This window comes from Balaenoptera ricei, chromosome 12 (genome assembly GCF_028023285.1).
Source record: "Balaenoptera ricei isolate mBalRic1 chromosome 12, mBalRic1.hap2, whole genome shotgun sequence".
Lineage (NCBI taxonomy): Eukaryota > Metazoa > Chordata > Mammalia > Artiodactyla > Balaenopteridae > Balaenoptera > Balaenoptera ricei.
This window is the reverse complement of record NC_082650.1, coordinates 77,394,396-77,682,753: the sequence shown is the minus strand read 5'-3', so window position 1 is coordinate 77,682,753 and position 288,358 is coordinate 77,394,396. Positions and strand designations below refer to the sequence as shown.

General features: G+C 39.0%; 1 protein-coding gene and 1 pseudogene across 2 annotated transcripts; both read right to left on the bottom strand.

Annotated features, from left to right (window-relative positions):
* Nucleotides 1–86,056: 86,056 nt before the first annotated feature.
* On the bottom strand, nucleotides 86,057–104,181 carry LOC132376113 (amine oxidase [flavin-containing] A-like; annotated as a pseudogene).
* A 315-nt stretch (nucleotides 104,182–104,496) lies between these two features.
* On the bottom strand, nucleotides 104,497–206,563 carry IBTK (inhibitor of Bruton tyrosine kinase). Of its 2 annotated transcripts, none has more exons than XM_059941744.1 (29): nucleotides 206,367–206,563; nucleotides 196,423–197,113; nucleotides 191,572–191,668; nucleotides 190,317–190,441; nucleotides 186,648–186,758; nucleotides 185,127–185,297; nucleotides 182,998–183,115; nucleotides 182,728–182,908; nucleotides 180,620–180,743; nucleotides 178,540–178,717; nucleotides 175,591–175,768; nucleotides 173,773–174,372; nucleotides 172,733–172,819; nucleotides 171,813–171,895; nucleotides 171,697–171,734; nucleotides 171,164–171,260; nucleotides 161,566–161,667; nucleotides 159,529–159,646; nucleotides 156,465–156,525; nucleotides 149,864–149,985; nucleotides 148,133–148,245; nucleotides 144,275–144,423; nucleotides 142,696–142,859; nucleotides 141,500–141,592; nucleotides 140,809–140,952; nucleotides 118,064–118,213; nucleotides 107,122–107,193; nucleotides 106,580–106,712; nucleotides 104,497–105,795 (listed from the first exon to the last, which is right to left on the bottom strand). In XM_059941744.1, the coding sequence occupies exons 2-29, from the start codon at nucleotides 196,741–196,743 to the stop codon at nucleotides 105,664–105,666; spliced, it is 4,062 nt and encodes a 1,353-aa protein (XP_059797727.1). In that variant the 5' UTR covers nucleotides 196,744–197,113; nucleotides 206,367–206,563; the 3' UTR covers nucleotides 104,497–105,663. The 2 variants fall into 2 exon arrangements, with proteins under 2 accessions (XP_059797727.1, XP_059797728.1); XM_059941745.1 differs by having other exon boundaries at nucleotides 175,591–175,765.
* Nucleotides 206,564–288,358: the final 81,795 nt, after the last annotated feature.

The window sequence follows — 288,358 nt, the reverse complement described above, 5'->3', positions numbered from 1 at the left end:
ATGAAATGGTCCCCTCATGATTCTATTTCCTTCCTCTTTCATTTACCAAAAGGTGAAATGCTTCTTAATGCTGTATAGCAGAAAATATTCATTGGAAAACTTTGTTTCTTTTTTAAATGTTTTTGTGGTTGGAGTCAATTTTTCTTTGTTTTAATCTGGAAAAGCCTATCTGAAACTCCTCAGTGGGTTTAAAATGAATCCATTTATGGCTGCTTATCTTTTCTCCCAGGTAATTCAAACAATGCTACAACACCTGGTGCTTGGTGACTTCGTCCTGAAAGTTAGAGACATAAGAAAAGGCTACATGATAGAGGTGAGTCCTCAATGATGTTTTGTGACTTTTCTACAAAGTATAAAACTGGAAAAGGCAAGAATCAAACTTTCGGTCTGTTTAGGGCCTACCTTGAATATTCCCTTTACAACCAAACTTCTTGGATAGACATAGAACTAGAAAAATAAAAATTCAGAAACACACCACTTCCTAGATAATGGAGATGGACTAATCTGTGAAAAGCAGAATACATGAGAAAAAAACGAAATAAATAAGTGATGACTGTCACAAAGCAGAGATGCCTAAGCAGCAACCTGGTTAGTTTTTCAAGATGGTACATCTTCCTGGTCAGAGGACAGAAGGGAAGAAAGGAGGTGAAGTAAGTATATCAGATGGTGGCTTTACTCATGGGCTGTAGACTGACTCATGAGCCACTGAAGGCAGCTCTGCAAGGAGGATCCCCAATTTAACACGTTTGTCCTTATTCTGTAGCTTAAGACTCAGTGGTCATTAAAGGTCCTAGCACAATAAGAAGCCTTCCCTTTTTAAAAAAAATGTCACCTCAATAGATGCAGAAAAAGCTTTTGACAACATTCAACACCCATTTATGATAAAATCTCTCCAGAAAGTGAGCATAGAGGGTACCTACCTCAACATAATAAAGGCCATATATGACAAACCCACAGCAAACATCATTCTCCATGGTGAAAAACTGAAAGCATTTCCTCTAAATTCAGGGACAAGACAAGGATGTCCACTCTTGCCACTATTATTCAACATAGTCTTGGAAGTCCTAGCCACGGCAATCAGAGAAGGAAAAGAAATAAAAGGAATACAAATTGGAAAAGAAGTAAAACTGTCACTGTTTGCAGATGACATGATACTATACATAGAGAATCCTAAAGATGCTAACAGAAAACTACTAGAGCTAATCAATGAATCCGGTAAAGTAGCAGGATACAAAATTAATGTACAGAAATCTCTTGCATTCCTATACACTAAAAACGAAAGATCAGAAAGAGAAATTAAGGCAACAACCCCATTCACCATTGCAACAAAAAGAATAAAATACCTAGGAATAAACCTACCTAAGGAGGTAAAAGACCTGTACTCAGAAAACTATAAGACACTGATGAAAGAAATCAAAGATGACACAAACAGATGGAGAGATATGCCATGTTCTTGGATTGGAAGAATCAGTATTGTGAAAATGACTGTACTACCCAAGCAACCTACAGATTCAATGCAATCCCTATCAAATTACCAATGGCATTTTTCACAGAACCAGAACAAAAATCTTAAAATTTGTATGGAGACACAAAAGACCCCGAATAGCCAAAACAATCTTGAGGGAAAAAAACAGAGCCAGAGGAATCAGACTCCCTGACTTCAGACTATACTACAGAGCTACAGTAATCAAGACAACATGGTACTGGCACAAAAACAGAAATATAGATCAATGGAACAGGATAGAAAGCCCAGAAATAAACCCACACACGTATGATCAACTAATCTATGACAAAGGAGGCAAGGATATACAATGGAGAAAAGACAGTCTCTTAAATAAGTGGTGCTGGGAAAACTGGACAGCTACATGTAAAAGAATGAAATTAGAACACTCCCTAACACCATACACAAAAATAAACTCAAAATGGATTAAAGACCTAAATGTAGGACTGGTCTCCATAAAACTCTTAGAGAAAAACATAGGAAGAACACTCTTTGACATAAATCACAGCAAGATCTTTTTTGACCCACCTCCTAGAGTAACAGAAATAAAAACAAAAATAGACAAATGGGACGTAATGAAACTTCAAAGCTTTTGCACAGCAAAGGAAACTATAAACAAGATGAAAAGACAACCCTCAGAATGGGAGAAAATATTTGCAAACAAATCAACGGACAAAAGATTGATCTCCAAAATATACAAACATCTCATGCAGCTCAATATCAAAAAAACAAACAACCCAATCCAAAAATGGGTGGATAGACCTAAATAGACATTTCTCCAAAGAAGACATACAGATGGCCAACAGGCACATGAAAAGATGCTCAACGTCACTAATTATTAGAGAAATGCAAATCAAAACTACAATGAGGTATCACCTCACTCCTGTTAGAATGGGCATCATCAGAAAATCTACAAACAATAAATGCTGGAGAGGGTGTGGAGAAAAGGAAACCCTCTTGCACTGTTGGTGGAAATGTTAATTGATACAGACACTATGGAGAACAGTATGGAGGTTCCTTAAAAAACTAAAAATAGAATTACCATATGACCCAGCAATCCCACTACTGGGCATATACCCAGAGAAAACCATAATTCAAAAGGACACATACACCCCAATGTTCATTGCACACTATTTACAATAAACAGGTCATAGAAGCATCCTAAATGTCCTTCAACAGAGGAATGGATAAAGAAGATGTGGTACACATATACAATGGAATATTACTCAGCCATATAAAGGAATGAAATTGGGTCCTTTGTAGAGATGTGGATGGACCTAGAGACCATCATACAGAGTGAAGTAAGTCAGAAGGAGAATAACACATATCGTATATTAATGCATATATGTGGAATCTAGAAAAATGGTACAGATGAACCAGTTTGCAAGGCAGAAATAGAAACACAGATGTAGAGAACAAGCGTATGGACACCAAGGGGGGAAAGGGGGAGGTGCGATAAATTGGGAGATTGCGATTGACATATATACACTAATATGTATAAAGTAGATAACTAATGAGAACCTGCTGTATAGCACAGGGAACTCTACTTCACTTTGCTGTACAGTAGAAACTAGCACAGCATTGTAAAACAACTGTACCCCTATTTAAGAAAATAGTACTTTAGGAAAGAAAAGTGGCTATTTTATTATTATCATTAGGAATTATTATTGAAATATATCTTAATGCCTTTTAATAATCATCATACTTTATTTGTATCTTTGACCTTTTAGTGATAGAAGCAGTTCAACTTTATCAGTTGAAAAATATTAACAAACAAATAAGACTATCATGAGAGAGGTATGCTTTACATAGAGGTGGCTGGTAGAATAGATGATTCCTTCAGTATTGTTACTTAAAATTTCCATAAGCTTTTCTCTGAACTTAAAATACCTCTTCTTCCTTCTGTTGAATAATAATATTCATAAATGAAAAGGGCTTTAATTTGAAATATGGCAAGAAATTTTATTATGTTAACATATCACCACTGAGGCTACTAATTAAGTCATTGTTGAGGCTGATCACTAAATGGGCAGGCAGGATGCTTCAATAGTATTGGCTCTATACCACGCTCTCCATGGCAATCAAATTCATAGGAACGTGGGACTTCAAGGTTCTTTCATACACTGACCAAAAAAGCACAGCGTTTCAGGTGTCTCTCACCGCTGCAGACAAGCATACAGCCTGATGAAGTTTAAAAACAAAGGTTATGACCCTCTTCTTGTCATGGCTCTAAAACCAAGACACCATTGTCTTTATATTTTTATTTTTTATTTTTTTTAATTTTTAATTTTTATTGGAGTATAGTTGATTAGCAATGTTGTGTTAGTTGCAGGTGTACACTGTTGTCTTTAATAAGGAACATTGTAGCAGAACTATGGGACTGGTCTCTGTACAACTTCTGAATTTTCTGGATGCCTCCACCAACTTCTCACCCCTGTTGTTGAACGTGACGTACCCACTCTCCCAATCCAGCCATTTTATCTGGCAAAGTCTCTCCTGACTCAGAAATATGACAAAAGCCATAGTTCATCAAAACGCTATAATTGCTTTTAAAGGGCAGAGTGATACAGTGATTCAAAAATGTTTATGAAGGTTCTAGAATAGTTGCTAAAGCAAAGGTCATCAGTTCTCTTTGATTAGAGGTGAAGCATTCTTCCATGTTTGGATGATATTTAGAATTTGGAGACTGAGGACTTTAATTCACAACCAAATGCTACTGCTGCCATAATGAATTAACACAAGCTTAGCAGCTTAAGACAACAGAAACTTACTGTCTTATAGTTCTGTAGGCCAGAAGTCCAACACAGGTCTCACTGGACTAAAATTAAGGTGTTGTCAAGCTGTGTGCCTGTCTGAAGCCTCTAGGGGAGAATCAGTTTCCCATTCATTTGGGTTGCTGGCATAATTTTTTCCTTTAACCTAGCTATAGGTTAAAGTATGAGGTCCTTGTTTCTTTGCTGGCTGTCAGCTGGGAGCCATTTCCAGCTTCCAGAGGCCCCCATTCTACATCTTCAAAGGCAGCAATAGCAGATTGAGTCCTTCTAAAGTGGCATCTCTCTGATCCGCTCTTTTCCTGTCCTCTTCCACTTTTAAAGACTCATGTGATTATATTGAGACCACCTGGATAATCCAGGATAATTTCTCCATCTCAAGGTCTGTACCCTTAATCACATCTGCAAAGTGACTTTATGCCGTGGAAGTAAACTTATTCATAAATTCCAGGGGTTAGGACGTAGGTATCTTTGGGAAGGCCATTATTTTGTCTGTCATGCCAACCTTATATATCCCTGGCTGAACAATAATTTCCTCTACTGAAGAGAATAAGCTTCCCAAAAGGGATTTCAAATGAATAAAATTTGCTGATTGACAAATTAATTTCACAAAACTTAAACTGGAAAATGTTCTTTGCTTCATTCATCTGTTCTATTCTTATCTGCTACCAATAGTGTCTACATGGAGACATGAAAGGAAATCAGTCAATGCTGTAGGCGATTAATATGCTGAAGCCCTAACCCCCAATGTAGTGGTGTTTGTAGATGGAGCCTTGGGGAGCTCATTAGACTTCAACGAAGTCATGAAGGCTCATGATGGGATGACTGCCCTTAGAAGAAGAGACACCAGAGAGCTTTTCCTCTCCTTCTGTCTGCCAGATGAGCACGCAGTGAGAAGGTGGCTGTTTGCAAGCCAAGGAGAGGACTTTCATCAGAGCCAGACCAAGCCATCACCCTGATCTCTGGCTTCCAGACTCCAGAACTGTAAGGAATTTCTGCTAAGCTACCCAATCTCTGGTTTGTGTGTTTGTTTTAATGGCACTTTGAGCTGTCTAAAACAGAGAAGTTTTAGGTATAAGCAAAAGAGATTCATCCCCCTATTTTCAATCTAAGGAAATGTATAGTTTTAGTGGAGGGGGCATAATCTCTTGAAAAAGCAGTAAACCTTAGATTCTATTAGATATGGTCTTATTTAATCACCGATTTTATCAACCAAGAGCAAAAAAATCTTACCCAAATCTATCGGGGTATTCTAAAACACGATGATCATTGGAATGGTTTGAGACCTTCAAAATATTATTTATAATAACAATTGCCACTTCTGTATGATTTTAGATCAGATCTCTATCAACTAACAGTAATAATATCAAGGAGTAATTTTTTAACTGTGAAACATAGGCAAACTATACAAAACCTCAACCAATTATTAAGGCTTAATAATGGATTTCCTTCTCCCCACTGGACCCAAAACAATTTTCATAAGCTTAAATGCAAAAAATATCGAGGATTGCTAATGAACTGATTTATCTATATGTTTCAAATTTTAAAATATTAAAATATTTCTTATATATATTCATTTTTTAAGATCATAGAAACTCCTCAATAACAATAGTGAAGGGATAAAAAGAGAATGAACACAAAGATAAAGCTATCTATTTTGGTGGACAGCCATACCCACCAAGATATGATATTGAGGATCCAAGAAAGTCCTTTCCATAGATAGTCTTCAAATATGGTTACTTCTGTCCCTGTACAAACATGCCACTCCCCCAACTGGGAGGTGGAGTTTATTTTTCCTCCACTTGAATCTAGACTGCCCTTACAACTACCCTGACTAAAAGAATACAGTAGAAGTAATATTCTGATACTTTGGAGCCCAGACTTTAAGAAAACGGACAGCTTCTACTTCCTTCCTCTTAGATTGCTGCTTATTGGAACTCAGCCGCCAACCAGCAAGGAAACCCAAACAATTACATAGAGAGGCCACATGGAGGAGAACCAGGGCCCCTTGCTAACAGCTCCAACTAAACTCCCATCTGGAAGCCAGAAACCACTTCCAGCCATATGTCTGAGGCCATTTGGACCTTCATGCCATCCTAGTACCCCAGTTAATACCACATGAAGCAGAAGAATTGCACATTCAACCAAAATGGGAGAAAAATGGAGAATCCGAGCAGGGTAAGAAGTAAGTTGAGCGCTACAGTTTCAAATGGAGTAACCAGGAGAGACCTCATGAGACGGTAACGTGAGGAAGTGACCCATGATCCCATCTGGAGGAAGAATATCCCAGGAGAAGGACTCGCCAGTGAAAGTGCCCCAATCCATGAGTGCCTGGCATGTATGAGAAAAATCAGGGAATCCAGTACAATTGCAACAAGGTGATTAAGGGGAAGAGTGGTAGAAAAAGAAATCCAAGAGGTAACAGTGGTCCATAATACATTGGACTCTCTAGTGGTTTGAATCATGGTCCCCCAAAATATAGGCCCACATTCTAACCCCTGGACCCTATAAATGTGACCTTATTTGGAAAAAGAGTCTTGCCAATGCAAATAAATTAATGATCTCAAGATGAGAACATCCTGGATTATCTGGGTGGGCTTAAATACAATACTAACAAGTGTTCTTATAAGAGAAAGGAGAGAAGGTTATGTGAAGACAGAGGCAGAGATTGGAATGATGCAGCCACAAGCCAAGGAACACCCGGAGCCACCACAAGCTAGAAGAGACAAGGAAGGATTCTCCCTTAGAGCCTTCAGAGAGAGTGTGCTGAAACCTTGAGTTCATTCTTCTGGCCTCCAGAACTGTGAAAGAATTAATAGCTGTTGTTTTAGACCACCAAGTTTGTTATAGCAGCCCTAGGAACCTAATACAGTCTTTCTAGGACATTGTAAGGATTTTGTACTTTAATTGGGGGAGAAATGGGAGCAAGGTTAGAGCAGAGAAGCAACATGATCTAGGTTACGTTTTGAAAAGTTGATGAACTGCTAGGTTGAAAATAATTTATAAGGGCTCAAGAATAGAAGTCAGGAAACCAGTTGGCAGGCTAATACAGCAAGAGAAAATGACAGCACAGGACAATATCACAACAGTGCTGGGGACAAGGAGTAGTTACATTCTGGATGTATTTTCAAGGTAGAGAGAACAGAATGTCTTCAAAGATTGGACCTAGAGTATGAGAAAAAATGAAGTGCCAAGGATGACACCAAGGTTCTGGATGTAAGCAAATGGAAAAACGGAGTTGTCATTGACTGAAATGGGAAAGGTTGAAGGTAGAACAGATTTGGGGTGGGGAGGGGAAGAAAGGAAAATCCATTTGAGCATAGATTTTGAGGTTTCTATTAAATATCCAATTAGAGATGTCAGGCATGCCGTTATATGTAAAAATCGACAGCTCAGGAGAAAGTATGGGCTGGAGACATGAGTTGGGGTGCGTCAGCATACAGGTAATAGTCAACACCACGGAACTGGGTGAGATCCACAAGAGAGTAAGTATGGACAGAGAAGGAGACTCAGAACAGAACTTGGAGCACTCCAGTATTAAGAGAACAGGGGAGCAGAAAAACAAGCAAAGGAAACCAGGGAGGAGGAATTGATAAGATAGGAAGACATTTTTTCAAAATTGTATTGAAGTATAAGGGATTTACAATGTTGTGTTAGTTTCAGGTGTACAGCAAAGTGATTCAGTTATACACATTCATATATCCACTCTTTCAGATTCTTTTCTCATATAGATTATCACAGAGTATTGAGTAGAGTTCCCTGTGCTATACAGTAGGTCCTTGTTGGTTATCTATCTTATACATATAGTAGTGTGTGTATGTTAATCCCAAGCTTCTGATTTATCCCACACACATTTCCCCTTTAGTAACCATAAGTTTGTTTTCTATGTCTGTGAATCTATTTCTGATTTGTAAATAAGTTCATTTGTATCATTTTTTAAATTAGATTCCGCACATGAGTGATATCATATGATACTTGTCTTTCTCTGTCTGACTTACTTCACTTAGTATGATCATTAAAAAGTGGTATCCTGGAAGGTAAAGGAAGTATGTCAAGGGGGAAAGAGTGACCAAACTGTGTCAAGTGCATGATTGGGACAAGTAAAATGAGAACTGAGAATGGTTCAGTGGATCTAGCCACACGGAGCTCAGTGGTAACTTAAGAAGAGCAGTCCTGGTGAAACATTAGGTGCATAAACCGGGCTGAAGTGAGCTTATGAGGGAATAAGGAAAGAAGATTTGGAGACCACATGAAAAGTCTTTAGGAGAGTTTTGAATCAACGGGGAACAAAGAAATGAGATGGTAGCTGGCAAGGGAAGGAGGCTTAAAGGAAGGTCTTCTGAAATTGAAGGGATATGCCATCAGCGTCACGTGTGTATGCTGATGGTAGCCACTGAGAAGAGGAAAAAAAAAGGACAGTGGAGAAGAATGGGAGGGAGAACAGGTGATTCTCCTCTGGTTCATAACACACTTTCCCTCCAAGTTAAAGGTTGTACGTGCAGACACCTCTTCCTCGCACCAGCGACTGTGTTCTCTGACCGTCCTTCCTATCCCATGTTATCCTCTTTAGTTACTTTCATTCTTTTATTCTGACTTATCACTCATCTCTCTTAAAATTAAAATATAATGCTTAAACCTAAATATGAAATAAAATCCTCACCAATGCCAAGAATAGTGGAAGGACTATCACGTGATCCTTATACGTCATTTCCTTTCCTGTGTCGTGTCAGCGTTGGGTTCAGTGTTTGTTAGGAAGTAGTCGCCCACCTTCTAACTGAGTCAGTGCCAAGGAAAACACACTGTCTCGCTGAGCCATCTTGCACCTGGAGAGATCTCCAGGGTGAGATACGCAAAGATAAACAACAGCCCCGGGCAGCTAGGCCACCTTATATTTTTATTAACACAGTAACTCTTTTACTCAAGCAATATTCCAAATCGGATACTCACCTCCCACATTGCTTTCCCCCTGGCTTGGGAGCTAAACACCAGGCTCTTTCTCAATTAACGTTCTGAGCTTTGAGTCAGGTTCCTTATGCGCTGTTACCCAGCTGCTACGCAACCATCCAGATGTTGCGTGAAGCCTGTCCTAAACATAGCCCTTTACCATGTTCAGAATCCTCCAGGAAAATAGGAATAACATAAGATTTTATTGACAAGAATCAATATCCACCACCACATACGAGTTCTTTCAGAAAACCAATTAGGAAGAAGTCAAATAAGCAAAATTTTATTTTGACTGCTAAATTTCAAAGCACTGACCTGACCAGGGTCAAAAGATCATCAGGTAATAAAATCTGATCCAGGCTCATTAAGCAGCACCCTTATGCAGTAATATGTCACTATCGAGTAAAGGTAATTCAGAGGTAAAAGGGTAAGTATGAAATAAGGTATGTTGAGAAAAAAAAAAAAACATGCTTGTGTTTTGCATTTAAGTGGTTTAGTATTTAAATGGAAACCAAAAAGGCAGAAATGTTCTGAAGTAAAAACAGACCTGGAATTTCCATTTCCCATCCACACCATAAATGAGATCATTCCACAGTGCTGATTCCCTACACACCACTTTGAAGTAAGGGCGTTCAGACAGAATCTGTGGCCCAGGGCCCAAGTCACTGAAAACCTATCCTACACCGGCTTCTGAAGGATGTATCACACACATCACACGTGTGCACACACACACACACACACACACACACACACAGAGTGGATTTACAGTTCTACCAGAAGTCACATAACTCCTGGCGAAGTCTGTAAAATTTATGAGTAAACTAAAGTAGCCTCAAGCAAAAGTGGCAAAAACATTACCCCTTTCATATTTCTTTGGACATAAACTCCATTGGGAAAGGTAACAACATATGATATTTTGACAACATCAAAAATAATGTTTAAGAATTTAGAAATCCTTTGCACCTGGTTCCATACTGCCTTAAGGATGGACGTCTGCATCCAGTTCTTTAAACCCGAGTTCAGAGGGCCACTCAAGCTGCCCTTGTGGCTTCTGTCCAGTGGTGGAGTTCACATTTGTGCAGCTCTGTCTGAGCAAGTCACCCATCTGCTGCAGCTGTTCTCACTGACGTGCCACTTACAAGGGATGTCTTATCAATGCACCATATCAAGTACATTATGTAGCACATTTCTCCTTTCAGGACAGAATGACAAATTGCAGGGGAATTAGCAGAGGGGGAGGTGGGCTAGGGTATGGACGCAGATGGTGCTGTCTGTCGTGCAAATGAAAACATCGAAGGGAACTCACAAGTCAAGGGAGAAACAGAGTAGAACTCATGATTCAGCACAGTGACTAAGGAGCACGGTTTGCATGGAGGATTGGTCCCTGTTGGGGGTGAATGTGCCCTGTAGAGAAAGCCAGCTCCTGTCGGCACCAAGGTCATGTGTGTCTGTTAAAGAAGCTTGGGTTTCTGGGCTCTCTGGTGATGACCAGCTTTCATTCCACGGCCCTTCACATAACTGGCAATCCATGTATCCTGTGGCTCCATCACCCATACTCAAAGACATCCAAAGTTCGGAAGAGGAGAAATATTGCCATGCTACATACACCAAACAGAGCACATTTTTGTTCCCTTCAAAATACTACAGAAATAAGATATTCAGGAAAAACTAAGGGTATGGGTCTGAGGGAGATCAAAGAAGTAGAAAGAGGAGGAATCCCCCATGTGTCTTAAATTGAGGGAAAAGGGGAGTGGAGCAGGGGGAGAGAGAGAAAGAAAATCATTCTTAAGAGAAAAAGAAAACAACGAATTAAATGAAAGGAATGCTAGGTAACTTTGGAAATGATTTCTTCAAATTCTTAGGTTTCCTTCGAGCATTTCCTGTCAGCTGTCTGGCTATCTACCAGGGAAAACAAAACCCTCCTCGTACTGTTCCTGTGGGAATGAGAATTGTAAGGATGAAAAATAACAATGGTCCACAGGCCAGAGAAGGAAATGGTAAAATTCCTAAATGACTTGAGTTGACAGATCCAGAAGAACGGAATATTTTGTGTTTTTCCACTTTTCTGTGTGGTTAAGCGCAAGATAAATCAATCTGCCATAAAGTCCTGGTGATGAATTGATATGAAGTAGCAACCCATTCTGGCAAGATGACACGTCTATTAAGTATTTTCCTTAAACACTAACACTGTGCATTCGGCTCTGTGTGGGAGTTTAGGATTGGGGTTCTCCAGCCAACCAGACTACATTTAAATCCACTCCCCTCTATCCAGGTGATCCTGGCCAGTGATTCAAACACCCTGTGTCTCAGTTTCCTCATCTTAGAAACCAGAAATAACAGCATCATTTCTCTTATAAAGCCACCTGGATAAGTTAATTAAGACACTTCAAGTATCTGGAATAGTACCTGGCACATAGTAGGTACACAATATACATGTGCTATTAATATGAATATCATAACATCAGCAATAGATATGTTACTTCCAGATGTAATCAGAATATTTTGTTCTTTTAAGTAAATTTTCATAAGTTCTGGGGGAAATCAGTCATCCAGATACCTGTGACAGAACATAGAAAACTTCATGAAAATAATCAGATGTTCTTTCTTTTTATTTCTCAGTATGCACATATAATTTTAAATATATACTGGGTAATTACATATGTATATATTATAAACATAAAATATGCGGTATATTTTTATGTATTTGATTATACATGTAGTTTTGATTTTACATTGTCAGCCGGTAAACCTTAGTGCAGTTGACTAAAAAAAAAGAAACGTAACCCAGTTGAGCAATAAACTAGTTGTAGAGCTGAAGTTAAGTATAATTCTAGCTTCTTGCTATTTCATTAAAAAATAAGAACAGGGCTTCCCTGGTGGCGCAGTGGTTGAGAATCTGCCTGCCAATGCAGGGGACATGGGTTCGAGCCCTGGTCTGGGAAGATCCCACATGCCGCGGAGCGACTGGGCCCGTGAGCCACAACTACTGAGCCTGAGCGTCTGGAGCCTCTGCTCCGCAACAAGAGAGGCCGCGATAGTGACAGGCCCGCGCACCGCGATGAAGAGTGGCCCCCACTCGCCACAACTGGAGAAAGCCCTCACACAGAAACGAAGACCCAACACAGCCAGAAATAAACATAATAAATAAATAATAAAAATTAAAAAAAAAAAAAAAAAATAAGAACAGAGGCCAGTAGGGTCTATTACCTTGCCTGGCAAACATTAGACAATCTTATGGGTGAACGAATTAATATTAGTTTTCCCAGTCTTTTCGGGCTACCCTTCTACTGATATTATTTCCTTCCATTCTATCATTTCAATTTTCTTTTCAAATCTTGGCTCACATGTGAAAGTCCTTTGAATTGAACATGACAAATATTATATGAGAAGAAAACTTACATATTCACATGCCACCCACCCTGCTCATCGTAATCCTGTCCCATGCCTCTTTTTCCTCAAAAACCATCTCAGTTCTCTCAAGGTAAATCGGATTTACCTTGAAGAAGCTGAAAGCAAAAGTATTTTCCTACCTACCATAACCATACTCAGTATACCTTCCCCACCCTGGAACAGAGGATGAAATAAATGTGAAAAGATACCATGTCATAGTCACTCTATCTGTTTTCTTAGGATTTAGGCACCAACAGGTCCAAGACCATGTCTTCTGAAAATTGTGGATGTCCAATAAACATGATTTGAAAGAGACTTGCTGGGAGAACTAAGGTTCTCTCTGTGACTATCCTTATTCCAGGTTACCATTGACTGGATGATGCTTATTCCTCATTATATTTCCACTTGCTTCTGTTTCTGTCTGTTCTTCCAGACCACTGTCAAGGCCAGAAAGCTCCTCAGCCTACCCTTTACTCAACTAAGGGTGTCTCTTCCCTTCTTCATCTTCCCTGCTATTAAACAGAGCTTTTTACGGTACCCAGACTGTGTCAGCCCTCTTAGATGAATTACTTTTTCCGAAAAAAAAAAAAAAGGAAATAAGATGATTCATGATCCTGACCCTTGGGGCTGGAAAGTAATGTCTCATTGAGTGAAAAGGCAGTATAAAACTTCAGAGAAGCTGCAGTTTATATTTCAGCTCATACCTGCTAACTTTCCAGCAGTTGGTGGAAATTATTGTGAAGAGACAAGAAAGAATTTGGCCATGTGGTATGGAAATAGCAATAAAAAATTATTCTGTATATAAAAAGTTGAGGAAAGCAATTATTACTAGTCCGGCTACTAGTAAGGTTCAGTCATTGGTTCATTTAGTCATTCAGGATATAATAATCTCTTTGGGAAAAGTTGATTCCAAAACATTACTCCTAATAACTCTCTTGTCATCTTATTTATGTGAAATAGACTTACTAATCCTAGCACCAAATGACAAAAATGTGAAAGTAAAATAGATTGAATCAGAGTGTAGGAATGAGATCAAATTATTTTACCAATTTGAATGTCAGAATTCTTAAAGGGTCATTAAATAGGGAATAAGAGGAACTGAAAAGATTAAGTGCAGTCATTCTTCACATTTTTTAAAGTATGTCATACACTATTTCAATTGGAAAAAAAAAATAGTTGTAGCTATTATTTTAAATGTAGCTGGACTTTCTCCATTTTGTATCTTTAGAATCCTACTCCTTTGTCCATTTACAAACAAATATTTATTAAATATCCACTTTGTGCAATGCAATAATAGGAATAAAACACAATTCCTGACCACAGTGGGCTCACATTTTTAGAAGGCGAACAAGTGAGCAAAAATGGCAATAAAATATGGAGAGTATAAGAATAGAGATTTCACAGGGTCAGAGGTGGCTCGAGGAAGGAGTGGGCAGTTCCCTCAGGGGAGTTAGTAGGTGAAAATAGATAGAATATATCAGATAGACTGGGTGATAAAGAACTTTCTAGAAAGAAAATGAACCAACATGAAGTGTCTTGTGTACTGCAAGCCAAGTGTTGCGGCTGGAGCAGGTGGGAAGAAGGTAGACGCTGGGGCTGCAGAGTTTGTCAGGCCGTAGTCATAGAGGGTTTGAATGCAGTGTCGAGAAGCAGAGAGAGCTCCACGTCCATGCGACCTCTGCAGCCACAATGGGCCACACACTCAGAGGGCCTCTGGGCCTGGTTCAATGCTCTGCTGTCACCAGCTTGAAATTTTAAATTTTTGAACAAGAGACCTTGCATTTCATTTACTACTGGGCCCTACAAACTATGGCCCTACTCATGCTAAAGAGTTTAAACAATATGTATTTCTAGAAAAAAAAAATAAAGGCAGAATCAAGTCCTCCTTAGATTATTTGTGGTTGTCTGACTTTAACAAGTGTCAATCAGTGTGCATGAATGCCAACAACTCTCAGAAGAAGGTAGAGAAATGTCTAAACAGCTGCTCCTGACCAAACTGCTAACAAAGGAAACCAGTTCGGTGACTGTGATTCTTGACTTTTTCTGCTGATTCTTGCTCACACTCGGGTTTGAAAATATCCTCCAGTTCATTCCTCTACAAACTTCTAAATATTCTCTGAGATCATCTTTATAAAAACCAACCCTTTAAACAGCACAGGTAAAATCATTTGGCACTCCCTTTGCCAGAACATACGGTGTTTTATTCTCAGCCTCAAACTTGACCTACTTTCCACTTAGAATCTTAAACAACAATGTAAAATGTTATAGATGAGCTTTTGTTTACATTCTAGTTGTACAATGGTTTACATTATTGCTTATCTATGGAACAACAAAGTTATGATGTTGCCGAAATTATTCATAATTCATTTACCTATCTCTAAAATGAAAGTCCTTGGCCCAACAAAAAATGTTTAATTCAGCTCCAGAAGGCATTTTAAAATGAATTCATTTCCAATCTTCCTTTTATTTGAAGCATCACATTTATTCAACTCACCATCTGTTTCAATAAGAATATATAATTCCTCCATATGTATTATTTGTGGCAGTTTTTCCACCACAACCCTAGATGAACACAGACAATATGTTTTAGTTTTTCATTTTGTTTTGTTTTATTGAAATACAAAATTTATGAAGTGCACAAATCTTAAGCATACATATCAATAAATATATATCCATGTATATGCATATAAATACAAACACAAACACACACATAAATGTAACTACCATCCAGATCAAGATATAGAATATTTCCAATACTCCAAAAAGACGTTTTATACCCCTTCTTAGTAAGTAATACCCAGAGTTAATAATTAATCTGACTTCTACCACCACAGATTAATCTTGCCTATTCTCGAAATTTTTTTTAACATCTTTATTAGAGTATAATTGCTTTACAGTGGTGTGTTAGTTTCTGCTTTATAACAAAGTGAATCAGGTGTACATATACATATGTCCCCATATCTCCTCCCTCTTGCGTCTCTCTCCCACCCTCCCTATCCCACTCCTCTAGGTGGTCACAAAGCACCAAGCTGATCTCCCTGTGCTATGCGGCTGCTTCCCACTAGCTATCTATTTTACATTTGGTAGTGTATATATGTCCATGCCACTCTCTCACTTTGTTCCAGCTTACCCTTCCCCCTCCCCGTATTCTCAAACTTCGTATAAATGGAATGTGGAGTGTATTTCACTCATCATTATGTCTATGCAATTTATCCCTATTGTTGTGTGTAACAGTAGCTTATTCTTTTTTATTAGTACATTAATATACCACAATTAATTTAACCATTCCACTGTTAATAAACATTTTTTTCTGAAATCTTAACATCTTTATTGGAGTATAATTGCTTTACAATGGTGTGTTAGTTTCTGCTGTATCACAAAGTGAATCAGCTATACATATACATACATCCCCATATCCCCTCCCTCTTGATTCTCCCTCCCACTCTCCATATCTCATCCCTCTAGGTGGTCACAAAGCACCGAGCTGATCTCCCTGTGCTATGGGGCTACTTCCTACTAGCTATCTATTTTACATTTGGTGGTGTATATATGTCCAAGCCACTCTCTCAGTTCGTCCCAGCTTACCCTTGCCTCTCCCCATGCCCTCAAGTCCATTCTCTATGTCTGCATCTTTATTCCTGTCCTGCCCCTAGGTTCATCAGAACCTTTTTTTTTTTTTTAGATTCCATATATATGTGTTAGCATACAGTATTTGTTTTTCTCTTTCTGACTTACTTCACTCTGTATGACAGACTCTAGGTCCATCCACCTCACTACAAATAACTCAATTTCGTTCCTTTTTATGGCTGAGTAATATTCCATTGTATATATGTGCCACATCTTCTTTATCCATTCATCTGTCAATGGACACTTAAGTTGCTTCCATGTCCTAGCTATTGTAAAAAGAGCTGCAATGAACATTGTGGTACATGACTCTTTTTGAATTATGGTTTTCTCAGGGTATATGCCCAGTAGTGGGATTGCTGGGTCGCTTGGTAATTCTATTTTTAGTTTTTTGAGGAACCTCCATACTGTTCTCCACAGTGGTTATACCAATTTACATTCCCACCAACAGTGCAAGAGGGTTCCCTTTTCTCCACACCCTCTTCAGCATGTATTGTTTGTACATTTTTTGATGATGGCCATTCTGAGTGGTGTTGAGGTGATACCTCATTGTGGTTTTGATTTGCATTTCTCTAATGATTAGTGATGTTGAGCGTCCTTTCATGTGTTCGTTGGCGATCTGTATATCTTCTTTGGAGAAATGTCTATTTAGGTCTTCTGCCCATTTTTGGATTGGGTTGTTTGTTTTTTTGATATTGAGCTGCATGAGGTGCTTGTGTATTTTGGAGATTAATCCTTTGTCAGTTGCTTTGTTTGCAAATATTTTCTCCCATTCTGAGGGTTGTCTTTTGGTCTTGTTTAGGGTTTCCTTTGCTGTGCAAAAGCTTTTAAGTTTCATTAGGTCCCATTTGTTTATTTTTATCTTAATTTCCATTTCTCTAGGAGGTGAGTCAAAAAGGATCTTGCTGTGATTTATGTCATAGAGTGTTCTGCCTATGTTTTCCTCTAAGAGTTTGATAGTGTCTGGCCTTACACTTAGGTCTTTAATCCATTTTGAGTTTATTTTTGTGTATGGTGTTAGGGAGTGTTCTAACTTCATTCTTTTACATGTAGCTGTCCAGTTTTCCCAGCACCACTTATTGAAGAGGCTGTCTTTTCTCCATTGTATACTCTTGCTTCCTTTATCAAAAATAAGGTGACCATATGTGTGTGGGTTTATCTCTGGGCTTTCTATCCTGTTCCATTGATCTATATTTCTGTTTTTGTGCCAGTACCATATTATCTTGATTACTGTAGCTTTGTAGTATAGTCTGAAGTCCAGAAGCATGATTCCTCCAGCTCCATTTTTCTTTCTTGACATTGCTTTGGCTATTTGGGGTCTTTGGTGTTTCCATACAAATTGTGAAATTTTTTGTTCTAGTTCTGTGAAAAATGCCATTGGCAGTTTGATAGGGATTGCATTGAACCTGTAGATTGCTTTGGGTAGTATAGTCATTTTCACAATGTTGATTCTTCTAATCCAAGAACATGGTATATCTCTCCATCTGTTTGTATCATCTTTAATTTCTTTCATCAGCGTCTAATGGTTTTCTGCATACAGGTCTTTTGTCTCCTTAGGTAGGTTTATTCCTAGGTATTTTATTCTTTTTGTTGCAATGGTAAATGGGAGTGTTTCCTTAATTTCACTTTCAGATTTTTCATCATTAGTGTATAGGAATGCAAGATTTATTGTTGAGCCTCACTTTCATTAGTTTTGAAAAAATTTTGCCCATTATCTCTTCAAATCTCCTCCCTGTCCTAGGATTCCAATTACACGCTTATTAATTTTTTGTTGGGTCCCACATGTTTCTTATACTCTGTCCTGTGCATTCCATTATTTTTCCTCTCTATACTTCAGTTGGATATTTTCTTTTTCTTTTTCTTTTTTTTTTTTTTTTTGGCCATGAGGTATTTGGGATCTTAGTTCCCCGACCAGAAATAGAACCTGTGTCCCCTGCAGTAGAAGCACAGAGTCTTAATGACTGGACCCCAGGGAAGTCCCCAGTTGGATATTTTCTATGGGCTTATCTTCAATTTCATTTATTCTTTCATCTTTTGTGTCCAATCTGCTGTTGATCCCATCCAGTGAGTTATTAATTCTGAAATTAATACTGTATAGATCACATTTTCCTGCTTCTTTATAGCCTAGTTATTTTTATCGTATGTGATACAGTGTATGTAAAAGTACTGCAGGGGCTACAGATGATATTATTTTCCCCCAAGGAGGGTTGACTCTTTGCTCTGTTAGATAAGGAGTTTTAAAATATAAGTTTTATTATTATTTAGGTATGACAAGTAAAACAGATCAGATGATCGACATAAAAAAGAGAGTTTGTTATACACAGAGATACCAATAGAAGCAGGGCATACCACACCATGGGGGGGCCACACAAGGGAGTTCCAGGTTGGTCAGGAGGCAGAGGGAAGGGGAAACTGTGGGCAAGAGCCCTTATTGTGGTTTCTGTGAGAAAGAACTGGTGAGGCAGAGTAAACTGGCTTAAGATTGGCTAATTTGAGTAATTTTAGCAAACTCTGGAGCATAGGGGCTGTTCCTAGTTGTTGGTACCTGGTCCTGGGGTGATTTGGACAGGTGGCTAGTTGCCCAGAGTACGAGAGTACATTAAAGATGGTAGTTGGGGGGATGGGCTCTGTATTGGTTAGTTTGTATTTGAAAGGTGTGCTCATGGGTGAATTTTCACTATCTTATGAACTGACTAACTCTGGAAGGGGCAGTCCCTCCAGGATCAGCAAGACCCCAAGATGTCAAAGCATCAGAACACAGAAAATAAAAGACATGGTTAATACAGTCAGGGACTGATAGCTTCAGTTGAATCAGAGATTGTGCTAGCTTGAGGGTAGGTTGACCTTTTAGTAAGACTGAGTTCAGATCTGATTTGTCCCTATTCCTACTGCTCTTCCAGGCTTCCCTTTGGAGGTTTGAGATGAGCTCAGTGGCCTCCCGTCCCACACAGGTTCATAATCTGGCCAAAGTCTTAAGGGAGAGAACTTTCACATTTGTGTTACAGACTATGTCCCTCTAGCAGGATTTTGTCTCCTCAGTACTGTAGGACAATGGAAGACTTCATTCTACTTTTATAGCCAGCACCACAGACTCCTGCATCACAACCAGAATTTAGCAAATGGTCTATAGCAGGGGTCCCCAACCACTGGGCCGCGGACCGCTAGTGGTCTGTGGCCTGTTAGTAACTGGGCCACACAGCAGGAGGTGAGTGGCAGACAAGCAAGCGAAGCTTCATCTGCCGCTCCCCATCGCTCCCGCATCGCTCACATTACCGCCTGAACCCTCCCCCCCATTGCTCACATTACCGCCTGAACCCTCCCCCCCATTGCTCACATTACCGCCTGAACCCTCCCCCTCCCTTACCACCCGCCAGTGGAAAAATTGTCTTCCATGAAACCAGTCCCTAGTGCTAAAAAGGTTAGACTCTGTAGGGAAAACTAAGTTTGTGTTCTGGCCTCCCCTCCTTTCCCATTTGTTACACCAGTCCAGTGCTGGCTTCTATTTTCCCCAGTAAAGTTCCTCTCCTTAGGAAATCTTGGTCCTCAGTCCACCCTGCAAGTTGTTGATGCTCCCAGGAACAAAAGTGCTAGCAGACATCAAATCATCTCAGAAGAGCTTTTCCCTCTCTGGGATTTTATTTATCTAATCCTCATTATTTTCACAGCTTTTCAGTGCCATTAAAAGTATTATTTTTGCAACTTATTTTATTTTTATTAATTTCAGTGAGAGGGTAGCCTGCCATAACCTACTGTATCCCACCCAGAAGCAGAGATAGGTGTAGACTGTGTGTTTTTAAGATTTCTATTTCAAAGAAAGAATAAAAAATAAAACAAAAAAGGTAGATGAAAGTAAAGATGCAAGGCATTATAAGGTACATGAATCACTCTTCAGAGTTACTGAGGAAAAACATACATGTTAACTAAATTTTTGTTTTAATCAAATATATGTATGGCCTTTCCAAATAAGCATTCCTAGCTGTCTTTCTTTGTTAGCTGAGAGAGCTGCTCATGATCAACACCCTGATTTACATCCTTATTCAATTCCCATCAATGAGACAAGAGAGAAAAACCATGAAGGACTACTGGCTTACTCCTAAGAGAGAGACACAGAAACATATTGTCCATCTTTTCTTGGATATCATGTGTGGAATGTGACAGCCATCTTGCTATCAGCTGGAGGAAGAGGTCTTCATAAGGCATAGCAGGGTGGAGATATAAAAAGAGCCCAAGTCGTGATGAAACCCTTGAGGCACTCAGCCAAACCTGGTGTCTAACTTACCTCCAGACTTCCTGTTATGTGAGGTATTAAGTGCACTCATTAAACCACTATGAGCCAGGACATGGAAGCAACCTAAATGTCCATCAGCGGAGAAATGGGTAAAGAAGTTGTGGTACCTATATACAATGGAATATTACTCCGCCATAGAAAGGAATGAAATTGGGTCATTTGTAGAGACATGGATGGACCTAGAGACTGTCATACAGAGTAAAGTAAATCAGAAAGAGAAAAACAAATATCATATATGAACGCATATATGTGGAATCTGAAAAAATTGGTATAGACAATCTTAGTTACAAAGCAGAAATAGAGACACAGACGTAGAGAACAAATGCATGGCAACCAAGGGGAAGGGGGGAGGTGGGATGAACTGGGAGATTGGGATTGGCATATATACACTATTGATACTATGTATAAAATAGATAACTAAAGAGAACCGACTGTATAGCACAGGGAACCCTACTCAGTGCTCTGTGGTGACCTAAATGAGAAGGAAATCCAAAAAAGAGGGGATATATGTATACGTAGAGCTGATTCACTTTGCTGTACAGTAGAAACTAACATAATATTGTAAAGCAACTGTACTCCAATAAATCAAAAAAAAAAAAAAAAAAAACACCACTATGAACCCCTACACTAACTACAGTGACTTCTAGTTGGTGGGTTCTCAGTAAATTTTTTTTTTAATTTTTAAATTAATTTTTATTGGAGTATAGTTGATTTACAATGTTGTATTAGTTTCTGCTGTACAGCAAAGTGAATCAGTTAAACATATACATATATTTACTCTTTTTTATATTCTATTCCCGTATAGGTCATTACAGGGAGTTCCCTGTGCTGTACAGTAGGTAGTAAATATTTCTTACAGGAATAAAAAAAATAAGTAGAAGGATGTTATCTAAGGTGAGATGATAATTAGTACTACATATGTCCATTGAATAAATTATTTTTAAGGCAACACTAAAAGGAATAATTACTCAGGGTTACTGTCAAATTCATATTCACAACCTGTATTGTAATTGATGCCACTTAAGTGACTAAAGCATTGAAGTTCTGTTACTTTAACAAGTAACTCTTTGATATAAAGAGGCTTGGACTTGAAATCAAAAGACTTGGGTCCAAGAGTCAGTTCTGTATGGCTTTAGATAAATAAAATGAATGAGAAGAATAACATTAAGCAATAACATTTATCGCATTTATCAAATGCTTAACATGTAACAGATAATATGCTCAGCTCTGTGCATACATTATGCCATTTAATTCTAATAAGAACACTATAAAGTAGTTATTATATCATGCCCATTTTTTAAAGTAAAGAAATTAGCCATTAAGAAGCTGGATTTTAGGTAATGGAGGCATAAAGAATTTGAGCAATTGCTCCTGAAGATAACATTTATTTAAACTGAGAACAGTTATTAAAAATAACTATTTCAGGGTTTTAGAAAATTACTAAAGGCAGGCAGAAACTTAAAAATAATTTACTCTTGAGGAGCGTTACTATATTGGGTAATAACTGAATCTGTGGCATTCTTACCCGGAGGGTGTTTCCCAATGACACACCCCTAACCCTGGACACAGAAAACTACACCTTGGCTAGGTGTGGCAGATGACAGAGGTAAGAGCACCAGAGCAGCTATACATTTAAGGGGTAAATTTTTAAAGCATGAGAATTGTAGAAAGGCTGATATCTAAAATCTGAGTATAAAATTTGCTCAAAGCCATTTCTGGCTCCTAAATTATACAGGTGCAGAAGAGACATCCATGGAGACCATTCTAAAATAACAGCCACAGTAAGTCAAAGAAAAAGTGAACAAAGACAGCAGCTGCTGCACACCTCATTGGAGACAGCATTCACAGTTTGAATCCAGGCAAGTTAACTGCCTACTATAGAAAAAAAATTCAACAATCCTCAGAAGAATATAACAAATTTTACTGTGAGATATTATTTTTAATGTCTACTTTTCAAACAAAAATTACTGGGTATGCAAAGAAATAAGAAAGCATGATCTATTCTCAGGGGGAAAGGTAGTCAATAGTGCCCAGATGTTGGATTTAGCAAACAAGGACTTCAAAGCAGCTATTCTAAATGTATTCAAAGAATTAAAGGAAAATATGGCATTAATGAGGGAATAGATAGAGAATCTCAATACAGAAGTGGAAACAATATAAAGAGAGCCAAAAAGAAATTCCATAGCTGTAAAGTGCAATAACTGAAATGAAATATTTAGCAGATATGTTCAATAACAGGTTGGAAATGATAAAAGAATCAATAAACCTAAGGAAAGATCAATAAATAGTATGCACTCTAGAAAATAGAAATAAAATTGAAGAAAAAAGAACAAAGCCTCAAAGACTTATGGGATAAGATCAAATATCAAATATATATGTAATTGGAATTCCAGAAAGAAAGGGAAAAAGAAAGGAGGCAGAAAAATATTTGATGAAATCATGGCCAAAATTTTCCCAATTTTCATGAAAAACTTAACTTACAGATCCAGAAAGCTCAACAAACCCTAGAGTAAAAATATAATATATATTATTATATTGGCATATAATAGCCAAACTGGTGAAAGCCAAAGAAAAAGAAAACATCTCAAAAGCAGCAGGAGAAAGAAAAATGACCCATTACACTGAAGAAAGAGCAATATGATTATTGGCCGAGTTCTGAACAAAAATAAAGGATGACCACTACAATAAAGCAAGAAAAATAAATAAAAGGCATACAGCTTGGAAAGAAAGAAAAAAAATCTCTAATAAGTAGAATATATATGTGAGTGTGTATATATACATTTCCTTTTAAGAAACTTACAACGAATAAGTGAGTTTAGCAAGGTTGCTGGATACTAAATCAACACGCAAAACCAATATATATTGTATTTCTTCTTAATTTATAATTTATTCTTTTAATCATTTCGTCATGATACGATTTACAATGAAAGTGTCACGGAACTAATAACTCAGATAAATAACTCCTTTATTTTCCACCCTAGAACTCCAAAACAGCCATTGTAGAACTTAAAACATTCATCCAAAAATTTCTACGGGGATATATATATTAGACTATGGGACCACATAATTTTTTCAAATCCAAAATGTAATAATAGTTTTGACAAGTTAATTATAGAACGTTTTTGCCTTTCTACTATGATAGCCTCATGACTTGAAGATCTAGGGAGAGAAAGGAGGGGAGGAGGGAATGAGAGAGGGAGAAGGAAGGAAGGAAGGGAGGGAGGGAGGGAGGATGGAAAGAAGGAAGGAAGGGAGGATGGAAGGAAGGGAGGATGGAAGGAAGGGAGGGAGGGAGGATGGAAGGGAGGATGGAAGGAAGGGAGGGAGGATGGAAGAAAGGAAGGGAGGTAGGAAGGAAGGAAGGGAGGATGGAAGGAAGGGAGGGAGGGAGGATGGAAGGGAGGATGGAAGGAAGGGAGGGAGGATGAAAGAAAGGAAGGGAGGTAGGAAGGAAGGAAGGAAGGGAGGAAGGGAGGAAGGAAGGAAGGGAAAATCTGTTAGTTCAATGGGTCAAGTGTATCAAAAGAATGTTTCTTAATTATCCATAAGAATAAAAACCAAGGCCCATGGGCTTAGGGGCTTATTATTAAGACAATAGTTTAGTTTTTGATTAAGGAATAATTAGACTGGGCTAAGGTTTAAGATATATGCTGAAGCTCCTTTATTACTGTCTTAATAGTTTAATTTGAATAACACTATCTCCCACAATAGATTGTTTAATTAATCAAAATGAAAATAAATACTTGACCCTGCCTTTCCTTCCCTCCAAATTCAAAATGTGGTCATAGGATAGAAAGACCAAGCAAACAAGAAGTACATTATCAGACATTTTATTTGCTCTTGCTGTTAAGAAATTGTTTTGAAAATATTTTGCACACAAAAAATCACCTACATTTCTATACCAGAAACGATAATTATTTTATGAGGCATTGTATGTTTGCCTCTAAAATAAAAGCATATAACTTTATTGGCAGCAATCATTCATTCCTCTTAAATCTATGGTGTAGTTTAATAATACTGTTACCAAAACCACATCACCCTCAAATAGTAAACAAACAACAACATAAAACAGCCTCTTCATGGATTGCCATTCCTGTAAATACTGTAAGTACCCTCCTCTCAAAATTAAGTCTCTTTTTAAAATATAATGTAATTTGAGCTTGGGGAAAACTGTCACTTTGAAAGAGACACTGGGACGAGAGCTTTGGTGAATTTCCTAACGAAGTAGCCCAGTGACCCAGCACAGAACCTGCAGCAAGAGAGCCTCGTGGGCCTGTGTCCGGAGCAAGAACCCCGGGGCTGGATTTGCACGCAGCGCCCTTTGCTGCTTTCTTTCGTTCTCAACGTTTAGACCCTTCAAAACCACATCCAGAAAGCTTTGGTTGAAAAATCTCTGGCTCTCTAGGCTCTGAAGCCCACCATCTGCAGAAGTAGTGCCAGGTTCCCTGCCTTGCGTAGGGCCTGCAGCCCGGCAGGGGAAGCAGAACGCCGCGCTGACCCGCGCTGCACGCTTAGAAGGTCCCCCCGGGGGGAAGGAGCCGAGGGTTAATTGCCTTCCATCGGTTACACGTGCTGATGGCCTGTCCCGCTGCCTCGGGCCCAGCTTCCTAAGAGTCAGCTGTTTGCCAGGTGATTAGCTGCCGCTCCGCCCTCCGCGTGGTATCCGTGCCCGGATGTAGTGGGATGAGATGCTTCACACCTGTGCCGGCCCGGCGGCGCCATTCCCCCCCCCCTCCCCCCCCAGCGCAGGGAGCAAATAGCCCGCGGCGAATGCGAGGCTCGGCCAGGTTTTATTAATCGAACCAGAACTCTCGCGAGCATTTGCTGGCGCCAGCAGCCCGCGGAAGGCCGGCCCAGGACAGCCCTCGGTGAATCACGGGGTGAGCGCCTGGAACGAGTACCCGCACCCCCAGCCGTGACAGCTGCCTTCAGCGCCTGTCCTCGCCCACGCAGCGCCCCTGGCCCGGGGAGGTAGGTGTCTTTCAGTTCCTCCGGTCTCGGCCGCCAGACGTGGGGGAGTCTGGGGCTGATGATTTGCCCTCCCGAGAGAGAGGGCCTGCCAGAGAGAAGCCTGGCTCCTTTTGCCGTGAGGGGGTAGCTCAGACCTGGGGGTCCGGCCTCAGGTTTATGGGGACCCCGCCCAGCCGGAGGCAGCGCGCTCATTTGTATTCCTTGCGGTCTTGGGGAAGGAGGCTGGCGTTTTTGGAAACACCTGCTGGGCATGTGTCCCTGAGTTAAGTGCTGTCGCTTACCGAGCTCTGCTTGTCTGCTTTACCCCCTTCCCAGCGCCGAAGTCCTCCTTTCGGAATCTGTTTTCAGTTAGAGGTCTTTGGCGAAGTTCGGTCCATCGATGTAGGTACCAGCACGTCCCTCTTGGTGAGAGAGCAGCTTTTGCTCCCGCGGCCTCAGATGACCTGCCCTTGGGCGGAAAGTTGTGCTCCTCGGACAAAAGAGACTGGAAACCTAAGGTTGTTTGGGTGTTTGTGAGCCTTAGTTATGAAGCTAAGCACTTGTCGGAGACCGTCTGTCCTGTAACACGGTAGCGGCAACCTTCCGTAGACCTGCCTTGGGAAGGTCACGTGGGAGATGAGGGCTGTCTCACTATCTTTTATCATTTCATTTAATTAAAATGGAATAGAATATAATGGAATAATTGGCTCGAACGGGTTCTTATCAGCTGGAGCTCACAGGATCAAGGAAAGAGCCTTGAATGATTTCGTATTCCTTGGGCCCTGTTCTGAAGCTCCCCACGGCTCCCGAACAGCTGGCCAAAGTTGCCCGGCCGGCTCAGTTCACAGCTCTCCGCTGTTCCCGCCGGGGCCAGGTGTTCACGCTCACTGTGTTGGAAAATAGTCCCTTCTCCTAGGAGGAGAGCTCCTTCCCTGCTCTCAAGGACCGTAGCCCTCAGCCTGCCTGGGGTTTTCTTAGAAGGAAGCGTGTTTGGGGCCTCTGTCCGGGCAGCGTGTTAGAGAAAAGGGGCCGTTTGTCCCATCGGTGTCCTGGTGAGCTGGTAGTGCAGCCACGAGGTCCCCAGGTAAGCCCGCCCTGTGCTGGGAGAGGCTCGTCTGCCCACCCTGGGCGTCCCCAGCCTGGGCGTCCCCACCCTGGGCGTCCCCAGCCTGGGCAGAGCTTCGCGCCGGGAATGCAGTGTGTCCTGGGATGTCTGTTCACCGTGACCCCGCTGTGCTCCGCAGGGCAGGTGAGGCAGCCAATGGAAGAGCAGCGTCGGGGGGTTGACGCTGGATCCTTGCAGCGGGGCCGTGGTTTGCTGGCCTGACCCTCCGGCCTTCTTGTTCTACGTCCTGCACACCCAGTTAGGGTCGATGGATCGAGCCAGGAGCCCTGCAGGGCCCTCGCCGTGCCCATCTGTTGTCGGCCATTGTCTTCCTGGGCAGCTCAAGGGAGCCCTCCACCTTCTGGGTTGAGAGTTGTTCGTGTCTGAAGGAAGCCTGCCCTGCTCCAGGCTACCATTTTTACTCTCACTTTGGGGGGCAGATTAATGCGAACTCGGGACTGGAAAATCAGTGGCGTGCAGTAAACGTGGTCGCTAGAGCAATAAGCCCAGGGAGTCCCCGTGACCCAGCGTTGATGGGGCCCAAGGTGCTGGCTTGACAGTGAGGATAGGAGATGGAGGCTCCGTTTCATCTGTCTTCTCTTCTGCCTTACTGATAAACAGACCAAATTTTAAGTAAAGTATCAGCACTGGGGTCCGCAGTGCCATTCCTAGAGGCTCCCAGGCTCCGGGATTTAGCAGGACAGCAGGAAAGGCGGAGCGGCGTGAAGCGGGGCCAGGCGAGGCAGCCGCGGCTGTGCGAGCCGTGGCCGGAGATGCCACGGGAGAAGCCCTGGGCCTGTCAGGGACCTGGGGGCGGACCGTCCTGGGCCTCTGCCTCCCACTCTGCACATCGATGGTCACCACCTGCCCCCCCCGCCCGTGGACTGTGGCGGGCATTGGGGGGCAGCCATCCTGGGTGCCTAGGCCTGGCCGGAGGGAACAAGAGCGTGAGAAAACGTGGCCGGTGGGTGTGGCCGGGGCCAGCACGCAGGGCCTTGTGTGTTTCGGGAGAGAACTGAGCTGTGAAGGGGACCGTTGAAGAGTTGAAAAGGCTTGGCCTGTGTTTAGATCCCCATATTCTCCTCTTGGCTTAAAGTCCCCTGTGTGTGAAAGAGATGAGGAGATGGTGGGTATTGATTTTCCAGGCTAAGATTAGCCCTGCTTGCCCAAGGCCTGCCTGTGGGCCTGTATCTCAGGTGCAGTCAACTCCTGGGGTCAGACAGGCAGCCCCCGGGATGGTTGCCACATGTCTGTATGTCGTGCCTCACCTCCAGGGACCAGAAGTGCAGCCTGTATTTTATGCCCAAGTCAGTGACTCAGTTGTACCTACTAGCATCTTTCAGAAAAGCCCCTCGTGCCTTCGCGGGCTGCTGACGCTAGTTGTGTTGGAACATTTTCTCTGTGTGTGCAGTACTGTAAACGCGAAGGGGTCACCTATAAAGAGTGATTTTGATTTGAGGATGATAGTGATTTGCTACACGTGAAATGGGAACTCAGAAAAATCCAAGGACTCTGTAACGAATTGTAGAGACTTAATGATTTGTGTTGTATAATGAGACAAACCACTTTAATTTTGTACCATATATGCCTTTCCATCACGCGACCAGTAGCTTCTGAATAAAACCAGATGATTTTTTGCCTAAAAAAGAGAGAGAGCTCTGAGAGTTACAACCGAATTCATGTGAACCATCTTTGTGTAGAGTCGATATGAAAGCTATCAACAGCAATGAGAGCTGAGCATCTAGATCTAGAGGCTGTGAAGGAAAAACACCGGTCTAGAGGCTGTGAAGGAAAAAGGAGTATAAGGCAAGGTTTTTGGTCTCAGGACCTCATAATCTGGATGCGGCATAATGAAGATACGTATGAAAATCTGACTACAGATGAAGGTCTACATACTATGCTATCCTTAGTATCTTATATCTTCATCTCTAATGTATGCATATATCTGGCCTAAAACATTCCAGTTTATTAAAAATATTCACCAGTTTCTACATCAGTGAAATACCCCTGCTATCCACCCTCCTCCTTTTCCTGCAATGTTCCTTTCTGGCTCAGGGAATTTTAACTGTCTCACTTCTTGAATAGATCTTTCTCGACTGTCTTTTTCCCTCCAACCACTCTCCCCTTTAACAGCCACCCCTCTCCACACACACACACACACACACACACACACACACACATATATGTTATGTTGGAAGATAAAATATACTTGGAAATAGTAACAGATCCTCTTCAGGGAAGATCATAGTATGTTCTTTAAAATATACTCTTGTGCCCCAAGTTTGTGCGGCGCCCTTTAATAACTGTTCATTTTTAAATGCAGAATCATCAGCCAACTTTCCAAAAGATTATTAGATGTTTTCATGCTTTCCTTTTTAGATAAAACATAAATGCCATTGTGAATTGATAAAAGTAGGAGTTGTACACGGAAATTAGCAGAACTCTAGAAGCTTGCAAGCTTAGACACAAAGCACATAGAGCATGTGTTTTCTCAACAGGCAATTTTCAACATCTATAGTTTAGTTTAAACAGTTCAGCATATGCAGTGTGACATAGAGAATTACTTAAGCTAAACTGTAACCCAAATGCTAATCTAGATCGGATGACACACAGGTGTTCCAATCCAGAAGCCCATAATCCAAAGTTCTCTGTATCCTGATGAACAACCAGTGCTTTTTAAATTTGCATACGCACATCAGAAGTGGCTTTCTATAAGTGAAAACAGTAGTCTGTTGACTAGCAGAATGAAAGTTAGAAATTGACTTCCTTGACGAAACTTTAAAATCGTGAATTGGCCAAAATTATTTTAAAAACATTCTCTAACCTTAAATGAATCAGGTCAAAGAACCCAAGGAGGCCTGTGCCCTTTATCCTTAGGAATGAAACTTAAATACTGCTTTGTCCAGCTGTGAACTCTGGAGAATTGTTTCCTGGTAGGCTACAAAGGTCACAGGGACCATTGACCAAGTTTTGAATAAATAGTTGATCTGTAAGAGTGGCAGAATCTTGCCTCTGGAATCTGGGCAAGGATCTTGCCTCGGGAATCTGGGCATGAATCTTGAATGACCCTCCTTGAGCTGTACTACTGTCAAAGCACCTTTAAAAGGACTGAGAACTGGGACTTTTATGAGCCCACAGATCGGGCTGTATGAAGTGTTCCACTGACACGTGGGTCTTTCTCCTCGGTTTCAGCAATTAATTCACAGAGCATGAGAGTATAGTTCGGTATAACATAACATAGTGTAGTAAATAACACTATGAATAATAGCTTGTATTCTGAAAGCACTCATCATATGCCGGGCACTGTTCTATGCCAGGGGTCAGCAAACACTTTGTTTTAAAAGGTCAGCTAGTAAATATTTTAGGCTTTATGGGCCAACAGGCAAAATTGAGGATATTATGTAGGTACTTATATAACATTTTCCAATGCAATCATTTTAAAGAACGTAGAAAACATTCTTAGCTCATGGAAAAAATAAAACAAAACAAAAACAGGCAGCTGGCTGGATTTGGCCCATGGTCCATAGCTCACTGATCCCTTTTCTAAGCACTTTACATATATTAGCTCATTCAGTCTTTTCAGTCACCTCTGAAGTTGGTACTATTGTATCCCCATTTTCGGGATAAAGAGATTGAAGCAAAGAGCGGTTATTTTCTGGGGTCAGACAGTTACATTCTATCAATATTAGTACAGTATAAGTAATAGAGTCTAGTATAATGAAAATTATTTTTCTCCGTGTGCATATTCTTCTTTAAAAGACCCATATACTACTTTTCTGCCGACAGAAAAAGACATTGATTGGAATGTCCCTCTTGTTAAATAATCTCTGTTTCTGACATCAAAATGCCCAGTCACTGGGAAGCGTGCAAGCGCCTCCGTTACAGGATGAAGGTAGGGGATGAAGGTGTTGAGCCTTTTCTCTATCTGTGACCAATCTTTTATACGCTCTCTCAGCCTCCTTTCCCTCCCTTGTTTTCTCAGCTGTACAAAGAGCCAAGGTCAGACATTTGGTGAAGTCAAGCCACAGAAAGCAGAGAGTGAAGAGGACCATATTCCCTGTAGCTGGCAGGCAGGAATACTTGTTCTCTCTGGAAAGTAATGACGCTTTTATCAAGGGCCTCCCAACACAAATAATAACTGAACATTTATGTTTCCAGATGGCACATCACAGTCATTCACCTTTGTGTAACCAGGTGGTTAGTGCAGAGCAGCAATTGAAGCTAAATCGTCTGTCAGTTTGTCTTTCGACCTTGCTGATAGCATCAGCCCAATATTTAGGATAACCAAATACATGCACTTATGCATGGAAGAGAAGTTGAAGCTTTACTGTCCCTAAAAGGAAATATCAGAGACAGAAAACACAAAGATTGCTTTGGGTCCTGAGCCTCTGGCACCAATGAAAGGCCCTTACTGGCTAACATCCTAAAAATGGTGGATGCTTTTTCTGGCTGATGAGGCAATGATTCTCTGATATGTGTGTTATTTTTCCTGGCTCTCTAATCAGTAGCCAAATCAAGTGGAAATACCTTTGTTATGTGTAGCCTCAAATCAGATGGATCTTAGCTCAGTAATCATCACTCTGGAAACACTTCAGAATGTTAAGGACTTAGAACTTTCCAGTTCTCTAAATATCCCTTATTTGGCAAGGTGGGGCAGTGAGGGTTCTGGCCAAATTATCGACAGTATTCTGGATACAATAGGGAGTTAACCACTTATTCCAGATGAGGATTTCAAATTGTAAACCATTTCAGTTAATCAATGACTAGTGTGACTTGAATGCCTCCTCTGAGCAAAAAGTACTAGATGTCTGTAGTGTAGCCCAAAACTCAATGGCATGCTTCCCGTCCAAGAACATAATTAATACTAAAATTATACTAAAATCATGGATACCTTCTGGGTTCAGCTGATACACAGGATTAGCAAAACAAATTGTTATATGGTAAAAGTGTGTGAGCGTTAGAGTCATAGAATCCTAAGAATCTACTATTTTTTAGGTCACAAACAGCTGAATCTTGTTCAACCTACTATAAATTAATAGATTTCTGACTTAACATATGGAGTGTTTACTATATTATTATTAAAATTAATTTGTTATGGAAAGCTTTCTTTACTTGGATACTACTTTTTTCTGATTCTTTTTTCTTTTTTGATTGAGGTATAGTTGATTTACAGTATTATATGTTTCAAATGTACAGCATAGTGATTCACAGTTTTTAAAGGTTCTATTCCATTTATAGTTATTGTAAAATATTGGCGATATTCCCTGTGTTGTACAGTATATCCTTGAAGCTTATTTTAAACCTAATAATTTGCACTTCTTAATTCCTTACCCCGATCTTGCCCCTCCTTCCCTCTCCCCACTGGTAACCACTAGTTTGTTCTCTGTATCTGTGAGTCTGCTTCTTTTTGTTATATTCACTAGTTTGTTGTATTTTTGTAATATTCCACATGTAAGTGATAGCATACAGTATTTGTCTTTCTCTGTCTGACTTGTTTCACTTAGCATAATGCCCTCCAAGTCCATCCATGTTGCTGCTAGTGGCAAAATTTCATTTTTTTTTATGGCTGAATGGTATTCCATTCCATTGTGTGTGTGTGTATATGTATATATATGTATATATGTGTATGTATATTTGTGTATACATATGTATGTGTGTGTGTGTATATATATATATATATTCATCTGTTGATGGACACTTAGGTTGCTTCCATATCTTGGCTATTTTAACTTGGATACTTTGATTATATATATCCCTCTAGTGCCTAAAACACTTAAGACCTGGAACCCCTAACGGCTTTTCCAAAAAAAGATATGTTCGCTTTCTGGTTCCATTTTGTGATTTCCCTGATGCCCGGTGGCAGTTTACACTGGGTTTACACACCCTCTCCTTGCTGCTGAGTGACAGGGCACGAATTACAGCTGGTGAGGGGGCCCGGAGCTTCCTGGCTGAGCCCCCCTGGGAGCTACAGAGAACCCACAGTCATGTGGCTTCTGGAGAGCGAGGCTGGCAGACACACAGCAGACCGGAACTTACTGGTGGGAAGTCCCACTCTCCATTGTCCTGCCTGTGACATCTGTACAGAGAGTGGCAAAACAGGCACCTAATAACCCACAATTCCACATGCAATTAAATTAGAGTGAATAAATTCTCATCCTAAATACTATATTGTTCAAATTATAAAGCAACACTTCTTCCATTCTGGTCGATAATAAGAACTGAAGTGAGATTTTTAAAGTACACAAAAGTGATTTTAATACCCTTTCATAACAAACAGTTACTAGTTACCTCCTCTGTCACAGGCTCTGCGAGGCTCTCATATGTCATCTTTTCCTTTCCACAACTCGGTGTAAATAACAAGGCAAGGGTTAGAACCCAGGTTTTCTGAACCAAACACAGGGGACCCAGGTGCCATACTGGCTTTGTGACCTTCTTTGGACATCTTTGTCAGGGCTGTTTAGTAGACATTAGGTCATATGTTTTGTAAGAGGAACCAATTTGGTAACGTGGAGAATGAGAACAGCTTGCTTTTGGTTTCTTTGAGAGAGACTGTGTGAAATTAAAAGCTCCTACACCGGGATAATGGCACTTTTCACTCGGGCAGTGAGTGTAAGCAACCGCAACGGGGACTGCCCAGAGCCACTATTTTCTTAAGGAGGAGAAACAAGCCAAAGTTCACGATAGCGCCCTCCTAAGGGAAACAGACTCAGCCACCTGGCTTCACTTCCCTGGGGAGAACCTGCGTCAGATTGAACACAAATATTTACCTACTCAGACTTAAAGAGGAACCAGAGCCTCCTTCCTGCAGGGGCTACCATCCTGCTCCAGAGGGCCGAACAGTCACAACTCGGAAGCAGTGACCACAACAGCAGCGCCTGTTCATTGGAACAGCAATTAGATGTTCTGATTTAGTACAAAGTTATAGTTTATATAAGTATGTCATAGAAAATATGTGGAAAATATGATAGATCTAGAAACCGGACAGCAAACGTTGCGTTGATTTTTTTCACTCTGCTATTATAGTATTGGGGATTCTCTTGGGATTCGGCTCTTCTGGGGAAACTCTGCAGAGACATGTTTGCATTTCCCCGCATTCAGTTTGAGGAGCAGAAAAATAAGCTCCGCTTCTACTGTGTAACTAGTTTCACGAGGGTGTTGCGGGTGTGGGAGAGGCCTGGTCAAGAAGCCTGAAAACGTCAAAAAGCGGATGAGCTGCCAGTAACCAGAGCTGGGAGAGTCCTGGTCCTACCACAGCCTCCGGAGGCCCTAGCCCCCTGCCCGGCTCTCCTGTCCTGCCTGTTAGGATGGGGGCGCTCACAGCGCTACACGCCCGGCGGGAGGGACCTCCTTCAAGTCCCTGCAGGGCCAGCTCCATAATTGGCAGGGCCCAGTAAAAGATGCAGAGGCAGGGCTTCTTGTTCACCAAGCAAGAAAATATCTTTTCCCCTTTTTTTTTTTTTCTGAGGTCTCTTTCTCAACCAGTCGTGGTGCTTTTTATTTTTATTGTACTTATTTATTTTTATTTGCTATTTAAGGTAGCACTCCCTTGGTCAAAGGGATACTCCCTGAGCGAGGGCAAACCTTCACCGTGATGGGGCTCCCAGTCCCACACCCAACTCAGCACCTGGGGTTGCCTGTAACTGTCCTTGAACCTGCACCCAGCCCCACCGGAGGCCAGAGGAAGACAGCGGTTGCTGGACCAAGGCAGGGGCTGTAGGCAGCCAAGAGCCTGTCCCAGGGAAGCAGCAACATGGCAGGAAGAGGGACCATGTATAAAGCAGGCTCCAAGCCCCCGTCGCACACTCTGTGGTCCCATTCGACTTCACTTACAAAACACAAATGCAAAGATAAAATTATGAAGGATCTCAAGACCACTTGGCCACAGAACATTAAACCCCAAGCCCGGAGCCCTTCTGAGCAGGGAGAGGGTACAGTGGCACTGGTGATTCCCAGGAGGTGGGTCCCCAGGGCCTGACTAACTCTTCAAGGTGCCTCAGAGCACCAACTTGCTCAGGGTCAGCTGTTGAGTTTAGAAACAAATTGGTCATGTGACAGTGGTCTCTCCAAATAGCGAGCAACCCCCCACCATCCAAGAAAAGACTCCCAAAGCAGAAATGCCAGCCAAAGAGCCACTGCACTGCCAAGAGGCAGCTCTCCTAATTTTGAACTTAGCAGGAGATAAAATGAGTTCAGGGATCTAAAATCTTTGCCTCAGGCTCAAGAATGTCTAAGTAATTATTCGGATGATCTGGTAAGTAGAAAAACTCTCAGAGTTAGTTTGCTGACAAGCTAAAGGGAAGGTAGTTAATGAGAGCCCTGATCAGATAATCAGCACAGAAGCCACCAAATCATGAAAATCCAATCAAATAAACAAAACATTATCTTATTAACTGGGCCCAAAAACCAGATGGTCAGAGAAGGAGCTCTGGGAGCCTGGAAAATAAGATCTTAGAGAAAAATAAGAAAGAAAGAAAAAAAGAAAAGCACCATGACAGTCCTGAGCTAGGAGTGGAACAAAATCCAGATAAGCTTGTTCTTAAAAGAACAACTGTGGGAAGCAACCTAAATGTCCATCGACAGATGAATGGATAAAGAAGATGTGGCCCATATATACAATGGAATATTAGCCATAAGAAGGAACGAAATTGAGTTATTTGTAATGAGGTGGATGGACCTAGAGTCTATTATACAAAGTGAAGTAAGTCAGAAAAAGAAAAACAAATACTGTATGCTAACACACGTATATGGAATCTAAAAAAAACGGTACTGATGAACCTAGTGGCAGGGCAGGAATAAAGACGCAGATGTAGAGAACGGACTTGAGGACACGGGGGGGGGAAGGGAAGCTGAGACAAAGTGATAGAGTAGCAATGACATATATACTCTACCAAACGTAAAATGGATGGCTAGTGGGAACCTGCTTCATAGCACAGGGAGATCAGCTCGATGCTTTGTGACAACCTAGAGGGGTGGGATAGGGAGGATGGGAGGGAGGCTCAAGAGGGAGGGGATATGGGGATATATGTATACTTATAGCTGATTCACTTTGTTGTGCAACAGAAACTAACACAACATTGTAAAGCAATTATACTCCAATAAAGATATTAAAAATAAAAGAACAACAGTGGGTCTTATGTTTTCCAAAACAGAGTACACATGTCACCCTCACTGGGTTACATCTCAAATATAACTCAGAACTGTTTTGACACTGAAACTACATAACTGGAGCATCAGCTTAAATGTTTTGCATGGGCTATCATGCTTAATTGTCAAAACCACCCCTCATTTTTAATATTTTTATTTATTTTTTTAATTGAAGTATAGTTGATTTACGATGTTGTGTTAGTTTCTGGTGTACAGCAAAGTGATTCAGTTATACATATATATATATATGTGTGTACATTCTTTTTTTAATATTCTTTTCCATTATGGTTTATCACAGGATGTTGAACATAGTTCTCTGTGCTATACAGTAGTACCTTGTTTATCCATTCTATATATAATAGTTTGCACCTGCTAATCCCAAACTCCCAATCAGTCCCTCCCCCAAACCCCCTCCCCCTTGGCAACCACAAGTCTGTTCTCTATGTCTGTGAGTCCATTTCTGTTTCGTAGATAAATTCATTTGTGTCATATTTTAGATTCCATATGTGATTTATGATATTTGTCTTTGTCTAGTTTACTTCACTTAGTATGACCATCTCTAGGCCCATGTTGCTGCAAATGGCATTATTTCATTCTTTTTTATGGCTGAATAGTATTCCATATTGTGTGTGTGTATGTATGTGTGTATGTATATATATATATATACACACACACACTTTCTTTATCCACTCATCTGTTGATGGACATTTAGGTTGCTTCCATGTCTTGGCCATTGTGACCCATGCTGCTGTGAACATAGGGGTGCATGCATCTTTTTGAATTATAGTTTTGTCCAAATAAATGCCCGGGAATGGGATTGCTGGATCATATGGCAGCTCTATCTTTAGCTTTTTGAGGAACCTCCATACTGTTTTCTATAGTGGCTACACCAGTTTACATTGCCACCAACAGTGTAGGAGAAGCCCACCCTTCATCACCCTCATTTTGCAGGTGGGAAACCCAGGCTTAGAGAGGGGCCCTTGCCCGGAGTCCCCCGGGTGGTGTGTGGTGACACAGCCGAGGTGTGACAGCGGGAGCTGCCTCCACTCCTGCCCTCAGCCCCGACGCTTCCTCGGACTCACAGTACTGGCTGCCTCTGATTCCCTCCAGCGGCACAGAAAGCATTTGTTAAAGCCGTCAGTCCTGATTTTTTTATTTGGAAACTGTAATCACTAGAGCAAAAGAACTTAGGCATGGCAGCTGTATGAAAAGCAGCCAAAGGATACGAAAGAAATCTCACAGCTCCTCCTGTTTTCTCTCTTCCTGCTGGTATTAATCATTCCTCCCAGCCTTTCTACGCCCGTGTGTCCTGTTTGTAAAATAAAAATAATAATGAGGTCTTCATCATAGTATTGCTGTAAGGACTAATACTGGTGATATATGTAGGTGCTTAGCCCTTCCCTCGGTACGATGTGCTGTTGTCAGTATACTGTTCGTGTTAGTGTCGATATTAGTGTTAGTGTGGATGTTGATGTGGGAAGGCTTGTTGAATGTGCACGGGGCAGACGCTGCTGATCTCTACTTACTAACACTAAAATGGGAAAAAGCAGAGCAGTGTGTTAAGATGGGTCAGAAAGAATTACACATTTAGGGCTTAATGATAATTAAATCTTGTGTTGGGTTGCAAACATCAAGAAACACACCTGATGTGCTTGGTTTCCCATTCTGTGCTCTCCAAGCTCTCCGAAAATTCTCTCTGAGGCCCCTCATATCCCACATGCGGCCAACTCGGTCAACCAGGAAGGAACTAAGGGAAGAACTAAACCCCAAGGACCTGGCATCCAAATGTTGCTGATTTATCTGCTCTGAAATTTATTTCTAAAATACTTCTCACTACTCCTGATCACCTCACTGATTTATTTTCTATTTTGCAGTTTACTGGCTAGAAATGGTTTAGGAATTAGGTCTTGTTAGGTCTTGTTGATTTTACTTGTCATCTCATGTAGAGTAAAAATTCTGTCTTTTCCTAGCACAGTGATACACAACAGAAGATGTATAACAAAGCCTTCATTAATTTACTTATTAGGCTAGATAACACTTTCCAATATTCTCTTAGGGAATTCATTCTCTAGTCCCCATGAATTGACTTCTGTGAGTTTAGAGTTTGGATCCCAAAGAGGGAGCCTCGTGAGAATCCCACCGCGCCCTAAGCTACGCCTGCGGCCCAACCACTTTGGGCAACTCACGCCAAAGGCCTAGCAGGGGTAATCCACTCTGGCCATCAGTCACGGGAAGGAAGAACTGCCATTACCCGGAGAGGGCAGAGAGGATTACGTTCGGCACGCAGGTGGCCCACTTGGGCTGCTCTTAGTGCTCTCTCACTGCAGCGTGGTACTCGTCAACGTTCATCCATCATAGATGCGGCAGTCACAGCCTGGGAAAGGGGACTGAACCCCTCAGGGATGAGAGTCCGGATCTCCCCCAAAGGAATCCCCAGAGACCAGCAGAGCCCCTAGCCGAGGGCAAAGGGGATTTTGAATGGTTAGCAAAGGAGGGGGAGAATGAGTATCATGTGTGGCCTTGAGGCTTACTGCAGTGGTGGGAATGTCGTTTGTCTGTCCTCCTGTAAGTTCCCTTTAGAGGCCCACCAGAATCCTCGCGGAGCTGGCCCCAGAATCCATACAAAGTAGACCCACCCAGCACCAGGAAAGGGCTGTCATGTCTGCAGTGGCACGGCCAGATCCTCCCTTCAAGATTGAAACATGTGTGCCCCAGCTGGGGGAAGGTTGTTGACAGTCAGCCCCCTTTGGGAATTGCCTCAGCTGGAGAGGGCCCCCTGCCCAAGGTCCTGTGCCCCTCTGGGCAGACCACGCATAGTCTGAAGGGTCCTTCCAGCTTCAGAGCTCCCCGCGGTGTACGGAGAGTTCCTACTGCGACTGCCCCCCAGCCCAGCTTCTCCTTCTGCCCGATTTTTCTTCTTCTTTAACCCCCAGCTTAATAAACTTTCTGTCACTAAGTTCCAACTCAGAATTGGCTTCCCAGGGAACCCAACTCAGGGCACTCACGATTACTTAGATTAACAGTGAACTCTTTATCCAGACCACCATATTCCTTTATCTTCAGGCCAACCTTATCTGGTGGGTCAGATGGACATCAAGGAAGGTGGTGGGCTTGATCCGTTCTGCCTTACACATAAGGGCTATCCACTGCTACAAAGGACCTAGTAGCAAGAGGCTGAGAGTGTCCTTCTACAGGCCAAAATGAGGAAGCGGAACAAGCTTCCACCATTAGGAGCTGGGAGAATAGGAGCTCTCACTGGATACCTTCAAAAAGCTCATGCATGTAGCCCTTATGGGGCCAACATTTTCATGCCTTCCACAGACAGAGAAGGCATCACCCACTAGCCAGGATGGACCAAAGATGATACACATACATACAGCAGAGGACTGTAGGCAAAGTTACCAACCAGCTCAATCCAGAGGGGGAAAAAGCACTGATTTCTAATGTTTGCCCATTTCCATGGTGTAAGGATTTCCACCAGGGCTGATTTTAAGCTACCGACATGACATCACTGGTTGTGAAGTTGTAAAGGACACACAGTGGCACGTGGCTCGATGGTATCTCCACCTACAGTGAAAAGACACGTAAATAACCTTAAAGGGATAGATAATAGTAAAATAACATAGGAAGTGACGAGTTTTGAGTACTTATTACCTCTTTTTCAATATAATTTATTTCATTATCATTTTATGTAATTTAACTTTTAATAGTGGCATATTTAACAATTGGCCCATAAAATTCTTTAACGTTTAACAGTCAGCTCGAACAACATGGTTCAGGCCAACTCCAGCACATCATCTGGTGCAGGAGCCGTTCCTTCATCCCTCTTACCAGTCCCTAACACAAAAAGCTAGAAGCAGAAGAGGAAGGTAGAGAAGAGAAAGAAAAAATCATGTCCCCTCTCCCCGGCCAGATAGAGGTGGGCGTGGGGAATGTTCCAGTTCTGCACTGCTGCGTAATAAACCACCCCAGGATGCAGTAACTTTTCTCTCTTGCTTCTGAGAGTCAGTGGGGCTCAGCTGGGTGGCTCTGCTCCACGAGCAGGTCGCTAGAGCTGCAGTCACCTGGTGCCTTGAGTAGGCTTTCATGCGCAGGGTGGCCCAGTTCCATGTCCCGCCCCTTGGTGGAGAAACCTAGAAGGCGGGGCTTAGCTAGGACTCTGGGGTGACTGGACTCAGGACTCTTCCTTCTCCACGTGGTTTCTCCACGCGACACGTTGACATGCCAGATTTCCTACATGACGGCTCAGGGCTTCCCAAAGTGGAAAGTAAGAAGTTGCCAGGCCCTCTTTTGACTTAGGCTCAGAACTGGCACAGCAGCCTTTCCGCTGGTTAATAGGAGTGAAAGGCCCAGCTCAGATCCAATATGGGAGGGACGACGAAAGCCATGGTTCATTAAGGGCCATCTTTGGACACCAGCTACTATGGGATGGGGATACCCGGGAGGTGAGGAGAAGATAAGGTTTAAATCAGATTTGAAACTAGAGGTTCACATTTGAGGTTGGACCAGATTGAGGTTTTTTTAAAATTTATTTTATTGAAGTATTGTTGATTTACAGTGGGTTAATTTCTGCTGTACAACAAAGTGATTCAGTTATGCATATATATACATTCTTTTTCATATTCTTTTCCATTATGGTTTATCACAGGATATTGAATGTAGTTCCCTGTGCTATACAGTAGGACCTTGTTATTTATCAAGGATTACCTGCTAATCCCAAACTCCCTATCCATCCCTACCCCACCCCAGATTGAGTTTTTAAATAACTGAAAAGTGACAGAAAATTATGGACTGTAAACAAAATGCTATGGGTGGGAAAGGAATATTTGACGTAACAGTTTAAGGGGGCACTTGAAATAATGTAAAATAACTTTGTATATATATATCTCTACTCAGTTTAATTATTCAATAAACCAACTACATAAGATGGTACAAATACTAGTGATGATTATTAAGAAAATGAATGTTTTCAACTACGAATCAAAATTGAGGTAAATATTTAGAGGTGTTGTCTTCATCTGAGTCTGTGCTCACTCTCGCTTCTTAGAAGGAACATCTTAATTTCTATCTGAGTAGTGCAACCTGACAACTGTTTTACATTTATTTCATTTTTGTCAGACATTTTAGTTTAAAACTCAGCATGTGATCCCCTCCAGTTTTCCATAAATCTCTGCAATTTTTCCAAATGTGGAAATAATGGAAAAATAAAGTGTTCTCTGGTACACACCCATATCCTGCTCAATTTTGAACAGATTAAGAAACAATTGTTACGAATTCACAGTATCTGTTAAATACTTTGCTAGAGCGGAACCATACATTGGAGTACATTTGTAAAGTATCACTGGGAATAATATACTGATAAAACTTTTTATCTGCAGTGGTAATGTATTTGTTTAGTTCTTTCCAGTTTAAAAAACACCTTAGGGTAATGTTATTGCATTCCAGCCTTAAGCCACATTGAGAAGTAGACGTTATTGCCTCTTCACTTCAGAAAAGGAAGTCAGGACCTAGAGAATCTAAGCAATTTGCTCTAGGTCTCAATACTAAACCCAGGTCTTCAGGCTTAAAATTAAATTGGCTAATTTTTCTAATTTAATAATGTACTAGCAACTTTCTTCCTAAAAGCTAAATCTTCCTTTCTGTAGACAGATCTAGTTTGAAAGAAAATTATTATAGGACTTCCCTGGTGGTGCAGTGGTTAAGAATCCACCTGCCAAGGCAGGGGACACGGGTTCGAGCCCTGGTCCGGGAAGATCCCACATGCCACGGAGCAACTAAGCCTGCGAGCCACAACTACTAAAGCCCACGCGCCTAGAGCCTGAGCCTGTGCTCCGCAACAAGAGAAGCCACTGCAATGAGAAGCCCGCACACTGCAACGAAGAGTAGCCCCCCAAAAAAAAAAAAAAAAAAGAGTAGCCCCCGCTCGCTGCAACTAGAGAAAGCCCGCGGGCAGCAAGGAAGACCAACGCAGCCAAAAATAAAATATAAATACATAAGTTAATTTTTCAAAAAAGAAAATTGTTATAGAATATTGGAAGAACATTGGGTCCCCACTCCTATAGAAAGGTTATCCTGACGTGGACAGTATTTACCATCTTTTAACCCTAATATTATTGTCAATCCCGGGATTTTCTCTTGCCTCTGTAGGACAGTGTTACTTTTTTCCCATAGCCAAGTTAATTAAGACAGAGGGTCTCTTATCGAGGAAGGCAGAACATACATACAAAACAGGCAGAACTCTGACAAACAGGGTACTTCTGGCAGGACCCACAGGTGATGGTCTTTGAGTAGCCAGGGTGAATAACAGTGTATAATTCAAGTGTAGCTTCTTGAGCTGAGGCATGGCTGTAGGCGTGCATTTCTACGTGAAACAGTCATTTCAGAAAAGTTTTCTGTGAAGTACAGCCTGTTGTAAGAATTGGCTTTTTGGCCAGATTTTTAATTAGCGTCGAAGTTTCTTAATGGGAGATTGCATAATAATTAAAACCATGAGCTTTGAAGTGAAACTTCAGCTGAAACTGATTTTTTAATTTATTGTATATGTGGCCAGTCAAAAGTCACATAACTCTCTAAATTCAGATGTCTTCCTCTTCAAACAAAATAAAAATGGGTCATTGGTTGGGTTAAGACAAGTGTGTATGTTAAAATGGATAGTACAATACAGTTTATATGTAAATGTAAGTGATAGGTTCTGTTCAAACTTGTAATTCTATATCCAAAAATTTCTTTCACTTTTTCCATCACTTAACTTTTCTAGCCTGTCTTCAAGCAACTTACTTACCATTGCCTGTGCACACAGATGTTACAAGGTCTAAAGACAACCTTTTGCAAAAGCACAGGAAGTGGTTACCTGCGTGATATGAAAAACCACCCCAGATTTACGTACTACTCTTGTTGGCTTTTGTTGGGAAAAGGAGCTTTGGTCTTAACATTTGCAACAAGATTTAAAATGGAAATGCTATCTCTTCTCACCTAGTCTCAGAAGGTAAAACAAATGATTAACAGTAAGGTGTAAATTATTGATATAAAATTTTGTGAGGACAGATTTCATGAGATATTGGGTACCAAAGAGATCCTTGGGTACCAAGGATCTATAAAACCTGAAATAATGGACTCATTATACAGGGAGAGAATAATGACTTTTACTATATTTACATCTGTGTTTTAACGTGAAGTGAATCCATCAAAATTTTTCCAATAAAACTTTAGTTTGGGACCGATACACTCGCTGCTGGGAGTATGATGTGGGGAAGTTCCTCCACTTACTTATGAAGCACTGGGTGCCAGGGACTGTTATTGTTGCAGGGAAAGCAGCAATAAAGAATACACAGCTCCGACCTCTGAGGTTTTCCTTTGATGGAGAGGATGAATTATCCAGCAAATAATCCCTATAAGTAAAGGGGAACACTGGAATAGATGTTATTTTGTGTGCTTTGAGGCATTAACTTTAAACTGTGATTTATTTTGCATCTTTTCAAATTAGGCAGGGCAAATAATAATTCACTATTTTTTTCTTATGCACTTTGATCCCATTTTAGTAAGTGTTTGAAACACTTGAAGTGTTTAGTTGTGTTTTTGAAATGAGACTTTATCTCAATTCACGCACTAAATTTGCTGGTCTGCACTAAATTTTCCTGCAGGTCTGCTTCATTTACCTTTCATTTTCCACCAAGGGTTTACATCACTGCAAGAGGAGTAACTTCCCTTACAGAGGAGCCATAAGTATTGCGTTGGCCAAAAAGTTCATTCAGGCTTTTCCATAACATCTTAGGGAAAAACCAGAGCGAACTTTTTGGCCAACCCAATATAAACAGCTTCAAATCAACCCTCTTTTTTTTTTTATCTCCTTATCCACCCAGATGCAGTAATTTCTCCTACAAAAACTTAGATTGATCAGAAACTACTGTAGGAATGTTAAATTTTCGATACTAAAGAATAACTAGCAACAGAGGCACTATAGTACACGTTTCCTAGATAAAATTGACGTTGACATCTGTTCCAGTAAAGGGGTGCTCTAGACTTTAAAAAGATAAAAGAATGAAAGAAATCAATAATAATAATAGTAATAACAACAACACAACACATAACTAGGTGTTGTTGAAGTATGTTGTGAACCAAGATCTCTGGGGACCACTTTATTCATGCAGTGTTGGTGAGTCATTCATCTTTCTATGATTTGTAATTGTTGCACTGGTTCAATATTTACTGACTGCTTATTATACACAAAGCACCATCCCTGAAGGCAAGATAACACAGCTGCTCAGAGTTGGTTCTCTCTCTACTTTTGTAAACATATCCCACAAACTCCGGGAGGGTAGGAGGTGAGGCCAGTCAATCCAGTATTAGTGTGAGAGTAACCTTGATCTTGACCACTTACCGGATGAGATGAACTCTGAAGTGAGTTATGCAGGAGAGGAAAATGTTGCCAACACATGAGAAAAGGTCCTTATATCAGCAGAAGGGATTTAGGGTAGAAGTCGTAGGGTTAATCAAAGAGATTTCGTGTCAATGGGGAGAAAAGGGTGGTCAGCTTTAAAAGGGAGTCCAGACTCCCCCTTCCTTGCTCTGACATTACTCTACCCAGTGGGTTACAAAGTCAGGCATTAACAGAGCTCCTCTGCAGAGGGAGTCCTCACCATGACCAGGGACGCGTACGAGGCCCTACACTGTGCCCGCTGAGGGTCTGTTTTCATTGACCCTTCCACTCTTGAGACTGACAATCACTTTTTTTTTCTTTTTCAGTTTTTGAAATTTATTTTATTTTATTTTAAATTTATTTATTTATTTACTTTTGGCTGTGTTGGGTCTTCGTTTCTGTGTGAGGGCTTTCTCTAGTTGCAGCAAGCGGGGGCCACTCTTCATCGCGGTGCGCGGGCCTCTCACTATCGCGGCCTCTCGTGTTGCGGAGCACAGGCTCCAGATGCGCAGGCTCAGCAGTTGTGGCTCACGGGCCCAGTTGCTCCGCGGCATGTGGGATCTTCCCAGACCAGGGCTCGAACCCGTGTCCCCTGCATTAGCAGGCAGACTCCCAACCACTGCGCCACCAGGGAAGCCCCTAATTTTATTTTTTTATTGAAGTATAGTTGATTTACAATGTTGTGTTAGTTTCAGGTGTACAGCAAAGTGATTCAGTTATGTATACATATATATATATACACACACACACATACATATATATTCTTTTTTCAGATTGTTTTCCCTTATAGTTTATTACAAAATACTGAATATAGTTCCCTGTGCTATGCAGTAAGTCCTTGTTGGTTATTTTATATACAGTTGTGTGTATCTGTTAATCCCAAACTCCTAATATATCCCTCCCCACCCCCCTTTGGCAACCATAAGTTTATTTTTTTAATTTTTTAATTTTTAATTTTTTTAACATCTTTTTTTTAAACATCTTTATTGGAGTATAATTGCTTTACAATGGTCTGTTAGTTTCTGCTGTATAACAAAGTGAATCAGTTATACATATACATATATCCCCATATCTCCTCCCTCTTGTGTCTCCCTCCCACCCTGCCTATCCCACCCCTCTAAGTGGTCACAAAGCACTGAGCTGATCTCCCTGTGCATAAGTTTATTTTCTATGCCTGTGGGTCTATTTCTGTTTTGTATATAAGTTCATTTGTATCTTTTTTTTTTTTTTTTAAGATTCCACCTATAAGCCGCTTTTTTCTCTCTCGGGAGGTCCTCCTGCTGAGCAGACTTGGGTGCTCTTGCTGTAGAGAGGATCTAGCTTACATTCAGCTCTAGCTCTAGAGAAACGTCCTTTCCTTCTCTCTTAGATGCTTTCTTCCTTAGGTCTTTCTCTCTGTGCTACCCCATGTCATGAAGCCAGGGAGCTACAGGGCAGAGCTAGGAAAGAGGCACGGGAAGTGTGCTGGGCTGACTCTTCAGGAAGGCCCTGGGCCAGTCTGGAGCCTCCTCGGGAGAGAAGGACTGCTTCCCCAGCTGCTGGGAGGGCTGACAGAAGATCATCTTGAGGCATCATCCCTCTTTGAGGATAGCCTTCGTTAAGAAAGCTGCCCTGGTCAAAGTTACACCTCCTTCCAGGGTCAGCCCACATTTATTGCAATGCATCCCAACTCAAGAAAACTCTGAAAGGTAATGCCAGCTCCAGAGCTCCCCAGGGGGTCAGCAGAGGACGGCATTACAGTTCAATTTCTCCCTCTGCCCAGTCCTACTTCCTTCACATCCTTTTGGCAGCCCAACAGCAATCCTTAATGAATGTCCTGCACATTGTTTTTAAAGTAAAAACCATGCTTAGCTTGTAAGCTGTACAAAAACAGGGAACAGGCTAGATATGGCCCACGGCTATAGTTCGCCAACCCTTGTTCTATAGCCAATTTCATAAATTAAGTCAGCTTGGGTATGAGCTTATATCATGTGATGCCCATTTCCAAAGTTAAACTATTTAAGCTAAAAATGCTTACATCTAAGTCATGGATGGACAAATCAATAATGCCACCAACTCAAAAATATTAAGCAAAACCATTCCCAAGAACAAAAAACACTCCTACTCTTCATGCTGTATTTTTTCATGAAATAAAAGGAAGACTTTGTTTTGTTGGTTTAAGGGCCAAACATTCTTGAAGTGATGTAAAAGTCACTTGACAAAAACATTATCGACAATTACATCGACATTATCGACAGTTATCAACAAGTCTGCACCCAAGTCTGCTCAGCAGGAGGACCTCCCGAGAGAGAAAAAAGCGGCTTACAGGTGGAATCTAAAAAAAAAAAAAAAAAAGATACAAATGAACTTATATACAAAACAGAAATAGACCCACAGGCATAGAAAATAAAGTTATGCACAGGGAGATCAGCTCAGTGCTTTGTGACCACCTAGAGGGGTGGGATAAGGAGGGTGGGAGGGAGATGCAAGAGGGAGGAGATGTGGGGATATATGTATATGTATAACTGATTCACTTTGTTATAAAGCAGAAACTAACACACCATTGTAAAGCAATTATACTCCAATAAAGATGTTAAAAAAAAAAAGATGTTAAAAAAATTAAAATTTTTTTTTAACATTATCGACAATTAGATCGACATTATCGACAATTAGATCAACATTATCGACAATGAGATCGACAATTAGAAAGTTTGGAGCTAAGACAAAGAGTGGTTTTCTACAGTTTTCCCACTTTGAGCTTCATGGAATCTAGCAGTTGTCTTCAGAAAGAAGGCACGATATCACACTGACTCGGAACTTACATTGGAACAAAGCTCCATGGCAACGATTCACTGAACTCATGCATCAGGAGACCTAGAGTCTGCTCAGTGGCAGTCGTGACCTCAGGCCAGCCTGCCAGCCGCCACCCTCTTCTTCAGCCACTGAAGATGAAAGCGGACACTGCACCCCTGAGGGCCTCCACGTTCCACCTCTGAGCTGCAGAAGAACCAGCCGCAGCGATTGTCCCCTTAAGGGCTAGACACTCAAGAAGTTTCGTGGAATGAATTATTGTGAGTGAATGAACACAGGAGGAGCTCAGAAAAGATCCTCCGGCAAACTGTCGTCCACTTTGCTTTTGTTGTTCACGTCCTGCTCAGGCTTCCGTGTAAACTGTGGACAGAACAGATTTTCCTAAGGGCTTATTTGATGTTAGTACCTAGTCAAAGTTGACCTTGTATGAAAATATACTCCTTTCAGTTTTCAAATTCTGATTAACTTCATATTAAAAGCTGATCTTCTTCATAGAATACAGGAGTCAGACTACTGCATTCTAAATGAGAATTAAAATTTCCCAGAGGAGAGCGTCTCGAATAGGCGTGTGGTGTGATTCATGCTTTCCTTTTTTTGCCTTCTCTCTCTCTCTCCTCTCTCTCTCTCTCTCTCTCTCTCTCTCTCTCTCTCTCTCTCTCTCTCTCTCTCTCTCTCTCTCTCTCTCTCGTAGGTGTAATCTTTTTAGAGGCATTCACTGTTAATCCCATAATGATATCTGAAGGGAAATCAGCAAGGATAGACGAGGTCTGATTTTTCCAACCATAAACACTATCAGTTAGAGCTAGAAATAACTTTGGGAAACCATTGCCTCAAAGACTATGGTTAAACTAAAAATAACACGACACAATTTGAAGGGGGCGGATGACTGTGGTTCAGACAAGTTTTTCCTTATTGCAGGTTCTCAGGCAGAGGTCACTATGAAGTCAAGCATTGCGGTTTCTGACAAGCCTCCTCCAGCTTTGCAGAGACCCTGAGCGTGAGCCTCTTCCCTCCTTTAACTTCCCGTCCTTCTGAAACATCCTCAGATTTTTCTGGGGTGCCTGATCTGACACCTTCGTTATTCAGGGCTGAAAGATGGAGCGTCAGGGTAGAAGGGAGAACCAGGAAGGAGGAGGAATAATGGTGCCTAAACCATTGATACTTTCTCGCCAGGGCTTACGGCCTCCCGCAGCTGGCACAGAGCTAAGAGGGGGTGGAATTCGTCTACTTCCAGATTAAGCTGTCAGTGGGAAAATACTGGAGTCCCTGAGCCACGTCACCCCAGGCTGGGCTGGCTGGCACCTAAGCACTACAACTAAGCAGTATTTTGTCCTGATCGATGATTTAGCTGTTTCCTTATGACTTAACACAAACTCCTTAAAGAGAAGCATGAATCTGTAAAGTAACACAAAAGCTCCGTAATGGTCCTTGATACCACCCAAACTCACTTCACTTGGAGAATATCAGACATGAATTGGGTCACCATCCTTTATGGGAAATGGGACAGGATTTGAAATGGTGATATGGCCTGGTCATTCGGTGTATAAAGTGAAGATATAGAAGTAATGGTGAAACACAGGAGGAAATCGAGTTACAGAGTAACCCACATGGCTGAGGAACAGAAGGCAGAGGCTTCTGCGTTCTGTGCTGTCTTGTTTCCGTGTCCTCAAGGGAGCCCATTACTCGCGCCGTGGCGAGACACTGATGTGTGGTTCTTAGCTCCTCTTCTCACTAATAGAAACTTGATTTGGTTTTGGGGAAACAGTCTGTCCACGCTAAACACACGCAACTATATTTTCAGGCTTCCCTGTAGCTCAGGGTGTCCGTGTGATGTACTTCCGTGCAGTGGAATGTAAGGGGTGGTTGATAGTGGGTTCCTGGGAAACCCTGTTTAAATTCAGCAGCCTGGGCCTCTCTCCCTGCACCTTCCCCCTTCTTTCTTGAAGGCACCATGTTTGGAGGTAGGGGAGGCAAGTTAGCGTCTTGAGGAAGAGAGGCCCAGCTAAGGGCAGCAAGGCAGAAAGCCAGAGCCCCTGGACCAGCCCCGGGCTGCTTCCTCTGACCTATGTGTTTCAGCCACTGTCGTTGTGATAATTTGAGCCAAACAGAATCCCTCACTGACACACTTATCTCACTTATCAGGCGAGGGCCCCAAGGACCCCTTAACTGACCAAAGCCACACAGCCAAGCCATAGTTCAGATCCGCATCTGCTTCGCAGGAGACCACTCTCCCTCCACTTCTTTGTCTTTGCCTCTGCTTCCTCAATGGAGTCCTGGAACTTAGGGTGTTCTCCTATGGCTGAAGTTCCTAAGTCTGTTCCCCTTTAGGGACAGGCTTATTCAGGTGTACAGCAAAGTGATTCAGTGAATATATATACACACACACACACACACACACACACACACACACACACAGTGAATATATATATATATACACTGTTACGTAGTAGGTCCTTGTTTATCTATTTTATATATAGTATTCTGTATCAATCCCAGACTCCTAATTTATCCCTCCCGCCCTTTCCCCTTTGTTAACCATAAGTTTGTTTTCTATGTCTGTGAGTCTATTTCTGTTTTGTAAATAAGTTCATTTGTATCATTTTTTAGATTCCACTTATAAGTGATATCATATGATATTTGTCTTTCTCTGTCTGACTTACTTAGTATGATCTCTAGGTCCATCCACGTTGCTGCAAATGACATTATTTCATTCTTTTTTATGGCTGAGTAATATTCCATTGTGTATATATATACATATATGTATTCACATACAACACATCTTCTTTATCCATTCATCTGTCAATGGACACTTAGGTTTCTTCCATGTTTGGCTATTGCAAATAATGCTGCAGTGAACATTGGGCTGCATGTGTCTTTTCAAATTAGAGTTTTCTCTGGATATATGCCCAGGAGTGGGATTGCCAGATCATATGGTAGCTCTATTTTTAGTTTTTTAAGGAACCTCCATATGGTTCTCCACAGTGGCTATATCAATTTACATTCCCACCAACAGTGTAGGAGGGTTCCCTTTACTGCACACCCTCTCCAGCATTTATTATTTGTAGACTTTTTGATGATGGCCATTCTGACTGGTGTGAGGTGATATCTCATTGTAGTTTTGATTTACATTTCTCTAATTATTAGTGATGCTGAACATCTTTTCATGTGCCTCTTGGCCATCTGTATGTCTTCCTTGGAAAAATATCTATTTAGGTCTTCTGCCTATTTTTTGATTGGGTTGTTTGCTTTTCTGATATTGAGCTGTTTGTATATTTTGAAATTTAAGCCCTTGTCAGTCACATAGTTTGCAAATATTTTTTCCCATTCTGTAGGTTGTCCTTTCATGTTGTTTTTGGTTTCCTTTGCTGTTCAAAAGCTTATGAGTTTGATTAGGTCCAATCTGTTTATATTTGCTTTTATTTCTATTGCCTTGGAAGACTGAGCTAAGAAAACATTGGTACGATTTATGTCAAAGAATATTTTGCCTGTGTTCTCTTCTAGGAGTTTTATGGAATCATGTCTTATATTTAAGTCTTTAAGCCATTTTGAGTTTATTCTTGTGTATGGTGTGAGGGAATGTTCTAACTTCATTGATTTACATGTGATTTACTGGGGTTTTTTAAAGATTTTTTTTCTTTTAAAATAAGGTAACATTTTATTTACTTTGGAAGATTTTTTTTGTCAAGGAGAAAATCTATTTTCAGTATGATATCAAAAGGTCGGTGCCATTCAGGAGCAAATAAATATGAAAATAGGCAATATCAGCAGCTACTAGCCCTAGTGGAGTCACATTGCCCTATTTTCTTTCTTAGTTGCAAAAGAATATGATTTTGCCACAGGTCTCTTTGCACTACACCAATAGTCTGTATTTGTAGATTTTGTTGTATTTGTGTTGAGAATACTTACATATTATGTTCCTGAACAGTCTTGAAGATGAGTTAAGTACCCTTTTTATTTTATCCAATCATAAAAAGTGGGCATGGTTAATTAATTTATTTTCTGGTTTTATTTCATTTGAACTCTGTACAGCTGATTTTTACCTTTCTCTGATACAACATATTGTAGAAACATGTCTTTGACGTGAGATTTTTAGAAAGGTGTAACATCTTCCTTTAGGATAACAAAGTACTTCTCAGGTGAGCGTACGTCACCTCAACACCATTAGGTCGTTGGAAGTAGAGACAGTTTAAATTCAGCCATTAATACATTTTTTAAAGAGATATTAAGGATAGGTCCCCTTATCAGCCATGCTACTGTGCTAAAAATCTTACAGCATGTATCAAATGCCATTACGCTCTTGCAGACACATGCAGCATCTGACCACAGTGGCCTCGTGAGCACTGAATGTAGCTGCCTGGGGTTTGGTACAACTTCTTTGAAAAGTTGTCTTTACCTCTGGCTCAGTGTTTCTCATTAATCATCTGCTGCCTCTAATAATGGTATCTGTTAACAGGCAGACAATCCATCGTCATCCCAGAGTATGCCTTAGCACTCTTACACCTGAGTGCTTTCTTCACATGGTTTGCTAATTAAAAGAAAGAGTCAAAATATTCAGTGACAAATCAAGGAGGCATGTCTTTATTTATGATGCTTCTTTCCAAGTAATATATGGAGATCCCAACTAACTACCTCCAGACTTTTCCTCTTAAACAATTTGAACGTATTCAGGCCAGCGCTTCTGAAGTAAGATGCTGAAGTGTTCTTAATAAGATTAGCTTCTTCATTGCTACGCATTTTAAGACTCTTAATTGTTATGGAGGTTTAGTGTGCCTGTCCTGCAGTATCACAAAGTTTGTTGTATAAATGTAGCTATATTTATTTTTTAAATTATTTGTGCACTAAATATTTCTAAAATTATCTTTGTGGTGACATACAGTGAAAACCAGAGAAGCGATAAAACCATAAAGACGAAAAAGAAAATTCGCAAGTACTTGACTCTGCTTAGTCGCAGGCCCATGGCACTGGCCAGGAGGGCAATCTCTGGGGGAAAAGAACAGCTATTTGCTGCTTTTTGAAGAACAGTCAACTACACAGGGATTATGTTTGTCACAGATGGTGGTCTTTAGTTCTGAGGTCTCCTGGTGGTTTAGTTATGGATTTCCTGAATTACCAAGACTGATCATTTTTGATGTGGGGACTTTTAAGTCTTTGTAGATGTTACAGATTGTCCCAAGGAAGATAATAAGGAATTGAATTATGGTCATGGAACAAAAACAAAGGTGAGAAACAGGATAGAGGTATTAGTGGATTTGGCGTTGGAAAGGATCTTAGTGGAGAGGAATGATGACGAATTCCCAGGCTCCTGACACTTATACCAATTGAGATAAATTATTAATAATAACTCAACGGAATAAAGGCAGTATGGATGCATGTATTTGTATATTATCTACAAGCAGAAATTTATAAATAACCAAAATGTTCAGTGATAGGGAAACGAGGAAGTAAACTATGGTGAGAATGAAAAGTATCATTTAATGATCTGACTACATGCCGAGACTTAAGAAAACGAAAATTCTGTCGTGGAACCTGAGATCCACTCCCTCCCTGAGTTCCCGGGACTGTCTTCACCTCCCTGTTATTGTTGAAACCCAGGTTGTGGGATGGACCTGGCATCCTTTGCGGGAATCTGGGAAGGACGCCCAGGTGAGGTTGATTCGCCGAAGGCTAGAGAGCACAGGTGAAGAGTGGTTGAAAGGCGGGCCCAGCAGAGCATCCAAGCCAACGCATCCCTCCAGGAGGGCCGGGCATGGAGAGGGAGGTAGGGCCTGCGAAAGTCAGAACAACTGAGCTCGGAAGGGGGAGGAGGCAGACGCTAAAGAGATTCCCTAAGGCGCTTTTGTAGAAGGTCTGTGGCCTCACTCGTGGGCAAGGAGGGCGACGTTAAGGACTCAGAACCGGCGTGAACCATTCGTTTCTCAGTGTAGGAGATGGGATAGGGAATTGACGAAGCACTCACAGGCTGTTTCCATACTTCTCCTGTACAACCCATTTCCAGTGGGTACAACCCTACCAGCAGAGCTGTGGTGGGAGAGGCATTGTGCTGAAGACAGCACAGCTTTATCTCAACCCTGTGCCAACCCGAGATTCTGCCTCCCATGGCACTGAAAGAGAGAGATTAGCAAGGACCCAGATAAACTGGAGTTTCTGGTCCTTTATGTAACCCTACTCTTTTTATACTGTATTCCACACAATAAGCATGTACAAAGAATACATTTAGCAACAAAATAAGGACTTCTAGGATGACACCCTGCGTGCCAGGAGCGCTGTGGTATAATCTTCGTGTGGGTATTGTACCTTTGGGTTTTAAAGCTCTTAAGAAATCCACATTTGCCTGCTGCAGGAAGCAGGATGTGGTGAGCAGTGCTGGCCTCCACTGCAATGGGAGAGGCCCCGGAGAGTGCAGGAAAGAGTCCTGGATTCAAGGGCAGGAAACCCTGCCAATTGACCAGCTGTGTGACCTCAGGAAAGGCATTCAACCTGAGCCTCGGTTTCCTCCTCTATCAGATTAGACAGATGGTGCCTTTCTCATCTTTCAGAATTGTGGTGACCACCATGAGATATTTAAAATGAAAATCTTTAATTTTCTATAAAAGATAGGTATCTATGAATATCTGTAAAGCACTACATAAGGGAATATTAAAATAACGTACTGAAACCTTTTCCTGCCTATTACGGAGAGTCTTCGACACCCCAGATAGCTCCTTTAAATGTAACATTTAAATACTGAGGATTTTCAGACCTATCAGTGTAGCTAATCTCTCTTCTGAGTTCGAGACCTTATCTGAATGTCATACAGGCCTCAAACTCAGGATAGCAAAACCTACCTCAAAGTCTGTCCCGCCTCCTGTTTTCTCTTTCTTAACAAATGACATCACCATCCGTCCAACGACACACACCAGAAACTGTCACGCACCGCCCCACCCCATCATTTACTCCTAAACTCTGTTGACAGACGTGTCTGTATCTGCCCGCATCACCACTGCCTTAATTCTTTCCTCTAATTGATCCTCTTGCCTCTGTTTATGCCTCCTCTAGCCGCTTACCTATGCTGTTGCCAATAACATCTTTCTAAAGGTGAAGTCCAGTTATAACACTCTCCTAAAATTCTTCAGTGTCTCGCCGTGGTTCTCAGCATAAACCCAAGCCCTTTAGCAGAGCTCACCAGGCTCCTCATGATCGGCCCCACCTCCTCACCAGAGTCCTGTTTATGTGTCTCTCCCTCGGCTCCAGAACCCAGACGCACTGCCCTGCAGCTCCTGGAGTGTGCACCCATCTCCCCAGCTCCGTGTATCGTCAGTGCCGTTCCGAGAATAATTTTCCTATTGAGCTGACTCTTAGGGATCTTCAAGGCTCGATTTAAATACCACCTCTTCCAACCTACCTGAAATGATCTCCATCTCACGCCACACACAGACCCTTCTTCCATCTCTGTGGCCATAGTCTCTCATATGCTTCTCATATTGCTATGATTTCCTCTCTGTTTTTGCTACCACATGAGCTCCTTGAGGGCTACTGAGATTTCCATTGTTTTCTCTCCAACAACTTGTTTGGGACCCGGCATTCTCCTGACCCTGACCGGTGTGAAGAGTTGAGGAGACCCACCCGGAAGGAATCTTCTTTGGAATCCCTGTCCACACAGGAAGAGCATCTCTTTAATCAGGCATGCCCTTGAGGTTGTCCAGCAGATGGAAAACAAGAGCTCAGTAGTTGAGTCATAGGCTCTCTCCTATACCAATGACACTTTGAAGGAAAGTTCACAAGCTTCCGGTTAGTTTTCAGATATGACACAGCACAGAAGGCAGAGGAGGGCTCCTTTTATTAAGCTACAGGCCAGAAGAGAATCAATGGAAGAGTGTCCCCAAGGCCCTGGGCAAAGCAAACACTTCAAGTAGGAATGGAAAGTCCAAGGGAGTCAAAGTCCAAGGGCCACAGAGAGACCACACCTCTGTGGGCTGAGACCCTCAACCGCTCTACTTATCACAAGGAAATAACTTCCCCCCAGCAATGGGATCTCATGCAACACCCTTGCCCTTGATGCATCCTTGAGGGAGGAGAGAGGTGCCTTTAGCACTTCCCTAGAAATCTACTCCTTGACCGGTATTTCTTCCTCAAAAACAATTACACATTTCATTAAAGTAGTGATTAAATTACTGTTGCTATCTTGATGTGCCCAGGCACCACCCAGACAGGCCAGGAGACGTGCTCCCTCCACGTTAGCTCTTGCTGTCTCAGGGGCCATCTTTACCCTGCAAGTTGTTCTCTGCCCGCCCGCGCACAAACGCCACACGCATGCGCACATACTCACACCCAGGCATGCACTCTTACTTGCCCACTTACACTTATACACACTCATGCCCACACATGCACACACACACATTCACACTTACACACACACACACACACACACACAATCCACCCCTCATATGAGTGTCCTGGTATCAGCAACAGCTTAAAAATCCTTTGCAAAGTCGATGCCCATTCTCCCGTTTTATCTTAGCAAAATGGATAGATAACCTGCTTAGATCAACCAACGAAAAAAAGAAGGAAATGAGGGAAATTTGCTCAAATTTGGGGGCTGCAGTATATTTTTCATTTTCCATTCTGTCGATTATAATCAGACAGATAGAAGGACGGAGACACACACCAACACACACATGTCCTTCAGTGAGTGAGTGCCACCCTCGTCCTTCTCTTGCTGCCAAAGATGAGATACTATGTTATCTGTAACCTAGGTTTTCTTTGTCAATATTTTAGCAGATTCTTAACAGCCTGACTAGTGGTATTTCTGGCTTTACTCTGGGATTCATCCATCTTTATTTTTCTTAACAAGATGACTCCTGGAGAAGAAAGAGGAACCAAAGGGGGTTAACGATGCTGATATTATTTATTGAGAATACGTAACTTTTAAAACATTTTAATTTATAATAATTTGGTTGGGAAGGACCCAAATTAGTTCCAATTATATTAAGGGATTAGGAAAAGCATCAAGAATGTGAGAATTCTGGTGATTTATGTTTCTTTCTTTTTGCATTTATGCAAAGCACGAACGAAGGGTTGCCAGACTCAGCACATAAAAATAGAGGATTTCCAGTTAAATTTGAATTTCAGATAAACAATGAGTAATTTTTTAGTGTAAGTACGTCCCAAAGATTGCATGGGACATAATTTATACCAAAAATGATTCATTACTTATCTGAAATTCAAATTTAACTAGATATCTTCTATTTTATCTGGCAACCTTACATGTATTACTTGTGGTAATACACAGTTAAAAGAAAAAAAAAGGAACTATTAACATTTTTAAAATTTTTATTTTATTAAAGTATAGTTGACTTACAATGTTGTATTAATTTCTGCTTGTACAGCAGAGTGATTTAGTTATACATATACATACATTCTTTTTCATATTCTTTTCCATTATGGTTTATCCCAGGATATTGAATATAGTTCCCTGTGCTATACAGTAGGACCTTGTTGTTTATCCATTCTTTATATACTAGTTTGCATCTGCTGACCCCAAACTCCCAATCCATCCTTCCCCACCCCACTTCCCCTTGGCAACCAAAGTCTGTTCTCTGTATCTGTGAGTCTGTTTCTGTTTTGTAGATAAGTTCATTTGTGTCATATTTTAGATTCCACATATAAGTGATATCATATGGTATTTGTCTTTCTCTGTCTGACTTACGTCACTTAGCATGATAATCTCTGGGTCCATCCATGTTGCTGCAAATGGCATTATTTCATTCTTTTTTATGACTGAGTAGTATTCCATTGTGTGTATGTGTGTATATATATATATACACATACACATACATACATACATACCACATCTTCTTTATCCATTCATCTGTTGATGGACATTTAGGTTGCTTCCATGTCCTGGCTGTTGTAAGTAGTGCTATGAACCTAGGGGTGCATGTATCTTTTTGAATTATAGTTTTGTCTGGATATATGCCCAGGAGTGGGATTGCTGGATCATATGGTAACTCTAGTTTTAGTTTTTTGAGGAATCTCCGTAAAAATGGTATTAAGAAAAAGCCTCTGGGGCTTCCCTGGTGGTGCAGTGGTTGAGAGTCTGCCTGCCAGTGCAGGGGACACGGGTTCGAGCCCTGGTCTGGAAAGATCCCACATGCCACAGAGCAACTGGGCCCGTGAGCCACAACTACTGAGCCTCCGCATCTGGAGCCTGTGCTCCGCAACGGGAGGCCGCGACAGTGAGAGGTCCACGCACCGCGATGAAGAGTGGCCTCCGCTTGCCACAACTAGAGAAAGCCCTCGCACAGAAACGAAGACCCAACACAGCCATAAATAAATAGATTTAAAAATGGTCCACATCAAAAAAATCTTTTAAAAAAAAAAAAAAAGCGTCTGCATCAAGTTCGGCTAATATCTAGATATTGGTATCTAAAGAAAACTATTTACTCAGGAAACAGAATCTACATTCCTCTCCTGGACAGTGGGCGGGACTAGCTGTGTATGAGAACCCGTCGTCATCACCTGTGGACGAGCTGGAGAGCTAACATTTGATTTAAACCCAGGAATTCAAGGTGTGAGGGAACTTATCTCTCAATAAGAGTATTAGAGAGCTCTATACATACATCTCTGTATTTGTAACTACATTCATCGTGGAACATTCCTGCAGCTGAAGGTCCTAGAGCTGTGTGCAGAAGGAGAGCAGGAGGGTGGCATTCAACGTGAAAAAGAGAATAGCAAGGGTTTTTCTTAATCAGCAAGCTTACAAATTGGAAAGGGCATCAATTCAAATTTCCTAGTATATGATCCAATGGTTCTTGTGTGTGAACTTCCATGTATCCCACCTTTTCTTTAAATTCAATCACTGTCCTAGTACATAGGTGGACAGCAAAGAAACAAAACAAAATTCACGCCCACCGAGAATGCTCTTCTGACTTCAGTATCCCAGACCGTAGGCCCATTGAGGCTTTGCTAGCCTTTCAGAATCGTGAATATTTGAGTACAATTACTTTATTGTTAACAGTCAAGACCTCAAGTTATTTTTTTCCGTGCCTTAACAAATAGCATCAAGGAACTTGCATTAATATTCCATTGAAGTCACAATCAGACACCAAATTTGTTTTGATTATATTCATTTTTAAATTACCTTCGCTTCAAGGAATGATTTGTTGAAATTTCATTGTCTCTGTGGTTTTATAAATTACCCTAGGAAATGGTGCCTCACGAATTTGCTGCGATTCTTAATAAGTTTACATGATGAATGCCTATTAAAGGTTATTAAGAACTTAGCATGATAAATATTAAATGTCCATTGTGGTAATTATTAGCTGTTATTCAGAGTCATTTTTGCAATGAAGGATGCTGTGAAAGATCTCTGGAGGGAAATAAAAATGTCAAAGACAGGCCTGCCTTTTCATAGAAGCCTTGAGCTTCAACTTCTGACTTTCACTGAAGAGTTTACCAACCCCGGCCCCGCCAGTGGAAGGGTATGTATGGAGCAGAGCTTAGCAGAGTCAACAGGCAGCCTCTTTGGGTGTTTCGGGGGTTTTGTTTTGATTCGGTTTGTTTTTCCTGTGTTCAAGCTTCACTATTCCAAGACTTAAGTAGAGACCTTAAGGCAAAAATGAGAGGGAAGGATATTCTTTGCCTGTGAATTCTCTTAGACGATGAAAATCCATTTCAAGGATACAAGAGAAACAATACTGGCATTTTTGTTTTTACTTTTATTGAATTATAGTTGATTTACAATGTTGTGTTAACTTCTGCTGTATAGCAAAGTGATTCAGTTATACATATGTATATATACATTCTTTTTTTTTTTTATATTCTTTTCCATTATGGTTTATCACAGGATATGGAATATAGTTCCTTGTGCTATACAGTAGGACCTTCTTGTGTATCCACCTTGTATATAATAGTTTGCATCTGTTAATCCCAAACTTCCAATTCTTCCCTCCCCCATCCCCCTCCCCCTTGACAATCACAAGTCTGTTCTCTATGTCTGTGAGTCTGTTTCTGCTTTGTAAATAGGTTCATTTGTGTCATATTTTAGATTCCACATATAAGTGATATCATATGGTATTTGTCTTTCTCTTTCTGACTTTGCTTAGTATGATAATCTCTAGGCCCATCCATGTTGCTGCAAATGGCATTATTTCACTCTTTTTTATGGCTGAGTAATATTCCATTGTGTGTGTGTGTGTGCGTGTGTGTATAATATATATTATATATATCACATCTTCTTTATCCATTTCTATGTTGATGGACATTTAGGTTGTTTCCATGTCTTGGCTATTTTAAATAGTGCTGTGAACATAGGGGTGCATGTATCTTTTTGAATTATAGTTTTGTCCAGATATATGCCCAGGAGTGGGATTGCTGGATTGTATGGTAACTCTATTTTTAGTTTTTTGAGGAACTTCCATGCTATTCTCCATGTGGCTGCACCAGTTTCCATTCCCACCAGCAGTGTAGGAGGGTCCCCTTTTCTCCACACCCTCTCCAGCATTTGTTATTTGTAGACTTTTTGATGTTGGCCATTCTGACAGCAACGCTGGCACATTAATAAAATAATAGTACAGTCCTTCTTTTGTTCCCTTGAATTTCAAAAACCCTGTCCTTCTAAACTTCAGAGTGCTAAGCAGACAGCCAGTTTACTTCAAGAGGCTCAGACAAACACTGGAATTGCTCGGGCTACCTGCAAAGTCAGCAAGCGGAAGGAAACCATAGAGCCAGAAAGGAAAGGCGGGGATTTTTTTTGCTGCTCATTTAGTAACATTTCAAGGTGGTGATGTGGAGAAGAGTGTGGAGCACGTTGTCTGAAATGATGAACTGAGTCTAATCCTTCCTCAGAACTTACCCAACATCTTAAGCCAAGTTTGCCAGGGTTGAGTCCGTTTAAGGAAACTGGTGATCACATCTCTTTCATTCAGAAGAGAACATATAACTTAGATCCAACCAGGAAGTGTCAAGGACAAAGGCTTCAGTAAAGAGATATTTTCAAAATCATTGTTCCTAAGATCATATTAGATGCATGTTCTCGTAATAATATCTTGACAAGAACATGAAATGAAAGGGCAGATGTCAGAGGGGGAAGTAACTCCACTGGAACCTGGGTCTCGGTTCACAGCCGCTGCAGCTGGGCTGCCCCACAATTCCCTATCTCACTTCCCTCCCTCCCGAGTATTCAAAATAGGAATCCAGTCCAAGGTCAGAACGTTCTGAGTTTTTGTTCCGAATGAAGAGTCCAGCTTCCGTGTTGCTTTCTGGGAAGGTGTTTTCAGGGAAACTTTTTCTCTTCCCGGCATGACTCACTTCCAAGAGCCTGAGACTGGGCATTGGATGTTGGTTTATACTGAACACGAAACCAGAACTAGCTCAGCATCATGACACAGAAAAATCATAAGCTCCTTGGGAGAAATTTGAGAAACACGTTGTAAATTCAAAAGTTCATTTCTAAGACATTTTTGGGAACTCAAAATGCATTTTCCCGTAGGAAATGTTAGACCAGCCCACCACAGCCAACAGCACTCATCACATAGCGAAAAGAGTGCTGTACTAACAGCATTCTAGAACCTAATCAGCACTGCTTCTAAGAGAACACATCGCAAGTCTCAGATAGGTCTACCAGAACCACAACACTCTTGCTTTCCCCAGTTCAGTGGCAAGATCTTCCCCCATCTTCTAACTCCAATCTGGCTCCAATGAGCCGCAGGAGGTCTCCTCGCAGCATGCGGCAAAGCAGTCCCAGCAAAGGCTGGTGTGGGGATGCAAGGCCCATGGGACCTGCAAGGTGGGGCTTGGCTGAAGAGAAGCTTCCAGTGGAAGGGGAAATGGAGGATGTGAGAGCCTCCAGATTCGAGAATTACAGAGCCACGCCCCAGTGAGATCATCAACTGGGATTCTGTAGGAACAGTCCCCACTGAGTCTGGTGGGGCAGGAAGAGGGTTTAGGTGGGGGGGTTGTGTAAAGAACCAGATTGGGAAGGGACGTCGAGCCAGATAGGAGCAGAGGTTTTAAGGGAAGTAATTTTCTGGTAATGGTTTCATCGGGTGGTCCTTTGGAAGCCCAAGGAGAAGAGCAGCAATGGAGATTTTCTGTGGTCATCTTCATTGGTGGAGGCCCCTTTAAGTGCACCTTACTCATCTGCAGTGCAGACCCACAGCTCACCTGGGCCCCCCCCACCCCCCAGGGACTGCCTCAGATCCAGCTCACATGACTGTATCCTTGACCTTCTGTCCCATGGGACATCCGATCTCAACACAGTGTCAGCATTTATCCTTCAGTGCAAGCACTAGGGGACAGGTCAGAGATGCTTCTGCTTTTGGAGCTGACTAGGCCTTGGTCGATTTGTAAGAACACATTCTAGAACCAAACTCTTATATCTCTGTGGCCAGGACAGTGCAAAGGTTTCTCTCTTTTTCCTCTCAAATACTAATGACCCACTATGTGCTAGACTTACTTTGGTCTTGAAGAAACAAGAATAAATACTAATGGTGGTTGGATGGAATGTTCGGTGACAACCCACTTGAACACAGTGGGGTAAATTAGAAGCAGTTGGAATCTAAGCTATTGGACCAAAAGGAGGAAATGAGTAATTCTTCCCATGCACGTGTTAAAGAGACCTAAAACAGTGGGGAGCTAGAGTGGGGGCCTCTCAGGCAGCCATAGTGAGTGCAAACAAGCATAACCACCTTTGGGGAACCAAGGGAATGAGTCTAGGTTATCCTGCAGCCACCAAGATCAAAGTAGTCACAATTCCCCACTTCATTTGGACTCTTTGCCCACTAATCTAAACAGATTCACCCATATGCCCATTCATGCTGCCTCTGAGCCATGTGACTTTCCTTTCCACCTCCGGCCTACAGATATTTTCGGGATCCCCATGTGAAGGAAACCCATTCTCGAGAGTGGAGGACCAGAGCAGTGAGGGCCAGGATCCGTTGGGCTGAACCCTGACAGCTCTACTGCCTGACCTTTCTTTTCTGATGGACCCTGATTCTACCACTTAGGGAGTATGTGAATTGGGCAGCGTATCTTAACCTCTTGTGGCTCAACTGCCTCAGCTTTAAAATGGGGATTTATTGACCTTGCGGGTTTGTTATGAGGGCTAAACTATATAATGCACAGAAAATGCACGGCACACTGTCTGGCAGAAAACGGGCCCTGAAGAGCTGGGAACCGCTCGTTCTATTTGCCTCTTCTCTCTAGAGGCTGCCCTGGGGAAAGAAATAGGAAGGCTGCTTCCCCTGTGATTCTCAGAAGTTTCACCCTCCAGCCCACATTCCAGGGTCTGCAGTCAGCCCCTCTTTGGACCCCAGAGAGACATGTGCACTTATGAAATTACCAGTCAAGATTTGGTCCACCAGAACCTGATACCAGGAGATGTCACCAGATGGGTTCTCCCTTTGCCTGGGAGTCTAGGATTTCCACCATCTAAACATCCTTCATTGCCAAATGCTGCCACCCTCAGGGCAATGCTCTGTGTAGGTGCCCTTCCCACCAGCCAGAGCCTGGGGCACAGCTTTCCTTTCTGTTTGCCACAGGCTGATCTGGCGTTTCATCCTGCACCACTTGAGCAACGTAACAAGGGGAGGGCCGGGGCAGTCGTGCACGAGGCTGGGCTGTCTCTTGGTCAGATGCTGCCTCTGGTGTCCCTGCTGGAAGACTTGCCTCTGCCACATCTAGATGCACAGGGCCATGAGACGAAGCTTTGGGAAGGAACAGTATGTGAAGATATTAGTTCGTGGAGTATTTTCCCCTCCCTGTGTGTTCTCTTTCCTCACTTCTCTTTCCTCACTTCCAGCAGGCTCAGATCTTATTGTCTCGGGGTAACAGGTGGTAGCTCTGAGTGTGTTTGGAGGATGGAGAAGGGGAAATGCAGCTTGCAAGCCTCTCTGGATTTTGCTTTCTAGAAGTCTCTTTAAGAAAACACATCCAGATGTAGAAAACAAACGTATGGTTACCAGGGGATCAGGGTTGGGGGAGGGATAAATTGGGAGACTGGGACTGACATATACACACTACTGTATATAAAATAGGTGACTAATAAGAACCTGCTGTATAACACAGGGAACTCTACTCAATACTCTGTAATGGCCTATATGGGAAAAGAATCTAAAAAAGAGTGGATATATGTATAGGTATAACTGATTCACTTTGCTGTACACCTGAAACTAACGTAACACTGTAAATCATCTATACGCCAATAAAAATTTTAAAAAGGAAGTGAGATACCTATCAACAAACAAACAAACAGAAAACCACATCCGGGCTTTGAAAGAAGTGAGAGGAAGAGGTTGCAAAGAGAATGTCCTGAAGAAGTAAGGTTGCCCAGGCTGCCCTCGCGCTCTCTGATTTCCCCTCCAAACTGGAAACAGAGACCCCAGGCCGGGGGAGAGGAAGAGAGAAGACAGGGCCTGGGGTGCATGTGCTGGTTTTCTTTTGCTGCATCACACATCCTCACAAACCTGGCAGCTTAAAACACCGCTCGCAGTTCTACAGACCCAGCTGGTCCTAGAGTCTACAGTCCTGGCTCCGTAGGTCCAGTGTGATAGGGCTGGGTCTCTGCTCGGAGAATCACAAGGCTGAAATCAGGGTGTCAGCCAGGCTGGGAGAAATGCACTTCCAAGCTCACTCGGGCTGGAAGAACTCAGTTTCTTGGCGCTTACGGGGCTGAGATCCATGCTTCTTTGCTGGCTGCCAGTCAGGGCTGCCCTCCGTTCTGTCTTCAAGCCAGCAAGGGCGTGTTGAACCCTTCCCATGCTTTGAATCCTTGGCTTCCTCTCCTACAACCAGCAGGAAGAATGGTCTGCTCTTAAAGGACTTGTGTAATTAGGTGAGGCCCACGTGCCTGTCCTCTTTAAGGTCAACAGATTGGGCACTTCAGTTACATCTGCAAACTCCCTACACAGCAGTACCGAGATTATTGTTCGTTGTGTAACTCAGGAAAGGCGTGTGTGTCCCTGGGACCAGGAATCTGGGAGGCTGTCACAGAACTCTGCCTCCTGTAGTCCCGGGGCAGGGAACCAAACCCTGCTTCTTGGCAGCAGCGTTAAGGCCGTGGAGGGCAGGGCTGGGTGATGTACCCAGGAACGCAGGATCCTGGAGGCCCCCGCAAAGATGCTCCCACGCCCTAGGCTTGGCCTGAAACTAATAGGACAGTGTCAAATCCCCAGTCCCGAAGCCACCATGTGGAACTGGACAGTGGACATGTGAGAAGTGACCAGCAGTAATCATACTCTCAAAACCTGGTACATGTGCTTAGACACCCAGTCAGAAATGAAGTTCACTTATAGAAATTAATGACAGTGATATTTCTTGCACACCCACAAGATAGCAGTGGGAGACCTTAGCATCTCCAGCACTAACTCTAGTACCTGATATATTTTTTCATGAATGAACAAACAAAGGAATGAAGCCGGTGATGACTAGTTTGCAAAAGTTGACAAGAGCCACCAGCTTCATGAATCAACCTCTGTTTCAGGTAACAGAAAAAAAATGCATTAGGGCAGCTTTTTAAAAAAGTGTGTTTGGTGAAAAGTTATTAAGTATTATGTTAAAAAAATTCTTTAATCAAAATTACTGGGAAAATGCTAGATCACAGTGCTAAACCAGTTTCTTTCCTGCAAGATTTTTTGACATCTTTTAAAATGCCAATCTACATTATTATGTTTTAAGTGGGATAGCACATGTAGCATTTACAAAATTCATTTGATACAAAGAGCCCCCTGTGTCCTGACAACGTGTCGGTGAGGATGAGCTGGGTAATGCTGCAGTAACAAAATTTCAGTGGTTTATAACAACAATGCTCTATTTCTCTTTCACTTTACAAGACAGCTGCTAGGTGGCTGTAGCTCTATTCAACATCTTCTTAACTCTTGGATCAAGGCTGAAAGGGCAACTCCCACTTGAGCCATTGCTGGTCTCGTGGAGGAGATAAAAGGAAAATGGTAGAACCTTGTGATGGTCTGAAGGTTTTGCTGTAAGCAACACACATTTCATCGGCTGAAGCAAGTCACATGGCCAAGTCTGATATAAGAAGATGTGTACCACTCCTACGGGGAGCATTTAGCAATACTGTTTCTCAGTGGAACACAGTTTTAAAAACCCCACATTAGGGATGCAGAACTTGAAAGTCACTCTGGGCTTGGGCCACTGCATATTCCCTATGACAGAGAAAGGAATCAGAACCACAGCGCAGTGCAAAATCAAACCACAGACAAATCTTGGCTTTCATCCCAAATCTGTTTTGCTTGTAGTTTGTTTTTCTTTCAATTTGAGAAAAACAGTAAACAAAAGAAAATGGTATAATTGTCTGAACTTTCACTGCTCTAGCTTAATATGCCTAGATATTTTTAAAAGAAGAAAAACATTCAATCTTCCATTATCTCCTGCCTAAAAATTCTGATTGTTGGCCATATCCGAGAGAAAATTGAAACCTGCCCACTCCTCTTGAAAGGGAACACGGTTTGTTTTGTTTGCTTTAAGCTATGAATGGCACGGAGCTCCATGAGTGGGAAGTTAGCGTGGGCCACCTGAGGCCCTGCTCTCTTCATGGCTCTCTGCTCATCTTTCCTGACAGGACTGTGTGCAGGTCCCCTTGGCCCTGCCAATGTGTCACTGCAGATAGGTCCAGATGACTTGATGAAAAGCAGACAGTTGTGTCTAAATAACTACCTGACTCTGGGCTATATCTGAGCCGGTAACAAAGCTGGTGAAAGGCTTCAAAATCCCACTGAGAGAGCATGACATTCTCTTACCAAGATAAGGAAGAGGATTCAAGAGAAAAGGCACAAATCCAAGGTTAATGATTGGGACTTGGGCTTCCCTGGTGGCGCAGTGGTTAAGAATCCGCCTGCCAATGCAGGGGACACGGGTTCGAGCCCTAGTCCAGGAAGATCCCACATGCCATGGAGCAACTAAGCCCTTGCACCACAGCTACTGAGCCTGAGCTCTAGAGCCCGCGAGCCACAACTACTGAGCCCGTGTGCCACAACTACTGAAACCTGCGTGCCTAGAGCCCATGCTCCACAACAAGAGAAGCCACTGCAATGAGAAGCCTACGCACAGCAACGAAGAGTAGCCCCCGCTCGCCGCAACTAGAGAAAAGCCTGCCTGCAGCAACGAAGACCCAACTCAGCCAAAAATAAAATTAAAAAAAAAAAATGATGATTGGGGCTTTACTTTCTTTTTCTCCTTCTTGCTCTCACCTCTTCTACTTTTGAACTGGGCAGGGGACACAGAGAACTTGCCCCAATTAAGAAAAAATGAAAACCATAAGTATGGTCATTACTGATTGGGATCAGTAATTAGTCAGTTTAGCCAAACTTCGCTCTCCTGGCTGCAACCTGAAAGCACATCAAATTTTTACTGATAATCCCATTAACAATTTCATCCCAGTGAATCCGTATCTGACATTTCCAGAGTAGGGATAACTCCGTGAGCTCCACTGCTGTAGGAAATACCTTTAAACTCATCACCTGAGGTGCTGACCTATTCAGTACAATACGAGAACCACTTTCAAGGTCAGCTTTAAAATGTGATCACAGCTTTTGGACTCTCTCACCTGTCACCGCCCCTACCATTCACTCAAGTCCCTTCATTAAAGGAACTTTTTATACACACGCACCACACAGACATATACCATATGCAGTTACATATCTTAAGTTAAAACTTATTTTAAACCCAAATAGTTATACATTGGTAGCTAGAATGACCGTGATTGAAATCTTCTAACAAAGCATCTTTAAGGTGGTTTTAATTGACAACCTTTCAAAAAAGCCTAGAACTGTCCCACTGAGTGTGTTTTATAAATGTGTGGGTTTATCCTCTCCTGAGCCATGTGTTTTGAACAACATACTTAGTAAGGCTTGTATTTTCATCTCTGCCCCCAAGGTACTTTGGTTCATAGACTGGATTTGAGCTGGATTTGACTTTGAATGAAACTAGTCCTTGTTTTCAGCTCCGTGTCATCAGGATTTGAAGCCAATACCCCAGGTGGGTATGACGGGCTAGCTCTTTAGAATTGCACAGCTAGAGAGGTTACACACAAAAGAAGTTGTGTTTTAAGTCTCTTAAGTGGTTTTATGCAAAATAAGTTATTTCGTACTGCCTAAAATGAGGACAAATCCAGCAGTGTTTACAAAACAATAACCCACACTCTCCTCCTCCACATGGTCTTTATAATGGTCTAATTAACTTAAATTATCTTGTTAGCTAAGACCTATAATTACGATGTAATAAGAACCCCCTACTAACTTATAACTAGAAGTCATAGCTAATCATCTTGAAACATCAAGCAGTTTCTCAACTTGACACTTACTATAAAACTGTCCAGAGAAATGGAATATGATATTTTATTTTCTTCTAGGCTATGAAGAATATATGTTTTAGTTATAGCTTTGATTTATAAGTGTTATAAATTATTTTTCCAACTTTTCATAGTACCAGAGAACTAGAGGAAATCTAAAGAAAGAGGAGAAGGCCAGGACTCTTGTCAATGAAGACCACAGATGTGAGCTAACTTAACTGTAGCAAACAGGAACTCTCTGTTGGAGAGAAAATAACATGTCACGGGCTTATAAATATTTCAGGTGGAAAGTTTTAAATTTCCCTTTTACAAAAACCAGCTTTAAGAGAATCTGAATCCAGTTGCCTAAACCTTAAACTGATGGTAAAAGAAACACCCCCTCCATCACCCCCTCCTGTCCCATTTACATGCAGCAAAACTTTCAAAAAATGGAAAGCATCCCTTTTAGAATTTAATAGACAAGAAAGTCACTTGGAAGAGTTTTACAACTTCAGGAACGTAAGAGGTCATTTTCCAGAAGCCTAATAAAGAAAATTTCTGTCCTGCCGGGAAGCCATGACCACATTTGATCACACGCTTTCCCTGCATCTTGGCAGGTGATGTTCACTCACACTCAACTGAGAAAACAGAACAGACGCTTCTCCAACTTCTTAGCACAAATCCACAAGCCTTCTTTTACCCACTCACGTTCTTTGTTCTCTCCTTTGACAAAGGACAAGGTGTTTCTGCTCCTACTAAGCGTCTCTTATCCTCGGGTACCATCCCTCTCACCTTTGCTAGGAGCGCCTCTGCCCTTGCTCTTCTTTCCTGCATCCTTTATTTATTCTCCTCTGGATCGTTCCCTCAGCATAAGGAATGCTCGTCTGTTCCATTCTCAAAAAAACAAATGATGAAAACAAACTCTCCCAGCCCCACAGCCCTGGCTGTTCCTGACTCACTGCTCTTCCTGTCTTTGCAGCAAAAGTTCTTGAAATGTGTGTCCACCCACTGTCTTCACTCCCGAACCCCTTCTCCCCTCCCTTCTACTCTACCAGCTTCCCTCCTCCCCTCCTCTGACTACGCTTAACAGGGTCACTGACAAGGTGCGTGTTGCCATTTCCAAGGTCATGTACCTGCCCTCATGTTACCTGAACTCCCAAGAGCTCTCAAAGAGGGGTCTTCTCCCTCATTCTTCAAACACATTTTCCCCAGTGACTCCACACTTTCCTTAGTCGTCTTCTATGTTTCTGCCTGTTCCTTTTCTCTCTTTTATGCTCCTCTTCCTTGGCCCAGTCTCTAAGGTTGGAATGCCTCGGGATTCAGTCTTCCTTCTCGACATTTTCTCCCTGGGATGAAATACGATTTATGTACTAGTGGCTTAGGAGTCATCAGTTAGGACTCATATACTGCAAATAACCAAAAATCAAACTCTGTCTTAAATAATGAAGTGGGGAGGGGGGCCGGTTATTGGTTCCCATAACTGAAAAGTTCAGAAGTAAGATAGTCTTCAGGGCTTCAACAGTATCATCAGGAGACCAGTTTCTTTCCAAGTCTCTGTCCCACCTCCCATGTTATTAGCTTCACAAGCTGATGTCCCTCATGTTGACAAAATGGCTGCAGCAGTTCCAGATTTTACATCCACAAATCGTGCTGTCCAAAATGAGAGAGAAGGTTGATTTCTGGTCACTTTCTCCGGGCTCTCAGAAGGACAGGAAACATTCTTTCTTAGAAGATCCCAGAAATGAGCTTCCATGTGTCCCATTGGCCCAAATTTTTCACAGACGTACTTCTGATGCAATTCCTTTGGATAGGGTAACGCCATGTGCAGGGAGGCTTCGATCTAAGTTACCTGAATCAATAACGATGATGTGGGAGAGGAAGGATTATCTTGATTGAGATAAAACAATCGAGATCCATGTCAGATTCCAGGTGAGGAGTCAATTCCCTCCAAATAATATAGGTGCCACACAGTGGTGATGGGAAAGAAAGAATGGTGGGAAGGTACCCACATACAGTTTGCAAAATTATGCTTTGTCTCTGATCCCTTCTCTGTGCTCCAGACTTAAATATCCAACTATATATTTGACACCTCCTTGTGATATAATCAAACTAGCACTCTCGACTCTCTGCTACCCCCATCTCCCCTCAAGAAATCTACTTTCTTCTCCAATATTCCCTTGTCAGTAAATGGAACCACTATCACTTTGCAAAAGACCAAAATTTAGAGATTTTCTTTGTCTTCTTGCTCTTCCTTACCCCGTAATCTAATCCACCAACAAGTCCTATTGGTCCTATGTCCCAATTATATATTGAAGCTACTTATTTCTCTCTCTCCCTCCACTGTCGCCTTCTAGATTCAAGTCGTCCCTATCTCTTGCCTCAACTACTGCAGTCACCAACCAACTGTTGTCCTGATTTCTTTCTTGCCCTTCTATTATCCATTCTCTACACAACCTCCAGAAGTGGTCTTTCCAAAGTATCAGATCATTGCCTTTCTAAAGGCTCTTCAATGTCATTGCCATTTTTAAATCCCTTCAATGGCTTCTCAACCTATTTAGGTGAGAACCTCAACTCTTTATATGGAGGCCCTACCACATCTGGCACAGGCCTAGCTCTCCATCATGATCTCATACCACTTCCCCTGTTCTCTATGCTCCAGACACAGGCCTTTTTCACAGGCTACACATGGTCAGCCTGTATCTACTCTCACTGTTGAATTCTCAGACCCCAACAGCCCATTCTTTGACCACAACTTCTTATCCTCCTAGTGCCCGCCCTCCTGCTTCAGTCACTCCTTATGTCCTCCAGGCCCTGACTCTTCCCTGATCCACAGTGTATCCATCCCTCTACCTGCACTTCCTTCCTATCCAGCCAAGACAACATAGAAAAGATTATACAACCACGCAAATTAGTGCCATTGTCTGATATGATCTTCGGCCTTGACTCTGCCCAACACACTCTTCGACAGTCTTATTCACGTCCGAAGACAGATCCTCGTTCATCCCCTTCGTAATTGTCATCAATCCTCAGTGTCATCCGCTCTCTCATCATCTAGCTTCTTAAACCACACACGCAAAAAAAACCTCCCTCAGTCTACTCCCCTTTTACCCACAAAATAAGTTGTCTATCTATTTTTAATTGTTTCTACATTATCTCACAGAAAGAGGCTTTTTAGTTTGGATGATGTCTGCTGTAAGTACCAAAATATTAAAAGGAATGGGGTTTAAACAGCAAGGAAATATAAACCTTCACGTAACAAGAAGTCTGGAGTTTCAGGGCTGGTTCAGTAGTTTATGTCATCAAGGACCCAGCTCCCTTCCATCTTCCCACACTTCAGTCCTCATCAGGTTGGCCTTCCTCTTTAGGTATCACCTCCTCACTCAACATAGTCCAAAGGCAGAAAGGTTAGTAGTGAGATCTCTTCATGTATCTGTCGACTTAAAAAATATTCACAGTTGAGAGTGACGTTTTATTTGGCGGGAATTTTTAGGACTTCAAGCCCGGGAGGCAGCATCTCAAGTAACCCTGAGAGAACTGCTCCGAAGCGCGAGGGGGGAGCCAGGTTATACAGAAGTTTTGCCACAAAGGGCAGGTAGTCTGAACATCAGAAGATTATCATTAATTACAGAAAACCAGATATCCCAAGATAAATTTAGAGCTTTTCTATATATGGGAAGTTGCAAGAGTCTGGGCTCACTGAAATTGTTCCTTTGATAGGCACCTCAGCTATCTGGGGCCAGTGTCCTGTATTTTCACATCCTGAGTTTCCTCAGGGCTCACCATAGGGAGTGGCTGCAGTCTGATGGCGGCTAGATGGCAGGTGTTCTTTCCTTCCTGGGAATCCTCAGGGCTCACTGGCTCACATTAGAGGGCTGCAATCTCTGGTGACTGTGACATCCTTTGTTTACTGATATGGCAGCCAACATTCCATCTAGCATATCTCTTTCATCAAAAGGGAAAAATCCTCTCCAGGAGCAACCAGGTATACTGTACCCAGGGTCCATCACCAGGAATGGACCACATGCATTGTATGCTGGTCTGTGTTTAACCATTAGCTCTCCGTGAAAATGCAAATAACCCCCAATAACTTATCTTCAGTCAAAACCTTTTTTTTTTCCTTTTAATTCCAGATCTACATATCTAACTGTCTTTTATATATTTACATATTAAGACCTCCCAAGCATCTCCGAAGCTACTGCCGCTGCTTTGCTGGTGTCCATGGCTGACATCAGTTATCCAGACGAGATTGTTGAGAGTCATATTACACCCTTCCGTTTCCTCTACCCTTATTCCAAGGAAAGCCCAGTATTGTGAGTCTCCCTCCTAAATATCTCCCAGATCCTTACTCAGGTGCTGGATCCATATTCAGGAACTCATCGCCTCTTTCTGGACCATTGCAGTAACCTGACTGTTCTCTGTGTCTCTAGATTTTCTTGCACACTTTAATCTGTCCTATCCAACTTTTCTAGAGAGGTCTTCCTTTTTTTCTTTTTTAAATTTATTTACTTATTTATTTATTTTTGGCTGTGTTGGGTCTTCGTTGCTGTGCGCAGCTTTCTCTAGTTGGCGGCGAGCAGGGGCTACTCTTTGTTGCGGTGCGCGGCCTTCTCATCGCGGTGGCTTCTCTTGTTGCAGAGCACAGGCTCTAGGAGCGCGGGCTTCAGTAGTTGTGGCTCGCAGGCTCTACAGCTCAGGCTCAGTAGTTGTGGCACATGGGCTTAGTTGCTCCGTTGGCATGTGAGATCTTCCCAGACCAGAGCTCGAACCCGTGTTCTCTGCATTGTCAGGCGGATTCTTAACCACTGCACCACCAGGGACATGCCTAGAGAGGTCTTTCTATTGAACTTGTTGGCTCAAAATTCTTCAGTGGCTCTAAATTGCCCAAAGGGTAAATTTGAGCCTCCTCTGATTTACGCCTGTCTGTTCTCATCTTCTGTCTCCCCTTCCTTTCCTCCTCACTCTAATCTTACTCTCTCACCATAGTGAATTGTTTGTACAGAACACATCATACTCTCTCATGCTTCCATTCCTTTGCACACTCTGTTCTCTCTTTCAAATGTACTCTCCTCACTTATATACCCAGAGAATTCTCAGTACGTATCTTTGCCACTGTGAAGTCTTCCCTAAGTCAGAGAAAATATGGGCTTCTCCTATGTTCTGACTGCCCTTTGCATATATCGTTATGAAAGGAATTTCTCATTATAATTCTTGGTTTGTAAACTTTTTAAGGACAAGAACAGTTTCATCCCTGTAACCCCTCTGCCCAGGACACACTAAGTATTAAATAAAAGCTTGTTGAAAAATAAAATAAATATATTAATACTGAATCTCTAGAATAATAATTGGTGCTGTTCTAAAGAGAACAGAGGTTGGTTTAGCAAAACATTGCTGTAATGAGTCCCAGATCAAGAATGCCAGTCGTGTAAAGATCAAATAACTCTACTCATCTCCTTGCCAGCTAGCCATCAACTTTTTGCCAACAATTTGGGAATATTGGTAAAAATGTGTCTACTGTGCAAAAAATAAACTGCATGGGGACTTCCCTGATGGCGCAGTGGTTAAGAATCCGCCTCCCAATGCAGGGGACACGGGTTCAATCCCTGGTCTGGGAAGACCCCACATGCCGCGGAGCAACTAAGCCCGTGCGCCACAGCTATTGAGCCTGTGCTCTAGAGCCCACGAGCCACAACTACTGAGCCCACGTGACACAACTACTGAAGCCCGCGAGCCTAGAGCCTGTGCTCCTCAACAAGAGAAGCCACCGCAATGGGAAGCCTGTGCAACGCAGCGAAGAGTAGCCCCCGCTCGCCGCAACCAGAGAAAGCCAGCACGCAGCAACGAAGACCCAATGCAGCCAAAAATAAATAAATAAATTTAAAAAAAATAAAAATGAACTGCATGGGCTCTTGATAATAGGACATTATTATGTACAGTGGAAAGCACATAAAAACATATATTGAGATAAAATCAGGTATGCAAAACACTTCTAGAAGCTAATTCATCCATTTCCTTTCATCTAAGTTGATATTACGCCAATTAGATTAAGATATATCTCTTATTTTTAATCTTTTATAAACCCCTGCAACCTTCCAGTACAAAATTTTTCTATTCTACATTTTGAACCTCCATCCTGAAGGGACTGCTGATTCTCTACTATTGTGCCTTGATTTTTTTTATTGCTTGGAGAGCAGGTTTGGAAAAAAATGTGACTGCTTCTATTTGGTAATGTTTTGCTTGAGATGCAAGGATAAGATTGGCCCAGATGGTCATTGGATGTGGGTCTGGAGCTTAAATTTACCCGTTTCTGTTGCTATCCATAGTAAATGATGTCACTGAAAAAGTTCACGAATGATGGGGTTTGGGTGAGTTTGTGTTTCTATCATGTAGACTTTTCTCTCTTTCTTTGTATCCTAAAAATTTTAGATTACAATTTCTAACTAAAATCGGAATCGTTTTGTGTGTAAACATTAACAGTGACTCAACAAGATAATTGCCTACAAAGTGATGAATTAACTGTCTATATAATTTTCTCAAAAAGCACACATCAAAAATCACGTAGTTATTGGGACTTCCCTGGTGGTCCAGGGGCTAAGACTCCACACTCCCAATGCAGGGGGCCCGGATTTGATCCCTGTCAGGGAATTAGATCCCATGTGCCACAACTAAGAGTTTGCATGCCACAACTAAAGATCCTGTGTGCCACAACTAAAGATCCTGTGTGCCACAACTAAAGACCTGGCACAGTCAAATAAATAAATAAATAATTTAAAAAATCATATAGTTATTAAATTCAGCCTTAATTAAATAAGTCTTCAAATTATTTGGAATTTAGAAAGAATGGAAGTATGAATGTATTGATGGAATAAATAAAGAACAGGAGTTGAAGCCTGAGTGTTTCTTTAAAATATCTTCGGGAATCCTTCAAAAGGTCTCAGATTGCTCAATTACTTTATTTAAAGTAGTTTATAGTCAGATTATTTTAAAACTAAAATTGCTAATCTACTTAGTGAAAAGTTTATAGCCTCACTAGTTACCATTTTGGCTTACTTTAACCTGAGCTAGGGCCACCTAAGAAATAGTCTCCATTGCCATCAGAGTTGAAATTAAAATTAAATAGATGAAATGTATGTTAAGTTCTTATCAATAGAGTTTTTAAAATTATAGGCACTTTGAAAGAAACAAAATCTTAACAAAATTTTATTATAATCCAGTAGGGAATATGAAAAAAAAAAACATGACTCTGACCCTTTATCTTTTCTCTACCCTGAATTCCCCTGAGATGGAGATAGTTATTCAGTCTTTTTTTCTTTCTGACAGAACTGTCCCCAGATGGATATGCTCCCATGGCAAATAAAAATGCCATAGGAAGCAAAAGTATGGACACCAAGGGGTAAGGGGTGGGGGATGAATTGGGAGATTGGGATTGACATACATACACTACTATGTGTAAAATAGGTAACTAATGAGAACGTACTGTTATAGCACAGGGAACTCTACTCAGTGCTCTGTGGTGACCTAAATGGGAAGGAAACCCAAAAAAGAGGGGATATGTGTATACGTATAGCTGACTCACTTTGCTGTACAGCAGAAACTAACACAGCATTGTAAAGCAACTATCCTCTGATTTAAAAAAAATAAAAAAGAAAGAAATGCCATAGGATTCATGCACTATAGTCCCTTGTTGGGGGCTGAAAAGGGATTCATGGGAAGAATTCAGGCTGAGGGGAGGTGAGAATGGAGAGAAGGAGAGGAGGAGAGCCCCCTAGAGAAACTCATAAATAAGCAGACAGAAACCCACAAACCCCAGCACAACATGGAGGGAAAATATGGCACCCTGCCCAGGGCTACACAGCATCCTTCGTGTCTTCTTTCTGCACCGTCCAGGGGAGACACCACGTACGTAATACCGTTCACTGGTGGCTGTGCGAGGGTGTGGGATGGGAAAAGAGGAGGGTACTAGACATGGTTTTTTGCAGATTTAAGCTTTATTTAAATATTAGTGTATACAATTTAAATATGTCCAGTATAACACTCATTCAGCTTTTTTTGGCTTAATGTTTTTGAGATTTATCCATATCAACATGTGAAGCTCTAGTTCACTTATTTTAGTTTCTATATTGTTCTATAGAGAAGAATGGACATTTATGTTGTTTCCAATTTTTTTCTTACAAACTCTGTTGTAATCAGCCATTTTATATATATGTGTCTGTGTGTATTATATATGTGTAATCTCCTTATATACATGCTACAAAAATTCCTCATAGCTTAGAAGTGAAGTGGATCCATTATAGCCTAAGCGCAATTCTTCGACCTTACCAAGTCCTGATGTTGCAATTTGCGCTCCTCCCTGGAGGTACCGGAATGCGCCTTGCTCTGCCATCACTCAGGACTTTCTGACTATAACATTTTGCTTATCTTTTGAGTCTGAAGTGCATCTCATTGCTGATTTCATTTGCATTTATCAGAGTAGCATGAGCTTGAGCAGCTGCATATTTGCTTTATGTGTGTTTCAAAAATAGGCAGTTAAAGTGTACTCATTAAAAAATTGAAAAAAGAAAACTCAGGAAGAGAAAGGTCACCTATAGAAAAGGTTCTTGGGATAGAGGGTCTCTATTGTTATTGACAAGGGAAATGGAGACACAGGGCACGGCAGAAAGAAAGACAAATTATTCTAGTAGGGGAAGGTGGGAATCAGTTCCGAAGCGGCTCACAGGAGGAGCTGTGCATCAGGAGATGTGGACGCTTGTGCGAGGCTGGTGTTGGCGTTCCACAGGGGTTACTACATCTCCACGGACAGGCATTGGAATCTGAGGTAACTGAGGAATCCTCAGAGCAAATTTAACCTATGATCCATCACCCTATTGGACCAGCTGGGGTTAGAAACACATTTCCATCCTGCTTTCCAGACCCCATCTCCATAAGAAGTTAATTTGCATCACACAAGCCAGTCTTCTGGCTTTGACAGAGACATTTCATTTTTTAGAAATTAGCCCAAATATTTACAGCTTGACTAAGCTAATTTAAAACACACAGCAAAAGCATGTTATGCCTCACGTTCTCTGGGCTGCAGCTGCGGAGTGGCCGCGCATCTCGAAGCCAGCGATGACCTGTCAGGGCCACTTGACTAAGAGCCACACTCTGTAATCATCAGGACCGCTGCTCAGGTCACCTAGGACCTCTTGCTCACCAGGTGACCGTCCAGCGTGGATGCCACTGTTTCCTGTCACTTGTCCTTCAGAACCTAAACTTCCGAGGCATTTGGGCCTGGAGCAACAGTCTGAGCGCATCTCAGGTTGAGGCATGTCATGTCCTGACCCAACAAAATATTTTACAGTCCATGTCCTAATCCAGGAAAAGCTGAGTCTTACCCTTGTATAAACCTGAAAGTTTGCCCTGAAAAATGAAAGCAATGAAATCAAACAATTGGGAAAAGATTGCCTTTGTTCTGCCGAGAAGATTGCACATATGCCCCAGGGCTGTAGGCAACCCCGGCCAGCAGGAGTCACAGCCAACATCTGAGGGCAACCAAGGCTGCCCAGAGCACCTGAACCAGACACCAGCCATTTCTGCATCTTCTCCTTGGTGCTTCAGTGGAAGCAGGAATTATTATGAGCTTCTTTAATATTAAGAGAGACACCCGAATGTTCACAAATCTCCAGAGAATAGGAATATCCGTGTAGGTATACTGGACAAACTCTTATTTTTCTGATTAAACTAGTTAAATTCCAACTGGAAAAACTTTTGTCAGACATTAGAAAGGGCATGCAAGGAGAAATTTTAAAAAAAATTTTTTGAATGGATTCACTTTGCTGTACACCTGACACTAACACGACGTGGTTAATCAACTATACCCTCCCCCCAAATTTTTTTAATTAAAGTTTAAAAATTTAAAAACTACAAGATATTTTCTGCTCTGAAATGTCACAGGAAGAAAATAACACCGGAAGAAGGGAGCAGAAGGGGGGGGGGCCATTAGGAAAGGGGAGTGACCACCAAAAAGCCACGTGTGTTTTGAATAGTTCTTGAAGCACATGTTGACTTCGCAGCCTGCGTTTGACTCACACGTGCCTCCCGATGAAAAAGCAAAGAGAGCAAAATGGCAAAGCCCAGTACTGTCATCACCATCGAGGAATATGCAAATTAGGGTCTTGAAATAAGGCTGGGAGGGGCCTGGGCAGCTTCACCCGCATGAAGGCCATTTCTTCGCTCTGTTCTTATTGTTCGAGTCCACTCAGCTCCGGTGAAGCGAGCGTGGAGTTCCTACCACATGCAGGGTAGTGACTCATGACATTTAACAGACGAGGAAGGGCCTCTCCAGAAACGAGCCACTGGGCTGAGACTGGGCAGAAAATAGCCTGAAATGAGTCACACCATGTAAGAGGGTACAAAAGATGATTCACTGGGTCCCGAGGAAAATAAAGAGGACGGGATGCTTGTGTACCCAGGGAAACTGGGTCCCGGCGGGCAGAGTGTATTGGTCTGCGTCACACGGAGCCTGTCACTGGCCACTGAGCTGGTGGAGGAGGGGCTGGTGCTGGGAGCGTGCCGGCTTGGGACAGGGAGCAGCGCCTCCTGTGGTGGGTGGTGGCACCGCAGGGGCGGCTGCTCTTCGGTCCAAGATCTTTGAGGCCGGGGGATACATCTGCACTCAGTGCGCTGAAGAGGGTGGTGTGAAATGATTTCTCCAGAAGGTTGCACCGCTGGCATCAGAGAAAACATTTGGAATCGTTTTCGATGTGTGTTACCTGGAGGCAGCATTCTCTCCCCAGTGCTGGGTTTAAACCATTCCTGTCATTTCGGACTCTCTATTGAAACCCGTTTCTCATAGAATGTCTCTGTCTTGGAAATAGCATGCGACGCCCCCCCCCCCCCATAAAATGGAAGGGAATTTGAAGCGTATAAGTCATCCGTTCTTCTATCTCCCTCTCTCTCTACACACACACACACACACACACACACACACAGAGCCTTCTCTCTTTTAAGGAAAAAAAATTTTTCAGGGCAGAATAAGGAATGCGTGGAAGCAAGAGGGATGTGCTTCCCAGGACGGGGAGGGGCTGGTGGCTGGAGCCCGCCGGCGGCTCACAGGCAAGCGGCGCTGCCTGACTCATGCAAAAGCCCCAGGGACGTCACCGCTTTCCTCAGTCACCCTTTAGGAGAAGAGAGACAGCAAACGTGATACTGTAAATGTTCCCACGGAATCATAGCCTTGCTGGATCCAAGGGAACCACAGGCTTACCCTGCTGCTCACCATGCTGGAGTGTAAGTCGGCTGATGAGCCCTACATAGCTAAAGACCTCACAGAAACCGTTACACACACACACACACACACACACACACACACGAGATGCAAGATCCAACGGGAAAGTCTGATAGAGTGTCCTATTCTATGCTCGAATATTACAGTAAGTTTTGAAAGCTCCCAGTAGTTTCTGATGCAATTTAAAAGCAAAGTCACTATGTGAATATTAATACCCCTATCTCAGCTGTAGATCCCATGACTGTTTCAAGAGACTAAACACCAAGTTTAAGCAGAACTCGGGAAGAGTTGCGGTTCGAAGTCTCCTGGCTGTTGGTAAATAGGGGCCTTGCTCACATCCCTGACGACGGCAGCCCACGGTCACGAGAACACCACGCCTTTCACTTTGCCCGCGTGTCCTGGTCTCTCGTGGTGATGACGCTACTTCTCACCCTCGCCCTTCACTTCGCCTGGGGTGAGATAGCTGAGGAACGGGATGCTATCGCGAGGGGGCCGGGAGAGGCGCCTCGGGTTCCGCGCAATTTGTAGCAGTGCTCGTAGATGTCCGCAAGCGCAGGAAAGGCTTAGCGAGCTTGATCTTGTCTGAGTGCCCTCCTGCCCCCACCCCACCCCACCCCCACCCCAACCCACCCCACCCCCAGCTCCGTGTGGCTCAGAAAGAGCGTGTGACTAAGTGCAGGTTTCTAACTCCCCTCTCCCAAGGCGAGCGGCCCCGCAGGGTACGAGCAGCCCTTATCACACTGGCCCAGTGAGAACCGGGCAGAGTCTTTTTTTTTTTTTTTTTTTAACATCTTTATTGGAGTATAATTGCTTTACAATGGTGTGTTAGTTTCTGCTTTATAACAAAGTGAATCAGTTATACATATACATATATCCCCGTATCTCTTCCCTCTTGCGTCTCGCTCCCACCCTCCCTATCCCACCCCTCTAGGTGGTCACAAAGCACCGAGCTGATCTCCCTGTGCTATGCGGCTGCTTCCCACTCGCTATCTATTTTACATTTGGTAGTGTATATATGTCCATGCCACTCTCTCACCCTGTCACATCTCACCCCTCCCGCTCCCCGTATCCTCAAGTCCCTGCTCAAGGCAACAGCCTCTCTGAATACTTCCTTAGAGAGTCCAAACACTCCAAGCTGCTGGCTCCCTTGAGTTTCCAGGGTTTTCTATCGAGGCCTTTTGCCAAAACTGCCGTTACCACTGTGCACTGAGATCTCGGTGTTCAGTAAATGTGGTCGAAGCTTCCACTTGACATTTTAAGGGATGTGACATAAAGCCACTGGGGAAGCAAGTGGTTCTTTGTAGGAAGGTCTAGATCCCTACATCATACATCACTTCAGGTGTCGGTCTTCTTCTTAAGCCACGTCATCAGTGCTTCCGGCCTTAATTAAGGCAAGGAGACCACCTGCAGTCCTCACGCTGCAGCTAAGAGCTTCAGCCTTCCTGGGGTTCTGCCATGTTTTTCACCCATATTAAGTGTTGCTGAAACACCTAATCCCCTCACATGTGTCTTAGTGAGGGACCTGCCATCACTAAGAAAAGTTTTCTGAAAAGTCAAGCCATGATTGACAATCTAGTGTGTATGAGGCTACACTGGTGAATGCAAATTACTGTTTTGTATCACTTACCGTATCATCAGTACTTTGTGATGACTGGCCCGCACATTCACCACAAGATCAATTGCAAAGTCACCTGTGGAATGTCACCACCTCGATAGCGACAAAGATGACATTGCTATATTATCCAGCCAAAATGTCCAACACGGGCTCTAGCCTACAAATTGTACTGCTGACTATAAATATCTTCTGGGTGGAGTTAGGCCAAAGTAAAAGTTACTGTGTTGAAGGTTGTATGAATGAAGGCAGTCCAATCCCTGCTTGATCACTAAAATCTTTACTCAATGCTCAGAACAAAGTTTGATTCCCTGCTGATGTTCAGAACATACACAAAATCCATATTTTCTCTTCGATTAAAACATGCATTGATCAGCAGAGCCTCGCAATACGTAGTCACAGAAGTGTTTTTTTAAAGTATCACAAGATGATTCATAGGCAAGAGTCATGAAACCAAGACTCAGAGTCAGATATAAAATGAGGCACAATTCTTAGGCATATATTTTTCCTAATAAAAAATATCTGCAGAGCTCTCCTTTTGCCATAAGAAATAGTTTTGGTTCTTCAGATAGCTAGTTTACAATATTGGCTGTCTCCTGAGGGTTTCCAGTACCCCTGGTCAAGGCTGTGCTTTCTACAGAGGAATCAGGGTAACCTAACAGATGTGTGTGAGGGGGCACTCTGAGCTATGCCCTGGGACTTCCCTGGTGGTCCAGTGGTTAAGACTCTGAGCTTCCAATGCAGGGGGCAGGGGTTCGGTCCCTAGTCTGGGAACTAAGATCCCACATGCCATGCGGTGTGCAAGATTAGCTATGCCCTAGGGCCTGGGCCAAGAATAGCCTATTTTAGAATAGAAAATAAAAGTGAATTCCCGCTTTGAGAGCTCAAAGAGCTTTGCGATTTTGAAAAACTAACTTTGATGGCAACTCACTGAGATAGGGGACAAGTGTTAACCAGATTCTTGTTGGAATACTGCAGTTCTAGGCAGGGGAGGGCATAGTAGGCCAGCCAACAGATTGCAGCACAGTCAAACAACTGGACTTACACCTCTTTGCACTAATTTCTGGTCTATGTGCCACCAGCCTGGCTTCCTGCTGAAGCATCACTTCATGCTTTCATGCAACACACTTATCCAATATGTAAAACTAAATTCAGAATCATCTTCCTGTGAGTGTAAAAAAAACTTCTGCTAATTGAAATCCTGGCCTTCGTAGCCACTACTGTCATTGTTAAACTACAGCCAGGGTGATGTTTGGTACCACTTGGAGTTATGTTCTAATGGAAAAATCTATATGAAATACATGCCAAATTTAAAAGTCATAAGGGCAGCTGAACAAGTGCGTTTATCACTAAAATGATTATTCACAAATGTTCTGTTTAACTAAGAGCGTGTGTTTTAATAGTGTCCTGCACTAAACCCGAGATTTGGAAGCACTGCTTATTCAGCAGCCAATGAAAACAGGCCTCTCATCTGTGTGGAAACACTGACTATCGAATTGATTTTTTTAATGTCCTCTATGTAAAAACCAGACTATCACTAGAGATCACATTCGGTCCTAAGAAAGGATTTGGACTGTGTACCCAGTAGCTGACATTTCTAACATTCAAGTAGGGGACTGAGTCACAGCTGTGTGTGGGCAGGAGTGTGGAGTTGGGGCAACTGCAGGGCCATGGAGGTGGCGCTGTACAAGACGTTCTTCCCAGGGATGTGGTGGAAAGGCAGGGACGCTGAGTAAGGCAACCAGCATTCATTCCCATGACCGTTTGCAATTTTTTTTTAATAAATTTATTTATTTATTTTTGGTGGTGTTGGGTCTTCACTGCTGTGTGCGGGCTTTCTCTAGTTGCGGCAAGCGGGGGCTACTCTTAGTTGTGGCGCACGGGATTCTCATTGTGGTGGCTTCTCATCGCGGAGCACGGGCTCTAGGTGCGCGGGCTTCAGTAGTTGCGGCACGCGGGCTCAGTAGTTGTGGCTCACGAGCTCTAGAGTGCAGGCTCAGTAGTTGTGGCGCACGGGCTTAGTTGCTCCACGGCATGTGGGATCTTCCCAGACCAGGGCTCGAACCCGTGTCCCCTGCATTGGCAGGCGGATTCTCAACCACTGCACCATCAGGGAAGCCCCACATGACAATTTACAATTAATGAGAACACACGCTCAACCTGTTGGCCTAGCCCCATCTCCTGGGGGGCAGGGATGGAAGGAAAGAGCAGGTAACACTACGGTTTACTATCTTGGAAAGTGAACAAGAAACCTACTTGGTCAGGGAAATTTTTAAGTCCAGTTACGTAAATGTATTGACATAGCTTTTTTGGGGGATTGCATTGCTATTATTTTAAAAGCTCTTTCTCGTTCAAAGAAGCATTAACAGTGTCCGTGAAGCACATTGACACTCAAAACCCTCCCTCTGTCCAAAGAAACAGAATGACTTCAGGTCACCATATGTGGTTTGATTCTGCCTAAGTGTAACCTTAATCTTGGTAAAGCAGTATCTCAGTTCTATAAAAAGAAGTACGGTGCTTTGCAGTCATTTCCAAATTGGAAACATGTTTAAGAAATGCAGTGGTAAAGGAAAGGAGGTGAAACCTAGGATTCCTTGGAAGAGAAAGTGCCCTAATTCTCTTCGTGCTTTGACCCTCGCTTGATTTCTGTCTGCATTCTCTAGTGCCTCCCCGCGAGGGGTCCGTCCGAGATCCAGGGCTCTTTCGACAGTCTGTGCATTTTACCTGCCTCTGGGCCCCACGCTGCAGGACTTGGTGATGAGTCACACAGCACAGGACCCACTGGCTCAGATTCCCTCTGCCACCAAAGCTCCTGGGGTCTGCCGAATCTCAGGCTACCCATTCCCTTCTCCAATTTGGCCTCATTTTCAGGATGGGGTCTCTGTCTACATTTTCCTTTAATTTTTGTCAGTTAATTACCCATTCTAGTAGACTCTTCATCCTCAAAGACAGACACTACATCCTGAGCCTGAGTTAATGGAGTTGGCGCCTTGACGGTCCCACCAAACCACGTCTGGGGCCTGACCCGTCCTCTCAACCAGACACGGGCAGATCATCCAGGGTCACAGCTCTTGTTTGTTGGCTCCAAGAGCCCGGGTTCTCAGTCTCTGTGCTACTGTTTACTCACTTAGCTGTAGGACTATGTAACTTGTCTCCAAGATGGTGGCAATAATCCCTCTCATCCCACATGCACTTTTTTTTTAACTTACGTATTTTGAAATATAGATTCACAAGAAGTTGCAAAAAGAAGGAGTCCCGTGTAGCCTTCAACCTACTTCCCCAAATTATGATATCAGAAATATAGCTATAGTATGACATCACAATTATAGGACAATATATAGTGATGTAGTGCAATATCAAAACCAGGAAATCAACATTAGTATATTACCGTTAATTGGACTATAGACCTTACTCAGTTTCCATCATTTTTTAACCTGTATTGATGTGGGGGTGTGTGTGGGTATGTATAGATCTGTACCATTTCATACCATGTATAGATTCACATAATGATCACCACAATCAAGACACAGAACCGTTCCATCACCAGAAAAGAACCCCTTTGCGCTGCCTCTTTGTGTCTGTGCCCCTCTCTCCTAACCACCCCCTTCCCACCCCAAGTCTCTGTCCTCTGCCAACCACTAATCTGTTCTCCATCTCTATACTTTTATCCCTTTGAGAATTTTTTTTAATATTTATTTGTTTATTTTTGGCTGCATTTGGGTCTTAGTTTTTTATGAAGATTAAATGAGATAACATATATGAAAATACTCAGTTTAATAAGTAGTGACTCAATTATGGGATCGAATTATGAATCATAAACCAATGCAAAATTTACATTTTAATATAAAACAGTTCGGATTTTTCCTATTGCTTCACAGTTGTCTTTGGTGACATACTGCTCAGTTTTCTAGGCTTGTTGTACATTCTGCCAAAGAATTACAGTGGCTGCATTTGTGATCTCTGCTTCTCCAATTAATGCTGTTTTGATAAGTCAGCATTTTTACTGCTTATAATAAGCTATGTTCTTTACATGAACTGGCAATCTCTAATATTCCCATTAGGTAGGAATTATTCTTCTTAATGTATAGGTGAGAACCCAGGGCTCAGAGAGGTAAAATGACTTGCTAGTTTGTCTAATTCCAGAGCTTCTATATCTAACTTTGATGCCAGTGTGATTCAAATATTCACCATAGAACTCCAGTCCCTAGGGATATTGCAAAAAGAAAAGAAAAAGAGTTCATTGGTTAAATGAATTTAATATACATTTTAAAATAAAGCATGTTATAAAAGTTCCTTCTTGAGAGTTTTCAATGCATATTAGCAAATTAAAGGTTCTGAGAAGTCCTGTAGTCTTTAACCCAGCATTTCCCAAATTAAATTAGCCACTGGGCTTTTTAGAACTATATAGAACTGTCAACACCCCTCAGAATTAGCATTCCATAGAAAACATTTTAGGAAACTGCACTGAGCATACATTTCTGCCCTATTTTTAAATGTTTGATATTTCTGTAAACTGCCTAATCCTGTTGTGAAACCAAACTGCTTCAGCCTCACAAGAACTCTACAAATAGTTCATTTATATAGCGTTATAGCATCTTACTGATGAAAGTAATAATCCTATGGCAAACTTAGTGAAATTATATATATATAATATGTCTTTGGTTTCTACCCTAGAAGAATAGCAAGTTTACACCAACAACTCTGAGGGCAAATGATGTTAAAGAGAAAATAAACCTCCTTTCTAAGAAGCCTGCTTTTCACCTTGAATGGTGTACAGTTCCAAAAAGTTTAAGATAAGGTCATTTGGAGGGCCCTATTTAACTAATGCAAAATAAATGTTGTATAATATACAACAAAAGAGCAAATTTATTTTCTTTCTTTAAATTATTTATTTATTTATTTATTTGGCTGTGTTGGGTCTTAGTTGTGGCACGCAGTTGTGGCACGTTGTCGCGGCACATGGGCTGTAGAGCACACAGGCTCAGTAGTTGCAGCGCACAGGCTCTCTAGTTGTGGTGCTCGGACTCCAGAGCGTGCGGGCTCAGTAGTTGCAGCACACAGGCTCTCTAGTTGTGGCACATGGGCTCTAGAGCATGCAGGCTTAGTTGCCCCGCGGCATGTGGGTGGGATCTTAGTTCCCTGACCGGGGATCGAACCTACGTCCCCTGCATTGGAAGGCAGATTCTTAACCACTGGACCACCAGGGAAGTCCCAAATTTATTTTCTTTAAATCTCAGCCACTACCTTTAATTATAGTACTTATTTCCAATATCTCTTCTTATAGGTTCTTAGAACATACTACATTATATTACTTCCTGCCACTCATCACTCAAACATCAGTCCCTAGGCAGGAGGGGTACATGCTATTCCCTGTCCTTGAATTCTACTCTCTATTTAAACAAATGCTTGGTAATGAGTGTGATGTTGATGTTGATGGTTTTAGATACATAGTTATGGACTTACATCTAATATGAAATCATACTAAATGCCTCTTTGCCTCTAAAAGTTTTCCATTTCTAATGACGCAAAATGAGTCAAAAACACTGTTCTATTTTATGGTAACAGAATCAGAGTAATGAGCAAACCCAGGCTGGTCACTGCTATGTTATTCTTAGAAGGTAAAGGAAAATTCATCCTTTCACTCCAGCTTAATGTTATTTCCATTTCACTGGGATTGAAAATAAAAGGAATACTAGAATTATAAAACTTGAGTGTTTTTCTTTTTTTTTTTTTCTTATGAGCACGTCAGCTTTAACTTCTTGAAATTAAGAAATTGATCACAAGGTAATTTCCTACCAGTCATCACGAGCTGGTCTACAGACAGATCACAAGATGGAGCTTGATCTTACGGAAATTAAGGAGGTGATACACCGAGATTAAACTGAGGGGTTAAATCAGTGCACTTAAAGATGATCCGATGACACAGCCTTTCAATTTGTCAACATTTTGCTTTTGATGATGCTGGGAAAGAGTAAGCAGAAGGCATGAAGCCGAAACTTCAAGATCGGGTTGGCAGCCTGAATTTGTACACCACAAACCACAGGGCAGTTACCGATGTGGAAAATCCGATGATCTTCAGCAGCAGGCCTGTCACGGGAGGCAGGTTCCTCTCCCAGAAGGTGTGGGTGATTCCTACAGCTGGAACACCCTCTGATTCAGGTTCTTGGACCCATATGTCTTTCTTTGCCACCTTCCCCAAAGCATTCAAGACCTCTCTAGCTGCCCGTTCTCCGGCCTCTACTGCTCCTTGCACGTAACCGCTCCGCTATGTGGCAGTCTCCGTGCCAGCAAAGTAAATCCTGCCTACGGGCTGGCGGATCAGCGTTCCGTACTGAGTCATGATCCCAGGGGGAAGTAGGCAGCGTAGCAGCCCCCGGAGTACTGCTCCTCACACCAGTTCTTCTCTTCATAGCGCACCGGTTGTAAAGCTTCTTGGGATCCTAGCCCTTTGGCGTACAGCTCACAGATTTTCCTCTTCCTTAGTTCTTTATGGACCTCAGCAAGGCGGTCAGCTTCTCGAGCAAGGATGAAGCCCATGAGGGCGGGCAGCGATCCGTCTGGCTTGGGGTCATCCAGGGTTATTGAAATCGGAGCTTCCTCACCTTCGATGATCATACAGCCGCAGTAATACTTTTTCTTCCAAAAGGCTTCCTTGTAATACATCATGCACTTAATGATAGACCCCACTGGAAGACGCTGGATTCACTGATTTCTCTCTGAAGGAAGCTCTGGTCTGAAGTGTATCTTGGCAGTCAAAGTTGGAGGGATGGCGCTAATCACGTATCGGCACTCATAAAGTTGATGATCCAACACCTCTATCATGATGTTGTCACCCGACTGGTCCACATAGGTGACAGGACACCCCAGCTTCACTCGGTCCCCGAGGAGGTGCATTATCCGCTCGCTTACTTGACCAGATCCGTCTACAGACTTCCGTTCCTGGCCCCGTTTGTAATGGAGAATATCCAAGTGGTGCCTCCACACTGCTTCACATACCACAAGAACCACAGGGCAGACACCTCGTGGGGTTCAGAGGTCACACTGATATTCACAAAGAGAGATGCAAATTGCCTAGCAGTCCTGTCTCACCTCACAGTCACTGTGGTTCATGCCTCATGATACCACCGTTTCACACCATCCACTCTTCCTGTAACATCCATTTTTCTATTTTTACTAATAAGTGTGATACAATTCACAACTTAAAAATTCTAAACTAGTATGCCATCTGTTGCTATGAATATGAAAGATAGTGCCTCATTTGGAGACTTTTATTACATTAAAGCATGAAATGTGGACTCGTGAACTCCCAGTAACCTGTAAAAATCTCTAATTTCTAATTTTGGAACACCTTTACGGTTCATATGCTCCTTTTCTTTTTTTTTTTAATAGATCTTTATTGGAGTGTAATTGCTTCACAATACCGTGTTAATTTCTGTTGCACAACAAAGCAAATCAGCCATATGCACACACATGTCCCCATATCCCCTCCCTCTTGAGCCTCCCTCCCACCCTCCCTATCCCACCCCTCTAGGTCATCTCAAAGCACCGAGCCCATCTGCCTGTGCTATGCGGCTGCTTCCCACCAGCCAACTATTTTACATTCAGTAGTGTATATATGTCGATGCTACTCTCACTTAGCCCCAGCTTCCCCCTCCCACCCTGTGTCCTCAAGACCATTCTTAATGTCTACATCTTTATTCCTGCCCTGCAACTAGGTTCATCAGTACCATTTTTTTTTTTTTTTGGATTCCATATATATGCGTTAGCATGCGGTATTTGTTTTTCTCTTTCTGACTTACTTCACTCTGTATGACAGACTCTAGGTCCATCTACCTCACACAAATAACTCAATTTCGTTTCTTTTTATGGCTAAGTAATATTCCATTGTATATATGTGCCACATCTTCTTCATCCATTCATCTTTCGATAGACATCTACATTGGTTCCATGTCCTGTCTATTGTAAATAATGCTGCAATGAACATTGTGGTGCATGTCTCTTTTTTTTTTTAATTTTTTTTTTTTTTTAAAGAATTTCACTTTATTTATTTATTTATTTATTTTTTGGCTGTGTTGGGTCTTCGTTTCTGTGCAAGGGCTTTCTCTAGTTGCGGCAAGCAGGGGCTACTCTTCATCGCGGTGCGCAGGCCTCTCACTATCGCAGCCTCTCATTGTGGAGCACAGGCTCCAGACGCGGAAGCTCAGTAGTTGTGGCACACGGGCCTAGTTGCTCCACGGCATGTGGGATCTTCCCAGACCAGGGCTCGAACCCGTGTCCCCTGCATTGGCAGGCAGATTCTCAACCACTGCGCCACCAGGGAAGCCTGCATGTCTCTTTTTGAATTACGGTTTTCTCAGGGTATATGCCCAGCAGTGGGATTGCTGGGTCATATGGTAATTCTATTTTTAGTTTTTTAAGGAACCTCTGTACTGTTTTCCATAGTGGCTGTATCAATTTACATTCCCACCAACAGTGTAGGAGGGTTCCTTTTCCCCACACCCTTTCCAGCATTTATTGTTTCTAGCTTTTTTGATGATGGAGATTCTGACCTGCGTGAGGTGATACCTCATTGTAGTTTTGATTTGCATTTCTCTAATAATTAGTGATGTTGAGCATCTTTTCATGTGCCTCTTGGCCATGCCATCTGTATGTCTTCCTTGGTGAAATGTCTATGTAGGTCATCTGCCCATTTTTTAAATGGATTATTTGTTTTTTTGATACTGAGCTCCATGAGCTGTTTGTATATTTTGGAGATTAATCCTTTGTCTGTTGTTTCATTTGTAAATATTTCTCCCATTCTGAGGGTTGTCTTTTTGTCTCGTTTATGGTTTTCTTTGCTGTGCAAAAGCTTTTAAGTTTAATTAAGTCCCATTTGTTTATTTTTGTTTTTATTTCTGTTACTCAAGGAGGTGGGTCAAAAATGATCGTCCTGTGGTTTATGTCAAAAAGTGTTTTTCCTATGTTTTCCTCTAAAAGTTTTATAGTGTCTGGTCTTACATTTAAGTCTTTAATCCATTTTGAGTTTATTTTTGCATATGGTGTTAGGTAGTGTTCTAATTTCATTCTTTTACACGTAGCTGTCCAGTTTTCCCAGCACCACTTATTGAAGAGGCTGTCTTTTCTCCATTGTATGTTTTTGCCTCCTTTGTCGTAAATTAGGTGCCCATATGTGCGTGGGTTTATCTCTGGGCATTCTATCCTGTACCATTGATCTATATTTCTGTTTTTGTGCCAGTACCATACTGTCTTGATTACTGTAGCTTTGTGGTATAGATTGAAGTCGGAGAGCCTGATTCCTCCAACTCTGTTTTCCTTTCTCAAGATTGCTTTGGCTATTCGGGTTATTTTGTGTTTCCATACAAATTGTAAGATTTTTAAATTCTAATTCTGTGAAGAATGCCATTGGTAGTTTGATAGGGATTGCATTGAATCTGTACATTGCTTTGGGTAGTATAGTTATTTTCAAAATATTGATTCTTCCAATCCAAGAACATGATACATTTCTTCGTCTGTTTATGTCATCTTTGATTTCTTTCATCAGTGTTTTGTAGTTTTCTGAGTACAAGTCTTTCGCCTCCTTAGGCAGGTTTATTCCTAGGTATTTTATTCTTTTTGTTGCAATGGTAAATGGGAGTGTTTGATTTTTCATTGTTGGTGTATAGGATTGCCAGAAATTTCTGTGCATTAATTTTGTATCCTGCAACCTTACCAAATTCATTGATTAGTTCTAGTAGTTTTCTGGTAGCATCTTTAGGATTTTCTATATATAGTATCACATCATTGGCAAATAGTGACAGTTTTACTTCTTCTTTTCCAATTTGCATTCCTTTTAGTTCTTTTTCTTCTCTGATTGCTGTGGCTAGGACTTCCAAAACTATGTTGAATAAGAGTGGCAAGAGTAGACATCTTGTCTTGTTCCTGATCCTAGTGGAAACTCTTTCAGTTTTTCACCATTGAGTATGATGCTCACTGTGGGTTTGTCATATATGGCCTTTATTATGTTGAGGTAGTTTCCCTCTATGCCCATTTTCTGGAGAGTTTTTATCATAAATGGGTGTTGAATTTTGTCAAAAACTTTTTCTGCATCTATTGAGATGATCATATGGTTTTTATTGCTTAATTTGTTAATGTGGTGTATCACATGGATTGATTTGCATGTATTGAAGAATTCTTGCATCCCTGGGATAAATCCCACTTGATCATGGTGTATGATCCTTTTAATGTGCTGTTGGATTCTGTTTGCTAGTATTTTGTTCAGGATTTTTGCATCTATGTTCATCAGTGATATTGGTCTATAATTTTCTTTTTTTGTGATATCTTTTTCTGGTTTTGGTATCAGGGTGATGGTAGCTTTGTAGAATGAATTTGGGAGTGTTTCTCCCTCTGCAATTTTTTGGAAGAGTTTGAGAAGGATCAGTGTTAGCTCTTCTCTAAATGTTTGATAGAATTTGCCTGTGAAGCCATCTGGTCCTGGACTTTTGTTGGAAGATTTTTAATTACAGTTTCAATTTAATTACTTGTGATAGGTCTGTTATTTTCTAATTCTTTCTGGTTCAGTCTTGGAAAATTTTACCTTTCCAAGAGTTTGTCCATTTCTTTGTGGTTGTCCATTTTATTGGCATATAGTTGTTTGTAGTAGTCTCTTACAATCCTTTGTATTTCCGCAGTGTCAGTTGTGATTTCTCCTTTTTCATTTCTAATTTTATTGATTTGCATCCTCCCTTCTTTTCTTATGAGTCTGGCTAAGGGTTTATCAATTTTATCTTCTCAAAGAACCAGCTTTTAGTTTTATTGATCTTTGCTATTGTTTTATTCATTTCTATTTCATTTTTTTCTGCTGTGATCTTTATTATTTCTTTCCTTCTACTGACTTTGGGTTTTCTTTGTTCTTCTTTCTGTAGTTGCTTTAAGTGTAGGGTTAGATTGTTTATTTGAGATTTTTCTTGTTTCTTCAGATGAGATTGAATTGCTATAAATTTCCCTCTTAGAACTGCTTTTGCTGCGTCCCATAGGTTTTGGGTCGTTGTTTTTCATTGTCATTTGTTTCTGTGTATTTTTAAATTTCTTCTTTGATTTCTTCAGTGACCTCTTGGTTATTTAGTAGTGCACTGTTTAGCCTCCATGTGTTTGTGTTTTTTAGTTTTTTTCCTGTAATTGATTTCCAATCCCATAGCATTGTGGTCAGAAAAGATGCTTGATACGACTTCAATTTTCTTAAATTTTCCGAGGCTTGATTTGTGACCCAAGATGTGATCTATCATGTAGAACATTTCATGTGCACTTGAGAAGAAAGTGTATTCTGCCACTTTTGGGTGGAATGTTCTATAAATATCAATTAGATGTATCTGATCTATTGTGTCATTAAAAGCTTGTGTTTCCTTATTTATTTTCTGTTTGATCTGTTCATTGGTGTAAGTGGGGTGTTAAAGTCCCCTACTATTATTGTGTTACTGTCGATTTCTCCTTTCATGGTTGTTAGCATTTGCCTTATGTATTGGGGTGCTCCTATGTTGGGTGCATAAACATTTGTAATTGTTATAGCTTCTTCTTAGATTGATCCTTTGATCATTATGTAGTGTCCCTCATTATCTCTTGTAACAGTCTTTATTTTAAAGTCTATTTTATCTGATACGAGTATTGCTACTCCAGCTTTCTTCTGATTTCCATTTGCATGGAATATCTTTTTCCATCCCTTCCCTTTCAGTCTGTATGTGTCCCTAGGTCTGAAGTGGGTCTCTTATAGACAGCATATATATGGGTCTTGTTTTTGTATCCATTCAGCCAGTCTGTGTCTTTTGGCTGGGGCATTTAATCCATTTACATTCAAGGTTATTATCGATATGTATGTTCCTATTACCATTTTCTTAATTGTTTTGGGTTTGTTTTTGTGGGTCTTCTTCTTCTCTTGTGTTTCCCACTTAGAGAAGTTTCTTTAGCATTTGTTGTAACGCTGGTTTGGTGGTGCTGAATTCTCTTAGCTTTGTTTGTCTGAAAAGCTTTTGACTTCTCCATTGAATCTGAATGAGATCCTTGCTGGGTAGAGTAATCTTGGTTGTAGGTTTTTCTCTTTCATCACTTTAAGTATATCCTGCCACTCCCTTCTGGCCTGCAGAGTTTACACTGAAAAATCAGCTGATAACCTTATGGGGATTCCTTTGTATGTTATTTTTTGTTTATCCCTTGCTGCTTTTAATATTTTTTTCTTTGAATTTAAGTTTTATTAGCTTGATTAATATGTGTCTTGGTGTGTTTTTCCTAGGGTTTATCCTGTATGGGACTCTCTGTGCTTCCTGGACTTGGGTGACTATTTCCTTTCCTATATTAGGGAAGTTTTCCACTATAATCTCTTCAAGTATTTTCTCAGATCCTTTCTTTTTCTCTTCTTGTTCTGGGACCCCTATAATTCAAATGTTGGTGCGTTTAGTGTTGTTAGAGAGGTCTCTGAGATTGTCTTCAATTCTTTTCATTCTGTTTTCTTTATTCTGCTCCTTGGCATTTATTTCCACCATTTTGTCTTCCAGCTCACTTATTCGTTCTTCTGCCTCTGTTTTTGTTATTGATTCCTTCTAGCATATTTTTCATTTCAGTTATTGTGTTGTTCATCTCTGTTTGTTTGTTCTTTAGTTCTTCTAGATCTTTGTTAAACATTTATTTTCTCAATCCATGCTTCCATTCTATTTCCATGATTCTGGATCATCTTTACTATCATGACTCTGAATTTTTTTTCAGGTAGATTGCCTATTTCCTCTTCATTTATTTGGTCTTGTAGGTTTTAACCTTGCTCCTTCATCTGTGACATATTTTTTTGCCATCTCATTTTTTTTTTTTCATGAGTGGGATTGTGTTCCTGTTTTATTGGTTGTTTGGCCTGAGGCTTCCAACCCTGGAGTTTGTAGGCTATTGGGTAGAGCTGGGTGTTGGTGCTGATATGGGGACCTCCATGAGACCTCACTCTGATGAATATTTCTTGGGGTCTGAGGTTCTCTGTTAGTCCAGTGGTTCGAACTCGGCGCTCCCACTGCAGGAGCTTCCCCCCAACCCCAGGCTTGCAAATCAAGATCCCGCAAGCCATGTGGGGAGGCAAAAAAACAAAAACAAAAAATAAAGGAAAAAATAAAATTAGACCAGGAACCTAACAGACATGTTAGAAAGAATGTAAAAATAAAAATATAGATGAATCAACAACTGGAAGGTACATCAGTACCACAATATTAAAAAAGAGGAGGAGGGAAAGGAAAAAAAAAATGGGGGGGGGCCCTTGGCTGTCAGGGGCGGGGCCTAAGCAAGGGAGAGGTCTGGGTGGTGGGCGGGGCCAATGCTCAGGACCCACAGTGCTGGAAAAGGCCCTAGGGGCTGTGGGGGGGTGGGGCTTAGGCTCAAGGAACAGAAGGGGCCCAGGTGTGCCCCCCCACCCGGGTCTCAGAGGGCGGGGGACCTCACCTGGGAGCCCAGCAGGCTTCCTGGGCTCGAGTGGGTGGGGCAGTTGCCCTCCTCTCCTCTCCTGCTCCTCAGGTCTGGGGTCTGGGAGCGCCCCTCCCGCCTGCCTCTCCTGATCTCCCCGGCCTCCCTTCTATGCCCCCAAGAACCCACTTGGCCTGGAGGGGGCTTTGGATTGTAGGGGACCAGCCTGGGAGGTCAGAGGCTCCCGCGGCCCCAGGGGACAGGGCAGTCGCCCTCCGCTCCTCCAGGACGGCCCCTCCCGCCTGCCTCTCCCGATCTCCCCGGCCTCGGGGGTACTGATCTTCTCTGGCCTCCACTTCTCCTCTCCCTTTGGTCCCCCTACATCCTACCAGTTCACTTTGGGGGTCCTCCCGTCTCCTTGGGGGTCAGAGTCCCCCACCAGCGGCCAGGCAGGCGCCCTAGTTGTGGGGAGACGCTAGCTCCGCAGCTTCCCACACTGCCATCTTGACTCCTCCCACATGCTCTCTTAAAATAGCAATTCCAAAGAAGAATCTGAGGCTCAAATCAAACACAAAACTAAAACCAGCTTTAAAAGTGCTTAACTTTAATAGAAATCAATGTGAAGCCTTCATAAATTTTAACTGACTTTAACTTCCTGCTTTGGATTTATTTTCTTTACTGATAGTCCATATAGGGAGACCCAGCAATTACTATGATTATTAGAAGAGGGTTTATTCAAACCTGCTGTCTGCTGCTATAACGATATGGCACATATTGATAACCTATCAGAATCCACAATTTACCTCTCTCTTCATATCATTAATACATCATAATCAGATTCAGAAGTTTAGTATTACTTTAACAAATCTGAAGTGTACTCAGGAATGTGAACAAGATTTTATATATGTAAATAATCTACATGTTTGTTACATTTCCACCATAGATTTCACCTTAAAATACCTAATGCAGTTACAGTACATCAGAGTGAAGATAGATGCTTTATACTTGTACGTTTTCTGAAACTGGGGCTTATTTTATGAAGGAAACTTGGCTTAATAATTAGAACTTTCATGTTAACCAAGTTTGGGGCACTTATTTTATACAGTCTCAAATTTTAAGATTAAACACAATTTCAATCAATATTTATACTGAGCAAAAATTATGTCTGGTTCTCTTTTCTATAACACCATCAATCTACTCACTACATTTTTGAGCTTATAGTTAACTTTACAATCTTTAAATTATTATATAAGTAACATACACTTGCAGAGCTTAGAAGTCAAACCCTGCTAAAAAGACTTGTGCCAAAAGTGGCCCCTGGCCCCAGCTCAGAGGCATCACTTTCAGCTCTTCTCTTCTTTTTTTAATTCAGTTTACTTTTAAAAACACTTTATTGAGGTATGATTGATATGTAAAAAGCTGTACGTATTTAAAGTATACAACTTGATGAGTTTGGGAATAAGAACACGCCATGAAAGCCTCACCACCATGAAGGCTGTTGACAAGTCCATCACCTCCCAGTTTCCTCCCACCCCCTTTAACAGTAGTATTTTGCATGTGTGTGGTAACAACACATGATCTGCATGTTTGTTTTTTGTTTTTTTTTTTGGCTGTGTTGGGTCTTCATTTCTGTGCGAGGGCTTTCTCTAGTTGCGGCGAGCGGGTGCCACTCTTCATCGCGGTGCACGGGCCTCTCACTGTCGTGGCCTCTCTTGTTGCGGAGCACAGGCTCCAGACGTGCAGGCTCAGTAGTTGTGGCTCACGGGCCTAGTTGCTCCGCAGCATGTGAGATCTTCCCAGACCAGGGCTCGAACCCATGTCCCCTGCATTGGCAGGCAGATTCTCAACCACTGCGCCACCAGGGAAACCCCGTGATCTGCATGTTTTAAGTATACAATCATACTGTTAGTTACAGGCACTGTGCTGAATAGATCTCCAGTACTTATTTTTGCAAGGTAAGTTAGTTCTGGCCCCTTCCAGTCAACTGGGGAAGGAGCACACACCCACACACAATCACTGTAGGGAAAGTGAGGCCATGCTTTGTGGGCTGCAACATGGCAGTGATCAGTAGAACTGGTGATGAGCCAGTGAGATGCTGACCTGGGGTCAGCCTGATATTGAGATGGCTTGGGCCATGAGCAAGCAGCATGCTGAAGTTTATTACAAGCCAGTTTCATCAGTTGACCTACAATACCTGAAACTCACCAAAGTGGATGACCAAATCTGCTCTGAGTTCTGGAAATTTTGAGAAGCTCAGGATAGATGTATTGGACCCAGAAGAGCTCAAATTAGAACCAGCTGAAAAAGGAAAATAGTTAAAGAACAAGGGCTTTATGTAGTTATAATAAACTAATAAAAGCGGAGGCCATTCTACTAGAAGTTTCATGGGACCCACACTCATTCTGTCTTCCTACACTGTGATGCAGTCTTAGAGATATCTCCTGATTTCATCAAAAGTGAACTTTGTGTTTGCTTCTTGCTTTTCTTGTTATTTAGAGGTGATTTTTCAAGAGAAAGCTGAAGGTGTCTTTTGTCTATCCTAAAACTAGAAATCCTAGCGCACGCTAAATTGTGCTTCCAAAGTCTCTGTAAGTAAAAAAAAAAAAAAGTTAAATCACCTTTTTTTCATCATCTTATGTGCAGATGAAGGGATTGGAGATTCCCTTAATATTTGTAGCCGAATCTTAAAAGGTACAAAATATTTGCCATCCATTTCAAATGCCATCTGTTTTAAAAGGAGCATATTTATAGGATTTTATTTTTTAGGAGCTCCAAATACACACTAAATTAAGCTCCATAGCTAAACAAAAATTTTAAGCATTTGGAAAATTATGTGCATTATAAATTCATATTCACAACCATTTAACAATGTATCCAGTTCTTCATTTTCTATGCAAATTAATTCCAAACTTAATTATACTGGGTATGGAATCTAAAAAGGCTATATGCACATAATTAAATGTATAAAAGATAGGTGAAGGGAGACTATAAAACAGAATACCTGATTACTTGAGAAGTCACAGTCTGTCTTGAATATTTGAAATTGAGTTTGGCCCTATAATTTTTCCCACACAGTCTTAACTTGGGCCATTTAATTTTTATTTTCAAACAAAGAATGGTGCTAGAAATTTTTTTATTGAGGTATAACTGACATAAACATTTTATTAGTTTCAGGTGTACCACAGAATGATTCAGTATTCACATATACTGTGAAATGATCACCACAATAAACCTAGTTAACATCCGTCACCATACATAGTCACAAAAATTTTGTTTAACAGTGCTGTACCTAACACCCCATGACTTACTTACTTTATAACCAGAAGTTAGTACCTTTTGAATCCCTTCACCCATTTTGCTCACCCCTCACCTCCCACCTCTGGCAACCACCAATCTGCTCTGTGTCTCTATGAGCTTGTTTTTTTTGTTGTTTTCTGTTTTTTTCTAGATTACACATAGTAAGATCATACAGTACTTGTCTTTCCCGTCTGGCTTACTTCACTTAGTATAATGCCCTCAAGGTCCATCCATGTTGTTGCAAATAGCAAGATTTCCTTCTTTTTATGGAATAATATTCCACTGTGTATATGTGTGTGTGTATCACATCTTCTTTATCCATTCATCCATCAGTGGACACTTAGGTTGTTTCCATATCTTCACTATTGTAAATAATGCTGCAATGAACATGGGGCTGCATATATCTTTTTGAGTTAGTATTGTCATTTTCTTCAGATAAATACCCAGAAGTGGAGTTGCTGGATCATACAGTAGTTCTATTTTTAATTTTTTGAGGAACCGCCATACTGTTTTCCAAAGTGGCTGCACCAATTTCACTTATACACCAACAGTGCACAAGGGTTCCTGTCTCCACATTCTCATCAAAACGTGTTATTTCTTGCTTATTTGATAATAGCCATTCTAACAGGTGTGCGATATCTCATTATGGTCTTGATTTGCATTTCCCTGATGATTAGTGATGTTGAGCACTTTTTCATGGCCATCTCTATGTAGTCTTTGGAAAAATGTCTCTTCAGGTCCTCTGCCCATTTTTTAATCAATTTTTGTTGTTTTTTTGTTTGTTGCTACTGAGTTGTATGAGTTCTTTTTACGTTTTGGATTATTCCCTTATCAGAAAAATAAGTTGGAAATATTTTCTCCAATTTAGTAGGTTGCCTTTCCATTTTGTTGATGGTTTACTTTGCTGTGCAGAAGCTTTTTAGTTTGATGTAGTCCCACTTCTTTGTTTTTGCTTTTGTTGCCTTTGCTCTTGGTGACAAATCCAAAAAAAACATTGCCAAAACTGATGTCAAGGAGCTTACCCCCTTTCCCCCCCCCCCCAGTTTTATGGTTTCAGGTATTTCATTCAAATCTAATCCATTTTAACTTTTTATATGATGTAAGATAGTAGTCGTTTCATTCTTTTCCCTGTGGCTGTCCAGTTTCCCCAGCACTGTTTATTGAAGACACTGTCCCTTCCCCATTGTATAATCTTGGCTCCTTTGTCATAAAATTAATTGGCCATATATGTGTGGGTTTCTGTTCTGTTCCATTGATCTATGTGTCTATTTTTATGCCAATACCATTCTGTTTTGATTACTATAGGTTTAAAATCAGGAAGTGTGATGCCTCCAGCTTTGTTCTTTCTCAATATTTCTTTGGCTATTCGAGTTCTTTGTGGTTCCATACAAACTTTAGGTTGGTTCTATTTTTGTGAAAAATGCCATGGGAATTGTGATAGGAATTGCATTGAATCCATAGATTGCTTCGAGTAATGTGAACATTTTAACAATATTAATTCTTCCAATCCATGTGCACAGAATATCTTCCCATTTATTTGTGTCTTCTTTCATCAGTATTTTATAGTTTTAATAGGTCTTTCACCTCCTTGGTTATATTTATCCCAAAGTATTTTATTCCTTTTGATGCAATTATAAAAGGGATTTCCTTAATTCCTCTTTCTCATAGTTCTTTATTAATGTATAGATTCACAACAGATTTTTGTATGTTGATTTGTATACTGCAACTTTACTGAATTCATTTATTCTAACAGTTTTTTGGTGGAGTCTTTAGGGTTTTCTGTAAATAACGTGTTACCTGCAAATAGTGAAGTTTTACTTTTTTCCTTTCCAATTTGGATGCCTTTTATTTATTTATTTAGCCTAATTGCTCTAGGGCTTCCAATACTATGCTGAATAAAAGTGGTGAGAGTTGGCATCCTTGTTTTGTTCCTGATCTTGGAGGAAAAGCTTTTAGCTTTTCACCATTGAGTATGATGTTGGCTCTGAGCTTGTCATATGTGACCTTTATTCCCTCTAAACCCACTTTGTTAAGAGTCATCACAAATGAATGTTGGATTTTGTCAAATGCTTTTTCTCCATCTATTGAGATATGATTTTTATCCTTCATTTTGATTTGCAGATGTTGAATCACCCTTGCATCCCTGAAGTAAATTCCACTTCATCATGGTGTATTATCCTTTTAATGTATTGTTGAATTCAGTTTGATAATATTTTGGTGAGGATTTTTGTGTTTATGTTCATCAAGGATATTGGCCTGTAGTTTTTCTTTTTCTGTGGCATCTTTGCCTGGTTTTAGTATCAGAGTAACGTGGCATGCATCAGAATCACCTGGAGGCCTTGCTAAAACATTGATTGTGGGGATCCACTCTACACGTTTTGGATTCCATAGAACTGGAGTGGAGCCCGATAATTTGCATTTCTCTTAAGTTCCCAGTGATGTTGGTTGCTAATGTGGAGACCAAACTGAGAACCACTGATCAATGATTATCCTCAGTTTCTTCCCTGCAGTTTAGGAGAAACAGATAGTACATCTCTCCTTTCCCACAAGTTTTACTTTGTACTCTTGATTCCATCTTCATCCCCATTCTGCAATTATTTACTCTATTCCCAGCACCTCCAATCTCTTTCTCTATGTGTCGACTTCTCACCTTCTGCTTTCTTGATGCATAAACTTCCATTTTTAAAACACAAAACAAGTGACCCATCTACCTATCATTTTTGTGTCTCATGCATCTACCTGTTCACTGCCAAGTTTCTAAATGAAATATCCTTGAATCAAAACCTCTACATTCTCTTACTTTTCTCCATTACTCGGATCATCTCTAATCAATTAGAGTCCTAGCAGGAAACAGACAGCACTCTCAACTTGGGTAAATTACTGAAGAACTCTTTATAATGTGGGCAGGATATAGGGAAACTACAATGAATACTCCAGTAACCTGGGCTAGAAATAATGGGAGATCTTTTGCCATTCCTAGAACTGAATGGGTGAAGGGAAACAGAATCTGGAGAGAAAAGTGCTCTGTGGAGAGTGAGCTACCTGATAGGAGCCTGTGAGACGTGTGGCCCATAGCAACATCATGGAGGTAAAGGGCAGAAAAAAAAAAAAGCTTTATCTTTCCTCCTGTCAATAGGCCAGTATTCTGCTAGTGTTCCAAATTGGCTAATGTAACCAGAAGCCAGAGGTTGCCTAACCCTGGCTGGTAAATAAGCTGACTGGTAAAGTCCTAGAGTTCAACTCCACAAGACGTAGTAGAGGGAAGAAGAACAGAGAATGGATCTGAGGTGCAAATAGAATATATCCAGCACAGTCCACTCCTTCTGTTCTTCAGCATCTATTCTTGTCCTTTATTTATGCAACAAATTTATGTCCGCAACATAGGAAACAAAGTCCTGTAAGCTACCATTTCATAGGAGGTTGATGTCAATTCAGTCATACTCTTCTCATGAATACAATGGAACTTTCGTATGTTAGATGATAAGACATGTCTCAAATTTAAAGGACTGAAACAATAAAAAATAAGTATTCCAAATTTAACAAAATTAAATTAGAAATCTACAACAAAAGGATATTGGGGGAAATTCACAAATATTTTGAAATTAAACAATATACTTTTTAAATAATCCATGGTTCAAAGAAGAAATCAAGAGGAAATAAAGAATTTTGAACTGAATGAAAATGAAAACACAACATACAAAAATTTATGTAATGCAGCTAAAGCAGTGCTTACCAGCAAATTTACAGCTTTAAATGCCTATGTTTTGGAAAGAAGAAAGACCTTAAATCAATAATCTAAGCTTAAACAGCTAGAAAAAGAACAGCAAATTAAAGCTAAAGCAAGCAGGAAAAAAGGAAATAATAAAGATCAGGGTTGAAACAAGGGGGATGCAGGCAAAATAGGGAAAGATCAAAAGGATCCACAACGTTGGTTCTTTGAACAGAACAATAAACAATAAAATTGATATGATCAAAGAAAAAAAGAGAAATGGACTACCAAAATCAAGAATGAAAGTGGGGACCTCACCACCAACTCTACACAAATTAAAAGGATTAGAAGTAAATGCTATGAACAACTTTATGCCAACAAACTAGACAATTTAGATGAACTGGAGAAATTCCTAGACACACAAATTACTGAAACTGACTCAAGAAGACAGAAAATCTCAATAGACTTATATATAACATGTAAAGAGAAAGAAACTGAATTAATAATTTAAAACCTTTCCACAAAGAAAAGTCCATAACCAGATGGCTTCACTGGTTCATTCTATCAAATATTTAAATAATACCAATCATTTATAAACATCCAGAACACAGAAGAAAAGGGACTACTTCTTAAATCACTCCATGAGGCCATTATTAAACTAACTCTAAAGCTAGGAAAAGAGAGCAAAAGAAAAACCACAGACCAATATCATGAATTATAGAAACAGAAATCCTCCATGAAATACTAGCGAATCAAATCCAGCACCTCTTTCCAAGAGGCTGTTAATGGTCCATTGCTTGACTTACTGGTAAATCACTGAAGTAAAACCTTTTTGTCTTGTGTTACGGTTCAAGATTTTGAAGATTTAAATACACACAAGAAAGAAAAAAGTGCCTAGCCTATGCCTTCAAACTGTAAGTAATAGTAAAAGTAAAAGACAAACAGAAAAACAAAAATAATGGCAGAATATGACAAGTTCCCTAAAAGATATAAAGTGTTAAGAGGAAATGGGAACATAATTGGTCCATGTATGCTAATACTTTATTTTGGTTTACTTTTGAGGAGGTATGAGAAGGAAAAAACAAAAAGTTTATAAGGAAAATAAAATTGGGGTTGCCTTTATCATGGATGGGTAGAATTTCAATAGGTGAAGAGAAAGAAAAATGTAGGTAGAGATCTACACGAGCAAAGCTTGAAGCCTCTTTGGCAGAAACATCAGGTCAGGTTTGGCTCCACCACTATGTGTATAGATTTAAAAAAAAAAGAAAAGAAAAAGAAATCACTGGAAGCCCAAGCTGAGGAAACATGAACTTAAAAGTGTAGAGGAAGTAACTTGAGTTTTCAGAGCAGGAAGATATGCTTTGGGGGTATTAGTTTGAGAGTTAAAGAATTTAATGTCTTGGACCAGGAAACAGAGAATGGGGTGGCAGTTAAGGGACTCAACAATTAAGGGACTTAAGCAGTTAAGTGGACCACTTTCTCGACCTTTCAGGAGTTGGCACGGTCAAAACTATTTTCATAACATGTTACTTGCCTTTTTCAATCTCAGTCTTTCAAGTTTCCAGACACTATGACATTTGTTTTCACAACAGATTAAATGTGGAAGCAAATATGAGAATGTAGGAGTCCTCTATTAAACCAGACAGTAAAGGCCTGAACCTGAAATACAGAGTTACATATTTTCATATATATATGAAAATATAAAACAAGCTCACTCTTCTAATTTTGTTTTGTAAAACAGTTACATTTTCATTAAAAATTTTATTTATGTTAGTATGTGTTGGCTTATGATTTTTAAATGAACTAAATTTAAAAGTTCTAATTTGCAATACATTATATATGATAGATATGTAATGAATATAAACAAAAGCTCTTTCGGGTCCTCAATAATTTTAATCAGTATAAAGGGATCCTGATGCCAAAATGTTTGAGAACTTTCAGAAAAACTTCAGGACCTAAAACAGAGTAGTAGTAATGTGAATGAAATGAAGAAAATTAGATAAAAGATACTGCAGAGACAGAACTGACAGGAGTTGGACAATAAATGTGGGAAAGAGACAAAGAAACCAAACATTTAGCCTTAATGAGAATGACAGAATAAGAGATAAGGAAATAAAAAAAGATGAGTTTGGGAAAGGCAAGAATTCAGTTTTGACACAAACAGCCAAGCAGCCAAGTAGAGACATACAAGAAAATGAAATATATATAGGGTCTGAAATATAGTTTGATGGTCATGTGTGTAGGAAAGACCAGGTTGTTTTGGCATCTTACATGATTGAACATCACCTCAAGCAAAAAAGATATATATCAACATTACCATGAATATCTTGGATCACTTGTCCCCAATTCCCTGCTGGGAGGTTGCTGCAGTTTCTTCTGAAAATAGCTCTTAAATTGATAATTCTGGAAGCTTCTGGGTTATATGTATTTTTACTAAGTGCTTTTTAATATTTTCTTAGTCTTGGCTAAATTGCTACAGACAATTAGTAATTTCTAAGAGGCAGTCTGGTGTAGTTGTAGGTGGACCAGACTGAAAAGACAGAAGATTTCATTCTCATTAGTCACTTTCCCTGGAGTTCATGCTCTTCAATTTATATAATAAAGTGAATGTACAGGGTTAATCTACAAGGTTTCTTCAGATATACAATTTTATGAATCAGGACTTCCCTGGTGGTGCAGTGGTTAAGAATCTGCCTGCCAATGCAGTGGACATGGGTTCAATCCCTGGTCCGGGAAAATCCCACACACGGCAGAGCAACTAAGCACATGCACCGCAACTACTGAGCCTGCGCTCTAGAGCCCGCCAGCCACGACTACTGACCTCATGTGCCACAACTACTGAAGCCTATGCTCCATAACAAGAGAAGCCACCTCAATGAGAAGCTCGTGCACCACAATGAACAGTAGCCCCCGCTTGCCACAACTAGAGAAAGCCAGCGCACAGCAACGAAGACCTATGAATCAGCTATCAACCCCCTTATCATGAACTAAAAAATACAACCCAGCCTGCAAAAGAGTATAGAACCAACCAAGATATTAACTAGCAATACCTTTCTCAACTGACAATCTGTTGTCATTCCTCTATAAAGATTGTCTACAATCTATTTTAAAAGCCACCTCTTTAGACTTTACAAAAAGTCCTGAATCCTAGTATTTTGTCAACAAATACGACTTTACCTGACTGGTCTTGATTTTGCAAATTTTAAGCATATTCTGCTCTGACACCTCTACCCCCAATCCCAATTCCCCATCCAATCAACACCTTTCTAGGCTAAGGAGTTCTGTGATTGTTCTGGTCAATCTTAAAAACCTCTTCATCCCACTGATCCCTTAAATTGCCCATTTCTAGCGTCTTAAGACTTTCTTGAAATCATGGGATTAAAGGTGAGTTAATTACTGTAGGCAGAATAATGTTAAGGAAAAAACCCATCACTTTCCTGGGCTTTTTGGTCAGTGTATCGGGTTGCTATCTTCATGTAGTTTATAGCAGTGCTTACCTTTCATTTTACTAGCAAAAGAACTTTTTTCTCCCAAATGAAGTTTTATATAATACTCCACTATATAAAACAGGTTGTAAAGTGCAATTGCTCTGAATGAGGTTAGTGAAGACCTAAAACCCCACAGACTTGGTCAACCCTGGCTCCTCCTTCACATCCCACTCACCAAAGGCCCTTAGGGTGCTTCCCAGGCAGCACGGAGTACACCACGGAAATCATCACTTTATGGTATCTTTAAAGATGCCAAGAAGCGTGGAAGAATCAAAGGTTCAAATGAAATAAATCAATTACTTCAGAAAATCTCTTTACAGCAACATCCATAAAACATTATAAAATTCATTGCTTCTCAATTTACTCAAACATGCAGGTGCATTTTAGGAAAACTGCCCTTTTTTAAGTAGTTAAGGAATGGATACAGCATCAACTTCAACAAATACTGGCTACAATATATGATATTAGGAGGAATCATTTGTAATTCCGCCTATAATAGATGTCAATATAGTATAGGATATCAAACACACAGTAACAGTGAAATGGATCAAGATTATTTTTTATTGCACATTTGCTTACAAGTTTGCTGCTTTGGGTGGAGCTAAAGCTCAAGTGTTGAGTTAATTTTAGCCGTATTTTCGTCAACCTAATTATAGCAGTGATTTGCCTGTATGTTCCCCTTGGCTTCTTATTTCTCAGAAACATTAACCTTCCCAATTTGTCTAGGTGCTGGAGCACAGATTTAACATTTGTTTTTTTAAAAATTTAACCGCTCAAAAACAACCCAAACAGCATACTGTAAAGAAAACAATGTTTATGTCTATTCATATAACCCAGGCTCAGAGAATTTCTGATTATGTAACATTGTAAAGGTAACTGTAAACCAGCCTTCTTCCAAACTATTCAATTCTTATATGTGTAATTAAGCACTTATTTTAGAAAATTTTAACACTTTCAGAAATGGATTCTGTCACAATAAGGCTTTTATAAGGTCTCCTCTCCCCATCCAAAAACAATCCCCACAATGACTCCAAATCTTATAAGAAACTATTATCTTAGACTAAGCTGCTCAGAATAGTATTCTTATTTCCTTTCCACCATACTCCACAGTTCAATGTAAAATGGAGAATGTGTTGTTGAAACCGAAATAAAATGGCATTCAAGCAGCTCAAGCTTTAAAAATCAGGCCAGAATGTTCAAAGCCTGATGAAAGACACAAGAATGGAGGCATAACTACTACAGCAAACACAAAATTTTGGCTATCAGTGGATCAAAAGTAATGGCTGACACTCCTACTTTAAGCTCATCAATGTCACACTAAAAAAAAAGATATTTGGCAAAAATCTTCTAAATTATTTATCCCAAATTCTCAAATGGAAAGTTATTTTTAATGCATCACTCTTAAATTTTACACTTCAATCACTCATGTTTTCCTTTTAAGACTATTCAGAAGAAATAGTTCTATTTAAACTTAACCTAATAAGTTTTTCCTCTCACACATTTTTACACAAAAGGTTACTAAAATCACAATTCTGAGGGATTTCTTTTTAATCATACAAACAGTATATGCTTAAAGTTCAGTAAAGAAATTAAATCCTTTCTTATTCTATCTAGAATGATCTGTTACCAAATTTGTAAGAACTCTTTTCCCATAGCATGTATTTATAACAGTCCCAACTTATGAAAATTGTATCTCAACTCCGTGGTGAACTAGCATCCGTGCTTATTCCACAGAGGTACTGCCAGTGGTCCCTGCGGTGTCCTTTCAACAACGACAAACTCATCAGGGTTGCCAAATGCTTCATAGAAAACCAATAAATCTTGTATCGCACGCTCCTCAATCTGAAAGGAGAAAGGAAAAAAGAGAAGTTGCTTTGCTCCTTCAATTATAAACCGAGCAGGATTCTGTTAGCTTTCCAATTTCCTTTTGTGGAACTACCACTTTCTATGCATACAAGACAGTGGAATAGGTATCCTGCTATCCCCTTCAAAAGGGTTGAGGCCTGAGTTAGAATAATCAGATACCCACCTTCCCTTGATTTTAATCTAGAGCAAGGAAAAAGAAACTGAAGATAGCTGTTGGAATCCATTCATTCCAATTGCTCATCCTGTGAGATACTTTCTGTTGTTGTACAAGTCGTCTAGTTCTTTAAGCTCTTTAGGACAACTATGAGTCTTGTCTGTTTCCTAAGCCTGGCTCTCTGGTTTTCAGCTAAGTCTGTGGAATCTCAGTGTCTCTCAAATAAGTTCTCTTCTCCTTAAGTTAGCCTGACTTGGTGTCTGTGGCTTACAACCTAAGAACTCTTACTGATACATAAGCCAGGTGTAGAGCTAGATAATGCCAAGTTCTCTACTGGCCACTTTCAAAAACTAAAACAGTCCAAAGCATCACCAGTGCTAAAAATATTAGCTTTAGCCCAATTTATTAGTTGTAAATTAATTATCCTGAATACCTTCAATTAATACTTGCTGAATGCTTCAGTTTTGTTTTACATTGCACTCACATTTTAATGTGATAAATACATGCACCTCTGCAAAGCAAACAAAGAGAATTTTCTCAAGACCTAAGAATGAAATGTAGTATAGTTCTTACCCTAAATTAAACCCAAATAAGCATGTTATTTACCTGAATCAAAGCCAAGGGTTTTTCTCGACTTCTGATAAGAGCTGCTTCCTGCTGTAGCTCTTCTTCTACAATAGATGCAAAAGTGACTGGGGCTAGCACGGAAGGAGCAGGCAATGAAGAACATAGCCAGGGACTGAAAGAACAGGAATTATGAGTTTTCATTCATCTTGCCAAATTTTTGCACACAAAATCTCCTCTGAAATACTCTTTAACAGTGTTACATTTTTTCTGTGTGACCTATAATGTAAGGGGACCTGGAAGCTTTTGCATTCAACTTACAGAATGACAAAGTGACAAACAGAAACAAGGAGAACTAATATTTTATTTGGATTGGTGCTGTAGAGAAAACTTTGGAAACACCAAAAAGTGGAATGGAGCAAAGCTATATAACTAAACAGAAAGGTAACTCAAACTGTGGAGCAGAAAGTATTCAGATAATACATTCTACTCAATATCATACTATTCCCAATTTCTTAATATTCTCTCTCAGTCCTAAAAAGCAGTCTAGCTTTGAGGTCCCAAAGCTAATCAATTAAACTTACTTGGGACTATCTAGAAGTGGTACATCTGAAATATGGTTGCCTTCTGGTCCTGGGGAACCATGAGTAGAACATCTGCAAAACAACAAAAACTGAAGATTAAAGCTTCTAGTACCATTAGTAAAATAGCTTATTAATAGAAATACAGAGGAGGAATTGCAGGGCCCTGACTCAGAAGACAAATTAATATATGCAATCAGACTTACCTTTAAAATTGTAAGTAAACAACAACAACAAAATCTGTAGGTAGTTATAAAATCTTGTGTGTAAAATACCATGGGGAAAGATCTTGGAAGAAATGGTCTGTTTTTCAGAAACAGACACAGATGTAGAAAACAAACTTACGGTTACCAAGGGGGAAACGGGGTGGCAGAGGAATAAATTGGGAGACTGGGATTGACATATACACACTACTATATATATATAAAATAGATAATTAATAAGGACCTACTGTATAGCACAGGGAACTCTACTCAGTACTCTGTAATGGCCTATATGGGAAAAGAATCTAAGAAAGAGTGGATATATGTATATGTATAACTGATTCACTTTGCTGTACACCTGAAACTAACACAACACTGTAAATCAACTATACTCCCCCACAAAACAAATGGTCTGTTTTTTCTAATAATATTCATATAGCTAATTTACTGTAATCAAACATATGTTAGGAAATACAGACAACTTTGTGAAGAATGTTTTATATTGGGAACATTTATGAATAAGAGTGACAAATTAGCACTGAGTTTCAAAATACATAGAAACAAGATAATTAGCAGCCAAATTTTGTGACTGTAATATATAGTCTAAATTTTGTGAGCAAGAAAAAATACAGTAAATACTCTGATACTCCAGGGATTATAGATAGGACAGAAATTTTTTTTATTGTAGTATAGCTGATTTACAATGTTGTGTTAATTACTGCTGTACAGCAAAGTCATTCAGTTATACACGTGTGTATACACACACACACACATTCCTTTTTTTAAAATATTCTTTTCCATTATGGTTTATCATAGGACACTGAATATAGTTCCCTGTGCTATACTGTAGGATGCTTGTTGTTTATCCATTCCATATACAGGAGCTTACATCTGCTAACCCCAGCCTCCCACTCCATCCTTTCCCCAACCCCCTCCCCCTTGGCAACCACCAGTCTGTTCTCTATGTCAGTGATCCTGTTTCTTAGATAGGTTCATTTGTGTCATATTTTAGAGTCCACATATAAATGATATCATATGGTATTTGTCTTTCTTGTTCTGGCTTACTTCACTTGGTATGATAATCTCTAGGTCCATCTATGTTGTTGTAAATGGCATTATTTCATTCTTTTTTATGGCTGAGTAATAAATAGTCCATTGTTTATATATTCCACATCTTTATCCACTCATCTGTTGATGGACATTTAGGTTGCTTCCATGTCTTGGCCATTGTGAACAGTAGTACTGCTATGAACCTAGGGGTGCATGTATCTTTCTGAATTATAGTTTTGTCCAGATATATGCCCAGGAGTGGAACTGCTGGATCATATGTAATTCTATTTTTAGTTTTCTGAGGAACCTCCATATTGTTTTCCACAGTGGCTGCACCAGTTTACATTCCTACCCACAGTGTAGTAGGGTCCCTTTTTTTCCACATCCTCTCCAGCATTTATCTGTAGACCTTTTAATGATGGCCATTCTGACTGGTATGAGGTGGTACCTCATTGTAGTTTTGATTTGCATTTCTCTAATAATTAGCGATGTCGAGCATCTTTTCATGTACCTATTGGCGATCTGTATGTCTTTTTTGGAGAAATGTCTATTTAGGTCTTATGCCCATTTTTGGATAGGGTCTTTTTGTTGTTGAGTTGTATGAGCTGTTTGTATATTTTGGAAATTAAGCCCTGTCAGTCTCATAGTTCGCAAATATTTTTTCCCAGTCTGTAGGCTGTTTTTTTTTTTTTTTAAATGATTTCCTGTGCTATGCAAAAAGCTTGTAAGTTTGATTAGGTCCCATTTGTTTATTTTTTTGTTTTTATTTCTATTGCCTTGGGGGACTGACCTAAGAAAACACTGGTACGATTTATGTCAGAGAATGTTTTGCCTATGTTCTCTTCTAGGAGGTTTTATTGTCATGTCTTATATTTAAGTCTTTAAGCCATTTTGAGTTTATTTTTGTGTATGGTGAGAGGGTGTGTTCTAACTTCATGAGTTACATGTGGCTGATAGGACAGAAACTTAAGACACAATCTGCCTTCCAAGAACTCACAAACTAGATCAGGAAACAACATATAAAATGATATAATACAACAGAAAAGAATTTAAGAAAACAAACTTAAAGGTCTTCTGACTGACTATAAGGACTATAAAAATGATGGAGAAGACAATAAAAGGGCTATAGAATGAGGGGGGGTAAGAAGCATTCTGTAAGGAGAAAAATTAACAAAGGAACTATAGAGCGTGGCCTAAATGTGGAATTTTATGCTTAGAAAGATACCTAGAAATTACTTAGATTAATCCAATGCCCTCTTTCAGCAATAAGCAAATTTAACAACAGAAAGTCAAACAGCAAGTGAACAAACAGGGCCTAAAATACTGACTTCCTGATTCATTTATGCACATTTATTGGGTTTGTGTCAGTACTATGGTACTGAAAATCAGGCTGATTAAAACTCAGTCCCCTCCACTAAAAAAACTCTGGTAAAAGATGTTTTAAAAGGTATTTAAGAATGACAGGCTTCCCTGGTGGCGCAGTGGTTGAGAATCTGCCTGCTAATGCAGGGGACATGGGTTCGAGCCCTGGTCTGGGAGGATCCCGCATGCCGCGGAGCAACTGGGCCCGTGAGCCACAACTGCTGAGCCTGAGCGTCTGGAGCCTGTGCTCCATAACAAGAGAGGCCACGACAGTGAAGAGGCCCGTGCACCGTGATGAAGAGTGGCCCTCACTTGCTGCCACTAGAGAAAGCCCTCGCACAGAAATGAAGACCCAACACAGCCAAAAATAAATTTAAAAAAATAAGAAGATTACTATTTAAAAAAAAAAGAATGATAAAGCAATGTGAGAGTATATAATTAATATTTATACCAATGTGTACCAAGTACTATGGATTCACAGGAGAAATTAACAGTATGGAGGAGGGTATAAACTGTTGGCTTCACTAAGGAAATGACATTAAAGCTGAGAGGAGTGGCATTGAGATAGGGTTTTGGTCATACAAATACATGGAACAGTAAAAGATTTTGTTGGCTTAAGTAAAGGTAGGTTGTTCTCTTCAATAAACCGAATGATTGGATTAAGAGATTAGGAGGGAAATAAAGTTAAAATGAAATGGTAGGGTCAGAGTACAAATACACTAAGAACTAAAATGTTTAAACCTGATGTGTGAGTGGGCAAACAAATTTACTGAGAGTATTTTCATATACATTATCTCATTTAATCTTTGTAATACTCTGTGAAGAAAGCATGCATTATTTCCGTTATACTGATTAGGAAACTAATACTCAAAGAATATTCGATAATTTGCCTGATTCACAAATTGGGAAAATGGTAAGGACAGAACTCAAATCCAGGCCTTTTTCACTCAGAATACAGTGTATTTTACATACACTGTAGTGTAGAATACAGTCCATTAAAAATGTCTTCTCATTCTTTAAGGACTGGTTCAAATATCACCTTTTCTCTTTTTAGAGCACTTCAATTACTGTTCTAAAACTTCACACACATCTGTCTTAACTGCTAGACTAGTCTCTCAAGGTACAGGACTCTGTTTCTTTCATCTTTGTATCTCAGTGTCCAGCAAAACACCTGGAACATAGTTGTTTGTTAAAAAAAAAAAAGTAATTAGAGAATAAATAACTGAAGCAGAAAGCCAAAGGATTTAAAATATGGGACAGAATAAAAGCAGAGTTTTTCTTTAAAAAATTCCTTATTCTTTCGAATTACTAATAACTTCTTCCTTCCAGATGTGGGTACCGAAATACAAAATGAAATGAAAATGGGTACTTATTAGGTTCTTAGTTTTAATGAAGTTCTATGACTTGAATCCTGCCGGGTACCTGACCTATGACATCCAAAAAAATAAAAGTCTCCAGGATGAAGTAAAAGACTTCCAGCCAGAAGAAAAATGAAGCCAAGGAGATGAACTAGAAAGCTGTTGGGATAAACCTGTTAGGAGATGATGAGAATCTAAACTAAAATGACTATAAAATAAACGGGAAAATTCTACATTCTAATGGAATAGATAACTACCTTGGACAGGCTAAATGTAAGTCCCCTTGGTTAAGTTCCTTGAAAGGTCCTTAAGTCAGTCAGGGCTGGAGATTAAGGCCTTCTAGGACAATAAATTATAACACAGCATAACAAAACAGATAATGACTAAACTGGTGCTGAAAAATCATCCTGGTGTCTAGGGATCAGCTAAAGTGTTTTGACATGTTCAAAGAAATGCAAAAATCATATAGAACCAATTACTTTTTAATTGTTAAGTAAGAAGCAGCAACTATAAGCCCTATCTTTGAAAATGATGTCACTGGCAAACAACTGAATATAGGACTAAAGTATCTTGTATAGGCCTTGTTAAGTTAAAGCCAAACAATCAGAGCTTAAGTATAACAACTTTATCTATGTAACATTCTATAATTCATAAAGTACTTTCATATGATAGGCATTACTGTTCTCGTTTCAGAAAAGGTTCAGAGGGCTGCTGTTAGCATTAGACTTAAATCTGTTTCATAAGATGTTAGCATTCTTTCCATTAATGATTTTCCTATGGATAATCTCATTAATTATAAATTTACTTAAACAGCTATAAGTCTGTCAAAATTTCATCTTACAATGAAGCAAAATTGCTAAATAAAACAGAGCTATGACTAAACAAATATAAAAACAGTATAAGCTTTCCAACAATAAATAACAGCATTATTAAGCCTTAGGTATTTGCAACACAAATAGACATCCCAATAGATAATCCATGTAAAATTTAGCCTTCTGAAAATAAAACCAACATAAAAGGGCTGGCTAAAATCTTTCAAAGATTTTTGTTCAAACTGAAGAATATTAATCTTGCCAAATTTAGACTTCAAGAGAAAAACTAAATTACTTTTTGCTCACATAGTTGACTATTTTTAAAAAGAATTTTGTATTATCCCAGTTACAAAGATTTTATATAAAATTAGAGCTGATAGAATGATTTTGTCTCACACATAGTTTTCCTTACTAATTAGAAACACAAGATCACATTTTCTGCCTAGAGTTACATAAGGAGGTATTTAAGTGAAAGGAAAATGAAAGAAAACACATTAAAATGAAAAACAACACAGAAGTAACAATAAACAAATAGAAACTGCATTAATCCTTCTTTTCACATCAATAAGTAACAACACTGCCATTCTTCTAGTTCTCTAGCCTTGGGGGGAAAAAATATCACATTTCCTACAATTAAAACAAGAATTTATTATTTGTGGAATTTTCTAAGATGAGCCCTCCATCCCTGCCACCCTGATTCCCTAAAGAATCATAAGCATTCTTGTCTTCTTGCTTTAATTCCCACTATTTCCTCTGTTTATACTGCCCTTTCTCCTCTCTTCTTTTAAAAAATCCCATCCTATGTTCAAAAGCTAGTAGCAATGAAATGGATCAATATTTTTCTAACACTATTCATATGGCCATAAATATAACGATCAAATATTTGCGACTGAATAGGAAAAGTGTTTATGAACTTAATACTCAAGCCTTTCCTCCTCAATGAAGTTTTTCCAGACAAGTCTAGCCCACTGTCATTTTTCCTTCTCTGAACTACTCATACAGCACTTAGTCATATATTGCTTTGTGACTTCTTTAACACTGTTATATTATACTGCAATTTTATTCTTGTTCTGTCAGTTAAATTCCATGTGTGCATAAACTTACCAACTTGATTTCAAACATATTTAAGGATGCGCCTATTATACTTTTATATATACCCAAGAGAGGCCAGCAGAATACTGTACGTATATCAAGTGTCCCATAATTTGCTGAGTTAATATTTTACTTTATCTGTTATGTTTTATTATTTCCTTAAAAAAAAGTTCTCCTATGATAACATATTTTCTATGATGAAATTAAAAATGAAACCCAAGCTGTTTTCTTTCTCAGTGATCAGATGATAACAAACAGCTATTTAAAACATTAACTTCCACTTGCCAAACACCCAAGCTATGGATAGCATGATACTGTCACACACTCCTTTAACTAAAATTTGCAAAGCAGTCTAACACCTGATGTTATAGCACACCCTAGCGATCAACTATGAAACCACACATCCTTAAAATTTTTTAAGTTCCACGACAAATAAAAGTATTTATCCAAAGAAAATAAATTTTAAAAAATACATTCAATATTTAAAATGTAAAAATATTACAAAAACAATCTTAACATTCATACCTTAACATTTATACATCTAAGGCATACAATATAACTCATTACATTAGAAGTAAATGGTACTTGAAACAGAGCTACAATTTTGTTTCATTTATTCTTCTCCTCATTCACCAGATGCTCACTGAGCACCTACCACATGCTAGGAAACATTCTAATCAGTGATGAGCAAAGACCAATCTTCCTCCCTCTCATTGAACATACAGCTAAAAATAGAGACATTAAAATACTTGTATTCGAAAACATTAAACAAAGAATCACACCAATAGTAAGTGTACAGTAGTTCCCCCCCCTTATGCACAGGAATACATTCCAAGTCCTCTAGTGGATGCCTGAAACTGCAGATAGTACTGAACCCTATACATACCATGTTTCTTCCTATACATACATACCTATGATGAAGTTTCATTTATAAATTAGGCACAGTAAGAAAGTTACAACAATAATAAAATAGAACAATTATAACAACATATCGTAATAAAAGTTATGTGAATGTGGTCTTGCTCTTTCAAAGTATCTTGTACAAATATAATGCCTTTTCCATCTTAACTAGGAACTTACGCACTGTGGCCGTAACTTCTGCATTCTGAGGTATGATAGCAAAACTGGCATGAATTTCTTTTTCCTTCTTCATAATGTCATGGATAGAAGATTCACTTGTATCACAGATCTTAGCAACCTAAGGATACAGGTTTTTTTCTCTCCTTATTAGGTCGAGAACTTCCATTTTTTCACTTAGAGGAAGCACTTTACGGCTTCCCTTTGGCATATCTGAATTGTCAGCGTCACTACTCTTGTGCTTTGGGGCCATTATTAAGTAAAATAAAGGTTACCTGAACAAGCGCTGTCATACCCTGACAATCGATCTGATAACTCAGATGGCTATTAAGTGACTAACGGGCAGGATACGCTGGACAAAGGGATGATTCACGTCCCAGGTAAGATGGAGCAGGATGGCGAGAGATTTCATCGCACTACTCAAGACAGCGTACAATTTAAAACTTAAAAATTATTTCTGGAATTTTCCATTTAATATTTTCAGACTACAGTTGACAACGGGTAACCAGAACCATGGAAAGGAAACCGCAGACAAGGGGGGACTACCCTGTGGTAAGTGTGATGAGTGAGAAGCGCTATGAAGACATGTAACAGGAAACTGACCCAGTAAGAGAATAAGACAAGTCAGGCTTCTTCAAATATGACTGAACAGAGATTGGAGGAGCGTCAACTATTCAAAGGGTAAGTAAGTGGGAAGAAGTAACTGGTATTTGAGAAACCAAGAGAAGGCCAAGGTGGCTAAAATACAGAGATCATATTAAAAGATAAAGCTAAAGAGGCTGGCAGGAGCTAGACTATGTGGGCCTTGAAGGCCATATAAGAACTCTAGCTTTTATCCTACAAGGTTAAGATTTGCATTAAAAAAAGAAAAACCACCACACACACTAGCTCAATATATTGTAGAGAAGAAAGAAAGGCTATGGCAAGACCAGTTAGGAGGCTTACTCAGATGGCCCAGGTGAAAGATCACAGTAGTCTGAATGAGGGTAATGGCAGTGGAGATGAGGTTTAATACATAGATCTGAGAAATATTTAAGAAAACTGTGATGTCCTGCTGAAAGAATGGAAATTGCTGAAGAAGATGGACATGTCAAAGACTTGCAAATGACATTTACCGAGGAAGAGAAATCAAGAAGAATAGGCTGGTTTTATGTTTTGTCTGTGTTTTTGTTTGATTTTGGTTTTATGATAAGGCTATGAGGAAAACATTAAGTTTGGTTTTGGACATAAAGTTGAAGGTATTTCTGAACATCCAAATAGGATGGCGATACCAAGAAGGCAGACGGAGAATGAAGTGTGAAGCTCAGATGGCAGTGGTGGACAGGCAGTTTAACTTTGAGTCTTTAGGGTACAGCTGATAACTCAACATAGGAGCTCAGGAAATATCAGCATAGAAAGAATGTAAGTGAAATGAGAAGTCGGCCTGTAAGTGAACTTAAAGTACGACGAGTCGTTGGCAATATGGAGGTCACTGCTGAACTTATTAGCCTGAACTGTTTCAGTTTAGTAATGGGAGTGGAAGCCAGAATGGATTGAGAAGTGAGCGGGTGCTGACAGCTCTTTTGAGAAATCTGGCTGTGAAGGAAACAGGAAATTGGTAACAATAGGACAATTGCTAGAAAACGTGTGGGGGATGAGTGAGGGATTGATTACCCCACCCATTCCACATGTGAGAGACCTGCGCATATTCAAAACCAGACGGGAAAAAATCTACTTAAAAGGAAAACAAACACTGAACATCCGTAAGAAAAAGAGAGGGATAATTAATAGTTGAAGCCCTCAGAAGTGGGAAGGGGTTAAGATACAAGGTACAGGTATAAATCCTAGCCTTAGATGGGAAGGATAACTCTTCTACTGTAAAACAAGAAAGGAAGATAAGATGAATACAAATAGAGGCAGATTTGTGTGTCTTGAAGTAGGAAAAATAAAGTAGGAAAAATAAAGAAGTTATGTCTTTCTATTTAAAAGCATGGTCTACAGAACAACACTCATATAACTTACCATATAACTGACGTTTTTTCTTCTATCAGAAGACTATTCATTTTTTTAAAAATATAATAGATGTAGGGTCATTACAGAGAATGATAAACAACCAATTAAAAAATTTTTTTTCTAATTAAAAATTTGTCTGAATAGAAAAACCTCATGAGATGTGTATACATATGTAATGCTACATTTATGAAATATATATGTATAAGTGTGTGTATGTGTACAAGTAGCACTCAAATGTAGTTTGGACATGGAATGCCAAGGAGTTGATTTGTTTTCATCATTATTAAGAAAATCCTAATTGAAATAAATACTAGACAAGACAAAATGAGAAACAGATTGAATGTTGAGGCTGATAAACTTCCTCTTCATAATGCCTTGTACTCTTTTAATTAATCATTTCTGTAAAGTTGCTCTTCTCTTTTGGACTAAGTTCTACATGAGCAGGGGCTATGTTACAGTTCACCACTGTAACTAGTACCTAGTGTAATGTCTGATACAGAGCAGCTAATAAATATCTGTCAACATTAAGACAGCATCTTACATTGCACCCAATTTGTATTTATGAGCCTATCAAAAGAGCCTTAATATTCTCACTTCATCGTAAGTAAACATTATGTAAAATGGTTTATCTATCTGTTTTGTATGTTAGGGTTCCACTTAAGATTTTTATTTTAAAATAGCATGACACTGCTAAAAAGTATTTGAAAAGTTAGGGAGATAGACCAGATGACTTCTTCAGGTTAATCTCTCTCTCATTTTCTGTACTGTAAGTAAGTGGCTCAAGAAATTTGGTTGTAAATGTACATAGGAAAGCCAGTCACAAAATCAAAAAAACTATGTTTCAACAGTTCATCTAAACCAGCAGTTTCCAATGTTCTTGGAAGACTCTGACAGTTCCTCAGGAGCTGCTTACAGGACAGGTAGGTAAGGTGAGGTTAAACTAGTTTGATTCCCAGACCCCTCTCCTCACTTCAATCAATCAGAGAAGTTTATATTACTGTTTGATAAAATAATTGGACATGAGATTTGATTTTAAAAAAGGGTTTAGGGAGGGAAAAAAAGAGGTTTGACAGTGAAAAATTATCATTATGAAAAACAAAATTATTAATCTGGTCACAACTAACATTTTTAATCACATTTTTGTAATTAAACACTCCCTAAAACACTCTAGGGAGTATATTATTTGGGAGATGTCATATTAGCAGAAATAGGAAAAAAAAAAACTCCATTTAGTTAACCAACTTGAAACATAGGCCAATGTTGGAAGAAAAAACTATCTGATGCCCCAAGAATGTTTGGTTCCCTTTTGAATAATAATTAAGAGAATTTACAGATCATGGTGAAACTATGTTTAGATTTTCATGGTTCATGTAGGCATTTATAATATGAAACATCTTTGTTAAACTCCAATGTATTTTAAAATCAGTGTCAAAAATAGAGAAAAAGCTGGAAATACCCAAGTCGCTCAACAGATACAAATAAACAGGTGGGTTCATAGCCAAACAAAGAAATATACTACTCAGCAATAAAATGGAATGAACTCCTGATACACATAACAACTTGGATGAATCTCAAAATGTATGCTAAGTAAAAAATTTTTATAAAAGCACATGCTAAATGATTCTACTGATATAAAACTATAGAATATCAGAGCTAGTCTATAGTAACAGAAACAGATTAGTAGCTGCAAGGAGACAGGACGGAGAAGGAAGGACTACAGAGGGGCATGAAGAAACTTCTGAGAATGATGGATCTATGCACTGACTTGAATAGCTGGTGATGATGGTTGCACGAGGGTATACATATGCCAAACTGCAAATCGTATACTTTAAATATATACAATTTACTGCAAGCCAATTATACCGAAATATATCTTTAAAAAAATACGTTAATTTTGAATGTAAAAGAATGTATAAAAATCTACCTCATAAATTTTTAAAGATTATTTCAGGATATAGAACCACCATAGCACATTTTAAGGTAGGAAAATGATTATTACCTTACAACTTTTGCAGCCTGGGAACTTTCAATTCCTTTAAAACAAACTTTTTTGACATGATCTCCGGAGCTTTGGCCAGTAATAGATTTTTTTTCTTCTAGTAAGAAATCCCGGAATGACTTGGATGAAACTGAATGTAGAGAAGATGCCCTGTAAAAAAACAATAGAGATCATGTAAAAACACTCATTTTTGCTGGAAGTGACAAGGGGATAATGGAGAGAATATATACCAAAAATTTTACAATGATATAATTACAGTTTTCAATGTGATGTTGGATTCTTGCTGTCAATTGTAGACTAATCAAAACTGTGTGGAAAAAACAATCAATGGAGACCAACACTGGTGATAACCCAGATGGTGAAGTAAAAACAGCTATTATAACTATGCCTCAGGTAACAACAAAAAATATGGTCAGAATAAATTAATAAGAAAATCTGTATAGACCTATACCTCTTTTAAAAATTGAATTAATCCCACCAGTTTTTTATTGTAGAAATTAACAAAGTGATTCTATAATTTATATGGAAATACAAAAACCTAGATTAGCCAAAGTCATCGTAAAAAAGAGAGATACAAAACTGGAAGAAGATAAAACAAGTTACAGTAATCAAGACAGTGTGGTATTAAGGATTAACTGATCAATGGAACAGATTAGAGAACCCAGTAATAGACCCTCATGTAGATAGATAGTCATTTTACTTTCAATAACAGAACTGCCAAAGCAACCCAGTGGGAAGAATGTTTTCTACAATAAACAAATGGTTTATTATAGAAGGAAAAAACCCTTGACCTTTATTTCACACCATACCCCAAAATTATTTCAAGATGAATTATAGAACTAACATAAAAGCTAAATATCCTGGAAGAAAACAGAAGACTATCTTCATAACTAACTCTGTGGTAAGCAAAGGTTTCTTAGGACATAAACAGCAATAACCATCAAATCAAGAAATGATAAATTAGACTTAACCAAAATTAAAAACTTCTGTTCATCAGAAGATATCGTTAAGAAAACATATCGTTAAGAAAACAGAGAAAATATTTGTAAAACATACATATGGCAAAGGACTTATACCCAGACTCTAAAAAGAAATCCTAAGGACTTCCCTGGTGGTGCAGTGGTTAAGAATCCACCTGCCAACGCAGGGGACATGGGTTCAAGTCCTGGTCTGGGCAGATCCCACATGCCTCAGAGCAACTAAGCCCGTGCGCCACAACTACTGAGCCTGCACTCCAGAGCCTGCTCGCCACAACACTGAAGCCTGTGCGCACTAGAGCCCGCATGCCGCAACTACTGAGCCCACGCACCACAACTACTGAAGCCCGCGTGCTCTAGGGAAGGTGTGCTGCAACTACTGAGCCTGTGTGCTGCAACTACTGAAGCCCACGCACCTAGAGGCTGTGCTCCACAACAACAGAAGCCACTGCAATGAGAAGCCCACGCACTGCAACAAAGAGTAGCCCCTGCTCACCATAACTAGAGGAAGACCAAATGCAGCCAAAAAAAAAAAAAAAGGCAATTTCAAAAAGCATGCAGAAAGGCTCTGAATAGACACTTCACAGAGGAAGAGATGTTAATTGGTCAATAAGCACGTGAAAAAGTGTGCTCATTACTCATCAGGGAAACACAAATTAAAACCACAAGGAGAAACCACTACATGCCCACCCAAACAGGTAAAATTAATTGGCAATACCAAATGCTGGCAAGGATGTGAAACAGCCAACAGTCTCATAAATTTTGCTGGGAGGATAAAATGATACAAATGCTGTGGAAAAGATCTGGCAGTTTTTTTAAAAAAGTAAACATGCATTTTCTGTAAAATCCAGCAATTCTACTCCCTAGTGTTTACCCAAGAGAAGTTAAAATATATGTCTACAAAAAGCACTAAACAAGAATGGTCAGAGTAGCTTTATTCTTAAGAGCCAAAAACTGGAAAGAGTCCAGGTGTCCATTGACAGGAGTAAACACAAATTGTGGTATATTCATACCTTGGAATACTACTGAGTAATAAAAAGGAATAAACTATTGGTATACATAATCCAAATAAATCTGAGAAACATGCTGAGTGAAAGAAACCAGACACAAAAGTATATTATGTTTCATTCTAATTACATAAACTTCTAGAACAGGCAAAACTCAACTACAGTCAAAACTCAACTACAGTCAAAAAAGAAAAACCACAATGATGGTTGACACTGGGGTGAGGGGGGCAAAGATAAAAAGAGAACTTTTTGAAGAAAATTTTCTGGGATAATGGTAATGCTCAGCAATTTACTAAAAAGGTAATAAACAATGACCAATTGGGCTTTATTTAATGCAAGGTTGTTCTAACACTCAAAAAAAAAAAAAATCAATCAATATAATTCATCACATTAACAGGATAAAGGAGAAAAATCCTACAGAAAAGTTCTATGATCCAGTCAATGGATGCATCAAAAAAAGTAAATACTTGGGGATACAATTAACAAAACATGGATGGACATGATACATATACTTAAAACTATAAAAGACTCCTGAGAAATTTTAAAGAGAATCTAAAGGATACCATGTTCATTCTTAGGGGACTCAATGACCCAATACTGATAACCTGTCAATACTCTTCAATTCATCTACAGATTCAAAGCAACACCCAAGAAATCCCAGTAGGCTTTTTTTTTTTTGACAAGCCAAATGTAAGATTTATTTAAACATGGTCAAAACTAAAAATAGAAAAAATAATTTTGAATAAAAAGAACAAAATCAGAGAAATTATACTATCTGATTTCAACACTTATAAAAGCTATCATCAAAACCACATACATATAGGTCAAACGGAACTGAGTAGAGTCCAGAATTAGACCCACACACACATCATGGTCAACTGACTTCCAGCAAAAGTGCCAAGTAATAAAATGGAGCAAGAACAATCTTTTCAACAAATTGTGCTGGAACAACTAGATATCTGTATGAGAAAAAAATGAATACACAAAAACCTTGATCTCTACCTTACCCACATATAAAAAGAAAATCACAAACCCAATCACAAAAGCTAAATTTAGGAAACATCTAGATCAAAACAAAAAATTTTTGTAACAGAGTAGTCAAAGACATAAAAAGCCCTAACTTTTAATGAAAACAAAAAAAAATGGATGTAATGGGTTTTACCAAAATTAAAAACTTCTGCTCCTCCAAAGACAATGTTATTGCGAAATGAAAAACCAAAATACAGACTGGGAGATAATATCCACAAAACATATCCAAAAACGTCCTTATTTCCAGAATATAGATTCTCAGAATTCTAGATTAACAAAATAGCCCAATAAAAGGCAAAAGATCTGAAAAGACATTTCAGAGATATGAAAATAGCCAATAAGCCCCCAAGAAATACAAAATAAACCACACCTACTAGAAGACCTAAAATTAAAAAGATTAAATATACGAAGTGTTGGAAAGGATGTGGAATAATGGGAACTCTTACACACTACTAGTAGGAATGTCCAATGGCATGACCATTTTGGAAAACTGTTTGGTACTTTTCCTAGGAAGTCAAACATTCACTTAACATACGAACTAGCAATTCCAATCCTAAGCATTTACTCAAGAGAAATAATAACATAAGACTTGTACATAAATAACTTTTTTCATAAAAACAAACTCGGTATTTCTCAACCATAAGAAAGGAAGAGATTATTGATACCTGCAACAACATGGATGAAGCTCCAAACCTTTATGTTGAATGAAGGAAGCCAGACACAAGAGACAGCATACTGTACTTACATGCCATTTATAAGAAGTTCCAGAACAGCAAAAACTAAGCTATAGTGATTGATAGAAATTTCATCAGTGGTAGCCGGGGGCATGGGTAGAGGGTGGGGGTTGGTTGAGAAAAGGTAGTGGGATGGTGGAAATACTTTTCTTAATTGGAGTGGTGATTACACAGGTGATACATCTGTCAAAACTCCCACTATACACTTGAAATTAGTGCATTTTACTGTATGTAAGTTATACCTCGGTAAAGTTATTTCAAAAAAACGGAATACACAATGAAATCTACTGCACTCCTTCTGAATGACTAAAACAATTTTTTATGGAAAGGAAGTGGAAAAAGGTCAACTCACATACCACTAGTGAGAGTGTTTAATGGTATCTACTAAAAATGAACATATGCATATCCTACAACCCAGTAATTTTATTCCTAGTTATATACCCAACAGAATGCAAATATGTTCAACAAAGACGTGAACTAGAATATCTACAGCAGCACTAACCCTAACAACAGTAAAACAACAAAGCTACTAAAATGCCAGCAAGAACTGAATGAGTAAAATAAATTGTGGTATATTTACACAATGGAATATTAGTACTCATCAAAATATGAATGAATTTCATAAATGAGCAAAAGAAGCTAGAAACAATGATGATTCTGTGTGTGTCTGTGTGTGTATTAAAAAGGGAGAGATTACTCTATGGAAGTAGAAGTCAGGATGGTGGATTGGGGGAGGGGACTTCTGAGATGCTGGTAGTGTTACTTCTTGATTTGAGTGCTGGTTGCACAAGATGTGTTCTGTTTGTGAAAATACAACAACCTACACTTAAGATAACTGCACTCCTACCGGACACTATAAAACTCTCAGAGGAAAACATAGGAAGAACACTCTTTGACATAAATCACAGCAAGATCTTTTTTGATCCACCTCCTAGAGTAATGGAAATAAAAACAAAAATAAACAAATTGGACCTAATGAAACGTCAAAGCTTTTGCACAGCAAAGGAAACCATAAACAAGACGAAAAGACAACCCTCAAAATGGGAGAAAATATTTGCAAACGAATCAACGGACAAAGGATTAATCTCCAAAATATATAAACAGCTCCTTCAGCTCAATATTAAAGAAACAAACAACCCAATCCAAAAATGGGCAGAAGACCTAAATAGACATTTCTCCAAAGAAGACATACAGATGGCCAAGAAGCACATGAAAAGATGCTCAACATCACTAATTATTAGAGAAAAGCAAATCAAAACTAAATGAGGTATCACCTCACACCAGTTAGAATGGGCATCATCAGAAAATCTACAAACAATAAATGCTGGAGAGGGTGTGGAGAAAAGGGAACCCTCTTGCACTGTTGGTGGAAATATAAATCGATACAGACACTATGGAGAACAGTATGGAGGTTCCTTAAAAAACTAAAAATAGAATTACCATATGACCCAGCAATCCCACTACTGGGCATATACCCAGAGAAAACCATAATTCAAAAAGATACATGCACCCCAATGTTCACTGCAGCACTATTTACAATAGCCAGGTCATGGAAGCAACCTAAATGCCCATCAACAGACAAATGGATAAAGAAGTTGTGGTACATATATACAATGGAATATTACTCAGCCATAAAAAGGAACGAAATTGAGTCATTTGTTGAGACATGGCTGGATCTAGAGACTGTCATACAGAGTGAGGTAAGTCAGAAAGAGAAAAACAAATATCGTATATTAACGCATGTATGTGGAACCCGGAAAAATGGTACAGATGAACCAGTTTGCAGGGCAGAAGTTGAGACACAGATGTAGAGAACAAACGTATGGACAACAAGGGGGGAAAACCACGGTGGGGTGGGGATGGTGGTGTGCTGAATTGGGCGATTGGGATTGACATGTATACACTGATGTGTATAAAATTAATGACTGATTAAAAAAAAAAAAGCTGATAAAACTAACAATGTTAGATCACAGTGCAGCAAGCAGTGTGCAGCTCAGATGGTCATAGAAATTGAAAATATTTAAAAGAAAATTCAATTAATAGATTTATAATTGTTTTCTGAACAAACTTCCAGTGAATATATTAAATGTGCTTATTCAATAGGGAATCTGTTTCATGTAATACATAGTTTTCGTGTTGCTATATTAAATAGGTTTGTTTCCTGTACTAAAATAAGGAATAAATAATTTTCAAAATAAAAAAAATTAATTTAAAATTTAAATCTAATTTTACATGGAGAACATAGAGGAAATAAAAATTAAGTTGATCTAAATAATCAAAAATACACAAAACTAATCACACCCAGTATAGGTGTAGTACTTTGAGAATTAGTTGAGTGGAATGCACTTTAGAATATCTACCTAGTTGAGTGGAATGCACTTTAGAATATCTACCAAAAAACAGTATACAAATTAAAAATCACCTTTACAGATTAATTTAGCTTCCAAAGATTTCATGCTCAGATTGCTATGGTATTAGAATCTTTTTATTCAACAATCAATGTTTTACTGCAATCAAAAATGTAAAAAGGATTTGCAGGGTAGTAGTCAGGGTCAGGCACACAGGCTCTGCGGCTAACTGCTGTAGGTTCAAATCTTGGCTCTGTCACATACCAGCTTTTGACCTTGGGGAGATACTAACCTCTGAGCTTCAGTTTCCTCATCAGTAACATGGAGATACTGACACCATCTCCTTCCTTATAATGGTGGTTATGAGGATCAAATGTTAACTTATGGTAAAATACTTACTTAAACAGTACCTGATACATAGAAATGCTATGTTCAGTCTGTTACTATCCACAATTTTCACAGCATTTAACAAAACTAACTTATTTTAAGAGAAAAAGAAGACAATGAGAACACAGAAATTCTGACATGAAGAAATATTGTCAGTTCATAGGCATATCATCTTTCCTTCCTAAAGTCTAACTTAGAAAAACTGATTCAGAAATGTAACCTTTAGCTATTATTTTGTATACTAGAACTACACTGTAACCTTAGCATCATTTTCAGAAATCCTTAATAAGTCAAAATTATGAATAACAACATAAGCAATTTCCTAGTCTAATATTAATTTCTTCTATTTTATTTACTCAGAAAACAAAGTGAACACAAATGCTAACCAGTTAATTCCCCAAAAAGTTAAATTCATACTTTGAAGAAACCATAAAATCCACGCCCAGATTAAATTCATAAACTATTTGGGGTTCCCCATAAAAAATTAGCAAGGCCTTCTAAAATCCTGTATCTTGTCTGAATAACTCATCTGTACCTGATTCTGACCTAACCACCAAAACACTTTTACATGCATCATCTCATTTAACCCTTACAATAACAATCCTTAAAGGTAAGTATTTTCATCACTACCTAAGTTTAAAAGAAGAGTACAACCAAAGTTGAGGGATCTGAATGATCCTAAGATGACCACAGATAAGGCAGAACTGGGATCCAAACCCAGTTCTTAATGATCACAAAACTCATGCCTGGCCATCTAGTCTATCACTGGCTTCAATAAGAAATGAAAACAATACTCCTTGTAAAGAGCCAAAGATGACACAGATGGGAGGAACATAATGGTGATTCACACTGTTTTGTTAGCATATGAGCTAAGCATCTATTCATAACAAAATCGGCTAAAAACTTTTACCAAATTTTTATCTACTCAATAATTAAATCAATACAAACTACCTCACATATAATTTTTCTAAGGAAAAAAACTAAGCAATACCATGTTAAAGAAATCAATCATGTGAACATACTACAGATTAAGTTACAATTTATTTAGTATGTAATAATGCTAAACATTTATACATTTGATTATACAACACTGAAGGTGCTAGGCTAAATGTGTTTAACTCAGTGTACTCTTCACAATACCCCTGTGAAATAGGTACTGTGTTTAGCCCTATTTATGAACAAGGAGACAGAAAAAGATTAAATAACTGATCTGACAGAGAAAGATTAAATAACTTATCTGAATTCACACTGCTACCAGGTAACAGATTCACAATTTCAAGCTCAAGCAAGGCTCACTCCAGAACCCAGGAGATCACTATAAGATCTATATTAAGATCACTATACTCTACTACTACTACTCCACATTTAAAAATCATTTACCCTATGTAAAATCTTAAATCATAGAAGGGAAATGTTCTTTACAGATTTATCAGAAACATGACCTACTGAAGTATTCACGTGAAAGATATTTCTTCAAAAGGAACTTACCTGACTTTACCACAAAATTTTCTCCAAAGCACATACACATGCAGAACACTGAAAAACTGAATACAAAGAACCACTCTCCGTTTCCTTACCAACTCCTTTCTGCTCCCGAAAACACACATACCTGAAGGTTTCTACTGGCAAACAACGTAACTATGGTGGAAAGTACAGTGTCTCATTAGTCATTAGGGAACACTGCTGGCGAATACTCTGTCAAAAAAATCCGCTGAATGTCTTTTGTAAGTAATTCATGTCTCTAAATACAGAAACTTCACAATGATCTGTGTAAGAATCACACGGTGTCAGATTCATCTTAGTGGTAATTTGGGAACTCCTAGATGTGGTAAATAATATACACACTAAAAATTTTTATTTCTTTAATGGCTACTTATGATAACATCTCCTTAAGAATAAATACAGGTAACAATGCTTACAAGATATCTTAAACTCACATGTTCATTAACCATGCACAGTGGTTACCTATAAAATGTCTTACGCAGACTTCTTTAAATGAGTTCTGTTAGTCTTTCCACTGATCATGCCATACTTTGAAACAGTGTCTGATTTCCAACGATTTTACTTTCCTAACTCAAAGATTCTGGCTCTTTCCCATTTTAGCAGTCAGAGAAACTTAATGAAGAAGCATCTGTAGCCACATAAAAAATTAATCAAGATTTTGTTCCTCAACTAAAGCAGCCGTGAAATTTTTGCTTTAATGAATAACATTTCTAGCTCTAAAAATTTAAATAATTGAAATTAGTTTATAATTTATAGGTTAGCTCTAAATGGAATTTGGAGAATTTACATTCATACATCAAGCCAGGCCACAAAGATTGTGCATTCTTCCACTCAAGATGACTGGTGAGAAATGTTGTATTATTTCTCCAAGTAAAATAAAGGAAAATGAAAAGTGACCAACTCCCATGTACACTTGGCATTTTCACATTAGATTTAAAAGTCAACTGGTAAAAACTTCATTGTAATGCAAAAACCAGTTATCTTTCATATTTAACACCGACACAAGGTGAGTGAATGTGTGAACAAACTAAGTAAAACTCCTTACCACAACCAGAAGCAGACTTAGAGGGCTAATGTGTGATTTGCTAATGAACGGCACATTAACTTCATTATTAAGATAAACACAGTACAAAAACACCTTCTAGGGCTTCCCTGGTGGCCCAGTGGTTGAAAATCTGCCTGCCAGTGCAGGGGACACGGGTTCGAGCCCTGGTCTGGGAGGATCCCACATGCCGCAGAGCAACTGGGCCCGTGAGCCACAAATGCTGAGCCTGCGCGTCTGGAGCCTGTGCTCCGCAACAAGAGAGGCCGCGATAGTGAGAGGCCCGCGCACCACGATGAAGAGTGGCCCCGGCTTGCCGCAACTAGAGAAAAGCCCTCGCACAGAAACGAAGACCCAACACAGCCATAAATAAATAAATAAACAAATAAAATTTTTTTAAAAACCCTTCTAATAAATAAATAAAATCACATTAGATGATTCATCAGGATGAAGATGTCCCTTTGAGAAGTATTTAAAAACAGGTAAGTCGGGGGAGGAGAGAAGATGGCGGAAGAGTAAGACGCAGAGATCACCTTCCTTCCCACAGATACAGCAGAAATACATCTACACGTGGAACTGCTCCTACAGAACACCCACTGAACGCTGGCAGAAAACGTCAGACCTCCCAAAAGGCAAGAAACTCCCCCCGTACTTGGGTAGGGCAAAAGAAAAAAGAAATAACAGAGACAAAAGAATAGGGACGGCACCTGCACCAGTGGGAGGGAGCTGTGAAGGAGGAAAGATTTCCACGCACTAGGAAGCCCCTTCGCGGGCAGAGACTGCGGGTGGCAGAGGGGGGAAGCTTCGGAGCCACGGAGGAGAGCGCAGCCACAGAGGTGCGGAGGGCAAAGCGGAGAGATTCCCGCACTTCCCGCACGGAGGCTCGGCGCTGACCAGCACTCACCAGCCCGAGAGGCTTGTCTGCTCAGCCGCCGGGGCGGGCGGGGCTGGGAGCTGAGGCTCGGGCTTCGGTCGCAGGGAGAGGACTGGGGTTGGCGGCGTGAACACAGCCTGAAGGGGTTAGCGCACCACAGCTGGCCGGGAGGGAGACCGGGAAAAAGTCTGCAGCTGCCAAAGAGGCAAGAGACTTTTTCTTGCCTCTTTGTTTCGCGGCACGCGAGGAGAGGGGATTCAGAGCGCCGCCTAAACGAACTCCAGAGACTGGCGCGAGCCGCGGCTATCAGCGCGGACCCCAGAGACGGGCGTGAGACGCTGGGGCTGCTGCTGCCACCTCCAAAAAGCCTGTGTGCGAGCACAGGTCACTCTCCACACCGCCCCTCCCGGGAGCCCGTGCAGCCCGCCGCTGCCAGGGTCCCGTGATCCAGGGACAACATCCCCCGGGAGAACGCACTGCGCGCCTCAGGCTGCTGCAACGTCACGCCGGCCTCTGACGCCGCAGGCTCGCCCCGCCTCCTCTGTACCCCTCCCTCCCCGCGGCCTGGGTGAGCCAGAGTCCCCGAAGCAGCTGCTCCTTTAACCCCGTCCTGTCTGGGCGGGGAACAGACGCCCTCAGGCCACCTACACGCAGAGGCGGGTCCAAATCCAAAGCTGATCCCCAGGAGCTGTGCGAACAGAGAAGAGGAGGGGAAATCTGTCCCAGCAGCCTCAGAAGAAGCGGGTTAAAACTCCACAAACAACTTGATGTGCCTGCATCTGTTGAATACCTGAATAGACAACGAATCATCCCAAATTCAGGAGGTGGACTTTGGGAGCAGGATATATTAATTTTTCCCCTTTTCCTTTTTTTTTTGTGAGTGTATATGTATATGCTTCTGGGGGAGATTTTGTCTGTATAGCTTTGCTTTACAATAGCTTTATTTTACTTCACTATATTATAGCTTCTTTCTTTTTCTTTCTTTCCTTCCTTCCTTCCTTCCTTCCTTCCTTCCTCCTTCCTTCCTTCCTTCCTTCCTTTCTTTCTTTCTTTCTATTTTTTCTCCCTTTTACTCTGAGCCGTGTGGACGAAAGGCTCTTGGTGCTTCAGCCAGGCATCAGGGCCGTACCTCGGAGGTGGGAGAGCCAACTTCAGGACACTGGTCCACAAGAGACCTCCCAGCTCCACGTAATACCAAACGGCAAAAATCTCTCAGAGATCTCCATCTCAACATCAAGACCCAGCATCACTCAATGACCAGCAAACTACAGTGCTGAACACCCTATGCCAAACAACTAGCAAGACAGGAACACAGCCTCATCCATTAGCAGAGAGGCTGCCTAAAATCATAATAAGGCCACAGACACCCCAAAATACACCACCAGACGTGGACGTGCCCACCAGAAAGACAAGATCCAGCCTCATCCACCAGAACTCAGGCACTTGTCCCCTCCACCAGGAAGCCTACACAACCCACTGAACCAACCTTAGCCACTGGGGACAGATACCAAAAACAACGGGAACTACAAATCTGCAACCTGTGATAAGGAGACCCCAAACCCAGTAAGATAAGCAAAATGAGACGACAGAAAAACACACAGCAGATGAAGGAGCAGGGTCAAAACACACTAGACTTAACAAATGAAGAGGAAATAGGAAGTCTACCTGAAAAAGAATTCAGAATAATGATAGTAAGGATGATCCAAAATCTTGGAAATAGAATAGACAAAATGCAAGAAGCATTTAAGAAGGACGTAGAAGAACTAAAGAGGAATCAAGCAATGATGAAAAACACAATAAATGAAATTAAAAATACTCTAGATGGGATCAATAGCAGAATAACTGAGGCAGAAGAAAGGATAAGTGACCTGGAAGATAAAATGGTGGAAATAACTACTGCAGAGCAGGATAAAGAAAAAAGAATGAAAAGAACTGAGGACAGTCTCAGAGACCTCTGGGACAGCATTAAACGCACCAACATTCGAATTATAGGGGTCCCAGAAGAAGAAGAGAAAAAGGGACTGAGAAAATATTTGAAGAGATTATAGTTGAAAACTTCCCTAATATGGGAAAGGAAATAGTTAATCAAGTCCTGGAAGCACAGAGAGTCCCATACAGGATAAACCCAAGGAGAAACACGCCAAGACACATATTAATCAAACTGTCAAAAATTAAATATAAGGAAAACATATTAAAGGCAGCAAGGGAAAAAAAACAAATAACACACAAGGGAATCCCCATAAGGTTAACATCTGATCTTTCAGCAGAAACTCTGCAAGCCAGAAGGGAGTGGCAGGATATACTTAAAGTGATGAAGGAGAAGAACCTACAACCAAGATTACTCTACCCAGCAAGGATCTCATTCAAATGTGATGGAGAAATTAAAACCTTTACAGACAAGCAAAAGCTGAGAGAGTTCAGCACTACCAAACCAGCTTTACAACAAATGCTAAAGGAACTTCTCTAGGCAAGAAACACAAGAGAAGGAAAACACCTACAATAACAAACCCAAAACATTTAAGAAAATGGGAATAGGAACATACATATCGATAATTACCTTGAATGTAAATGGATTAAATGCTCCCACCAAAAGACACAGGCTGGCTGAATGGATACAAAAACAAGACCCATATATATGCTGTCTACAAGAGACCCACTTCAGACCTAGAGACACATACAGACTGAAAGTGAGGGGATGGAAAAAGATATTCCATGCAAATGGAAATCAAAAGAAAGCTGGAGTAGCAATTCTCATATCAGACAAAATAGACTTTAAAATAAAGACTATTACAAGAGACAAAGAAGGACAATATATAATGATCAAGGGATCGATCCAAGAGGAAGGTATAACAATTGTAAATATTTATGCACCCAACATAGGAGCACCTCAATACATAAGGCAAGTACTAACAGCCATAAAAGGAGAAATCGACAGCAACACAATCATAGTAGGGGACTTTAACACCCCACTTTCACCAATGGACAGATCATCCAAAATGAAAATAAATAAGGAAACACAAGCTTTAAATGATACATTAAACAAGATGGACTTAATTGATATTTATAGGACATTCCACCCAAAAACAACAGAATACACATTTTTCTCAAGTGCTCATGGAACATTCTCCAGGATAGATCATATCTTGGGTCACAAATCAAACCTTGGTAAATTTAAGAAAATTGAAATCGTATCAAGTATCTTTTCCGACCACAACGCTATGAGACTAGATATCAATTACAGGAAAAGATCTGTAAAAAATACAAACACATGGAGGCTACACAATACATTACTTAATAACGAAGTGATTACTGAAGAAATCAAAGGGGAAATCAAAAAATACCTAGAAATAAATGACAATGGAGATACGACGACCCAAAACCTATGGGACGCAGCAAAAGCAGTGCTAAGAGGGAAGTTTATAGCAATACAAGCCTACCTCAAGAAACAGGAAACATCTTGAATAAACAACCTAACCTTGCACCTAAAGCAATTAGAGAAAGAAGAACAAAAAAACCCCAAAGCCAGCAGAAGGAAAGAAATTATAAAGATCAGGTCAGAAATAAATGAAAAAGAAATGAAGGAAACAATAGCAAAAATCAATGAAACTAAAAGCTGGTTCTTTGAGAAGATAAACAAAATTGATAAACCATTAGCCAGACTCATCAAGAGAAAAAGGGAGAAGACTCAGATCAATAGAATTAGAAATGAAAAAGGAGAAATAACCACTGACACTGCAGAAATACAAAAGATCATGAGAGATTACTACAAGCAACTCTATGCCAATAAAATGGACAACCTGGAAGAAATGGACAGATTCTTAGAAATGCACAAACTGCCGAGACTGAACCAGGAAGAAATAGAAAATATGAACAGACCAATCACAAGCACTGAAATTGAAACTGTGATTAAAAACCTTCCAACAAACAAAAGCCCAGGACCAGATGGCTTCACAGGTGAATTCTATCAAACATTTAGAGAAGAGCTAACACCTATCCTTCTCAAACTCTTCCAAAATATTGCAGAGGGAGGAACACTCCCAAACTCATTCTACGAGGCCACCATCACCCTGATACCAAAACCAGACAAAGATGTCACAAAGAAAGAAAACTACAGGCCAATATCACTGATGAACATAGATGCAAAAATCCTCAACAAAATACTCGCAAACAGAATCCAACAGCACATTAAAAGGATCATACACCATGATCAAGTGGGGTTTATCCCAGGAATGCAAGGATTCTTCAATATACGCAAATCAATCAATGTGATACACCATATTAACAAATTGAAGGAGAAAAACCATATGATCATCTCAATAGATGCAGAGAAAGCTTTCGACAAAATTCAACACCCATTTATGATAAAAGCCCTGCAGAAAGTAGGCATAGAGGGAACTTTCCTCAACATAATAAAGGCTATATATGACAAACCCACTGCAAACATTGTCCTCAATGGTGAAAAACTGAAACCATTTCCACTAAGATCAGGAACAAGACAAGGTTGCCCACTCTCACCACTATTATTCAACATAGTTTTGGAAGTTTTAGCCACAGCAATCAGAGAAGACAAAGAAATAAAAGGAATCCAAATCAGAAAAGAAGAAGTAAAGCTGTCACTGTTTGCAGATGACATGATACTATACATAGAGAATCCTAAAGAGGCTACCAGAAAACTCCTAGAGCTAATCAATGAATTTGGTAATGTAGCAGGATACAAAATTAATGCACATAAATCTCTTGCATTTCTATACACTAATGACGAAAAATCTGAAAGTGAAATTAAGAAAACACTCCCGTTTACCATTGCAACAAAAAGAATAAGATATCTAGGAATAAACCTACCTAAGGAGACAAAAGACCTGTATGCAGAAAATTATAAGACACTGATGAAAGAAATTAAAGATGATACAAATAGATGGAGAGATATACCATGTTCCTGGATTGGAAGAATCAACATTGTGAAAATGACTCTACTACCCAAAGCAATCTACAGATTCAATGCAATCCCTATCAAACTACCACTGGCATTTTTCACAGAACTAGAACAAAAAATTTCACAATTTGTATGGAAACACAAAAGACCCCGAATAGCCAAAGCAATCTTGAGAACGAAAAATGGAGCTGGGGGAATCAGGCTCCCTGACTTCAGACTATACTACAAAGCTTCAGTAATCAAGACAGTTTGGTACTGGCACAAAAACAGAAATATAGATCAATGGAACAGGATAGAAAGCCCAGAGATAAACCCACACACATATGGTCACCTTATCTTTGATAAAGGAGGCAAGCATATACAGTGGAGAAAAGACAGCCTCTTCAATAAGTGGTGCTGGGAAAATTGGACAGGTACATGTAAAAGTATGAAATTAGAACACTCCCTGACACCATGCACAAAAATAAACTCCAAATGGATTAAAGACCTAAGTGTAAGGCCAGACACTATCAAACTCTTAGAGGAAAACATAGGCAGAACACTCTATGACATACATCACAGCAAGATTCTTTTTGACCCAGCTCCCAGAGAAATGGAAATAAGAACACAAATAAACAAATGGGACCTAATGAAACTTAAAAGCTTTTGCACAGCAAAGGAAACCATAAACAAGACCAAAAGACAACCCTTAGAATGGGAGAAAATAGTTGCAAATGAAGCAACTGACAAAGGATTAATCTCCAAGATTTACAAGCAGCTCATGCAGCTCAATAACAAAAAAACGAACAACCCAATCCAAAAATGGGCAGAAGACCTAAATAGACATTTCTCCAAAGAAGATATACAGATGGCCTACAGACACATGAAAGAATGCTCAACATCATTAATCATTAGAGAAATGCAAATCAAAACTACAATGAGATATCATCTCACACCGGTCAGAATGGCCATCATCAAAAAATCTAGAAACAATAAATGCTGGAGAGGGTGTGGAGGAAAGGGAACACTCTTGCACTGTTGGTGGGAATGTAAATTGATACAGCCACTATGGAGAACAGTATGGAGGTTCCTTAAAAAACTACAAATAGAACTACCATACGACCCAGCAATCCCACTACTGGGCATATACCCTGAGAAAACCATAGGTCAAAAAGTGTCATGTACCACAATGTTCATTGCAGCTCTATTTACAATAGCCAGGACCTGGAAGCAACCTAAATGTCCATCGACAGACGAATGGATAAAGAAGATGTGGCACATATATACAATGGAATATTACTCAGCCATAAAAAGAAATGAAATGGAGGTATTTGTAATGAGGTGGATGGAGTTAGAGTCTGTCATACAGAGTGAAGTAAGTCAGAAAGAGAAAAACAAATACAGTATGCTAACACATATATATGGAATCTAAGGAAAAAAAAAAAGGCCATGAAGAACCTAGTGGCAAGAAGGGAATAAAGACACAGACCTACTAGAGAATGGACTTGAGGATATGGGGAGGGGGTGGGGTGAGATGTGACAGGGTAAGAGAGTGTCATGGACATATATACACTACCAAATGTAAAATAGATAGCTAGTGGGAAGCAGCCGCATAGCACAGGGAGATCAGCTCGGTGCTTTGTGACCACCTAGAGGGGTCGGATGGGGAGGGTGGGAGGGAGGGAGATGCAAGAGGGAAGAGAAATGGGAACATATTGTATATGTATAACTGATTCACTTTGTTATAAAGCAGAAGCTAACACACTATTGTAAGGCAATTATACTTCAATAAAGATGTTCAAAAAAAAAAAAAAAACAGGTAAGTCACTACAGTAATGAATATATTCCATAATTACAATCTGTAAATCAGATTAAAATGCTAATTTCAGATTAATTTTCTACTTTTTTCAAAGCTGGGCAAAGTTAAAATTCTACCAACTTTCTATAAACCAATATTTACAAGAGATATTCTCAGGAAAACAAATCTATTACTATTTAACCATATACCACATGTATTTACAACCTATGTGTAACTGATTAAAAATAAAGTGATATACTAAACCTGTAGCCTTATAAGAATTCGAGAAAGAAAATTCAACAACCTAAAAATGACTATTTCCATTTCTACTAAATATACATCATAATTCAGGAATACCAAACATCAACCATTTTACATAAATATGTTCTTAAAAGTTCTAACAAGGGATTTCCCTGGTGGTGCAGTGGTTAAGACTCCACGCTCCCAATGCAGGGAGCCCGGGTTCGATCCCTGGTCAGGGAACTAGATCCCACATGCATGCCACAACTAAGGAGCCCGCGAGCTGCAACTAAGACCTGGCACAGACAAATAAAGAAATAAATAAATAAAAATAAATATTAAAAAAAAAAGGTTCTAACAAATGTTTTCTGATCCCTGTCATTAATTTATATGCATATATTATATACATATATGCTTATAATACATATGTATAATTATGTACATTTCTTGACATATATATCTTACATACATATATTCTACTAAGTTAACTCAGCCCACTATTTATTTATTTAATAACTCAAGCAGTACCTAAATTCAGAAGAATTTAGGAGAAATGAACTTTAAAAGATCCTTCAGATACCAAAAATTTGGTCTCATAAAGTCATAAAAAGGGTATAAATGATTGATTTTATGACAATTCAGATCTCTCTCACTTTCATAAAAATTCAGAATAAATTACCTATAATTGGTCAGTTAGATAAATTTCTTTGGTTCCGTAAAATACATAATATCCATTATTCATCTGTTTGTATTTAGATTTTCCAGTCGCATTTTCATCAACTAAATGTATAATAAACATCACTTATAATTCAGTCACCAAATTACTTTTCAAAGAAAAATACCCTGATTATATTTTTGGCCAAATTTTATGGCATTCTTCCTCCCACGTTCCTAGAATTCTCCTTAATATGCCATAATATATTTTTTTTGAAATTTAGATAGTCTCTTCAATGTAGGAGTCTGAGTTCATATTGCTAATAATGACTAGGGAAATTTTTTTCCTAAACCTGAAAATCAAAGTCTGAAGTTTCAGATAAATGATTACTCTAATCCTTTCCTCTAAAATCCCATGTTAAGTGAACAAGAATATAATCAGAAAGGCATAAACCCAGACAGGCAAAAGAATAAGGCATTAAGACAATGGCAGACTAAAAGTAATAATACACTACTGGAGGACAGAAGGGGGCCAGAATGAACCCTGATGTAGTGGAAATAAAGAAAACCTGTCATCAAGTGGAGTGGGGGTAGAGTGTGAAGCTCGGAGCCCTGAAAGGCTCCTACGTTGGAGACATCTTAAGCATCAAATCCTGACGTAGTCATGCAGATGAAAACAGGAATACTGGCTCAAGGTTCACTTGTGGAGTGGCGGAGAATGCCAGATGCCCTCCCTATCTCCATGTGGTCAGATGACTGTACTTCCTTCACCTTGGTAGGAGGAGGATTTGATTGAAAATCACCAGTATATAGAGGCAGGTAGGACTAAACTGCTGTGTTTAAAATCTATACACTAAATGATGAGATATGTGAGAATCCAGACCAAATTGTGAGAACCTCAGTCCCAGGCCTAACTGCCTCACCCTGATCAGCTTCCAGAAGGCTGGCAACCAAATACAAAAATTAAAAGCCCTCTCCTTAGAGAAACTGACAGACCAAGGAGAAAAAACATGGAGACAGTGGTGCGGGCGTCCTCTAAGGGTACCGCTGGGTCACCCTACAGTCGCACCCATCAGTCAACCTGTCCCACACAGGCACACAGATTCCAACCAGAACTTAATCCACCAAATAAAATAAAACATACATGAAAAAAGAGTGAATACACATCAATGTAAATCAATGACTATTTTTAACTTTTATAAATGGAATCATATAGTTTTTTTTTCTGATTGGCTTCTTTCGCTCAGTATTACATTGATGAGATTCATTCACACAGTTGTATTTAGTCATAATTCATTTTCATCATTGTGTAGTACTCTACTATACAAATAAACTATAATTTATCCATTTACTGCTATAGACATTTAGGTTGTTTACAGTTTTTGGCTTTTACAAATAAGGATGATACAAACATTCTGATACATGTTGCCTGGTGCACATGTACATATACTTCTGTTGGATATATATTAAAGAGTGAAAAAGTTTATAGAGTACAGGTATCTTTGACAGTTGAATGTTGAACAGGATACTGATAAAAGGGCACTATCGGCAAGTAAGAAAGAGCTCTTGGCAATTAAAGATTTTAATAGTTAAATTAAAACATTCAGTAGAAGGGTTGTAAGATAAAGTCTGGGAAATGTTCCAGAAAGTATTTAGAATAGGAAGATAATTATATGAACATTAGAAAAGCAAAAGTAAGAAAATTAGGGAAATCCAGGAAGAGCCATATCCAACTAATGTGATTTCTAGAGAAAACAGTACAGAAGAAAGTATCAAATAGAATACAAGATGTTCCTAGAACTTAAAGACATGCTTTTCCCAATTAAAAGAGCCCATCAAGTACCCAGCATAATCTATCAAAAAAGAACCCACATCAAGGCACATCACTCTGAAATTTTAGAACACTAGAGATAAAGAAAAAGGGAAGGGGGGGACTTCCCTGGTGGTCCAGTGGTTTAAGAGTCCTCCTTCCAATGCAGGGGACGCAGGTTGGATCCCTGGTTGGGTAACTAAGATTTCCACATGCCCCGGGGCAACTGAGCCCACGTGCTCTGGAGCCTGTGCCACAGCTAGAGAGCCCACGCGCCGCAAGGAGGAGCCTGCATGCCGCAACTAAGACACGATGCAGCCAAATTAATTAATTAAAAAAAAGAAAGAAAAAGGGAGGAGGGGGAGAGGGAGGAAACTGGTAAACATAGTAAGAGTTAGGAATTGGAATGGCATTAAACTTCACAACAGCAATAAGAAAAAGGAACTCTACAAATGATTTCCAACTCAGAATTCTGTTCCGATCTATCAGTCAAGAATGGTGAGAATAAAAACATTTTCAAAGATATAATAAGAGCTCCAAAAATGTATGTCCTATACATCTTTTATCAGAAAACCACTGGTTTTGATGTAGATTGTGCTACATCAAAACAAAGAGTAAACCAAGAAATAGAAAAACAGGATCTAGGAAACTGGGGATCAAACACCAGAGGGAAGCAAAAGAAATTCCCAAGATGACAGTTAAGAGAAGTCTCAAGATCACAGATACTAAGCAGGCCTGGAAAAGGCCTAGTTCAGACCAGAGAACTCAGAGTTCTAATGAAGATGCCTCCAATAAAAAACATAAGTCATAAATTATCTGGTATGTTTCATCATAATGGAGAGAGGTATGTTTTAGAGAGCTCTGGGGGGGAATTACTGATGAGTACATAGGCAGTATAGGAAAACTGACAGAATTAGTTATTCTAGGGAAAAAATAGAAGAGTGTAAAAGAAGGAAATAAAATCATCCTCCCAATATGACTCTGTTGTGAATCTTAATTAACCAGTCATAAAAGAGAAAGTTTGGGGCAGGGCAGGCAACTGCTATCTTTCATGATAAGAAGCCTTGAAGTATTACCATACTAGTAAATATTTTAAAATATTTGTTTTGATTTAAAAATTTATTTTATTGGGGTTGGAAAGAACTCCTATGTTTGAAATAGATGCTAAACCAAGAGTATTTGTCCAGTAGTTGGATTTCCTAACTTGAGTAATCATTGTTTTGATCCTTCTTTTGTTCATTTACTTTTTGTTTTGAAATAAGGAAACTGGTTGATGGCAGGGCTATAACTGTATTTACTAAGCCCAAAGCTTCCTCATGTGCTTAGTTAATTCTCTCAAACTGCGATATATTTAGTATCTTGAGAGCTAATCAAAGAACTTTTTTTTTTGTCTTTTCCATACTTTTGTTTAGGGAAAACATAACTCAATATTGTAACAGGGGACTTCCCTAGTGGTGCAGTGGTTAAGAATCTGCCTGCCAGTGCAGGGGACACAGGTTCAAGCCCTCGTCTGGGAGGATCCCACATGCCGCAGAGCAACTAAGCCCGTGCACCGCAACTACTGAGCCCACACACTGCAACAAAGAGTAGCCCCCGCTCACCACAACTAGAGAAAGCCCGGGCACAGCGATGAAGACCCAACATAGCCAAAAATTTTTAAAAAGTAAATAAATAAATTTATATTAAAAAATATATATTGTAACAGCTACTCCATAAACCCTACAGAGGCAGTGATTAAATCAGTTTTGTATATTGCCTTATCATCAGAAACTAGAACAGTGCCTTGCATGTAGAAGGTGCACAACAAATACCAATCAATTAAACATTCTACTTGGGCTTCCCTGGTGGCGCAGTGGTTAAGAATCTGCCTGCCAATGCAGGGGACATGGGTTCGAGCCCTGGTCTGGGAAGATCCCACATGCCGCAGAGCAACTAAGCCCAAGAGCCACAACTACTGAGCCTGCGCATCTGGAGCCTGTGCTCTGCAACAGGAGAGGCCGTGACAGTGAGAGGCCTGCGCACCGTGATGAAGAGTGGCCCCCGCTCGCCACAACTGGAGAAAGCCCTCGCACAGAAACGAAGACCCAACACAGCCATAAATCAATCAATCAATCAATTTATTAAAACAAAAAACAAACATTCTACTAAACCCATTCCCTCAAGTTTTACTCTCTTTTCTTTTTCACTTGGGTGTTCTCACCTCTTGTTTTCTTTTTCTGTGATCATGTTTTAGATTTACTAGTAGGTCTGATATTTAGTCCTATTGGTGGCAATCAAAATGAGTTGCCACTCTCTTCAAAACAATTTACATTCTAATTGGGAAAAATCCTCCCTCTTACAAACAGAAAAAAGTGGCATTAGAAGTAATGAAGGGATTCCCCCAAACCAAGAGTAGTCTCTAATACCCTCTTCAATGCTTGTGAGAACAACAGGGTTCTACTGATCTTTCCTGCCCTTCACACTATCCATGTATTTTTCTTCCAAAACTGGTTTCCAATTATTATGATATTAGTTACCAAAAAAAGGGAGGATGGGAGGGGAGAAGTACAACCTGTTTTTCATATGTCAAAATTGCTATCTGGGGCTTCCCTGGTGGCGCAGTGGTTGAGAATCTGCCTGCCAATGCAGGGGACACGGGTTCGAGCCCTGGTCTGGGAAGATCCCACACGCCACGGAGCAACTAGGCCCGTGAGCCACAACTACTCAGCCTGCGCGTCTGGAGCCCGTGCTCCGCAACAAGAGAGGCCGCGATAGTGAGAGGCCCGCGCACCGCGATGAAGAATGGCCCCCGCTTGCCACAACTGGAGAAAGCCCTCGCACAGAAACGAAGACCCAACACAGCTAAAAATAAATAAATAAATAAATAAATTTATAAGGAAAAAAAAAAAATTGCTATCTGACCTCTTTGGAGATTATTCCTATTAATGTTGCATTATGGGTAAACTGTAATTGAGAAAAGTTATATAACACAATGTTAAGTAAACAGCCCTGCTTAAAAGTGACAATGACAAGCTATGATTATAAAAATTTAAAGATATTCATGATGCATACAAGGAATATACAAAGAAATTAGGGTGCTAAAAGAAAACTCTTTGCTTTTATCAAACTTCTCTATGATATACATTATTTTTTATAAAAAATGAAAAAATAAGAATGTTCCCTTAAACTGCCTTAGCAATAAACATTAATTAAAATACCAAGAAGAAATTTTATCTACACATATGAAAAAAATCCAAAAATCATGATGCACTTCTCAAAACAAACAAAAAACTAAAGTATTTCCCAAGGTCCAATTTTTAACTTGAAAGCAAACAGGGGAATGAAATATTTGAAAAGATAGGAAGGAAAAAAAAAAAAAAAAACACCCGAAGCCAAGAACTACCTTAAAGGCTAATGTACAAAGCTTATTTTAATAAAAATTAGAGCATACCATGCATTCGCTGGTTTGGGGGTTTTTGAAGGAGCACTTAAAGCTGTTTCCATGCTATTCATTCCTGAATTATTATCTTTGGTAGTCATTGCAATCATTTTTCGTTGCTTCTGAGACAGTTTAACTCCATGAGAAATCATTTTTCTAGAAATTAAGTTAAATTAAACCAATCAGTTTCACCGCTTCTGAGAAAGTTTAATTCCGTAAGAAATAATTTTGCTAGAAATTAAACCAATTAACATTAATTTCTGCTCAACAAAGTTTACTGGTAATTATATTGCTCTGTGTTTATTTGATGGGATTTTACTATTACTAGATCAAAATGACCACAAGTTTCAACAGTGGCAAAATATATAATTAGTTTATACTATCAAGGATCAAGTAATAGCTACATGGGAGCCCTCCTAATACACTTGCATCACACTTGTATGAGAAATAGATCATTTTAGAGGCAAATTTCCAGCATGTAATACTGTATTCCACAAGAGCTAGACTATCAACCCAACTCAGTCTTCAGCATATATTTAAGAAATAATGTTATGGAGGCTAAATTACCTAGAAAAGAGCTTACAACTAACTTTAACATCAAATGCAGAAAAATAATAGGAAAGGTCCAGTAGGTCTTTCCAGTTCTTTAGGGCAGAACTATAACACAACATGGTCTTTCCTTTTTTATGATTTTGTAACCAACCCCAAATTTGTCTTTGGTGTAGCTCCACATTTTTGTCTACTTTCTTCTATTTGCATGATGGTTCTGAGATCCATGACAGGAGGGCTTACAGGACTAAAAGACATATAAAAGTTACTTTACAACCCATTCATTTATCCATGAAGTCCAACACCCAAACATTACTGAAACTGTAAATTATATATAACATCATTAATGAGAGGATAATTTAGGTCTATTTTGTCAGCTGTGGCCAACTTCAAAAAGGATATTTTGAATGAAAGCTACTTTTATATATACATACATAAGATACATCAAAAGTCATAATGTTAAGAGATACATGTTTAATAAAATATCTAACATTAGTGATTAGAAGATGCTTCCAGGTGTTCCCACAAATATGTTTACTTAGGAAGAAAGGTGAGACTACTTTCTGAACTATCTTTAGACCATGAAGCATCATAAACCGGGACATCATCACCTTTATTCCAACTGTGCAAAATACAGCATATTTCAAAATAATTACACAAATGGCCCAGATGACAATATAATTGGTAAGTCAATTAACAGTCTTAGCCTATTATAAACCATACTAGGTAATAAAGATGAAGCATAAGCTCAATTAGCTCTTTGAAAGAATACTGTATGTTATACTTATTCCTGCAGTTTTAAAAATTGACTTTTCTAAGTAAAAGAAAAATATGGATAGAATATAGGTTAAGTTAAAACTACAGCATAACATTAAATGAATTGCCTCTGAAAATTAATTGTGAGTAACAACACATTTTGTGAGATCTTAAATACACTTTAATGTGCAAAAAAAAAAAAAAAAAGATAAAGTAAGCTTACAAATGACAAAGTGGTCTTCCTGAGTGGGAGTTTTTACTAATACACACTATCCATTAAAAAAGAAAAAGAAACTGATATCAAGTCACTATATATATGTGTGTGTGTGTGTGTGTTTGTTATAGAGTATTTTACTAAGTATTCCCTGATGACACTGCAAAGGCAACTAAATTCTGTCTGGAAAAAAGAGCCTATTTTAGCTGGTTGGTAATTTGTATGCACTTTAGCTGGTAATTTGTATGCATTTAGGTAATTTTCTGTATATTAGAAATTTATATTAATTTTTTAAATGTGCTTCATTAAAAAGTTTCACTTGACTAAAAATAAATGATATTTCTCAGACTAACAAGTACAGAACAAAATAAAAATCCTACCTGAAAGAGCCAGAAACCCAACTGGAAGAGCTTGTAGTATCAATTCTATTACTGGGAATGGGCTGTGGAGCAGATATTTTAAGCACTGGTGATTTTTCCCATGGTTTTAAATCTTCCCTAAAATGTGTAGGAGGTGTACCATTAACATAGGATTTAATTTTCCCCTGGAGGTAAAAAAAAAAAAAAAAAAAAAAATTAAAAAGTGAGTAATAGCAGGTACCCCTAGCACAGTAGCTAACACATAGTTGGTACTCAGTAAGTACTGGTTAAACTGTATTAAAGAGTAAAACCTTACAACAATAATTATCTAGTATTTTCAATTCAGTTCTTCTACAGTTTAGTATCTTGATAAATTCTCAAACCATATCAGTGGCTATAACCCAATTATTAAAAGCTTTGGGAATAATTTTTAGGGACGTAAGTTTACATATCAAGTTCTTATTTACCTGAGCATTAAACAAAAATGTTAATAAATATAAGTTGTTCAAATAAGATATGAAGTAGTAACTTTAAAATTAACATCCATGACTTTAAAATGAAACAAAATGGAAGTCTGGTATAAATGTCATACAATTCACTCTGAATATAATTAAAGGACTCTGAATAAAATTAAAGCCAAATAATATTGACACTTCAAAAGGGACCCTAAAACTATTGCTATTACAATAGGTCAAGGAAGTTATTGAAATGGTATTTCCACTGCCAGGATAGATTCTTCTACTATCGCCAAAAATTCACAGTATGCCTTCAACTTCTTTTAAACCTCACCTGTCTTCCAGGCCAACCTAAGTGTAATATGAATTTCCCCCAAACTTCTACCTTACATAAAAAAATTTTTATGATAAAAATTTGTTTTATATCAATCCTTGAGGCCTATAAGACTCTTAATAAAGGGTAAATTTTCTATTGTCTCACAAATTTCTAGATGTTCTAATATATTTTGTGGATGTACAGAGGTTAGAAAAAAATTACTCTACAGCTGGTAAGTTTGACATTCTCCTTCCCTGTAGATTAACAACTATGGAATTAAATGTTAAGAGATGTCTGAAACATGGCCTCCCCCAGAGTTGACCAGCCTAGGAATTCAGCAACTTAGTGTCAATTATGCTAGACCAGGAGAAGAACTCCATTCCAGATTGCATTGCTCCAGTTCACACCGTGGCGGAAAGACACTACACAGATTTTGGTATTAGGCTTACTTTCAAAATCATTTTCCTCTGACAATTTTTAGCTGGTGTTAACTGACATTTCACAAAATATATTTCAAGTAATTTAGCTATGAATATATATTTCAATATGCCTATACAGTATTGCTATACTTTACATCAACATTACTTTTATTGCAGAAAGATTAGAAATACAACATCATAAAGGGCTCAAAACTGCAATTATAATCTTTAAAACTAGAAATATTAGGCAAATTTGAGAAAACTAACACTACATATATTATGTCGTTAACTGTATGTTCTTATAAACCAGCCAGAAGAGTGTTTTAAAGTTAGAGTAAAAATAATGAAAAACTAAACTGTCCATAGACTAAAATTTGAAGAAAAGAGTGCATTAATAAACAAAGACAAACCTCAGTCTTATCTGCATGAAATCCTGTTGTGAAATCAGGAGACTGTAAATCCCTAGGACTACCCACTCCTGCATAGCTTCCTTCAGAGTCTGATGTCAACAGTTCTGGAAGAGATTCCACAGAATTGGTCTTACCAGACTTTAGCAATCCTAAAAGATAAACATTTTTTCATATTTAAACACATATACAGTAAACATATATGTATTACATTTAATGAACCAAATAGAGCTAAAAGCATCCATTTATCCAGATTTAGTAACATTTAAATTATAGTCACTGTACTAAAGTCTTAATAATTCAAGCTAACTGAAGAAAGAAATCAGTTGAAGCGAAAAACTGAAATGGAGAATTTTAAAACAACAGTTTTATTCATTTTAATTACACACCAATTAAGCAATAAACCTGAGGAAGATGGTTATTTGGTATCTAATTTAAAAAGTGACTCAGAACATTTTTTTCCCCATAAAGATAAGACAGCAAGACAAAATTAATAAACTCTAGACCCCTCCCCTTTCCCTTTCTCATCTGTCTCTGCACCTATGCAAAGGGTAGGATTAGTCCCAGTCTGTGTGGAAGAAGCATTATAACCTTTCTGCCACTCATCTAAGCCAGCAGACTGGCCAGGTAGCAGAGGCTTTGCGGAAGTCAACTGTGGCCTGTTTGAGGGTTTTTCCTTCTGCAAAATATCTGTGAATTGAGAGCTATTTTCAATTAGCTTATCACCTAAAGCATAAGTTGTTATGAAATGTATATACCATTTGTTCTCTTAGGCAAGCTAAATACCTGTCTCCCTGCTACATCTGGTATCCTGGCTCATTAGCAAATCAGTCATTTCAAGTATAAACAGAGTAAAAAAAAAAAAACTTTTGCTTAGGTTCATGTGTTTATTTCCACACATTTAAAATGTAGTACAATCTAAATGAAGTAGCAAAATAAATACATTATAAAACATATCTCATAAATTCAGTAAGTGTTGTTCTCTTTAAAAGTAAGTCACCCTGGGCTTCCCTGGTGGCACAGTGGTTAAGCATCCGCCTGCCAATGCAGGGGACACGAGTTCAATCCCTGGTCCGGGAAGATCCCACCTGCCGCGGAGCAACTAAGCCCGTGTGCCACAACTACTGAAGCCCAGGCGCCTAGAGCCCGTGCTCCACAACATGAGAAACCACTGCAATGAGAGCCAGGGCACTTCAACAAAGAGTAGCCCCCGCTCACCACAACTAGAGAAAGCCTGCACGCAGCAACGAAGACCCAACACAGCCAAAAATAAATAAATTAAATAAATAAATTAAAAAAAAAAAAAAGTAAATCACCCTGACAAGGTATGTGCCTTTTTTGTTGTTATTGCTAAAATACAATTTGGAAATAACATTCAAACTTTTCTCCCCCACAATGTTTTAAATATTTTTAAGAGTAGCAAATTTTTATGTGAGAGTATATTTAATACTGGGATGCTCCCAAAAGTCAATTAGAAACAAATCTAATAAATAAAGACGACTAAACTGGCCAACAATTATTTTTGATAAAAAAACATTTTCACAGAATGACTTCTAACTTTAAGGATCAACACAAACAAACGTTAAGCCTTCATACAACTGTCCTTGATGAAATTAGCTTCATACTCAGATTTTCTCCCAAAATAGGTTACTTTGGCCCCCAGTTAAATTTAACCTTTCAATCATTTTTTGCTTTGGCCACAGAAGGAGTAGTATAGCAGGAAGAATACCAAACAGGAATCAAGAAAATAAATTCTACCTCTGGCTGCTATGACCTGAAATCACTTAAAAGTTTTCTGAGCTTGTTTCCTCAAATTTAAAGGAAGGGGTGTAAATTAATTCATTACTAAGGTCTCTTCCAGCTCTGAAATGCTAAGACTCTTAACACATATGCTATCAGTAACATCCTTTAAAACAAACCAAGTATCTGCTTTTTCCATAAATCTTTTAGGTATTTGGAAAATCACTAGCTCCACGACTGTCTGTCCATTTATTCATCCTGCCATCAATCCACCTATGCCTCCTTCTAAGGGCTACGGGTAATTCATATAACACAGAGGATGCAAAATCACAGAATTTAAACTTTAAAAAGGTCCTAAAATAGGAATCAGGATATGCAGCAAATGAGAAAGACCTATAGACCTATCTTCAGTACTTCATCAATCAATTTAGGTATATTAGCTTTCTTTTTTAATATCTCGTTCGTGTGTTATCTAAAACGACTATTCTTCACATTATTTATTTATCAAACATGTCAAATACCTCATTTTTACTTTTCAAAGTTGCCTGTATACGGCTGATTGACTGTGAAAACACTGCTGATAGAAATTGCACCAGTTTGTCTTACGGCTATAGACACACCAACTATTTCTGAAAGCCATGCTGTGCTGCCATTCTTTTTTGGTTACACTTCAAATTTTTATCTAAAGAAACTGTTAAAATTTAGGTCGTTCAATCTGGATCTAATCAGATGAATCCAGAATGTGGGATAGTCTACAATACCACTGGCCTCAACTTCTGAAAACAAAACAAAACAAAACAAAACAGAAGGGTGTGACGGTGCTGTTCTACTTAAGAGACTAAAAAGACATTAATAAGCAAAGGCAATGTCAACCCTGATACGACATTAAGATTTTTTTTTCTTAATGTTAAAACAGAAAAGGCTATAAAAACATGTTTGGTCAATTAGGGAAATCTGGGCATAGACTACAGCACTAGATAATATTAATTAATGTTAATTGTCTTTCAATGTGATAATGGTATTGTGATTGTACAGAATAAGGGTTTTATCTCCCTTATGCTTAGGAGATTCATATTAACCTTGGGGGGAAAATGTCATGTCTACAGCTTAGTTCCAAGTGGATCTGGTTAAAAAAAAAAGTGTGTCTGTAGAATGTTTGGAGGATGAGGGAACAGAGCATGCAAGACAAAGCCTGCAAGAAAAAGCAAATGTGGTTACGAGGTTAACAATAGATCTGGATAATGGGTATACAGGTGTTCATGGTATTTTTCTTTCACCTTTTTAGTAACTTAAAAGATTTTCAGAATTAAAAACTGGGAAAAAAAATTTCAGAAAAACTATATAACCTTACGTTCAAACAGGCTCACATAATGCCTACATATAAAATGTGTTGTATTTTACTACTGGATTATAACCTCCTTAACACGCATGAATGGAATCCCACGTGGCATCTCACTTGAAGCACTGATATCTATGAACTGAAAGCACGTGTTAATAGTATCTCTGTCATGTTTTGCCCACCTCTAACCCTCTATGCCACTAGACAGAGTGGTCTTTTCTAAAAACATAAACCTTATCCAGTCACACCCTGCCTTAAAAAATCCATCAATAGCTACCTGTAGCCTTCAGATTAAAGCCCAAATTCCTTAGTTTGGCATATAACACCCTCCAAAATCTGACCCTCTCCAACCTATCTCCTATCTGCACCTACCCGATATGGCTGAGCTATGCACAACAAACGTGCAGTCTTTCTACTGCCTCTAGGCTTGAAACATACTGCCCCATTCTCTTAGCATGTCAATCTGCCTCCTTTTCTTGGCTAAGTTCTCTTCACTCTTCAAGATCCAGCTCAGGGATCACTTGCCTCTAACAGATGTACCCTGATCTTCTCAGACTAGTTTGGGTGCCCCTTCTGTGCTCACAGAGCAAATGTCAATCAGAGTACTTATCACAATACATTATCATTTTCTGTGGCCTCCCTAAGACAAGGACTATTTTCTATTTCCGTAGCCCCAGCAGATGGCATATAATAGTATTTAATACATGTTAAATGAATTAGATAAGGAACAGAGACATGAAAGATTAGATCAGAAAATATACCCTAAACTATTTTCCACTAACCTGTAGATGGTGGACTCTGAATAATATCTGAAAGGTTATAACCTCCAGAACTATCTGACCGCTTACGTGGCTTCTTTTTTGCTTTTGTTTTTGTCTTCTTGAACACACTTTCCCTAGGAAAAAAGCAAACATAAAAGTCATTTTAAAAAAATGACAGATGAAACAGGAGAAGAACTATGCATTTTGAGCAACGGAATACAGCATTTTGGTCAAACAGAAAACACAGAAGAATATATATGTTCTAGTCCCATTTATTTAAGTGGCCCAGGGCAAGTTACTAAATTCCACGAAACTTCAGTGTGATACTATCACTTGTTCTAACCCTAGCATTTCTGTGAAAGTTAGAAACAAGATGGTACATAAGAAAATACTTTGAAAAGTAAAATACTGTACATGTTCACACACAAGCTATTATAATCTATGATCTGGAACTAGAAATATTTGGTGATAAGTTTTAAAGTATTTCAGGGGCTGCTTAATTCCTTGAATTATTATTAATCAGGAAAGAGAAAATATCTATGAGGACTACAACAGTCTTATTTCACCTAAAAATTATAGATCTCATTACATAGTTCATCCACAGTAACACAGGTCAGCTGTGAATACTATTATTTTGTGAAGGATAATGTATTTATGTCAATGTTAATCATTTTATTATAATTTTTAATGTAATAACATGTCATACATCCAAGTCAGATATTTATAAACCTCAAGTATTCCAGTGGCTACCACCAAACTCTAGAAAAGAGGTTAAAAAAAATTTCTGGAACCAAGAGCAGCTTTTCAGTGAGCTACAATTATACTCATATGTATATATACCCTCACACATATATATATAGTAAATGACTTGAATATCCGAAGATTTTATTTTAACAGGTCATTTACCAAGCAGAAGGAAAGTAATTCTATAACCAGCTGATAAATTAGCCTAAAATGCAGATTGGAAATTCTAAGCAGGACTTATTAAATGGTCAACAGGGAGATTGTGTAGAACCTGGGATATTTTATTGAAGGACTCCCAAATGCCAGTCACTGTGGGTCATATCTCTTGAACGAGTAGGGTTCTCTATAGAGAGGGATCTGGAAGAATGGCTGATGAACTCCCCTTGGTTCACCCTCTCCAGAAGGCAAATCGCTCATCTTCTGCCAAGATGGAGGAGGGGCAATCACTTGGTTCAGGAATACATCAATGCTCTTTGAAAAATTCTCCAAAAAAAAATGCTCTTTTCCAAATCCAGCCACTTACACTGGTCTTCATAAATCTAGTACCTGTAATTCTTAAGCCTTTCCAGAATTCTGTTTTAGTTTTTTCTGTTCTAAGTCATTACTGCTCGGCAACCACTTTCCAACTTCCAAAACTGTTAACATCTCCTGACTGCCATTTACTCCTTTCCTGTTCTCTCTGCTCTAGTGCAGTATGCCTTTTTTATTTCTTTACTATAATCTCAGCAGGGTTTGGAAAGGTAGTTAAGGTAACTGCACTTATTCAACCCAACATATTTAACCAGAAGGCTACATTCCTTTTGTGTTTATACTTAACTTTGTTATATCTGCAAGTATTAACTAAGCATTTACTTTGTATTATATCAAGGCTAAAAATGAACATAAATTCCTATTTTTTATGTTAGGTTTCTCAATTTTTCTTTCCATATTAATATAAAAGTATCAACAGTGTCCAAGACTGGGGATGGGGGAAGGAGAAAAGGAAGGAAAAAAAAAAACAGAGCTTACGAATAATTTTGTTCCATATTTATTTCTTCTTTCAAAAAGATATATCCATCTTCTACATCCAAATAGCTAATATCTGGTCCATCTTGATATGGTGTAATGACTCTTCTATCCATTGCTGGAATCTATAGAAAAAAAGACGTCACTTTTTAAATACAAAATTTGTAGAGGAAAGACATCAGCTACCTTTCTGTCTCCCCTTCAATCTACAACCAGTAAAACATGCAGAGCTCAACAAAGTTGCCTCTGCCCAACACACTAGGACACCAGAGAATTCCACACATTTGTACATCTAAAGGCGGGTAGGCTGGAACACAAGAGGAGAGAGGCAGAACAGATGAAAGAGTGGAGTCTGTGCCTGCAGTTCTGGGCCTCTAACCACGGCAGCTGAGCCCACAGTTTCAGGGAACCCAGCACCAGCATGTGAGGCGGTGCACTTACAACTCTGGCATCCTGAATGGAGGGGTGCTCACAACCACAGGTAGCTTGGTAGCAGTGGAAGTGGGCCCTGGAACCCAGCCGCCATCCCCCACCATCAACAGTGGCGGAAGCCCACGAACCTCATACAATATCAGACACAGTACAGGCACCTGTGCAACCCTGGCTCCCAACACCCCCATGATCCTCCTCCCCCCACGCAAAGACTGTTACTCAAGGAATCCCACAAGCTGGGGAAGAGCCCAACATTCCGATGATGACAGTAGCTCTGGCAGAAGAAAGGCAGTAAGGACCTGGGAGGCACAAGAAGCAATAATGAAGGCACAGAAGCACACCTCTTTCAGAGCCGGTGGAGGCTGGAAAATGCCAACTAGCAAATATAATCAGAGCCAGCTCAGGTAAGAGAAAACAAACCTGTGTTATAGTGCCACCTACTGGAAAGCAAAAGAAAGGACTCTAACTTCTAACCTGTCATTAACTTCAAATGCACCTGCAGAGGAACAATTTAATTCAAGTACCATATACAACCACAATAACACTCGACCACAAAAAGAAAATAACAGTTCTCCAGAAACCAAACTAAGTCACAGAATATTTCAATCTAACTGATAGAGAATTCAAAATAGCTGTCATGAAGGAACTCAATAAGCTATAAGAAGTCAGAAAGGCGGTTTAATGAGCTCAGGAATAAAATTAATGAACAGAAGAAATACTTTACCAAAGAGACTGAAACTCTAAAAAAGAATCAAACAAACGCTGGAGTTGAAGAACTCAATAAATGAGATGAAGAATGAATTAGAAAGAAATGGAAATACAGCAGATCATATGGAAGAGAGAATTAGCAAGCTCAAAGGTAGAAATCTTGAAATGATACAAGTAGAAGAAGAGAAACAGAATATTAAAAAAGTGAGGAAATTTCACAAGACCTATCCAACTCATTTAGGAAGGAAAATATTAGGGTAATGAGTAACCCAGAAGGACAAGAGAGGGAGAAGGCAAAAGAGAGTTTATTTAAAGAAATAATATCTGAGAATATCCCAAAGCTGGAAAAGGAACTGGATACACAAGTCCATGAAATTAAAAGAACACCTAAATGCAAAACGACCTTCTCCAAGACATGTAAAAAATATTAAAATTGTCAAAAGTCAATGACAAAGATTTTTAAAGGCAGCCAAGAAAAAGGATGGTAGCTGGGAATTCCCTGGTGGTCCAGTGGTTAGGACTCAGTGTTTTTACTGCCAGGGCCCAGGTTTGATTCCTGGTCGGGGAACTAAGATCCTGCAAGCCACGTGGCGTGGCCAAAAAGGGGGAGAAAAAAAAAAAAGGCTGGTGGCCTACAAAGGAACCTCCACTAGGCTAGCAGCAGATGTCTCAGCAGAAACCCAACAGGCCAGGAGGGAGTGAAATGACAATCTCAGAATACTAAAAGATAAAAACCATCAGCCAAGAATACTCTGTCCAGCAAAGACATCGTTCAAATATGAAGGAGAGATAAAGACTTTCTCAAACAGAAGCTGAGGGGAGTTCATCAACACAAGACCTGCCTAACAAGACATGTTGAAAGCAGCACTTCTAACAGAAACAAAAAAGACAAAGGGACACAAAACTTTGAGCAAGATGATAAAACAGAACCAGAAAATTGCAACTCTATGAGAGCATAAAGGTTAAACGGAGAAAAAAAGAAAGCAGAAAAATAACTATAAGCTATTTCTTTTTGGTAGCAAACTCACAACATCGAAAGGGATAATGTGAGAAAACAAAAACATAAAAGGGGATGAAAAAAACTCATACAGGTAAATGAAGATAACATACTATCAGCAGAAAAAAGACTATTTTATCTGTGAGACGTATTATACAAAGCTCAGGGCAACCACAAAACTTTATGTTACAGAGCAGAGACATGAAACATAAAAAAAGAAGAAACTAAGAAAAATACCACAGAAAACCTCCAAACCAAAATAACAGACAGAAACACAAGGAAAAAGAAACAATAGAGATATCAAGCAACCAAAAAACAAAACACAAAATTTCAGGACTACATCCTCATCTATCACTAATCCCCCTGAATGTACATGGACTGAATTCATCAATCAAAAGACACAGAGTGGCTGGATGCATTAAAACACAAGACTTAACCAAATGCTGCCTCCAGGAGACGCACCTCAGCTCTGATGACAAACACAGGCTAAATGTGAAGAGATGGAAGATGATACTCCAAGCAAATGGCTGCCAAAAGAAAGCAAGTGTAGCCATCCTTATACCAGACAAAATAGACTTCAAGCCAAAAAGGTAACAAGAGCAAAAAATGGTCAGCATATAAAGAGGACAACTCATCAAGAAAACATAAAAGTGACTAATGTATATGTACCTAACATAAGAGCACCAAAATATATACAACGATTACTAACATACCCAAAGCAAGGGAACTGACAACAACAAAATAATTGTAGGGAACATTTAACACCCCACTTACATCAACAGATAGATCATCCAGACAGAAAGTCAACAAGGAAACAGTGGCCTTAACCAGAACGTTAGATCAGATATAGTTAACAGATTTAAACAGAACAATGCAGCAAAACACACATTCTTCTCAAATGCTCATGGAACTTTCTCAAGGATAGGCCATAAATTGGGACACAAAAGAAGTCTCAATATAGATTTAAGAAGACTGAAATTCTATCAAATATCTTTTCCGATCACAATGGTATGAGAAACTAGAAATCAAGAACAAGAACACTGGAAAAATGACAGATAGTAAAGATGAACAATATGCTACAGAACAACAATTGGGTCACTGAAGAAATCAAAGGAGAAACAAAAAAATTACCTGAAGACAAATGGAAATGAAAATACAATATACCAAAATCTATGGGAAACAGCAAAAGCAGTATTAAGAGTTTGTAGCAATAAAGGCTTACCTCAAGAAACAAGAAGAACTTACACCTAAAGGTACTAGAAAAAGAAGAACAAAGCCCGAAGTCAGTAGAAAGAAGGAAATATAAAGATCAGAGAAGACAGAAGAAAAGATGAATGAAACTAAGAGTTAGTTTTTTGAAAAGACAAACAAAACTAAGAGTCAGTTCTTTGAAAAGATAAACAAAACTGACAAACCATTAGCTAGATTCACTAAGAAAAAAAAGAGAGAAGCGTGATAAATAAAATAAAAAATGAAAGAAAAAAAAATAGATACTATAGAAATATAAAGGATTATAAGAGAATACAAAAATTGGACAACCTAGAAGAAATGGACAAATTCTTAGAAACATACAACCTTCCAGGGCCGAATCATGAATAGAAAATCTGAATAGCCCAATTACTAGTACAGAGACAGTGTACTAGTACTTTCTGAAACAGTACTTTTTGAAACAGTAATCAAAAAGCTCCCAAAAAACATAGGTCCAGGACCAGATTGCTTCACAGGTGAATTCTACCAATATTTAAAGAAGATTTAATATCTATCCTAAAACTATTCCAAAAAACTGAAAAGGAGGGAATGCTTCCTAACTCATTTTACAAGACCAATATCACCGATACCAAAACCAGACAAAAACAACACAAAGAAAGAAAATCACAGGCCAATATCTCTGATGGCTGCAGTTGCAAAAATCCTCAACAACATATTAGCAAAACGAATTAAAAATTATATCAAAAGGATCATACAGCATGATCAAGTGGGATTTACACCAGGGATGTAAGGATGGTTCAGCATCCTCAAATCGATCAACATGATACAACACATTCACAAAATGAACAAAAATCATGTGATCATCTCAATAGATGCAGAAAAAACATTTGCCAACATTCAACACCCATTTATGATAAAAACTCTCGACAGAATGGTACAGAGGGATGATATGTGACAAACCCACAGCTAACATACTCAACAGTGAAGTAGTAAAAGCTATCCTTCTAAGATCAGGAATAAGACAAGGATGCTCAATCTCACCACTCTTATTCAACATAGTATTGGAAGTGCTAGCCAGAGCAATTAGGCAAGAAAAAATAAATAAAAGACATCCAAATTGGAAAAGAAGAAGTAAAACTGTCACTATCTGCAGAGGGCATGATTTTTATATACATAGAAAACCCTAAAGAGTCTACCAAAAATCTGACACAAATAAATGGAAAGATATGCCAGGCTCATGGATTAGAAGAATTAACATTATCAAAATGTCCATATTACCTAAAGCAATCTAATTCAATACAATCCCTATCAAAATCCCAAGAACATTTTTCACAGAAATAGAACAAAAAATTCTAAAATTTATATGGAACCACAAAAGACCCTGAATAGTCAAAGTAATGCTGAGAAAAAAGAACAAAGCTGGAGGTATCATATTTTCTGATTTCAAACTATATTACAAAGCCATTGTAGTCAAAACGGCATGGTATTGGCAGAAAACCAGATGCAAAGATCTCTAAACAGAATTGAAAGCCCAGAAATAAACACTTGCATACATGGACAATTAATTTACAACAAAGGAGCAAAGAATACACAATGGAGAAAGGACAGTCTCTTCAATAAACAATGCTGGGAAAACTGGACAGCCACATGCCAAAAAATTAAATTAGACCAGTATCTCACACCATACACAAAAATTAAGTCAAAGTAGATTAAAGGCTTGAGTGTAAGACCTGAAACCATAAAACTACTGAAAGAAAACACAGGTGGTATGCTCTCTGATATCAGTCATAGCAATATCTTTTAAAATATGCCTCCTCAGTCAAGGAAAACAAAAGCAAAAATCAGTGGGATTACACCAAACTAAAAAGCTTCTGCACAGCAAAGGAAACCATCAATAAACCAAAAAGACAACCTACCAAATGGGAGGAGGTATTTGTAAATCATATACCCTAAAATAACTCATACAACTCAACAACAACAACAAAATTACCTGATTAAAAAACGGACAGAGGAGTTGAATACATATTTTTTCAAAGAAGACATATAGATGGCCAACAGACAGATGAAAAGATGTTCAGCATCACTAATTATCAGGGAAATGCAAATCAAAACCACACTGAGATATCACTGTACACCTGTCAGAATGGCTAGGGTCAAAATGACAAGAAATACCATGTGTTGGCGAGGATGTGGAGAAAAGAGAACGCTCATACACTGTTGGTGAGACTGTAAATTGGTGCAGTCACTACAGAAGACAGTATGGAGATTCCTAAAAAAATTAAGAATAGACTACCATAAGATACCCAGCTATCCCATTTCTGGGTATTCATCCAAAGAATACAAAAACACTTATTTGAAAAGATATATGCTCCCCTATGTTCACTGCGGCATTATTTGCAATAGCCAATATATGGAAACAACCTAAGTGCCCATCAAGGGATGAATGGATAAAGAAAATGTAGTATATGTGTATATATATATAAATACACACACACACACACACACACACACACACACACACACACACACACACACACACAAAGGAATACTACTCAGCCATGATAAAAGATGAAATCTTGCCATTTGCAACAACATAGATGGACCATGAGGATATTATGCTAAGTGAAATAAGTCAGATGGAGAAAGACAAATACTGTATCATTTCACTCATAGATAGAACATAAAACACTAATAAACAAACAAAAACAAAATAAATGAACTAAACAAACAAACAAAAAAACCCCAAACATGTGGATACAGAGAATAGAGTAGTAGTTACCAGAGGGAGAAGAGGAGGTGGGGAGTGAAATAGATAAAGGGGATCAACTATATGCTGACAGATGGAAGTTAAATTCTTGGTGGGGAGCAAGCTGTAGGGTATACAGAAGTAGAAATATAATAATGTACACATGAAACTTACATAGTGTTATAAATCAATGTTACCTCAATAAAAATAAATAAAATCATTAAAATCCATATTTTTACACTGTCCTGATCTTTAGTAAATAAATAACGAAAGACCCCAAAGCATTCAATAACTTTCATTTATAAAGAAATTTAAATAGGTATTAATTTTATCATTAAATATCTTCAATTTTTATTATCGTGTTTACCTGTACAGCTTGTAAAGAAATCTTATGTCCTCATTTTTAAAAGATCCTAATGAATCAGAATTCATTAGGAAATTGTTCCATTGAGAAGTCTGACCAAATATACTGCTTTAGTTGATATTGTAATTGACAAAAACATAAACCTTACCATTTTTCGGTAAGACACAGAAAGATCCTTCAAAACACCGTCACTTAAAACATCAAGAGACCTAAATAATAAGATATAAAATTCTATCTTAACACTCAAGTTTAATACCTGTTAAGACTTTCAAATATGCAGAGACATTTTATATTGTTGAATAAGGAATATTTTTTTAAAGCATTAATATGCCAGCTGCAACAAATTCTTTTTGGAAGTATGTGTAGTTATATATTTCACATAAGCAGCAAACATATTAGACAAACATACTGAATAAAACTCAAGCAACTCTTATAAATAAGTGATAGAAAAATATTTTCTATCATAATAGCAAGTATTCAACTTTCATTTTCCACAAATATAATCTTTACTACAGAAGGAGTACTATATTGACAGAACAATGGCCTATCAGGTACCTGAATTCTATCTAGAATTATCACTGCTCCCAATTACCTACATGACCTTGAGCAACTCAGTTTCCCTCTCTAGTCCTTAATATCTTCATGTGTAAAATAATGTTTGGGGACTTCCCTGGTGGCGCAGTGGTTAAGAATCCGCCTGCCAATGCAGGGGACACAGGTTCGATCCCTGATCTGGGAAGATCCCACATGCCGCGGAGCAACTAAGCCCGTGCGCCACAACTACTGAGCCTGCGTGCTAGAGCCCATGAGCCACAACTACTGAAGCCTGCACGGTCTAGGGCCCACGTGCTGCAACTACTGAGCCCGTGAGCCACAACTACTGAAGCCCACATGCCTAGAGCCCGTGCTCTGCAACGAGAAGCCACCGCAATGAGAAGCCTGCGCACTGCAACGAGGAGTAGCCCCCGCTCGCCGCAACTAGAGAAAGCCTGCGCGCAGCAACAAAGACCCAACGCAGCCCAAAATAAAAATAAAAATAAATTTAAAAATTAAAAAAATAAAACGACATGTGGACTAGTTCAATTGTATTCAAAGGAGATTTTAAGGAATTCTCAGGTTCCAAAGAGGTACTTTGAGGCATCAGTAAAAATTTAAATCAAAGTTTACATTCTAAAGTGTACTTCAAACTATTTTTAAAACTAATACAAAGCAACCATATTCAAATCTGTACCACATTAGTTTTTTAACATTTTGAAGACAATTAACTTGTGATGCTACGTCAATTTTGATGCAGCTCTGATTTCTTAACATCTCTGTGCGTATTTATTTACACTTCTGGCAAACACATATTTGACTAGGAATGGTTACATTTACATAAATCTTTGCTTTTAATGCAAGTTATAATGTCTACTCATGTAAAATTATTCACCGCAGCACATGTGCCACCCTTAATAGTTCAACTCACAAACTTGTCACAACATAATAATGGAACAATAGTAATGTGACACATCATCCTCCAATATCATATTTTAGATAGATTTGGCTTGTTTCACACTGTGACAAATTAAACGAGCTTAATTTGGCAATGCAAGGGGAAAAAATTGCTATGATTAGAATGACTAATGTAATGTCAGCAAAAAAAATAAATGTATTCTGAAACCTCTGCCAGGTTCTGACAATGAAATACCAGAGGCATTTTGAAATGACATTGTCTAATATCCCATAATATTAATTTTCATTTGGAAAGCATTTTTCACAAAATAACAAAGCATTAAATAGCCAAAAGAATTTTCTCTAAACTGAACCCTAAATGGCAATTATTAAGAATCTGTTAGTGATTCACCCTTTAAAAATGGTAGAAAACTTTTATTTCAAACATGTTTTTGGAATTAGCTTCATTAAGCATCATCAAGCATCATCCTGACTTTGAAAGGTGAATTATCAAAAAACTGTTACCATTTATAATTAATTATATGGATCAAGGTTTTCTTGATTATTTGCCAAAAAAAAAAGTTTCACGGGTTTTCTCATCCTCATATGAGGATATAAACAGAATCTACTTTCGTAAGGTTTTCATGAAAATTAAGTGAATCCATATAACACTTTTAGAATGCCGCCTGGCACATACCATTAATTATCATTATTACTATGTAACTATTATTATAGTACTATTATTAATTATTACTATTAATAACTATTATTATGGCAGTAAGTGTTAGCTATTATTGCAATTAAAACAAAATACAGCATTACACTAGACACCGACTTTAAAAATGCAACTGACACCAAGAAATCTAATCTGAAATTCCCGTGCTGACCAAAAAGACTTACTTTTCTCATCACTGACTTTATACTGAGTAAATGTAATGAATTTGTGACCTTATGCTAAAAAATAAAGCTGTAAATTTATTTCATTAAAAAATTCCACTGCTAAAACAGTTGAAAACAATGGGATTAAATTTCCCAAGATTCCTCTAATTCTAAAATGTCAATGACTCCTAAATCATTAGCATTTATCAAATTCTTTCCATCCAGGTAAACATCAATATAACATGAAATATTAGCTTATAAAACAGGATACATATATTTAGCTGATTTTTTTCACGTAAAATGTGTCATTTTTCATAAGAAAAATTTCATTACCATGCAAGCTTCAACACACGTATCAGCTTGCCATAAACTAGACCAACTCAATTTTTTCATGCCATCTGGTGCACCCTAAGTTTGACCAAAGAATCAGTATGTAGTATAGGAAATATCTTAAAAGAGAATAAATACAAAGAGAAAACAGAAATCAACCAGTAACAAATTGTATGCATGCATGTATGTGAAGTAATTAAGTGCTGGCTTAATTAGTATTACAGATAGTTTCCAAAAGCCAAGGTAAAAACTACATAGTTACAAATTAGCCTAAACAAAGAGATATGAAAACATATACAAATATACTTGTGATAATATTGTCCCACAACCTTCCAACCAGCATGTAAGCACCACTGAGGGCAAGGATATCGTCTTTATTTGTTCCCGGTAGTATCTTAGCAATGGCTGGCATATATTAAGCATCCAAATACTGATGGAATGATTAAACTCCCTTACATTTTCACTTTTTCTACAAAGCTGGGATTTATCGTTATTCACTTTTAAATTACTAATATATTTGTTATTATATATAAATAAGTGCTTTTGCAACAGTCTGTATATATCTAACCTACCTTGCTTCAAGTAAAGCTGCCATATTCAGTCCTATAAACTGTAAACAAGATAGTTTCAACTGTTCAGCATTATACATTGCTGCGAATTCCAGTAGCATAGCAGCATTCTTAAGGGTAACTACAAAGGAAAAGATATGCGAAATGAGATGAAAGGCATGTTACTACAGCAAATGAAATATACTTATTTCTCAAGTTGTCAGGTTTGAACACTTAGAAGAAGGAAAACTGAAAGTAGTGTCTTGCCAAAAATAAGTTATACTAGGGCAAATATACAACTCATTTTCCATCCCAATATGCCAAAGTAATTTTAAATGACTTGTTCAGAGGAAGTATAAACACACGTAAAATTTTAAGCAAAAGAAAATACAGAAGGTGCATTACAGTGTCATCTAAAAGCAAACATATAAGAATTGACAATCTTCTACCTAACCTTTTCAGAATATTTTTAACTTTCACTGATAAACAACATTCCTTTTCATTTACATAGCACAGAATAGTCATTCTCTCTTCTATAAAACTAAAAAAGTATACTTAGGAGTAGGAGAAACTGATGAAATCGTTCTACAAAATATATTTATGTTGAGTCATCTATCAGACTTTACGTGGGTATATTTACATATATAAACACGTACAAATACTATATATTTAGAAAGTAAGTACATTTAAATCTTACACATTATTGTTCATGCCAATGCAGAATCTGGCATATTGTACAAAACATGCTAGATTTTGTTACAATCCTTGTTAACTTTATATATGAAGTGTGTTTTGCTAGAGACTGTCCCAGAATATTCTATTTACCTAGCATGTAACTTTGGCTTCCCAAACCCCTCCATTCTTTTTCTTACTTACTCTGAGTCCCAGCCAACAGAGGAACACAACTATTTTCTACACCTGGCTTCCTCCACTTCTTTGTTCTTTCTCCCTTATAACTCAGTCAAAAGTTATATGCAGACAATATGCAGACAATAATGATCGCTGCCTCACTCTTGACTAACCTGAAGTTTCAACTAATGATGAACCCAAATTCTCCCATTGCACAGAAATAAAAATGGATCATACAAAAACTTTAGAGTTGTTCAAGGAGAAGATACTCCACAGAGCTCAAGAGAAGTGAGTAAATAAGACTCTAGAGCTAAGACAAACTATTAGAAGTACAAATTAGAAAAATTTGACAGGAAATCCCTTCACACTTCCTGAAGAGGCAAAGAAAGAGAACAAAGATAAGATTAGAAAGCCAAGAAACTTTTATATCAGGGTGAAGAAATTTAACCTTTAGCCCAGAGTAAGCAATTAAAAATATATGAACAAGGGAAGACATTAATTCCTTCCTACAGAAAGATTAAAGAAGTTAGAAAAGAGAAACAGGACTTAAAAGACTACTATGACACGACATAGAAGGGATGGGTAACAGTGATCTCAACTAGCAGAGTGACAGTGAGAATAAAAAGGTAGGGGAAATGTGATCAACACAGTTAAGATTATAATCAATTTTGACAGCTGCAATTTGGGTGTAAAAACAAAATAACAAAAAATAACTCTGGGTTCCAAAGTTGAGTGTTAGGATGACAGCCATGCAATTAACAGAAATAATGAACAGAGAGAGAAAAATAAGAGTTTGAGAGAAAAGAGAAGTTTTTGATCAAATATATTAACAGGATGGTTACATAAAAATTCCAGCAAATAGCAGGGTAGCTAAGTGTAGAGTTACAGACCAGGGCAAGGGTAAAAAATTTCTGCTTTCAAACTCTCATCTTTCAGATTCCAAAATAAGTTTCATGCCATCTTTATTATTCAAGCTTTTATGGCATTTCCAAAAAATTAACGTATTTCAATTCTAAGATGTTCATGTTTTCACATATTAACATCTCTAAAATAGGATGTGCTTACAAATGACACGAAGTAGTTTAAATGTCTTGATATTTTTAATGATACAAACACATGCATTTTACCATAAACTTCATCAGAAAGTCAATAAAATACAGTAAATCCTGGATCAACCTGAAAACACACTAAGATTCTAATTCAAAAACTCACGTTTTTCACTTAATGCCACTTCACAAATCTCTTTCAATCGAGATATGAGAAGCTGATCAGCCACCACAAGAACACTACAAACAAAATCCACATTTTGAGATTCTAAAAAAAAAAGAAAAGAAAAAGAAGCGTCACTCTTTATTATTATTTTGTAAACATTATACGTAAGGGGAAAAAGTTCAAGTAATTAAGACACTACAAACGAGAGAATTATGATGATTATTTTCTAAATGTTGAAATGGCAAGTATGATAAACAGTAATAACATCAAAATATTTCTGTCTTTTCAGTAGAAAGCTGTAAAATAAAACACACCCAAAATGCCCTGGTTCAGACTAGGACCATAAAATGGGCAACTTGAGTAGATCTTTTTTAGTCTAAAGAACCACTAGAATGCCTGACTTGTTTAAAATCTCCCATTGCTGTTGAACAAACATTTCTCAAACTAATAGAGGGGAAAGTCAAATCTCATCATCGAAGGTAATATACAGGTGTATGTTAATTAGATACACATATGTTAAAACATATATATACATACGGGGGGTAGAGGGGGCAGGGAAGGACGAAGGGAGAGGTGAATAATGCTCTTAGGCTTCCTTACTTAAAACAAAATTGGTCATCTAAGAGTACTTTTTTTTTAAACTATAGAACTTCCTTAATTTAACATAAACTTGATCCAGTGTACTATTAATGACCTTAAGCAATGCTAAAATCACTGCCAGAATAGTAATATAAATAGGAAAGAAAAAAAAAAACAATACCACCACCATAGGAAGAAAAAAAAAAATACTTAAAAAGAAAAAAATGAGCGACTTTCCTGGTGGTCCAGCGGGTAAGACTCTGTGCTCCCAATGCAGGGGGCCCAGGTTCAATCCCCGGTCGGGGGACTAGATCCCACATGCATGCCGCAACTAAGAGTTCACACGCCACAACTAAGAGTCCACACACCGCAACTGAGAAGTCTGCATGCTGCAACTAAGAAGTCCACATGCCAACAACTAAAAGATCCCGCGTGCTGCAGCTAAGACCCGGCGCAGCCAAAAATAAATAAGTAAATAAAAAGCAAAAAGCCCTCAAAATGAAGATGAAATATATGCATTTAAAAAAGAAAAAATGAAAGTAAATAAACCATTTTTAAAAATGAGGGAGGGGCTTCCCTGGTGGCGCAGTGGATAAGAATCCGCCTGCCAATGCAGGGGACAGGGGTTCGAGCCCTGGTCCGGGAAGATCCTACATGCCGCGGAGCAACTAAGCCCGTGCGCCACAACTACTGAGCCTGTGCTCTAGAGCCCGCAAGCCACAACTACTGAGCCCACGTGCCAAAACTACTGAAGCCCGCGCGCCTAGAGCCTGTGCTCCACAACAAGAGAAGCCACCGCAACGAGAAGCCTGTGCACCGCAACAAAGAGTAGCCCCTGCTCACCGCAACTAGAGAAAGCCTGCGAGCAGCAACGAGTACCCAACGCAGCCAAAAATAAATGAATAAATTTTAAAAAATTAAAAAAAAAAAATATGAGGGAGAGGTGAAGTCATTGAAATGGCAGACTAAGAACTACTTCAAAAATTCTTCTCCACAAAAACAATGAGAATATTATAAAAAAATTATCAAAAATCAACTTTTTCAGAATTCTAGAAATTAGCCAAAGGCTTGCAATAATCTAGGGAGCACTGACTCAAAAAAATTGGCGGAATCTTAAGAATAGTAAGCTTTGGGAGACTAGCTGCTCCTACTTAGATCCTCCTCTCCTCTCCTCACCTCTCCTCCTCAGTAGTCGTGAAAACCATCAATCCTGCAATCACAGGCAGCTACATCCACTGGAGGAGACAGAACAGTTGTGGGGCAACATTATCTAGAAACTGTCATTATTTGACCTGTCTGGCAGTTTCCTGGAAACCCAGTCAGCAGGGGTTTATTTGACCTGACTCAAAGCTTGCCCAGTGTGAACAGCCTCAGAAGAGGGCATTTATTCAAAACAATTAGCAATTACTTAACACTGAAGCTGCCCAAGACAATAAATAAGGGATAGAGCAAACAAGAAGCAGGTTAAAAAAACTTAAAAAGAACATCTAGGAAAAGAGATATTGTCGTGACTGAATGTTTATGTCCCCTGAAAACTCACATGTTGAAGGTATAATTTCCAGTGTGGTTGTATCTGGAGACAGGGCTCTAAGGAACTGATTAAGGTTAAATGCAGTCATAAGGTAGGGCCCTGATCTGACAGGATTAGTGTCTTTCTAAGAAGAGACATCACAGATCCATCATCTCCCCCAACTAATCCCCTTCGTGTGTGTGTACTCTCTCACTCTCTCTTTCTCCACTCACACTCACACACAAGCACTGAGGAAAGGTCAAGTAAGGACATAACAAGAAGGCAGCCATGTACAAGCCAGGAAGAGAATCCTCACCAGAAACCAACCTTGCTGGACCTTGACCTGAGACGTCTAGCCTCCAGAACTGTGAATCATAAATTTCAGTCTCTGTTATTCTGTCTGAGCTGACTGTGTCCATAAGGGGTTTTGAAGTTTTAACATATTCCTATGAATCTAGAAGGTCATACATATGTGGAGGGCTGTGCACATGCCCAGAAAAAACTTAAGAAGGCCCAAAACTCTTACTTCTGGCTGACCTTGAGACTGCAAAAGCAGGAAGTGAATCTAAGGCACAGTTGTAAACTGCCCGGCTAAGAACTGAAGCCAGGCCGCCACACACACAAAGAGCCCCTAGGCACAGGCTGCGAGATTTACTGGTTTAGGCATTTAAGGAAAATTCTGTCTAATTAGTAGCTGACCACTAAGCTGACCAAGCAGAGACCTCAGTGGTCATATATGACAAAGAATACCAATTTTACAGAATTAGTTCCAATAAGTCACTAAACAAACAGCAAACACAACAATCCCTGGGGAAGGAGGAAAATCTGATTTCAAGAGATGCTACATGATATTATTTAGATACGTCCAGTTCTCAACAAAAAATTATAAAAGATGAAAAGAGAGATGTAAATATATGGTCTATATACAGAAAAAAAGCAGCCAAGAGAATCTGTCCCTGAGAATGCTAAGATGCTGAGCCATTACATATTACAGATTTAAAATCAATTATTTTGCATATGTTCAAAGAACTAAAAAAATCATGTCTAAAAATCTAAAAGAAAGTATAAGAATAATATCTCATGAAATTAAGACTATCAATGAAGACAGAAACTATACATCAATTGAGATCATCCAATCAGAGGAACAGAAAGAAAAACAAGAATGAATAAAAATACACTGAGTATAAGAGGCCTATGGAACACCATCCAGCCTAGATAGATACTTATGGTAGTCCCAGAAGGAAAAAAGAACAGACATAAAGAATATTTGAAGAAATAATGCAGAGGGGGAGAAAAGTAAGAGTGAAGAGGATTTGTATGGAATCAAAGTTAAGTTGTGAATAACAACCAAGATAGGGAGTAACCCCAATACCCATCAATAGACGAATGGATAAAGATGTGGGTGGGTGGGTGGGTGTGTGTGTGGGTGTGTGTGTGGGTGTATCTCACATACAGTGGAATATTACTCAGCCATAAAAAAAGAATGAAATTCTGCCATTTGCAACAATGGACCTAGAGGGTATTGTGCTTAATGAAATAAGTCAGAGAGAGATAAATACTCCATGTTATTAATTATATGTGGAATCCTGGAATCTAAAAAAAATAACACAAATGTATATAACAAAACAAAAACAGACACACAGATATAGAGAACAAAAGCAGTTGTTACCAGTGGGGAGAGGGAAGGGGGAGGGGCAAGATAGGTTTATGGGATTAAGAGTTAGAAACTACTATGTATAAAATAAATAAGCAACAAGGATATATATAGTGTACAGCACACAGAAATACAGACATTACTTTGTAACAACTTTAAATGGAGTATAATCAATAAAAATATTCAGCCACTATGCTGTACACCTGAAACTAATATTGTAATTCAACTAAACATCAATTTAAAAAAAAGAAAAAGAAAAAAAGTTGTGGTTATTTTAAAACAGACTGTTATAATTATAAAATATTATTACATGTAAGCCTCATGGTAACCACAAAGCAAAAACCTACAGTAGAAACACAAAAGGTAAAGCGAAAGGAACCAAAGCATACCACTACCAAAAAATCATTAAATTACAAAGGAAGACAGCACAAGAGGAAGAAGGGAACAAAGGAACTGCAAAACAGTCAGAAGACAACTGACAAAATTCCAGAAGTACATCCTTACTTACCAATAATTACTTTAAATGTAAATGGATTAAATTCTCCAATCAAAAGCAAAGTAGTTGAATAGATTAAAAAACAAGGTACAACTATATGCTGCCTACAAGAAAATTATTTTACCTTTAAGGACACACATAGGCTGAAAGTGAGAGGATGAAAACATATACTCAATGCAAATGGTAACAGGGGTTGGGCATACTTGTATCACACAAAATGGGCTTTAAGTCAAAAACAGTCACATGAGGGCTTCCCTGGTGGCGCAGTGGTTGAGAATCTGCCTGCCATTGCAGGGGACACGGGTTCGAGCCCTGGTCTGGGAAGATCCCACATGCCCCGGGGCAACTAGGCCCGTGAGCCACAACTACTGAGCCTGCGCATCTGGAGCCTGTGCTCCGCAACGAGAGGCCGCGATAGTGAGAGGCCCGCGCACCGCGATGAAGAGTGGCCCCCGCTTGCCGCAACTAGAGAAAGCCCTCGCACAGAAACGAAGACCCAACACAGCCATAAATTAAAAATAAAAAAATTAAAAAAAAAAAAATGTTTAAAAACAAACAGTCACATGAGACAAAGATGTCAGTATATAATGATAAAGGGGTCAATACATCAATAAGATATAACAATTGTAATAGACATACAGCATTGAAGCACCTAAATATATAAAGGAAACAGTAAAAGAGCTGAAGGCAGAAACAGACATCAATATAACAATAGAGGACTTCGATACGCCATATTCAATAGGAATAGATAATCCACACAGAAACCAATAAGGAAACAGCAGACCTGACTAACAATACCCGCCAAGAGGCCCTAACAGACATATAGAGAACATTCCATCCAACAACAGCAAAATACACATTCTTCTCAAGTGTACGCAAAACATTCTACAAAATAGACGATATGTGAGGCCACAAAACAAGTCTTAACAATTTAAGAAGACTGAAATCATACCAAGTATCTTCTCTACCAACCACAATGGTATAAAGTCAGAAAAACAGGAGGAAAACTGGAAAATTCACAGATATGTGGAAATTAAACAATACAGTCCTGAACAACCAATATGTCAAAGAAGAAATCAAAGAGAAAGCAAAATAATATCTTGAGACGAAGGAAAATGGGAAACACAACGTATCAAAACTTATAGGGGGGCTTCCCTGGTGGCGAAGTGGTTGAGAATCTGCCTGCCAATGCAGGGGACACGGGTTCGAGCCCTGGTCTGGGAAGATCCCACGTGCCGTGGAGCAGCTGGGCCCGTGAGCCACAATTACTGAGCCTGCACGTCTGGAGCCTGTGCTCCGCAACAAGAGAGGCCGCAATAGTGAGAGGCCCGTGCACCGCGATGAAGAGTGGCCCCTGCTTGCCACAACTAGAGAAAGCCCTCGCACAGAAAAAACGAACACCCAACACAGCCATAAATAAATAAATAAATAAAAATTAAAAAAAAACAAAAAACAAAAAACTTATAGGATTAAACAAAAGAAGTTCTAAGAAACACGTTTATACTGATAAATGCCTTAAAAAGAAAGATCACAAAAGAACAACCTTAAGGTTTTTACACAACAAAGAACTATAAAAAGGAAAAACAGAGCCCAAAGTTAGAAGAAAGGGAATAATATAGATAAAGCAGGAATCAATGAACCAGACACTAGTAAAACAATAGAAAGGACCAATTAAACTAAGAGTTGGTTATTTGAAAAGATAAACAAAATTAACACACCCCTGTAGACTAAGAAAAAAGAAGACTCAAATAATTGTAAATGAAAGAGGAAACATTACCAGTGATATCGCAGTGATATCGCAGAAATACAAACGATCATAAGAGACTATTGTGAACTATATGCTAATGAATTGGATAATCTAGAAGAAATGGATCAGTTCCTAGCAACATACCAAAACTGAATCATGAAGAAATAGTAAATCTGAACAGACCAATAACACAGTAAGGAGACTGAATCAATAATTAGAAGTCTCCAAAATAAGTAAAGCCCAAAACTAGAAAGCTTCACAGGTGAATGCTACCAAATATTTAAAGAAACATTAACCTCAATCCTTCTTAAACTCATCTCAAAAACTGAATAGGAGGGCTTCCCTGGTGGCGCAGTGGTTGAGAATCTGCCTGCCAATGCAGGGGACACGGGTTCGAGCCCTGGTCTGGGAAGATCCCACATGCCACGGAGCAACTGGGCCCGTGAGCCACAATTACTGAGCCTGCGCGTCTGGAGCCTGTGCTCTGCAACAAGAGAGGTCGCGATAGTGAGAGGCCCGCGCACCGCGATGAAGAATGGCCCCCGCTCTCCGCAACTGGAGAAAGCCCTCGCACAGAAACGAGGACCCAACACAGCCATAAATAAATAAATAAATAAATAAAAAAATTAAAAAAAAAAAAAAAAAAAAGTGTTTAAAAAAAAAAAAAAAAAACTGAATAGGAGGGAAAACTTCCAAACTCATTTTATGAGGCCAGCATTATCCTGATACCAAAGGCAGACAAGTTCACTACAAGAAAAGAAAAGTACAGAACAATATCCCTGATTAACATACATATAAATATCCTCAATAAAATACCAGTAAACCAAATTAAACAGCATATTAAAAGGATCATACACCATGATCGAGTGGGATTTACACCTGTGATGCAAGGATAGTTCAACATGTGCCAATCAATCAACACGATACACCACGTTAACAGAACATAGGCTAAAAATCATACGATCCTCTCAATAGCTGCAGCAAATGAATATGACAAAATTCAACATACATTCATAATAAAAACTCTCAAGAAATTAGGTATATAAGGAATGTACCTCAACAAAATAAAGGCCATATATGACAAGCCTAAAGCTAACATCATATTCAACAGTAAAAACCTGAAAGCTTTCACCTAAGATCAGGAACAAGACAAGGATGCACACCCTCGCCACTTTTATTCAACACAGTATTGGAAGTCCTAGCCACAGCAATGAGACAAGAAATAGAAGGAATCCAAATTGAAAAAGAAGTAAACTGTCATTGTTTGCAGATGACATGACAGTATACATAGAAAACCCTGAAGACGCCACCAAAATACTATTAAAAATAATGAAAGAATAAAGTTGCAGGGTACAAAATCAATACACAAAAACCTGTTGCATTTCTATATGCTAACAATGAGCTAACAGAAAGAGAAATTAAGGAAACAATCCCACGCACAATCGCATCACAAAGAATAAAAGACTTAGGAATAAACTGAACCAAGGAGGTGAAAGATCTGCACACCAAAAACTATGAAACACTGAGACAAGAAATTAAAGAAGGTACAAATAAATGGAAAGATAGCCCATGTTCATGGACTGGAAGAACTGATATTGTTAAAATGCCCATTGTACCCAAAGCAATCTACATATTCAATGAAATCCTATATAAATTCCAACGGCATCTTTCACAGAAGTAGAAAAAGTAATCCTAAAATTCATACGGAACCATAAAAGACCGTAAATAGCCAAAGCACTATTGAAAAAGTACAACAAAGCTGGAGGCATCACATTTCCTGATTTCCAAATCCTATTACAAAGCTTCAGTAATCAACACTATAACGTACTGCCATAAAAACAGACATGTAGACCAATGAGACAGAATACAGAGCCCAGAAATAAACCCTCATATATACAGCCAATTAATCTTTGACAAGGGTGTCAAGAATACAAAATGGGGAAAGGACAGTCTCTTCAATAAAGGGTATTAGAAAAACTTAATATCCACATGCAAAACAATGAAATTGGACCCACATCTTACACCATACACAAAAATCAACTCAAAGTGGATTAAAGACTTGAATTTAAAACCTGAAACTATAAAACTCCTAGAAGAAAAAAGGGGAAAAGCTCCCAGACATTGGTCTTAGCAATGATTTTTTAGATGTGACACCAAACCACATGTAACAAAAGCAAAAATAAACAAGTGGTATTACATGAAACCAAAAGCACAGCAAAGCAGTCAACAAAATAAAAAGGCAACTTTGGAATGGGAGAAAATATTTGCAAACCATAACTGATAAGAGATTAATATCCAGGATATATAAGGAACTCCTAAAAATACAATAGCAAAACAAACAAAAAAAATTACAGACTTAGAAAACAAACTTATGGTTACCAAAGGGGAAAGGTGTGCCGATGGATTAATTGGGAGTTTAGGATTAACATGTACACACTACTATATTTAAAATAGATAACAAACAAGGACCTACATATAGCACAGGGAACTCTGCTCAATATTCTGTAATAACCTAAATGGGAAAAGAATTTGAAAAAGAATAGATACATGTATATGTATAACTGATTCACTTTGCTGTACACCTGAAACAACCTGCAACACTGTAAATCAACTATAGTCCAATACAATATAAAAATTTTTTACAAAGAAACATAAAAAAAAATTTTTTTAACAGGCAAAAGACCTTAATAGACATTTGTCCAAATAAGACATACAAATGGACAACAGGTAAAAGAGAAGGTGCTCAACGTCATTATTTATCAGGGAAATGAAAATCAAAACCACAGTGAGATGTCACCTTATACCTGTTAGGAAGGCTATTATCAAAAAAAACCAAGATAACAGGTGTTGATGAAGATGGGGAGAAAAAGAAACCCTTGTGCACGGTTGGTGGGAGTGTAAATTGGTGCAGCCACTATGGAGAACAGTATGGAGGTTCCTCAAGAAATTAAAAATAGAACTACCATATGATACAGCAATCCCACTTCTGAGTATTTAGCCAAAGGAACTGAAATCAGGATCTTGAAGATATACCTGCATTTCCAAGTTCACTGCAGCATTATTCACAACAGTTAAAATATAGAAACAGCCTAAATGTCCATCGACAAATGGATAAAGAAAATGTGGTATCAACATACAACAGAACACAGAAGCATACCACTCTATGACTAAAGACACCTGGTAAATAAAACATGGGTGTGTTGCCTGACAAAGTATACAAATGAACTGTCTTTATAAATTTCGGTTCAATTATTAGTCTATTTATTTTACTTCAGGTATGTTCGCACAGGGGAAAAATAGGCAAGAAAGAACTTTTGTAGACTGTCAAAGCTATACTCCCTGCTGTCAAGTCCTCATTTAATCATATAAGTAGCTGGGTATGGAAATGTTAAATCTAATCTCAACCAATATTAATAAGTCTTATATATTCACATAGGTAATGAAAATTTTCTTTTCCATTCTTTACTATTAGTAATTATCCCTACTGCTTATTTTAAATTTAAGCCTCTGTTGATGGCTTATTTCAATTAGAGTAGAAATGAAGATTCACGTGATTTTTATCATTTTTAACTATATCTTAAATATCTGAAATGTCTTAACTCTTATTAATACCTTTTATCACCACAGCTTCATCAGTATAGAGGTAGTCCAAAATAACTTTCAGTATGTCAGAATGTATTGGCATTTCCAGAGCTGCACAACTGGAAGCCTAAATAAAATAGAGTAAAATAATTAAACTACAAAATACTACTACAATCTGACTGAGGTTATTGGTATGAAAAACTTTTAACAGGAATCACATCAAATGCAAAACAACATAACATTTATAAAACGCAAAGCTAAAATGAGATACATTTAATTTTAAAATGCCTTGTAACATGAAAAAGAATCAAGAAAAATTGAGAAAAAAAGAAACAAACTGGTATTCCAAATACAAGTCCAAATAATAATGAAGAATTTATTTAAGGAACTTTTTTGCAACAATTTTCATTTTGGAATGTTGCTATTTTCCAGCAGGCTTATGCATAAATATAGTTGAATACAAAGCAAAAACTGAGTTAAAATATTTTTTAATTTCTTTAGCATATAATTTCCCAAAAGTATAAAGTATAACTACCAGCCTATGTGTTCTATTTAAATCTTACCTCAATCCATGAGCTACTCAGCATACTATGAAAATATTCTGAAAGAAAAAAAATTGAGTAAGAATAGTGAAACAATACCAAAACAAAAAATCAGCAACTAACAAAAGTGTACCTACCAAGTCTAGCACAAAGAACGCATTTATGACAAGGAAATTCCTTTCCATCCACTGATTTCATGGTCACATCACATAAATAAGAACTGAAAAAAAAAAAAAAAAAGTTTAATTGAAGAGCAATTCCTTTACATATTTAGCAAATAAAAAATAAGAAAATCCATTATAGGATTTGTTTTAACGTTTGATTTTCTCCTAATTACAGGTGGCAAAGAATATACAACTTGAGGGTATACATATAAAGTACTTCATCTCCTTCCACTTTAGGGAAGATAATAAGGCCTTACAATAAAGATAATATTTATAAAGGGAACTGAATACAGATAAATATTCAAAAAAGTCTTGCTTTTTATTTTCCTTTTTCAATACAGGCCCGGTGTAATAAGTAACATCATAGTCAAAGGTCTTTAATTCACTTATTTGTACAACCTATTCTGTGCTAAGCACAGTCTAGATACCGCCACAGTTTTTTTTCTCCAAGACTTTTCACCTACCAAGTACACATACCTAAAAACAAAAACTTTTAATAATAAACATATTTAGAATAGTATATCTATTACAGAAAAAGATTATACTAAAGGAAATAATCTTCATAATGCTGACGAGGCATAATTATTTTGGGTTAACATCATTACTTACTTATAAAAAAATACAAAATTCAGGCCAAAAAAATTTTTTAATTCCTTTCTTCATTAGAAAGTAATCAGAAAAAAATGAACTGTATCAATGTCTTATTGAGCAGTTAATACTTCATCCATTTGCCTCAACAGCTCTCCAACATTTCCAGAAATAAAGAAGACTAATAAAGGTAAGAGGGTATCCACATACACACTTTGCTTCACATATGAGTAAAAAGAGCTCTATTTCCACACTTAGGTCCCAAAATCTAGGGATGAAAAGTTTATCTTCATTTCCTAACTTACCATTTTCTCTGACTTAGCTTTGGTTTATTACCAGTTTTCTTGGCAATGACATTAATTTCTTCATTCTCAAATCGGACTCCATCCAACCTATCAAGGGTAAAAATTAACAACTGGTGAATATACTCCCCTACCAAAACGAACAACAACAAAAATCCAACAAATTAGCCCACATCTGAACATAATTATATGATCTGTATCACCTGGAAGAGTATCTCAACTAATCCCCACTCTGTGATAAAGAAATATCATACTTAATATTCAAAATACATTAAACATCATTATGCATAAAGCCCTTCACTGTTTTCAATTAGAAAACATGATATACTCCCCTCCCTTGCTCCTGTCCCACAACTAAGGTTATACTGCCACAGGCAATATAAATACCTTAAAAACAGAGAATTCCAAAAAATCTGGTTTATAAGATGACAAATACTGTATTAGGCACTTTATACATGCTGTATGACCAAACTACACCAACAATATTAGGTCAATATTATCCCTCCCCTTTTATATACTGAGAAACTGAGGTTCAAGGAAATAAGAAATTTGCCCTAGCTAGTCATAGAGCTAACAGGCATGTATAGTTCTTTCTAACTCCAAAGACAGTACTCTTTCCAGAATACCACACTGTCTGCCACTCCAGATCCCTGTTATACAAACACCACTGAGAGTTCAAACCCACTAACAGCCTTCCTATCTTTAATGTTTTAATCCAGGGAATCCCAGAGATAGCTTTCACAGAAAATGGAGAAACAGGTCCATGAAAAGAAAGATACAAATCCAAAAACTAAAGGGGAGTTGGAGAGAAAAGGACATGGAGACGGAGACTGAGGGAAAGAGAAAATAAGAGAAGGAAGATGAGGAGGGAATGGGGGGAAGGGAGGGGAGGAGGAGGAGAAGCAGGTCCAAGAACAGAAGCAAGAACAGTAGCAGCAGTAAATCAAAGCAAAAAAACAAAAAAACAAAAAAAAAAACAACAAAGAATTTCTAAAAGGAGGACATAATGAGGTACATGAACAGATATCAAGGAGGAGTCATACCTACTACTCAAATTACTGAAACCAAATTTCTTTGCAACATTTTGCAACATTTTTACAGGATCATCTTCCCCAACACTTTTTACTTTTCTGGAAGATTTGTTTTTGCTTTTCTGCTTTTCACTAATTGTATGAGCTTGATTACTTTTGTAAACTTCAAATGCTGACTTCTGATTATCTTCATGGGAATTCATTTTATTCAAATGACAATTCGGAGTGCTCTGATATTCTTCTGGTTTTTTGTTTAAATTGATTCTTGGTTTGAAGCCATGAGTTAAAAAGTCACAAGTATCTGTGTATATAAATTGTAAAAGGTATTCAAACAAGTCAGGATGAACCTTCTCTACCACAAAGAGATGGCACCCTGCAGAATCTTCATCTTTCCGGTAAACATCTATAAAGTCTAAAGTAGTACCATCTGAAAGAAACAATTTCTGGAAAAAGTCAGAACGCACTGCCAAAATATATTTATGTGCAGGGAAGATTCTATTGCCAACTTGAAATGTCACATCATGGATGTTGTCCATTTCATCCGTTTCCCTCAACAGTTTGCCAAACTCTTCAAAAAAGGATGATGAGGACACAGCTGGAATTTCATAAAGGCTAGAAATGAAACAAAAATTATTTTTACTTTCCAGAAAATGAAAAAAAGAAAGCATCCCTAGCCAATTCTCCTTTTAAAGTATAATTTCTTTTTTATTTATTAAACTTAGAAAATTTTAAATTTAGCATTTCCAGTAACATAAGGATATTGCTCACAGTCTTTGATACTGTATCACCCTTTAAATATTTTCTATTCCTTTACGTATTTTTTCCCCTAAACTAAAATGACAAGAATTAAGTGTTCCTTTGAAAGCAGTGTTTTCTTTCTACGAGGAAACACTAGAATATAAATTTGAACGACTGTTTCACAGAAATTTTTTAAATGATTAAAAGTATCACTAAAAACATTCAAAAAGAGTAGAAGTACAGTTTTCAACTTTTTCCTCTTTTATATCCTTTTATTTCACAAGTGGAGAAAAACAAATACAGAAAAACGAGTAAATACTTCAGGTCCCAGATCCCAGAATAGGTTACAAACTTAAGGAAGTAAAGATAAATACACACACAGACATACATCAGTCCACAACTCTGGTTCTTTCAGTACTGTAAGCATGCAATCCTACCTTCCCAATCTACATTTTGCCCTTCTAGGTAGGGTGACCAACCCCCCTGGTCAGCCTGGGACTGAGGGGTTTCCCAGGAGAATAGACGTTCAGTGCTAAATATGGGACTGACCTGGGCAAAGCAGGAGGAATGATAACCCTGTCTCTAGGACTTTTTCCCTCTTCAATAAGACCCTTGATATTTATCTTAACCTGTCATCTCTGTACTAATGTGACAGAAGATTTGCACTGAGATTCACAATGCCCACCAGATGACTCTATACTACCTCTTCCTTTGTCATTTCTCATTGTATTCAAGGGTCAGAAATTTTTATAAACTACGTAACAAATATTTATAATCTATTTCTCAGAATCTGAGAACCTAGAGTACATCACAAAGTACTAAAGATATGAATCAATTTTGTGCGTATATGTACACATTATCTTCAATATTTTCAATAAATATCAGTTTACAAACTAAAAGGAACAGTCAACATTTCCAATATAACAAATTCCACCCCTGAGTTAACCTGGTAACATGACTGTATCCATATGTCTGAAGTCTCTACAAGACTTGACAACAGCTCTTCAATTAAATTTGTTCCAAGAGCTATTGAAAACAGAAAACCCAGTGACTGTTCCTTCTAAAAATGAAATTTAATATATACAAGAGTACCTTGTTTTAGGATCTGACTGCAAGATCGCAAAGTTGCATCCACTTGGATCTGTGCTGACACTAACAGCTCTATGGGCAAAAGTAAGTTTCTCAAGTCGAATTCTTTCATATGCACTATTTATATCAGAGACACAAGACACATCTGGTGAGGAATTATGAAGGTTCGATAAAATCTCTGCTAAAAAGAAAAAAATAAACTTCAATTAATCAAGGCTCTATTGAAACTGTTAAAATGATTTAGGAGTAAATAGAACAGAAAAACAATTAGGAGAATATGGAAATATCTTTTGTCTGTATTAAGTCCTTCTGAAGAACTACATCTTCTCTCTCTTCAACATAATTTACACCCTATATATTGGTTGCCTTATAAAGGAAATTTTGGTGGGTTAATTCTCAATTATTCATGATATTATCCTCCACACTGCAACCAAAGCTGTCTAAAAGGCAAATACAATATTATACGACCTTCTAAAATTCCTCAGTTTCCATTAAAAATTTTATTTGCTCCCTCCCTTCTTCTCCCCCTTCCTTCCATTTATTCAGCAAATATCTGAGTGACCACACTGTGCTACTGTGATAAAGTGCTTTACAGTGTATCCCTAGTAATACAGTAGTGAACCTATAAGATAGGCATGTCCCTACCATCTTGAAGTACACAATGTAGCAGAGAAGACAGACATTAAATGATTTTATCATCAGAAGTCAGATCAAGGCTATTTAAAAAAAAATGAAATGTGCATGCAAAGAAATGATTCTGACTGTAGTATGAAAAATGTTTAAAGTAAATAAACATAAAGACAAAGAGATCATTTAGGAAACTAAGAGTCCAGAAAAAGAATGAACACTATAGACTGAGGTTGTAGCAATGAAACTAGAGAAAGTGAAGATTTCAAAAATATTTGAAATGGAAGTGACAAAACTTGGTGACCAATGGGATGTAGAGGGTGAGTGAATATGGGGTGTGAAAGAAAACCATTTACTTAGAAACACTGAAAAGCAGATGCATGAGCATGAGATCAGAATTCAGTTTTAGACCACTAAATATGACTAAGACACAATTCTGAGGACTTCCAACACTTACAAGTCGAACGTGCATTCTGGTTACTCTCTCAAAAATTCACTCTATTTCAGCCTCACAGAGCTTTACTTATCTTCCCCTGACAATCAGTTATTCTAATTTCTATGCTCTCAAAAAACTTATCATGTGCACGTTAGTATTTGTCTCCATGAACTGCAAATATTTATATACATGTCTATTGCCCCTACAAACTCGTTAAGTGTCTGAGAATAGGGGCCTGTCATATATTTTTGTATCATTAAAACCTAGCCCTATATCCGGCACATAGTAAATATACCTTAAATGTTTACAGACTTGTGTAATCTATAAAGAAATGAAATATGACAACTCAATAAACTACCCAAAAATCATTCCTTTGTGGCTTTATAATTTTGAAGAATATGTTTATAACTTCCTGAGTAATTATAAATGTTCTTTATATATCTTTTAGCATATAATAACTGATTTATTTATTCAACAGATGACTTAATGAGGGACTACTATGTGTCAGGAAATATGCTGAATGCTAAGGAATACAGAGGAACCTTTGATTCCTCTATAAGGATATACAGACCTTATATCATGGTTCTTGCCATCTTATAATCTGATAGGAGACCAGCATTAGAAAAATTAATCACAAAGATAAATACATAAAAACAAGTAAAAATAAGTTGCATGATGAAAATACAAAGAGTATTAAAAGTAAAACAGGGTTACTAAGTTTAGATTAAGGAATCAGTGAAAACATCTCTGATGAAGTAAAAATTAAGCTGAGATGTGAAAAATCAGGAAAGGCCCTGGGACTAATCACAGCTGGACAAGACTGAATACCTGAAGGTCAGTGTGTGTGAAGAGTGGTAAGTGAGAGGGAGAGAACTCAAGAGGAGTTCAGAGATGCAGACAAGGGTCAGAGCAGGAGCCTTGTAGGCCATGTTCAGGAAGTGAGGAAACCATCAGAGTTTTTAAACACAGGAATATGAGGATCAGAGCTTAAAAGCTCACGCTGGTAAGAGAAGAGATAAAATGAAGCAAGAGTGGAAATAAGAAAACTTATTTTTTGCAGTCGATCATGTGATAATTTGGGCTAGGGTGGGAGCAATGAGATGTAAAGAGGTAAATGAATTCAAATTTTTCTGGAAGGAAAAAAAAAAAAAGCAACAGATTACTAATTACGGATGAAAGAAAAAAGCTGCTAACCTAAGTTAAAAACCAATGTTAAATAACCCACAAGTTTATAAATTTATAATCAGATAATTAAGAATGAACTATATAATGTAATGAATGACTTCTATTTTCAATGGTAGCATCTTAATTAAAGCTCTCCTTTATATTCATCAAGGAATGAATAAAACTTGTCTCCAATTATTCAGCAATCGTTTAATAAAACAACCTGTACTTTTTAAAATTCTCAGTGAACATAAAAACCTTATTCTTCCTGTAATTTTCCTCTAAGTCCTAAGATACTTTATAAAAGTTTAATTTTATATATTCAAACATGTAAAAAAACAAAAACAAAAAAACCCATAGCATAAGCCACTCAATTCTCAGTCTGGGGAGAGAAAAAAAAAGGAGCTTGGAAGATGGTTCAAATCCATCTGGGAAGTTTTTTTTTTTTTTTAAACTTTATATATCCCTGCCCCTAGAGCCAAGGCTAGAGACTAATGTGCCCGTTACTGATGGGAATGTGCCATGACCTCAGGGCATACTAAAAGGTTGAAAACTACGGACTTAAGTGGATTGAATTCCCTTTGTTTACCTGCATACACACAACCAAAATCAAAAGAAGAGACATAGGGGTAAAACCTAATAACACTTGTCAGTTAAACCTAATGATAAATACTTATAAAATTAAACGTTAGCTGAAGGTATGCCATTCACATATATGAACTAACCTTTCTTTTCAGAACTCTTTCTTTTTTCTTCAAACCATTTCCCTCTAAATCCCTCTCCATCTCTTGTGACAAAAAGAATTTCATTTCTACTTAAAGCAATATCAGAAATGAAGACTTGGCGTGGATAGGCCCATCGACACTGCTTCAGAGAACTGTTGACTGATCTCCAGCAAAATACCTAAGATAAAACCAAATTACAGTGGAAATAGAAAGCAATATAGCATCTGAACAACCAAAAAATGAAATCAAGAGATATTATCTCTAAAAATAAAAGCTCTGATTAGTATGTTTCAATGTTCATTCTTTCACAGTAAAAGATAAACACTATAAAAGTCAAGATGGTGTGTCTTTCAGAAAATACATCAAGCTAACATGAAGCGTTAAAAATGCTTTAAAGACACTCCTCTTAAGTAATTTTCACTGTTACTTGTTTGGGGCAAACAGATACAATGGAAAGAAAAACGAAAATCTTAATGCTAAAACTTGGAATGTCAGACTTGGTGTAGTATTTACAAGAATGTAAACCACCCTATGAAAATCCAAACTTTACTCTCAAGGGGGAAAAAAAGGAGATGTCTGCATAACTCAAGTAAAACAAAGTCTTAGAGACAGAAAAATCATAGTATTCAATGGCTTCCCCGTGGTTCTGCAAACCTTAGTGTTCCTGAGAAATGGCTCAGGGGCTGCTGCTCAGGGATGGAGAACGATGAGAGGCAGGGTGCTGGGCTTCCCAATCCAGCTTATCCAGAGCAGCAACCCTTTTATCTGCTTCACAGATTGGTATTCCAAGTATGATTTCATTTGAGCAATTAATACTGCTGATCTTTAAAAGCTCAATCCCCTCATAATTAAGAAACCTAAAGCACAGAATGGTATCTGCCAAGGTCACTCAAAAGTTATGTACACAAAAATAGACTGTATTGATTAACTGATTCCGTCAGAGCTTGGCTGTCATTTTTATAGGAAAGTAATTAATTTTACAGGAGGTAAATATCCACGTGTATAAACAAGCTAGATCCCTATTAATGTAAATGAAATAAATCCCAAAGTCAAATGTTTTTATATTCAACTTTTTAAATGCAACTCCATGCCTCTACTTCCTGCTTTTAGTACAAATTAGATCTCTAATTCTTATAGTTCCCTCAAATAAAATGATCAACCACAGTAGATTTATGCCTGTAATGTACCAGCAGGTGGAGCTTTATGATTAATTCTTCAATTTCTAAAATGTCAATTTTTAAAGCACTTTATAAAACCTCAAAAAACACTTGTTGTATGTTTTTATTGTATAAACAAAAAGCAGAAAGCAATCTGTTTTTCCAGTCACAGTGTAAAATTTTTTCAGTGTTTCTAATGTATAATACTTATTTTTTAATTGACCATTTTATCAGAGGAATAAAAATTAGAACTCTATTTACTTAAATGAAAAGAGGTAAGAGAGTCTTTTTTTTTTTTTTTTTTGGCTGCGCTGTGCGGCATGCAGAATCTTAGTTCCCCGACCAGGGACTGAACCCGGGCCCCCTGCAGTGGGAGTGTGGAGTCTTAACCCCTGGACCGCCAGGAAAGCCCCAGAGATTCTTTATATAGTGATCTAGGAATACATTACATTTTCTATATGATAGTTATGATCTCTGCATACATATAATGTGTACATTTGTCTAAAACCAAATTTGAGAGAAAATTTCCAATTATGTATTTTTAATATTGCCAGCTTAGCTTTTTACTTTTTTTAAGAATAGTTATGTATCTCATATCTACGCAATTCCATTTTTCAGTACTCAGTGTATGTATCAAATAAGCTATCAAAACCCCTTACTTCCATTTTAAGCGCAATAAATGAAACTTTAAACTACAGTTTAACAAGGCAGTACTATGCAACATCAGTTAAATGTTATCATACTTTCTTTGAAATACCAGCTCCCAACTATCAATAATCAGTACTGGACATCAAAAACAAGTAGGGGAACAAAAGTCAACAGGAATCATCACTATCATAGCAATACAGTTTTACATCATCAGGTCTCCTACAGCTATCAACTGAGAACAAGATTACTATGCTTTTGTATAAATATATACTCACCCTTCCAGCTCCGTCCATTGCAAGAATGCAAATTCTTTCACCCCCATTTTCTTTCAAATGTTCAGGATCAACTTTGTATTCCATATGCCCCCCAGATACAAGAACCTTTTTCACGTTTAGTTGTCTGGGTGAAAAAAAAAATTCTAGATTAACATGTTCTCTAAAATATACAATCAATTTTAAAGAAATTACTGTTCAAACACTAATTTAGGGTGATTACTGTGAACGGTGGAGTAAGATGGTTTGGTCTTTGGTATCCTCAGTCCCTCCTTTTATGAGTTTCCCCTACACAATGACCATTTCTTTCTATGGCAAGTCCTTCCCTCCCCACAAGTCTCTACCTACCCAGATACACACATTAACCATCTAAAACCTCACTTGCTCATGTACACACATTCTCTCTAGCTTAAATAACTGATAAGCCTAAACGCTCCTAAATATATCTGCATTGTAACAGAAAAAATTTAAACCTCAGATCAAAACAGAAATCCTTAATTTCAAATACGGACAACTTTAAATAGATACACCTACCATAAAAATCATTAGTATTGCTAATTTAATAACTCATGCACTAGCCAATTCATTATACATTTCATTACATCTACACATGTGATGTGCCTGTAGCATTGTGTGAAACCTGCCTGCTATTACTCCAATGATTATCCTCCCTTTCAGATATTTTACCCACGTTTTAAAATGTTTTTGTTTGTTTGTTTAATGTTTTTCTTCCCAAAATTACTATGTTGTAACCAGCTGTAACAAAAGAATTTTCTTAGTGAAAACTTGCATGTAACTTATATTTATGTAATTTAATGTTATCAGGGCAAATTTTGTAAATGTAAAGTAAAAACAAAACCTAACATTCCACAAATCATCTCATGCTCAGAAAGAAACCTACATAGTCAGTTCTAAGAAACATGTATGTTCACATTTTCATGTTTTTATAACTGAAATATGACCTACAATTGATAACCTTCCAGTTGTTACACACAGAAGATAAGTTGTATATATTGATGGTTGACATCTGCTCATGAGCTAACCTCATAGTTGGTATCTGTTCATGAAGTTACCATCTCATTGACATTAGCAAAAGCACATTCTGTTGCATTTCAATTCAAATCCCTGATTACTTTAAAAGTTGGATAGCTACTCTCTAGAATTCCTACACACTCCTGCTTCTACTAACTGAGCTATTGTATCTGCTCAAAGATCTATTTCTCTACTTGTATTTATTACTACAGTTATAATATAATGAAATATTATGTAAATCAATGAAATATTAGTCTGAAAAGAACACTTTCTGTAAAAGCTGAATACTTTAAAACGACACAATAAATATGACAAGCAAAAAATGGCTGTCAAATCAGATATGGATTAACCAACTATATAAAATACTGAAAATATATAAAAAATATAGGATTCTGCCCTTAACTTACTTCACACTTGTTTTTAAGCACTTGCTCCTTAAATCATTCAAAGTGAAGTAACAGGTAACACATTATAAGTATTATAAGTATGGTTTATGCACAAAAGACAGAGAACTCCAATTGGTAGACCCATCTTAGTTTTATAATTCCCTGCTTTAACTGACTTTTTGATTAGACAGCCAACTGCTTGTTTCCTGCATGTTACTAGAACAGATAACAACTGGCTATACAGATACAAAGATAACAAAATATACCACTTAGGTATAAATACATGGACTGAGTAGAGGGTCCACAGAATATGATTATTTTTTTTAAATAAATAAGTGTATAATATATAAAAGGCTACACATGAACCAATGATGATAGTGTCACAAACCAAGAATTATGATTCATCTAGTTCTGCGCACCTGAAGCATAAAAAAGGGAAACTTATAGGTCATATTTAACCATATGTTACCATAATTCAGAAATACTGTTTTACAACCTACAAAGAACTTTTATATATATTTACTGGATGTTTGCCAAAAGACTAAGATTATCAAAGGCAAAAACTCCTGACTTTCCCACCATTCAATTTTCTCCATCTGACATTTCAGAGAATGCATAAAGCTGATACTCAGATATTTGCTGGAAGAGCTGAATTATTATTAAAGTATGTTTCTTTCACAAAAATACACATACTTAGAAGCCATCTTCTTGCACTGATAGTCTGCAAGTAAGTAAATATCTCCCTTTGTGGTAACACAGACAGTTGCCCCATCACTAGCAGCAACCAAAGACACAGTGATGTCCTTATGATGAAGGGCAGAGACTTGACGAGGAGCAGTTACACACTTTTCTCCATTGGGATCTAGTAAATAACCTAAAAAATTACACAAATAAACAAATCACAAAATATCCGTTTTAAGAATACAATTTATTTTTCAGATATTGTCATCATGGATTTCTTACCCAGCTGTCCACCATTTAGTCCCATAGTATAAACAGCTTCTCTAGTCCATAGCACTGTGTGAAACCTGCCTGCTGCTACTCCAGTGACTGTCCTCCCTTTCAGATATTTTGCTTGCATCTATTCAAAAGGCAAATAAGACTTCAGTTTATTATGTACCTATGAACTAACAGAATTTTGCACAAGATCCAGCAGACCAGGGTAGCAAATATATGGCATACTTGCTGCCAGCACCCCCCTCAAGTGCTAATGGCATTCATCACTAATAGATCTCAGCACTAATACTGAGACCCCAGCTCTTCTCAGAATACAAGACATCTGATGCAGCCACCTTAAGTCAGCTGTTTAAACATGTAAAAAAAAAAAAACTGACACAGTATAAAAACCAAATCATTAAACCTTTGTTAACAAGCAATATGCAAGACAGGCGTTCTCATTCTTATTAAAAACTATGATACCTTTAAATTTGACATATCCAGAGTATCTCAACAGTGACACTACTGACAGTTTGAACCAGATCATTCTTCATCGTGGGGATTCTTTTGTGCATCGTAGGAGGTTTAGCAGCATTCCTGGACTCTGCCCACTAGATGTCGGTAGCACCACTCCCACCCCTACACCCAGCTGTGACAACTAAAAACGTTTCTAGACACTGCCAAATGGCTCCTGGAGCACAGAACTGTCCCCACTGAAGAGTACCGGCTATGTCCATATCAACCCAGAGCTCTAGACACTGCCAAACGGCTCCTGGGGTACAGAACTGTCCCCACTGAAGAGTACCGGCTATGTCCATATCAACCCAGAGCTCTAGACACTGCCAAACGGCTCCTGGGGTACAGAACTGTCCCCACTGAAGAGTACCGGCTATGTCCATATCAACCCAGAGCTCTAGACACTGCCAAACGGCTCCTGGGGCACAGAACTGTCCGCACTGAAGAGTACCGGCTATGTCCATATCAACCCAGAGCTCTAGACACTGCCAAACGGCTCCTGGGGTACAGAACTGTCCCCACTGAAGAGTACCGGCTATGTCCATATCAACCCAGAGCTCTAGACACTGCCAAACGGCTCCTGGGGCACAGAACTGTCCGCACTGAAGAGTACCGGCTATGTCCATATCAACCCAGAGCTCTAGACACTGCCAAACGGCTCCTGGGGCACAGAACTGTCCGCACTGAAGAGTACCGGCTATGTCCATATCAACCCCTAGCTCCACGGTAGCCACAATGAGAATAAAAATGGGAGTAAAATCTACCATTTCTAAAGAAGCCTGCAAAATGATTACATATCTACAAATTCCACAGTTGGCTGGGGAAAATGGGCCTAAGAAGTACCAAAGATTGCAAACTACCTCTAATTATTTTGGAGTAATTCCTGTTGATTCATTAGCCATCCAGGATGGAAAAGCATTGGATTTTAAAGCTTATTACTAAAAATGTGTATCTATTAATCATTTTAAATCCAGAGGATTAAACCAGTGAAGAAGTCTAACACCCAAAATACAAAATCTTATGAGTTGAAAACACATTTGCTATATGTGACGATTCTAGTAACATATTAATGTTAAAGCACCAGTCCTGTCCTGCGTACTAGGTCCCTAAAGTTGAGGAAAGGCCACCCTCTGGTGGTGGTTGTACAAATGGGAAGGGGAAAACAGAACAAAAACAGTTGCTTTTAGACCTATGTTCCCTCACATAAACTTGCCAGGTATGATTTCTGCGCAGAGACAGATCTACCATGAAGCCAATAACCTTAAGTTTCTGGATGCCTCATTTACATGGCCCATTTTTTACTTATAAAAATTTCTATTTTTTTCTTAAGGAGGGTCTCAAAATTATTTAAGTTTCAAACCCAAAATATCTGGATTCCCCGATGCTTATGAACACATACAAGTTGAATCTAAGGCAGTTTGCTGCCTAATTTCCCAAGTGCTTTCTTCCTCACTCCAAACAAATGTTAATCTGTACATTACTATGCTTAATTTCTCCTGTGAAAAATAAAATATATACCACTGAAAAAACACACTGTTGAATACAAGTAAAATAAGTTGCTCTGTCAATGCCTTCCATTTTTTTGTCCATATAGGTTTTATACCAATGGTCACCTTATTATTTAAAAAAGAGAAGTTTACCTGTCTGGGTACATTACAACTGGAAGGTGGAGGAATGATTCCTAATTGATGAAAAATATTTAGGCCAAACGTATAAACACATCCATCTTCAGTTAATACAACAGTATGATCCTTAGCAGCTGCCACTTGAGAACAATTATGACCACTCAGTCCTTCCACAAGCCTAGGGACCTACAAAATAAAATTAACTTTAGTATATTACATTAACCATTTATATACAGTACAAAATACAAATACAATCTTATGATACCACATCCCAAATGATACGACTGCTGTACGCCTGTATCTATCATAGGCAAACTGTACAATTCAGCAAGGGGAAGATAAGTTTAATGGACATTGCTTTATAAGTAAAATACAAAATCCCAGTAAGACATTTCAATAAAACAATTTGATTCAATAAATGATTTCTGAGCCCTTATCAATTATCATACACCAAGTGCAAACGTGTTTGGTTTGAATAAAGGGAGCTCTTCAGCCAAAGTATTCATTGGTGTAGTGAAGAAATAAATAAGAATACAGGAATCAATGCAGCCCTTCGATGCATAACCAAACATACGATATCATATTCCTTTAAAGTCATCTGTTCTGGGTTCAAATCTTAATTCTGTCATTTACCAGCTATTTGATCTCAAACGAATCTCTTATCTTCTCTCATTTTCTTCATCTGAACACAAAATAATAATAGCATTTTGGATGATAAAAAATCAGCATAAGGAGTAAATGAGTTAGTAAGTACAAAACACAACACTCTCTGGCTCAGAGTAAACAACTGATAAATGAGTGCTATTATTATTGTCATTGTGTATAAAATGAGGATAATAAGGCCTATAACCTCACAGGCCTGTTGTTAGACTTAAATCAAGGTAATGATATTGCATGGAAAGCATGAACAATGCCTAGAACATAATATACCCTCGAAAAATGGAAGAGACTACCATAGCTCTCTCTCTCATTTTTAAAGACCTCTTAACTGATGAAGATGCCAGCAGTCCCCTCAAAAAAAACTTACCTTAAAAATAACCTAGTGAGGAAATAACTTTCCTGAATGTAATGATTATTAGGTTTCTTCCAATTAGCACTAAGTTTCAGTAGCATAAGTCAATTTTGTGATTATACAATGAAAATATTGGCTCAATTTTCAGACCACAAATACCTTAATGAGAAGTTAAAAATGAATAAAAACTTGGACCCTGGACTACAGGAAAAGAGTTTTACAATTAGTCTGATTTTTTAAATTTCAACTATGGAAATATTTGAAAGCTTATTTATGTACTCTCCTGACTCAATGTTTGCTATACAATATAATTTTTCTTTGATGCTTTAGAATTTTGCACCATATCTAAATCCTTATTTTGAACACAATATACCAGGAAAGTAACTGATCTTCTAAACTCTATTATCAGTCGGTATATTATTTTCTCCTTATAGTTGGTCAAAAAAAATTTTTAGTTAACTGAAGTTTCCAGTTTATAAAATTTTACCGAAGTTACCTAAACTGTATAATGACATTTCAATTACCAAGCATGTCTGTTCATCTCCATGGCCTAATCGTCCTCCAGGACCATGACCACAGGTATAAACTTGCCCTTTCTGAGACAGAAACACTGAGTGAAATTTACAAAGCACCACCTACAGGAAAACAAGAGAATATTATTAAACTTCTGTGAATAAAACATCCTTTATTTTATAAAAAAGAAATAACAGAATATTACTAATTGTTTAAGCTAGATAATAGGTACATTAGGATTCATTATACAGTTCTCTCTACTTTGTACATGTTTAAAGTTTTCTGTAATAAAAATTTATAATATATGGTGGTCTATTTTAAAACTACGTCTAAAAACACTGACATTCGGGGAAGAAAAATTTAGAAGGAATTAATAAGCATGTGTTACCCACAAGAGACTAAACAAAGGAAAATGCAAATCTTAAGTATTCAACTACAAAAAGTAGTAGCCAGTTGTTTTCCAATTTCATAAAATCTCAAACAGCAAGAATTGAACGGAGTAAAATATGAAGCATAAAGATTACCAAATAGTGACTATTACTAAATAAAACAGTGAAAATGCCTTAAGAGTATTTTTTCCACCTTATAAACAGGGAGTGGGGGGTAAACAGTATGTGCTTTTTATACCTCTGATCTTGTCTAATATATCTTTAATATAATTACATGGCTTTAAATAATTTTACACTAATTTTCAAGCTTTTCTCTTTTCCCCACTTCCTTTCTTACTGCTTCCTTCCCAGAACCCTCTTTGCCCTGACAAACAGTTCCATTTTCATACATTCTTACCAGAAAACAAGGTTACTAAAAGGGCTGAACTGCATCAGAAGGCAATAATAGGAAACCAACAGCAGTTTTAAATATGCATGCACTTACATACCTAACCTGCAGGCCACACTTTGCTATTTTTCAATGCATCAGTATACTTATTTTACCTTAATACTATCTAAAAATCCTTTTTTATTTTTAAAAATAATCTGCATTTACATCTCTTATGCCACCCATAAATATTTCTAACTTAGGATATTAAAAAAAGGATTAAGAAATAAAAAATCCTAGAATTATTTTCCAGAAAGTCAGGGTCCTTTGGAAAAATAAGAAAATCATGGACTTCCCTGGTGGCGCAGTGGTTAAGAATCCGCCTGCCAATGCAGGGGACACGGGTTCAACCTCTGGTCCAGGAAGATCCCACATGCCACAGAGCAACTAAGCCCGTGCGCCACAACTACTGAAGCCTGCACGCCTAGAGCCTGTGCTCCGCAACGAGAGAAGCCACCGCAATGAGAAGCCCGAGCACCGCAGTGAAGAGTAGCCCCTGTTCACAGTAACTAGAGAAAGCCCGTGCACAGCAACGAAGACCCAAAGCAGCCAAAAAAAAAAAGTTACAAGCTGAATTGCAAGCTGTTTACACATATCCCTAAACCACCTGGCGAGTTCTGTAAATACATGTGCCTATGATAATGCAAAAATCACTATCTTATTTAGCTGTACCATAAATACCTGAAAAGTCTAAAAATAAAACCCAAAATTGTATTCAAATTTGTAATACAAATTTACAATCTGTAAGGGAAAAATTATTTCATAAAACCAGAAGTAATACATTTTGTTCAATTCTATATTCAATATTAGAATGCCATTCTATAATCTCTGACTTCTACAAAACAACCAATACCAGAGTGAAAGACCTCCAACTTCAAAACCTCTGAATTTTTTACGGAGGTAACTGATCATGGATTTTCATCTTAATTCTCAGGAATATATTATGCTAATAATAATCATCTCTGTCCCATGACAGTTAATTCATCTGGTACTATACTACAGAATCAGCCCTTTTTCAGTAATAGGGCTCTCAATATAACAGGTGCTCAGTAAATATTACCATTAACTTGCTTCCATTTTTCTTACTGAAATTTACACTGCTTTCCTTCCTCTCAAACCTATCCATAGTGCTTGTGTTTCAACCCTCCTTTTCGTAGTTTAAAAAAAAAAAAATCCCTTACATCCTTAATTTCTTCACAAAATACTCTCACATCCTTGCCTTAACTGAAATGTAGTTTTCTCTTTGGGTATACTGTTTCATCCTTAACCCTACCAAGTGGAATATGCTCAATTCTTCTACAGCACATATATCTTAGGATCAGAAGGTACAATCAGCCCGTTTCCTAATGCCACCATTATTCCTTCACTTTTGTGTAAAAATCTCTGCTCCTGAAAAATCTCACCTCATGAAATCTGACTATATCATGTACTAAGTCAGAAAAGGAAAACAGGTATCTTTCTAAGTGCCTCAACTCTGATCAATCATTAGTGGCTGTTGACGGGTGAATTCTGAGGACCTGTTCAAGTTCAGTTTAAAATAGAGAGGGGAGAGACGAGGGAGGAAGGGAGGGAGGGAGGGAAGAAGGGAGAACAAGAGTACACTGTGACTGATTAGTGACATCTGCCAAAGGCTCTGAACTAGGTGAGTAAGAGCAGCCAGCCCTGCTCTAACACCTTTCCTCACACTCACTAGAGACTCTGACCCCAAGCTTATGACTCTGGGCCATCCCAAGTCCTTTCAGTATCCTAAGTTCCCCCAAGGTCTATGTAGATGGCCAGTCAGAATCCTAGCTTTCAGGACACCACTCTACTCTCTACTTCTCTAGTCACTCTTCATTCCCATGTGGGCTCCTCTTCCTGGCCTCTCAAATTTTAATATTCTCTTGAGTTTAACTCTTGTATTTCATTTTTTTAAAACTGCTAATTGTGATACATTAACTAATGACTTTTGGTGTGAAAAACACTGTTCTACAGAACCCTAAATATGGTGGCCATATAATTTATAATCCAAATATTTGGGGGAATAAAAGGGGAATGACATTAACGATTACATCAGGGGAAAAAAAATCACGTAGAGATGAACTCAAAAGACACATTCTGAGGTGTAATTTTCAGGATTCAGAAATTGAGATTTATAGCTTTAAAAATTAAGTAGAGAATGTTTAGGAGTGGCAAAATTAGCACTTCAGACAGTTAAATTTAAAAACTTTGAAAGAATGTCTGGAGTACAACTGAAATGAAACCCAAGAGGAAGAAAGGCTGAGGCTAGAGATATAAATTACACACACACACACACACACACACACACACACACACACAGAGAGTTACAGAGAAAGATGAGTAGGTCAGCAGTAGCAAAATCCACTGAAGTGGAATCATCCAGAATAATGATATTAAGGCCAAAGACCAAACCTTTACAATTATCAATTAAAATTTTACAATTACTTGTATTTAAGAACTCAGGTTCACTTACCAAAAACTAATAACAAACTTCATTTGAGTATCAACAACAAATTCACTTGAGAAACAATTTGAAGAACTCTAATTAATTAAGTAGAAAGAAAAGCTAGAAAATCAACACAAGCTCTACCTTTTTAAAATTAATATCTGTATAATGCCTTCTAACTTCTAACATGCCTTACACAAACATCTCATAGTTTTATTTATGATATTTTACATAGTCTAAATATGATTAAGACTAACAAAATCTAAAAAGAATTAGTAAAGTTCTGTTGGTCAATTTCTTCATTCAAATATGTTACTGTACCTTCACCAAAGTTAACATAATCCAAATGAAAGATAAGCTATCAAATACAAAAGTTCTTTTTAATCTCTAAAAGTACTCAGATTGTATTTCAATATACCTGCTTGATATAAACCCCACTCCTAGAGAACAGATCCACCAACTCGGGATGATGTTTGCTATTCTGGCTTCCATGACCCAGGGTGAAATTTGTATTATCTCCCCAAGTGTAGACATCTGTAGGATCTAAAATGAAAATTAGTTTTTATACTCTTTTACATTTTAAACAAGTATCAGTGTAGTTTAATTACAGATATACTCCACTAATCAGTTTACCTCAAACATGATTCTTCACAAAAACTAATTTAATTACCATATTTAGAAAGATACTACCAACCCTCTCTTTTAAATTATGAATCTAATAATTTACTATATAACTCTAAGAATAGAAATCAGAAAATCCAATTCAGCACAGGCTTGTCCCAATGTAAGCAATCTAACACTTTACCCTTGTTTCTTTAGCAGTTAAAGTTTAACTGCCAAATGATTAAAATACCACCTGCCATATGCACCTAGTTTCCATGAAAATAATACATATAATTATTTAAATGTAAAATGTTATTAAAACAGTTAGTATATAAAGGTTCTAAATGAAGCAAACATGATATTAGTTCCTATTTCTACAGCAACATCATTTTCAATTAGTTTGCTCTTGATAGATGCAAAATCACACTAGAGATTGGGCCAATATCCATTAAACTGGGATAAAACTTAATCACAGCTAATTATGATATAAAGCTTCATTTTTATTTTGGAAGGCTTATAAAGTTCTTGAACGGAATTATAACTGTAACTTGCAACACAGTGTCCAAGATAGAAATAAAAATGAAGAACATGTCCTTACTTAGCTTGCTCACTAGTTAAAATGCAAATTAGCTAGTGCCCCCATTTAAATCTCTTCTCCTTTTCAGTCAATTTCCATTACCAAAGCTCACAGGGCAAAAAAATTGAAGAGATAAGTGCAATGAGAAGAAGGAACACGTGGGTAGAAGAATCACTTCCTTTCCCCCTCTACCTCAAATGCTGTTACTTTCTGAATGCACATCAATGGCTTTACAGTAGTTACAATTCTAGCTGCCTTCCCTTTTTAGGCTGTGTTTTTACTCTTATACACAGAAATGAACACTGAATCTGAAAAATGTAAAATAAACCAAAGTGCTCTGAAAGAAAACCAAAGTTATCAACCAACATATACCAGAATAAAAGTTCTTTGCAGATATCCGCACACATTTTCTCAGGTATTTCTATAACAATAAAATTTCATTAAAATTTTCTAAGCTGTACCTTAATGGAATATATTTGTGGAATTTTCTTACCGGTATTTCTGAATACTACATGAGCTGGTCTATCCTTCATTAGAAGATCCAAAGCTGACAAGCCTTCTTTATCTTGAATATACAGACTAACACCACGCTAAAAAAAAAGGAAAAAATATGTGTGTGTATATACAGATATATATGTATTTATTTTTAATCATTTACCTATAATCAGTAATTTATTTATCAAAAAGTCAGATGATAAAACCCATAAATACATTAAAAATAAACATTTAATAACAATTATCTCCTATGCTCATACACATTTATTTCTCACATAAAAGAAAACTAAGAGAAATCGAATATCCAATTCTTGGGGGAATAAAGAAGAACCAGAAAACGTGAACAAATAAAATAACATTTAAAATCAAAATGAAAAAAAAATCAAAATGAACTAGATATGAAAGCTTTCCACAGTAAGGCAGGTCAGTTACTGAGAAGGCCCTAACTTTTGGTCTGCGTCTACATGTGTATGTACACACACATGCTTTTTTTTTCGTATTTACAGAGCCAAACTCCACATCCAGCTAAGGGCTGTAAAGATTTCTACACAATGGCAAACAATACTTTTTACTTTTTATATATCTGTTTTTTAGGATTTACTGTATATAATGTGATCACCTATGCTCCACCTTTTTGCCTTGAATTCTATTACATCTATTACTGACATGAAGACAATTATATTCTTTTATTTCTACTTGTGTGATATATATTTTTATATTTTTCCACTTAAAATATTCTACTTAAATTTTCAGAGCACTGTCTCTTACCACTTATAGTTAGAGTGTATCAAAAAAAAAAAAAACCCTGAGAATGCACGTGTGTGTGTGTGTTTTAAGAATGAATTTAAAGTAATCCGTAGTTTTATATCTCCAGAATTCAAACATGAAACAGAACATTTTCTGTCCCATTTATTTAAGGCAGTTAGCACACCCTATCCCTAGCACCATATTTACTGTTTTTAAAATATACTGGAGGAGGGGAGAAATAGAGCAATGTTCAATTCATATTATTATTATTACATACAGTTTTTTAAACACAAAATGTACTCCTTTTCATAAATAACGTTTAATATTTGCTGATAGTTTAATAAGGCATTCAACAATAATTTTAACTTGTGTGAGTGATCACTGCCCATCCATCTACACACACAGTTTACCTGGGCAATTACAGGTTGAGACGAACCATGAAGTTTTTAAACTCTAACCACAACATGTTGGAATACTCTTTTGGGGTTACTTAAGAAAGAGAATCTCCTCTTACCTCGTAACAATGGATTTTAATAAATTAAAACCAAGATGGTTCCAGATGGTTATAACACTTGATTTCACACGGGTTGTCAATGAACAAAAGTACTCATTAGTGAGCTAACAAATAAAACAAAATTCAGAAGTGATCTATGATCTTAACAAATTTAAAAGTGTATGTTGCCTGCTACTTTCAAAGTTAGATACAATAAATCCATGTGGGAAGACCTGAGCTTGGCCTTCATAAGGGTAAGAAGGGTAGATTCCAGGGCAGAGTGTTCCAAGCTACGAATCTGACAAACAGGATCCCAGAAACTTAGATCCCTGGAGAGTTTACTTTACCAGTTTTATAAATTTGTCCTCAACTTTATACATATACCAACTGGACCCTAATAAGACTACATACAGTTGCATCATCCTAAGTAGCCCCAACTGCATAAAGGACTAGGAACACTTTTTTGCCTTTAGAGCTCCCTACATATGGTGGTCTCTGACACTTTCTAATATGCTCACCTTAAACTCTAAAGGTAGTAGGATCAGTGTGTAGTCTAGTCTACCCCATTTATTAAAAGATCAACTCTTTACATATCCCCAAAATAGTAGGTAAATTCATTAGCTTATTAAACAGTATCTAAGTATAACCAAAAAACAAACTAACAAACAAGCAAAGAAAAGGATTCTATCCTTTTTTTTTCCCATTACAATATCCCTAGCTCTTAGATCACTGCCTAATACACATTAGGCACTAAAAAAAAAAAATGTATTCCAAATACTTTACAAACAGTATATCACTTAATCCACACAATCTTATGATTCAGTGAGTTCTTCCATTTACAAATGGGAAAAACTAAATCAAGTTCTTCCAGGTTAGTAATATAAGTAAACCACCAATATTAAAGAAAAATGGTATAGAGGTAACAGACACAGCAGGACCCTACAAACATAAACATGCCTCCTGTCACGCAATCAAGAAGGTAATGAAAACCTGCATAAGATATGCTGTTGCTACTCTGGCTTTTGGTAGACAAGAAGTTTCTGCTGAGGTTTTTCCATCTTTGGCAATCAGGAACTGATAGCACGGGTGTTTATTTATTGTACAATTTTAGCACTTAATTTTAAAATTTCATACCTATAAAGCTTTTATCAAATGTAATTCATTTAAAATGCGTTTTTCTGTATAGTCTCTTCTTGCTAGTCCATAACACCTTAAATGCTAGCGCCATCAGCAGAAGTGGAACTGACATGAACACCCCTATCATTGCAGCCCTTCCAATTAAAGGAGTGTTAAAAGGGGAAAGAAGTCTGTGCTAAAAAAATGCAGATGGCTTACAGCAACATGCGAACACTAAATGGATGAAAGAGGTTTCTGTGGGAATAGTTTTATCAGTGGGAAGCATCCATGTTAAGTGTCTATCACAGATCAGAAGGACGCTGATGACGATAAGACAGTCAAGCCAAGAGCAAGGCGGCCCAAGGCACAATTTCCTGGCTTCTCTAGCCAAGGAGGCGAGGATGATTTCTAAAGGGAAATGAAACCCAAAGGGAGGGAAGGTCCAAAATTCAGACCAGAACCTATTTCAAACTGAAGCCCCAAATCCTAACACCGGAATGGCAACCCCTAGGACAGCAGAAAATCCAAGGACACTCTCAAGCTTGAAAGGATTGGCAGTCATCCAATTTTCCAGCAGAAACTGGTGGGAAAGGGTAGAAGTAGAGCTGATAGATGCTTTAACTCTTACTAACTTAGCTTTTCCTATAAAAGAGATTACAATAAGGAAATTAAACTGATACCCAAAGGTTTTAGATATAAGAGGAACTAACAGTACTATTAATAAACTTAAGAAAAGTTTTTCTTCACTGAAACTCCCTGGGGGAAAAAAAAATAAGGAAGGTACCACTATTATCCTCTTTTTATAGATGAAACTGAGGTTCAAGATTTAGTAAGTCATCCAAGAGGACTCAGTTAAGTAGTAAACCTAGATAGTTTAGCTCTAAAAAAGGATATTTTGCTATTAACACATACTGAAAATTATTTTGATCAGTAAATGTTACCACCTAAAGACCAGTATGTAAACAATTTTTCTGAAGTCAAAAACAGACACCAGGACTTCCCTGGTGGCACAGTGGTTAAGAATCTGCCTGCCAATGCAGGGGACATGGGTTCGAGCCCTGGTCCGGGAGGATCCCACATGCCGCGGAGCAACTAGGCCGGTGCGCCACAGCTACTGCGCCTGCGCTCTAGAGCCTGTGAGCCACAACCACTGAGCCCACGTGCCACAACTACTGAAGCCCACACACCTAGAGCCCGTGATCCACAACAAGGGAAGCCACCGCAATGAGAAGCCCGTGCACCGCAATGAAGAGTAGCGCCCACTCACTGCAACTAGAGAAAGCCTGCGGGCAAACAATCACCCAACGCAGCCAATCAATCAATCAATCAATCAATCAATAAAATTTAAAACAAAAAGAGACACCAAAGATAAAGACACTGAAGATAAGCTCCCTAATGCCTTAATGTGACCACAAGTGCCTTGAGGACAGGAACTGCTTTGTTCTTCTCTGGTCCTCCACAAACATGACTAAATGCCTATACAAAAGCTAATTGTTCAATTTAAAACTCATGACTTCTAACAGTTTTTAATTTGCATTCATTAGTGAAATGACATCCATGGGGTATATATCAAAACACTTCATATTATTTGGCTAAACAGTACAACAAACCTAGATTTAATCTACTTGATGGGAAATTTAAAATAAACTGATTCTAATTATTTTTTTTAGAGGTAGATTTTTTTTTAATAAATTTATTTTATTTTTGGCTGCGTTGCTGCACGCGGGCTTTCTCTAGTTGCAGCGAGCGGGGGCTACTCTTCGTTGCGGTGCGCTGGCTTCTCATTGTGGCGGCTTCTCTCGCTGCGGAGCACGGGCTCTAGGCCTGCAGGCTTCAGTAGTTGTGGCTCGCGGGCTCTAGAGCGCAGGCTCAGTAGTTGTGGCGCACGGGCCTAGTTGCTCCGCAGCATGTGGGATCTTCCCGGACCAGGGCTCGAACCCGTGTCCCCTGCATTGGCAGGCGGAATCTTAACCACTGTGCCACCAGGGAAGCCCTGATTCTAATTATTTTTTTTAAAGAACTATAAAAACTTAATCCTAGCCAAACAAGAAATAAACACACTACTCAAAACATAGTCCCTAAGTGATTTCAATAACCAGTGCCCTTTTAAAGTAGATAATAATACAGTTATACAAAAGGAAACTATATTTCTTAAAAATACTAAAAGATATATAGTACTGAGTAAATGACAAAATGGGATTTACTTCAAAATAACATGGGGTGGAGAAAGTCAGTGGAGACATACACAACACAAAATTGGCCAAAAGTTCATGATACATTGTAAACTTTGGTATATGTTTAAAATTTTACATAAGAGGTTTAAATTAAAAGGATATATGAGACTTGAATTCTAAAGATGAGTTATAATAGTAAAAGATATCAAACAATTGATAAGAACTCAAATCTCTTTTGGAAAGTAAGTGGAGTATATGAAAAAGATTAAGAAAAACACATGCCAGACCAAATAGTTTTAAATAAACAAATGACACTTACCTTCAACAGAGACCAAACACAATCAATATGTCCATAAAAAACGCTTCTATGTAAAGCTGTCCATCCTGATTCCTTGTCTTTCACCAATGGATCCACTCCTTTCTCAATAAGCCAATCTAACACTCCTTTCTTTCCACAGGAGGAAACAAGGTGGAGGGCATTTCTGCCAAAGGCATCCTTGATAGTTGCAGCATTGTAACAATGACTGGAGAGAAAGGCCTTAATCTGGTTTTCACTCCCCTTTGTCACCACAGAAAGGACATCCAAAGCATGCTTCAGGGATCGACACTTTGATGTGCAGTCAGGGATGGAAGAATTCATCCTAATTGTTTTTATACAGCTTACTTCTTCTGAACAGTCAGATAATTTTAAAAAATGAAAAAGCCAGGACACAAAGGTGCTATTCAGAAAGATTTATAGAGAATAAATGGCCTGTTTAGGATTATAATTTAAATCCTCATGGCAACAGTATAAAACTATATAGATTTGTACAATTTATTTTGGCACTTAAATCCAAAAATTATAAATAGCCCTATAAAGTTTATATCAAACACAAGTTCTTTATTTAAAAAAAGACTTCCCACAGTTTATAAATTATTCCTGGAGTCAAGCACCAAGGGGGAGGAGGAGGAGGGGAACTCCCCCTCCACACTGTCCGATCCTTTTAAATATCCATAATTGCAAGTGTGACCTATAAGAGAAGGAGAAAGATAAAGTAAAAAATACACACTCTATCTCTTGCTCAAGTATTTTACAATACAATTACTTCCATATTTAAGTGCCCCTAATTCCTAGTTCAAAAACAAACAAGCAAATAAATGAGCCTACCAGCTTCTCACTGATAGGATCTGACGTTAGTTGCTCCCCCTTCCCTGTGATATTTTCTCCCTATGGAATGTGTGGCAAAGTTAGGAGCCTCACTGACAAAAGCTCGACCTCCTCTCCCAGTTTTGATAAGGGAGGTTAGTTCTGCTCGGCCACAAGCCTGATTGAAAGGTGGCTCCATCCACCTCCACCCGAGAAAGTTGAGGAAGAAAGGGAAGTGGATCCACTTGGCAGCAACCCTCCAGCCTGTTCGCCCGGATTCTACAAATGTTACCATACAGGTAACTGGAAGGGTCAAGGGCTCTCACATCTGAGGTATGTCTAAGTTATTTGACTTCACTCAAACTTTATTTCGGAATCCAGGCATCACGAGTAGATAGATATGTATATGTGCAGTGATGAAGTTAATGCATTTAATCAGGAACCCCAAAATGGAGGCCACCCCAGTGGCCTCACCCACTTCACAAATCTAAACCTGTCAGTCTGCACCTACAGGACACACGTGTCAAGGAATCCTAACACCGATCAATCCTCCAACTCCGCTTTAGCGAGTTCACCTCACTCTAGAAAACAGGACCTGCACGCCTTATTAGGAAATCCCCAACCTCCTAGCCAAGCGCACCCTGCTTCAGAGCTGCCTCTTCTAACATGCTGCGAGTCTCTCTTGCCCAAAATCCCTTGGAAGATTGCTTCACTGCCAGTGAGCACTGACTCCCCACCCCCCCAATCCATGCGTTGTTTTCCCTTGAACAAAGGACACCCAAGTCGTTACTAAATTGTTTTAATTTTGTCATTTGACAGGAGAGAGAGAGAGAAAATGAGAGAGACAGAGAGAGAGAGGGAGGAGCGGAGGAAGGGAGGAAAGGAGAGAAGAGAGAGAGATTACTTTGTGCTATTCCTGTGTTTGAAGTGCTTTTCAAGCCCTGGAATTGTAGTCACCTGTCCATTTCAAAGGTAACTTTTAAAAGAAATGCACTTCAAAGCCACCTTGATATTGTTTTTCAGATAGCCACAGTTTTGCATTATCTGCTCTGTTATTGTTGCTAATACCAATAAATTTAACTAACCATGTTAAAAACAAACAAACTTTCCACTGATAGAAAAAATTTTCACATCCTGAGATACGGGGAAGTCATCATTCTGGCTTATACATGACTTGGCTTGAACTTTACGCTAACCAGAACAGCCTGTCTTACGGCCTGTCAAACACACACTGTACATCTGCTTCAGCCATTAAAGAAGAGTGTAGCTCATCATCCAGTAACACAAAAGGTTAAGTTGCAAGGCACTGCAGAGGCCCACTGACAGTACGTCCTGAGGGAAATTCAGGATGGGAAAAACAGGATGAAGCATTCTATGCTTTGGATCTACAGGATCCTAGGTAGGTAAAAAGACCAGATTCTTGCACCTTCCCATACACAGGAAAACACTAAAATCATTAACATGAGATATCTGTTCTTTGTGATTAGCAGTAATCTTTTACCAAGATGTATGCTTGACTACATGTATTTAAACACTACAAGTATTTAAAACATACATAAAAAATTTTAAAGACAAAAAAGGAGAAAATTTTTCCTTAATATATCATCTCTACAAATCATTAAGAGACCAACAGAATAAAAGTCAAACAATATGACCACATTTCTCAAAAAAAAGGGGGGGGGGTGGATTTAAATGGATTTTTAAAAAGAAAGAGGCTCACATCATTCAAAAGAAATGTAAATTAAAACTATAATGAGACACCATTTTTATCTATCAGAATGACAAAGATCAAAAAGGTTTAAAAAAAAAAAAAAAAGGTTGAGTACTATGTATTGACAAGGTAGTGAAGAAATAGAAACTCTACTCCACTGTTGGTGAGTATAAATCAGCACAGTCTTTATGGACAGCAATTTAGTAATATTTACTAAAATGTAAAATGCACATTCCTTCTGAGTCAGTTTTACTCCTAAGAATTTATCCTGTAAAACTATATCCATGTGTGAAATGGCATAAGTACAAGAACATTCATTGCATCACTGCATGGAAAAAACCTAAATAGTTAAAAGATAGTTATGGCATGTCCATTCAACAGAAGATTATTCATGTATCAAAAAGAATAAAGTAGCTATATATTTTCTAATATGAAATAATCTGCAAGATATATTGTAAAATGTCTCTTAAAACTAAATGTATCTGTAATGCCACGTATGAGAAAATGTACATGTAAGTATATGTTTATGCTTGAATGTGCATGAAAGATGTTTAGAAGAATACACAAGAAAATGGTTAATAGTGGTTGCTCTAGGGAAGACCACCAATGGTTGGAGACAGATATGGAAGGCAGACTTACTTTTTACTACCAGTAACCTCTTTTGAATGCTTTACCATGTGTATGCATACCTATTTTAAAATAAACATCTTAAAAATATAAATAAATGCTAATATATTGATTAGAGAGGTCACAGGAAAGTCTAGAAAACTCAACCATCATACATGAGCCTCTAGCTTTTTTCCAATATGCTAATGTGTCTGCTTTGCCCATTCAGATCTGGAGAAATGAAATATCATTGTCAACTACTTGAAAAGCTACTAGCCTTCAGTTTCTTCACTTCCTGTTAGAAAACTAACCACCAATATATTAGAAATTTTATATCTAGAGTGGACTACTTTAAGCATTTCTCCATCATCTTTTTATTTATCATCTCCTAATTATCTTCTTCTTTCAATATTTTTGTGCTCTGGATTTTAAATGAGTAGTCAACCCATCTATAATGCCTAGATTTTAAAGCTTTTATAGTAGAAATTCTACATAAATTCTCTTCTCCAAGGTATCAAATTAAGTTCTGCAAAATACTTTTTTTCATTTTAATTTATTTTAAAAATACAGTCGGCCCTCCATATCTGCATGTTCCACAACGGTGAACTGAACCAAGCTTGAATTGAAAATATTTAAAAATTCCAGAAAGTTCCAAAAAGAAAAGCTTGAATTTGCCTCATGCGGGCCAACTACTTACATAGCATTTTCAACTATAGTTGACCCTTGAACAACACAATGACCCTCTTACAGCTGGCTTTCCCTATAGTAGGTTCCTCGTATTCACGGTTCCACATCTGCAATTTCAACCAAAGGCAGATCCTGTAGTACTGCAGTACACATTTACTGATGAAAATCCGAGTATAAGTGGACCCATGCTCTTCAAACCCATGTTGTCCAAGGTTCAACCATATTTACATAGCACTGACACTGTATTTAGATATTCTAAGTAATCTAGAGATGATTTAAAGTATACTGGAGAATATATGTAGGTTATATACAAATACTATGCCATTTTATATAAGGGACTTGAGCATCTGTAGATTCTGGTATCCGTTGGGGTCCTAGAACCAATGATACCCCAGTGATACCAAGAGACTACTGTATTTATCTGAATGACAGAGGAAAACCGGTTATAAAACTATTTAGAGCGACACAAGTGAGTTTACATATAGGTACAGGAAAAATTTGTGTGCGCCAGACATAAACATTCCAAATCTGAATTTTCCACTTCCATTTCAAACCACACTAAGTCAGAAATCCTAAACCTAACTAATTCTTAACTATTCTGATTTCCGCATCTGGAAATGATAGCACAGAACCAGACAACTCCTAGTCCTTTCTAGCTCCAGTTCTGTTTCTGCTAGACTACATATAAACAGGCAAGCAAAGTGTTTGGTAGTTAGTTGACATGAAGAAAAAAGTACCAAAGCCTCAAGTAGTTTAAAATGTTTAAACTGGAAAACATGACAGATGGCAAAATAGTCACATGTAGTTAATTTCATCCCTTTGAGGCTCTAAAATTTTGCCATCTTTGTTTTCAGTGTCTTCCTAATACCTGAAAGGAACTACTTATGTGAATAACTCAAACCCTACATGAAATAATTAAGATACAAGAGAAAAGAATTCCCTAATTTGTTACTATACATAATTTAAACACTTAAAAGGGAAAAAAGAATATTAAATATAAACAAAAGGGATACTATACTATAATATATAATGAGAGAGGCACATACAGAGTACTATGAACATAAATTAGGAAGGGACTAAGTGACTAAGAGCTAAGAGCTAGCATTTCTTAGAATCCTACATATTTGGATTCAAATATAGCAATGCCAGCTGTTACCAATTATGTAACTCTACAAATTACATAATCTCTCCAAGCCTTCATTTCTTCTTCTGAAAATGGAGACAATGCCACCAACCTCAAAGGGTTACCGTAATGATAAATAAAGCTGCTTATCATGGTACCTGCTACCAAATGTACATTCAACAAATAGCAGCTTTTATTACTATCATTTCTTCGGTAACAAAAAGATAACAAATTTTTATTCCAAAGTTCATGTTTGGGCTTCAGCGTCTCTGCTACTAGTTTCCATGCATTCTTCTCCTATGAAACCATACATACTAAGGTTACCAATGACCTCCAAATTGCCAAATACTTTTGGTAACGTTACTTGACTTCCCTGCTTTCGAGTCATGACCACGACATTCTCGTAAGGAATCTAAAAAGGAGTACTGAAAGCATAGGGAACCAATGAAGCATCTGCGCATGGGATCTCTCTCCTACCACTTCTTCCAAGGGCATTTTCCCTTCCCCTGACCTTCAAATGTTAGGCTTCTCTCAGTGTTCCACTTCAGTCTTCTTTTCCTCTCTAATTCATACTCACCCTGCATAATTTCAATCTCTTCATGTTAACTTTAACCTGTGCTCATAATCCTCAAATACATCTCCTGCCTTCACATCTTTCCTAAATTCCTGGCCCAATGCCTAGTGTTAATCTTATTCATGCTTTCAACAAATGCTTATTGAAGGCAAAGAAAGCAAAGGAAATACTTATTAAGCATGTAATATTTTACATGATGTGATATTTTACATCGAAGAGGTTAAGTAAGCCACCCAAATCACACTATCAGTAAAAGAGGAGCTAGAATTCAAACACAGATCTATTTCACAGTAAAGTCCCAGCTATTTCTACAACACAATGCTGCCTCTTCAGTGCATCCGCAGGTCATAAGGTACTGCGAAAATGAAAATACACAGGACTTAAATATTCTAGATATTCTAGTACAGACTCATGGATAATACTTAAGTGAAAATATAGCTCATTTAACAACTGTATTGACTGAACAAGATTTATTATCTATTACGCAGTCTCTACCATCAGTTGGGGCACAGTCTAGTAGAGGAGAATGATTTTTATTAAATCAAGTCCTAAAAATATATCATGATTAAAACCGATGATAAAGATATAACAAGTGACTCATAGGAATGGGGAGTCAACAAGAGGGATAAAGGGAAGATTCCCCAAAGGAGAGGAAGATGAGTATGTGTCTGCCTGATAAATTCAGGGCCAGTGGGCATTTGAGGCAGAAGTAACAGTAAATAGAAAACACTAAAATCACCTTGGTCCATTCTGAAAATTCTAAGTAATTCAGAAGACAGAAATGCATAAGGCCTAATATATACACAGGGGTGAACTAGATTACAGACAGCCTTATGTGCCTTTCTTCAGGGATAAAGAAAGTGAGCAATTCAGAAACATATTTAGGACCTTGAGTTGACAAGATGTGGTCAACTCCTAGGTTTCTGGCTTGACTACAGATAGAGCAGCCAGGAAGAAGAGTAAAGGGTAAATGCTTTGTAAATCAAAAAAATAAAACAAACTGGAAACAAAAGGAACAAACAGAAATTAAAGAAGAAAATTTTTGCTTTATATGTTATGAATACGAAGTGTTGATGAGAAACTGAGCTGGAAGACTGTAGCTAGCTACACAGGCGACTGTTAACCTTGAAGACTGGTCCACCACAAAGGTGCCAGCCAGTAGAGGTTGAGCCCTCAACAATGGCTCACAATCCTATTTAACCTTGGTGAAGAGTTCAGTTATCTTCCTAAAACACAAACCTGATCATGCTATTCTCTCACATATCCAAGACCAAAATGAACCAATATCTGTATTTCATGTGTTAATAGCCTTGTGACCTCAGGAAGAGGATGCCAGCTAGACTTGGCAACCACGTAGCACACAAAGTTCAGACTGTGAATTCAGAACACTGAGCTAGTAACCACTAACTAAGTGACCCCGGGCACATAAGAGTTGCCTAAGCTTCAATTCTCTCACTTGTAAAAAGGGAATAAAAACTATTTATCTCCTGAGTTGTTCTGAAAAATAAATGAGACAATTCATGCACATGTAAGCACCCAAGAAATGTTACGAAGGAAAAAGGAACATCGTGATATAATATATTGGTCAAAAAATAGAATGACTATATTAAAGCCCTTTCTGCTTGGAATGTTTTTACCCAAACCTTTACAGGGCTGCCAACTTGTCCATGGCTTACAAACATTACATCTACCATCTTATGAACTTTCAAATGGACAAGCACAGTGCTTTACATAAATGAACTAATTTAATCCTCTTTCCAGCCTGTATTGCCCTGTATGTATTAAATAAGAATTGGGTTCCTATAATCTAAGAATTGGGTTTCTATTATCTAAAACCTTGGTCAAGTAGCTTAATCTTCCTAATCCTCAATTTCTTCTTCTGCAAAATGATAATAACAACATGCCTTGTAAGTGTGGACCTTGACTACACATAAAGATTCTAAGCTCCTTAAGGCAGGGAAGAGAATGCCATACTTACTCATATTTCTCACAAAATATAATATGTATTCAATAAGTAGGCTTATATTTTTAAAGAGTTCTCTAAAATCAAAATATCTTCCCTATAAACTTGTATCTATATTAACTGTCACAAAGCTACAAATTATAGTGACTCATAATTGGAGAATTTTTAAAATTTTAAATTCCTTCTGTAAGCCCTGAAAATAGTTCACATAATTTTAAAACATCAAGACTTACTACTTTAGGAAATTAATAATTTAACTTTATCAATATTGTATTTTATTTTATTGTTTTCTCAATTATTCTCTGGGTACAAAGGATAGAAACGTCAATATTTTACTAGTGCAAAACCCAGTTTCACAATTGAACAATTCCCCAAATTTTAGGGGGCAAGCACATCTCTGGAGGTGGCAAAGAATTACTGCCCTTGGGCCTTCCCTGGTGGCGCAGTGGTTACGAATCTGCCTGCCAATGCAGGGGACACAGCTTCGAGCCCTGGTCCTGGAAGATCCCACATGCCACGGAGCAACTAAGCCCGTGCGCCACAACTACTGAGCCTGCACTCTAGAGCCCGCGAGCCACAACTACTGAGCCCACGTGCCACAACTACTGAAGCCTGTGCGCCTAAAGCCCGTGCTCCACAATGAGAAGCCACTGCAATGAGAAGCCTGCGCACCGCAACGAAGAGTAGCCCCAGCTCACCACAACTAGAGAAAGCCCGCATGCAGCAACTAAGACCCAACACAGCCAAAAATAAAATCAAAAATAAAATAAAATTTATTAAAAAAAAAAAAAGGAATTACTGCCCTATTAACAATAATAAAGGGACTTCCCTGGCAGTCCAGTGGTTAAGACTCCGCACTTCCACGGCAGGGGATGTGAGTTCGATCCCTGGTGGGGGAACTAAGATACCGCATGCCACGTGGCATGGCCAAAAGATGATTAAAAAAAAAAAGAAGATAATAAACTAACTTTGACATCATTTATAATAATTAACCAAGTAACACTGAGCTCCTTATGCAGTATGGTCTATTGAACTTTATGGCTCCAAAGCATAATGTAGAATTTAGCATGCTGAAAGCCCTGGACACAAGTTTTTTTGTTTGTTTTTTGTTTTAACATCTTTATTGGAGTATAATTGCTTTACAACTTTGTGTTAGTTTCTGCTGTATAACAAAGTGAATCAGCTATACATATACATATATCCCCATATCTCCTCCCTCTTGCATCTCCCTCCCACCCTCCCCATCCCACCCCTCTAGGTGGTCACAAAGCACTGAGCTGATCTCCCTGTGCTATGCGGCTGCTTCCCATTAGCTATCTATTTTACATTTGGTAGTATATACATGTCCATGCCACTCTCTCACTTCGTCCCAGCTTACCCTTCCCCCTCCCCCTGTCCTCAAGTCCATTCTCTACATCTGCCTAGACACAAGTTTTTTACAAAATTTTTAAATAATGGAAGAACCATTTTTTAAATTCCTTGAAGTAAACCGCTTTGACTAAATATCCGTACTTTCAGCAAATATCTATACTATAATTCTTTTTAGAAAACATCTCTTTCTGCCCTTATCTGCCCTATATCAGTTTCTAAAACCTATTAAAAAAAATCAAGGAATTTAAAATAAAAAGGGCAGTGAAAAGATCAAGGAGCTATGGAAGGACGTGAATTTGCACATCATGGGCATAAAAACACTACCACTCATAGAAGTCACGTTCTTTTAGTACTTCTGATAAATCTCGACTTTCAAACGCCCTACTTACAGGCATGAGAAAAAAAAAAAAAAGGTGCTACATCAATCTCTGCTTCCTGAAAAATATCCCGTCCGGCTAACACACTTTAAGTTTTACTACCTACGTTGGAAATCCAGAGTCACGGATACCCTGGGTTACTTGTTTCCCTGATGAACTAAAACTTTTTAGAAATCGGCAACATGATACAAGAACAAAAGGCCTCTATCCTGTGTCCCCCATCCCCCCAAGAAAGAACGGGTCCCTTTTCACTTAACAGTCGATTCACACTGAACTTCATCGTTAGCCTCCCCAGACTGAACTAAAACTTCTGTGACGCCACGAAAGGGATAAGAGACGTGGGCGCCTCGAGGAATGGCTTCAAATTCAAGGCTCCAGGGGAAGTGACACGAGACAACTATCAGAAACTAGCAGCGCAACGTCGCTGGAGGGCTTGGCAGGCAGGACCGCAAGGTAGCGCGGCGCCCGCACAGACCATTCATTAGCTCCGGGCGGCGGCGAGGAGGCGGCCGCCGGGACCCGGGCCAAGCAGCCGGGCCCGCAACGCCTCTCGCGGAGCCCGGCAGCCTCGACGCCGCTGAGTCCCCTCCCCGCGGCCCACCCGGGCCACCGGCGCCCGCGGTCACCCTCCGGAAAGATAACACTGTCCAGTCGCCCCGCGACTCAAGGGACGCCGTTGCCTCTGCCCGTTCCGCACGGTCGGGCCACACCGAGCCCTCCCTCACCAGTCGCTAGATGAAAATCCTCCGGTGGTCTCCGCGGGGTGGGCACACGGTCGCGCAGGGACTCATCCTCAGTGAAGGCAGCAGAAGAAAACGAAGGGCGCCAGTGGAGGCCTGTCCCCAGGACCGGGTCAGCTCCGGAAGCGGCTGCAGCAACAGCCGCCGCGTCTACAGACTTCTAGAACTGGGGCAGGAAGGAAGGGCTGACACGGGCGGGACACAAGAATAAGGCGGGCGCTGATTGGCTGGGGCTCGTGTATGCCTGTGGAGGATTGGCTGGTGTCTGCCCAGAAGGTCTCGCGTGGCAGCGTCTAAACTGTGGTCTTTCCCTGGCACCCTAAAGGAACTTGACCCCTCCGGCCTTGGGGGCGGGGAAAGGCAGCGGCCGAGGACTCTGGGCCAACGGGGGGGGTATGAAAATGTCCCTCCCGGGGTCAGCAGTAGCCCAAGGAGAAACCTTCCTCTCCCCGCAACTCGAGACTTGGAATCCAGGATAAACCCTGGTGGAGAGACTGAGTTCTGGGGACCTGGACGGATGCCTTGGTCACCACGCAGCAGAAACCAAAGGCGTGGGCATCTTGCACCTAAGAGAGTTTCCTCCCGTCGCCCTACCGGTGGGGTCACAGGAAAGCCCAGGGCGTCGTCTCAAAGAGACTCAGCCTCGCCTCTCCCCGGCCGCTCCCACCCCCGGATTTTCCGGGGTCACTCCCTGGGTCAGAAGGCTTCACTGCCTTCTTAGATCACTGTGCGGGGCCAGCCGCCGACCCGGGCCAAGCCACTCACCAGGTCACGCCACTCAGTGCCTGATGCCAGGCTCGTACTACGCTTTTTACCCCTTAAGTCTGCCTCCAAGGGCCGTTTTAAAAATGGTCGAGTGAAAAAAATTAGGACACCAAGTAGCCAATAATCGATACTAGGATAGCAAAAAGGAAACATCCTGCCTGGGAATGCCTGAAACAGTAGGCGCCCAGTAAATGTTTGTTCAGGGAGGGTTACTGTAACTCAGAACAAACAACACTAGGAGTCAGGAGGTGTCTGTGCAGCTCTGCCACGTGGTCAGTTATGCAAGCCACTTAGTCTCCTTCACCTATAGAACGACGGAGTTGGACTAAGATGTCGTCTTAAGGGCGGCCCATTCAGCTTCACTCTTTCTGGAGCCTGCCCTGCGGAAGCCCAAAGCCACCCAGCTGGTTAGTGAAGAGGAAAGGAGAATAGCTCTGCCGCTGCTCCTCCCAGTACAGTGTTCTGTCTCTTTGCCCCTTATTCTAAGTGCCCTACTTCCTTCTTTGACGTGTAACAAAAACTAATTTGTAATGTAAAAATTGAGTGATTTTGAAAATAAGCTATGTACGCTGACTTTTATATTCGTGCACAAAGAAGCTAGCAATGGCAAGTAAAGTCAATAACGTAAATGAATGCACTGACCTAAGGTCAAATCTTTTATCAGTCTCCGGACAAGTTAATTCGCTTTTTTGAAGCCTCAGTTTCCTCATTTGTGAAATAGGAGCAATAATGCATTTTATGGTTGTGAAAATGTAATTATATAGAGATATATCGCACTTAGCAGAGTGCCTAGCACACAGTAACACTTCCTGAATGGTAGATGTTACTTTTTAGAAATAAGAAGTATTTCCTTAGCAGCAGAATTATTCCAATTCCATTCCAATTATTCCATTCATTTTAACAATAGCCAGTGTCAGGCACTTGTGGTAAGCCATAGGGATCCAATAGTGAACAAAACACTTATAGACCCAGAAAATTCCACACATAAGAATAATGTGCGGGACTTCCCTGGTGGCGCAGTGGTTAAGAATCCGCCTGCCAATGCAGGGGACACGGGTTCGAGCACTGGTCTGGGAAGATCCCAAATGCCACGGAGCAACTAAGCCCGGGCGCCACAACTACTGAAGCCCGCGCGCCTAGAGCCCGCGAGCCACAACTACTGAGCCCGCGTACCACAACTACTGAAGCCCGCGCACCTAGAGCCCATGCTCCACAACAAGAGAAGCCACCGCAATGAGAAGCCCCTGCACCACAATGAAAAGTAGCCCCTGCTTGCCGCAACTAGAGAAAGCCCGCGTGTAGCAACGAAGACCCAACGCAGCCAAAGATAAATAAATAAATCTATAAGAAAAAAATAATTTGCAACTTTTACAAGAACTGCAAATAATACTATGATAAATTTAATCTAACTTCCCAAACAAGTGACACTTGACCTAAGATGGGAAGAATGAGTAGGAGATAACCAGATGAAGTGGGAAAGAAAGAACATTGCAAGCCAAGGGATGTGGAATTGCTCCCCATTTTCCTGGAAAATTAGGTGCCTTCAAAGATACTGGTAATTTGCAGGACAGAATATTGAAATGATTAGGAAATAGTACAAATGAAGTGCAATTCAATTTCATTTGACGCATCGTAGATGTGTTTGGTGAAGGAAGAGATCAAAATTAGCCATTTAAAAAATAATTCTGTTTGTGTTTACACATAGAAGAAAGAAGAGATAGAAATATACCAATAACAATGATTATCTCTGTGTGGTGGGTTATGGGTGATTCTTAATTTCTATCATTTTGAATTTATCATTTTTATTTGCACTTTGGTTACTTGATTAATTTTAAAAAATCAAAGTTAAGAAAAAATAACTGACTGGAATTTCTAAAGTAGGCTTAAAGCAAGAAATAAATCTAAGGACGGTTTTAGAAGATTGCAGTGATTTAGAGGAGAAGAAGCAGAGGAATAGTCCCGGCATCGGGGATGGAGTTTGAGACGAGGCCAAGATAGAGCACTGCAGAAGTGTTTAAGCCACACCATTTCCAATACACTCCCCAAATGCCATTTTTTCCCAAATAAATTAATCGTGCTATCCTTCATCATCAAAATGTATTGTGCTACCACTGAAGTTGTTTAGAGATGAGGAATGCCGGTGCTGCCCCTGCTTCAGCTGGTGACAGAAGAAAGAATATCAGAACTTGTATGTTTGCAGTGGACCAAAGCCCAGACCTGTTCAGGTTCTACAAGAATGATTATCAAAACAGGAAGATCAGCAGTGCAGCTGGCCTACAGATGACTAGAACCTTATTGTTTGGCCTAATTATCTTTTACTTCAAACTGTCTTCCACAAGAGAACAGTTGGCTGGAAGCAGCTTTCTGACACACACCTCGGCGTTACCATTAGGGAAGGTAGCACTGAGCCCTCTGCCTCAAGCACAGAATTCCCAGGTGCCCCGATGTACCCTGATATTGGCTCAGATTAGGTGAGGAGTCAAGGGTATCATGATTGACAACCCTCATTAGAGTCCTGTGGTTGAAGCAGAGTGACAAGTAGTTTCCCAAAAGAAGACAGGGTACACAGCAGATGAAAAATAGACAACTATAGGGTGTTTCCATGCTATTAGCTCCAGGGGCTATGGTCCCAGCTGTGTTCTTCCTATGTAATGATTATCCTTCCAATTCTCACTTAGAGAAGGCCACCTCCTCACAAATCTGTGACGCCTTCCCTGATGCCCTTTCCTAACAGTTATCCCCGTCCTCTCTACTAGTTCTATAGCTTATTCATATTACTGTGTCACACTGTGTTGCTTTTAGATTTATTAGTTTTACATGTGGGTGCAGTAAAAGCAAGGGTTCTGAAGGCAAACTGCCTGAATATAAAAGTTTACTCCTATTCTTACTAGCTGTGAGACCTAAGGCATGTTAATATAACCCATCTAGGCCTCAGCCTCCTCACCTCTAACACGGGATTAACGGTACTTCCTTCATAAAGGCCTTATGAAGTTTAATGATTTGATATATGTAGAGCTCTTAGTACAGCTGTTAGCACCTAATAAAAGTTGACATCCCTGAACTCTTCTGAATGAATATATTTGCATGAGAGAGTTTTGAGGGGTGGGATTGGGAGACCCAAGGAATGACCCACAAGATGGCAGTGTTTGAATATAACTTTAGAACTATATGAGCTTGAAAGCAGAATCCACCAATAAATCTAAAAATTCTAGGCAAATACTGGAGAAATTCAAGACAAATTCAAAGTCTGCATGAGACAAGCAAAAATTGTGAGAAATCAAACCAATAAATTTGGCAAGCTTAGCACTCTTTTTATAATCAGAACAAACTCTATCTCCCCTTTACTATGAGAATTTGTAGTGCTCTTTTCCCAGCCCATCTTACTTAGAATTGATCGTGTTCCTTCTTTATCTAACTACATGATTAAACCAGGTCGTTGTCACCATTGCTTCCTTAAGAAGAAGAAGAAGGAGTTTGATTTAAAGATTTAAGAAGAAAAGCAAGTTTGATTTAAAATGGCAGACTGGACACATGCTACAGCCACATACTACATGCCACAAATCCCTAGACCTGGCGGAAAAGACATCTTTAAAACTGAATTTTAAAATTCATAAAGAGTGCATTGGAAAACAAAAGTTTAGCTACTGATGGTCCAGAACTTAGGAAGATTCCCTGAAAGATGGATAGGAGGCTGGATTGGACAGTAGAAAGTAGTAACCCATAAGATACCATAAGCATATCTTACGGATGGCTATTATAATAGCAGAAAAATAGACTTTGAGACAAAAAGTATTACCAGAGATAAAGAGGGATATTTAATAATGATCAGAGGATCAATTTCTCAGGAAGAAATAATGTGTATGTACCTAACCATGAATATGGATGTGCCTGATAACAGAACTTCAAAATATATGAAGCAAAAACTGACAGAACTAAAAGAAGAAACAGTTCCATAATTATAATCTCAGCAATAAAGAGAACAATTGAACAAAAAAATTAGGAAATCCATAGGTAATTTGAACAAGATTGTCAACCCCTGTGATGGTTGTGACCTCTGTGATGGTTAATTTCAGGTGTCAACTTGACTGGGCCATGAGGTGCTGAGATATTTGGTCAAGTATTATTGTAGCTATGTCTGTGAAGGTGTTTCTGGATGAGAATACCATTTGAAGTGGTAAGCTGAGTAAAGCCGGTTGACCTCCCTAATGTGGGTGGGCCTCGTCCAAACCTTTAAAGGCCTGAATAGAAGAAAAAGGGTGAACAAAGATGGAGCTCCTCCTTCCTGGCTGCCTGAGAGCTGAGATATCCGTTTTTCCCTTCCTTCAGACTTGAACTGAAACAGCAGCTCTTCCTGTATCTCTGGCCTTCAGACTGTGAGTGGGACTGCATCAACACCATTGGCTCGCCTTGGTCTCCAGCTCGCCTGCCAATTGCAGACATTGTGACTTGTCAGCCTCAATGATCACTTGACCCAATTCCATATATACAATCTGTGCTGTTGGTTCTGTTTCTCTAGAGAACACTGACTAATACAACTTCCTTGATGTTTAGCTGTTCTCACATTCAATGACTGCAGAATACATATTCTTTTCAAGTGAACATGGTCCATTCAGCAAAATAGACCATATACTAGATCTTTTTTTTTTTTAACTATTTTAAAGACTTTTTTTTTTTTAATCAGTCATCAATTTTATACACATCAGTGTATACATGTCAATCCCCATCGCCCAATTCAGCACACCACCATCCCCACCCCACCGTGGATTTCCCCCCTTGGTGTCCATACGTTTGTTCTCTACATCTGTGTCTCAACTTCTGCCCTGCAAACCGGTTCATCATTTTTCTAGGTTCCACATACATGCGTTAATATATGATATTTGTTTTTCTCTTTCTGACTTACTTCACTCTGTATGACAGTCTCTAGATCCATCCACGTCTCAACAAATGACTCAATTTCGTTTCTTTTTATGGCTGAGTAATATTCCATTGTATATATGTACCACATCTTCTTTATCCATTCATCTGTCGATGGGCATTTAGGTTGCTTCCATGACCTGGCTATTGTAAATAGTGCTGCAATGAACATTGGGGTGCATGTGTCTTTTTGAATTACGGTTTTCTCTGGGTATATGCCCAGTAGTGGGATTGCTGGGTCGTATGGTAATTCTATTTTTAGTTTTTTAAGGAACCTCCATATTGTTCTCCACAGTGGCTGTATCAATTTAGATTCCCACCAACAGTGCAAGAGGGTTCCCTTTTCTCCACACCCTCTCCAGCATTTGTTGTTTGTAGATTTTCTGATGATGCCCATTCTAACTGGTGTGAGGTGATACCTCATTGTACTTTTGATTTGCATTTCTCTAATAATTAGTGATGTTGAGCATCTTTTCATGTGCTTCTTGACCATCTGTATGTCTTCTTTGGAGAAATGTCTATTTAGGTCTTCTGCCCATTTTTGGATTGGGTTTTTTGTTTCTTTAATATTGAGCTGAATGAGCTGTTTCATATACTAGATCTTAAAATAAGCCTTAATAGAGTTAAAACACTTGGAATCTAAAGAAAGTTGAGTAGTATTTCATACTGAATAAAAATAAAAATACAACATAACATTTGTATGATGCAGCTAAAGTAGTGCACACATACAGAAATTTATAGCTTTCAATAGTTATGTTAGTAAAGAAGAGCGATCGAAAATCAATCACCTAAGGTTCTACATTAAGAAGCTAGAAAAAGAAAGCAAAGTGAATTCAAAGTGTGCAGAAGGAAGAAAATAACAATGATAAGAGCAGAATTCAATTAAATCGAACAGAGGAAAAAAATAGAGAAAATTAGCAAAACTGGAAGTTGTTCTTTGAAAAGATCAACAAAATTGATAAATTCCTTGTCAGTTGTTAAGAAAAGATAAAAATTGAGAACTGTCAAGAATTTCAAGGGTTTGAGATTGTACCCTACTTGGAAAGCTAACCAGGTTAGCCTGCCACAGTTTCATGGCTGCTGGCGGACTAAATGGGATTCCTGGGCCAGAGACAGGACTTTATTGCTCATGGTACAGCAAGCAGAATGAGCTTTATGTTTGCATCACTTCCTTTAGGCCCCCAAATCCCTCAAGAATAATATAGATGTTGCCCAAGTAGATGTTGCAAGTGTAGTGAGTTGGCATCCCAGTTAAGGAATTCCAATCTTAGGGAAACTTAATATTTTAAAATATACTGCAAGCAAACCTGCCTGTTTTTGCCCCTGAAGTAGAAATTATCTTTATTATACTGGACAGTAAATAAACCTGTCCTCTACTCTGGAGGAAGCCACTACCACTATTTACCAAGGTTATTTGCTATACCAACAATATCCTTGAGAATGTAGTGGAGGACAAAGGCTGTCAGTGCCCTCCTCACAAGATGTGCAGAAACATGAAGACATGTAAGCAGATAGGGTTGCGGGGGGGGGCGGGGGATTCCCTGGAGAAAGAGAACCAGGCATGGCTTTCTGGACACAGAGAAGCCACTCTGGGCCTAAGCCATTTTGTGATCTAAGCCTGCACAATGCTTATCCCTAACAGATCTCAGTAATTGAGATTTTAAGGGAACAAAAGAATGCAGGAACAAACAACTGTTATCAGGCAAGACAAGTGAAAATAACAAAGATAATAAATCAGCTGTAAAGACTCCCAGTTCTGTTACAGTGATAAAGGTTAGCCTGAGGCACATTCTTGAGCTCTTTTGCAGAAATCAAACTCCCCCCATTGCTCAACCACCAGGTCAACTGGAACTAAAGGAATGAAGAGGTTGATGCTGACATTTTCTGATCCTCATGACTTCAGTCAACTAAAGCTTGGACTCTGTTAACCTTTGCCCCAATTCTATGTTGAATTCTCCTCTGCTCAAGCCCCTTCATGAATATGAATACACTGCCCTAACCCCTTCATTGAATATGCATGTACCCTTAGCAATTTTGCTGTTTAGGGAGACAGTGCTTTGGGAAAGATCCCTGGTATTCTTACTTGCTGCAAGTAATAAATCCTTCTTTCTCCTGTTCTTTGGCTTGGTTGTGTCTTTTGACTCAATAGCCACCAAGAGGCAAACCTAGTTTTCAGGTAACAGAAACCCATGCGTAATAGTCTCTCAATAAGAATCCCAATTACCAGTTCAGGAATGAAAGAGTAGTCATCACTACAGATCCTACAGATGTTAGAAGGAAAAATAAGAGACATTACAAACAACATTACGCTAAAAAATCAGAAGAGTGGTTTGCCTTTGAGGAGTTGGGGTTAGGGTATGAGAAAACTTCCTGAGGTGGTAGAAACACTTTGTATTTTGACAGGGGTGTGGGTTACAAAGGTGTACGCATTGTCAGAACTCAACAAATATACACTTAAAATTTGTGCATTTCATTGTTTAAATTTTACTTCAAAAGAAAAAAACACAGTAAACAATATGAACTTTAGCAATGATTTTTATGCTGAAACATTTAGGTATAAATTGATACCTGCAATTTACTATGTAATGCATCAAGAAATATAATTTGTATAAAAAGATGAATAGATGGTAGATATGTGATAAAACAAGTATATTAAAAATGTTTACTGTATAATCTTGGTGGATATATAGTTGTTCACAGTGAAATTCTTCCAAATTTGTGGTATGTTTAAAATTTCCAAAATAAAAAGTTGGAGGAAAACAGACTTAAAAATTGTATAAATCAATTACAATGTATGGACTTTATTTGGATCATAATTTGGACACATAAGCTGTTAAATAAAGTGACGAGACACTAGGGGAAATCTGAATGCTGGCTGGTTACTTGTTAATTGTTTTTATGCCTGTGTAGGAGATGCTGTCAGTTCCCAGGTCCCACGGTCACTCACCCTAACTACTTCAGGGCATGCTACCCAGAATTCAGCTGTCAGCATCTGCATCTCTTTGCTGAGGGCTTTCTCCGCCTGCTGAAACCTTTGCCTGCCCTTGGCTGTCTGCAAATGCTGACGAGTTAATGCTTGCCAGAGCAGCTTTCTGCCAATGTCTAACTTACAACCTTCCCTTTGTCTCACTTCCCCCTTTTCCCTCTTGGGTCCCCCTCTCAAATAGACTATTTGCATTCAAGTCTTTGTTTTGTTATTAGTTTCTGGAGGCACCCGAAGTATGACATTGGGATAATGGCATTTTAGTTATTTTTTTTTTAATTCTTCATTTTTGGAGATATATATTGAAATATTCACAGATAAAATTATATTTTGGTGATTTGTTTCAAAATCAAGTGTTTGTAGGGAGAGCAGGTGGAGTTATGGATGAAAGAAATGGCAGAATCATGATACTGCTGAAGCTCACTGATGGACATGGGTGTTCATTATACATTTCTGTCTACTTTGTGTATGTTAGAAATTGTACTAAATGACCAGTAGGGGCTAAGGATGATAAAGGGAGGTCTGTTAAGAACCTTGGGCACAAACTCTGGCATGGGCTCTATCAAGCAGACCCACCTGAGAAAGACATTGGTTTAAAAGTTGATCAGAGAACCTGCACATGAATATTCAGAGCAAATTTATTTGTAATACTTCCAAACTAGAAACAACCAGAATGTCTTTCAGTGGGTGAACACTTAAACAAGCTATGGTATATCTGTACCTTGGAACACTACTTGACAATGAAAAGTAACTAACTTTTCATTGTTAACTAACACAATAGTTACATCTGAAGATCTGAATAGTTAGGATCTGAAGGGTAATATGCTGAGTGAAAAAAAGCCAATCTTAAAAGATCATATATGACTGCATTTACATAACATTCTTGAAATGATAAAAGCATAGAGACAGAGACAGATTAATGGTTGCAGGGGTTAAGGACAATATGCAGTAGGTAGGGTAGCACAAACGAGAATTTTACAGTGATGGACCAGTTTTGTATCTTGTTTTTGGTAGTGGTTACTTGAATCTATACATCTGCGTGGACCTGTACACTCAAACTCACTCACACACATACACATAAATGAATTCATGTAAAAGTGACAAAATCTGAATAAGGTCTATGGATGGTACCAACGACAATCTCCTTGTTTTGTTTGTGTTATAGTTATATAAAATGTAACTATTGGGGGAAACTGGGTGAAGTGTATAAGGGACCTCTCTGAACTACATTTGCAGCTTCCTGGGAATATATAATTATTGCAAAATAAAAAAGGTTTTCTAAAAAATAAAGAAATGGAAATAAAGTTTTAAAAAAAAGGCATCCAGATTTCAAAGGTAGTTAGGGTGAAGGCCCTAGCCCTTGCGTTCCATATCCAGTGTTGACAGTGCAAAAGAACAAGCTTCCATTCCTCTATCCAGAGGCAGAAGGGATACAGTCTTCACTGGAAAACCCAGTAGCCTAGTTAGTACAGGGCCTGTAGCGTGTAAACCTGATTATAAGGCCCTCTCAGGAACTGTAAGGTGCCCAACATCTTAATACATTCCTTTTCTGCTTAAACTAGACAATGCAGGCTCTGTTGTTTGCAGCTTCGAATGCTGGCTGGTTTTTATTCTGATGGTTTCAACTGCATATCTTAATTTTCTGAGGGATTTGAAGGGGTGATAAACAAAGCTGAAGCGTATCTCTACACACCGAAGCCACTGAGAAATTGATATCATGCTAGAAAGTAATAAGGATATGCAATATTCCTCAAGAATTTCTTTGTTTTGACCCTGATTAGAGCTGCTTGGTTACCTCTAGAAGCAGAGAGAACTGGAGCTTAGGCTGCCTTGCAACGATTGGTGGCCCTCCCTTTCTGAGGTTTTTTGTTATTCTGAAATCCCTAAGAAGCCAGAATTCTTGCCTGTACTTCTGTGTCCAGAAAATAGATTTTTCTTCTGTAGCTCACTCGTGATATGCAGCACCGCCCTCTCTAAACCCCCTGAATGGCTCATCCTGGTTTTCAGATGGAAGGAAGACTATGCCTGGGAAACCTTCCTGCTTTTATTTATTTATTTATTTATTTCATTGTAAGGGGACACGGGTCTGGGATGGGATAAGGGGTTAGTTAATGGAGGATTAGAGGCGAATCTGGTGGAGAAAAGGGGGCAGGGAAGCGATAGAGCCAACTTTAAATTTTATTTATTTATTTATTTATTTATGGCTGTGTTGGGTCTTCGTTTCTGTGCGAGGGCTTTCTCCAGTTGCGGCGAGCGGGGGCCACTCTTCATCGCGGTGCGCGGGCCTCTCACTATCGTGGCCTCTCTTGTTGCGGAGCACAGGCTCCAGACGCGCAGGCTCAGTAGTTGTGGATCACGGGCCCGGTTGCTCTGCGGCATGTGGGATCTTCCCAGACCAGGGCTCGAACCCGTGTCCCCTGCATTGGCAGGCAGATTCTCAACCACTGCGCCACCAGGGAAGCCCCTTCCTGCTTTTAAGTAGAGCTTAAGTGAGGGCTCTGAAAGGGGGACACTGGACAGAGCTGTACAATTGCCCTGTACAGTAAGCAGATCAGGAGTGGACAAGAGGATGGGCAAAGGGCCACAGAAGCAAGAGAACAGACGGAAACATGTAGTTCAGAAAAAAGGAATAAGACTTAGAGAAATTATCCTGGCCTAAGTCAAAGAAGGAAGAAGAGAGCCAGCATCTTTAAGGACCTCGTTATTTCCCCTATTACCTCTATGACTGCTTTGCATTCAATGTGTATGTGGTTCTGGATCCTTGCTGGTGTTGGTTGTTTGCACCTAATTTACAAATTAGGTACAGCTTTTAATGTGATGAAATTCATGTACAAAGTTTACAGGAGCAGAACCAATGAACAGCTGCATTTGAAAGGAAGTTTTCTTTGGTCCCAAAACAGAAAAGGGCATTTTTATTATACATTTGTTTCTTGATCCCAGTTTTAGGTTTGTGGGTAAAATGTAGCTGAATAAGCACTTTCTAAAAATTTACTTAATTGCCCAATAGACCTGCCCCCAAATGGAGGTGACAGAGAGGATCAACATAGGTACACGCTGTGACTTGTATAGCAGTTTCTTCTTCACAGCTTTGTCCCTTCTATATCTTCTAAAACTTCCACCATTAGATATTTAGATTTTTGACAAAAAAACAAAGACAAAACAAAACAAAAAACAGGGAAGTTGGGGGTAGCTTTGGGTCACCCAAGGTCCACCATTAATTATCAGTATCATTGCCTACTTTTCTTTGGTGCTTTCCAGTTTGGAAATTACTTTAACATCCTTTGTTTCCATCATGATTTTGCTTCTTAGCAACAATCTTGAGAAAGAAGTAGGGGCTTACATTATAATCAAAAGGTTTAAAATAAAAAAGGGGATGCCTAAAGGGGTTAAGTAACTTTTTCAAGGTCACAGAGCTAGTAAAACGATCCCTCATCACTCACATCAGAAGCAGAGTAAACCTGCTGCCCTCTCTCATGCTAACAGATTAAATGAGAGAAAAGAGCCCTGGGGAATTTCCTCTAATCACCCCACATTAGCTGAATAGCACAGATTGCCTTCTACTTCCTCTCAAATCCCATTGCACTTACCATCTGTAAAATTCACCTGAGCTCTTCCTCATATTTTGCCTTGTCTTTCTTTTACGAGTTGAATAAGTGAATGGGGGAATGGTGTACGTGTATGCTTTAACCCCCTCATTATATAGTACAAGTATGAGAAACAGGAACCTAGACTTCTGTATTCTCACAAAATTTAGCACAGTGCAATGCTTCTAAATAATTTTTATTTGAACTTAACTAAATTAGATAATAGCATGGAAAATACAGACTTTGGCCCCGAGAAGATAAAATAGAGAAAAGGAAAATTTTAATAAAGGTATACCAGGTACTTTTGTGCCTATGGAGTCTATTACCATCATTTAAATCATCCTTTTGCTAAGATATTTAATTCCCTGACCTTCTTAGTGCACACGCCCACCTCAATTCAGTCGTAACACTGGATCAACCTACACGTACCCATCAGCCTTCTTCACTCCTTACCTTGGCTAGCCTAGAAACAAGATGACAAGCAACAGAAAGATGAACACACGCTTGCTTAAATAATGAAAGGTATTTGGACTGAAAAGCCCGAAGGTAAAACTGCCTTCAAATGCGGCTTGATCTTACAGCTCAAATGACGTGAGCAAGACCAAGCTTCTCTTTGTCTTTTCACTCTGCTTTCCTCAGGGTTGGCTTTCTTCTCCGGCCAGGCATCGCTCCATTGCCTTCTAGTGTGTAGCAGGGCTACTGAGAATTCTGATGCCATTCTCGTTTCTGGTCCTTGGTATGTGACCTATTTTTCCCCATTGGAAGCCTTAGGGTTCTAAAATTTCAAAATAATCTTTCTTCCTCATATCCAGCAGGGAAAAACAAATATGTGTCCCCGTATTCACAGTAAAAGTCCTAGGTCGGGCTTCCCTGGTGGCGCAGTGGTTGAGAATCTACCTGCCAATGCAGGGGACACGGGTTCGAGCCCTGGTCTGGGAAGATCCCACATGCCGCGGAGCAACTAAGCCCGTGAACCACAATTACTGAGCCTGCGCGTCTGGAGCCTGTGCTCCGCAACAAGTGAGGCCGCGAATAGTGAGAGGCCCGCGCACCGCGATGAAGTGTGGCCCCACTTGCCGCAACTAGAGAAAGCCCTCGCACAGAAACAAAGACCCAACACAGCCATAAATAAATAAATAAATAAATAAATAAATAAATAAAAACTCCTCCTTAAAAAAAAAAAAAAAGTCCTAGGTCATGTGCCCACCACGGAACCAGTCACTCTGGGCAGGTAATTCAGATAAACTGATCATTTTAAGCTCTCTTCTGTGTTCCCATACTGGAGCTAGAAATGGAATCAATTTCCCTAGAATCCCATGGATCCCAAATAGAAATCAGTAGTTACTGGAAAGGGAGAAATAGATACTAAAGAAATAACTAACACGTTCTCCACTTTCCTTTATCTTGACTGATGGGTGTTACTAGAAGAAATCAAACAACTGTGTAATTCACAAATGAAAATTTGTGATCTCTATAATGTCTGCAGGATTCTCTACATTAATTGTTCTCCCTCCTTCATAGTTCGCTCTCTACTAAGTGCTTTTCCTTGGCTTAGTGATCAAGTATGTCTCTTCACAAAAACAAACAAAGCTTAACTCGAACCAATGCCACTTAACTATTACCTTGTTTATCTCCCCTCGCAGCCAAGCACTTGAAGTCTTTACACAGTGGAATCCATAATAAAGTGAGACAAAAGCAAGATCCCTGCTACCCAGAAGATATCAATCATCACACTTTCCCAGCTACCACGAGTGATTACTACTTCTTTACCAACCTTCCGTCTAGTCTGCCCTCCCTGCAGATAAGATTTATTGAGATATCCAATCATAGAATTGCCCTCACTTTTTGGTAGTCAGTGAACCCCTATTTCCTTATACTCTCTCCCAAATTACCCAACTAATCCAGCCAGTAAAGCTCAAATCCAACAAATAGGTTTTTTCTAAGGCCCCCTTACAGAAACACCCCTTGGTTCCTCATGGTGAGTGTTCATTCCTCTTGCAGTGAGTAATAAAGCCAACTTGTTTAAATAAACGTATGTACCTGGTGGTCTTTGGCTGGAGGGTGCTGGCAGCCCTTACTGTATCCATTGATGTAGTCACTGAAATCCATTAAGTACCCTTCATTTCTCTTCTGAATTACTCCAGCATCCTCAAAAAATGGTTTTCCCTGTTCTCAGTCGTATTTTCTCTCATCTATTCGGAAACTCAGATCTAATCATGTCACTTCCACGAAGGATGAAGTCTAAATATTTTAGCTTAGCCTGTGACACCCTCCTTACAATCACACCTCCTGTCTTATTAGTCACCACCTCTCCAACTCCAATTCCATGCACCAGCCGTGACGAATTTGCTCGCAGCTCTTCCAAAGCATTTTTCTGAACTCTGGCATGGCCTTTGGACCTCTTCTGATGCCTAGAGAATCTAGCTAATTCTCACTTAATTTTTACTTCTTAAAGACATGGCTCAAGGACTTCCCTGGTGGCGCAGTGGTTAAGAATCTGCCTGCCGATGCAGGGGACACGGGTTTGAGCCCTGGTCCGGGAAGATGCCACATGCCGTGGAGTAACTAAGCCCGTGCGCCACAACTACTGAAGCCCGCACGCCTAGAGCCCATGGTCTGTAACAAGTGAAGCCACCTCAATGAGAAGCCCGTGCACTGCAACTAAGAGCAGCCCCTGCTCACCGCAACTAGAGAAAGCCCGTGCGCAGCAACGAAGACCCAACACAGCCAAAAATAAATAAATAAATAATATAATAAATTTATTTTTAAAAAAAGACGTGGCTCAAGCATTTTGTCCTCTGAGAAGCCTTCTTGGATACCTCTGGGAGTCATTGGTTTGTGTTTACTTCTCTCATAGAATGTACTGTAATTACTCATCTGTTTTCTCTATGAGGCTGCCAACTTCCCAAGGCCCATACCTTGTCTTATTCCTCCTGATACCCTCCCACAGGGGATCATACCCAGGGTTCTTCCGCATGCTCTGCGGTGATCTAAATGGGAAGGAAATCCAAAAAAGAGGGGATATATGTATACATATAGCTGATTTACTTTGTTGTACAGCAGAAATTAATACAACATTGTAAGGCAACTATACTCCAATAAAAATTTAAAAAAAAAAGGAAGAAACACCCTAGGTTCTCAATAGGTATTTGTTTGTTGAAGGAATGACTAAATAAACATGAATGAATAAGTAAAGTAACGTAAAAATGAAAGAATAAATTAATGAATAAATAAAGAGGGAGAAAAATAGGGAGCACTGTATTTGGAGATGCAAGCATACCCCAAGGGGAGATATTGATTGGCAAATTCATGCTCTGACAACTTAACATCTTCCCCTGGTCATATCTGCTGTCTCTTTCCCCCTGGGGTTGTGAGGGCAAGGTGCAAACTGAATTGAAAGAACTAATTAAAGTGAATAGATTCATATGAAGATATCTGTTGGGGGAGATAAAACCAGGCTATCTTGGTGGGGGTGGGGGAACATTTATTTCGCCTCTGACATTTACCTCACCTTTTTCAAGACAAGACATCTTAATTCTGATTTAAACTTTATAGTCAACCATTTAACCTAAGACCCATTACTTGCAGCTTATTGTTGCTGCAAACTAAAATCCCCAGGGAGCGAGAGTTGTGGTTTTATTTACCAATGTAAGTACTGTGTGACTCACATCCTCCCCTGAGGGGAATCTCAGCTAGGTAAAACTTTTCCAAGGCTCAACTTTTTCTGGAATAACTTTGTCATTAAAGACATAGGCACTGAATCAAAAGCTAATTGAATCAAAACTGCGGATAGTTTAATCTGGGATTCTAGACCCATTTAGTGCACAAATAATTGGTACCAAGTGTCTTTTATGCAAGGATGCCAACTGTTTCTGGGTCCCAGTGCAATTATTTCTAGTTTTGAAGGCAGTGTTTTAAACTCCCTCAATTTATTCACATACTCAATGACAAAAAAGATTTCAATGTAATACCAATTCATAAAATATTAGCTGATGATCATGATCTAACCTGTACTTCAAAAAATAAAAGGCACCCTTAAAAATCTTTTCTTTTTTTTTTAAAATCTTAAAAAAAATTTTCTATTCACACTTTTTATGGGAATACTTTTCTAAACTTCTAATTTCACTGGAGAAAATCACAGCAAAGTCTTCTCATAAGAATGACCAGGAAGGACTTCTGTTCATTTAAATAATTGTAGACCCCGCACTTTATATGTTCAATTTCTTCATTTACTGGTGGTAAAATGACATACTGCCACAGAAGAGAGACAAGGGAATTGTGGGGCTATAAGCGAGAGATCACAATCAGTTGAGGGGATCAGGGTAAACTTCTAAATTGAGTGATTTGTAAAGGAATTTAGGGATGAATAGGATTTGGGGGAGCATCTGAAAGCAATCTCTTACTTCCATGATTGCCAACATAGTGGAGAATTGTGAAAGACTTTGAAATGTACCCAAGAGATCTGGCTGACTTCAGTGGAAAAACTAGGTGAATTGGCTCATAATATTGGGTTACTGGGCCTTGCATTGTCTGTGAGCTATTTTACAACTCTATGATTTGTACACAGGTGACAGCAATGCAGGTAACTCCTGTTCAGAGACAAGAGAATCTGTCTGCCGGCAGTCTAGTCCCTTTCCACTACATACACCCGGTGCACGCACCTCAAGTAGACTCCTGGTGCCCGAGTCCTAGTGCCCAGGTTGTCAGAAGCACTTCTACTGCCTCTCACTGAGGTCTCTTGTTGCAGAGCTTGATGTCCAAGCAGGCTCGGATGGCTTTTCCTGTGGAACACATAATATCTGTCCTTCCCATTTCCTGCCCACACACCAACCTCTCACTCCTGTCCCTAACACACAGGAATCACTTTGAACATACAAGTTAAATTGTCTCTTAAGAAGATATAACCACAGACGCTGGATTCCAGACCATGAAGATACAAATATCTCTTTATGTTCATCCCTATCCGTCACCTTCTTTTAGTACCTGAAGCATAAAATTCCCTCTGAGGATGAGAACTTTTACACAGGGGTCATTGGTACCTTCAAGTTCTCAGAGTATGAAGTTGTCTCCTAAGATGAAATGTTCTTTTGCTTCCTAGTTATGTCCATAAAACCCAGGAAATTTTAATAAGAAACCTAGATAATTTAGAAATGTCTTTTGGAATCACAGACATGCTTTAAAAAATAATTAACCATTACTACACTGTTTCCAGTTTTATGAAAATGGAACAACCTTATAGTTGCTGCCATTCCTGAGTCCATTGTAATAAAAATGGCCCTAGTTCCTGGTTAAAGTCATCAACCTGTCAGTCCACTCTCTTCAGTAGATGTCTTCTACTGCTGCAGGCAAGAATTTGTTTTAGGTGCAATTTTGTTCATTAATAAAATGATATACCAGAAACTGACCAGTGCCCCAGTACTGTGTTGCAAACAGCTTTCCATCAGGAGTGGGATCTGAAAAAGTTATTTCGTAGTGAGGGCACAAAGCCCACGACCCAGCATCTACGCCTCCTCTATTCACACATCATTGACAAGGGTGGAGCAGAAAGAGAGAGATTGTGAGAGGAGGGTCTTAACTATTGAGTCTCATGATTCTACTCTCAGGGGCAGCATAAAATAGTGTCTAATGGGTTACCAGAAAGTTCAAGCACTAAGAGAAACCAGAATGACATAGAAGGCAGGCTTTTCTTACTGTATGCCCAGGAAAACTCTGAGTTAATGCCCACCCAGAGAGAAGAGAAAGAGATGCCAACACAGGCTATGTATTACTTTAATTGAATCTCTGTATGTGATTTGATGAAGACTTTTGAAGCAGGGTTGGGGGGTTGGGGGGATGGCGAGGCATATTTAGGGTTGCAAGATAGCACATTCATCACACCCCTGCATCATGCCATGTTCCGGTTATGTAATTATGAAATAATTGAACTGCCCTCATAAAATTATATAAACATTAAATGATTACATTTTAGAAATGAACCGCTTGATCCTGCTCAGGTCCTAACCCATAATAAACTTGGCACCACTGGAGAGGGTTGGAAGTGAGACAAAAAGTGAGCACAGCTTGGCATCCTGCCACTAAAATTCCTGCTGTGGAAGGGTGGCCCTTTCAAAGAACACCAGAGACCAAACTGGTATTGAATTTAAAAATCTTTAACAACAACGACCCCAACAACTACTTCAACTCCACCTCATGTCAATTCTTTTATTTTTTTCATGAAGATTGTCGACATTATTTTTATTTTCATAATGAAGAATTTAAGCCAAAGTTATAACCATTTTCAAGCATTAAGAAAGTATAGAGAATAATACAACAATCATCAATATCATTCACCGGCCTGTTTCACCGCATGTCAATTCTAACTACCAATTACGACATTGCTGCTAATGCCATCAGCCAAACGGGAGCCTCTGAATTGGGGGAGTAGGGGGATTCGAAAACCATAGAGATCAAGAGACCACTATCCTGTTTCTGAAAAGGAAAATTCTAGAGTAGTTTAGCCGAAATTAAGAACAGAGGTTTTGAGCCCTTTTTAATTGAAACTGCTTTAGACAGGTGTACCTCATTCAGTTACTCATTGTAATTAACACAGTAAAAGGATAGTACTGGGCCCAAAAATCCGCTCTCCTGAAACGTTCATTTTCATCATATTCATTTTCACAGTTATGAATACCTTAAGAAGAAAAGATTAAGACCAAAGAAATCCTTTCGTAAGCACCAGGGAACCATGAGAGGAAGACCAAATTTATTTAAGGACAAATTTCCAGACGATGGGTTGTATTGGGAAATTTGGGATTTCACCCCCTGACTCAACAGATACGTATCTCAGCAGACACTCTATGAGGTCTGAGAGTCATCCATTCAAGTAACTCCTATTATTTGAAGCATGTTAGACTTGCCCAGCATGTTTTATATTTCAATTCACTTTCGTGTCTATCAGTTTATCCATAAGATCATGACAGAATGAAAGAATGCACAACTGGAAGAGGTCCTGAGAAATGCATTCGAGGTCTCTGAGGTAAGCATGGTAAGGACTCACCTCTGTCACCAGTCAGGAAGCAGGTAATGATTGACACATGCAGATTTGATCAGCTTCTCAGTGCTGGTACCGGAGAAGAACCCGGCTATGAAAGGCAGAAGTACTTTGGAAACAGCAGCTTATACGTACAGATCGAGATGGATTCCTGGTCCTGGAAATATCTCACAAAGCAAAGCCAGCCTCAATTTCAAGTGAGAGATCAGTCTTTGAAAGGGCACGCTGATCCTGGGAGATAACAAATAAATTAGACCATAGTTTCTTATTTGGCTGTCATTTTTCTAATTGTTGCTTTCTTTCTATATGTGTGTGGGGGGCAGTTGTTTATTGATTTTGAACTTTGCTAGCAGGGGGCCAACTTCTAAAACTCTGGTGTTGTCCACATAGAAGTATACCTCTTTAATAAATATAACTGATGAAACTTTGTACATATTCATATATTTAACATTTAAAACAGTAGATTTAAGTGAGAAGAGTTGGAAGAGGAGAGCGCCTTTGTATTTTAAGTGGCATAATTATTGCAGTTTTCTCAGATTATTAACATTTTTCTCTTCTGAGCAGAATCAGTGTTTTATTTTAGTGAGATAGTCAGAAAAGGAGTGGCAAGAAAGCCTAAAGTTAAAATAGCAATGCAGCATCAATTACTCTGGATTTTCAGAGTTATGTTTTTTGGCTCTCCACAAAGCAGATTAAAACTTAAAATTCTCAGTGACACCAAAAAGGGCCCCCAGGATTGGATATCCTCATAGAAGGTACGACAAAAAACAGAATTAAGCCTGGGGGTTCCAAACCAGACCCTAATAGTAGCAGCTGTTTTCCAGGTTCATTTAAACAATCCCTAGATTGAAACAGACTTTTTAAACATCTGTGCCACTAGATGGCACTATATAAGCACTTTTATTTTCACTTTTCCCATCTTCCCAAAGAAATAGGAAGGAGGCAAAATATTAGGTAAGGGAATCCATTCAGTCCTTGAAATTGCTATCGTTTATTAATTTAACTAAATCTTTAAATTATAAGCCTAAACACCTTGTAACCGATTTGCCAATACCTTAATTCTCTAACAGCAGGTACAGTTCCATTGATGAGAGACTGGCTCAAAGGCCGCTTTAGATTTGTTATTTGGCAGACAGGAAAGTGAATAAGAAGGCAAGAAAATTGATAATATGTGAGAGGGCAGACAGGAAAAAGAAATACATTTATAAGAAAATGTCTAATCTTGAATTTTCTTTGGTTTCCATTCAAACTCCCAGTGCCTCAGAAGATTGTCAGTGTAATGTTCTATCAGTAGTACCACAATTTATTCTTTTGTTACACCATGGGGATTGGAGACAAAAAGGCCCGTGCTAGCAGGAGGCACAGGAGGAGATTATATATGCAAATCATTCCGTAGCTCTTGTACCAGGAGAGGGTTTGTCTTGTAATATTTCTTTTAAGTCGCACAGAGAAATCTTTGGTTGGTTGCCAAAAAGCAAAATCGGGAGGTTAAAAAGAAGGGGAAGAAAGGAAGAGACGATTTGAAAGGCGTATGCAAAGCTGTGAATGAACAGTCAGAAGATGTGTGATAACTGCAGTGGCTGTGATTTTTTTTTTTTTTTTTTAAAGAGCTGAGAATGGAGGGGACGCAGGGGTGGGTAAGGAATGCAAAGCAGTCTGGCGAAGCGAGGTCAAGTGTATCCAGGCCTGGGGAATTGAGGACATCTGGTCATATCCAGACCAAATGTAACCTGCGTGACTGGCACTGGGTGAGCATAACCCAGGTCACCTGCTTTCCTAACCCAGGTCGCCTGCCTTCCTGACCCAGGTTGGCTGCTTCTTGATTCTCCTTCCCAGGAGCAGTCAGCCACGTTCCACAGAGCGGAGGTGCCAGATGCTACTTCTTTCCCCGAAAAAGTCAAGTGGGGACTTCCTTGGTGGCGCAGTGGTTAAGAATCCGCCTGCCAATGCAGGGGACACGTGTTCGAGCCCTGGTGTTGGAAGATCCCACGTGCCGCGGAGCAACTAAGCCCGTGCGCCACAACTACTGAGCCTGCACTCTAGAGCCCGCGAGCCACAACTACTGAGCCTGCGTGCCACAACTACTGAAGCCTGTGTGCCTAGAGCCCGTGCTCCGCAACAAGAGAAGCCACAGCAACGAGAAGCCCGCACACTGCAACGAAGAGTAGCCCCTGCTCGCTGCAAATAGAGAAAGCCCGCGTGCAGCAATGAAGACCAAACACAGACAAAAATAAATAAATAAATAAATAAATGTATTAAAAAAAAAAAAAAGTCAAGTGGACGCTGAGGGAGAATTTTAAAGACATCAAAGAGCCTGAGTGGACAACCGCATCCCTGTAGCTGTCAGTTCTACCTGTCCAGTAAGGTCAGGGAGGATGGAGATGAAGGAGCTGGAAGACGTGGGTGGGGATGGGAGTGAGGGTGGTGGAGGGCTGCTTTGATGGGCTTTCTTCCTCTAGCACAGAGTCAGTAAACTTGGTTTTCTTCCTTTGTATACTTTAGCTTACAAACATTGGCTCCTCTCTGAAAAGGTCACCCTGCTATTCAGGCAGAATTTGTGACTCTCAGCAGCTGGGAAAACCTTGGAACCAAAGAGAACCTATTAGGAGAGAAAAAAACCCCAACTCATCGCTAAGCCAAGATATGGGGACAAGATTAACCTCTAAAAAAATTTTTTTATGACAACAAGAACACAAAATTTCTCTTTGATTCATAACCTTAATAAATTCTGCTTATCGTTTGCAATAATTCTAAGGTATTCTAAAAACACTTTTATATTAGAAAAGAGTTTCATATTAGTTTAAATTATTTTAGGAAAGAGATGCCCTATTCCACCACTAAAAGTTATGGAAAAATCAATAAGAGGACATTCTTTACTCTCACTAATGAAGAAAGAACCTAATAAGGATTGCTGAATTTTGGAGACTGGGAAGTTGTGTTTATACCCACAATAAAACATTAGGCTACTACATCAGAAAAACCTTGGTTCATTTATCTTGACACAAGTACTCAAAATAATTTAGTTTCCTTGGTAAATGGTCTGTAGACTCTTCGAAGTGTTGCTAGCTAAAATATTATTAATGTGAATTCACTCAACACATCTCATAATTTTGCTGAGAAATGAGATGTGAACACTGCATTTTATGGGAGCAAAAACTGGAGGAGGGGAGCAGAGAGAGGAACAAGGATAAAGAAACAGTGGGTTTGAATTTAAGGAGTTCAGAGCACCAGCAACTGGGAAAAAGAAATCAGGAAACTTGGATTTTGCTATCAATTACTCAGATTCAGCTTAAAAAGTAACCTCTGTGGTTAATGAACATGCTGGGGACAGTTCCACATGAACTGTGGGCACATTGCTGGGATTTTCCTAAGCATTCAATGTCATCTAGTTCCCACGTGCTAAATTCATTCACTTCACAAATGTTCCCAATGTCTTCATCCATCTAGTATTTCATTAAGTTTATGCCAGACATCAATTCTAACGTGACTATGATCCCAGCCCTACCCCAGGCTGCATTAGGGGGGCCTATTCCGTGGCCCGGAGCTTGACCAGTTGTGTCCCAGTTCATGCAGGATGGAGTGGTTTCTTAGGATGTGGGACTTTCATTGCCAAAATGGGGACAGTAGTAAACTGGGATAGTTGGTCACCCTATTACTGCTCCCCTCGTCCCCCTGAGTAAACGTCCGTTAGAGCTCTTATAAACGGACTGTCATTTTGATTCTCTCACTTGTCTCTCTCACTAGACTAAGTTTCTTGTCTCTCTGTATCCCTAGCATCTAGCACAGTGCCTGGTACTTAATTGATACTCACCAATGTTTGTTGCGTGCATAAAAGAATGGAGAAATATATGGGGGGGGACGACAACAATTTTGTTTCTTTCCCCACGAAGGGGAGAAACTATCCTTTCTGTGTTTCAATCCTATTATAGAGGGTTTTCGGAGAAATAGGGCCATCAGAAGAAGGCAGGGTTTCATCTGTAGCCCAGAGATCTCTCTTCATAAGGAAGAGGCCCAAGAAGCCACCATGAGCTGCCCGCTCTCTCCTCTTTTGTGCAACTCAAGGGTTTTCTCTTTTAAAAAAACTTCTTTCACCCTCTGGCTTCCCATTCTGGGGCTTCTATAGCATTTGTTTGGCTTCTCTGCTGCTCTGAGGGAACTTTTTTTTTTTTTTTTTAATTGAGGTATAGTTAATTTACAAAATTGTGTAAGTTTCAAGTGTACAGCAAAGTGGTTCCATTATACATATATATGTATATATAGTTTTTCAGATTCTTTTCCACTATAGGTTATTACAAGATAGAGTATAGTTCCCTGTGCTATACAGTAGATCCTTGTTGTTTACCTATTTTTTATATAGTTGTGTGTATATGTAAATCCCAAACTCCTGATTTATTGCTGAGGGCATCTCGAACTGTCTTTCTCTTAGTCATTTATGGATCACCAGAAGCTAGCACTGTATCTGGTCCATAGTAGGTGATTAATAAAGGAACAAAAGTAAATGTCGAAAATACAGAGGAATTCATTCACAAGCGTTCCATCAGACAGACATAGAAATCAGAGGGGCCGAACTTAACAAGGAGATGCTCATAATAGGAACATAGACCTAGTAGGCTCTCTGTATTATTTTATTTAACCCTCACAAACAAACCTCATGAAGTTTGAATCATCCCATTTTATGAAGGAGGAAACGAAAGGTCAGAGAGATGAAGTAATTGCCCAAAGTCACAGAGTTCATGAGAGGCACAGTCCAAGCTGGGTTCACATTCCGTTTCATCTGACCTCCTTTTATCTAGCGATAGACGTTTTTGACGTGGACAGTAATAGTACCACATCTGAAGAAAGCAGGTGTTTGAAAAACTGGCTCCCAGTGTATATTAAAGATGGAGGAGGGGGCGGACAGGACATACTGAGAAGGGTATATACATTGTGACTAAAAGAGTTTGTGGAGGGCTTTCCTGGTGGCGCAGTGGTTGAGAATCTGCCTGCCAATGCAGGGGACATGGGTTCGAGCACTGGTCTGGGAAGATCCCACATGCCGTGGAGCAACTAGGCCCGTGAGCCACAACTACTGAGCCTGCGCATCTGGAGCCTGTGCTCCGCAACAAGAGAGGCCACGATAGTGAGAGGCCCGCGCACCGCGATGAAGAGTGGCCCCCGCTTGCCGCAACTAGAGAAAGCCCTCGCACAGAAACGAAGACCCAACACAGCAAAAATAAATAAATAAATAAATTTATAAAAAAAAAAAAAAAAGAGTTTGTGGAACCAACCACCCCCAAAACCTCCCTTTGGATGAGATATTAGACATGACTTACTCAAAGCTCTCACTTCCTCAAATACTCTAGATTTCAAGATTTGCAGGGAGGACAAGCAAGTGTCCAGACCTGTGCCTGATTTTGTTTTTATGTCTATTAGTGAGAGATGAGTGAATATGATTATATGATCTTAAGGGACTTGGGAGAAAAAAAAATCCAGTCTAGATTACACCTGGAACACAAAACCCTGGAGAAATTCCACTTATGAAAAGAAGGACCTTTAAAAGAAAAGAAAGTTTGGGACTTCCCTGGCAGTCCAGTGGTTAAGACTCTGAGCTTCCACTGCAGGTGGCGTGGGTTCAATCCCTGGTCACGGAACTATAATCCCACATGTTGCGCAGCATGGCCAGAAAAAAATTTAAAAAAAGAAAAAAAGGAAGGAAAATTTGTACAATGAGGTACCACTTCACACCGGTCAGAATGGGCATCATTAAAAAGTCTACAAATAACAAATGCTGGAAAGGGTGTAGAGAAAAGCAAACCCTCCTACACTGTTGGTGGGAATGTAAGTTGGTGCAGCCACTATGGAGAACAGTATGGAGGTTCCTCAGAAAGCTAAAAATAGAGTTGCCATATGATCCAGCAATCCTACTCCTGGGCATATATCCAGACAAAACTGTAATTCAAAAAGATACCTGTATCCCAATGTTCATAGCAGCACTATTCACAATAGCCAAGACACGGAAACAACCTAAATGTCTATCGACAGATGAATGGATAGAGAAGATGTGGTACATCTATACGATGGAATACTACTCAGCCACAAAAAAGAACGAAATAATGCCATTTGCAGCAACATGGATGCAACTAGAGATTATCATAATAAGTGAAGTCAGAAAAAGGAAGACAAATACCATATGATATCACTTACATGTGGAATCTAAAATATGGCACAAATGAACTTATCTACAAAACAGAAACAGACTCACAGACATAGAGAACAGACTTGTGGTTGCCAAGGGGGAGGGGAATAGGGGAGGGATGAATTGGGAGTATGGGGTTAGTAGATGCAAACTATTATATAGAGAATGGATAAACAACAAGGTCCTACTGTATAGCACAGGGAACTATATTTGATATCCTGGGACAAAACATAATGGAAAAGAATATAAAAAATAATGTATATATGTGTATAACTTAGTCACTTCGCTGTAAAGCAGAAATTAACACAACATTGTAAATCAACTATACTTCAATTAAAAAAATAAAGGAAAATAAAAGAAAGGAAAGTTTGGGACTTCCCTGGTGGTCCAGTGGTTAGGACACCATGCTCTCACTGCAGAGGGCCCAGGTTTAATCCCTGGTTGGGAACTAAGAGCCCGCGAGCCGCACGGTGTGGCCAAATAAAAAAAAAAAAAAAAGGAAAGTTTGAAAAACATTCTAGGACAGAAAGCCGTATGAATTTTTAATAAAAAGTATATATGTATGTATGTATGTGTATGGGGTTCAGGGTCAAATTTTAGTTGTATTATAATCATATATGCCAAGAAATAAAGCATCTTTACTTCCTATAACTGGTGTGGGAAGTAAATGAAGGAACAAGAGATATTTTTTTAATTTAATTTTTAAAAATTGTGTACAATTCTGTGGCAGAACAAGAGACTCTTTAACTTGCCCATTAAAATCACTTCTAGATTAAACAGTTGTGTTCAGGTACATATTTTGTCAATTCAAAGGTCAGCTCCCTACTGGGGATGTTCCTCCCTCTTTGTTTTTCTATTCAAGATAGCGTCTGTAGGGGAAAGTACTCTTGGCAATGTGGGCACTTGGCATTTATATGATTTTCTATTGGTCTTTACTATCTGGTGGGTAGTCTGAAGTAATCTCTGGACCAGTGTCCACTGAAGTGTAACTGGAAAGTCCATTGTGCCTCTTCAGCAGTGCCCACCCCAGGAGTTGTTCATCCAACTTCTGACTATCTTCCTCTAGAAGGGGAGAGACTTCTTTCTTTTTCTTTCTCTCTGGAAAAATCTTCCTCTACCGCATATCCTTCTTTTTTTCTCATAGCACTAAGCACAGTGGCTCAGCCTCAGTTGTGGGTGAGTTGCCCTCTACACACCTTGGAAGAAACTCTGATTTGTGTCTGCCAAGTACAGCTCTCACCATGGGATCCTTGTCATAATGTAGAAACAGGAATTACTGAGAACCAAATAGCACCGAAACAGTGTCCTTATTACACATATGAATAAACTTGAAAATTGACAACCTTGGATCAATGATTGTAGGACATCTTTACTAGATCCCATCTAACTCTAATCTTAAATGAAAAAACAGAGTAGGAAACCATTTTTTTTTCAGAAAACAAATGGAAAGAAAACAATTCATTTATTTAAATATTTAATGAGTCTCTTCTATGTGATTGCCATGCATTTTGCTGGTTATATGTCCAAAAATTAGACTGAGCAAATGTGAGGAGGGGGGAATCCAAAAGCAAGTTATGATTTCACACACACACGCACACACACACACACACACAGAGATTTGATTTGAAATAACATGTGATCCTCCTACTTTTGACTTCAACCAGAGAAACAATAGAAGCCTATAATTAAGTCTGTATGTTTTGATTCAATACCATAGAATACATGTTCTTTATTTCTATAAGAAAAACTTTTGAAAGGTGAAGAAAACATTGTATCTTGCTAGTCTCTAGAATAATTTTGGAAGTTTTACCCATTTCAAAAACAATATTCAATTATATTTAGAGTCTTTTAAAACTTCCACGAAAGTTTCCTCTGACAATGCAATCATTACGTTCCAAGGTTTTAAAATAGTATTAACCTTCTAATATATTTGATAATCACATACTGATATGTACTGTATTAAGTAAACATTACGAAAAAGCTTTTCTTAATATTTAATATCCACTTTTGACACTTTTGACTTCTGGGATGAAATAATGTGAACTAAAGATAGTTATCAATTTAATTAAAACTGAGTTTTCTAATATTGAGATTAGTTGACATTGATATCAAAGGCATAGCTGGTTAATTTACATTAACATTGGGACAAGAAAAATGTTTATAAACAACATTTATACCTCTGGCTTTTCAGAGATCTTTTAATATGGAAAGGGAAAGCGATCAAAAGATAATGGAAAGAACATTGGTTATAACAGCAAGAATTCATCTGAAAAGAACTGAAAGTACAGAGACCTGATTAACCCCAGCTGCACCAAACCACATGGGATGGAACAAATATTAACTCTCACCTTTACTTAGATTTATGCAATTTTCCTGGTTGCTCTGACTTATTCTGCTGCTAGCATGGTTAGTACACTCATTTTATTTAACATAAGTTTGTTCTAGCCATACTCACGCTGCACGTATCAGTGAGGTAAGGAATTGGCCAATGCAGCTTTCTAAAAACCAGGCAGATTTTTGTGGCAGCTGCCTGTCAATTTCAAACCAAGCTGAACTGAAGAGCTTTGGTTCTCTACCCCTCCCACCTGCGACCTCACCTCAGTCACATCACGGTGGACACAGAAGACAGGGAAAAGTCTCTGATCCTTTTCAAACCTATTTTAGGCGCATGGATCAATACATACTGAACACGAACTTTGAGAAACTACAGAGACCTTTACCTTCTTTTATATTTTTCCAATATTGATCTTTCTTTATTTCCTATATTCAGGGAAAGTGTGGGATGGGTAGAAGGCTGCAAGCAAACTGGTCTTATGGAATTAAGATAAAACAAACAATAAGCCCCTGAATGTTGGTGCATCAGTGAAAGTGCACAGTAGGCATGAATAGTGTTGGCATCTAGAATTGAGGGAATTGCTATGCTCTGAAGATCCTTAGGGAGCTATAATTGTGTTGGATATGTCCTAGTAAAATTATGAGGGAGGCAAATTTAGGAGACAGTAATAGCTAAGATTTATTGAGTACTTTCTACGTATCAGGCATTTTCTTACAAGCTTTATTTTATTTAATTTTCACAATCCCATCCTGAGGGAGATACTATTCATTATCCCCATTTTACAGATAAGGAAGTGAGGCACAGAAAGGTAAATTGTTGGACTTCCCTGGTGGCGCAGTGGTTGAGAATCCACCTGCCAATGCAGGGGACACGAGTTCGATCCCTGGTCCGGGAAGATCCCACATGCCGCGGAGCAACTCAGCCCATGCGCCACAACTACTGAGCCTGCACTCTAGAGCCCGCAAGCCACACTACTGAGCCCTCGTGCCACAACTACTGAAGCCTGCGTGCCTAGAGCCCGTGCTCCGCAACAAGAGAAGCCACCACAATGAGAAGCCTGAGCACCATAACGAAGAGTAGCCCCCGCTCACCGCAACTAGGGAAAGCCCGCGCACAGCAATGAAGACCCAACACAGCCAGAAATAAATAAATAAATAAATAAATGTTTTAAAAAGAAAGGTAAATTGTCTAACATCACACAGTTAGTAAATGGTGGAGGACTTATACTCAGGGCAGACTGATACAAGAGGCCATGCATCTATTTAATCGCTATGCAAAGAAGTTGCATAATCATGGTAGACCTCAGTTAACTAAAAAACAAACTGCAGTGCAGGAATAAACCCTGGTTTATTGGCATGTGGTCAGATGATCTTCAACAAAGATATCAAGAACACTCAATGAGAAACAGTCTCTTCAACAAATGGTGCTGGGAAAACTGGATATCCACATGCAAAAGAATGAAGCTGGACCTTTATCTTACACCATAAACAAAAATTAATTCAAAGTGGATTAACGACCTAAATGTAATGCCCCAAACTATAAAATTCCCAGAAGAAAATACAGGGGAAAGTCTTCATGAAAATGAATTTGGCAATAATTTCTTGGATGTGATACCCGAAGCATAAGCAACAAAAGCAAAAATAGACAAATGGAACTGCATCAAACTTTAAAACTTCTGTGCATCAAAGGACACAGTCAACAGAGTAAAAAGGCAATCTAGAGAATGGGAGAAAATATTTGCAAATAACATATCTAATAAGGAGTTAATATAAAGAACTCTTACAACTCAACAACAACAACAAATAACTCTAAAAAAATAGGCAAAGGACTTGAAGAGACATTTTCACAAAGATAATATACAAATGACCAACAAGCAAATAAAAGATGCTCAACATCACTAATCATTAGAGAAATGCAAATCAAAACCACAATGAGCTATCACCTCACGCACATTAGGATGGCTACTATTAAAAAAACAGAAATAATAAGTGTTGATGAGGATATGGAGAGATTGGAATTCTCGTCCACTGTTGGTGGGACTGTATTGTGTTGGCCAAAAAGTTCGTTCGGGTTTTTCTGTAAGATGTTACAGAAAACCCCGAATGAACTTTTTGGCCAACCCAATAGAACAGTGCAGCTTGGAAACAGTACAGTGGTTCCTCAGAACATTAAACACTGAACTATCATATGGTCCAGCAATCTAGGTATAAATCCCAGAGAATTCCAAGACAATTGAAAGCAGAGTCTCAAAAAGATATCTGGACACCCGTGTTCACATCAGCACTAGTCACAACAGCCAAGAGGTAGAAGCAACACAAATGTCCATCGATGGATGAATGGATAAACAAAATGTGGCATTTACATACGATGGAATATTATTTAGCCTTAAAAAGGAAAGAAATCTTGTCACATGCCACAGCAAGGATGAGTCTTGAGGACACTATGCTAAGTGAAATAAGCCAGTTACAAAATGACAAATACTGTATGATCCCACTTATATGAAGTATTTAGAGTAGTCGAAGTCATAGACACAAAAAGTAGAATGGTGGTTACCAGGCAAGATTGGGGTGGAGGTGGATTTGGGAGTTGTTTAACAGATACAGAGTTTCAGTTTTGCAAGATGAGAAGTTCTGGAAATCTGTTGCATGATGATGTGAATATAGTTAGCACTACTGAACTATACAGTTAAAAATGGTTAAGATGGTAAATTTTATGTTTTATATATATATATATATATATATATATATATATATATATATTTTTTTTTTTTTTAACCACAGTGAAAAAACCAAATAAACAAACCGGAGACACTGGCTAGCTGAAAGGCACATATTGACACTTTTCTTCTATGAGTTGTAAGATCTATTCCTGCTCTGATATTATTTTAAAATATCTCGAATTGTGCACGGCAGCCCCTTATCTCTTTGCAGGACCTTTCTCTACAGTCGTAGGTGTCCACAATCTCCAGAGCATTTTATGACCTACCAATCCTATCCCGTAGTACTATTCAGAGTCTCAATTCTTCTGAGTCCATAATCTAACAACTTTGCAAATAATAGGGAGTCTCAGATTTATCAGATAAACCAATTCTGTTAACATACTATCTCACTGAAACAATACCGCATTCCTTAATCCAGATATATATGTGTATCCATAAGGATACCCTCAGATAATAAAACTATATCTGATGAAAGAAGTGTCCTATTGAAGGAAATGTTTTGTTGAGGAAGGGAGGCAGGAAGGAAGAGTGTTTTGCCCCTCAAATAACTGAGTGGCTTCTCAGTCAACCAAGAGGAATATTAGGCCAGAGAAACAAAACAGTGTGCCTGGAAGGTACAACACAATACTTGGGGATTCAGGGAAGATAGCAAAGACAGGAATGTTTCCAGGAGAGCTGAGAATAGAGTCTAGTTGTTGGTCAATTCATTCATGTCTCATTAATATTCAACATTGACTGGATTGTATTACTTTCTTTCCCCACTGATGTCAGGTCATTATTATTGGAGCTGGGTTTTCCCCTCCCATTTGTGCATGCCCCAGGACATCTCCCAAAATGAGACTGTCACGCAGGGATGTATTGCAAGGGAGCAGCAGAAGAATGAGAAAGATAGTAAGGACGCTGAAAGACCCAGTGTGCAGTGGACATTACTCTGCCCAAGGTGAAAAAGCTCTAACAGAGAGAGACAAGATGGTGGTCACTAGCAAAGATCTCTCCTTTAGCAACAGCGTAGAGAGATCTCATATCTCTCCAGGTTCCACAGGCAACTTTTTCTCCTGTTCAGTGGCTTCCCAGAAGGTGATGAATTAATAGATTACAGCCAGAGAAATGGAGCAAGGGCTTCTAGAGAGGACAGATGATGATCCCACAGGCTCAAAGCCAAGAGGGAACTGAATCAGTACGACATCTCAGCAAGGGCTCTGCTAAACTTTAAAGTTCTTGCTTTTGTGTTAAATGAAGATCAACCATCAATCTCTCTCCAGTGTTCTGTGTAATGCAAAGTCACATCATTCAATGACAGATTTTTTCTGGTAAACTTTTTTTTCCTTTTATCTCTGCCAGAATAGCAACGTTGTATATTCTTAGCATAATAAATGGATATACATGCACATATATGGAGACCATTTTTCATTTCTAAAAAAATGAATTGGGTTCCAGAAGTTCACATTTGAATCAGTTGACTGGAACTTGGAATGACTGTATGTATAAAAATATTGTTAGAATTTAATGCTTTTAAAATGATGCTCTATGAGGCACAAGGAATTCTTACAGAAAAATACAAGAGTAATAGTCTTTCCCCAATTCTCAGGGTAATGTAATTATTGGAGATCGTTTTCTTGGTTTTAAGAGTTTTCCCCATATATTCTCTCTCAACAATAAAAGAACATTTGAGAGCTTATTGCGAGTTAAGTGTTTTGAACACATCATCTTATTTAATCTTCACAAGGATGCTATTTCATAGTTAGAAAAAGTCAAATGACTAATTTCCCCACAGGCTACTCCAATAAGTGGAAGAGCTAGTAGGGTAATGGATTTAAACCTGTTCAGAAATTATTTCACATTTCTCCCACTGAGGGTTACGTCCCCTTCCCTAGAAACTGGGCTGGCCTTCGTGACTCACTTGTAACTAACAGATCCAGTGGAAGCGACAATGTGTGTGACTTCTGAGGCTAGGTCAGAACAGGTCACGCGGCTTCTACCTGGCTCTTTTGTGATGCTTGTTTTGGTAGAAGCTAACTGGCATGGGAGAAATCTGACCATCCTGAGACCTCCGTGCTAGAGAGGCCACATATAGGCACCCTGGTCATCAGCCCAGCACAGCAGGGAACCATTTACATCTCCAGCACATGGAGAGGGTGTGGAGAAACAGGAACCCTGCTACACTGTTGGTGGGAATGTAAATTGGTGCAGCCACTAGGGAGAACAGTATGGAGGTTCCTTAAAAAAAAACTAAAAATAGAACTACCATATGACACATTAATCCCACTCCTGGGCATATATCTGGAAAAGATGAAAACTCTAATTCGAAAAGACACATGCACCCCAATGTTCATAGCAGCACTATTTACAATAGTCAGGACATGGAAGCAACCTAAGTGCCCATCAACAGAGGAATGGATAAAGAAGATGTGGTGCATATATACAATGGAATATTACTCAGCCATAAAAAAGAATGAAATAATGCCATATGCAGCAGCATGGATGGACCTAAGTCAGAGAAAGACAAATATCATATCACTTATATGTGTAATCCAAAAAAAACGATACAAACGAACTTATTTACAAAACAGAAGTAGACTCACAGACTTAGAAAACAAACTTATGGTTACCTAAGGGGGAAGGGGGATATAAATTAGGAGTCTGGGATTAACAGGTAAACACTACTATATATAAAATAGATAACAGGGGGCTTCCCTGGTGGCGCAGTGGTTGAGAATCTGCCTGCCGATGCAGGGGACACGGGTTCGAGCCATGGTCTGGGAAGATCCCACGTGCCGCAGAGCGACTAGGCCCGTGAGCCACAACTACTGAGCCTGCGCGTCTGGAGCCTGTGCTCCGCAACAAGAGAGGCCGCGATAGTGAGAGGCCCGCGCACCGCGATGAAGAGTGGCCCCCGCTTGCCACAACTAGAGAAAGCCCTCGCACAGAAACGAAGACCCAACACAGCCAAAAATAAATAAATAATTAATTTAAAAAAAAAAAAAGATAACAAACAAGGACCTAGGGTATAGCACATGGAACTATACTTGATATCTTGTAATAACCCTAATGGAAAAGAATCTGAAAAAGAATAGATATATATACACAGTATATATATATATATAACTGAATCACTTTGCTATACACTTGAAACTAATACAACATTGTAAATTAACTATACCTCATTAAAAAAAAATAAATTTCTAGCATAGCCAAACTTTCAGCTGCCTGCAGCCCCAGTCTGACTGCAAATACATGAGAGACTCCAAGTGAGAACCAGCTGGCTGCTGTGTTGAAGTTGGGGTGACTGTTAAGCCGTAAAAACAAGCAGAACAGCCAGTAATAGAATCCAGGTCTGCTGCACCCTAACACCCACCTTAAGCTACACATCTCACTACTTTCCTTAAACCTTTGATACTGTTACTACTTTTCCATAACAAAATCTAGTATGAGATTCAATGTAGTATATATAATTATATATTTAGGCTATTTATCAATAATTAAATTTACAATACCCATAGCTCTTTTAGTTCTGAAAAAAATTTCCCTGAATTTTATTCTCTCTTAAACCAGAAAATCACTACCTTACATATAACGGTAAAGCTCTCATTCACTCAACGAACATTTACTCAGTACCTACTATATGCCAGGCAGTATAAAAACTGCTGTACGTACAAAAATGAATTAATATGAGCCTCATCCTCTTGTCAATGATGGGAGGCTGGCAGAAAATGGGGAAAGACGTACATATAAACAAACTGGACAACAAAATAAGAAGAGTTCTGTAATGGAGGAAAGCACAGAGGAGACGCTAGTTGAGCAGTCTAAAAGTTGAGCTTCCAAGGTGATTGGAGGAAGGAGGGGCGGAAAACAGAGAAGGGAAAGGACCCCTTGGTCTAGTTCATCTCCTAACCTCAAGTTCTCACTCCAAGACTCTCTGAGCACCAAGCAGTCAGAGAAAGAGGGTCTCCTGGAAAAGCAGCTCTGGAGGGATGTTGAGCTTGAGAGAACCCAGAGGTAGACATCGGACGCTATTCTGTCAGGAGAGTTTCTGAATTAAAGATTGCCTATATTCAGTCTACCAAGCATTGACTTTGGAGTAAAGACATTTCTGTCTTTTTCCTATAAAATAATCGTAATGGTTCTTACTCTTAAACTGATTTTTTGTTTCAGAGTAATGGCTATGGAGATTCCTGATTTCCCTGCTGGGGGAAAAAAAAAAAGCTTCAGGGATAGAAGTTATCATTATTGCTGTAGTATAGTTCTACACAATAATAAGGAAAACATCTCTCTTTGGTCAAGCAGTATGCTCTGCTCAAGGGAGCTATTTTTAACACATTGTATCTCTTGCTTAATGGGGTAGCTAGCAACTTTTTCTCATATGCTTGTCTCACTCATTTAGCCTCCCACAGACAGAGACTGCCCTGTTTGTTTAGTTAGTTAAGTTAGTAATTTTTGTGCCCATTTTTATTGTCTTACATTTTATTTGTCTGCCCAGCCTCCTTCTGTTTTGGGAACTGTCTCTTTTGGGAACAGTTGGGGCTGTCGATGATATGACCTCACCTGTCCTACTAGGAGTGAACCTGTGACTCAGGCTGGCCAGTAAGAGTATTACATTCCCCCACAAACACTGTGATTGGCCCAAGGATGGGCATGTGATCCAAGCTGCGCCAGGAGGTCTTTCAAGAATTGATATGGATGGTCAGGGGGAGAGGCTTATTTACTTAGTTTGAGGTCATGCAGGACTATGTAAGTCTGGTGCTGTCAGGACTCATCTTCTCCATTATGTAGGCACAACCAGTCTTCAAATTAAAACCAACACACACACACACAGACACACACACACACACAGAAAAATTAGTAAATGAATGAATGTAGAGAATGATTCCTGGAAACTTCATTTAAGCCCTTGGTTCTGTACTGGAAGCCACTAACCCTTGAACTTTTAGGTGAAATAAGTCAATTTTTTTTTTCCTGGCTTAAGCTAGAAATTGAATTGGGTTTCTGTCACTTCTAGCCAAGAGTCCTGGATAATAAAATTTATCCTTGTATATAGATTCTCTTTTGGGGATCCTGGACCCAATTCCAACATGTGTGTTGGGGGGTGAGGGGCTTCCTGACCCACCAGACACCCCGTATCCCCCCCAACCTCCTCCAACCAACACACACAGACACACTCACTCCAGATACCAGTCACAAGCTCAGGCTGATACCTGTGCTTCTGACTGACTAGCTATAGATCAGAGGTTCCCAAGGCTCCCTCCTTGGGTTCAATTAATTTGCTAGAGTGGCTCACAGAACTCAGAGAAATATTTTATTTACTAGATTACCCGTTTATTATAAAAGGATATAACTCAGGAACAGCCAGATGGGAGAGGTACAGAGGGCAAGGTATGGGGAAAGGGCACGGGCTTCCTTGCCCCTCCAGGATGACACTCTCCCAGCATCTCCATGTGTTGCTTCACCAACCCAGAAGCTCTCTGGACCCTGTCCTTTCGGTTTTTTTATGGAGGCTTCATTACATAGGCATGATTGACTAAATCACTGGCCACTGGCAACTGATTCAACCTCCAGGAAGTGGGATTAAGAGTTCCTATCCTCTTATCACGTGGTTGGTTCTCCTGGCAACCAGCCCCCATCCCAGGTGCTTCCCCAAATCACCTCAGTTACACAACAAAAGACACCTTTATCACTTTCAACACTTAGGACAAGGGTTGCCAGAACTGTAAGCCACGATCTGCAGATGAAGACCAAATATAATGAGAAATACATTTCAGTCATCTGAATGACCAAATATATTTCTTATAAATCACAATATCACAGATTCATAACTCTGGAAACAACTTTAACCATCCATACGATATACCATCTCACTACTCCTTCCAAATTCCCTGACATACTCAATCCACGTGGTGTGATTATTAGGTGCAAAGGCTTTGAACACAGACAAAACTGGGCTTTGATGTCAGCTCTACCATGTACAAGTTGTGTGTCTTTGAGCAAACCAATGATTTCCTCAAACCTGTTTTCTCTGTAAAATAGAGATATTTTAGCATGCATCTCCCATATTTATTTGGAGGTGACTAATGTAAAGCACTCAACTCAGGACCTCTTCCACAGGCTATCCTGGACACTAAAAATGTGAAGGAGGGGCTTGGGCAACACGTATGTCCAAGGGTGCTTCTTTCCTTTATTCCTCAGGTCATGTCAAAGTTAACTTTACAGAGGACAGTATTCTCTTAGACATTTCATAATGCTCTCTGACATCACAGTATACCCTGGGGACTTGCAGGTCAGAGCCATATCTTCACGCTACGATTGCTCCCAGGAGTCAAGGTGGTCATTGACCCAGCTAGGGAGTTGGATTGAAACGAAGCCTCTTCTAGAAATTCTTCCATCACTCTCTTGGCAACTGCAGACAGAACCAGATGAAAGAGCACTGGGCAGTGGGCCAAGCTGGCTGGAAGTCCCTAGGGGTTGATACTGCAGCCTCCATTCTCTGAAAAGAACCAAAGACATCCCCTCAAATTAGTATTCAGCACCGAGGAAAGAATCAACACTGCATCCTTTTCTCCAGCTTTTGGTAATCTGTTTTTTGCCTCACTGATTTCAAAGAGGAATGTAAACTCTCGTCATGGTTGGTTGAGAGCTTGAGTTTAGAGGCAATAAAAAAGAATTTAGCGTTGAGAAGTGTACATCCTCAATTGTGTTTGACTTCTCCCAGCGCTGAACTCAACTTCTGGATTGGTTGTTGCAGGTTAGTTTTACGCTTCGAAAACCGCTTTACTGTTTCTTATAATAGAGAGTGTTTTGAACTAATCCGTGGTGCAAAGGAGGTAGGAATCTTGGCAACAAGACCAAGGTGAATACCACTCAGATACTTACTGCCCTTACACCTTGCTCTGCCCATAACTCAGACCTTTCCCCAGGAATGGGGGAAGGAGGAGAGGCCTAACCTCTGTCTCCACAACAGCCTTCCAGGGTATTAGGAGGGGACAATTTCAATGTGAAACAAAGTTTGACTGCAGTTGCTTCTGCCTTCCAGGAAGTGGCCAGCAGTGGTCAAGCTGTCCTTCATCCTCCTCAGTTTCCGTTTTCAAAGTTACCCCAAATAAATATACAGTCTATTCTGGTGATTCTCCATCACCCAACCCCACCCCACCTGTTCTGGGCCACAGGTGAGGAATCCTGTAGACTCCTTTGCCAGGGCTCCCTTGCCCTCTAGCTTCTTTTTTTTTTTTTTTTAAATTAATTTATTTATTTATTTTTGGCTGCGTTGGGTCTTCGCTGCTGTGTGGGCTTAGTTGAGGTGAGCGGGGGCTATTCTTTGTTGCGGTGCACGGGCTTCTCATTGCGGTGGCTTCTCTTGCTGTGGAACACGGACTCTAGGTGCGTGGGCTTCAGTAGTTGTAGCTCGCGAGCTCCAGAGGGCAGGTTCAGTAGCTGTGGCACACGGGCTTAGTTGCTCCACGGCATATGGGATCTTCATGTATCAGGGATCGAACCCGTGTCCCCTGCGTTGGCAAGCGGATTCTTAACCACTGCACCACCAGGGAAGTCCTGCCCTCTAGCTTCTGGTTGGGTTCAGCCCCTGGGAAGCGTCTGCCGGAGCTCAGAGGGCAAGAGGAAGGCAAGATCAAGGTACGTCTTCCTCTCCTCCCTCCCAGCTTTGAGGCCTGTAACCCCTGAGATAACACCTCTTACTGAAACCGAGCAGGACCCTGTGGGGCTCCTGGGCACAAAAGCCTTCCTGTGTCCCCCATTTCTTGATTACAGGAAATAGGCTTCATTCAGCCTCCCTGACCTTCCCTGAGTTGCAATGGGCAGGTTCAAACAGTTGCTAATTAGGGAAGGGAGGGGATGCGGAGACAAGGGAGGGACAGTTAAGAAACAATAGTGTGGCCTTGGGGCAGGGTCCTGGTTCCCCCTCAAGGGATATATCAACACACAACAATATCTTTGAGTTGTTTTGCAGACACTGAAACCCCCAGCAGGTGGGAGAAGTTAACAGTGTGCTGCCCACCAGCACGTAGACCCCAGACCTGTTGGAACCAGACGGTTGACGATGCTGAATCCCACGTACCTCACCACCAACCAATCAGAAGAACGTCCACGAGCTGATGACGCCCTCTGTGGACCAGTACTATAAAACTCCTCACTACCCCCTCCAGGTCAGGACACACAGTGCTGAGGGCATGAGCCTGCTGTGCCCCCCTTTTCCTGGCAAAGCAATAAAGCTATTCTTTTCTACTTCACCCAAAACTCTTGTCTCCAAGATTTAATTCAGTGTCGGGGTGCAGAGGCTGGATTCGGCATCATTACCGGCTCTTCCCCAGCCCCGACCATCAGGAGCACAGAGACACCTCTGCTTCCCTCGCTCCTTCACACCTGGGGGGGCGTGGCCTCCTACTGACCTTGTCCCGGGCCGCAAGGTTCCTTGTTGGTTTCTCTAATCCGCCCACACCTCTGGAAACAGTCCCTTAATTAAATTCTCTTCATTTCAAGCCCTTTGAGTGGAATTTTGATTTCTGCCAAGACTTTGACTGATACACAATTAAGTTAAAAACAGTTTGTTTGCTATGCAAGCACAATTTCAAGACAAATTTTCTCAATTCCCTTTCAATTAGACTAAATCTACAAAGTCCCTTCTACACAGAACTGCTGGAACTCCCACGAGTAATGTCATAATTCAATCCTGGGTAGATGGTTCTTTTCAGGAAAACATCATAAGATGTTTATCTCGGTAAAGGAAGGCCCCCTTGTCATTCGCCTGGGGGGAGGGGAAGAGAGATGGAGAGAGCTTATTTGTATTTCTGCAGGAAACCTTGAAGAGAGGAGTGAATAAATGAGTAAAGGGCCTGGGAAACAGGGAGAAAGGAAAGCAAGCAGGGTCATGGAAGAGAGGAAGGAACCTCAAGGTCTGGCAGGAGACAGGCAGTGAGAAATTCTCAATGGTGGGAAATGGCCCAAAAGTGTCAGGAAGAGTGATGTCTGAAATCGTTTAAGGTTATTTTGTGTTCTGTGTTGAAATGACTGCTGTTATGTTCTCTTTACCCTCTCTTCTCCTACCACACCTTCCCTCCCTCAAAAGATCAATACAAGTCAGCTACAAGTAACAGCTTTGTGAAACTAATGCTCTGGGGGCATGAAGAAGAGAGGAGGTCCAAGGTGGACCCCTTGAAAGAAAATGGAGCTTTGTTCATACTGAGAGGGATGTTAGGAGGAAGGAAGTGTGGAAAAGCAGGCAGCTAGGAACCTTAAGGAGAACTGAACTCCTCAGAGATGTTGGGGGTAGAGACGGGACTTCTTTCATTTTGGATGTAAAATGATATAAAATGAAATAGCCCCAGAAGTTTGGAGAGTTTAAGGATATCTTGGCTGGAGCAGTTGGGTTACACTTGAATACTATTATTTCATTAATACTGCAGCCCATTGGGACTGTTATGGGACTATGGTCATGGGAAGCTTATATGAATCACTGAGAACAAATACGGACAATAAAATTAAGATTAACCCTCCATGAAAGTGTGTTTCTGAGTTTGAAATTTTTAAATAGAATTTCTGAAGTAGCAAGTGAATGCATAGGAGTTTACACTGACATTCTAAGTGCTTAGAATGGTACCTGACACAAAGTAATTGCTATGTTAGTGTGCTTGGTATTTTACTGTTTCAGATGAGAAACTTCCATTAACAAATAACTTCTTAATAGATAGGACCATACAATTACAGTAGGATAGACAGACAAAGAGATAGATGGGTAGATGGATGGGTGGATAGTTAGAAGGGTGGATAGATAGATTTAAAATATTAAGGCTTCCCTGGTGGCGCAGTGGTTAAGAATCCGCCTGCCAATGCAGGGGACACGGGTTCGAGCCCTGGTCTGGGAAGATCCCACATGCCGCGGAGCAACTAAGCCCATGTGCCACAACTACTGAGCCTGCGCTCTAGAGCCCACGAGCCACAGCTACTGACCACGTGCCACAACTATTGAAGCCCGCGCACCTAGAGCCTGTGCTCCGCAACAGGAGAAGCCACCGCAATGAGAAGCCTGCACACCGCAAGGAAGAGTAGCTGCCACTCGCTGCAACTAGAGGAAGCCCATGCACAGCAACAAAGACCCAATGCAGCCAAAAATAAAATTTAAAAAATAAGATAAAATATTAAACAAATAATAGTTCTTATTTCATTGTTGTTGTGGTTGTGACCTTGACTTCACTGCTCAAAGAGTGGCCCTCCTTTTGTTCTTTGCACATAAATTGTACCTTCTGATTCTCATAAAGGTCATGCAGCTACATATTTTAAGACATCCAGATTTAACTCAAGAACACGAGTGTAACTGTGTGTTTATGGTCTATTGAAAGCACCACTGATGGAAGAGATAACATGAGATTCACAGGAAAGCAACCACAGTGTTATTCTTGTCTACTGTGTGCAGGACCACATTTCAAACACTTTAGATACATTTGATACTTAAAGCTACCTTCCTATTATTACCCCATTTCACAGTGGAGGAAATTGAGGCACAGAGAAGTTAATTAACTTGTTGGAGATTTCACAGCTAGTAAGTAGCAGGGCCAGGATTCAAACCAAGATAGTTTGATTCCAGAGCTGAAGCTCTCAATGACTAAGTTACCTAATCTGAAAGCCAGAAATAACCAGCCAGGTAAACATTCCACCTTGGTCCATCTCCCTAAATATTTTATTGTCATTTTGGGGGGCACAATTCTAAAACTGCATAAAATATACTAATTCTATATCACTGAATATGGGAAGGATATCATCTAATAGGGGGTTATTCATTCTTTCCACAAGTATTTAGTGAGCACCTACTAAGCACCAGAAACTCTTCTAGGAAGTGAGGCAACAGCTGTGAACATGTGGACAGAAATCTATCCTTCATGGAGTGTAGATTCTAATGAAGTGGATATGGGCAAGAAACAAAATAAGCATCAATACTACGAAGAAAAATAAAGTGGAAAAGGATGAATAGACAGGGAAGGCCTCCACAAGAGGGTTGTTCATTTGTTTAGGAGGCCATGGGGAAGGAAAGGATATCTGTGTTCTCCTTTCCCCTTTACTTCTATTCTCCTTTCCACCAAGATGACGCTTGAGCTTGAGTGGGAGTTAGGTCACCCCAGGAGCCTGCTTACCACAAGTCTAGAAATTCACTCTTCAACCAATGCAAAGCCAGAATGTTGCTATTATGTGGTTGCAGTTACCTCATCAAAAGCGTGTTTTAGGTCCTTTTAGGTTGCTGGACCTTCTCAGGCAGTGCTACCCTGTGCTGGGGGCATGCACTGTCTGTAGTTCTTGAAAGATCCTTCTAAGCCAGAGCAGCTCCTCCACCTGATCAACTCTCCACTCAAGTGATGTGGAGATTTGCACTTCGCCCAATGCTGGGCAAGTCAGGGTCCTCTCACACGGGATGTTTGGTTTATCAAGAGATGATTGGATTCCCTGAGGCTTGATCTCAAACTTGTCTGAAGTTGAGACATTGACTGATGAGATGTTCCCTTCTCTTTCTATTTTGTGTGTTTGTGCTAAAAAGGCAATACAGAACCTACAGAGACAGTCACTATAGAAATATAAACCCATGGTAGGAGCTAACGCTGATCAAGCATGGGTTTTCCAGGGATTCACACAAATGATCTCACCTAAACACTCTGAATAACAGTCCCCACACCAGGATAGATAAAATTGGAGCAAAATCCCCAGCATGAAAAGAATATATTTTAATTCACCAAAGGGTTTATTTCCACTCTTGAAAAAATCTTCAGAAATCCTAAATGGTTACCATTTACTTTTTTTCTCTCTGCTTCTTGAGGAAGGCCATTTCCTCGTTCCTAAAACAGAACCCCGACCTACTTGCCTGGTTTTGAATATTACAAAAAACATAAGCTAGAGACTCATTGTAACAGGTGATGCTGTGACCGAGGGGCATTTTTATGCAACAGTTCTCATAGTCAGTGCTTGACTTCAGTCTGTTCAAACAGGGTGACAATGTCAGCAGAGAGATGTATTCTCCAGGAGCACCCAGATTGCACCCTTCTTCCCTCCACACCTGTTTCCTCCGCATCCAAAGCTAGGTAGCAATGATCACTTGCCACTGTCACCCTTCCCTCCCCTCTTCTACGGTTTACTCCTGGCTTCTCAGTCGTTCTCAAGCTTTAGAGGAATTAGGGATCCCCATGGAGGCCACTAGACATATTCCTGAATCCCTCCTCCCATTCTACAGATTTTTTTTTTTAGGAATATTATTTTCCCCCAGCTTCATTGATATATAATTGGCATATAACACTGTATAAGTTTAACGTGCACAAGGTGATGATTTAATATACGTATATCTTGTAAAATGATTACTGCAATCAGGAAGTTAACATGCCCGATACCTCACAGTATTATCATTGTGTGTGTGTGTGTGTGTGTGTGTGGTGAGAATTTTACAGTACTGTTAACTACGGTCACCCTGCTGTACATTAGATCCTGTCCTAAAGATTCTGATTTAAGAGGCTTGGGTCAAGGCTCAAGATAATGTTTTTTTTTTTTTTTTCTCGGTTGTGCCACGTGGCGTGCAGGACCTTAGTTCCCCGACCAGGGATTGAACCCCAGCCCTGGCAGTGAGAGCACCGAGTCCTAACCACTGGACTGCGACGGAATTCCCAAGATTCTGCATTTTATGTATTTTTTAAAAATAAATTTATTTATCTATTTATTTATTTTTGGCTGCGTTGGGTCTTTGTTGCTGTGCGTGGGCTTTCTCTAGTTGCGGTGAGCGGGGGCTACTCTTTGTTGTGGTGCGCAGGCTTCTCACTGAGGTGGCTTCTCTCATTGCGGAGCATGGGCTCTAGGCGCGTGGGCTTCAGTAGTTGTGGCACGTGGGCTCAGTAGTTGTGGCTCACGGGCTCTAGAGCGCAGGCTCAGTAGTTGTGGTGCACGGGCTTAGTTGCTCCGCGGCATGTGGGATCTTCCCGGACCAGGGCTCAAACCCATGTCCCCTGCATGGTCAGGTGGATTCTTAACCACTGCGCCACCAGGGAAGCCCAGATTCTGCATTTTAAATAAGCATCCCACATGATTCTGTTAGAAGTTTGAGTACCACGATTTGAAAACCAGTGTTAGTGGCATCAAAATAATGTCTCAGGAGAGGATCTACATAGAATTTTAGATTTCAGATATGTTCAGTGTAGAAAGAAAATTAAACCTGAGACCTGTAGAGACATAGCATTATGGGATGTTTGGGCTGGGACAGAAGATCAGTCTAGTCTCATGCCTTCATTTCACACACGAGGAGATACAGGCTCTGGGAAGTTAGATGATATGCCCAGGGGTTTATAGCATGTGTGTGCAGAATCAGGGCTAAAAATAAGGTCTCCGCTCCCATTCAGGTTTTCTCTTCTCCATCTTACATTCTAAAATGAAGTAAAATCAAGAGGATTAATTAGAAAAAATTCTTTTGTCTTTTGCAACCTTTTGTAGGGCTCTAGAGTTTTTCTAATTTTCTCTCAAAATATAACTCCAGTCTATTTAAACACTTTGGAAGGGTAACAAAGGAGCTGACTTCCACAAAAGCAGAAAAGAGCATGGAAAAAATACAGCTGGTAGAGGACAAGTTTATCTCTGCGAAGAGATTCTAAACAATGATTTTATGCTTCAAATACCTGTAATTAGACCCCTCTGTATAACCACTCCAGTCTCCTTTTGGCTTTTCCACATACGATCTTTCTTTGTGCTTCAGCACAGCAAGGTCAAACAGTGTCTGACTGATGCACACAGGATGAGCAAAGTGCATGTGTCATGACTGCTAATACGAGTGGCATCATTATTTTCAAGAACCAGATATTAAGCACCAACTATGCCAACATGCAAAAACAATCCTTGGACCCTCGCATGTCAAATGCTTCTCCATTTTGATAAAATAAAAATTGGTTTCACAGTTGTGCTGGTAAGCAGTTTTGCAGAAAATCTGTAGCTTTTAAACACAGCCAGTGATTTCTATGTGGAAAGAAGACAATCCTAACTAATATATAAAATTATTATATAAATGGTATTGGCCTGATTGCTTAGAATATCCAGCACCCCAGACATTCTCTTCTGCAAAGGAAAGGATTCATCAGAAGGTAAACTGCACATTCAGAACTTGAAATCTGACTTTCTTGAAGGAAGAAAAGTCTCCACTCTCTCCACAAGAGACAGCGGAATATACTAGAATAGAAGGAACGCTGGTGCCGGGTCCAGGTGACAGAAGACCTGGCTTGGCTACTATGACAGTTTTCATTTCAGTTGCTCACGTGCCCAAATGAGGCTTTTCCAGCCTATCGGACAGGCTGTCGTGAGGCTTCCATGAGTTTATATGTCAGATGATTAAACAAATATTGCTATTTAGTAACTCAGACATTCATTCACAGTGAAATAGTATATATATATATATATATATATATATGTACATATATGAACATTATAACACATGGTATATGGAGGAAATGGTGACAATATTTACCATTAAATAATACCTATTTCTGGTGAAAGAGCAACAAATCTTTTGCAAGCCCAGCCTGGCATAAAACATGATTGTAAGGTTATTCTGGGCTCCCGCAGGGGCTTGGAAGCAGCTTGTGGGTGCTGACTTGCTCCAACTCCCAAATCTCCAATTCAAGCAGGAATTAAGCCAAGTATCAACAGAAAGAGAGAGGCATGTTTGCAGGGAAGGGGAACACGAGTAGAGATAAATGAGAGTTACACTCTCCCTGCTAGTTTATCAGTTCCTTGTACGTAAGTCCAAACTGAACATTTTCTCTAAGGGGATCATGCACTGCAAGATCTTTGCCTCTGTAATTTGTCAAATCAAATTCACTGAATGAGAAAAGTCAACAGCTGTGGTCTGAGTGCCACTTAGTCATAACCAGAGTTTGGAGCTGGAAGGGATGCATTTTTAGGAAGCTTCTTAGGTGATTCTGATACCTAACCAAGTTTGGGAATCAAATTCAGGTTTGGGAATTGAATTTAGCAGTTCTCAATCTCTGTTAGAAGCAACAGTGAATTAAAAAAAATTACCCAGATTTTATTTTTACTTGGGCATCGAATTTTTCTCTCTCCCAGATGTTTCTAATGTGCAGGAGGGTTAGGAAAAATCAATCTAGTTTAATTCCCTATTTAGTGAGGAAACCGAGCTCCTCTCCTCTTGAAGGGGGTAAATAAATTTCTAAAAGCATTTACAAATGATTAATACTCAATTCAACTCAAAAAATCTGTATTGAGTGCATGCATGTCTATGGTATAAATCCTGGTCCAAATGACTTTATCGTAAGAGGGATGAAAACAATTCAAAATTATACAAGGCAGAATAACGTAAATGATACAGGGCAGGAAAAACAAGGTTTTTTGGTATTTCAAAGAGCTGAGAAATAACTTGAGATCTTTATCGGGAATATGGTAAATGATTCCTTAAAATCAGAGGATGTTGACTTCTGAAAGCTAGTGAGTTCTGAACCTGTGTAACTGTAAGTAACAGTATGATATGATACTACAATTCCATCTCATGCTTTCAAAGCTAGTGTGTGTGCCAAAGAATTGTAAAGACTTTGCTTATCATAGACACCAGAACTACAAAATTGTCCTGAAAGGAACATCGCTATAAATAAGAGGAAACTTTGATTTCTTTTAACTTAAGTGTTTATTTTACGGAATTGCACTCGCTATTTCCAAAGTCCTGAAAAATTACATGAGAATGATTATAAGTGACGGCCATGGGATATGTGGTCGTTCCTGGTTACCTTTTAAAATACTTTTTAAACTTCCAAAATATGTCCTACTATGTCACTACTACTCCAATTTCAGGGGTATCCATCTAATTCAGAGCCTTATCACCTATCATCTTTTTTTTAAACTATTTTATTTTTTTGGTCACGCCGCACGGCTTGTGGGATCTTAGTTCCCGGACCCAGGCCCTTGGCAGTGACAGCATGGAGTCCTAACCACTGGTGCCAGGGAATTCCCATCATCACCTATCATCTTAACCATTTCAAAGTCTTTCTAGTTTTCTCTCCTCTAATTTCTTACCTCACTCAATTCATTCCACACAATGTTGTGAAGTCAGTCATTCTAAAACACCACTATAAAATGTTTCAAATATGAAACTTCACTTTGCTATACATGATTTTATAGTATTCATTTTTATTTTTTTCTCTTTTTGGAGTTTACTATTTGTTTATCAAGGTAATAAATTTAATAATTTAAGAATCAGAAAACATTACAAGGCTTATAATAGAGCACAGCTCTCTCCTGCTTTATCCCTTTGCGTTCCCAGTCTCTGCTCCCCACAGGAAATCTTTCAACTATCTTAGTGGTTTCTACTGGTATTATTTGATATGATATGCTCATACTACTATTTCAAGATTTTTCAATATTGGACACTGCCTGTTGATTTTTTCTCGAAAAAAGGGGATTTATCACAATTATACCTGCCCTGCCCCTTCCTGGAAATAACTGGGGATATACCAGTGGATAAGACAAAGTCCCCATACTTATGAACTTACATTCTGGTATGAAAAGGTAAAAAATAGACAATATTTCTTGGATAATTCCAGAAAGTGGGATCCATGATATGAAGGAGATTAAGAAGGAGAAGAGGATAGGATCCATGTCCCCTTCCTCCATTCACTGAATACACTGAGAGCTCTAATGAAATGTTTGATGCTTTCATTGGTATAATTAGATAAACATTACTCAACACTGAGGCATAAATTATACTATGATTACCCTTCATTTATTGTACAACTATTTTCTCTGAGTCTGAAATGGCCTCATTATTGCATCTGCTTAGTTTTTCATGTATTGAAAACTAATTCATTCCTAAATATGCTGCCAGAACTAGAAAACTTTTCTCAATATAAACAAATACTACAGCTGATCTCTCAGTTTCTCCCTCTTCCTCCTCTTCTTCCTCTTTCATTATTCCGTCCAGAGACCCATGTCCTCTTGCTCCAGTCCTGTCTGGGAGCTTCCCAGGCCTGCAGCACAGCTGTCACCCTGGGACCGCTTTAATCATCCTCCAGGGTTTCCCTCTGCTCTCTCCTCGGTGCATCTCCTTTCCTGGACACCTCATCCTACTCCTTCTTTTTTTTTAATTAGCTTCCTTTTATTTTTTTTTAAATTTATTTTTATATTTATTTTTGGCTGTGTTGGGTCTTCGTTTCTGTGCGAGGGCTTTCTCTAGTTGTGGCAAGCGGGGGCCACTCTTCATCGCGGTGCGCGGGCCTCTCACTATCGCGGCCTCTCTTGTTGCGGAGCACAGGCTCCAGACGTGCAGGCTCAGTAGTTGTGGCGCACGGGCCCAGTTGCTCCGCGGCATGTGGGATCTTCCCAGACCAGGGCTCGAACCCGTGTCTCCTGCATTGGCAGGCAGATTCTCAACCACTGCGCCACCAGGGAAGCCCCCCTACTCCTTCTTGATTTAGTCCTCCAGTAGCTTCTGGTGAAAGAGCGCACAGGAAGTGAATGTGTGCAGCCTTACATGATTGAAATGCTTTTATTCTACTCTCATCCTTGATGGAGAGCCCAGTATAGTATTCTAGGTTGGAAATTATTTTTCCTTGGAAATCTGGAAGGATTGCTCCATTGCTTACTGGTGTTCAGCAGTGCTCTTGAGGATTCTGATGCCATTCTTGTTCTCAGTCCTTGGTGTGTGACCTATCTTTTCCCATTGGGAGACTTAGGGTTTTAACATTTCAGAATAACTGGGCTTTCACAAGATCTTTCTTTTTTTTTTCTGGAGAGGCAAAAATGTGTGGTGACTAGGAGCACAGATTCTACAGCCAGACTGCTAGATCTGTCACTTAACTAGCTCTCTAACTTTGGAAGGTACTCAACTTTTCTATGCCTCTGTTGGCTGTAAAATGTCCCATAAGATGTTACGGAAACACCTGAACGAACTTTTTGGCCAACCCAATAGTAATACTTCAAAATGTTTAGAACAGTGCTGGGCACAAAAGCTCTCTGTAAACATTAGCCATTACTATTATTGTTATTATTATTAACTTCTTCTTTATTGTGCTGGATATTTAGTAGACTATTTTAATTTGGAAACTCAAATTTTCACAGTTGGGACATCTGCCTGTGTTATTTCTTATGTATGTATGTATGTATGTATTTTAGTTTGGCTGCACCGGGTCTTAGTTGTGGCATGCGGGATCTTGTTGCGGCATGCAGGATCTTTCAGTTCCAGCATGTGGACTTCGTAGTTGCAGCATGCAAACTCTTAGTTGCGGCATGCATGCGGGATCTAGTTTTCCGATCAGGGATCAAACCCGGCCCCCTGCACTGGGAGCACAGAGTCTTACCCACTGGACCACCAGGGAAGTCCCTGCCTGTGTTATTTCTTTTGTAATTTCCTACCTTTCTTTTTTATAACTTCCTTCTTTTCATTTTTTCACACTTTATTTCTGGAATCCTTGTTATTAATCAAATTTTCTCAATGTTATATTTCAATCCATCTGCTATCATACTTTAAATATCCAATATCTTTGTCTTACTTTTTGAAGGTATGTATGTGTGTATATATACATACACACATACGTATATTTATGTATTTATAGTATACACGTATGTGTACTATATATGTATGTATAGTATTTTATATATATATATATATATATATATAAATAAAGTTTTTAAACAGATGCAGTATTTTCTCTTTTCTTTCTGAGGATATTTGTTATAAGGTTTGCTTTTATTGTTAAAATTTTTCTCTGCTTTTTTTCTAGCTGTTATGTTGAAGGCTTTTCTTTGGTGATTCTTGACTGTCTATTCATAATTGAAGTGAGGCTTTTAAGCTGTAGGACTTGTCAACCAGTGAGCTTTGCTGTAGGGAGATTGGGTCAGGGTGGGAATTCCCTGAAAAGACAGATGGGCCCCTGTAAATGTCAGTTTCTATAGGTCTTTGATTTTGACCTGGTCAGTGTTTTCTAGTCTCTTGCCTGAAAGTAAAGCCAGGCTACACTGTTCCGGAAGCTGAGCTGTGGCAGGGGTGGAAGGGAACAGTTTTTCATGCAGATTCTCACACAATCCCCTTGTTTTTAACAAATGAGACAGAATTAAACTTAAAAGCTAGGGGCTTCCCTGGTGGCACAGTGGTTAAGAATCTGCCTGCCAAAGCAGGAGACACGGGTTCGAGCCCTGGTCTGGGAATATCCCACATGCTGTGGAGCAACAAAGTCTGTGCGCCACAACTACCGAGCTTGTGCTCTAGAGCCCGTGAGCCACAACTACTGAGCCCCCGTGACACAACTACTGAAGCCCGTATGCCACAACTACTGAAGCCTGCGCCCCTAGAGCCTGTGCTCTGCAACAAGAGACACCATCGCAATGAGAAGCCCTCGCACTGCAACGAAGAGTAGCCCCTGCTCGCTGCAACTAGAGAAAGCCTGCACCCAGCAATGAAGACCCAACGCAGCCAATAAATGAATAAATTAATTAATTAAATAAATCTATAAAAAAAATAAACTTAAAAGCTTTTGCACAGTAAAGGAAACCACAAACAAAATGAAAAGACAGCCTACAGATTGGGAGAAAATATTTACAAACAATGCAACAGACAAGGAATTGATTTCCAAAATATACAAACAGCTCATACAGCTCAATATCAAAAAAACACACAACCCAATCAAAAAATGGGCAGAAGACCTAAACAGACATTTCTCCAACGAAGACATACTGCTGGACAATAGACATGGGAAAACATGCTCAACATCACTAATTATTAGAGAAATGCAAATCAAAACTAAAATGAGGTATCACCTCACACTGGTCAGAATGGCCATCATCAAAAAGCCTACAAATAATAAATGCTGGAGAGGATGTGATGAAAAGGGGAATGTAAATTGGTGTAGCTACTATGGAGAACAGTATGGAGGTTCCTTAAAAAACTAAAAATAGAATTACCATATGACACGTTAATCCCACTGCTGAGCATATATCCAGAAAAGATGAAAACTCTAATTTGAAAAGATACATGCACCCCAATGTTCATTGTAGCACTATCTACAATAGCCAAGACATGGAAGCAACCTAAATGTCCATTGACAGATGAATGGATAAAGAAAATGTGGTACATATATACAAATGGAACACTACTCAGCCATAAAAAAGAATGAAATAATACCATTTGCAGCAACATAGATGGACCTAGAGATTATCATACCAAGTGAAGTTAAGTCAAAAAGAGAAAGACAAATACCATATGATATCACTTATACGTGGAATCTTAAAAAATTATAGAAATGAACTTATTTACAAAACAGAAATAGACTCTCAGACATAGAAAACAAACTTATAGTTACCAAAGGTGAAAGGGGAGGGAGGGATAAATTAGGAATTTGGGATTAACAGATATACCCTACTATATATAAAATAGGTAAACAACAAGGACCTACTATTTAGCACAGGGAACTATACTCAATATCTTGTAATAAACTATAATGGAAAAGAATCTGAAAAACAATATATATATGTATATGTATAACTGAATCACTTTGCTGTACACCTGAATCATTGTAAATCAACCATACTTCAAAAAAAAAATAAAATCCCCCTGTTTTTAGAATGGTGTCTCCTGGTCCAATATCTCTACTCTCTCTAGGGTGGATCTAGGTTTTGTGGGGCCTCAAGCTTATATCATTTGGAGGGCCCTCTTCTGGACAAAGAAAATATAAAATTATGAAGCACGATTAAATACAAGGCCTTGGAAGGGACCTGTGCATGGGGAGCCCGAGGCCTAGGCTTCAGTAGCTTCAGGGTTGGGCTGGCTCTTCATCTTGCTTCTTGCAGATGCCGGAGGCGTATGCCTGATGTTACTGGCTGAAGAGGGCATCTGGAGGTCTTATTGTTACTTATCATCTTTCATCTAATTCTCTACTTTTTAGCCGCATCCCACACCCTGGCTCTTTGGGAATAATCAGTATCTTACCATCATGGAGCTTTACGGCATTTACAGTTCAGTTGGTACACTTCTTGCTGGGGCATCTCTCACTGCAGGCAGCTGGGCTTCCACTTTCTCTGCTGAGCTAAGTCTCATCACTCAGTCATCTACTTTCCACCTTCTAGAACCTTGTGGATATCTCTTAGCTGCTATTATTACCCACCTTGTTCTCTTTGTCATAGTGGATTTATTCCTTTTTTATTCCATTGAGGCCATTTATGTGGGGTTTTAGGAGAGTATAGAAATAAACAGGCTCAATTTGCCATGTTTAATTGGAAGCCTTATTCTGTCCTTAGATATTTTTATATTTGTCATTAACTCTATTGCTTTATTTTATTCATTTAAATAAGTTTATTATAAAACTAAATATTAGTCGTACTACGTATCTGAAACTTAAATACCTCAATGTTCTCATAATCTGGTATTTTTTGAGCCAATAAATCAACACTTGTTGGCCCAACAAGCTAGTGTGCTCTCATATTAATCAAACTGTGAATATTCTGTAAAGGAGAATATACCAGAAAATGTCTATAATTTTTTAAAACAAAATTACAAAATGATTCATATTACCAAAGGAGTCTACCAAAAAATCCCTATGTTTTATGAAAAAATACTGTCTAGTTTATTTTTCTAGATGATGTTCAATAAATGTTTGTTAAATAAATAAATGCTCCCAGAAAGTCCTGTCTCATCCACTCAGATGACTTCATTTCTATCAGAATACCTCCTTTCCCAAACTACTCTTCAAACTCTTAGCAAATGAGATGTGGAAATATTTATGGTAACGTTTTCCAAACTCCGCTCCTTGGAATCTCAGATTTGCAAGAATACTAATATGTAACATGTAAGAAAACAATGTGCAGTTAAGTACATTTTATAAACTCTGATTTCAGTAAAGGTCAATAAATTTCTTTACGTCAAGGACTTCTTAGGGTCTTAACTATGATAATATGCATTGTGAATCTTTAAGTGCGGGATAATTACAAGTATTTCTCAAATAGATTTTATTACCAATCCTACTCAGACAGCATATTATTTATTCCTTCCAGAGCAAATTGCATCAAAATACAGTTTAGAACATTTTTGCCAACAGTATATTTCCTAATTCTGGACTTGTAAAAGACAGGTCCTGAGAAGGAGTTTTTTTTCCTCCCATTAAAAATTCTATTCTACGTCTTGATTTCTCAGGATTACCCTGTCTTGAAACTCTCTGGAATATCAGGCCAACTGTCTTCCCACAGGATCTAAATGATGCAGAGTCCAATAAAGCCTGTGTTAGAGAACTTTTGATGTTAGAGTTATTGGGGGAAAAGCAGAAATGAACAGCAGATAATATTGGGATGGTACAGCCCAAGACAGGCCATCCAAGGAGTCCTGAACTGAATATCTTGCTCATACCTTAGGATCAGGGTTAATTTTAAGGAGAGTCAGGTAGAGAAAGGGAACACACCAAGGGTGATCATTAAGCACTCTCCTTTCTCTCTCTGCCCTTTAGTGTTTCCCAAACTTTCTCTCTGTATGTATTAAACATTCACGTTTTACGGCCAGAGCCTCCAATTCACTGAATCAGGCTCTCTGGAGAAGGGGGTGAAGAATCTGTATGCAGAAAAACTGATTCTCAGGACAGGCGGGTGTAGGAAATACGGCACTTAGAGCCACAATAACAGGGCTAGCTGGCCACTCCTGAGCACGGCCTCACTCTGCTCTCAGATCCATGATAATCCTGTTGGAGTATCTGAACTCACTCTCTGCCGTGTGTATCTGCTGTGCTCGAGATTCTGATTGCATAATTTCTGAGCCCAGTCTCCCATCCTGGTTCTGATTTCTCCCTCTCTATTTAATATTTTGGATTGGCATTCAACTGAATGAATTCTCTCCTGGATTAATCTTGCCAGGGCAGCTCAGAAGAAAAGATCTGAATACCTTCTCCTAATATTTGAGGGAACTAAATGTTAAACAGATTCACGGTAACTAAAGAACAGCTGTGGAAGGGGATTTAAAAACTTGGTTAACACAGAATTCAAAAGTACAAAAAAAGTAATAACTAAAAACTATGATTCTTCTATATTGTTTCTACCAGCTCTACTGTTCTCGTGCTTGGAAGCTACTAGTATCTTATGAACCCTTCTGGAGCTAGTCTAATGCATTTATAAACATTTATGTACATGTGTGTACACATTTCTTTTACACAGAGGTGTTTTATACTCTGCTCTGCACCTTGCTTTGAGAAAATTAGGTGAAAATCCAATTTGTCTTGGAGCTTTTTATAGATTGAATTGGGTCCCCAAAAAGATATGTTGAATTCCTAACCCCCAGCATCTTAGAAAGTGACCTTATTTGGAAATAAAGTCATTGTGGATGTAAAGAAAGTTAAGATGAGGTCATACTGGAGTGGGTTGGGCCCTTAATCCTACGTGACTGGTGTCCTTATAAAAGGAGGACGCAGACGCACAGTGAGAATGTGATGTGATGACCGACATCGGAGGCAGATACTGGAGTGATGCAGCTGTAAGCCAAGGAATGCCAGGGCTTGCTACAAGTCATCAGAAGCTAAGAACAGACAAGGAACGATCCTCTCCTGTAAGTTTCAGAGGGAGCAGGGCCATGCCGACACCTTGATTTTGGACTTCTAGCATCCAGAACTGTGATATAATACATTTCCATCGTTTCAAGTCACACAGTTTGTAGCACTTTTTTCAGCAGTCCTAGATCTTTCCAAATCAATAGAGAGCTGCTTCATTCTATTTGACAGCTGCATTAGTATTCCACTGTATGGCTGGACCATAATTTATTTTTCTTTTTAATTAATTAATTAATTAATTAGGCCGCACCGCATGGTTTTCGAGATCTTAGTTCCCAGACCAGGGATGGAACCTGGGCCACGGCAGTGAAAGCGCCAAGTCCTAACCACTGGACCACCAGGGAATTCCCTGGACCATAATTTACTCAGTTCTCTATTGATGAACATTTTCAAACAACTTTGCCATTAAAAACAATGCAAACCGAATAACTACATATATATATGTCATTTCACACAAACGTGAGACTATCCTGAGCTAAATACACAGGAGCGATGGATGCTTAAATTGAAATAAGATGTTTTGTACATGAACAAGTAAGAAATTATTATGACTTGAGTAACCTTAAGTTTCCACAAACAGAGAGTATAATAAAATTGTGCTTAAGCCAGTAATGACGCTAAATGGCAGGGCTCTGTCCTCACTTCTCCCCCATCCCTCTCCCTAACTGTCCACCTGCTGTGTGACCTTTGAGACAAGCCTCTCTTCTCTTCTCTGGATCTCTGCTGCACTTGAGATTTTAGTATGTTTTTCTTTTTCTTTTTATTCAAGTATAGTTGATTTACAATGTTGTGTTAATTTCTGCTGTACAGCAAAGTGATTCAGTTATATATATGTGTGTATACACACATTCTTTTTTAAAATATTTTATTGGAGTATATTTGCTTTACAATGTTGTGTTAGTTTCTACTGTACCGCAAACTGAATCAGCTATACGTATATATATATCCCCTCGTTTTTGGATTTCCTTCCCATTTAGGTCACCACAGAGCACTGAGTAGAGTTCCCTGTGCTATACAGTAGGTTGTCATTAGTTATCTATTTTATACATAGTATCAATAGTGTATATATGTCAATCCCAATCTCTCAATTCATCCCACCCCTTATATACATTCTTTTTTATATTCTTTTCCATTATGGTTTATCACAGGATATTGATACAGTTCCCTGTCCTATACAGTAGGATCTTGTTGTTTGAGTTTTTAGCATTTTAACACTAAGTTCTTAGGGTAGATACGAGAATCAAATTAAAAAAAAAAACTTTGTGAAAGCAATCGCCCTACATAAAGACAGGAATTGCTATTGTTTTTGCCTGTTGCGATAACTTTATATTCCCTTCATCCATACTCCATCCTCAATAACACACACACACACACACACACACACACACACAGTTGCACTGGGTAATATCTGTTTCTCACATTTGTTGTCATGTATTTAGTAGTTTCTTACTGTCTCCTCCTTTATATTTGCCCACAACAGTTAGCATACTGTCTTTTCCACAAACATTACTACCTGACTAATAACTATCTACTCGGTGCTTTTATTGCTAAATTTTTCATCAATGAAAATTCTTTATTTCCTGAAGGCAGTCTGAGGCTTTTCTTTTACAGAGTAGGGTTTCTATGAACCTGGTTCTTCCTCTTTCTGCTTTTCTCAGATTAGAATAATGGTTGGGGATACTATCTTTTTTTTTTTCCTTTGGCTGCGTTGGGTTTTCTTTGCTGTGCGCGGGCTTTCTCTAGTTGCAGCGAGCGGGCGCTACTCTTCCTTGCGGCGTGCAGGCTTCTCATTGCGGTGGCTTCTCTTGTTGTGGAGCACGGGCTCTAGGCACGCAGGCTTCAGTAGTTGCGGCACGTGGGCTCAGTAGTTGTGGCTCGCGGGCCCTAGAGTGCACGGGCTTCAGTAGTTGTGGCACGTGGGCTTAGTTGCTCAGCGGCATGTGGGATCTTCCCGGACCAGGGATTGAACCCGTGTCCCCTGCATTGGCAGGCAGATCCTTAGCCACTGCACCACCAAGTCTGGAGATACATTTTTTAACCAACGCATTTTTAAAAATCAGTACAAGAGGACTCTCCTGGTGGCTCAGTGGTTAAGAATCCGCCTGCCAATGCAGGGGACACAGGTTCGAGCCCTGGTCTGGGAAGATCCCACTTGCTGTGGAGCAACTAAGCCTGTGCACCACAACTACTGAGCCTTCACTCTAGAGTCCGCAAGCCACGACTACTGAGCCCGCGTGCCACAACTACTGAAGCCTGCGAGCCTAGAGCCTGTGCTCCGCAACAAGAGAAGCCACCACAATGAGAAGCCCGCGCACCGCAAGCAAGAGTAGCCCCCGCTCGCTGCAACTGGAGAAAGCCCGCGTGCAGCAACGAAGACCCAACGCAGCCAAAAAAAAAAAAAAAAAAAAATCAGTACAAGATACATTTAGTTGTCACAGATAATCCAGATAATCCATGGTGAGAGCCACACAAAGGAAGGAGGTAATTTCAGCTTGATTTCCTAGATCATGAAGACTTTTCTTTCTAGAAAGGGTTTAGGATCAGGACTCTGGTCACATGGTTGTTATTCTTAGTATCCTCAGCCTTGTCGCCTGCCAAGAATTGTCAGAGCTAAGAGTAGGCTGTTGTTTATATAATTGGTAAAGCGCTAGGAAGAGTCCTAAGTCTTCACACGTCTCCCCGACAGCATTCCAAAGTACTTAAAATTCCTACCTTCAGAGTTAATGCTCTCTTGCTCAAATGTAAACAGCCTGAAGGGATATCATAACAAACCATTATCAGTCATCAGCAACTCAGCCCGAATCTATTAGATTCTTTTCCTGCTAACTCTAGATGGCCAAGAAGAAAGTGAAAATTCAACCAAGAAGATTTCACTGAAGCCAGCCTTATGCTCTTGCTGCCATCGTGAGAGAGAAAAGTCAGGCCAGATACACATCCTCCATCACTCTTTCCACTGACCAGGAGACCAGAGCTCTTTTGCAAAGAGGAACTACTCGGATTGGAGAGGTCTAGAGAATTGCTCTACAAGGATCTTCTTCCCTTGCTTGCAGTCAACTGTCACGAAGAGGTAGCTGTTAAGTTTTCCTAAACTTTCAGCATGACAAGTTGATGACTCTGGCAGTCAAAATGGTTCATCACATTCCTTAATACATAATGCTGAAGTGCCTATTTTTTGAACCAAGCTATGTAATGCGATGAAAGTATTCTGTACTGTCCTCTGTTTTCCCTTTTCACCATTTCTTTGATCACTGTGGGTCCACTGATCTCCATCTGTTGCCAGAGGCTATTTGACTTCTTTGATGAATATTTATGGCTAAAAAAGTAGTCACTACTTTCCAATGGGTCTTACTTACTGATGCTAGTTCCCACGCCTGAGAGCTGCTTGGGGATTGGCAGCCTGGTTTGTTGAGATAGGTGTCTTTCTCTCTCTCTCTCTCATCTTTTCAAGTCTCACCAGACTAGAAAAACTGTTGGAAGGAGGTGATCTAGGTAGACCTGCCCAGATTCTTAGCCACGTCTTTCCAGAATTCACATTCATTTCAGGAGCAGTAAAGAATTGCAAATTGAAAAAACTGAAAGTGCTCCATGGAAGAAATAACTTACTTTGCTTGAGAACAGCCAACAAATTACAGGTGGTTTCATAAATTAGGTTCACGCACAGATGTTTCAACTCAAATACTGCTTTCTGTTTTTGACTTATTGAACTTGTCATATTATCTCTTTGTGAAATTGATCCGTTATGAGAAAATTTTATCTAAATAAAGAACTCTCCACTTCTTATAATAGTATTTTTATTCAGTTACTGGCTCGTTCTCCTCTGCCTAAAAACATGAGCAAGCCTCTCTCCATCCTAAAATTTTTAAACATCCCTTCGTGGGCACTATTTCCTACTCAAGTGAATGTTTCACGTCTCTCCTTCTCTTTCTGGTAGACTTCTTGAGAAGCCTCCATGTCCTAACTTCCCATTTTCTCCTTAACTGATTGTAATAATATCATTAATAATAATAGTTAATATTTGTTGAATGAATGATGTGTGTGTGCCAGGTACTGTGCACCTTACACGTATTATCTCATTTAAATCTTCCAAGCATCCGATGAGGTGGTATCATCAGCAGCCCTATTTACACAGATGAGAACACTGAGTCTTAGGGAGTATTTGTATGTTGCTCAGCAAATCAGACAGTGAGTGAGTGGCAACACAAAAACTCTAGTTTCCTCCTGGAGATGCTGTCTAAATCATTGCTACAAGGCACAAGGTGTACTGTCTCTACCAACTCACTGCAGCCAATTATAGCCTAATCATCATATCCATGGGTTTATTTTCAATCTTCACTCTACTTAATCTTCCCACAGCAGTTGCCACTGTTGGACCTTTGGACCTTCCTACATCCTTCATTTCCATGGTAGTACACTCTGTTGTTGCTTCCACATTTCTAAATATCCTTTCTGACTTCCTGATTTGTCCTCCCATTCTCTCTTAAATGTTGGGCTTATCTGACTTTCCGTTTTCCTTTAAATGTCTCCCCTGGGTGATCTCAATGACTCCTATGTCCTCAACAATCACCTCAACTCAAATTCCACTGTCCCTTTCTCCTGAGCTCCAGGTTCATCTCTGCATATAGGCACTAGAAACATACAAATCAATTTTATTATCTTTCATTTAAAGCCTGTTCCTCCCTCTGCATTTCCTCTGTCATTTAAAACATAGATTATCTAAACATACAAACTAAAGTATGGGGTTGGGGGGAAGGTTTTTATTTTTTAAACATTTTTCTCTTTCATGCCCACATTTAATTGGTTATTATATCTAGTGTATTCTAACTTTTTAATTTAAAAATTCATCCACTCATTTCCATTACCATTCCTGCTGCTTTAACTCAGACTCTCACCCCAAGTATTGTGTATTGTACTTTATTGTAGTCCCTACAATAGTTAGCCCAATTTTGTACACAGATATAGACCATCAGGCATTTGTTCAGTGATAGATGAATATCTATTCAACACTTAACACTTCATGAAGATTATTCTACAGTCTAATACTTATACAGAACTTGCTCTCATCAGACATAATTCTAAATTAATCTTCACAAATTTTTTTTGAAGTAGGTACAATTATTATTCCCATTTTATGGATGGAGAAACAGAGAAAGGAACTGACCTGACCAAGATTATACAGCTAATAAATGGCAGAGCTGGAATTAGATCACAGTTTGGCTTCAAATTCATGCTCATAACCATTGTATTTCCTTATGTTTCCTTTTGCTCTGCTTCTTTGTATTACACTGAGGTCCTAAATATTTTTCCATTGTAGCTATGACAGACAATACTTACTAAATTCCCAAACTTAGAGATATAGATCTGGAACTAAATTCACACTCCCAGCTTCCTCCAAGCTCTCATGTAATCCTAGAGCAATTCAGGACCAAAATTAGTTCAGAGTTTTGAAGGAAAACTGGATTTTAAAGTAGGGCCACTGGCCCAACAACATGCAAGATGCAAACAATCAGCATGGTTCCTAGAACTCAAAGCAAAATTCGACCTCGGGAGTAGGACCTGGACCTCTTGGTTGAGTGTTAGTGCTGCCACGTTGGACCACGGGTAGCACTGAGTTGAAAAGCCAAGGCTATAAGGCAGGACAAAATATAATATGGAGCTGCCATTGGGACAAGGTGAGGAGATGGTCTAGAAGACCCAGTGAGTGAAGGTAAAAGAAAAGTCTGTGTGGAGGAATGGATTAATGTCAATAAACATAAAGGGGTCAAGAATACAAAGAAACTGAACCAAGTTGGGTCATGGAACTATGGGGTTGAGCCCAGAGCAGCAACGTGTTCTTTATCACACTGTGTATCTCACTATCCTACTCCCTCCCTGTGCTTCCGACAGTCAACAATGGAACCAAGAGGGACGGAGAGCGGCCAGAAGAGAATGCGTGGAGGACAAGTGTGCCTTTGGAACCAGGGTAAAATCACTTCAGATTTCTTACTCTCTGTGGTAGAGTGGAAAGGTTTTTGAACGGAGTATCAGAAGACCTGCATTATAACTTGATTCTACAATCAATTGGAAATGTGACCCTGGAAAAGCGCCTTAAACTCTCTGGAGCTCACTTTTCTCATTTGTAAAATTAGGCTTCAACATGGTGGCCTCTGATAGTAATACAGTTACAAAGTTTAGTATCCTTTACACAGTGGTCTTGACACTTTTTTGAACATGGACTCTCTTCAGTAAAGAAATCTGAGCAAGTACCTCCATTTAGGAATGTGCTGCCTGGACAGATTTACTGTAAGTTATCTAGAAATATATAAATTTGTACATGTACCACTTTACTAATATATTAAGTATGTTATGAAACACAAAAATAGAAACATAAATGCCCTAGCTGCCTACTGTTTGTTTATTGATTAAACAAACAAAATACTTAAATGTCAAGTGCGATGTATCATATTATAATTTGGAATCTCAGGGCACAGTATACAGGTAGGGTGAGGTTTATCATTATCATGGATGCAAATGCCTATTTAAAATAGTTCTAGACAATTTTGATTTTTTTTTTGTCCACTTCTTGTTAGATCTGATTAGATTGCCATTACTTTCATATTGCAATTTGGCTGACAGAGAGCTCTTTCTTGGGTTCAGAAAAGTGTCAGCAACGTCAGTTTCTTGTTCACTGCCTCTTACAGGTTAGCATTATCTTCATTATGAAGTTTCTTTGCAGAAATCTTTTCAAAACGTGTATCCATTAAATAAGCATTAGTTCACTAGATCACATAGCACATACATTCATGTCACCTGACTTCTCGGGTTCCCTCAGTAGCAGCCCCTGTGGGAAGGACTGAGTGCAACTCGTTTTCTTGGGAGCTGACTCTCGGAAGCACAGGGAGGGAGTAGCATAGTGAGATACACAGTGTGATGAAGAGCACGTTGCTGCTCTGGGATCAACCCCAATCGTGACCTTTTGAGAAGCCACGTGCGACATACCTCAGAGTCCTTGTTCCTGGATGAGGGCACGGCAAGGGCACTTAGCCAGCAACTTCCATTCCCCATTGGTTGATGAATGTCGCTGGCGGCTTTACATACCCTTCACTTCTGGGTGGCAACTGTCTTTGGCAGAGCAAATTCCCATGGTGCTGGAGAATCAGGAGGAAGAAGAGAGATGTTGGTGCTAAAGGGGGGAGGCTTTCAGCTTGCTGCCAACTGCTGACCGCGCCTAAGGTGAACTCAGGTGGGCCCGGGCAAGTATGGGGTGTGGTATCTGCAGTATCTGCTACGCCTGGTGATGGTTACGACTAAGGTTAGGATTGGGACCCTCTGAAAAACTGAAGCAAACAAAGAAAGCACCAGCATCTACTTCTCCCCTTCTTTCCTCAGGATGTACTGAGTACCAGATTTTGGCTATCTGTGTCTTAAACATTGATAATAGAGTATAATTTCTTTAACATTTTTAGACAATATATGTAAAATATAAGTCCCAATATTTTCCTTCCACATTTAGAAGGTCATCTTGTGTACCTCCTGGGAGCCTGCCAGGTGTGGCAGGCTCCAGCAACCTTTATGCATCCAATGCAAAACTGTGGGTTTCTGCATGTTCTCCAAGGTCAAGTGTCAGAATATTCTGGAGACCTCTGGAGGGCGCTGAAACATCAAGGAGCCCTCTTACAGGAAGTACTTCAGTGAGCTTCTGATTATTCAAGAAAATGGACTAGTGGAAGACAATGATATCCACATACAAGTTGATCTATAGGACATGTTTCATTATTACGTTATTGATGTTTATAATCACGGTGAAGCTAAAATTTTCTCTAAACACATTTTTGGCATTGTCACAATTCTATACTTGAAGTTAGAGAAATTAATTGAACAATTTGACATTTGAATGACATCGATTAGTTAACTCCTATATGCTAAATCTCTGTAAAAAGTGGTATGGGTGATAAAAAGATGAGTAAAGTCAGTTTCTTACTTGCAATATAATAGGGGGAGTGAATATTGCAGATAAGTAACCATAAAGCAAGGTGGAAAGTGATGAGATCCATAAGAAAACTACCAAGAGCTGTGAAAATTCTAAGATAGAAAAATTATTTCTGCACCAAGAAATTTATTTTTGCTTGTGGTAACAGCTAAGCCCAGCCCAAATTCCATGCCCTGGAAATTTCATTAAACATGGCCCACTTGCCAGCCCACTAGGTGAAGTTTAATAATAAGCAGAGTTGGGCTTAGAAAAGACAGACAGGTCCCAGATGGGCCTTTAACTCAGTGATAACTGCACTGGGCTCTAAAAATGCTCTCCAGAGACAAAGCAGAATACTTCCCTAATTCTCAATTATAAAAAATCTAGCATCATGTGGTCTGTCTTTAAGCCACAAACTTTTAGGAATACGAAAGGAACACTGGAAACAAAAATTGTGCAATATCTGTATTGACAATATATTGTTGCAGTTTACTTGAGCATGAAAACATTTTTCTCAATAAAGATTTTATAAAATGGAACCGTGTCTTTTTTTCTTAACCAAAAGTCAATTTATAATGAGATTATACACATGAAAGAATTTATAAAATACTTTAATAGGAAATCAAGTTCAGCAAAGTTATTGACAATTATAATAAATAATATTTCATGCTCAAGTAACTAGAAACTCTGTACTTTTCATGTAAGGTACAACTTGTGATCTAATAAGTACATTTTTTGATTCTGTCCAAAGACTAAAAAAAAAAGTTATGATGAATTGCCTGTGATAACATCTGTCACACTGGCCATATAGAACATATATTAGAGAACTCTTTGAAAACATATTTCAGTCACAACTTCCAAACTAGTATTTACATGTAATTATACATAATTATATTTTAATTGATTAAAATATAATTTTAATATAATTATGTCTAATTATAATTATATATATTTTATTTATGTGAATCTGATAAGCTTTGTTTCAATTTCAAAATTTCTCATAACACCAACTTACTGAAGTACCAAGCTAAATTCCATTGTTTGAGGCAATGAATATCCCAATATTGAATCTATATCATGAAAAGTCTATTATTATTTTTTAACTTCTTTTTCTACACAGAGTAACTAATTTTTTTCTTTAGGAAAGAGTAAGAGAAACATCAGTTTGCATTAAAAGTGCTGTGATATAATTTCTAAACCTTTTTTTCTGAAAACTTAAAAACTTATTCTAAAATTCCTATTAGCTAGGAAGGCATCAGATTGATTATTTAGGTATTTCAAACTACACCAAGATTGCAGTAGATGATTGAGAGCTTTTAATTAGTTTGCAATTTATCCATCCAACCATCCATGTAGTCCTTCAATAGGTGCTTTCCTTGACACTGAAGATACAAAGAAGAAAGGACTACAGTCTGGTGTGGAAGTCAACCATGTAAACAATGATCATACACGAGGTGTCATAACTCACACGGGTAGTGAAGAGGATGGAGCAGTCCATGCTATCTGAGGCCAACACGTTTCAAGAAGAAGGTGATGTTAAGCCAAGTATAAGAGAATGAATCTGAGTTTACCAGGCAGGCAAAGAAGATGTGTGTGGAAAGTCCTCTGAGCAGAGTGTTGAATATTCAGAAAGTAGAAATAAAGAAAAAATATGACAGGTTTAGGGAACCATAAACTGATTGCTATTGCAGGAGAATGGGATACAAAGAGTGCTTTGAGGCAAGTGGTAGGACGGGCTGTCAATATTACACTAAAGGGTAACTACCTTATTCTGGAGGTAATGAGGTACCTTTAGGGCATTGAGCAGAGAATGAACTGCTCAGAGGTTTGCCTTTAGAAAGACCTCTCCAGTGATAGTGTGAGGGATGAGTTAGAAAACGGAGGGAGTGGAAGTACCGGGTTTTGAACATGCATTTCTATTCTCCATATGGAACGTCTTCTGTCCTTCCAGATCCACCTATGTTCATATCAAGCTCTTTAATCTGTCAGATTGAAAGTTGAACACTTCCACAAAGCTCTCCCAGGATCTCTTATTTATGGTCATTATTATGTTTGAAACTTACTTGTCCAATGGTGTTCCTTTTTTTTTTTTTTTTTTTTTTCAAATTGGAGTATAGTTGCTTTACAATGTTGTGTTAGTTTCTGCTGTACAGCAAAGTGAATCAGCTATACATATACATATATCCCCTCTTCCTTGGATTTCCTTCCCATTTAGGTCACCAAAGAGCACTGAGTAGAGTTCCCTGTGCTATACAGCAGGTTCTCCTTAGTTATCTATTTTATACATAGTATCAATAGTGTATATATGTCAATCCCAATCTCCCAATTCATCCCACCTCCACAATGGTGTTTCTTTTTAATTAAAAAATTTTTGTTATGAGTTTTAACAGTTTTGACATATAATTTACATACCAAATAGTTGATCCATTTAAAGTACACAATGAAATGGTTTTTTAGTATGTTCATAGAGTTATGCAACCATTACCAAATTAAAGCAATTTTAGAACATTTCCATCACCTCCCCAAAGAAATCCGTACCCATTAGCAGACCCTCCCTATTTCCCCCACTACCAGTTCCAGCCCTGGGCAACCACTAATCTACTTTCTGTCTCTATAGATTTGCCTATTCTTGATGTTTCATATAAATGGAATCATACAATATATGGTCTCTTTTAACCGGCTTTTTTTCATGTAGCATAATATTTATAAGATTCATTCATGTTATACCGTGTATTAGTACTTCATTCATTTTTATTGTCAAATAATGTACCATTATAATGTTGACATTATTATAAACAAATGTACCATACTTATCATTTACCAGTTGTTAGATATTTGGGAACAGTGCTCAAACTGTCCAAATAATGTTCAAGGTGTGAAAACACTTTTCGGCTAGTATGCATAATGCTATGAACATTCGTTTGCAAGTTTTGGTGTGGACATATGTATTCTTTTCTCTGGATATTTACCTAGCCGTGCGACTGCTGAGTCACGTGGTAACCTTTTACTTAACATTTTGAGCAGCTGTCAAACTGTTGTCCACAGCAGCTGCACCATTTAACATTCCCAGCAACAATGCACAAGGACTCCAATTTCTCCAAATCCTCACCAATGCTTGTCATTACTTGCCTTTTTTGATTATAGTCATCCTAGTGGGGATGAAGTATTATCTCACTGTGGTTTGTTTTTCATTTTCCTAACAGCTAATGATATTGAGCATCTTTTCAAAGGCTTATTAGTCAATAATATTCATTAATATATCTTCTTTGAAGAAATGTCAATTTGGATATTTTGCCCATTTAAAAAGTAGGTTTGTCTTCTTGTTATTGAGCTGTAAGAGTTCCTTGCATATTCTAGATATAAATCTGTTATCAGATATATGATTTATACATGTTTTCTCCCATTCTGGGCGTTATCTTTTCATTTTCTTGATAGTGTTCTTTGAAGCATAAAAGTTTTTAGTTTTCATGAAATTCAATTAACATACATTTTTGATATTGTTTGTACTTTTGGTGTCATATCTAAAAGACTTTCCCTGAGAGGGCAGACAGCAGAAGCAAGAAGAACTAGAATCCTGCAGCCTGTGGAACAAAAACCACATGAAAAGGCAGAGGGCTATGTACCAGATGAAGGAACAAGATAAAACCACAGAAAAACAACTAAATGAAGTGGAGATAGGCAACCTTTCAGAAAAAGAATTCAGAATAATGATAGTGAAAATGACCCAGGACCTCGGAAAAAGAATGGAGGCAAAGATCGAGAATATGCAAGAAATGTTTAACAAAGACCTAGAAGAATTAAAGAACAAACAAACAGAGATGAACAATACAATAACTGAAATGAAAACTACACTAGAAGGAATCAATAGCAGAATAACTGAGGCAGAAGAACGGATAAGTGACCTGGAAGACAGAATGGTGGAATTCACTGCTACGGAACAGAATAAAGAAAAAAGAATGAAAGGAAATGAAGACAGCCTAAGAGACCTCTGGGACAACATTAAACGCAACAACATTCGCATTACAGGGGTCCTAGAAGGGGAAGAGAGAGAGAAAGGACCTGAGAAAATATTTGAAGAGATTATAGTCAAAAACTTCCCTAACATGGGAAAGGAAAGAGCCACCCAAGTCCAGGAAGTACAGAGAGTCCCATACAGGATAAACCCAAGGAGAAACATGTGAAGACACATAGTAATCAAACTGGCAAAAATTAAAGACAAAGAAAAATTATTGAAAGCAGCAAGGGAAAAATGACAAATAACATACAAGGGAATTGCCATAAGGTTAACAGCTGATTTCTCAGCAGAAACTCTACAAGCCAGAAGGGAGTGGCATGATATACTTAAAGTGATGAAAGGGAAGAACCTGCAACCAAAATTACTCTACCTGGCAAGGATCTCATTCAGATTCGATGGAGAAATCAAAAGCTTTACAGACAAGCAAAAGCTAAGAGAATTCAGCACCACCAAACCAGCTCTACAACAAATGCTAAAGGAACTTCTCTAAGTGGGAAACACAAGAGAAGAAAAGGACCTACAAAAACAAACCCATAAAAATTAAGAAAATGGCCATAGGAACATACATATCAATAACTACCTTAAACATGAATGTATTAAACGCTCCAACCAAAAGACACAGGCTTGCTGAATGGATACAAAAACAAGACCCATACATATGCTGTCTAAAAGAGACCCACTTCAGACCTAGGGACACATACAGACTGAAAGTGAGGGGATGGAAAAAGATATTCCATGCAAAGGGAAATCAAAAGAAAGCTGGCGTAGCAATACTCATATCAGATAAAATAGACTTTAAAATAAAGAATGCTACAAGAGACAAGGAAGGACTCTACATGACGATCAAGTGATCAATCCAAGAAGAAGATATAACAATTATAAATATATATGCATCCATCACAGGAGCACCTCAATACATAAGGCAACTGCTAACAGCTATAAAAGAGGAAATTGACAGTAACACAATAATAGTGGGGGACTTTAACACCTCACTTACACCCATGGACAGATCATCCAAAATGAAAATAAATAAGGAAACAGAAGCTTTAAATGACACAATAGATCAGATAGATTTAATTGATATTTATAGGACATTCCATCCAAAAACAGCAGATTACACTTTCTTCTCAAGTGCCCACAGAACATTCTCCAGGATAGATCACATCTTGGGTCACAAATCAAGCCTCAGTAAATTTAATAAAATTGAAATCATATCAAGCATCTTTTCTGAACACAATGCTATGAGATTAGAAATGAATTACAGGGGAAAAAAACGTAAAAAACACTAACACATGGAGGAAAAACAATACGTTACTAAATGACCAAGAGATCACTGAACAAATCAAAGAGGAAATCAAAAAGTACCTAGAGACAAATGACAATGAAAACACAATGATCCAAAACCTGTGGGATGCAGCAAAAGCAGTTCTAAGAGGGAAGTTTATAGCTATACAAGCCTACCTCAAGAAACAAGAAAAATCTCAAATAAACAATCTAACCTTACACCTAAAGGAACTAGAGAAAGAAGAACAAACAAAACCCAAAGTTAGCAGAAGGAAAGAAATCATAAAGATCAGAGCAGAAATAAATGAAATAGAAACAAAGAAAACAGTAGCAAAGATCAATAAAACTAAAAGCGGTTCTTTGAGAAGACAAACAAAATTGATAAACCATTAGCCAGACTCATAAAGAAAAAGAGGGAGAGGACTCAAATCGATAAAATTAGAAATGAAAAAGGAGTAGTTACAAAAGACACTGCAGAAATACAAAGCATCCTAAGAGACTACTACAAGCAACTCTATGCCAATAAAATGGACAACCTCCAAGAAATGGACACATTCTTAGAAAGGTATAAACTTCCAAGACTGAACCAGGAAGAAATAGAAAAAATGAACAGACCAATCACAAGTAATGAAATTGAAACTGTGATTAAAAACCTTCCAACAAACAGAAGTCCAGGAGCAGATGGCTTCACAGGTGAATTCTATCAAACATTTAGAGAAGAGCTAACACCTATCCTTCTCAAATTCTTCCAAAAAATTGCAGAGGAAGGAACACTCCCAAACTCATTCTGTGAGGCCACCATCACCCTGATACCAAAACCAGACAAAGATACTAGAAAAAAAGAAAATTACAGACCAATATCACTGATGAATATAGATGCAAAAATCCTCAACAAAATACTAGCCAACAGAATCCAACAACACATTAAAAGGATCATACACCATGACCAAGTGGGATTTATCCCAGGGATGCAACGATTCTTCAATATATGCAAATCAATCAATGTGATACACCATATTAACAAACTGAAGAAGAAAAACTATATGATCATCTCGATAGATGCAGAAAAAGCTTTAGACAAAATTCAACACCCATTTATGATAAAAAACTCTCCAGAAAGTGGGCATAGAGGGAACCTACCTCAACATAATAAAGGCCATATATGACAAACCCACAGCCAACATCATCCTCAATGGTGAAAAACTGAAAACATTTCCTCTAAGATCAGGAACAAGACAAGAATGTCCACTCTCACCACTATTATTCAACATAGTTTTGGAAGTCCTAGCCACGGCCCTCAGAGAAGAAAAAGAAAGAAAAGGAATACAAATTGGAAAAGAAGAAGTAAAACTGTCACTGTTTGCAGATGACATGATACTATACATAGAGAATCCTAAAGATGCCATCAGAAAACTACTAGACCTAATCAATGCATTTGGTAAAGTTGCAGGATACAAAATTAATGCACAGAAATCTCTTGCATTCCTATACACTAATGATGAAAAATCTGAAAGAGAAATTAAGGAAACACTCCCATTAGCCATTGCAGCAAAAAGAATAAAATACCTAGGAATAAACCTACCTAAGGACGTAAAAGACCTGTACTCAGAAAACTATAAGACACTGATGAAAGAAATTAAAGATGATACCAACAGATGGAGAGATATACCATGTTCTTGGATTGGAAGAATCAATATTGTGAAAGTGACTATACTACCCAAAACAATATACAGATTCAATGCAATCCCTATCAAATTACCAATGGCAATTTTTACAGAAATAGAACAAAAAATCTTAAAATTTGTATGGAGACACAAAAGATCCCGAATAGCCAAAGCAGTCTTGAGGGAAAAAAAAATGGAGTGGTAGGAATCAGACTCCCTGACTTTAGACTATACTACAAAGCTACAGTAATCAAGACAATATGGTACTGGCACAAAAACAGAGATATAGATCAATGGAACAGGATAGAAAGCCCAGAGATAAACCCACGCACCTGTGGTCAACTAATCTATGACAAAGGAGGCAAGGATATACAATGGAGAAAAGACAGTCTCTTCAATAAGTGGTGCTGGGAAAACTGGACAGTTACATGTAAAAGAATGAAATTAGAACACTCCCTAACACCATACACAAAAATAAACTCAAAATGGATTTGAGACCTAAATGTAAGACCGGACACTATAAAACTCTTAGAGGAAAACATAGGAATAACACTCTTTGACATAAATCACAGTAAGATCTTTTTTGATCCACCTCCTAGAGTAATGGAAATAAAAACAAAAATAAACAAATGGGACCTAATGAAACTTCAAGGCTTTTGCAAAGCAAAGGAAACCATAAAGAAGACGAAAAGACAACCCACAGAATGGGAGAAAATATTTGCAAATGAATCAACGGACAAAGGATTAATCTCCAAAATATATAAACAGCTCATGCAGCTTAATATTAAAAAAACAATCTAATCGAAAAATGGGCAGAAGACCTAAATAGACATTTCTCCAAAGAAGACATACAGATGGCCAAGAAGCACATGAAAAGCTGCTCAACATCACTAATTATTAGAGAAATGCAAATCAAAACTACAATGAGGTATCACCTCACACCAGTTAGAATGGGCATCATCAGAAAATCTACAAACAACAAATGCTGGAGAGTGTGTGGAGAAAAGGGAACCCTCTTGCACTGTTGGTGGGAATCTAAATTGATACAGCCACTATGGAGAACAATATGGAAGTTCCTTAAAAAACTAAAAATAGAATTACCATATGACCCAGCAATCCCACTACTGGGCATATACCCAGAGAAAACCGTAATTCAAAAAGACACATGCACCCCAATGTTCATTGCAGCACTATTTACAATAGCCAGGTCATGGAAGCAACCTAAATGCCCATCGACAGACGAATGGATAAAGAAGACGTGGTACATATATACAATGGAATATTACTCAGCCATAAAAAGGAACGAAACTGAGTCATTTGTTGAGACGTGGATGCATGTAGAGACTGTCATACAGAGTGAAGTAAGTCAGAAAGAGAAAAACAAATATCGTACATTAACGCATATATGTGGAACCTAGAAAAATGGTACAGATGAATCGGTTTGCAGGGCAGAAATTGAGACACAGACGTAGAGAATAAACGTATGGACACCGAGGGGAGAAAGCAGTGGGGGGGTGGGGGGTGGGGGTGTGATGAACTGGGCGATTGGGATTGACATGTATACACTGATGTGTATAAAATGGATGACTGGGGCTTCCCTGGTGGCGCAGTGGTTAAGAATCTGCCTGCCAATGCAGGGGACACAGGTTCGATCCCTGGTCTGGGAAGATCCCACATGCTGTGGAGTGGTTAGGCCCGTGCACCACAACTACTGAAGCCCACACGCCTAGAGCCCGTACTCCCCAATAAGGGGGGCCACTGCAATAAGAGGCCTGCACACTGCATCTAAGAGTAGCCTTCGCTCTCTGCAACTAGAGAGAGCCTGCGTGCAGCAAGGAAGACCCAACACAGCCAAAAAATTAAAAAAAAAAAAAAATTGATGACTAATAAGAACCTGCAGTACAAACAAAGAAACAAAAAAAACAACTAATACTAAACTTTCTTTGGGTTATTTGTATGGAAATATGTTAATAAAAAAAAAAAGATGTTCAAGGTGCAATAACATGTCTTAACCTTTAAGAGAATGTACTGGAATGTACCAGACCCCTGGACTCCTAAAAATTTAATAAAGTGGCAGTCTCCTGAGGAAAAAAAAAAAAAAATGTTGTCTACTATTTTTCCTGAAATGAAAGGGACTCAGAGTGATGTATTTTTGAATTCTTATTTTTTACTTTCCTTGCCTTTTTGTCTTTTCTCTCACTTTCAACCTCTTGGCCATGGCTTTGCCCTGCTGTCAGTGCCCATGCTTCTAGGAGAACATTCTCCTACTTGACTAATTTTTGGCTTCTGATATACCACGCATGGACAGCTCGATAATCATGGTTGCGGAGTTGTATTTAAATAAATAACAATAATGATAAAACAAAAAATCAAAACAAAACAAAAAAATAAAAATAAAATTATATATATTTAAAGTATATAATGTGATGATCTGATATATGTATATATTGTGAAATCATTACCACAATCAACACATCCATCACCTCCCATAATTACTTTTTTTTGTGGTCTGTAAGATCTACTCACATAGTCACCATGCTATACATTTGATACTCATAACTTATTCATCTTATAACAGTAAGTCTGTACCCTTTGACCAACCCTATTTCCCCTACCCTCAGCCCCTGGCAAACACCATTCTACTCTGTGTCTATAAATTTAATTTTTTTGATTCCATATATAAGTGATACCATATAGTATTTGTCTTTTTCTGTCTGGCTTATTTCACTTAGCATAATGCCCTCCAGGTTTAACTATGTTGCCACAAATAGCAGGATTTCCTTTTATTTTATGGCTAAATAATATTCCCTTGTGTATATATACCATATTTTATTTATTTATACACTGATAAACAGTTAGGTTGTTTACATCTTGGTTACTGTGAATAAAGCTGCAATGATCATGGGAGTGTAGATACCTCTTCGAGATACTGATTTCATTTTCTTCGACTATATACCAAGAAGTGGGATACTGGGATCATATATTTCCATTTTTAATTATTTGAGGAACCTGCATATTGTTTTCCATAATGGCTGCACCAATTTACATTCCCACCAACAGTGTACAAGGGCTCCCTTTTCTCCACCTCCTTACTAGGGCTTGTTATCTCTTACCTTTTTGATAAAAGCTAACTAATGTGAAGTGATACCTCATTGTGGTTTTGATTCGCATTTTCCTGATGATTAGTGATGTTGAGCACTGTTCATGTACCTGTTGGTCATTTGTATGTCCTCTTTGCAAAAATGTCTCTTTAGGTCCTTTGCCAAGTATTTAATCAAAATTGCTATTGTTACTGTTTGACGTGTTTCCATTTTCATTTTAAGAATATATTTTTGCGTTCCCCTTTTGATCTTTTCTTTGACCCACTGATTGTTCAGGAGTGCATAATTTGCACATATTTGTAAAATTTCTAGCTTTCTTCCTGTTATTGATTTCTGGTTTCATACCATTGTGTTTGGAAAAAAATACTTGGCATGATTTCAGTCTTCTTAAGTTTGTTATGTCTTATTTGGTCTAACATATGATCTCTCTCAGAGATAGATGTTCCATGTGGGCTTGAGAAGAAACTGTATTCTGTTGCTTTTGGTTGGAATATTCTGTATTTATCTTTTATGTCCATTAGGTCAAAAGTGTAGTACAAGTCCAATGTTTCCCTATTACTTTTCTGTCTGGATGATTTCTCCATTGTCGAAAGTGGGGTATTGAAGTCCCTGACTATTATTGCATTGCCATCTATTTCTCCCTTCAGATCTGTTAAAATTTGCTTAATATGATTAGGTGCCCCAATGAGGGTGCATATATATATATATATTTTTTAAATAAATTTATTTATTTATTTTTGGCTGTGTTGGGTCTTCGTTTCTGTGCGAGGGCTTTCTCTAGTTGCGGCGAGTGGGGGCCACTCTTCATCACAGTGTGCAGGCCTCTCACTGTTGCGGCCTCTCTTGTTGCGGAGCACAGGCTCCAGACACGCAGGCTCAGTAGTTGTGGCTCATGAGCCCAGTTGCTCCGCGGCATGTGGGATCTTCCCAGACCAGGGCTCGAACCCGTGTCCCCTGCATTGGCAGGCAGATTCTCAACCTTTGCACCACCAGGGAAGCCCCGGTGCATATATATTTACAAATGTTATATTCTATGGATGAATTGACCCCTTTATCATAATATAATGACCTCCTTTGTCTCTTGTTAGAGTTTTTGACTTAGTCTATTTTTTCTGATATAAGTGTAGCTGTCTCTGCTCTCTTTTGATTTCCATTTACATGGAATGTCTTTTTTCATCCCTTCACTGTCAGCCTGAAATGAGTCCTTAAACCTGAAATGAGTCTTCTGTAGGCATCATATAGTTGCATCTTGTTCTTATTTTATCCATTCAGTGACTCTATGTCTTTTGATTGGAAAATTTAATTTATTTACATTTAAAGTAATTGTTGATAGCTAAGGACTTACTATTGCCATCTTGTTAATGTGTTTTTGGAATGTTTTGTAGTTCCTTTGTTCCTTTCTTTCTTTCTGTCTTTCTTAGTGATTTGGTGATTTTATGTACTGGTATACTTTGATTCCTTTCTCTTTCTCTTTTCTCTATCTGCTATGGGTTTTTGCTTTGTGGTTACCATGAGGCTTACATAAAACCTCTTACAGTGATTAACAGTCTATTTTAAGATGATAAGTTAACTTCAGTTGCTTAACTTCATTTACAAAACTCTACCCTTTTACTTCCTCCTCCCATTTTATGTTTTTGATGTCAAAATTTACTATTTTAATGTTGTGTATCCATTAAAATTACTGCAACTATAGTTATTTTTAATATTTTTGTCTTTTAACTTTTATACTAGCGTTAAGGGATTTACATATCATCAGCAAAATGTTAGAGTATTCTGAACTTGACTATATACTTACTTTTACCACTGTGCTTTGCATTTTCATATGTTGTCATGTTACTAATTTGTGTCCTTTCATTTCAGTGTGAAGAAATCCCTTTAGCATTTCTTGTGAGGCGGGGGTAGTGGTAATGAATTCTCTCAGCTTTAGTTTGTCTGAGAAAGTCTTTAATTTTCCTTCATTTCTGAAGGACAGCTTTACTGTGCAAAGTGTTCCTATTGGCACTTTTTTTTCTTTCAGCACTTTGAATATATCATCTCACTCTCCCCTGGCCTTCAAGGTTTTTGCTGCAAGGTTTCTGCAATGTTTCTGCTGCGAAATCCACTCATAGTTTGATGGGGGTTCCCTTGTATGAGAGGAGTTTCTTCCCTCTTGATGCTTTCAAATTCTCTATTTGTCTTTGACTTTTGACAGTTTTATGACACTGTGATTCTTCTTTTGGTTGAATCTCTATGGGGATTTATGTGCCTTAGGTAGCTGGATGCCCATATCTCTGCCCAGATTTGGGAAATTTTCACATTATTTATTTAAAAAGCTTTCTGATCCCTTCTCTCTCTTTTCTCCTTCTGGGACTCCCAGACTGCAAATATTGTTTCTTTGATGGTGCCCCATAACTCATGTAGGCTTTCTCCACTCTTTTTTTCTCATCTGACTGGATAATTTTAAATGAATTTTCTTTGAATTCATAGGTTCTTTCTTCTGCTTGATCAAGTCTGCTTTGATTCTCTGTATTCCATTTTTCATTTTGTTCATTGTATCCTTCAGCTCCAGAATTTATGTTTGGCTCTTTTTAATAATTTCTATCTTTCTGCTTACTCTCTCACTTTGTTCATGTAATTGCTTTCCTGATTTCACGGAGTTGTCTCTCTGCTCTCTGAGCTTCCTTAAAACATTTTTTTCTCAATTTTTTTTTGTCAGGGAATATGTAGATCTCCATTTCCAGGTGGTCAGTTACTGAAAGATGATTGAGTTCCTTTGGTGCTGTAATGTTTCCTTGATTTTTCATGTTCCTTGAAGTCTTTTTTTTTAAAAATAAATTTATTTATTTATTTATTTTTGGCCACGTTGGGTCTTTGTTGCTGTGCCTGGGCTTTCTCTAGTTGTGGCGAGTGGGGGTTGCTCTTTGTTGCGGTGCGCGGGCTTCTCATCGCGGTGGCTTCTCTTGTTGTGGAGCATGGGCTCTAGGTGCACGGGCTTCAGTAGCTGTGGCATGCAGGCCCAGTAGCTGTGGCTCATGGGCTTAGGTGCTCTGCGGCACGTGGCATATTCCTGGATCAGGGCTCAAACCCGTGTCCCCTGCATTGGCAGGCAGACTCTTAACCACTGCACCACCAGGGAAGTCTCTCCCTGAAGTCTTGCATTGCTATCTTCTTGATTTTCAGATGTTAAACCAACCTGCATTCTTGTGTGTAAATCCCACTTGGCCATGGTGTATGATCCTTTTTCTATGTTGCTGAATTTGATTTGGTAGTATTTTTAAAAGAATTTCGAATTTATGTTTATATGAGCTATTGGTCTGTATTTTCTTCTTGCGATGTCTTTGTCTAATCTTCATATCAAGGCAATATTGGCATCATTGAATGAATTAAGAAGTGTTCCCAAGACCTAAATAGACATTTCTCCAAAGAAGACATATAGATGGTTAACAGGCACATGAAAAGATGCTCAACATCACTAATTCTTAGAGATATGCAAATCAAAACTACCATGAGGTATCACCTCACACCAGTCAGAATGGCCATCATCAAAAAGTCTACAAATAATAAATGATGGAGAGGGTGTGGAGAAAAGGGGACCCTCCTACACTGTTGGTGGGAATGTGAATTGGTGTAGTCACTGTGGAGAATAGTATGGAGGTTCCTTAAAAATCTAAAAATAGAGTTATCATATGATCCTGCAATCCCACTCCTGGCCATATATCTGGAGAAAACTCTAATTCGAAAAGATACATGCACCCCAGTGTTCATTGCAGCACTATTTACAATAGCCAAGACATGGAAGCAACCTAAATGTCCATCAACAGATGAACGGATAACGAAGATGTGGTATATATACACAATGGAATATTAATCTCCCATAAAAAAGAATGAAATAATGCCATTTGCAGCAACATGGATGGACCTAGAGATTATTATACCAAGTGAAATAAATCACACAGAGAAAGACAAATAGCATATAATATCACTTATATGTGGAATCTAAAAAAAAAAAAAAAAAGATAAAAATGAACTTATTTACAAAACAGAAACAGATTCACAGACATAGAAAACAAACTTACTCTTATCAAAGGGGAAAGGGGAGGGAATAAATTAGGAGTTTGGGGTTAACAGATACACACTACTATATGTAAAATAGATAAACAACAAGGACCTACTGTACAGCACAGGGAACTATATTCAATATCTTGTAATAACATATAAATATATATATATAAAAATTACTTTACTGAATACCTGAAACTAACAAAACATTGTAAATCAACTATACTTCAATAAAAAAAGAAATGTTACCTTATTTTCTATTTTTGGAAAAATTTGTAAAATATTAGAACTCTTATTTAAGTGTTTGGTAGAAATTACCTGTGATGTTGTCTAGTCATTGGCTTTCCTTTGTAGGAAGTTTTTCTGATTACTAAGTCTCTTTACTTGTTAGAAGTCTATTCAGATTTTCTATTTCTTTCTGAGTCAGTTTTAGTAGCTTGTATCTTTTTAGAAAATGTTCTGTTCATCTAAATTATCTAATTTGCTGGTACACGCTTGTTCATAGCATTATTTCATAATTCTTTTTATTTTTGTAAGGTTGATAATGTGTCCTCTTCCATTTCTGATTTTAGTAATTTGAGTCTTTTTTTTTGTTAATAGATCTTTATTGGAGTATAATTGCTTCACAATACTGTGTTAGTTTCTGTTGCACAACAAAGCGAATCAGCCATATGCATATATATGTCCCCATATCCCCTCCCTCTTGAGCCTCCTCCCATCCTCCCTCTCCCACACTTCTAGATCATCGCAAAGCACTGAGCAGATCTCCCTGTGCTATGCGGCTGCTCCCCACCAGCCAACTATTTTACATTCGGTAGTGTATACATGTCGATGCTACTCTCACTTCACCCCAGCTTCGCCCTCCCACCCCATATCCTCAAGTCCATTTTCTATGTCTACCTCTTTATTCCTGCCCTGCAACTAGGTTCATCAGTACCAATTTTTTTTTTCTTTAGATTCCATATATATGCATTGCATACGGTATTTGTTTTTCTCCTTCTGACTTACTTCACTCTGTATGACAGTGAGTCTTTCTTTTTAGTTTAACTAAAGTTTTGTCAATTTTGTTGATCTTCTTGAAGAACCAAATTTAGATTTTGTTGATTTTCTTTATTATTTTTCTTTTATCTATTTCATTTATTTCAGTTCTAATCATTATTATTTCTCCCTTATCCTTGCTTTGGGTTTAATTTGCTCTTCTTTTTCCAGTATCTTAAATGGAATGTTAAATCATTGTTTGAGATTGTTTCTTTTCTTTTTTTTTTTCCATGTAGGCATTTATAGCTATAAATTTCCCCCTAAGAACTGCTTTAGTTGCATCTCATAAGTTTTAATAGGTTGTATCTTCATTTTCATTCATCCTAAAATATTTTCTAATTTTTCTTTTGATTTCTTCTTTGACCCATTGGTTATTTAGTAGTGTACTGTTTAATTTTTTCATTATTTGTGAATATCCCAAATTTCTTTTTGTTACTAATTTTTAACCTCTCTCCATTGTGATCAGAGAAATACTTCTACAATTACAATCCCTTTAAATTTCTTGAGGATTGTTTTATAGCCTAGCATATAGTCTATCCTGAGCATATACTCAGACAAATGTGTATTCGGCTGTTGTTGGGTGGAATATTCTAAATATGTCTGTTAGATCTATTTTGCATATAATGCTTAAGTTTTCCATTTCCTTTTTTGATACTCTACTTAGATGTTCTATCCATTATGGGGGGGTATTGAACTCTTCAACTATTTTTGTCAAACTGTCTATTTTTCCTTTCAATTCTGTTTGTTTTGCTTCATGTATTTCAGAGCTTTGATGCTATGGGCATATATGTTTATAATTATTATAACATTCTGATGGTTTGACACTTTTATTATAAAATGCCCTCTTTATCTCTAGTACCATTTTCTTTTCATTTTAAAGTGTATTGTATTTGATATTATTATAGTTATTCCAGCTTTCCTTGGTTGCTGATTGCATGATATACCTTTTTCCATTCTTTTACCTTCAGTCCATTTGTATCTTTGAATCTAAAGTGTTTCTCCTGTAGACAGTATATAGTTGCATCATGTTTGTTATCCAGTTTGACAATTTCTGCCTTGTGACTGGATTATTTAACCCATTTGCACTTAATATTATTATTGATATAACTGTATATATGTCTGCCATTTAAATTTTTGTTTTCTACTGTCTAATGTCTTTTCTGTTTCTGTTCTCCCTACTGCTCTATTTTGAATTAAGGGAATATTTTCTAGAGTAATATTTTAATTACTTTTTCACTATTTTTAAACTTATTTTGTTAGTGATTGCTGTAGGGCTTACTATATACATATCATCAAAATCTATTGATACTTCAGATTTATACAAACTTAATTAATGTGAAATAGAAACATTAACTTCTATGCAATGCTATTCTCTTTCCCCTTTCCCACTATCATTGTTATACATGATACATGTATATATGTTACTAAACCACCAATAGTACTAGATTGTATAATTTTATGTGTATTAAACCTTACTGTTTACTGTTTTTGGTTCTCTAGGTATGTTCCAAGGATTCAAGTTACCATCAGGGGTCATTTCCTTAGCTCAACACAGCTTTGCTCCCATCTACCTTCTTGCTGCTGTTATTGCCAGATATATTACATTTCTATATGTTCTGGCCCAACAGTACAATTATATATATATATATAGTATTTTATACAATTGTGTTTTATATCAGTTAAGAAATAAGAAGAAACATTCATTTATACTATCTTTTATCGCTAAAATGAATTATTTTATTAATTGAATAAATTAAGTTTAAAATAAATTAAATGTTACAGACTGAATGACTGTGTGGCTCCCCCCCACCCACCCCCAATTCCTAATTCATATGCTGAAGCCCTAAAGCCCAATGTGATAGTATTAGAAGGTGAGGCCTTTGGGAGGTGATTAGGTTTAGATGGAGTCATTAGGGTGAGGCTCCCGTGAGGTTAGAGCTCTTATAAGAAGAGGAAGGAACACCAGAGATTCCTCTCTCTGCCGCACACAAGGAAGCGGTCCTGTGAGCATACAGCAGGGATGGTGGCTGCCGATAGGCCAAGACGAGAGGCCTCAGAATGTAACCTAGCCTGCCAACACCTAGATCTTGGACTTACCAGACTCCAGAACTGTGAGAAAAAACATTTACATTGTTTAAGTCGCCCCGTTTATGGCATTTTGCTATGGCAGCCTGAGGTAAGCCATTAAGTGAACAATTAAATTCAAGTAGGAGTAGTTTTTTTTTTTTTTTTTAGTTTATTTATTTATGGCCGTGTTGGGTCTTCGTTTCTGTGTGAGGGCTTTCTCTGGTTGCGGCGAGCGGGGCCCACTCTTCATCGTGGTGTGCGGGCCTCTCGCTATCGCGGCCTCTCTTGTTGCGGAGCACGGGCTCCAGACGCGCAGGCTCAGTAGTTGTGGCTCACGGGCCTAGTTGCTCCACGGCATGTGGGATCTTCCCAGACCAGGGCTCGAACCCGTGTCCCCTGCATTGGCAGGCGGATTCTCAACCACTGTGCCACCAGGGAAGCCCAAGTAGGAATAGTTTTTGAAGCCATCTCTAAGATTTGTTCTGACCTCAGGAGGGCTCTTCTTAGCTCTGTCTTTCAATGACTCCCCGGTCAACTGGCTGGACTATGGTTCTGCTTGTTGTTTTTAATTATAGGAGCTTTTTTTTTTTTTTTTTTTTGGCATGTGCCCTTAATTTAATAAGTTAAGTGTTAGTTTCTTTAAGATATATAAATCAATTGAGAAAATTTTTTAAAAAACCCATTAGAACTAAATGGGCAAAAGATATGAACAGATGGATTTAAAAAGGAAATATGAATGGTTTTTAAACATATGAAAAGATTGTCAACCTCATTTATAAATAAAAAATACAAATTAGAGCTATGCAAAAATTATATTTTCATGTGAAAGATTGGCAAAGATAAAAAAAATGATAACATAGTCCCAACGTTGCTGATGGGAATATACATTGTTACAATAATCTCCAAACAGTGTTTCACAATACCTATCAAAATTATAAAAGCCCATATTTTTTAACCATGAACTTCACTTCTAAGGATTTATCCTAGAGCTATACTGGCATATGTAAAAGATGACATGTGTACTCAGTCATTGCTGCATTGCTTGTAATAGCAAAAAGCTGAAAATCTCTTAATAGGGGTTGTTGAAATAAATCGTGGTATATCAGTTTGTGGTAGATTGCACCAGGAGCTCCACTTCTTCAGCCCATCCTCTGTACAAGCCCCTTGCCATTTTACTTTGCAGCACTCACTCACTGTGCACCTGAGGGGTCTAATTCCTTATTCCTTGGCTTTAGCATGTGATTTGCTTTGGCTGACAGAGTGGTGACAGATGTGATGCCAGCTGTATCTTAAAAGGGACTTACATGGATTAAGCTTGCTTGCTCTCATGCTTCTACTGCCTTGGCTGTTCCACTGGTCTTGGGAGGAAGGTAATAGCCATTTGGAGCAGAACTGTCTTCAGACAAGGTGTTTCAGTCAAGCCCAACCCAGAATAGAGCCCACCAATCAAATCAATTTGCAGAAGCGTGAGCCAGCCCAGATTAGCAGAGTTTGCCAACCAAGCCCAACCCAAATGATCCAATCCTCAGCCAACCTACAGATGCATAAGCTATGCTTATGAAGAATTGTTTTAAGCCACTGAGTTTGGAGGTGGTTAATTACACAGCAATAGGTAGCTAATAAACAGTCTAGTGAATACCATCTGCCCATTATTACCCTAAGAATGAAGAATCTCTGAGTCTCATTGTTCAATTAAACATAGTGCAGAACAATGTGCAGTGTTCAATTATTTGTGAAAAGGAATTTGCATACACATGCGTAAGATCTAACTGTAAAGATACACACAGAAACCTGATAAAAGTCGGTTGTCTGTGGAGAGGTTAACTGGATAGCCGAGGGATAGGATTGGAAAGAGATTTCCCCTTGTATTACCTTCCTGCCACTTTTGAAGTTTCAACTGTTTAAATGCATTATACATTTCAAAAAAGAAATTAAATTATTTTTAAAAACTGAGGCTATTCATAGAGCTCCAAATTCTTCTAGCATCTAATAGAGCAGAAAAAATTCTGAAATCAGTTAAATTTTTCTTCCCTCGCCCAGTGCCAATTTTGCTTCGATAATTGTAGGATTCTTTACTATTTCCTTAAATCAGGAGTTTCAATGATGTTTGTCTAGGTGTAGAACTCTAATTTATTATTTCTTCATAGCTAGAATATATATGTAAAGAACTCTTAACACTCAATTGTAAGAAGATAAATGGCTCAATAAAAATGGACAAATGAATTGATCAGACACTTCATGAAAGAAGATACACAGGTAGCAAATATACACATTAAAAGGTGCTCAACATCATTGCGACAATTAAAAGCAAAATTAGATACCACTACACATGTTTTAGAACATCTAAAATTAAAAAAATCTAACAATATCAAGTGTTGGAAGGATGTGGAACAACTGGAGCTCTTCTTCACTGAGGGGAGGATTGTAAAATGGTATAACCACTTTGGAAACTAGTTTGGCATTCCTGAAAAAGTTAAAAATGAATCTACCATATGACCTATCCATTCCACCTCTTGATATTTACCCAAGAGAAATGAAAGCATATGCCCAAAGACTTGAATGTGAATGTTTATCGCAGCTTCATACGTGATAGCCCCAAACTGGAAAAAGTCCAAATGTCCATCAATAGGTAAAGGGATAAACAAATTGTCCTATATCTATATCATAGAATACTACTTAGTAAAGAAATGAAAATCAATTATTGATAGTCATAACAACATGTATAAATCCCAAATTAATTATGCTGAGTGAAAAGAAGCCAGATAAAAAAGAGCACATACTGTATTATT

Excerpts from the sequence above, each read along its gene's own strand:
- IBTK (XM_059941744.1), bottom strand. The coding sequence starts at position 196,743 with ATGAATTCTTCCATCCCTGACTGCACATCAAAGTGTCGATCCCTGAAG. Across the intron at positions 182,909-182,997 it reads ACTAAATGGTGGACAGCTGG|GTTATTTACTAGATCCCAAT; the intron begins GTAAGAAATCCA and ends GTAATTTTTTAG. Across the intron at positions 172,820-173,772 it reads TTCAGTAATTTGAGTAGTAG|GTTGGATGGAGTCCGATTTG; the intron begins GTATGACTCCTC and ends TACCCTTGATAG.